This window comes from Gymnoscopelus braueri (genome assembly GCF_963280865.1).
Source record: "Gymnoscopelus braueri genome assembly, chromosome: 11".
Lineage (NCBI taxonomy): Eukaryota > Metazoa > Chordata > Actinopteri > Myctophiformes > Myctophidae > Gymnoscopelus > Gymnoscopelus braueri.
This window is the reverse complement of record NC_137613.1, coordinates 49162449-49427448: the sequence shown is the minus strand read 5'-3', so window position 1 is coordinate 49427448 and position 265000 is coordinate 49162449. Positions and strand designations below refer to the sequence as shown.

Genomic DNA, 265000 nt, shown 5'->3' with positions numbered 1-265000 from the left:
CATGTTTGAGAACCACTGGTTTAAACAACAATCAAAACATTTGGAAACAAGCCCAAATATCAACTTCATTTTAGAAAGAAGCCGCTTATAATAAGCAGACATGGCAACACTGGCATGCTGTTTGTATGTTGTTGTTGGAGATCACACCCACATGCAACCTCCCCTCCCCACAAGGAGGGGCAGTGCACCAAAGCATTATGGTCATTGTAGTAATGCAGCAGTCCAGTCAAACCCTAGTCAAACGCACAGATTTCATTATTTTTCTGGCCATAGGGTGCAAATTTTAAATTGTGCTACTGTTATCTACTACAAATACTATTACCATTGAGTGATTGCAGTTTCTTCCAGGGGTGAAATGCTCCTTTAATAACAGTACAAGAGTTGAACATGTTGTGATCTTACAATTTTGATGAAGGTCTTTGTTCTCACAATAAAGACCTCTCGTGTAGGGAAATGATCAATATTGCGTCTGCTATGTGTCTGTGGCTGCAAGTTTCCCTGTGGACTTTCATCATATTTTGCTTCTCTGCTTTTGTTTTTAATTAAAGTGTGCTGCTGTGAGCATAAGGAACTGTGCAGCACTTTTGTGGGCATTCGTCAGTTTTCCTCTGTTGATTTCCAGTTTTTTGGACAGCTCTATACCATAGTTAACGCATCTGGTGATTAAGAGTTGTGCTTGTAAAAATGTCAGAGAACAGCGTGCGTTTTTGGCTTCATTTTCAATTGAGATTAGGTGCTTATTATGCTGATTTATTACCATTGATTTCAATTTCCAGGGCTTTATTCGCTGGAAGCCATGCCAGTAAAACGGCAGCCTTGCAGGATATGAATTGAGGTCCTGGGGATTACAAATGTCTTTCAATTGTTTGTGGTAGAATAATGGCTTTTGAATGAGCCACAGTACGCGTGTCTGTGAAAGCAAATGAGCTTCAAGCAACTGCCTGCCTTTTTTGTTTTTTTAATCCCGCTACAGGCCTACTGGCTGGCTCTGTGTCAGTGCCAGCCAATGGGTCGCCAGCGTGGGTCAGTTTGAAAAGGTCCCAGTCTCATCTTTGTGTGTGGCTCTTTTGGCAGTTGGTTCCTGCTCTCTCAGATCAGATGCTGGCTCCTCTTTCAGTATCACATTTAAACTTTAAACCACCCTGTTTTTAATCCAACATTCAGCATGTGTTTTATAGTCACATTGGGGACCCACACAGGTCCATTGTTGAGTGGGGGGAGACTCAGAAAACAGTCTACGCCAGCCTTAGTGCGCCCCCTACTGCCTGAAACCAGCTTTCAGTCCCACAGACTTCGAGTGAATAATGACTGTATTCTATTTTTTTTTGTACATTATGTGTACAGTGGTGCACTGCAGCATGCGCGCGCGCACACGCACGCACGCACGCACGCACGCACGCACGCACGCACGCACGCACGCACGCACGCACGCACGCACGCACGCACGCACGCACGCACGCACGCACGCACGCACACACACACACACACACACACACACACACACACACACACACACACACACACACACACACACACACACACACACACACACACACACACACACACACACACACACACACACACACCCATCCACCAAATCCCTATCAAAGAAGGACAAACACAGGAGATGAGATGGATTCAGGGAATGGAAGGTTTTGTTTGTCTTTGACAACAAGAGAGAGAGAGAGAGAGAGAGAGAGAGAGAGAGAGAGAGGGGGGGGGACGAGAGAGTGAAGGGGAGAGAGAGAGAGGGGGACGAGAAAGACAGAGAGAAAGAGAGAGCGTGCTCTGGGCCATGTGGATTCAGGAAGACTCCTGGTGTCATTCTCCACAAGTCATGTTTTCATTGATTGGATTCTTCCTGCGTTCATCTCAGGTTACTGAGAGCAGAGCCCCCTCCGTCCATAAGGGCAAAATCGGCTCTGTTTTGTCTGCTGGTTTTCTTGTATTTTCAATATACAAAAACAATCATTAGGAGGTATCAAAAAAGTAATAATGTCTCTCTGCGGCGGACACATTAGTGTTGAAGGATGTTTTTGTTCCACTGAAGACCCATGAAGGCCATTAAGTGTTGTCGAGAAGGATGTAATTTGCCTGTCCGATATGTTACTATCAGGATCTTATGTTTAAAACAGATAAAGGAGACAGATTTTGATGTTTTGTAAACATGTAACATTAAACTTCAGCCATGTGGTATTTCATTTATACACATTCTTTCTCATATTTGGGTGCATGAGGGTTGTATGTTGCTTAAATGATTGTATCCCTGTTGAAACTGTGACACTGCACTAGACTAGATGCGAGACATGTGTCTCATGTCGTGTTCCGCTTGCCAAGTGACCAGAGAAAGTGAAAAGAAATGGGGGGCCACACGGATTTGCCGTGGGTAGCAGAGAACACACACTCCCCATAAGGGTGCTGAGCAGTGGTGGGAAAAGTACTCACATTTTTTACTTTAGTAAAAGTATCAATACTCCAATGTAGAAGTACTCTGTAAAAGTCCGGAATTACAAATTTACTTGAGTAAAACTACAAAAGTATTGGTATCAAAATGTACTTAAAGTACCAAAAGTAAAAGTACAAAAATGTTTGAAAATAGCCCGTGTTCAAAATGTTACTTGTAAAAGTACAAAAGTATTCGCATCAAAATATACCTAAAGTACCAAAAGTAAAAGTACTAAAATGTTTGAAAATAGCAGATCTACAAGCTCACAACACGTCGCGATGCGATGCGTTGTGAGCTTGTAGATCGGCTATTTTCAAATAGCCTAGGTATAAAATAGGGCTAAAGTGGTTCATGTATGTTTTATAATATAGTAATTTATATCTGTAAAGTAACAAGTAACTAAAGTTTCCAAATAATTGTGGTGGAGTAAAAGTACAATAATTATCTCTAAGATGTAGTGGAGTAGAAGTAAAAGTACTGAAAATTGGAAATACTCCAGTAAAGTAAAATTACCTCAAAATTGTACTCGAGTACATGTATTTAGTTACTTTACACCACTGGTGCTGAGATGAAACAAATGGTAGATCACAGGAGCCAGATGAAGGGAGAGGCAGCAGGAGGCTGGTTATACATCAAGATGTAGTGATGGGGCGATGGGAGGTATGAGGGAGTGGAGTATTGGCTTGTCAGCCCACCTGCACGCTGTCACTGGATGGCTGGTAATGCACTATTGATTTCTTGGCATCCAGTTCCCTGGCATCCTGAGATGCACTCTGCAAATCCAGTCATTTCTTTGTTATTTAATGCGATGTCTGAGTTTATTAATATGTGTGTGTGTGGAATATCCCGGCAGGACTTGTTAGGATAGGTTGACATACAGTATTTAATGCCATAAGTCAGTGTGGAGGATTTGTGGAGAAAACCACGTGTTGTTTTGAACGGCCTCCAGGTTGCGTTTGGGCTTTTGGACTCTCACCTCAAGGAATTAATTAGTGCCAGTTGTCTGCAGCAGACAGCCTTGTATTGTTTGCATCAGAGGTTATAGGCTCTGTCAGCGTCTCATTCATGACCAGCTGGCGTCGCTTCGCAGATTTTCCCATTTGCACGGCATACAGTGTTGAGTCACTTTGTAAATGGCAAAATCTGCATCGGCTTTTGGCTCCAATAAACAAACCCGTCCCCTCTGTCACTGCCAGCCGCGCAGATCACACTGCTACAGCCAGAGACACAAAGGGAAAGCAAACAGCGAGACCAATCTGTGCGTTCCCAGTCGACGTGACTGCCCATCCGATGAATCATCAGCTCCAGGTTTTGCACTATTTGGAATCAAAACAAAACTAAAAACTAAATCAATAAATGAAAACGGTCCAAATTGAAAATCCTGGCTGAGCTTTTTTCAAATCCCCTTGACAAGGGAGGTGTTTGGAAATGGACTAGTTTGCTCTAAACTTGAGGCTGGGCGTGACACACAAAAAGTTGACGCATCCCAAAAGTGGATGATAAACATTTTGAAATAAAAATGCATCAGGTTGCAGTGAAAGATGCTCTTATCAGGGAGCAGAACAAGGCTGCCTGAGTTCATACAATTGTGGATGGAGGCTGAGAAACTGAGAAACATGAAGATACAAACGGTGTCTATCTCGAACCCGCCCTCCTCTTTAGCCCACCTACCTGTTTTTATGGGTGTAAGTATGATTAAAAGTGGGCAGACCTGTGACTCGAGTTCCAACCCACATTCTGGTATGAATTCAGTGAGCTGAAGCCGTTCCCTAATCTCTTAATGCTGTTCCCTCGTCCTTGGCAGGGTCACAGGGGAAATAGATGGAGCCTTATCAGCCTCTATGGATTTATGAAGAATATTTACTGCAGTGTGTGTGTGTGTGTGTGTGTGTGTGTGTGTGTGTGTGTGTGTGTGTGTGTGTGTGTGTGTGTGTGTGTGTGTGTGTGTGTGTGTGTGTGTGTGTGTGTGTGTGTGTGTGTGTGTGTGTGTGTGTGTGTGTGTGTGTGTGTGTGAGTGTCCTCAGAGATATCTGAGGTAAGGTTACCAGTAGCTAGTCATGTCATAGCCTTAATTATTGTATTAATTAATCACGTCGAATTACTCAGTCAAGTGGAAGATTCTCTGTTCAATCCTGTTTATTTATGTTTAAATGCAAACAAGACATTCCCTATTCTTTTTATGATGTTTTTTCGTGTTACTTCTGACATTCACTCCTACCCCACAAGGTAAAGAGATGATTTTAATTCACCCTTTTGCCGTACTTCTAAACATACATTTTTCATCAAATTTAGAGGCCCTCGGTTGTGGAGCTCTCTAGATGCATTGCTTAACTTATCACTTTCCTTGACAATATTTAAGAAACATCTAAAACAATATCTAATTTATTCCTCACTGTAGTCCATATGACTTAGTTCTGATGTGTAATCTTTACAAATTCATTATTTTGTCTTTTTCTTCATTTGTGCAGTTTTTGTGTTTTTATTTCTTCATTGCACTGCTGCTCCCCTTGTAAACTTGTATTATTTTGTATTGTTCTTATTGAACTTTCAATCTATGCTATTTAATGACCTCTTCCATTAAGGAAAGGATTCCAAATAAGCCTGCTGGCTTCTTCCTTTCCTCGCACAGTAACTTGTTTTCTTTGATATGTATCTGTTCTATTTGTTATACCAATGTGTTAATAAACTAAACTAAACTAAACTACAGCTAAATCTTGATTGTCCTAATAGTCCCCATGGTGTGAATGAGTCATTTAAACTAAACATAGTTTGATCTCTTTCGGGTTAGCAGCCTAGATATAGGCTGCTAGGCTGCTAGGCCTGATCTTACTAATATCCTAGTGCAGAACGGGTCCCCCCTGCTGGTCCAGCAGGGGTCCACATGCACCCTTATGGGTCTGTAACTCTGAGAGTGTATAGATGGAACCAGATGGACCCTTACAGATCCATTTTGTACACTCTGTGGAGTGTCGCTTGTGTGTCCACCAAGGCGAGCAGAGGGCTGAGGAGAGGTTTCAGCACCAAAGACAGTGCAAAGCACTTGGGCAAATAGTGGAAGGAAGGTATGTATGTGCCTGTTTTCATCCTCACTCAACTTGATATGATGACACCTGGGGTCTGATTGCCAGAGTGGTGACAGCCCTGGTCTGATTTGCTGAACCTCTCCTCAGGTGAAACTCACTCACTTGGAGAATGGACACAGGCTCGGGCGGTAAGCAAAACCCACTCCAACATTTATCCTTATATGGGTTGTTTAAGACTGAATAGAACTAATTGTGGTTTCTACTCTCTTCCCTAGGCACCACAGGGCACTTCATGGACTAAAAAGCTCTTATTGAAATACCCCAATCTGGGAGGAATTTATGTTGTTGTTTTCCCCTACCTACCTTTGTTAAGTTTCCCCCCTCTGCTATTTATGAAAGTCAAGTTAGTTAGTTAGTTAGTTTATTCTACTAAACTAACAGTGACTCTGTGGTTGGTTTTGATTAGCACTCCTCACAACTCTCAGAGTTAAATGAAGTATTTTACAATGTCGACTGGGATTCCAGAGATAAAGGATTGTATCAAATGGGGGTCTGTGGCCCTACGCCTATCAAACTGGGGATCCTTGAAATTCAAAAGATTGAGAATTACTGGTGTAGAAAAGCCAAAGTGAAAGCTTTTGGCATGTTAGGTAGTGACTCAAGCTTTTTCCCAAATGACCCCCTGTCACCAGGACAGTCAGGCTCTTTGCTCTCAGACAGCCACTGTGTCCAGTGGCCCCCGAAGTGAAGGAAAGTAATTTAGTCCCTGTGGCCCTGAAGGGCCCACACATCAAAGGAGTGGTGTGGGAGGCTGACAGGTTCTAAGTCAGAGCCTGTCCAGCTTCGCTTGGGTGCAGGTGAGAAACTGGAAAAGAAAGAGAATCTGTGTTTTGTAGAACACAGAGAAGTGAGAGTGTATGTAGCCTTTTTATCGTGTGATGCTGCTTCTGTCAACTTGACACTTTGTCCATTTTGGTGAAGAGAGAAGATTGGATTGGACGCTGGACAGGGAGGGGTCGTGACATTCAGCTTGGGTCATGTTGGCTCTTCTGATCTGCCTCAGGCAGTTTTGTGTTTGATTTTTTCTCAATCTTGCAAAATGTCATGGAAGAATTTAAAAGTATCTAAGCATTTACTGTGTGTGTGTGTGTGTGTGTGTGTGTGTGTGTGTGTGTGTGTGTGTGTGTGTGTGTGTGTGTGTGTGTGTGTGTGTGTGTGTGTGTGTGTGTGTGTGTGTGTGTGTGTGTGTGTGTGTGTGTGTGTGTGTGTGTGATATATACATACTGTATGATGTTGAGAAGAACCGCAGCACTCACAAGCATTTCAAAGTAATTAAAACATGTCCAGATTGTTTAAAAAGAAATGGAACTCTCAGTGTGATTTATCCTGGTTAAATAAAGGGTAAATTAAAAAAAATGTAAAGGTCGACATTTCTATTGTGGTACTGCAGGCAGAGAGAGACTAATAAGATAAGAGACTAGAAATACCAAATCTAAATTTAGAAGCGCAATCAATTCTTGTTTATATGCCGTATGGTTGCCTTTTGCCTCCCTAATGAAAATAATAATTTGCACCATCTGTTAATGTGTTTTATCCTTTTTTTTTTTTTTTTTTACCAGCATTTAATTAAATAGATCTGTTGGGTATGAACACATCAAATCGTGTTATTTGTTTATGTTATATTAATGCAGTGATTCTTCTTACAAACTTGTACTGTGTTCAACATGTGGTTGTCCATCTCGTATGACACCACTGGAAAAACTTCATTCCACTTTACTGCATGTACTTACAGTATTCAGTTTGTAAGACATTGTGGTCTGTGGTCCTGAAAGGCTTTTTTTGCAGTAGTGTGCCTGATATTTGGACAGGAATGATTAAAGTAAGTCGCCTTAATTGGGAACCAACTGTTCCTGAGCCATGTGGCCCATTGGCCAGGAGCATATCTCCTGTTTCCGTAGAGTGAGGCAGCTTTATGTGCAAGTATACCCCCTGGACATGATGCTAGTACTCTATGTTGCATGGACTTACCCCCAATCCAACCGTTGATGCTGAGTGCCATGCTGGGAGGCATTGAGTACCAGTTTTACAGTCTTTGTTGGTCAAGGCTTAGACCCCTGCCCGACTAGCCTGGCATGGCCAGACTAATATCACTGCGTAGATATTAGTCTGGAATGTGGAACCTGCATTTCCGAGGGGCAAATTAAAAAAATGCCTCTGGTGATAAACCCGCCCCCATATTTGCATACTGGGCCCTGATTGGTCCCTCACAACTTCGGAGGGAGAGAAATACAATCTCTATTGAGAGGGGCCAGACCTAATCTGCCGAGGGCCATTTTTTTTTTGCAATGGCAGATTCGTCTGGAACCAGGCTACTGCCCGACCACTTTGGTCTGCCGCCTCGGGGCGACTGGTTGCCTCGTCGCTCGGCGGTCCTTCTGGCCGATCTACACGGTCACGGGCCACAGCTTTTTTCTGTTCTGGCCCCACAGTGGTGGAATGAACTCCCCACTGATGTCAGGACAGCAGAGTCACTGCTCATCTTTCGCCGCAGGCTGAAAACCCACCTCTTCAGGAAACACTACCCTTCCTCTTTACCTGGCCTACTTGTTGTCAAATATTTGTACGAGCTCTTGTTTATTCGATACACTTATTTGTTTTAGCTCTTGCTCATTTGATTTTCCTATTTGTCTTATCTGTTTAAGAAAGTAGGTAGCTGATATATTGCACTTTTACCCTAGCGCTAGGTAGCCTATACTCTTAGTTGCTTGTTTTAGAAGAGAATGCACTTAATGCTTCTGGTGATTAATAGTTTCCTTGCCTACCTATGTTGAATGCACTTATTGTAAGTCGCTTTGGATAAAAGCGTCTGCTAAATGACTGTAATGTTATGACTCGGCCACTGATTGAACCCTGACCTCAGAGTCTCTGACCACAAGGCCACTGAGCTGGTAAGAAGAAAAGTGAGAACGAGTGACAAAGCCTGAAGGCTGATTGGCTTCGCTAGCAGCAGGGCTATGAGGAAGGCTGTTGGTCTGTCCGTCCGTTTGTCCTATTCCCTAGGAAACAGGTAATGGGTGGATGGTTATTCCCGAGGTGTGAAAGCTATGAGCTAATAGACGTAGTTATGAGCCATATTTCCTTGTGCCAGGATCACCAGAGGCCAAGTTTTATATAGTACATTAGTATCTATAGATATTAAATTAGTGCATTAGTAGGTCGGGTGTGTGTGTGTGTGTGTGTGTGTGTGTGTGTGTGTGTGTGTGTGTGTGTGTGTGTGTGTGTGTGTGTGTGTGTGTGTGTGTGTGTGTGTGTGTGTGTGTGTGTGTGTGTGTGTGTGTGTGTGTGTGTGTGTGTGTGTGTGTGTGTGCATTTATGTCTCATAGTCATAATGTCTGACTCTGCATACTTGCTCCCTACGTGGGAGTATTACACTGAGCCCCCACTGTGCTCTAACTATTCCCCAGGTCACCATTACAGCCTAATAGCTATGTCAGTGTGATTAATGGAAGCACGTTGCAGGGCTCTGATTGCACATTTATTCAACTACATTTCCATTCAGCTACAGTATGCTGCTAGCCCACCATCCCTCTGCCTTGTTCATCCACTCTGCTGTGGCCACTGGCCAGCCCACTTCAATGCACTTGATGCATGTATGTATGTATGCATCCTTATGTATTTTACAGTCTTTCGTATGACTCGGCCACTCTGTCTGTCTGTCTGTCTGTCTGTCTGTCTGTATCGCTCTCTCTCTATGAAGAACTTTGATCTGTTATGATTAGTTCTCTGTTTGTTGCAGGACGAGACAGAGACCAGCCAAATAGAGACAAACTGATGGAGACCCGCTGCAATCAGAGCGCGTCTGTATCTTGGACAACAATGTGGAGTCTGTGAACTATTCCTTTTTTTTGCAGGGTCGTTTTCGGGACTGGTTGAAAGACAACATGACCTACAGTACATGACATATCTATCTGACTGAGGATCTATCTACGAACGACACCCACTGCATACAGTTCAGCTACTTCCTGTGCAGCCGCGACGGCCACAGTCCCGGGGACCTGCAGGTCTACGTGCACGTCAACGGCGGTCTGAGAGGCAGCGCCGTGTGGAACATCTCTGGCTCCCAGGGACGTCACGCCAGTGGCATCAGGTGGAGCTGGCCGTCAGCACCTTCTTGAAAGGATATGCCAGGGACCCCCGTAAGAGAAGATTTTTACGGCTCTAGCAGTGATTCTCAACCATTTTAATTTCAAGGACCCCCTGTTTGACATGCATTAGGCTACGGACCCCCATTTAATGGCATTTCTATCGCTGGGATCCTAATTTATATCGTGAAATCAATGTTAATTAAACTCTGAGAGTGTACAAATGGAACCAAATGGACCCGTTAGGGTCCATTTGGTTCCATTTGTCCATTTGTTGTTACAGACCCATAAGGGTCCATTTGGTTCCTAACTATCCATCATTTAGCTGGGGACCACACTTTGAGAACCATTGCTGTACATAGCAACAAGAACCCCAAACGGGGTTCCCGTCCTGAAAGGTATAGTTACAAATAGGGGTTCCCGCCCAAAAAATGGGTTAAGCAAAACGAGCGTTTCAGCCAATCACAAGCAGAGTCCTCGCCAACAATCCTAGGGAAAAGAATATATCTCCTCTCACACACAGCATCGTTTGTCATAATGGCTCAATCGTTGTATAATTGCCGTGAACGCAGTGTTTGCGGTGTATCTTTATTCTCGGCTCCATTTACCTGCGTGCTGCAGCGTGATCAATAACCACTTTGTTCAATGCATGCCTCGTTTATTAGCGCTATAATGTAGCTTGTAGGACTGTGATGGCTGGATGGAGCCTTGACTCCCCTCATTACGGCCAGTAATTTATCTCCTAGCGCCCCTGGTTGACTCATGTACAATGCCACACCCCCCCCCACCCCACCTCAAACACTCATCAATGAGGAGGCGACGACTGATATAAAGGATTGTGGGAGTGTGGGTTTGCCGAGCAGTCAATTGACCTCAATTCCATGTGACTCCTCTCTTGCGGGGGAGTAGGTGGGGGGGGGGCTTAATACGTTGAACGTTTGCTTCCATAACCTCACCGCGCTCTGGGCCTCATCTCAATAAATCAAGGAGCAGTTAATGAGATTAGAGGGCTGCATGGATCGATGCAGACAGCCGGCACTTTACTATCCTCCGCTCTCTTGTGCCGTCCCAAGCCTCGACAAACAACCGACATGACTTAAAGTAATGATTTTCCTCACTTCAGATGTTTAGCCGCCACTTTGCAGCTGTAGAGTAGGCCGCGGGCAGAGGCGCGGGCTCTCTCAGGAGGGGAACGCGATTATGAGAAGACTTCTCAGTCAAATCCAAGCTGCTTTAGGGGGGCGGAGATTCGGGTTTAGCGACGGAAGTGTTGTCCTATCCCCGACGGCAACGCATCAGAGCTGTCCTCCGCCACCCCGATGATGCACGTCCAACCTGTGCGCAGGTTGTGTTGTGTAAGCAGATTCTTCAATGTCTTCCTGCGGTGCACGCGGACACGGGGACAGATTGTTCATGTGGTGAAAAGGGGGGATGGTAATGGGGCAGGTAAAGTGGTGCGTCTGTGTGAGGATCTTTGTCAGTGTGAGCTGTGCTCATAAATCCTGTCCCTGCAGGGACCGCGTGAGTCTCCTCTGTGATGGGAAGGGGACGTTCCTCTACGCTCCCTCCCCTCTAGAGGTTTTCCCATATGGATGTTTCAAGGCCCATACTCATATTTTAAGTAGGCTGGTATCAACAGATCTCTCAGATTAGAGAGGAAGCAGGCGATGGTGTGTGTGTGTGTGTGTGTGTGTGTGTCCGTCTGCGTTTGTCTGTGTGTGAGGCTTTCACATACAGTACCACTCGTTGGGTGGTGGTGGTGGAGTGGATGTAGTTGTAGATAAAGTAACTCTAGTAATCAGAGACTATCAGTGCCTCCTGCAGGGCAAGCAGACGGCCAGAGAGATAATGCTGATGTTGGACAGAGATCAGAAGTACTGGATGGTTTATATTTACACACGTGCTGAGAAGCAAAGAGAATGTCAGATATCGTCTCTGTCGGGTGGAAATCTCATATGTCCAAAACTGTAACTTTTCAGGATTCAAATGATAAAATTTTAAAATAGCAAAGCAGATCTACAAGCTCAAGCACTGCGTTTTGAGCTTGTGCATCTGCTACTTTTGATGCTTTTGTGTGACGCTGTAGTAAGTAGGATGTTAATTTACGAAAAAACACAAAAGTTATGGAGATCAGAGGTTTCTGCCGACAGCAAAGATTGTGATTGAGTGCTGGTTTCATGAAGAGGAGATGGCATACAAAGTACACACACAGCATGCACACGCAGCATGCACACACACACAGCATGCACACACAGCATGCACACACACACAGCATGCGCACACACGCAATGCATATCCAATTTGCAGGTCAGGAGGTTTTGATGCAGTGATGTGTGTTCTCTCTGGTCGTTCTCTCATCGGCTATTTGGCTCCTTATCTGAAGGTGAAGATAAAGTGATGTCGGAGCAATCCAACAACAAAGTGTTGTTCGTTATCAACCCATTAAGACCGGCGACGCATCTGTGTGTCATTTTTTGATTTCTTTGGGCTATTCAAAAATAGCAGATATACAAGCTCATAGCGCGGCACTCATTCCTCTGCCTGCTGTTCTTTAATATTACATAATACTGTAGTAGCTGCAGTGCAGTACTGTATATGTATGTGAGGCCAGCGTAGCTGCACTATATGTCATGTGTTTTACAACCATGGCACCGATACAGATCGATACAGTTTGTCTCGTTCCAACCCAACGGATCAATTGACAGAAAACACTGTTGCAATCTTTGCTCGGCTCCGTTCCTCAAATGATTGAGTGTATGTCGCCAAATGTATTAAACTGTTGGTGTAGATCAGTTGTCTCCATGTACAAATTGAAAGTGCTATCGTTGCTGCCGCATGCAGATATAATGCTGTGATGAAAACCAAACGCCGGAAATATTCATTATCGCACGAATCCTCCTTTTATTGCAGTGCCGATCTGCTGCTGCCGCTGATTTTATGTATTTTCTCTTCGGGCGCTCTGGGAACACAGCGTGGATTTTGTCACTCCACTCCAACTATTCTGTCGCATTTAATTTTATGATTCAAACAGGATGTTGTAGGAGGCTGCTATTAAAATCTGTTTTATTTTATTTTAAAAAGTTCTACCTTCATTCTCCATTCCCTCTGTACAGAGACTCTCCTCATACCAATACCGATCTGACATCCTCATTTGGAGTTCAAAGTTTTAGAACCTTTATATCCGGGTAGTTCAGTCGGTAGAGCTCTCACCTTTGGACCACAAGGTGCTCCACCTCAGCAATCCATCTCCCAGGGGTCTAGCACATTGTGACAGGGATAAACTCCCACGTTCTCGGCTGATACGGACAATAAGCCTCTCCGACCTACTTTACTTCTCTTCTGGTGATGATGACATGGTGGTTTCTCTCTCCCTCCAGTTTCAATAAACTGAACTTTGATTGGTCAGAATAGAATCGGGTTTATTGTCACATCACAGATTTACAGGAGTGAACATCGTTTTGTGGAGAGCAAGGAGAAAGGAGAGAAAAAAAAGGTCCATCTCAGTCGTGTCTGGGAGTGTTATGGAGTCCCGCCCACTTTCGTTGGTCATCCTGTTGAAACAAACGGAGGCGGGCAGAGCGGAGGATGGAGCATGACATCACCTGAACCTCATGACCTGAACCCCACAGTGAACCTCAGGTATTCTCAATTTTGGATGAATCTACCTCCCACTTTCTTCACAGCAATAGATTTTAGCTCCTCGCCTTCTGGTGTGGGGATTGGAATTGAGGGGAACTTTGCAATCGAATATTAAAGATCCTATCGGGTCTCACTGTGACGAATGATATATACAGCTTAGACACCCACTCCATCTCCACTACCTCCACTTCTCTCTCCTTCTGCCATGCCAGATAGCTCTCCAGTATCTCGTCCCACACACACATCTCTCTATCGCTCTATCTCTCCCACTCGGTGTTCTGTGTCATCCTACTTATTTTTCCACATGCAGTGAACAAGTAATTTTCCAGCCCGTACAGTATGTGTGCTCTGATATTCCTTCTGTGACACACAGTCACACTCGATGGCACTTTCCCACAAGCGAGTGCCGACACAGAGGAGCTTAACGAGGGTGGGGCAAGGCTCTGAGACGAGGGAATCGATGGCAGTGGGTCTGTGCGACTCGTGATTTATTGAGGAGTTAATCGGGCGGTCGTCTCTAATGGCCGCCACATGAGAATGAAAAATAATAAATAAATTAGAAAAGGGAGAAAACCTCAGTGTGTATCCATCTTGCCGGGTCCTTGTGTGTTATTGATTGTCCCTCGGGCGCTGCTGTATTGTCAAAGACGCGATGCGTTGCTCGCCTGGAGCACATGATAGTACAATATGGGTTTCACTAGGCTTGGCTGAAAGAAAGCTCCTTTCTTATTTATTTCAGAGGTATCGATCACCTGCATCTCGTTGGCTGTGTGGATTCACTGAAACCTTAAAGATTATTATGCTGCATTGAAGTTAAAAGTTGCTCGTTTGGGAAATTAGGATTTGGCCTCTGCTGACTTTAATGAGTGCTTGTAGATTGAATAACTTTGTAGCTCAGTGGGAGGCGACTTTATTGCGCTGCATGCTGCCTCCGCTGGTTGAATGAGGGGACATTTTATTCATGTGGCTACTGTGGACGTTTGGAAAGACATTTAGACGTTTTATTATGTGTCATTGAGTGTACTATCATGATCAATTCAACTGTGCAGCAGTTGCATCATATGTTAAAAAAAAAGATATTGTGAATGTGATCAAGTTTTTATTTTATATTAACATTGCTGGACATTTGGACAAGCATGTCAGCTGCACACGTCTTTACATATACTGTACAGTATGACAAACATTTGGCAATTCTAACACACATTTAGTATCTGTACAGTATGTTTGTGCCAACTGCCCAACAAGGGGTTCTTATGAAATAAGAACCCCTTGTTGGGCACAGTTGGGCACATTTCAAACAAAATGTGTTTCTCCTGTGTTTATATTATGTAATTTTGATTATATTAACTATATCCTAAAGATAACTACTGTAAATATATGTAATTTTATATCTGAAAACATAATTCACTAGGGCTATTCAATTAATTTAAATATTTATTTGTATTATTTGCACCTTTCTGTACGCATATATTATCTTTATCGACGCTGAATATTTTAACAATGTTTACTATGCACTTTGCAACATCCAGCACACCCAACAGTGCCACTGTTATTCCCCCTGAATCCATCTACTGCCTATAGCACAAAGTCACAATCATCATATTAATTATTAATGATAAGATTATATAATTAAACAGCGTGCATGAGGCTGAGCTTGCTGGACTGAAAAGTAAAACTGTTAGCTGTCACAGAGGTGTTGTAAGTATGCTCCCACTCGCCTTTGCTAAATGAAGCTGGTAGATGGACGTCTCAGAGCTATTTAAATTAAATGGTTGAGGACTGATAACAGAAGAGTGTTCTTCCAGTGTCTGACAGTAAGTATAGCTCTTTATTGGCGGCTCCTGGCGTACAGCGTTTTAGAAGCGTAGTGCCACGGCAGAAAGCTTCGCTGTGTGTACGAACAGAATAGCTGACCTTTGCTTTATACGGCGTCTCTTCTAGTGGAGGCTGTTTAAAAGCTAATGTGTTGTCACAGTGCTACGCGATAGCTCTCAAAGCCTTGAAATGTTTTTTGTTGGTTAGCAGTGACAGATGAGAGGTTTGGAGGAGGGTCATGGCTCTATGTGCTTCTGGATGCTAACATTGGCCCTCATTTATCAAACTTGCAGAGACCAAAAAATGGGCGTACGGTCATCTCAACACAACTGTCAGCATTTATCAATCCGTCGTCAATTTGACGTGAGCGTACCCAACGCTGGAAGAAGTCAGGTCTCAAGCTTGTGTAGTACACGACGTGTACTACTCGACACGTAACATTTGCGTACACGACGTGTACATCTTAGACATGCGGTGCAGCATAGTCTGACAATCTTGACACGCATCTGAACACATGCATCCACTCCAAAAATGTATAGCTAACAAACTAAGAAATAATACATGTGAAAATTGTATATTTTCATAAGCCGTACATCCGCTACGTATGTGTTGTGCCCAAAAATTGGTAGGGTATACAAATGGTTTACAATAGCCAAACCGCGTTAACAAGTAACATAATTACAAGCAATTAAAATCAAGCAATTAAAGACAATCTAACATATCTTTAATGTTATAAGTTAGATGCTTAATCATTCACTCATTTAAACAAATGCTTTAAGAGTGCAGATCTGTCTCTGTTAAGACCTATAAGATTATGCGAGAGGATTTTTGGGGCCGCTGGAATCTTTTCATGGAGAGTGAGGTCTCCCATGAGATAGCCACAGTAGGCTACGTCCTTTGGAGTGATGTGCAACCTCGGTTAAGGATAGAAACCAGACTCTCGAATGCCATACTTGTGTCCAGCGCAGGTGCTCTTCACGTTGTGGGTTTTGGCCACTGGGACCTCAGCGGGATATCGGAGATGGGTAACCATCCCACCACACACCAGCCAATGGCAGCCCTCATCCATTAATCGTTACGCATTCATCAATCACGCCATGAACGTTAAGCTTATATCAGTTTATGATAGCCTTGCCAGGCTATCTACAGTATCATAAACGTGGTATTCTGGTTCTTCATGTAGTCAAATCGGGGGCTAGGCGAGAATATTCAACTGTGTGTTATTTAAATGACAATCGGTTGCAGACCCCGGGCAAACCGGGCAATTGCCAAGGGCGCCAAGTCCCTAGGGGCGCCATAGGACGCCGCGCCACCACAGGTGAAATGGATTTTATTAGTTAGTGTGCTCGCTACGACGCTACCTAGCTACCCGATAGATAGGAGTCAGGAAATAAGACTGACTGTTTTGATAAGGGGCGCAACAATGGCTTGCGCAGGCCCTGGTTGTGAGATGATTCCTGTGGTCGGGTCTCCGCTGGTTTCTAAGTAACATTGATAAATGAGGGCCATTACGTTCTCCTCCTTGCACATGGATTACCCATCATCCCTCACACCAGGCCCTTTCCATTCTTTTCCCTCAAATCAATTTAGTCCACTGGACAGCAGACACACACGTACGCACATACGCACACACACACACACACACACACACACACACACACACACACACACACACACACACACACACACACACACACACACACACACACACACACACACACACACACACACACACACACACACACACACACACACACACACACACACACCCTGCAGACACACACTGCAGACACAAAGCTCTCACCCTGGTGACAGAGTTCAGTACATCTGGGACTGACCCCTGCACACACTTCATGGAAACAGGAACATGGGAGAGCCAGAATGGGGGGGGGGGTAATTTCTTTAGAGCCAAGATGGCCATATCACTGCCACTCAAGTGTGCTACACTTCAAAGCATTTCATGCAGCATGAGTTTAGCTTGCTTTTTACTTCAATGGTCCTACTAAGCTACAGTGTATGTAACAAAAATTGTAATACAATACTGTAGAAAAAAAACAGTCTTACAGTACTGTCTTGTGTCATGTGTTCTTGTTTTGTTGTTCACAGCACACACACACACACACACACACACACACACTCTGTCTGTCTATGTATTATTTCACTGATTGGTCGTTGTAATAAAGACATTAAATGGAAGTGGTTGGATTCAATTTAATTTCAATTTCAAGCCAGACAGGCGTAATGCTCTCTAAAATTAGACAAAGAAAAGAATAATCCGGTTCACAACAATGGGGCTCAGACTATAATTGTTCATTGATTTGATATGCTGCATGCCATTAGAGTGCAGTGGTATTTTCTCAATTAAACTCAATTCAGCAAATCAGACAAAGGTTATAGCCATAATAACAAATTGTTTGAGAACACTTTATTGCCACAAGTTCACAACATTTAATAAACTGAAACGAAGAGTGACGGTTCTTTGACTGCCATGGACGACATGCTTTCACAGGTTGATACTTGGATATATTTTATAGGCAAAAAATAAAATGATTTCCAAATCGCGACAATAGCAGATCTACAAGCTCATGACCGTGTTCACATCCATGTAAAGGCATCTGTTTTAACTAATTATTTGTGTAATTACACCCCTTGGTTTTACTGTAGTGCTCTCACTTTCACTGTATAAAATAGAGTTTAGTCACTTAGGAAAATGAGCCTTGTTCTGCATCTCGGCATCAGTCCATTAATATACATCCTGTTGGATAGTGTCCAGCAGAGCTTTGGAGCCATTATGGAGATGCATCAGGGCTAAAAATGTAGTTTTAGATTTAGTGTTACTTTTAATAGGGATGTAAAAGTAATTGAGGCTGAAATCCAGAAGTAGTGTGTGATGCCTGGAGGGTAAATGATTTACTACTGCTGAGAAACAGAAAAAAGGGAGTCCGTCTCCCTGTCAGACCTAATTGGTTTTAAGTGTTTCCGCTTGTCTCACTGTCTGGGCTGTTGACAAGTGTCCAGGACCATTGAATCTACATCTTAAAATATATTTGGATCAGTCTCAGAGTCAGTATGTGGCTTTCCATCTTGGGACGCTGGTTTATCTATAGCTGTTAAGTTTAGTCTAAATTGTCTTCTACAGACGCACACTGGCAACTTTGATGCCAAGCTTTAACACAGGCAAGTTATTGGATCTTTACTGTTCTACTGCAAGTAGACATTATTTCCTAAAAATGCTACCAACCTATGAAGCTTTCTTGCAAATGAGCCACTATAGAGTTTGTCTGTGCTGTATGTGCAATGCATCATGGGTACGACACTGCAAGCTCAGAAGGAGCCACAACCAACTTAAGACTTTCAAAAAATTGATTATACAATTAAGTCTTGAATACAACAATCTGACTGCATACAAAGTAAAATGAACGCATTCAAAGACACTTTAAAAGACTGTCATTAAGTAGCTGTTTCTGTCCATCTTCTCCTATCGGGGTCAGAGGTCAATGCTCTGCGGACGGCACGCATCACCTGGCGGCCCAGAGCTTTAACAGGTCCAAGAACCCCACGATGGTGCAGCGGATTCTTCACATTGATGTGTGTCACTGGAAGATGACGCATCAGTTTCAGTGACTTCCACCACTTGAAGCGGTGGAACGCTGTTGACCCTCATGGTGAAACAGGGATTCCCGTCGGCGCACGCAGGGACCTGCAGCGAGCACAGCATGGAAGCCGTACTGCGTGGTCACCTTCTCCACATGCTCCAGAGACATGGCCGCACGTGTGGACAGGTCTGTGTCCGCCGCCACCTCAGGCTCCTCTGCGGCGCGGCTCTTGCCACGGTGACGTCCTGGCTTGAACGCGCGGGCCGGTTATGGACGGAGAGGTGAAGGCAGCGGTGGGGCGAGGTGCTGCTGGTAGTCTGGGTTTTCTGTGGAGTCCTGGGACAGCAGTCTGCTTTGTTGCTCTTGGCGTCGTCGACCGCATGGGGAGAGGAGACGCAGAGGCCACACCCGCTTTGAAGACTGACATGATAAACCTGGAGGAGAGAGAGAGATGGTTGCTACATAGTACGGATGGATGTGATTAAATATGACCTCAGTTCAATTCAAATCTGTTTTTCCACCAGGGGAAATGTGATTGTGGTCAGATGCTTAGACAAACACATTCATTTAGTTCAAGTACCAGATCAGTAAGCGGGTCTGGAGTCACAGCATGCAATAGTGTGACAAAAGATACATGACCAAGGTTTCAGCTGTCTCACGGTCCCCCTTGGCCTTTCATTTTAAGATATTGATAAATATTTCAAAAAGTACAAATCTTTCCTTTTTATATAATGGCTCTGTGGCCTGTATACTGCATGCATGCAACGTTACACACACGCGCGCACGCGCCCGCACACACACACCTAATGAATTGTATTTTGTAAAACAGTAAGAAGTAAGAAGGACAAAAAGCACAAAGGACTCGCACAAACAACACTATGAATGAATGGAGAGCAGAATAAAAAAACACATTATCTGGTTTTATTGACAGCAGGAACCAATTGATCAGCAGGCTCCAGATTTGCCACCAGTTCAGCAGAGTGTTCATGTTGTTGTTTGTTTGGGGCACAGACAAGGTGCCCCATGTTTCTCGGCTGGGTGATGTGGAGGTCAACGCTGTTGTCACAATTATTTGTATGACAATCGTCAACAAAAATGTCATGATGGTGACAGTAACTAAGTACATTTACTTAAGTACTGTACTTAAGTAAATGTTTTTGGTATTTGTACTTGAGGATTTCCAATTTCCAATACTTTTACTTCTACTCCACTACATCTCAGAGGCAAATATTGTACTTTTACTCCACTACAATTATTTATATACTTTTCAGATATAAATTATGATATAATGAAACGTACATTAACCACTTCAGCCCTATTTTATACATAGGCTATTTGAAAATAGCCGATCACAACGTGTCGCATCGCGACGCGTTGTGAGCTTGCAGATCTGCTATTTTCAAATATTTAGTACTTTTACTTTTGATACTTTAAGTACATTTTGATGCCAATACTTTTGTACTTTTACTCAAGTAAATTTTTAATTCTGGACTTTTACTTGGAGTATTTCTATATTGCAGTATTGGTGCTTTTACTTAAGTAAAGAATTTGAGTACTTTTTCCACCACTCCAGCCCTGATGACATGCTGCAGCACTTCAACGAGAACCTGCACTGCAATAATTGTTCAATAGTCAAGTAATTTTTTTTGTCTTCTTCTTGTGGCTGGGCTCACCATGAGATGTTTTTCTTCTAGTGTTTTTGCTTTTGTAGTGTGCGTGGGCTACCATACTGCTACAGTCATCTCTCTCAAGCACAAAGTCTCATTGTAGATGCACTTAAATACATAATGCATGCCTCAATGTTTGTAATGTGATGGTATGCCATGCATGTGATTATATTCTGTGACATAAATGAACAACCTGTTATCCCAACACCTGCTCCAACTCCCCACTTATCTTATTAGCATAAAATAAACCTGACAGAAAATAGAGATTTATCACAACCCAATTATTCTTTTGGTTAAACCATTTGTTGTGTGGGGTTGCTTTTGATCGTTGATGCTGTGTGGTGTAAGCCAGCTAATTGCCGCTCTCTCTTTGATCTACCTGGCACCATAGAAGTTCTCTCTGGACCCGCCTGGATCGGTTCTGCTCAACTCCTGCCTCCGTTTAGGAAGTCTAAAACCAAGTATTTGCCTAATGCTTCCTTCTCATTTAGTATCATATTCTCCTCCAGTGAGTTTAGGCCCCAAACGCAGCATTATTTCATCCATGTCAACATGTTCTCAATCTGATACTGAATTAATTAACACACAAATGTGTAGTTATACTATAGAATAATATTGGGCTTAGTGCCAGACAGGAGAACTGGGAGGTATTTATTTAGCTTGGACAGGCTGTAAGCTAAGCTAACTTTATATTAGTTTCAGGTTTATAGATAAGACATTCTTCTCTGCACAGCCGTCCCTGATGGGTGCAAAACCACACAAACGTTATAAAGCATTTAAAACGTCCTTACCCTTTAATGCTGGATGTAATTCAGATGCAGCAGCCGTCTAATACATAGCCTACACAATGGATGAATGCCCTGGAGAACTGGCTCAATGCAGGCCCGAATGCTATGAATGCAAACTACATTGGTGTAAGGAAATATATAATATATCAAGTTAAAGAAAAAAATAAAAGCCTTATTGAGGCTCTCACTAAAGGGAAGGCCGTTGCACAATCAAATACCAAGAGAAGCTAAACTTTAAAACAAGCAATAATCTCCACCTCTAGCCTTTATGCACAATAGGCTATCATATCTAAAATGCGTCACAAGTTTTTCTGCCTTCCCCTGCTAAACCGAACCAAACCCACGTAGTTTTGAGGAGCGGTAGTGAGCGACAGCTTACATAATATCCCGCTTCTGCTGCGTGTGTGTGTGTGAGCGAGCATCGCAGAGCCCACACCATCAGCAGCTCGCCTCGAAGCGATGCTGGCCTTCTGATTTTCCCGTTCCGCTAGTTGAACCGATTGCCGGTTCGCCCCGGAGCGCCGACACATTAGCATGGAGAGATGAGGAGCTGTCAGCTCACACCTTCTGTTAAGACACGACACCTGGGAGGCCCGTGTCACGCTAAACACCCCCGCAACTCCTCCTTCCAAGCGCTTTCCTCCATGTTTGTTTTCCGCTTCACATGCCACTACGCATTTAAAACAACCGTAATGGGCTTTTCACGTTGCTCAGGTAAACACAATCATCCGCCTGAGGTACAGCTCATCTGGCTTTGTGTGTTGTGTTTGCACGTGTGAGCAGGTTTGTGTGTGTGTGGCTGCAGCGTATCGGTGTGTGTGTGTGTGTGTGTGTGTGTGTGTGTGTGTGTGTGTGTGTGTGAGAGACATGCAGAGGCGTAACAGCCTGGACACGGCCTCGCTCTCCAGGCTGAGCCACAAGAGGCTTGATGGCGACGTTCCAGGTGGAAGCGCAGCGCGGCGAGCAGGACCTGTACCGCTGCGGCATTCTCCGTCCTCCCGTGGAGCCGCCGGTTTGATTGATTGATTGAATACTTTATTTAGAAGTTTGCAGAGAAAAAAGCACATGGAAGTACAGTTCAAAATACAAGGTCAACTAAATAGGATTGAAAACCCCCCAAAAAAAAGCCTAAGGGCGGGCGGTCTAGGTTATGACTTTTACAGGGGCCAGTTTCGAATTGCAGCCACCTGAAGGTATTCTTTTAGGGCAGTTTTGAAAGCGAGTATAGGGTTATACACTCCTTCACTATACTTTTGGTAGGGCACGTTTTTGTTGCCGTCTCCAACTTTGGCTATTTTCACTATGAGCTACACGGGCACGAGCGAGCATGCTGGCGTGCACACACACCGCTGTGTTTCACAGAGTATACTGTATACGCTCACCCGCCTACGCCACTGCCTGCCTGGCGGATACTCACCCGTATAGGAATGTCATGTATAGAATCTATGCAAATGCACTTGCATCTCATCTCATGAGAAATGCATTGGAACGTTCTCGCTCATGCACACATGCACCCACAGACATATTCTCTCGCTATTCAAAATATGTCGCCACGTGCCCCCCCCACGTAGAGACAATAAAAGACGTTATGATTGCATGGCATACTATGCATTCTTCTGTGTTAACTGCAGTGGTGTAAAGTAACTAAGTACATTTACTCAAGTACTGTACTTAACACATCCACCGCCAGAGGTTAATCTCATAATGTACTCACCAGTGCCAAGGTGTTTTTGTTGTTTTTTTGTTTTTTTCATGTCGCCATAGATCTTGTTAAAATCCTTAAGATTGAGCCGTGAACGGTCTGTTTACATCCGCGAGATCTCCCTGTATCTCCCAGTGAAAACCACGTGTCAAACGGGGCATCCATGTTTGAGTTAGAGCGGATTACGTTAAACAGTGAAATGCGAGGAGAAAAAACTACAGGAAGAGAATTGAGTTTCAGTTTCGTCTGTAGAATGGGAGCGGGCGTGATCGTCGAAACCGGATCCCAAATAATTCTATTTCCTGTCATCAAACCGGAAACGGAAGTGGATCAAAGAAATTCCGGACCGCGCATGCGCGAAAAGACCGCAGCCCGTAGGACTACGGGCTCGGCGCTTAACCGTTGGATTTAACGGCCCGTAGAACTACGGGCCCGGCGGTAAAGGTGTTAAGCACAATTTTGAGGTATTTTTCACTTGACTGGAGTATTTCCAATTTTCAGTACATTTACTTCTAAGCAAATGTTGTACTTACTCCACTACAATTATTTGAAAACTTTAGTTACTAGTTACTTTGCAGATAAATGATTATGTTATGAAACATACATTAACCACTTTAGCCATATTTTATACCTCGGCATTTTAGTACTTTTACTTTTGGTACCTTAAGTACATTTTCATACCAATACTTTTGTACTTTTACTCAAGTAAATGTTGAATTCCGAACTTTTACTTGTAACGGAGTACTTCTACATTGCAGTATTGATACTTTTACTTAAGTAAAACATTTGAATACTTTTTCCACCACTGCTTAACTGACCATTAAACCCTGTTTCATCCACCCACACCCACACACACTTTGCCTTTTTCTGTGTCCCTGTAACTCCCCCCCTGTCCCGTTGTCAATACATTAGAGTGTGTCCTATATAGTCAATGCGTTAGCTACAGTGTGTTCTCCAGCTTATGTGTGTAGGCGGCAGCAGTTTACATGCGTTGGTTCAGACAACACACATGCTCCTGTAAGAATTACACAACATGTGTTGCATTGATTGGATTTTGCTCGTCTGACGAGCGTCATATTATCCATCAGGGAAAAGAAACAGAATTAGTCACGAATCGTTCATGCAAACACGCCATTATTCAGCTTCATTATGATGAAAATTAAGATTTGCTTCGTTCAAGGGTCTCTCACGGTCACGATGATTACAATATTTTTTATGATTCGATGCTCTAGCAGAGCAGAAATAATGTTAGTTTAAAAATACATTGAAATCCTTGACATTTCTTTTGTTTGCTTAACCTTTTTCCTTTCTTCTCACATTTTCTTATCTATCTTCATGTTTTCTTTTGATTGTAACAAGACAGAAGACAAAGCTTAATGCAACCGGGGTTAGGATGTTATTTTTTAATCAAACTAGTGATTCTCAACCTTTTTAGTTTCAAGGAACTCGAAAAATGCATTGATTAGGCTAAGGACCAATAGTTGGTAAAACATTGTTATCTCTGGGACCCCAATCTATGAACATTCTATTGTCAGACATGATTTGATCCGATATGTCATGCCTGTCATTTGGTTCAGAATTCCTTCCTTCCTACTGTCTACGTACTTTAGGTACATAGACAGACGGAGATAACAGTGAAACTGAGCCAGTCTTGGACGTTCTCCAGTTGTATTTATCTCCTCAGAAATGCATTGCATGTGACCCTTCCCTGTCTCTTCATCTGCAGTGCCCCCCACACCCATCGCCCCCCCTCAGCTCCTGCGGGCGGGGCCCACCTACCTGATCATCCAGCTCAACACCAACTCTATAGTGGGGGACGGGCCTGTCATTCGACGGGAGATCCAGTAAAGAGCCAGCCAGTCACCTTGGACAGAAACCCACGGAGTGGGTTCACTCACCTACAAGGTGTGGCACCTGGAGCCGGACACAGAGTACCGTATCAGTGTTCTGCTGACCCGGCCCGGAGAGGGAGGCACAGGCATGTCTTTCATATTGTGTCAGTGACATGATTGGTTTCCAAAGCAGTGGGCGTTGTTAGTGGCTGCCCTCTCCACCATTCTACTGTAGCAGCTACCTTATGCATTTAGAAATCTCCAGGGCCCAAGCTCAAAACGTTTAATCTCTATCTGAGTAGATCAGATTTGGATTTTTCAAAACAAACAAAAGAATAAACAGCACTGGGATCACCTCGATATCTGATCTGTGATCATAGAAATATTTCAACCAACATTACGTTAATAATAAATATAAGTTTAATTAATCGAATAATATCTTTAACACAGAACAACCAGATCTAATCCACTTCGGACTAAAAGCTTTGAACCCTTGGGACCAGATGATGGTAGATTGTCTGAGAGACACTGAGAAACTGAACCCCTTCACAGCAGCAGATGACTCTGATCTGATTTGTTTTATTTAATGTATTTATTTATCAACATGCACCAGTATGACTGGTTGAGGCCTGGTTCATCTTAGCTGTGGACACTTGGCCACAGTGTTGTATGTCTGCATGAAAGAGCCCCCTGCCGGTCTGTCAAGCATGATGCCTTCTCACCTGTCACGCTCTTTGATCCACTGTCATCATCGTCCTCTGACCTCCAGCCGCACACATCCTGTCAACCCCCTTCACCTGGACGAGACACTCTGTCCCCCTGGGTGACAGCACAAGACAAGAGGCAATGCAAATGTCTGCCTTGTCTGCCACTGCTGATGTGTTTGCAATGGAAAAAGGTTTTTTTTTTGTGTGTGTGTGTGTGTGTGTGTGTGTGTGTGTGTGCGTGCGTGCGTGCGTGCGTGCGTGCGTGCGTGCGTGCGTGCGTGCGTGCGTGCGTGCGTGCGTGCGTGCGTGCGTGCGCACACACACACACGTTGATCTAAATGGCTGCTCCTGATTTTAATCATAGATATAGCAGGAGTCGTAAAACAGAATACCACAACAAGTGCATTTCTTGGCATTCTTTATGTCCCCATGAAATCAAAATAAATGTTTCAGAGCTTTTAGTGTGTCGATGGGCACAAACACTATACAAAAACTGTTTGTGTCAATATTCTCAATGCAGTTTGTTATTCCCTGGAAAACAGAAAATAAATACGATGACCTCATTCTACACTTGTGGGCAAACCAAAGACATTTAGTTCAAAATATAAAACATTTTGGGGTGTCTGGTGACACAGCCTGTCACACTTTAGTTTCCTTTCCAAGAAGTCCTTGGTTACGCTCCAGATGGCTGGAATTCATACATTTTAAAGTGGATGGTATATTTACCAACTCCAGACTTTGCCAAAAACTATTTCCCGGTTGATTGCTTTTCCAACTATGGACATTATGCAATGAGATAATGTGTCTTTTCTTTACTTACTTAGAACTCCATTTATATTATAGCGCATTTATCCAAAGCGCTTCACATTGTGCATTACCTTCACACACACATTCACACACACATTCACACACAGACGGCAGAGGAAACCATGCAAGGCACCAACCTGCTCCTCAGAAGCAGTTAGGAGTTCAGTGTCTTGCTCAAGGACACTTTGACACTAACGCAGAGAGATCCGGCTATTGAACCGGGAACCTTCCGACTCCCAAGAGCCACTGAGCCACTGCTGTTATGTTCATAATGTCAATCACAGTTTGACAGGCCGAGCTGAGGGTTCATTCCCTCCTCTCAGCAGTTTTTGATCCCAAACACCCTACAGGATGCACATATCCTGGACACTTTTTGAACTCATTAAGACCGGGAACGCATCTGTGTCATTTCGATTTCTTTGGCTATTCAAAAATAGCAGATATACAAGCTCATAGTGCCGCACCGAGTGCCTACTATTTTGTAATAGTTAATCTAAAAATTACACGGATTGCGTCGGTTAACATGACAAGAAATCGTAGCTTCAGATGTGACAGCAGTAATTTCATCACAAAGTAAGACAGACTTCCTCTGGTCTCTGGTTCATTATAGGAACAAAGATGGTTTATTATAGGAATAAAAGCAAGGCAAGTTTTTCAAAAGATTAAAGAAAAGTAAGAAGCTAAAAAAAAGAGGAGATACAATTCTGAGATTAAAGTTACAATGCAGCACAAGAAAGGAATCAAACGTATCATTTAAAAGAACTTAGAGTTGTAGAAAACATGACATTTTCTAGGAGTTTGTTCCAGGCTAATATGTGGTGCATAAAAACACACTGCTTCTCCACACTTAGTTTTGAGTCTGGGTTCAGAAAGCAGACCTGTCCCAGATGATCTGAAAGGCCTGGATGGTTCATGGATAGATAGATAGATAGATCAAAAATGTATTTTGACCCTAAACCATTCAATACTTTATACCTTCAATGTTATTTTGAAATAAATTATTTCACAGACAGGTGTATCTTAGATATAATATTCTTAAGGTGATAGTGGGCTGACCTTGTATTTGTGTTAATCCGTTGAAATTCAGTCCATGGCTACACCAAGATTTCTGCCTTGAGTTGTGGTTTTAACATTACTGATTAAAGCTGATGAGCACTGATCTTTAATCGTTCTTCCTTCCTTACTTCAGTTCTGTCTTGAAATTCTGGCAGAACCATTCATTGATTTGTTCAATGCATTCACTCAGTGCTTGTATTGGACCATTAGTCCCCTGGTAAATAATGATATGACTTTTGATAATTCAACCCATCCTGTTGTCATCGTTGGCCCTAGCTGCTACTTCAACAACACTGGGTTTGTTCCAGTTTCAAGGTTGACAACTGGACCGTCACCAACCAAAACAAACTTACAGTAGCAGCATCACACATCACGCTGCCTCTAAAATCCTCTGGTTTCACACACTCAAACAAATGGACATGAAAGACAGACGCAACATGCACTCACAATAACAAATGACACTGATCATCACTTCACAAACATTACTGCCATCTGTGCAAAGATACAAGCCCTTAAGCACAAGAACCCTAGCGTCCTGATTCTGGGCATGTCGTGATAGGTGAACATTCAGTAAAAAATAAGCGAACATTCTGCAAAAATAACAGATCTTTTAGATGGGCTATTTTTGCTATCGACAATGTAGAATATAGGGTTTAAGTGTTTAAAATGGAGGAGAGTTCACTTCAGCAGTTTGTGTTGTCTGCCATTGTAGCGTTGAACAAACTGCCTAGCTGACATGACGTGTGCTGGGATGCATGAATATATTCATGGAGACTCTTATGTATTGTCTTTCTCTGTATGCTGCTGTGTTTATGTCTGTGTTTCTGTGTTGAGCTGGCTGTGAAAACAAATGGCCCTCTGGGACAGAAATGTCTAAATCTAAACGTATTTGTTTCTGTGCATGTTTCTAATGCTGTCTGGAAACGGCCTCCATTTCACCTGTACAGTCCAACAAAAAACATTAATATTTCAGGTGACAAATAGGCCATGCAGTTGCTCAATATTGATTCATTTCACATTGTCTAGTGACAACTAGACATTTACAATGTTTAGTTTAAAGGTGTGTTAACGGTATTCACAAGCCTCTATGCAGTATGCAATGAGGTTAGTAGCAATTATTTTTGACCAATAGCCTGCAGTGTTTTCACATCACCTTTTGATATCACCTCAGCATACTTGGAACCTCGACAGAGGTGGTACCCAAAAAGTACCAGGTAGAAGGTACTTTTGCCCAATTGAAAACCAAAAAAGGAGAGTAGAATCAAGTTGTGTTGAACAGGTAACATGCAGTGGAAAAGCGTCACTCATTCTCTGACTCATCATTGTGTGATTGGATGACATTTTAAATGTAACCCTTTGTCTCTGTGTCTCCACCAGAACCTGTGCGGGCCTTGCGGGGCCTGACAGCCACAGAGATCGAGCTCCGGCAGCTGGCCTTGCAGTGGGAGCCCCTGGGCTACAACCTGACCCGCTGCCACACCTACTCGCTGTCCCTGTGCTACCGCTACTCCACGCCAACAGGGGGCAGCAGGGGGAACAACGCCACGGTCAGAGAGTGCCTGTCGGTGGAGGGCAATACATCTCGCTTCACGCTGAGAGACCTGCCGCCCTTCCGCTCCGTCCACGTCCGCCTGGCACTGGCCAACCCCGAGGGCAAGAAGGAGAGCCGAGAGGTCACCTTCCAGACGGAGGGAGACAGTGAGTGTTCAACCTGCATCAAGAACACATGGGTGGCTGAATGAAGTTATATTCAGTTACCTTGTACTTTACAACATTTATCCTAGTGAGGAAAAGTGTGAATGCATTTATTTATTTACTTTTTTTCTATACATTTTCTTTTGCTTCCCAATTTAGTCGTTATGTTCATTCGGAATAATGTTGGTCTATGGAAGGAAGGTGTCTCTTCCGATATACATACATGTACATGAAGTCGCCAGCTACTTCGTTTAATTTTGCAGTGAGGAATTTTGCACGTAACGTGCAGGAACACATGATCCCTCCCACTTCTGCTCCCCGCTGAACAGGTACCCCGACCAACCTGTAAGAGTTGCTAATGCAGCGATAGAGATCTCCCTTCCCTGCCGGCTTCCCATAGGCGAACACAGCCAATTGTGTTCATTGGAGCGCCAGGCCAAGCCGGATGCTCCGTGGAGCAATGGAACCCCAGACTCCACGGTGGTTGGCAAGAAACGTACCCCTGTGCCACCTGGACACCGTGATTGCATCTATTTCTGTGTTGAACAGGTGATAGCTGTTTTAGGAAAGCACATTACAGCCACTTTGGGATGCTGTTAGTTTACCATGCATTCTTTAGCATTCTCACATAATGTCCAATGTGTACACAAAATTCTGCCTTCTGGTGGTCTTTTACCAGGAAAACACACACACACGCACACACACACACACACACACACACAGACACACGCACACACACACAAATATTGACTCATAAAATAAGCTCGCTCAGCATAACTAAATAGAAGATCAGCCGTTCAAACGTAGCCAAATGAAAAATTAATCGGGAAAGCCATGGCCACCAGCAAAATAATAAAATGATTTTGCTTTGCTTTGTAGTAATATTTTCCTGTGCATATCAGCAGATTACACACATTCTTATGCAAATTCCCCCAGACTGGAGGAACAGAAGGTCAGATGTGTATTCTTGTGTAGAATAAACGACACATTGCTCACTAATGGAATGACATGTAGTAAGAGACGTAGTGGAACATTATGATGATTTGTGATGAAATTGGCGCCATTGGACGGTGGCCGTCCTCAATAACGCACAACTCTCCCGTAGGTGGTTCCCGCTGAGAACGTAATGTACTTTCACACTCAGTTGAACAGCACAACACTGCTGAAACTGCCGAACAGTGGAAGAGCTTCGGAGAAAAGCGAGAGTGCTCTTAATTATCTGCACCTGCTGCACATTGCTGTCTTTCAGACGAGAGGAAACAATATTTGCAAACGACTGAAGGGTTTTACTCCAACGCCTGCATGGATAAATGCAACAGGTTATCAAATTATTTTTATTTGGTCTGATTGGTTAAGAGCTAAGAGTTAACACAACTGTAATGTGTCCTAAACACGAGCCATAATTCACCCTGATCCCCCACCTTCACCGTTTCTTGATTTTTTTCTGCAGCACATGATACGTTTTTCCTTTGAACAGATCTGACAGTTCTCCAGTCCCTCTGCCAGTACAGGAACCACTGTCAGACTTGGAGATAACAGTAATTGAAACCCAGCTGGTGAAAGTTTCCCCTGTGTCTATTTCGTGTTTGGCTCCACAGTCAAACATGGCTGCAATGATTTGTGCTGCACAGGGAGCAGATTTGACTGCCAATGATCCACGGAGGCAACGAGATTTGTCTCAAGTGTCCTCTGCCTGCCTCACAGAGACACGACACAAGGCTTTTTATGGCGTGTTTCTGCAAGGAACCGGCATGCAATTATACAGTTTCACACATGGAGACACACATGCACACGCGTGCATATACAGTATATGCACAGAGAGCCAGAGGGAGAAAGCAGATTTTTGCTTTCTGACTTTTATGAACATCACTATTTGGGATGGGTTTCCTTCTGTGCTGTTTGGAACATGCATTTCATGGAGGAAAAAATACATGCTTATTTACTCTCAGGATATAAGACAAAAGTCCCGTTTGTGGCTGTTTTGGCTCAGTTCCCTGTTTTTTCTTCAGTCAGCATGGCGCTAAAGAAGAAAAATGGCGTGTCATCCTCCAAGACGTGATATTCTGTTATCAGACAGTGGAGGGAAGCCTGCAGCGCACACAATCCCAATTCATGCAGCGGGCCGCTAGCGGACCTGTCTGTGCGCTGCAAGCCCCTTCATCACTTCCCTTCCTAAAATGTATCGCTGTTTCCCCTTGGTTCACTTCCTTTCCTCTCTGTCCAATGTGTTTTTATCCTCTAGTCAACAGACACAAGTGTCCCTTAACGTTCATTAATGTTTGTTTGTGAGAACACTGTTTTGTTTCTTTCTCGCTGTAGTTCCTGGTGGTATCGCTGTAGAATCGCTGACCTTCACCCATTGGACGATATGATCTTCCTCAAGTGGGAGGAGCCTTTGGAGCCTAATGGCCTCATCTCACAAGGTAAGCTATCTGAACAGAGTTTAGTCACGCAAAAACAACACCAAAAAAACAGTGATTCCAAACATGATGAGTCATTCTTTCACCTATCTAAACCATTCCAGGTGGGGGATGTACACTCCAACTGCCAATATCTATTTTGTCAGTCTAATGATACAATGAAGAGATATTTCCTCACTTTGACAGTTAGTTTTCTTTCTCTTTTAACCATCTAGCTCAGTTTTATTGTCTCCGCCAGGCCGAAAGGCATGGCGAGAGAGTATGTTTTCGCCCCTGTCCGTCCGTCCGTCCGTGTGTCCGTCCGTGTGTCCGTCCGTCCGTCCTGTCTGTGTGTTACCACCAAATCTCCGGCACCGTAGGCCCGGTCGCTGCGAAACTGTGCACACACACTCCCTGGATGCCAATTCAGAACCTCTGCCTCAAATATTTCACATGGGCCTGTTATAGCGCCACCAGGAGGCCGATTTGTGCAAAACCCATTTTTTCCCATTACTCCTACAGTTTTTAACCAAACCTCATGCAAATCGGTACACAGTATCTCTATAGTCATGTGATCAACCCTGATCTGTCCGATTTCCCATATTCCATCCTCATTGGCTAAGGTTACCATCCAAAGTTTGCAGGATTGGTCCGTTTTGAACAAACTGCCTCAAATCATGAACGCAGCTTGCCATTTGCATAAAATTGCACACGCACATTCCCACTAGGCCGAGGAAGAAATGGCACTTAAAACTTTTCACATCAGCCTCATGGTGGCGCTATAACAGGCCGATTTGCATTTTTAACTATAACTGCACCGATCTGCGTGAAACTTTGCACGCCTACTCCCTAGAGGCCAAGGAAAAACATCTGCACTGCATTTTTCACATCTGCTTTTTACAGCGCCACCAGGAGGCCGACTTATGTCAAATACATTTTTGGATATTAATCCTTCAGATTTTATCCAAACATCACACAAATCGGTACACAGTATCTCTATAGTCATGTGATCAAGACGCATGTGTCCGATATTTCATATTCCATCCTGATTGACTAAGGTTGACTTCCAAAGTTTGCAGGATTGGTCCGTTTTGAACAAAATGTATGAAATCATGAACGCGGCGTGCAATTTCCGTGAAAATTTGCACGCACATTCCCACTAGGCCGAGGAAGAAATGCCACCCTTTTCACATTGGCCTATTATAGCGCCACCAGGAGGCCACAATAACTTACCTGACCTGGCGGAGACCTGTGCTCCGAGGAGCACTTTTTCTAGTTTAATATAGATTAACTTTTTACACTGTGGTGCTGAAGAGGCCTAGCCATCTAGAACCAGAAGAGGGTTTGTCTGTATTGTCTGTATTGTCTGTCTGTCTCTATCTCTGTGTGTGTCTCTGTATGTCTATCCAGCATATGTAGACCAATCACAGCTCAGCTCACGGTGGTACATACATGCACACAGCAAACCACAAGCCCAAGCTCCATAGGCAAAGTTATAAATGTCAGCACGCAATAGCTCACAATAGCATGTTAAAAGGATGATGAAAAGCAATTCTGAAGAAAGGTTTTCAAGATGTAGGCTATTATAATATGTAGTAGGATTCAAGCCATATAACTGATAATGAATTTAGCTAACCGTCTGAAAGCCTTTTCAGTTGGGCTCATGTTCCCGGGTTCTATGTTCCCCGCTTTCCTTTAGGGTTAGTCTTAGTGTTAGTGTAAGCGGGGATATAGAACCCGGACTCTGTGTCTTGTTTTTGTTAGTTCGCTTTTCCAACTGTTGGTAGACAGCCAACGATACACAGGAGTCCCAACCATTAAATAGAAAGGATCCTTCTTCACAGTTCATAAGATTTATACATTCTTATGGTAATGAGATACAGCCCCAGACTCCAGGCTGTAATTACATGGGGGCCAAGCATTATCATTATTTGCCTAAGAGATGCCTCCACATGGGGCCAACTTTAAATGTTTCTAATTAATTATTGATGGCCTCATATCAAGCAGGGCTTGAGCTGCATAACAGGCTGTATATTAGTATAGTAGTTCTGGTCAGCGCATGGGGTAGGGTGGGATTTAGTCTGGTTTGGTTGTGAAGAACACCCGTTTCAACTGGGAGAAAAATAGGAAGCTAAAGTGAATCTAGTCGAGGTGCAAACTTAGCCCCCAGTGGGTTCCATTGATTGATTGATTGAATACTGTATTAACAAGTTTGTTAACAGTAGAGGTAGTACAGGTAGTACAGTACAAATGTTATGCTAAAAGGATAACACAAAAAGGGGGCTTGTTTCCATTGTGGTCCAATGTAGCCATTCTGTGATCAACAGTGTGAGTCTGCAGGAGAATGCGTGCTAAGAATGTGTGCTTACCGGCCTGGGCCGCAGCGTGGCGGTATAGGCACCCTAGGCTGCAATCAATGCCAGCCTGACAGCGCGTCGCGGGTTCGACCTTTGCTACGTGTCACCCCCCCCATCTCTCCCCATTTCCTGTCAGCCTACTGTAATCTATCAATAAAGGCAAAAAAACAATAAAAATATCTTTAAGAATGTGTGCTTACCCAGGCTAACAGGTGGATTCAAATGGTACCAAACTGAAGCACGCACATACGCACGCACGCACGCCACGCACATATTTAGAGATGACACGCTATAGAGAGAAGGAGACATGGGAGGTGCAACAATCAGGCTGTGACAAACACAGGAAAGATAGTGAATTATAGGAATAGTTGGACACAGAGGGACAGTTACATCTGCGTCTTGTACAAAACAGACAGAAAGTCAGACAGACAGACAGACAGACAGACAGACAGAGGGGGACGGCGGATGGTTCGGCCACTTTTTGTGAAAGACCGCAAGCGCTGGAAAATTATTTGCTCTGTATAATAATAACATTGGTGTGTGCTGGGTGAAAGGGGTGAAGAGGAGAGGGCAGCAACAGGGCCGCAACAGGGCTGTGAGGGGCGAGACATCAGGTCCGTGGGCGGCGAGGGAGTAAGCAAGGCACAATAACACCTGAACAGCACAAATCCACCCACACCTCACCAGCTGTTTCACCGTCCAACGCTCGGCCAAACATGACAGCGGTGCCATGTTGGTCTCATTCTCTAGGCTTAAAATAACACCATGCCATGTTGTTCTCATCGTCACACTTGCCAGATGTTCCACTGCGTCAGAGCACTGCTCCATTCCCACAACATCGGTCTGCATGTTTAGGCTGTTGTTATTGACTGTTTACCGCTGAAAGTTTTCATTAAAAAAACTAAACAAAAACACCAAGATCAGGGAAACGGAACAACAAAATATAAAAAATGTGTTTAAAAAATCATAATCCTGTCTGTGAAGGTGTGTCTAATTATTCAGTACGGTAAGGATCTCACCGTTAAATTAAATTAAATTAAAATTAAATTAAAGATGAATTGAATGAAAAGAGTGTTCTCACATAACAACAGTAAACAGGTATGAAATCCTTAAATATTCTTCTCAGCTCCGTAGCAAATTGCAATGGCAACAAAGAAAAAAATAAGTTTGTTTTGTTTGTTTTTTTAAATGGGGTTTTGTTTCCTGTTGTCAGATCTCCTACCAGAGCATCGAGTCGTCTGACCCGAGCATCAACGTGCCGGGGCCCAGATGCACCGTCTCCAAGCTGAGGAACGAGACCTACCACATGTTCTCAGGCCTGCACCCAGGAACCACCTACCTGGTGTCTGTCCGCGCCCGCACCGCCAAGGGCTTCGGCCAGACGGCCCTCACCGAGATCACCACCAACATTTCTGGTGAGCTGCTTTGCTTGACTGGCGGACCCGCTGGCCATAGAGCTGGTCGTTATGTCCTATAAGCTGACACATGCTGTTACAGAGCAAGGAGGGGATTATTTAAAATAATTAGTGCAGTGCTCGTTCGGGGCATGGCAGCCGTTAAGAATGCTCTTACGATAGACTTCTTATGAGACACTGCACTTCCTTGGTTGCCCCACCCACCAAGTGTGAAGTCGATCAGAGGAGTGGTTCGCAAGTTGGGTGGGCCCATTTAGAGCGGGTTCTGGAGAACCACTCATCCAATCCACATCACAACTTGACACTGCAGTCCTGCACTCCCTTTAGTCCTCAGCAGTACTGTATATCCACCATGTGTGAAGTCAATTAGATGAACCGTTCCTGAGGTACCGTTTGCAAAGGAGACATAAAGGCATAGATTCCTGAAATGAATAGTTAGATACATAACACTTGGAGAGTGTATTCAGGGCAGCTGAATTAAGGAAGACTTTGGACTCAGAGGGTGGTCATTCGTTCCCTTTACTTTACAGATCCAACACTGAGCGGCAAGCGATTTGTTTGTGGTTTGATTGTGAGGACTCAGTTTGTTTTCCATCTCATTGTTTCAAAGATTGAGGTGCCAATTTATATAAACCGACGTTTGCTGATACAAAAAGCTGTCTGTCTGTGATTCACTCTTGTTGAAAAACATTTGGCGGTGCAGAGTGGATACTTTTCGTGTTCTACATCTTTACATAGTTTAAACATCAGTCTTCATACAACGAAACAACAGCAGGCATAAATGGTAAATGGTTGGCTTGGTTGGTTTTGTGGAAAACAGCTTTGTTGAATCTACCAGTTGAGGCTGTCATGTCAATATGAGACTCAGCGCCATAAACTGCTCTGTTCCATCTGCTTTACAGAGCAAGTTAGATGGGAGCCCGTCTGTCAAGGTAGTGAATTTGGCCAAGCGCGTGTTCGTACTGCTGGCTTCAAAAATATAAAACGGGAAATGGAAGCATGAGAATGTGTAATGTAACACTATTAGCACTAACACTATTAGTGTGTTCATAATTCATGTTGGGTTTAACCACCTAACTTGCATTGGCTGAAATATAACTCCACATCTCCCTACAGTAGTATAATGCACGCCTGTGTGTGTGTGTGTGTGTGTGTGTGTGTGTGTGTGTGTGTGTGTGTGTGTGTGTGTGTGTGTGTGTGTGTGTGTGTGTGTGTGTGTGTGTGTGTTTGTATGGTGGTGCAAGCACATGCCAGCTTAAATGCATTGCCTTGCTTTTGTCTGTGTGCAGGCTTCTTAAGTTTGATTTGCATCTGACTGTGTTTGTTAAAATATAACATCTAACTACTCCTGCACATTGTTGTAGTTTTGAATATACATACAGCACAGCAGAATAACGTCCTTTCTCTGAAGTGAAGACAAAAGTCATTTTCCTGTTGTGACCTCTGGTTGTCTCCGCCAAGCCGAAAGGCATGGCGAGAGAGTATGTTTTACCCCCTGTCCGTCCTTCCGCCCGTCCGTCCGTGTGTCCGTGTGTGTGTCCTGTCCGTGTGTTACCAGATAATCTCCGGCACCGTTGGCCCGGTTGCTGCGAAACTGTGCACACACACTCCCTGGATGCCAATTCAGAACCTCTGCCTTTTTCACATGGGCCTGTTATAGCGCCACCTGGAGGCCGATTTGTGCAAAACCCATTTTTTTATATTACTCCTACAGATTTTATCCAAACGTCATGCAAATCGGTACACAGGATCTCTATAGTCATGTGATCAACACGGATCTGTCCGATTTCCCATATTCCATCCTCATTGGCTAAGGTTGCCTACCAAAATTTGCAGGATTGGTCCGTTTTGAACAAAATGCCTCAAATCATGAACGCAGCTTGTGATTTCCGTGAAATTTCTCAAACACATTCCCACTAGGCCGAGGAAGAAATGCCACCTGACATTTTTCACATCAGCCTTATGGTGGCGCTATAAAAGGCTGATTTGTGTTTTTAACTATTACTGCACCGATCTGCGTGAAACTTTGTACGCACACTCCCTAGAGGCCAAGGAAAAAAATCCGCCCTGCATTTTTCACATTTGCCTTTTATAGCGCCACCAAGAGGCCGACTTATGTAAAACACATTTTTGGATATTAAGCCTTCACATTTTATCCAAATTTCACACAAATCGGTACACATGATCTCTATAGTCATGTGATCAAGATGGAACTGTTTGATTTTTCATATTTCATCCTGATTGGCTAACAATGACATCTAAAGTTTGCAGAAGTGGCCCGTTTTGAACAAAATGCCACAAATCATGAACGCAGCGTCCGATTGAGGTGACACTTTACAAGCACATACGCACTAAGTTGAAGAACAAATGCTACCCTTTAACATTGCCCTATTATAGCGCCACCAGGAGACCGATTTTTTCAAAACTTTTCTTTGTTGTATTACTCCTACAAATGTTGTCCAATCATCATGCAAATCGGTACCCATTATCTCTATAGTCAAGTGATCAAGATGGTTCTGTCCGATTTTTCATATTCCATCCTGATTGGCAAATTCCGAACATTGTTGGCCCACAATAACCTACCTGACCTGGCGGAGACCTGTGCTCCGAGGAGCACTTTTTCTAGTTTCATCTGATCTGGTTTACAATGATTTCCGTTTGCAACAGCAGCAGTAACACTGCATTCTGTCCAGGGTTGCATTGCTCATGGGACAGCCTCGCCGTGCAGGAACCTACTGTATTTGACCAGGAGCACGCGCAGGTTGATGCATAGATTTAAAACAACTTTACATTATACAAAGTTTACAAAGGCTCCCGACTCACACCAGGTAAATTAACATAGGAATGTGTTAAGCGACGTGCTCGTGACGTCATTAAAATACAGTGCAACCACGTTCCAATTCAGCAATGCAACACTGATTCTGTCCCTATAGAAAACAGTACAACACTGCAGTTAATACTGTCTCTATAGAAAACAGATGTGGGAACTCTCCACCTTATTGTTCCCCAGAGCTGTGCTGAGCTTGTTGTGCTGTAAGATGAACCCTAATTATAAGGGCCACTTGTTTTCTGTGTGGTTGGTCACCAGGCGCACCCGGCTCTCATCAATCAGTGGCATTGTGTGTGTGTGGGTGGCTGTGGATGTACGGACATACAGTAATGAATAAGGATGGTGTGTAAGCAAAGAGGCTTGGATGGTTTCATTTCTCACAGTGTTTTGCATAAATACCTACTATATATGTTAGCTTTCTGTACCACATTGTCTTGACAGTCCCTTGAATTAGTATACTATATACTGTATGTGTGTCCCGATTCTGCTTTCAGCTAGTTTTTTCTTCTTCTCATCCTCTTTCTTCTCTCAGTCAAGGCACAGACTACTGTGTTGTTGACGGACAACGGATGCACGCTTATGAGAAACAACAAAAATAAAACCTGGCAAAACAGTTGCGTGCATTAGCGCAAGATGAGGATAAATGAAACATTCAGTCTAAATGTCCAGCAACTACTACCAATACTTTTGTATTTGAAACTTTACATTTCTCTAAATATTATAAACTCTCAGGACAGCCTAATACAAATACAATTTATGAAAAGGCTACTATAGGCTACAGTGAAGTCGGACTGAATGACTGAAACGTTTTTTCTTTTTTAACTCTCTTGGTGATTATCTAGCACAGTAGTTGTGGATTAGCAAACTGGACATTAATGTTTCCTTTTCGCGTGCGAATTACTGGACATTTAGACTGAATGTTTCCTTCTTTACCCTCATCTTGCGCTAATGCACGCAACTGTTTTGCCAGGTTTTATTTGTGTTGTTTCTCATAAGCGTGCATCCGTTGTCTGTCAACAACACAGTAGTCTGTGCCTTGACTTCAGTGCGCTGACTCTCTCCCCACCCGCCCCCCGCCCCCTTGCGCTTCAACTACATGCAAAAAGGCCGTTCGCGTGTTTGACTATGGAGATATTCCCTCTCCGCTGAGCGAGTCAGAGAGCACCATCACAGTTGTGCTTCGCCCTGCGGTGGGCAGAGGAGCTCCTGTCAGGTACACCTTGTTGTCTCCGCCAGGCCGAAAGGCATGGCGAGAGAGTATGTTTTACCCCCTGTCCGTCCGTCCGTGTGTGTGTGTGTGTGTGTGTGTGTGTGTGTGTGTGTGTGTGTGTGTCATTCTGTCATTTTGTGGACAGCTAATGTCTGGTACCGTTGGCTTGATCACAGCGAAACTGTGCACACACACACACTCCCTGGATGCCAGAGCAGAACCTCTGCCCCAATTTTTTCACATGGGCCTTTTATAGCGCCACCAGCAGGCCGATTTGTGCAAAACACATTTTTGAACAGTACTCCTACAGATTTTGGCCAAAAATCCCCGAAATCGGTACACAGTATCTCTATAGTCATTAAAAGAAACTGCTCATTTCAGATTTTTCATATTCCATCCTGATTGGCAAAAAATGTCTCTCAAAGTTTGCAGGAGTACTCCGTTTCGAACAAAATGCCTCAAATCATGAACACAGCATGCAATTTCCGTGAAACTTTGCACACACATTCCCATTAGGCCGGGGAAGAAATGCCATTTAAAAATGTTCAAATCAGCCTCATGGTGGCGCTGTAACAGGCCGATTCGGGTTTTTACCTATAACTGCACCGATCAGTGTAAAACTTTGTATGCACACTCTCTAGAGGCCAAGGAAAAACCTTTGCCCTGCATTTTTCACATTTGCCTTTTATAGCGCCACCAGGAGGCAGACTTATGTAAAACATTTTTTTTGATACTAAGCCTTCAGATTTGATCCAAATTTCACGCAAATCGGTACTCATGATCTCTATAGTCATGTGATCAAGACGGATCTGTTTGATTTTTCATATTCCATCCTGATTGGCTAACATTGACATGTAATGTTTGCAGGAGTGGCCCGTTTTGAACAAAATGCAGCAAATCATGAACGCAGCGTCCGATTGCGGTGAAACTTTGTATGCACATTTGCACTACGTTGAGGAACAAATGCCACCCTTTTAACATTGGCCTGTTATAGCGCCACCAGCAGGTCAAATTTAGCAAAACACATTTTTAGAACAAAATGCCTCAAATCATGCATGCAGTGTCCGATTGCCGTGCACGGCCTAGGAATAAATGGCACCCTTTTCACATTGGCCTATTATAGCGCCACCAGGAGGCCATAATAACCTACCTGTCCTGGCGGAGACTTGTGCTCCGAGGAGCACTTTTTCTAGTTACTGATGTATTGTACAAGCTGCTGCACGTTCAAAGACCCACCAACCACACTGCAGCGTTTACAGCTACGCTGCTGCATTTCCCGCACACTGTCTTCACTTAGAGACATCTATTAAAACAGGAATCACATACAGTACCCCGAGAAGGTCAGTAGAATGAAACATTGTTCCTCTTTAAATATATTTCTTCAAGTGTGTCGGACCACTTCATTTCTCTAAGTTTGCTGTTCTCTATTACGCACCCACATGTCCTTGTAAGAAGGTGTGCAAAAGGACTTTATTTACTAAGACTTAAAACTTTTAAAAGTTTTTGCAGTTTATTTCCATTAGTGATGATGTGAGAATAGGATTGTGACATGTGGGGTACTAGACCTTTCTCACAGTATAATGATATTATGCTTATTGTAGAAATTTGCCAGGTAAATGTGAATTTCTAAGCCATTGAAGTTTTAAGAATAAAAGTGAATGTTTGTTTTAATTGCTGTCCATTAGTGATGATGTACAATAGGAGAAAAGAAGTGGCTATATTGGAAAGTACTTAACCTCCCTTCCTGTGGTCACATTATTATTGCAGCTGCCAAGTATGTGTGAGTATCCAACACTTTGTGTCCTAATGGAACACTGGTACTGATGGTTTTACATCCTACCAGACAGTTAATTACAGTATTCACCGTCTAACTAGTCCCTGATGAGAACAAGACAAAGCTTAATGACCTACTTCCTTGCTTGGCAAATTAAACAGAAACCTAGAAAGGGATGTTCCACAGAGTGCATATCTCCGCCAGCTTGGGTGGACCACCAAATTGTGGGTTGCAACAAAAGGAAGCTACGAGGGGGAATAGCTTTTCTGCAACATGCGGTTCAACTTTTCATATGTGGAACCCTTTATGGGCAGAATTGAATGCACTTTTGACTCTGTGCTCTTTAGAGGCCCCTCAACATGCGATTCCAAGTTGGGATGATTGGTTGTTGCGTTCATGATATAGGCCTATGCTGTTTTTTATAACTACGTAGTAAGCTGCACCCAGGGGTACCAGAGGACTGGAGATGCGTACCACAATAAAATGTGTCTGCTTGCCTTCAGTGCGTACCAGATGGTGGTGGTGGAAGAGGATGGATCCAGGCAGGTGAAGAAGAGAGAGCTGGGCACCGTCGATTGTTTTCCTACTCCCAACTCCCACAGCCAGGCCCAGGCTAAAGGAGCCCCCCATTACTACACGGCCGAGCTGGCCCCCAGCAGTCTGCCGGAGGCCACGCCCTTCACCGTGGGGGACAACCACACCTACAACGGCTACTGGAACGCTCCCTTAGACCCCACCAAGAACTACCTGGTGTACTTTCAGGCTACCAGCAACTTCAGAGGGGTGAGTAAGAACCATTTAGACAACCTGACAGGACTGCTGTTTGCAGAGTGTAGACACATCACCTTTATGCTTAAGCAACCTTCACAGTCAGTTGTGGTTTGTTGTGTGTGTCGAGGTTTCCCTGAGCAAGACATTTAACACCTTAACTGCTCCCTGGGTGCTGCACCCTGATGAGTGGGCGCTGGTATTCAGACGTTACTACTCTATTTGATGTGTGGGTGCTGGTATTCAGGCGGTACTACTCTATTTGATGTGTGGGTGCTGGTATTCAGGCGGTACTACTCTATTTGATGTGTGGGTGCTGGTATTCAGGCGATACTACGGTAACACTTAGTGCCCCATACAGTATTCGTGCAATTTAGGTTTATTTAGTTACTTTGAAGTGTTTTTAATGATTTTATGAACCTTTAAGAAGTTATACTTAAATTAGTTACTTTTCACTTACTTTAATTACTTTCAAGTATTTTTTACATCAAATAGTTTTTTTGACTAATTTTAAGTATTTTTACTCAGTTTAGTGACTTTTAAGTACTTAAAATAGTAACTTTTTCTGACGTTTATTACTTTTAAGTAGTTTTAGTAATTGTAATTACTTAACGGTATTTTTGAATCACTCGATTTTCAGGCCGTTAAGCGGCCTTCAAACCTAGTCCTATGTTGTGCTGTTTAAAGTCCAGCCAATAGGAACACAGGTGGGGGGGGGGGGGCTTAAGCAATTACAGCCTGTCCCTATTGGCCGTCTACGAGCACCTACCAAGTTTGGGAAGTTTAGCAGTGTGCAGGGATCGTGCTGGCCACTGGGAAATGTGGGACAATTCCAGAAAGGCCTCTCCATTCCAGGCCAACCAGGCCGGCCATTTAAAAGAAAACGGCCGGAATTAAGGCCGGAATTAAGTGAAAAACGGCCTAAATTAAGTAAAAAATCCGCGCAATTTACGGTGTGTGTGTGTGTGTGTGTGTGTGTGTGTGTGTGTGTGTGTGTGTGTGTGTGTGTGTGTGTGTGTGTGTGTGTGTGTGTGTGTGTGTGTGTGTGCGCGCGCGCGCAATGTGTTAAAAGGGATATTTCACTTAAAAAAAACTTTGGGTCATTTTATCGTCTACTGAGGCTTTTGTGAGCCCCCCAGACCGTTTTTAAGTTGCTTGATTCAGTATTTAGATATTTTATATTCATTTTATCAGACACGCCCCCTTCCTATACAAACCCATTATAACTTCAAACTCAATTTTTAACATGTTAGATTCATCGAAAACACCCGTCCTTGGTTCTGGTAACTCACCCTGCCCTCCTAATACGTGAGGGGGCCGTGTTTTTTCGATTACTTTTTTCATTTATTTTATTTAAATGTGTTATTGTATTCAATTTTTTTCATTTTCCAAAAAATATATACAAAATAAATGAAAAAAGTAATCGAAAAAACACGGCCCCCTCACGTATTAGGAGGGCAGGGTGAGTCACCAGAACCAAGGACGGGTGTTTTCGATGAATCTAACATGTTAAAAATGGAGTTTGAAGTTATAATGGGTTTGTATAGGAAGGGGGCGTGTCTGATAAAATGAATATCAAATATCTAAATACTGAATCAAGCAACTTAAAAACAGTCTGGGGGGCTGACAAAAGCCTCAGTAGATGATAAAATGACCCTAAGTTTTTTTTAAAGTGAAATATCCCTTTAAGTGGCGCAATTGTTGAACTGTCTCCTGCAATCAGCTGCAGCTGTTGCCTTGCTCATACATACGGACAAACACACTCGGTCATTATTTGGAGCGGCTGGCACCCCTCAAAAACTCTGACAAACATAAACAAGACAATTATCCAGCAAGGAGTAAACGCTCAAGGCAGTCTTTTAAAGTCTCTGGAGCTTGTAAGCCAACAGTGCACAGCTGGCCCTCCCAGGCCCTTCCACTCAGGGCAATCAGGGCAGGGAGTACAGGGCACAGGGGAGGGGGGGGGGGATGGTGAGAGTGGCAGAGGGGAATCAAGGCAAAACTGGAGAGGGAAGGGGGGTTAGCAGGGGTGACATCAGGACAAACTGGAGGGGGGCAGAGGCTGTGACCGTGACAATTATCAAACTGATGCCTTAGTTTACCAGTCACTGTAGAGTTCTCAGTGGGTCGGTAAATATGTACCCGACCTGATCTGACCCGAGTCAGTTGAAGCCCAGCTCGACCCAATTTTATACATTTTTTCTTTTACTGTATAGCAGCCTTGTACGTCAGTGTTAAGATGTTACTGGTATTAACCATTTTATTACACCCTGCTGCAGCTCTCTATGATGGGGGGTATATCTTTAAAAGAATTGATGTAACCTTTGAGTATTTTTTTAAAAGTCTATAAAGAAACTGCTAGAGGAGACAGATGGCGGAGAGGGAGGTTTGGGGCTCAAGCATGAATAAAGTAAAGAGAGTCCTGGCCAGCCTGCACAGGTACAATGAAATTAAATGCTTTTTAAATCATTAGATTCATTTACAGGTACAATAAAAGTGAAAGTGGTTTAAATCTTCACATTCATATGCAGGAGAACGGTCGCTGTGGGCCTGCCTGCATCTCATCTACTGAACAATATAGCTTGTACCTCTCAGGGAATGAAGAGCCATTTTCCTCTGTCTATTATGGAGTTGGCCTTAAGCAAAACTCTCATGAATGAGAGCTGAAGGTCAAGGCCTCCCTGTGTCTCTGTGCTGTGAAATGTGATAGAAATATCTCCCTATTGATCCAGAGGCACCATAAGCCTCACATCAAAAGCTCTCCTCCCAAATGAGGCTCAAATGAAAGTGCTTTGTTGAAGTACTCGTACTAGTAAGTATCTATCTATCTATCTATCTGTCTGTCTGTCTGTCTGTCTGTCTGTCTGTCTGTCTGTCTGTCTGTCTGTCTGTCTGTCTGTCTGTCTGTCTGTCTAAACAGTCTCTGAATGTTATTGTGGGTGTTAATTATCATTTCACAAACTTTTTTTTTTTTTGTTCGTTTTTCAACACAGATTTATTTTATGAATGACAGTGTTTTGTTTTGTTCTATTGGATGTGGGCTGCTTAGCAGTAAGAGGGGGAACAAATGATGGTGTCCATTGTGTTGGATAAATGACATGTAGGTTATTGTGGACATGAGCTGTCACTTGATTGAATAGTCAGGTTCACTATGTTAAAAAATGTTATTTCGTTCAAGATTTTTGGAGATTTGGAAAACTATACATTTTTGGAATCTTCAGAGCATGGGGAATCCAAAAATCTATGTTGCCATTTGCACAGACACCTGCAAAGCCGCCATTCCGGACATTCAAAATGGCCGACATGAAATACACAATTTGTGCTATCTTGGCTTCTAGACAACCTAGAAACTTAATAAAACATGCTAATCCTATGTGTTTTGGGACAATGAATCCAATAAAGACCTCAACATTGTTCTCAGGATTAAATAAAATCAACAAACAAAGGTAAATGAAAACCATAGTCTTTATATTGGTGACATACAGTAACTGTATCACATAAAATACATTCAACTGAAGTTATGGGTATATCAGATTGAGTTACCAGATTTAACTATACACAGGATCTACTAGATCTGTATCATCCAGGAATATTCTTTCACAGCTCTTCATCACTGTCCAGAGAGTCATTTTCAGCATTACAGTCTGTGTCGTTTTTGCAGTCACTTCCACACAAACAAAGTTCTGTGCAAGCCAAGTTGTGTCTCCTGCATGAACATTTCTGGGATGTGCAGTGGGTTTTGCACTGACATCTGACCAACTCTACAATGGCCTGTGGTGCAGGTGGAACCTTTGTGGTGGTACAGTAGGTAGTATGTCACCATGGCTATTTTGATAATAGCCACGTTTGAGTGGGTCGAAAGGTCGCTGCCACATCACAGTGGCTTGGCACCACACCCTACTTTGAACACGGACACGTTCAATGTGCTCCTCAAGGGCACCAACTGTAGGAGGCAACTTACTGCTTCTCGTATAAAGCCATGTTGAAGGTTTTCACTGTTGGGTGTTCTTCACCAACGACCAAACTCCTCAACTGGGATGCTTGCAAAATCATCGTCAGCATTGTAGACCACTCATTGTGCAACTTCTGGCAACAGCGGCAGTGCACCAACTTGGGTCAAGGATTGGCCAGATGATACAAGTGATTTGAATCCAGCCCAACCAGGAATTTTGCTCTGTTCTCCATGTTTTTCACTTGACAGGGCAGACGCTATGATCCAGCCTAGGGTGGTTAGCTGATAAGACTCAGAAACCCCTGTGGTGTTGACCTCAAATTGTTGTGCTCTCTTGACCAATCCCGGTTTTGGTTTGCTACATGGCTTGATGGGTACATGATATGGGGCAACTGATTATTTGCCTCTTTAAGTTCCAGACTGGGTGCGATGACTTCCCCTGGAGCATTGGCCTTCTGATATACTGCTGTGATTGTCCCATGTGTGGTTCCTTTCCCATCAGCTGTGTCCTCGACAAAGTCAGTATTGTCAACAGCAAAGAACACAAAGGTTCCTTTTTTGAGGAAGGGAGGGACGTACAGGCCATCAAACTGTCTTGTGTTTTCCACAACAGCATTAGCTATAGCTGTTTCCAAAAGCAGTGACCTACCGTATGGTACACAATAGTTATGTGAATGAAGGAGGTCTATAAGTTTCTTGTTCCTGGTGTCGTGATGAATGGTAAGTGCCAAATCCAGAACTTGTGGATTTTCTCGGGCATGTTGTATCCGGAATGTGTCTTGTCACCTGCATGGGTTGGTGTTGCACCCGCCTTTTGGTTTTGAAAGCATACATCTCTCATCATCTCATCTCTGTTTGCAATTCCTCTTCGGGTCTTACCAAAATCCAACGTATAAGGCTGTACAACTCTGGTGGAACATCTTCTGCCGTGCTCAGTACGTTAACCATGTCTGACTGTTTCCTTTTGTGTGCATATTAGCTTAGCTGTCTTGAATAACATCTTCATGCTGTCCAATTCACTTGCATGGTCTTGTAGCATAGACATGTGGACCATATGTTCTTCACAGGCTTCACGGCAATACGGTTTTGTTCTGTCTTTCTGCCTCACAGACTTCACACTTGGTAACTCTTGAATAATATTACTCTTCAGCCATTGTCTTGTCAGCGTTGGTGTGTGCTTCTGTGCCGCCTCGCTACCCCCAAGCATGGAGATGTATGTTCTTTCCACATCACTCATGGGTAGATATGCTTTGTTTTGAGTTTGTATGTCAATGAGATTGATCAACTCGATCAAGCATGACACCTGCATGGGTAGGTCTGCTGTTGTGGATGTGGCTTTGTCACTGGTATGATCCCTGATGACATGAAACACATGTTTTGTCCAGCACTGCTTGTGATACATAACATCTATTGCATGGGCATCACTTGGTGATATTGCCGTGCTTAATCTCCTCATCAACACTGGATCTTGGGAAATGTCTACTGCTTGCCTGACTGCCTTCCCAGAGTTCTCGGTCCGAACTGTGAAGATGGCTTGAACATTGATTGACCATGATTGACAGAAGAAGCACTGGTCTTTTGACAAAGGGTTTGTCGCAGATCTTGTGAATGGCATTGATGTTCCTGGTGTATCAGCTTCCATTTCTGTGCTTGATCTTCTATAGCCAGGTTTCTTAATGGCAAACTGTCCTGAGGACATTGAATGCTTGAAGCGGTCTCTGGCTCGCTGCAACTTTGTCGGGTGTGTGGCAGAAGAATAGCAGCTTCGATGCCATGTTGTTTTCTTCTCAAGCAGCATTTCTTTGGTACATCTTTGGAGACGCATTTGAATTGAAACAAATTGTCCATCATGTAGTCTGGCTCGTTCAGTCACCACATCAAGTACTTTCTGGTAAGATTCGGTCTTGGGATTCAGAACGTATTCCCCTTGGCTACTGTCAGACTTCTGACAGAAGATGCATAGTTTCCAGTCAACCGGCTCCCCTGGGTTCTTGTCATGACTTTCATCCATCATGAGTTATGCCCTGAAAGTTCAGAACAACCTAATATATATATATATATTTATAATTTTACAATATTTATATTTCACATTAACTACCAAGAAAAATATATACATTATTATTTAAATGAATAGTATCATATATCAGATACTAGGAGCATATTATTATCATTATTTCCCAGGCCACCAAATGGGGGCGCCACTGTAAGATCTTGAGCACAATTTATTTGGTATTCATTTGATTCCTTGACACAGAAAACATAGGATTAGCATGTTTAATTAAGTTTCTAGGTTGTGTAGAAGCCAAGATAGCACAAATAATATATTTTATGTCGGCCATTTTGAACGTCCGGAATGGCGGCTTTGCAGGTGTCTGTGCAAATGGCAACATAGATTTTTGGATTCCCCATGCTCTGAAGATTCCAAAAATGTATAGTTTTACTAATCTCCAAAAATTTTGAACAAAAATACATAGTGAACCTGACTAGAAGGAGTAATTAGTGTCAGTGACACTGTTGTCTCAATTGGAGCCTGAAAAAAACACATGATTAGTGACGATTCATTTATCTATCAAACACTGTCTGTTGATCTGACCCACCTGCACCAATCGATGGATGGGTGGATGGATTTATGGATGGATGCATTAATGAGTGAATGAACAAATTCATGAATATATGTATGAGTGAGTGAATGAATGAATTTGCAGGGCTGTACAAGTTGGTCTACATCTAGTCTATTATTTCCCCTCAAAAACCTCTTTTTCAGTTTGTGTTAATCAGAATTCTTCACCTGTAGCTCCCTGTCACATTAAGCTGGATCTATTGGCAGGTAAAGGGTGGTGTTTCTATGTAGAGCGCCTCAGGGATTCATCCCACGTCTCATGCAGGCCGCTGGACAGTGTTCAGGCCAGGAGGACACTTTGACAAAGGACAGGAAGTGACATACGTTGACAAATGATCAGCAGCTGCTTTAATAACCTCTTGGTGGGAGGTAAAGATGACTTACTGTATCTGTCACCTCCAGAGACAGCCGGTGATGAAGGTCCACTTGGAAGAGATTTTCCATTTAAAAAAGGCAGTTTGGTGCCGTTTTAGGTGAAAAGGTTCTGACTCCACTCTGGGAGCGCAGATTAGCATAATTGCCCATAAAGTCTGATTTAGCATCTTTAAATCTTAATTTGATAATGTGCCCCATGGAGACATGGATGAGGAATTCTGGTAGGCAGAGGGCGAGCCAATCAGAACACCTGGATGTGTGGACCTCTGGGAAATTAAAATGTCCTCCATCACTTATCTAGGGGGTCTCGGTGACTTTGACATACACGGTAGCCTACCCTGAACTGTCAGGTGTGTGATTAATGTGACTTTGACATGTACAGTAGCCTAATAATCCATTGTTTCTCAATTAGTGGTGGAAAAAGTACTCAAATTCCTTACTTAAGTAAAAGTATCAATACAGCAATGTAGAAATACGTTACAAGTAAAAGTCAGAAGTTCAGAATTTACTTGAGTAAAAGTACAAAAGTATTGGTATCAAAATGTACTTAAAGTACCAAAGTAGAAAGTAATCATTACGTAGAATGAAGTCTAAAATGTATACAAATCTTTTGAAAATAGCAGATCTACAAGCTCACAATGCGTCGCATTGCGACGCATTGTGAGCTTGTAGATCGGCTATTTTCAAATGGCTGAAATCTATATAGGACTGAAGTGGGTAATGTATCTTTTGTAATAATAATCAAAATAAAAAAAAGTAACTAGTAACTACAATTTTCAAATAATTGTAGCAGAGTAAAAGTATAATAGTTGTCTCTGAGATGTAGGTAGGTAGGTAGGTATGTAGTGGAGTAGAAGTAAAAGTACTGCAAATTGGAAATACTCCAGTAAAGTAAAAAATACCTCAACATTGTACTTAAGTACAGTACTTGAGTAAATGTACTTAGTTACTTTACACCACTGTTCTCAATTAGGATCCATTGTTTCTCAATCAGGTGTCAGGTTTACAGGTGTAAAGACGTGGGTGAAATTATTTTGTACTGTAGAGAAAATAAATAACACAGGATAGAAACAGGTCAAACTAGAAAAAGTGCTCCTCGGAGCACAGGTCTCCGCCAGGTCAGGTAGGTTATTGTGGTCCAGCAATGTTCAGAATTTGCCAGTCAGGATGGAATATAAAAAATCGTACGGAACCATCTTGATCACTTGACTATAGAGATAATGTGTACTGATTTGCATGATGTTTGGACAAAATTTGTAGGAGTAATATAAAAAAGAAAAATCGGCCTCCTGGTGGCGCAATAATAGGGAAATGTTAAAAGGGTGGCGTTTGTTCTTCATCGTAGCGCGAATGTACATGCAAAGTTCCACCGCAATCGGACGCTGCGTTCATGATTTGCGGCATTTTGTTCAAAGCGGGCCACTCCTGCAAACTTTAGATGTCAATGTTAGCCAATCAGGATGGAATATGAAAAATCAAACAGATCCATCTTGATCACATGACTATAGAGATCATGTGTACCGATTTGCGTGACATTTGGATAAAATCTGAAGGCTTAATCTCAAAATATGTATTTTACATAAGTCGGCCTCCTGGTGGCGCTATAAAAGGCTAATGTGAAAAATGCAGGGCGGATGTTTTTCCTTGGCGTCTAGGGAGTATGCGTGCAAAGTTTCATGCACATCGGTGCAGTTACAGTTAAAAACGCAATTTGGCCTTTTATAGCGCCACCATGAGGCTGATTTGAACATTTTCAAGTGGCATTTCTTCCTCGGCCTAGTGGGAATGAGCGTGTGAGATTTCACGGAAATCGCAAGCTGCGTTCATGATTTGAGGCATTTAGTTCAAAATGGACCAATCCTGCAAACTTTGGAAGCCAACCTTAGCCAATCAGGATGTAATATGGAAAATCAGACAGATCCGTGTTGATCACATGACTATAGAGATACTGTGTAATGATTTGCGTGATGTTTGGATAAAATCTGTAGGAGTAATATATATATATGATTTTGCACAAATCGGCCTCCTGGTGGCGCTATAACAGGCCAATCTGAAAAATTTGGGCCAGAGGTTCTGAATTGGCATCCAGGGAGTATGTGTGCACAGTTTCGCAGCGGCCGGGCCAACGGTGCCGGAGATTAGCCGCTCGCAGACAGATGGACACACGGACGGACGGACACACGGACGGAAGGACGGACGGACAGGGGGTAAAACATACTCTATCGCCATGCCTTTCGGCCTGGCGGAGACAATAATCTAAAGATACTGCATACAGATAGCATATGTTGTAGCAGGTATGATGTTTAGAACATCAGCATTACATGCAGGTGTGTACAGTACATATTCTTTAGAACATTGACACCAAATGCAGGTGTGTTCTTTTCTTTGAACACACCTGTCTTTTTTTCTCACAGAGTCAGAATTCTCCCAGGAGACCAGAATCACCTGCATCCGGATAGCTCCTATTATATTATAGCTATTCTATTCTAAGGACAGACAATAAAATGCATTGTTAATTGAATACTTTAACACAGGGGTCTTCAACAGAGGGTCCAGGACCCCTAGGGGGTCCTCAGAGTTACTATAGGGGGTCTGCCAAATCTTTGTGTGATATGATTTTCTTTTTGTTTTTACCTTAACCACTTGAACCCTAGCATCCCTTTTTCTGAGGAGAACTTTAGCCAAAAGTATCTACAAGCTCACAACGCCTCGCAGCGTACTTTTGGCAAAGATGTATAGGTGTAGAGGGGAAAAAAGAGCAGACCAACTAAACAAAAAAGTTGAATCTGAAACACAATTTTATACAATATAGAGGGGGTCCCTGCTTCATCTCTCTCAGCTAGGGGGTCCTTGGCCTGAAAACGTTGAAGACCCCTGCTTTAACACATTATACTGTATTCTGCAGATCTGTTACCTATAGTTTGAAGTGACAGTTTATTCATTGAAGTGTTTAAAGTATTAAAGTATTAAACACGCAGCCTTAGACAAATTGTGTGTAAGGCCCAGTGTGTGACAGAGCTGTCCTCAGATCAGGATGCTCCAGGGTTTTGACATTGGAGTTGTTTTGGATGCTGCAGGGAGAACCTTGTCTGTCAGACGTGTGTCTGCTGAGCTGCTCTGCACAGCAGACACAAGCAGGCAGCGTTCAGCTAAATATGAAGCCGTCTTCTCACTCTCACTTTGACTTTGACTTTTTGTTCTCACTCTCACTCTTCAATTACTGACGTTGACATATTGGCGTTGCCCCCGTCGGGTTACGGTGGCTTTGAAATGGAGAATGCAGCGCCATATTCTGCTTCCTGAGAGGGGAAGAGAGAGAGACGCCTTGAGACAGAGCAGAGCAGCGGGTGAGAGAGATAGAAGCCTATATTTCAAATAATAGCGGAGAGGCAAAGAGAGACAGAGAGAGAAAGGGAGAGAGAGTAAGCAGATGAAGGGAAGGTGCTGAATTATAGCCCTTCTCTTCCCCTCCATATCGAATTGTGTCAGAATCTCATAGTACTCTTGAGAAAGGGCCGTGTTAAATTGGATTCCTATCCCTGGCCCGAACTCTCCCTTTCTTATCTGAAGCACGGTGACATCAAAGGTTCCCGCCTCTCTATTGTCTGGCACTGCGACACAAAAGCAGAGGAGGTGCAGTTGCAGGCATATTTATATGAAACATCCTTTGGTCCTGTATATGATCGTGGCCCCGAGGACGTATTGATGTTGTTCCATTTCCTGTCCAGGTATTTTAGTGGTTGTTTTTCTGTCCGTCTCGGCCTCCATACATTCCTCTCATGTTCTCTCCTCTGTTTGTGTTTACAATGAAAGGATTAGGCTCACAGATGACTATTTGATTCATTGCAGGTTAATGCAAGGAAATGGAGATAAAAACACTGCTTGCGTTACCCATTCTTACAAACCCTACAAATTTCCTGCATTCCCACAGCTGGATGTTTGCTGCATTGAGTTTTTGGCTTTGCTCTGAGTATGGGCAGAGTGACTCATCTGGCACATGTTGTGAGATAGCAGCATGTATGTTGAGCTGCATTGAGGCAAGACACTATAAGCATCACTAGTCTACAGCCCAGCAAGCCAAACCAGCGGCCCCACAGAGTCTGAAAAAGTCTGTCTTGTACGAGCGGAAGCACATGTATTTGTATGACTAGCGATTTGCATTATTTCCTGATTTACCGTGTAAACCATTTCTAAGCCAGTTTTCCTCAAAATCCCGCTCCCAATGGCTGTGATAAGCTTGTTTTGGTTCGTGTGATAACTTATTCTGGCCTCCATGGCTTGCCAACACGGTGCGAGCAATAGCTTGCGTATGCTTGCTTGCCTTGTTCTCAAGAGATGTAAAAAGGCATACATTTGCCCAGCAAGCCAAACTCTGTATTCTGTATAGTTGTAAGTGTTTTTGGTATCAGGCGAAACACCATAGCTCCATTATGAATCTGTGAAAACAGACGATGCTGTTCAGTTGTGCAACGTGAAGTCCTTCAAATGTCATTTCATTTACAGCTTTATTGTTTTTCTCATCAGTGCAATATACAACCAAGTAACACTGCTCTGTTTCATTCATTCTCATAATCTTGATGGCAATTTATTTGGTCTTTGGAGAAACACCAGGAAAGCCCAGAAGATGATTCATCGAGAGAGGGATTTCAAGCTCCTGGCTGGGTGTGATGACAATATGGGGACAAGCGATGCGTAGAGATGGTGACATACGGTGACATATGGCCCAGAGTCTGCCATGGAAAATAGCCTTCCTGAATGAGAGAGAGCATCCATTAACCGAAATAACCAGAGATATTCTCCTCTTTCAGGCTAAACGCACTTCTCTCACTCTCTTTCTCTCTCTCTCTCTCTGCTCTCTACTATATGAGAACACAGGAATAGTATTTCCCTGTATTTTCACATGAAGTATGGAATTGCAGCGAGGAAGTGAGAGTATGAAGGGAATGTAGGGAATAAGTGGAGCAGAGCGTGTGTGTGGTAATATACTTGGCTACTGACTCCTTTAGTTGGCCGTGCCATCCATTATGAACACGAACTGGATCGGTGCTCTATTGTGACAAATTCTGCACCATACTACCCCTAGCTCGTTCTCTCTCTCTTTTTCTCTCTCTCTCTCTCTACCTCTCTCTGTCAGGTGGATATAATCATATTGTAGGTTGAGGAGGATAATAGGCTACTTAACAATGATAAACCTTCCCTCTGTGCTCTTGCAGCGGTAAAAGAAGCTTGCTAGGATTAAAAGACTCCAGTGTCATTTGCAGCTTCACCTAGCAGTCGTCTTTATCCATGACTGATCTCCTGCTTTATAAATTAGATTTGGGGAAGGAGTCGGGTAATGTGTTTTATCTTCACTGTGTCGCTGCCACTAAGATCTTACAAACTGCCTGGAGGTTTCAGTTGTATCTTGTACGTGTTTTCCGTGGTCATACTGGCACTGGAGTATGTCAACATCACGCTAAATAATACATTATAATAAATGACTACGATTAGGAAAGAAAAATGTGTGAAGATTTTGGCTTGCAGTCGAATTCGAATAAGACAGCACATCCTCCCAATAGAAGCATTAACCTTTGCCCTTTGAGAAGAAAGAGTTATTTCAGAAAAGTTTGAAAGGTTTGGATTAGTAAACCACTCAAAATAATAGTTTTTGGTAAAAAAAAAAAATTGGGTGAGTCTTGACTGCGAGGAGGCCATGGGGCAGACCAAGGTCCTATGGTGGGATTATATCTCCATGCAGGCCTTGAAACGCCTCGGGATCCCCTGAATCCCCTGGATCCCCTGGATGAAGTGGCTAATGCGGCCCAGGAAAGGGAAGTCTGGACCTCTCTGCTGGCACTGTTGCCCACGCGACCCGACTCTGGATAAGTGATTGAAGATGGTTTTGTGGTTGTTGACACAAGGTGTAATCACATAGTAAGCTGTGGTACAATCTGCATGACCATAAGTGTTTAATTGCTGAAATCTACACTATAGAATATCCAAGCGTTTTCTTTGTTTGTTTGTAATAAAAGCATAATGAATCAATTCCATTGTGTCTTTGTTCCTCTGTGCAGCTGCATGCAAGGACTCCAAGCGGGCTCTGGAGGTATCCCAGCATGCAGAGGACATGGGCTTGATCCTGGGAGCCTGTGCTGGAGGTCTGGTGGTCCTCATCCTGCTTCTGGGGGCCATTACCATCGTCAAGAAGGGTAAGTACATGTGAAAGTGTTGATGGTCAGTCTTAACTGATTTCTACTCCATATTTGACATCAGAGCCATGATCCAAGGTACCCTCTGGAGTTGGTGCTGCTCTTAAGTCGCTCGTCCAGAGGAGTACATTTATCTCTATTCCACTTAGGAGGCTGTGCTCTACTGAGAAATACATTTGACAATGAGAATTAATTGCAAGTGGACTTAGGGAAATACCAGAGCATAAATCCTACATTCTCTGGCGCTTCAGCCAAGTTTTTGTGTTCCATCTCATCTCTCTGTGTGCTGGCTGAGCGCCCCCATCCCACCCATAACCCCCAAAAGAAAAGTGAATGTGAAATGCACTCTGGTCGCACTGGAATCATTGGCTGCTTTCCATCTGCAAATTACCTCCGCCGTCAACTGCACCTGCGATGTATTCTTCCTCCTCTCACTAGGCAATGTCTTGACACTCATCTGAGTGTGAAATATTTCATCAAGGGGCGTGTTATTCCATTGGCCACTCAATTACACGAGGCCAGCAGCTCTGAGGTGCCACTAGATGAGCTGGTAATTGGTTAGATAGAGCTCCAACACCCTTGGTATTTTCTTCTCCAGTAGCATAGAGGCAGAATGAATGGGATTTCGTGGAAGAGAGGGAAGTGATTCATAGGATTCACAAGCCACACGTCTAGCCGGCTACACGGCCACATGCCGCACAGAGAGGGAGAAAGAGAGCAGATGCGTTTATAATTAGCCAGTAATGTTGTGTTCTCCTGTGGTTGTATCATTGAACTATATATTATCTGCATAGGGCACAGAAAATCCCCATTCATTTAAATGAAACTTGCTCACCCAGCGCATATTCCCCCCCGATCCCCTCGGAAGTATCTCTCTCTCCTTACGGGGTTTGATGACATCATGCGCCCATACGCCTGCGCATTAGTGTCTTTAGCCTGTTTTGCTCGTTCATGAGTTGGCCACTTGACAAGCCTCCCGGTCCTGGGGGTTTTGGTAGAATCTACTATAATGTTCAAAGACGCAGCAGAGAAAGATGGCCATGATCATAACTACTATTTTTCCCTCTTCACTTTGTCTGTCTGTCTGTCTGTCTGTCTGTCTGTCTGTCTGTCTGTCTGTCTGTCTGTCTGTCTGTCTGTCTGTCTGTCTGTCTGTCTGTCTGTCTGTCTGTCTGTCTGTCTGTCTGTCTGTCTGTCTGTCTGTCTGTCTGTCTGTCTGTCTGTCTGTCTGTCTGTCCGTCCGTCCGTCCGTCCGTCCGTCCGTCCGTCCGTCCGTCCGTCCGTCCGTCCGTCCGTCCGTCCGTCCGTCCGTCCGTCCGTCCGTCCGTCCGTCCGTCCGTCCGTCCGTCCGTCCGTCCGTCCGTCCGTCCGTCCGTCCGTCCGTCCGTCCGTCCGTCCGTCCGTCCGTCCGTCCGTCCGTCCGTCCGTCCGTCCGTCCGTCCGTCCGTCCGTCCGTCCGTCCGTCCGTCCGTCCGTCCGTCCGTCTGTCTCTCCTCTCTTTCTTCATGCTAATCAGAAGGGACTTCTATACTTACCCTTACCCTTACTTATGACTTCTCAATTCCATACTTGTATATGGACTATAAAGTTGAATGTATCTTGTCTTTTTTTCTTTATGTTTTGTCTTTTTAAATGTATGTTTTAAATGTATGTATTGTTTTTATATGTGGACCCCAGGAAGACTACCGGTGCTTTAGAGGGCACAGCTAATGGGGATCCGAACAAATAAACAAATAAACAAAAATACTGACGTCCCCCTCAACCCACTGGTCCTCTCTAGCCCCACTTCTTCTCTACTTTAACTCACTTCTTTCTTTTTTTCTTTCTTTCTTTTGTTTCTTTCCTTTTAATTATCTCTACCTACCCCCTCTCTCAACCTTAACACCTCTCTTGGTATCACCAAATCTCACTTTCCATCCCTCACCCGTTTTCAATCTCATTCCTGTTTCTCCATTCCATCCAATTTCTCATCTCCTCAATCACTCGCTCGCTCGCTTGCTCCCTTGTTCCCTCCCTCACCCACCCACCTCCACTTTCCTTCTTTATCTCTATATCCTGCTTCCTTCCACCATCCTCTTTCTCTTCTATTATTCTCTTTCTCTTTCCCCTCCATGTCTCTATCTCTACCTGTACAGTAGGAAGAAGGTGAGCATCAACAAGGCGGCCATTGCGTATCGTCAGGAGAAAGGTCGTAAGCTGAGCTCTCTGGATTGCAGCATGACGGACCAGAGTATCCTGCAGCAAGATGAGAAGATGGCACAGTCTTTCATGGACGCCCACGGCTGCAACGCTCGAAGTAAGAGAGACACAACTTTGTGTCCGCTCTCGGAAAACCATCTGTCAAAAATTTAAATGCTCAGTGCTTTTACTCAAGCTTGTATTATGTATCCTAATAACACAGAAACACTTTGCATCTAATATGCCTCAATGCCAGTTGGCCAACCCATTTATCTTTTTTTTGAGCGGTGCAACCGCTCCTATAAGAGGGTTTAGGACCCATCCATGGTGAAAGTTTTTCTTTCCGTCGTGAAAATTTGTCTTTCGCTGTGACGCCATGCTGTGGAAAACACGCCCATAGGCTAAGCTTTGCAGGAGGTGTTGTGATTGGCTAGCGAGACACATGATGAAATTAACTTCAAACTTCGCAGACGCGCTGTGATTGGCTAGCGAGACGCATTATGAAATTAATAATAATGTAAAAAATGTAAGCACGTCACTTCGCAGGACGTGCTGTGATTGGCTACCGAGATGCATGATGAAATTAATAACTCATAAATAGCACCGCTCACTTCACACTGGGTGTGATTTTTTTTGTATTCCAATTCCAATTTGTCGGCTCATATATTTGTTTATTTTATTTCATTACATTTTCACTTGTTTATCCTGTATGAGATCCCCTTTTCCCATCCTAGCTGTACATTGGGTTTGTGTATCCGTGGGCTCGCCATCAGTTGCAGGTGCCTGACACAGTGCCCAGCCAGCCTCATCCTTCTCTCCCTGACCTTGTCTGTAACCCATGGGAGATCTCTGCAGATGTCCACGTTTATGATGTGGTCCTCTCATGTGATATCAAGTGCCATTCGTAGGAATTCCTGTGTGGACACCATCCAGGGCCTTTTCCTGCTGTACTGTGAGCTGGTCCCGTACAGCAGGACTGATTTTACTGTATTGCCACTAACAACCGCCTCTCGAGGTCATCTCCCTACTTAGATTTCCACACTGTACTCATTCCATGCAAGTGCCCTCTGGACCTTCAAATCCGAGGCAGTCCGGGCACCGAGATATTTGAAGTCCTTCACTGTCTCGAGCACTGTCCTGCTGGCATTAGCAATGGTTTGTCCTACATGTTGTATGCCTTAACTTTTCTTTTCTTGGCATTGAGTTCGTGTCCAATCTTCCTGCATATTTCTGCTGCCAGCACTTTCTCTGCTGCGTCTGAGACAAGGGCAGTGTCATACATTGCATACATAATACTGCAGGCAACTTCTGTTCTGTTTACTTTATGAAGGCTGCACCGGAATTTTAATATTCATCAGTGTGCATTAAAGTCTACTGTAGTTTCATTTCAGCCCCATGGCAGAGATAATACAGCTAGACAGTATTTCTGGCCCTGTAATTAGGCCTTTATATAAAGTCCCCTTTATTTCCCTTTGAACTTTGATACAAAGTTACTCACTTCTTCTTCTTCTTATGCACATCCACCTGCAGGAATCCAGATACACTGAGTTTTAGAATTATTTAATTATTCCCTGGGGGTCCAACAAATTCACCTCCCGAAAATCAATATGACGGTCGCTTTTTCAGTCTGGCTCCTCATCCTCATTGCCTGGAGAAATAAACAAGATGAAGAGGATCAGCGTGCACACGGCTGTCACACTTCATAACGCTTATTTCCCACAGGGTCAGTGCTGGTGCCATTGATCTTGCCTTTTTTGCAAGACATTGTGGGTGTTTTGGGGGAGGTGGGGGTGACAGGACAACATCTGGGGTGGTTTTCCTCCATGAGCATTACAGTATATGATTGAATAGTGACCCATGTTTGCCACTAACCCAGTGGTGGACAAAGTACTTGACCCCAGTACTTAAGTCAAAGTATAGATAATCCTGGTCAAATATTACTCAATAATTTGAAAATGTAATTGAATCCATTGGATCCTCAAACTTTCTGCTGAACCAGCTAACTCCACCAAAGGGTTTGCTGGTTTTGCTGACTCCAGGCTCCACCCCCTTGACCTCCAACTTCATTGTGAGCTTGGAGGTCCATTTAGCTGTTCTTATCAATGATAAACAAAACCTCCTAAATCCACTGTTTTTTTGTTTTTTTTCCATTTCCTGAAAAATGAACATTTTGGAGTTGGTTTCTGCCCGACAGCAGAGTTGTACATTGTATTTTTGTCTCCCTGCTCTTCTATTGAGACATTTGGATGTGTCAAAGATCATGTCTCACCTAGACACAGGATCTGACACAAACCTTGTATCCCTGAGCCAGCAGGCAGGCTCTATTAGCTCAATGGTAAAAATGTCAGCACTTGCGCAGGAAACCGGGTTCAAAGCTTCCAAAAAAACTAAAACAAAATACTAATTAAAATATAGATACTCAAAAAACCTACTTAAGTACAGTACTCAAAGTAAATGTACTACTTTGTTACTACTTAGTAACTGATTCGTTGTAGGCTTTGCTGTGAAGAACGTATACAGTAGGGCTCTGTGTGGAGGTGTGCTGGATGTCAGCGGGTTCCCAAGGAGAGCATGGAGATGGACAGCGGTGGATGAGAGCAGCTTCTTAAGTGGGATTAGAGCAGGTATTACCTGTGTTGGATCCAGAGGCTGAAGTAATCCCCTGATCACAATGCTGTCCCTGGTTTGTCCCGGGCCTCAGGTTGGTGCCAATTTGTCCCCCTACCCCCACCCCCCTGCCCACACGGGATTGGACCACTGTTGATGAGGGACTTGGCGTACCTCGGTACAAGTGTGTGAATGTGCCCACAGACGGAGTGAGGAGATCAGGGTGAATTATCGTGAGGCAGAACGGGACGCGACTGGAGCCACCGGCCCGCGTTCACTCTCAACCAAGCACATATTTTGTTAGTTTTATTTTGTTCATGTATTTGTTTTCATCTCCCCTGTGTCTCATTACGTAGATTTAGAGTCAGTGTCCCAGTGTCTCCCTGCACCAGCATATTGGCTGGAAACAGCTGTCACACATATAGCGTTTTCACACAAATGTATAGTAAAGCATCAGGTACTGGGCCAGCGGCCCCTGCAATGCATGTGGAATGAGAATTGACTCCCAGTCGGTTCTGCTTCTCCTTCCCCAGGCCACACAGCTTTATCTACCTGTCCCACAGCTGCTTAGCATCTCTCAGCACATCTTTCTTTCTGCCCAATTAAGTTTACAATTAGTTATTGATATTATTTTGTTGCTTTTTCTTTGCAGTTTTTTTGATGGCTGGGATGAGGACAAGACTAAATGATAGTTTACTCAACCGTAAGTCACAATTAGCAACAAAGGTATCGCACACAGCTCAGAAAGAAGACACCTCCATTGAAAAACAAATAGAAGTTTGGTGCATTTATTCATGAAAATGCAATTTCTGCTTGATGATTTTTATATTCCCAGTGAGTTGTAGATGTCATAATAATCACAATGTCAGACAGTATTACATGTAATCAAACAGTTTTTGTTTCGATCAACGAGTTAATGTAACACATCGACCAAACATCCACACATTTGGAAACAAGTCCCAGGACTTTTTTGTGTTATCCTTTTAGCCTAAATGTCTGACTGTACCTCGTGCTGTTTAAATTTCCGACTAATAAACTATTCAAAGAATCGATCAATCAATCAATCAATCAATCACCAAAGACGCTCGTCTTAAGACAACACAGTGTCGCATGATGCCGCAGTTGGCTCCAATACAACACGCTTAATTGTGTCCCCTGTTTTGATCACACCAGCATTTGGTTCATCTGCACTGAGGATCTCAGCAAGCCTCTCCGATCCGAGAGCAGAGCGTAGACACATGGACCTAAAGCTTCTGAAGAACAGGCACTTTTTTTACTTTGAGATCTGCTGTTAGCTCATAAAGCAAAGGTCATTCAGAGGTGGCACTGAAAAGCCTCTCTTTAAGAACTTGTCTTTAAAACTCTGTTTTAGCACAGGATGCAGTCACGTTAAGTGCTTATAATAGATGTGAAAGCGAAGGGGTTCGATAGGGCTGGTTCTACTCTCTGAATACTGTATTAGGGCCTTTAGTTTCACCATTGTGTCTTTGACAAAAGCAGAAGGAAGTAGGACAATGAGGACTGTCTGGATTGGTTCAGGTTGCAGATGCCTGACGCAGCAGCGTTATGTGGGTGGAGAGGGTTTGAAGAGGAGCTATTTAACTTCACTGCTTGTGCAGCAGTTCAGTGCCTGCTCTCTTTAGAGAGCATTCCATTAGAATGAAAGAGTCATTAAGCGTGCTGTCTACAGCGTTCATATCATGGCAGGACCCCTGGTTTGTCACCTTACAGCACAGTGTTTCTCAATTATTAATAGAAGGTCACTTGGGTCAGCATACAGTAAATGGATCATTGACAGGTTAAGAGGAAAATAAAATGTAACAAAGATCTCCAGCTAGAATTGAACTGGGGCATGTTGCATGTTGGAGATTATGTGTCCAGATGTTGGTGCATTACAAATACGTTTTAACTTGACTGTGGTGGCCACTGAAGTCAAACAAAACTACTTGTCTCAAGCATAACTCATAAATGAACCCTTGCATGATGTTAGCATTGGTTTGACTGGTATAGTTGTGGTGTAGTGAATATTATTAGGGAATAGGTGCAATTGCTGTTTAAATTATTTATATATATATACACACACACACACACACACACACACACACACACACACACACACACACACACACACACACACACACACACACACACACAGTATATAGGGTGTGCACTATGTGTATGCAGAAGTTGGAATTACTTCATAGACAAGTGATACCGAGCTTTATAGTGTAGTAATTCGTCTTGTTGCACATCTTTTAGCACACCAGGCTTTGCCTGGAGGAGGGTTAAGGCACCTCATATAAGACAAGCCACACTGTATCATAGCTGCTGTAACGCAGAGCTGAGGAGAAAGGAGACACTCAGCTAATTTGAGCTAAATCTGTCTCAGGTAAAAGAAAGTCAAAGATGTATGGTTGACCAGGAGCCCCAGATGCATCGTGGGAGCTGACTGCCAGGCCACCGCTTACATGCCGCTCTCTCAATCTGTTCGTAATGAGCCGGCTCACAGACGCAGGCGGGGACAAACGTAATCATTTCATGATTTTTTTTGTGGGCTGTGAAATAGTTTTTATTTAAAAAGTGAGACGCAACTTGATGCTGAAAATGGAGAGAGAATGGAGGGAGGGGCCAAATGTGAGTTGGAGGTCCAAGAATCCTTGTTCGTATAGTTTTTTGTGTAATAACTAGAGGTTCGGGCCGATACGTGACCCTCGCACCTACGTTATGCTGATCCGATCGATATGTCTGAGTCATAGTGTTGAGGGCTTTGTCAGAGTACCCTTTGTACAGTCTTTTGTGCCCATATATGGATATCTCTGTATCTGCCTGTCTACCTGTGTCCCTTTTATACCCATATATGGAGATCCCTGATGTCATTAGTATATGCCCATACCCTGTATATTGGCATGCCCATAATATGGGCATGCCAATATATTATTATTGGGCGGAGTAGCCGCCCCTATAAGTGGGGTTGGGACACCTCATTAGTACACATTTGCTGTACTGTGATTGGCTCATTAGTACACCCCTAGCTGTACTGTGATTGGCTGACTCTATTGGCTGACTCTATCCAGCACTGTGATTGGCTAGCGAGACACATGATGACATTAATAACCTATAAATAGGACTATGCACTTAAAAAAATACATTTTTTTTTAAGTGAGCTTCCATCACTGTGATGACCACTGTGATGACCACACCGCCCACTTCACACTGGGTGTGATTTTTATATATTATATGAGCCTATTGGTTGGATTGCACCGCACTCCCTGGAGTCCCTGCCAATGCGCGGGCAGAGTTTGAAGTTGGTTGGTCCCATATATGCACATGACCATATTATGTGCATAGCGGTCGGATCTGTGCCTCTGGACAACCGGATCACCATATATGCCTATATATGGACGTGGCCTATACAGTATATGGGCGTATGGGTTTTGTTTATGGTTGTGTCTGAGTGACATCAGAGGCCGGCCGGTCCGCCCTTAAGCCAATCTTAATGTAGGATTAACACACTCTCTCTGTTTCCTCCAACCTCTTTCCTCTCCTCCTGGCGACGTTTATACAGGGCTACCAGCGATCCAACCACTTCATCGCCACCCAAGGTGAGTCTCACGCCCAGAATACGTACATTATAACACATAACAGTGAAGGTGCACAGTGTGTTTTCATGTTTGTGTGGAAGCGTAGGTATTTGTTTGGACACGTCTTCCTTCTGCACACACGTCTCCGGCTGTCGATATTGAAATGAGCTGTTTGAGTAATTGTGTCAACAGGAGAGCCGATGTTTCATCACGCTCCAACTGGCTGTCTCCCAGAAAGCATTGTGTTCTCCGATCCACCAAACGCTCCCATAATAACTCACTGTAACTGTCAGTCATTCTGACGCTGTTACACCACTGACTGTGTCTCTGTGTGAAATGGTTACTTTTTGTCTTTCTTCTACAGAGGACAGGCGGTGGTGCATTATCATTCTGTGTACGTTATATAAGTTATTACTTCGCCTGCAAACCCCAGGCACAAACACACATAAACACTCTGTTTATTCAGTCAGTGTGTGTCCTCAGTGCGTAATCCCCCTCTGATTTCTGTCTGTCTTTTACTTTGGTGCTTCACAAAGCGTGAAGTCGTGAAATTGTCTCCTTTTCTCTCACACACACTTTCACCCCCCCCCCCCCCACACACACACACACACGCACACACACACACACCCTGACACCCCTCTCCCTCCCTCGGTTTCTCACACCATCTGTCTGTATTACTTTGTCATAGGCACACACAGTACTCTATGGTACACTACACATTATTCCTTTACATTTTTTTATCCCATGTTTTTTGTAACCCATTTTTTTCACCCAGTGCCCATTGCCTAAGCTTGTAATCCTGGGCGCTACTCTCCCTCTGCCAGCCTGGGGAGAGCCACGAACTGAGCTCATGCTTCCTTCAATGCTTGAGGAGCTAGCAAGCCGCTTCTTATCACCTGACAGGGGGGAGTTTTGTGAGGCGACATCGCTACCGACTGCGCCACCGCGCCCCTACACTACACATCATTATCGTCACTGTCTGGCAGAAACCTTGTAGACCTGCTATTTTAGCTATTTTGAAATATTTTGAAAGTGAAAGTGACAGTTTTATAAACATTTAACCAATGGAAAGTATTAACAAGAGCTTGTGACAAAATAATAACTACACTGGATCCATTCTTTTTTCAATGTTCCTGAAACGGTTTTGGACATGAAAGGTTTCTGCCCGACAGCAACGATATAAGTCGTGCAGTATTCAGTGAAATGCATCAACGGTGGGTGTTTGCATATGAATAGTCTGCCTCTCTGTGGGCTGCTTGCTGCAGAGGCCCATAGAAGCTGATCCAATGAGTTGAGCCTGGAGCCACATGTTCCTGTGTAGGAGAGCAGCAGGTGCTCTGCATGGGCCCATTCTGTATTCCAGTGGTGGAAAAAGTATGCACGTTTTTTACTAAAGTAAAAGTATCAATACTGCAATGTAGAAATACTCTGTTACAAGTAAAAGTCCGGAATTCAAAATGTACTTGAGTAACAGTACAAAAGTATTGGTATCAAAATGCACTTAAAGTACCAAAAGTAGAAAGTACTCATCATGCAGAAAATCCCATTTCACAAAGTTTTCAAATGTATAAAAATCTTTTGAAAATAGCAGATCTACAAACCGATCTACAAACTCACAATGCGACGCATTGTGAGCTTGTAGATCGGCTTTTTTCAAATGGCCAAAATGTATATAGGGCTGAAGTGGTTTTGTAATAATAATCAAAATCTACAAAGTAACTAAAGTTTTCAAATAATTGTATTGGAGTAAAAGTACAATATTTGCCTCTGAGATGTAGTGGAGTAGAAGTAAAAGTACTGCAAGTAAAAATACAGTAAAAGTACAGTACTTGAGTATATGTACTTAGTTACTTTACACAACTGGGAAACCAAGTTCGCTCCTCGCACCTGAAAGCTGGCGTGCTGCGGGCCTGCGGCGTCTGAAGGCACAGCGCGGTGTACCATGCATACGGATTGACTCAGTCAATCAGTGTCCGTTTCTCCCACGCCCCCCTCTGGTGATGTTGTTACTGGGGCCCGGCTGACGCTGGAGAAATAAACTTGTGATTTCAGCGGTGCGTGCGGAGGCTGGCGCCGTGATTTGCCAAACTGGTGGGAGTGCGTCACGAACAAACCCATGGAGAGGAGGAGGAGGAGGCAGACACGTTGGTTGTTAGGAGAGCATACTGATACTGAATGATCCATGGAGCCTCCTGTCTGCTCACCGCACTATTTGACTGACAGACAGACTGACACGTTGATTGTTATGAGAGAATACTGATGTCTGCTCACCTCGCTGTTTGCCGAAGTAGGCTACAGCTCAGTCTACGCTGTTCTGAAGTCCAGGGTAGGGCCCGACAAGCCTAGTGCTTCTCCCTAGCCATTTTTCGGACTCTTGGACACTGCTGGGAAAATAGTGGCGATTTGTGAAATGTACTTCTCTACTTATGTTGTGTGTCCATTATCCGAAAATACAAAAAACTGAACTGAACTGTAGTCAGGTGCTGCAGCTGTCATGTCATGTGTTATTGTTTCCTTTTAAAAAGGAAGCTATGATTGATTCTCTGTGTCTCTCAGCCTTCACAGAGCGTTGTAAGGTTTGCCCGGGGCACATATTAACCCATTTTGGGCGGGAACCCCTTTTTGTAACTATACCTTTCAGGACGGCTATGTAGTTTTTCAGAAAACTTAGGTCAGGATTTAGGAGGCGTTTTTTGAATCGGCCTCAGGTCTAAATGGGTTAAGACAAAAGTAGAAAAAAAACAATAGTGATGCAAAGAAGTACAAGTGCTGCTCTAATTTTGATTGTGTTTGACAGTGATTTAGACTGTTAAGATCAAAGCCCCCCCGTTGGCCCAATTGCTGCTTTACTTGTGGGCGTTTCGGTGAATCAGATGTGTCTGTTTTTTGGTTGGATTCGCTGTCAGATGTTATTTAAGCTGTAGATGTAAATGTGTGGCACCGCTACTCCTCACTGTTCCACCAGCTTTGTTTTTTGTGACGCAATAGCACCGTTTGAAGAAGCCTTTCAGAATAGAGCATAACAGTGAGTTTCCAGAAGTATAAATGCCATTCATATTCTACATAGAGGATTTTATTATAAGCCATAACTTCATACTTTGAATGATGAAAATAACAAGTAAATCTGAGCAGCCATTTAAATAATCACAGAAACAAGGCAGGGCAATCTGTCAGCCAATCGGAGTAGTGGTCTCATGAATAATGCTAATACAACCTCTAAATAGCCTGGAAACTGAACAATGTTTGGTGAAATTAAACAGCCTTTGGTGAAAAGAAACGAAGATGTGCTCCATAGACAAACAGCAGTTATACCAATGTGTCCAAAAAAAGAGAGAACAAAAGGAAACTATCCCCCTTTTAATAGGAATAACGCCAGTATGTGTTGAGAGATGTGCATTTGTGAGAGAATACAAAGTGATGTCATGGTGTCACCATCCAATCATGTAGGACTGATAAGGTGTGACCTTCTTCAGTGAAGGTCATGTGAATCAGTTCCAGGTGATGTCACTCAGTGTTCCTATGAAGCTGTGATGTCACTCAGTGTTCCTATGAAGCTGTGTGGGTGTCAAAAAAGTGTTAAAAATGAAGGGACATGTTGACCATTAAAAAGACATAGCATAACCAGCTCAGCAGCCAGTATGAGATAGAGCCTTGTGATATTATCAGAGGCACAGTGTAATGAAATCAATGAAAGTGTCATCTGCCCCGGGGACTGTGATTTGTGTCAGCAAACGGCGCCTCGGTGAGCCAACGCAGGGCTTTGTTTACGCAACATCTCAGGATTTGTGGGTATATTGAAATGACATTTCTCCCAGTAGGAGAAGAACACAGAATGGACAATAGTTCACAAATGACACTTTGTTACTCTATTCTCTGGCATGGATTACAGCGTGTCTGTGTTGATGGTTATTGCTGCTATTTTCCCTGACTTATGGCTCATCTCTCCACCCCCCACATCCTCTCCTCTGTCTGCACCTCTGTGCCTCCTTTTATTTATGTGCCTCCCTCCATCTATTTCTGCATCTCCGTTTCTTTCTTCACATCCAAAAACTGTGCGCACCTCCCCCTTCCCCTTCACCTCCTCCACAGGTCCCAAGCAGGAGATGATCTATGACTTCTGGAGAATGGTGTGGCAGGAGAATTGCTTCAGCATCGTCATGATCACCAAGCTGGCCGAGGTGGGCAGGGTACGTACCTCTGACCAAACCTCCCATCTGGGAAGATAGATGGAGGCAACATACTTTTACGGAGCTGCCCTTTATCATTTGTCATATACAGTAGATGTGTCAGAATAGCAGTTTTAGCTCCCTAGGTGGGTGGTGGTGTCTTGTGGCCCAGCAGATAGCCATGAGTAATCACCATTTACTTTGATGACAGTGCTACAAGGTCAGAGCCCTGATGCACGCCCCCTTACACCCATGATGCACGCCGCCTCATACGCTGTGTTCAGCATGTTCTGATGGCAGCAGCCACAGTACTGCACATTAAGGTACAGCGATGCATGTGACACACAGCCCCTCATTGATGTCACTGGTGTTGAAAACACAGTGCTAACGAATTCACACTGTTACTTTTTTACGACGTTTCATGATAAGACTTTTAGGCTGATCTAAATGAAGCTGAGTGTCTGTGAATGCAGGATGTGTTGTAAGCCTTACACACTTTGTCATCTTGTACGTTCACACATTGCTCCACACAGCAGTCATACTAGGGATGTGCACAGCAACTGATTTCACTGACTTTTGTAACCTGTGACGTGCTGACCGAGACCAATAACAGTTTGCAACAAAACCGTTCATTTGAGAAAGATTAACGAAGGTTGGGAGGGGACGGCATTCTAAATAAGTTCTTCCCGGATCAGAGTATTTCCAGCAGTGTTTTGTCCAATATGTAAGTTCCTACGTTGCCCACAAAAGACACAAATAAAGAGTCAAGAAGGGTTTTGCATAGCACAGATCATTTTTATTTATAACCCAAGGCTGATCCAGAATAGGTGAATTGGGACTTACAGTACGTCCCCAAGGGCTAGGCGCTGTCCATGATGCTGAAGTCTCTTCCCAGGCCTCTACTCCCCTCGGTAGCCGTGTATAAGTAACGTGTCTCTGTGTGGTTTATAGTAAGTATAAACCACCCTTAGAAATTAATATCAGTTTTTGATTCAGCAAAATTATTTCATTGTCTTAACGTTAAATACCCAACATTTCCATTATAATGTGATGGTCTCTTGCATTGCAGACCTCCTTCCTGGTTCAACTTGCAGGAATATTTACCGTACTCACCTTGTTTATTCTGTTTTGTTTATAGTGTGACCAACCTTTACATACACATATTTAAAATCCTAGTAAACCTGCAGTGATGTCTGAGACTGTTACAAGGATGTGACTTTATTAAAACCTCTCCATCTGTTCCTTTGGCTCTGGTTTTTAAGCTGTGTCCCTGTAACCAAAATCATTATAATCCTACAGTAAACAGTCCCAAAGTGTTGCAAAACATTGTAGAAACCAGATATGCATGTTAGATCAGCTGTGCAGTGTTTATAAAAGTTTAGGAAAATCACAGACATTAAAACTTTGCTCTGGAACTGAGAAACTGGTAAAAAAAAAAAAAAAAGGTTCTTTGTAAACCTCCATTTTGTTCAGAATGCAGCAGCTATAGTAAGTGGATTAGAATCTTGCTTCATATGTCCAAGGTACAAATCCCTCTCTTACTTTGAGGAAATGTGATCGTGAGAGCCAGATCTTGGAGGACAGAATGAAAAGCTCACTCTGAGCTTGTAGAAAGGGACAAGGGGTCCACTGTAGTAGTAACACCCACTTTAAGGCTCTGTGGTGGAAGTTGTCATTTTGTGTGTGTGTGTGTGTGTGTGTGTGTGTGTGTGTGTGTGTGTGTGTGTGTGTGTGTGTGTGTGTGTGTGTGTGCGTGCGTGCGTGCGTGCGTGCGTGCGTGCGTGCGTGCGTGCGTGCGTGCGTGCGTGCGTGCGTGCGCGCGCGCGCGCGCGCGCGCGTGCGTGCGTGCGTGCGTGCGTGTGTGCGTGCGTGCGCGTGGACCCGAAAAGTCAAGATTTGTTGTGGAGCCTGATGGATACCGGTACAAAGGCCTGTCCAAATCACTTTGTGGTGTGTCGATGAGTCTGTGGCTGAACGTGCTTCTCATTTTGACTAGCTCATCATAGAGGACAGCATCCAGCTTCCTCCTCACTCTCTCCTCTGCAACCACCTCCAGATTGCCCAGTTTATCTCCAACTACAGAGCTGGCCTTCCTCACCAGCTTGGTCAGTGTGTTGGCATCCCCTGTGTTGATGTTAAGAATAAAAAAATAAAAACAGCAAAGAAGAGGACACCTTCCTGTACCTTCCTGTAGATGTGGTCAATATGGCTCCTCCCATGTGGGAAAGTAGATTTTTTTTTGTGATTGTGTGATTTTAGGAGCAGTATGTGTTCATCCATGATGCCATCCTGGAGGCGTGTCTGTGTGGAGAGACGGCCATCCCTATTAATGACTTTGCTCTGACCTATAAAGACATGCTGAAGGTGGATTCACAGAGCAACACCACACAGCTCAGAGAAGAGTTCCAGGTAACACACACACACACACGCATATGCACACACACACACACACGTACACACACTTTATATTCCTATACTTGAGAGGAAATTAAAAGCATTTTTTCATTAACCACTTTGAACTTGGTGTCCCTCTTTTGGGCATGTCATTATAGGACATTTTCAAAGGTGTTCAAATGTTTAGCAAATATAGCAGATCTACAAGCTTTGTGTGACACGTTGTAAGCTTGTAAAACGTCTATTTTCTCAGGAACCATCGTACAGCGAAGTATAAATTAGATTTCATAGATAGATAGATAGATAGATAGCATGAATGCGCTCAAAGATTCGTGGCAATCTTCACATTACATTTTGAGATAATATCTTGCACAATATGCAAGCGTAAAATTTGGCCTAATGGTGGCACTAGAGGAAAGGACATAATGGTCACCAAAATCATCCTCTGGACTGGAGTTCATGAAGGTAACGGTTTACTATTCAATGGCATTTTGATTAATATCCTATTATTTAGGTGCTGGCTTGTCTGCTTAGATGTAGCCTGTATACGTTTTATTTTAATACCGTTGATGATTAGTGACCTTTGCTTTGAACAGTACAATTTAAAATTCTCATTTTCACATGCGGCATAATTAACTTATTTTAGTTCTGTTCACATGCCAGCTCCAACTAAATAGCCTCATAATTGCAGTGCGTATCCGCTAGATGCAATATAGCAGCGAGCAGCCACTGTCTTCTATTCATTTAGTGTATTAAACCAATGGGGAGCCATTGACAATATGGAGCAAGTTAGATAATCACTTCAATTTCCCCCCATTTTAATTTCCAAAGCCTCATAATATGCTTATTCATAATGTATGAGATTGTGTTTTTATCCATTAACACCCTGAAAGGTTCTGGAGTGATAGGAACTGTATTTTAAAGTTTCTACAGATATCTATCCATTTAATATATAACAGCTGGGAACTTTGATCCCATATTTTTGTGTATTTTTTATTTCCTTTGTGCTTTGTTATTTCCTTTGTTCTTATCTGATATCACTGTCTTCTCTTATCACATCCCTTTTCTCGCTCCCTCCAGTTATCAGTTCATCTTAGTTGTAATCAACAGCTTTGCAGAAATACACTCAAACACATGCACGCACTCTCACACACACACACACACACACACACACGTGCGCACGTACACACACACACGCACACGCACACACACACACACACACACACACACACACACACACACACACACACACACACACACACACACAGACTGATCTAATTCATTTCATTCACCATTTTTTAAATTAGTGTTCTTAGTTTCATTATAACTCTACTTTATCCCTGGTTGTATTCGCTTAGTGTCCGGGTAGCTCAGTCAGTAGACCTCTCGCCTTTGGACCACATGGTCAAGGGTTCAATCCCAGGCACCGCCAACTCAGTGTATGAGTAGCATGGCTTGGGTGTGGCAAGATGTGATTGTGCGGTTAGTACTGGGAGCTGATGGTAGGTGTGGCGCTCCATCTCTGCAATCCATCTACCAGGGGGTCTAGCACATTGTAACGCGTGATATCGCCTGATATCGACAATAAGCCTCTCCCGACCAACTTACATACTTACGTTAACTTGCAGTAGAGCCAATTTAAAGTTTGTCGCTCAACTGAGAAAAGAACGCGTTTGTGTTATTTCTGACATTTGGGGAAAGAGAAAAACGGGCGTCGGTGTTCCGTGCACATGGTAATGGTCAATGACTGTGTGCAAATGCAGATCATTTGCTCCAGCCACTGAGATATGTATTTTTTAAATACATATCTGTATATTAGATAGTTGACATAAAATATATTTTCTACAAAATATAGTTTAGTTTAATTTAGAGTCGTTTAGTTTAATATTTCAAAAGCTTACATTCCATGTATTTGTATTGGGTGTGGGAGAACTGGTAAGTCGATGTCAGTGAACGACGTCTCCTGTGTTCCAGGAGGAAGATTTAATTTGCATAGGTTGTCATGTTCATATGAACACATTCTTATCGTTTGGTTCATGTTTGCTCATGTCTTGTTCTGTGCTCACGTCTTCCTGTTTCTGCTCTGCCACTGTGTCATGTTGGATTCCTCATCACTATTTACCATCTTAATCTCTCTCTCTCTCTCTCCCTCTCTCTCTCTGCTCCCCCCTCCTCTCCCTATCTCCCTAATCCATTTCACTGGATTAACGGGTCATCCTCGCTTGTCTCCCCCATCCCCCCAGGTGGGACCGCCAGTCTCCTGTCTGTGCATATAAATATTTATCTGTCCCCCTGCCCAATGTCACCTGTTAATACCGTTCCATCACTGTGACAAGACATTATCAACTCCTCCGGGGGGCTACCTTCCGCTCCTCTCCCCACCTTTCCTCACTGTCACTGTCACCGCTAACGTCATTAGCATGTCAACGCCATCGCTCCCCCGTGAGTTCCTTGGCTGGCTGGGAGCAGAGAAGTTAGGAGGTCTGTTGAATGGAGACCGCTGTGACTATAACTCCCCCTGTTTATATCGTCTCCAAGCCACAGCCAAGGTTCCTCTACTGCATTCATTCATAATGAGCTAATGCTAATGAGCTAATGCTAATGATTTAAGCTGTTGAATAATTCAAAAAGAAGGGCAGTTTCGTGACTCGTGAGCAGTGTTGGAAAAAGTACTCAAATGTTTTACTTAAGTAAAAGTATCAATACTGCAATATAGAAGTAGGCCTAAAAGTCCGGAATTCAACATTTACTTGAGTAAAAGTACAAAAGTATTGGTATCCAAATGTACTTAAAGTACCAAAAGTAAAAGTACTAAAATGTTTGAAAATAGCAGATCTACAAGCTCACAACGCATCGTGATTTTCAAATAGCCTATAGGGCTAAAGTGGTTAATGTATGTTTTATAATGTAATAACTTATATCTGCAAAGTAACTAGTAACTAAAGTTTTCAAATAATTGTAGTGGAGTAAAAGTACAATATTTGCATCTGAGATGTAGTGGAGTAGAAGTAAAAGTATAGACAATTGGAAATACTCCATTAAAGTAAAAGTACCTCAAAACTGTACTTAAGTACAGTACTTGAGTAAATGTACTTAGTTACTTTACACCACTGCTCGTGAGAGAATCTTTCTTTTTTTGTTCATTTAATTTATGGCGCCATTTGAAAGTTACCAGTATTGAGTGTTGTCAATACTGGTGTCTTTAAGGCCCCCGCATGCTACCAAAAACGGTGGTCACCTTATCACCGCGGTGTCTGGTTACTGTGCCTCATGCCTGGCTGTGACGATTTGCAGCCGATTTTCTGGCTTTCACACTGTGTGAGACATCACGATTTGTCCTAGCGCTGCGTCGCCGACCACTTCATACACAGCACCACCTTTAGTGCCCATCTGGAAGGCGTTAAGGACGTCTACACCACGTGGTCAGCCTGGAAGGGGAATCGAACCCGGGGCCATAGCATTACAACCACAAGGCAGATGCATTACCCAGTCGGCTAAAGAGCCAGGCTCGCTAGCGAGAGGTAATGCATCAGCCTCTATCCTACGCTACTTCCAGTTAGTGTGGACTATGATGATCTGTCTGTCTGTCTCTCTTTCTCTCTCCCCCCCCCCCCCCTGCTGAACATGTTTATACACCCGTGTCCAGTAACTCATAACAAGATGGAAACAGAAGCCATCACATCTATATACTATACTGTTTGGTGAATGTTGCATAGCATCTATATACATTATGTGTTGCATTAGCAGCATAACGCTGAATGTGAAATCTACGAGAGAGAGAGAGCGAGAGAGAGAGAGAGAGAGAGAGAGAGAGAGAGAGAGAGAGAGAGAGAGAGAGAGAGAGAGAGAGAGAGAGAGAGAGAGAGAGAGAGAGAGAGAGATGGACCGATTAATCTATGGCGTTGTGTGGTTCTGTGAGTCCCTTCCTTTCTCATACCCTTCTTGGTTTTTACCCTCGGTGACCGTGACATTGTCCTTGTACAGAAAATAATGATCTTGACTTCAGAATAATGAATCAGGCTGATTTAATGGTGGCCTTAGATTGTATTATCCTACCAGACCGCTGCTTGCCAGTGACCTACATCATGGGAATTTGTACGAAGAGTGTGGCCGGAATACACAGAAATAGGTATTTTCTCTGTAATAATAATAATAATAATAAAATGTATTTGTATAGATTGTTTTCTAAACAACGTTACAAGTGTTTTATAGAGAACAGGATGGTGGCAAGACATAGATAAAGAATAGAGCTACTTATAAGATGCAACAAAAGAGATTAAGACTTGGACCAGAGAAGAAGAAGATTAAATGGCAATTAGGACATAAAATAGATGGAGGAATAAGTAGAGCATAACTAAATACAACACAATATTAAAACAATAAACCAATTAAATAGAACAAAAAGGGGAAATGGTAAAACAATTTTAGAAATGGCTTTCTCATGAAAGTAAGATTTAGAAGGTGCATGGTACAAACACCCGTACAGTATTATTATAACGGCATTGTTTTCCATGTTTATTTCCAGACTGACAATTTGGATGAAAACAGCAATAAGAAGAAAGTCAGAGTAGCACTGAGCATTTATATAAGATTCAGAGGCTACGTCTCTGGAACTGCATTTTCAGATGCAATTTCAGATTTGACGTGTGTGTGTGTGTTGTCTTGCAGTCTCATAGTAGCTCTAGCTGTGACAGTTCCAACGACCTTCCTTTGACCTAAGTGACCACCGATAGACGCTCACGCGGCTACGCTGTCTCCTCATAGAAGTCTCCTTAGCCTCCTGTCATCCACGGCCAGTCGTGTCTGGTCTCTTGTCTCTAGTTTCATTTTTTTTTGTTGTGAGATCACATGCTTGCATGGAAAATGCTTTTCATGTTTTTTTTTACGGAAGCTACAAGTCCACCATTTAATAAAATGGTGGACTTGTTGCGGTGAACATCAATAAAATGGCTTCCCTTCCAACTTCTCCGGCTTCAGGAAGGTCCGCTGGTGGTGCGTAACTTCCAGTTCCTGCGCTGGTCACCATACCATGACGTTCCCGACTCCAAGAAGGACTTCCTCAGCCTGCTGGCCCAGGTGCACAACTGGCACTGATACCAGCACCACCCACACAGTGATACCAGCACCACCCACACAGTGATACCAGCACCACAAACAAAGTGATACCAGCACCACAAACAAAGTGATACCAAACGTAGCCAACAGCTTTCTCTCATGAACTGTCTGCTGACACGTTCTGACAAGGCATCAGACTATATGTAGCACTTCCCTTACATTTCACTTTGCAGAGTGTTATTTTTAACATGTCATGATCACACTTATACAGTTGTAATCTAGAAATGATGGAGAGCCTGCCCTTTATGCAGCAAAACCTGGAGTGTTGGTTTAACTTTGAGTGTAAACATTTACCCACATACTGTAGTTACGTTTTTATGAACATGTCTTGCTGTGTAGGGTCTGTGAGCGTAAGCTGTGGTTGTGATCTTTAGGCTCTAGACGTGCATCTTCCGGTGGTATTCAAGTGCACATCTGGAGGTCGAGAACCTTCGATGTGCAGGGCTGTGTGTGGAACATGATGTGTATTCCAATCCCCGCGACTCTTTAAACTCTTTTAAAAGTCCAACAGTTTTTCAGCCTTTTTCTGACAGCAGGTTTGAACTAAGCTCAGTCAGTCTTTCATTTCACTGTGTAGCTGAAAGAGCCGTCTGACTCGCTCATGGACGGAATGTGTATCGTGTCAGTCAGACCTGTGTGTGTGTGTTTGTTGGGAACAGGAACGGAGGAGGTAGAACTGGTACTTTCTGTGCCTGCACCATGATCCTGGAAATGATTCGCCATCACAGAGTGGTCGACTCGTTCTTCGCTGCCAAAACGCTGCGCAACTCAAAGCCAAACATGGTGGAAACCATGGTGAGTAAAAGTTTTATAGTATTATCCTGCTAAAAATGTAATCTGTCTTTTTGCCTTTTTCTGGCCGGCCCTTCGACTGTCAGCTCAGCTCAGTGTCACATCCAACTGCGGTTTCCTGGCTTGTTACTTCAAATCCTGTTTCATCAACACACAATCTATCTCAAACTATCTGTAAATGTTTTATGGTCATGATTCATCGGTATCCTGGATGGCTTGGTTTCAGGCCTAAAATAATTAATATAAATATGTTTGGACATCTCTATGGGGAAAGAAATGGCCGCCACTGCTGTGCCCTATTCATAAGGTTCTACTGAAACAGCTACCATCTCATTTATTCAGGTACCTTGTCCAGCAGACTGATTAATAATAGTGGTTTCCCAACAGAGCTGCACTCACTTGAGGTTAGGAGGATGAATTGCACTGTATATTGTCTGGTAGTGTTGAACCCCACGTACAAAAAGGTTATTGCACTCAGTCTGTGATGTCCTTAAGGGGTCGTAGGTACTCACAGCTAATGTTGAAGACCTAGACAACATTATCTGTGCCTCCAGCTGGTGAATGAGCTAGTCCTCCTGCCTGCTGCTTTCACCCTGTTCTTGGTTTAAGTGGAAAGAAGCTGAAACAAATTTTCCTTCCTTTACTTTTAGTTTCAGGGTTGCTCATTTGATTTCATGGTCTCTGGCCTCATTTTTGCAAACTGTTGCCAAGGGATTACTTTCCCTTTCAATGTTCATCTTTTTTTTTACATTGTGGTTGTTGTTGGTGGTTGTTGCATCCAAGCATCACAGGTAGTCTAGTCTTCTGGACAGTGTGTTCAAATCAAAAATGGTCTATGATCCATTTGATATCACTCTATGTAACAGAGAGAGGTACTCTGTTACTTATGTTTGCACATGTAACCCTTATTTATTGAATGCCATTTGCAAAGCACATTTGCACTTTTATTAATTTGCACAGTTAACCTTCGTGCAATATGGAGAGTGCAATATTTGTAGAGTGAAGTTTTATCATTAAGTTTGATTGAATGCTTTACATGACCTGTTGTGCATGTGTTTCAGTAGATTGGGCTGGACCATAGTCATAATGTCAGAGGGGGGGGGTTGTAATGTGCATTTGCGATTGCTAATATCTACGTTGCAGTATAGTATGAGGGATAAAGAATCATTATTTTTGGAGTTCATAGAGATTTGTAATATATTTGTATGTGGGTTAAATGTACAGGTATTAATGTATTTATAATGTTTTAGATTTAGAATACACCCCTTGGAATGGAGCAGTCCAGGCTCATTAGCAGCAGCTTGGTATAAAAAGCTGCCAGTTGTCAGGTGGAGTTAAGGGTTTGAAGCTGGACAACACCATGCCGAGAGGGTGACATAATTGAATGTTGTCTTTGTTGGCGTTTGGTGAATAAACACACCGTCTGGTTGAACTCTATACCATGCCTCTGTACTCACACACTATTTTGCAGTTCCAAGCTAGTGTTATATTTATTTCTCCCAAGCCATGAAAAGCAAGCTCTATTGTACCGGGTGCAGAGTACTTGTGTCACGAATAGGTATCGGTAGGACCCAAATGCAGAACACGAGGCAGTATTGACACTTAGAACATTTATTATCAAACTCAAGATATAGACTGGCAACAAACTAGGACGTACAAGGGCATGACATTCCATGACAACATCTATAAATAGAACAAGGGAACACTGAACACAGGGCGGCTTAAATACACAAAGACTAACTAGACACAGGTGAAACAACACTACAATCAACACATGAATGGCTGAGACTGAACAGGACACAGGTGAACTACAAAAGCAATCATATACAGGTGAGACAAGACAGGAAGCGGCAACAAGGCAAAACAGGAAACACTAGGACAACACTACAAAATAACAGTACAAGGAGAACAGGGAACAATACAACAGAAAGACACAATGAGACAGATCCTGACAACTTGTAAACATACACATTTATGGTTTGGATTGTGACTAACATAAACAATGACCTGTTGTGTACATGCATTGTTCGGGCACCAAGTTTAACACATACTGTATGGGTATTCCCATAAAGACTTAATTAAAAAATTAAAAATTGGTAAGTGGTCATATCAGTATTTCAACACCAGAATGCTCTTGAGACTGGTCTTGCTACAGGCTGGAATGGAAGATAACGGGTGCAGCTGCGAGGAGAGGAACAATTTAGCTGTTTTTAATCTCAATATCTGCATCTGTAAACTGTGGTTTAATCTGTGTGTGTGTGTGTGTGTGTGTGTGTGTGTGTGTGTGTGTGTGTGTGTGTGTGTGTGGATACAGTAGATAGACCTGTATTGATCCTGTTGGGGGAATTCAGCTAGAAACACCGGGTAGATGCAGAACAATAAAGGAGCTACAGCTAAGGGTATAGCTGTAGGGTAACAAGATGCTAATAGTAATGATAAAATGCAATATAAACTGACCATGTGCAGCATTGTATGACCTCAGAGCAAGAGGTTCTGTGATACACAGGATCAATCGGTGGGAGAGTTGCAGTAGCGTTCCTTAGGCGTAATTGGGTTTCCTCACATGTCGTGCTATAAACACACAAATAAAATGGAACGGTATCTTCAGACAGGGTCAGGGGGGCTTTGAAAACCTTGGAGAATGAAAAGCTGTTGACAGAGTTGCAGACATGGCTGTTATTCTGTCACTCTGGCTGTGCGCTGGAAACTGCCCTGAATAGATAGCATTTGTATGCTTGATTTCATGTTCTTGCAATGTCTCGCAGGCAAGGTCATCAGACAACACCCCCCTTCCCCACCCCGCCCCGCGCTGCCATCACGCTGGCATCCGCCACAGACAGCAGTGCCTCGGATAGGAGTTGCAACCTTCCACCTGGACCATGACAAGTAGAGACAGAGAGAGAGGGAGGGAGACAGAGAAAGGGGGGTTGGAGGAGAGCCAGAGAGATGGACAGAGGTGTGAACCACATCACTCAGCGGGAGCGACGGAGGCGTTCTTGTTTACACACTATCAGGGCGATTGGTGAACGATTTAGGTCTGGTTCATCACCTTGTCTGTCAGGGAAACGTCCTGTCTCCCTCTCTCTCTCTCTTTCTCTCTTATCTGGCTGTGAGCAGTGGTGGAAAAAAAGTACTCAGATTCTTTACTTATGTAAAAGTACCAATACTTCTAAATACTACAGAGTTTTTCTATATTGCAGTATTGATACTTTTACTTAAGTAAAGAATTTGAGTACTTTTTCCACCACTGGTCACGACACATTCCTATAATGCATGGAAGCTCCTCAATACTTTAAACAAACTTTTAGACATTGCAAATGTGAAATGAATCAATATTGAGAAACCGCATGGTCTATTTCTAAAATGTTATAAGAAACGTTTTTTTGTGGAACTGTACTGCACATTAAATAGGTTGTTTCCTGACAGTATTAGGGTTAGCATGAACACCTTCACAAGAAGATCATAGGCCTTATTCTATATTACATGAAACCTATTAGAATGTTAATACTGTGCATGGCTTTTTGCATTGTTTTAGCCTTCAAATGTGTTTTTTTTTTATATTACTGAAATGAACAAATCTAATTCCTGTGACATGTTAATAGGCAATTAAGCTAAATGTATTTGATGTTTTGTGTTAACTGACTTCTATTCAAAGAATAGACTGTTTACTTTGACGCTTTATTGTGAGGTTTTATAATGAGTCTATTGTGTTATTCATTAGACTGTGTGTAAGTGTACAAGGAAAATAGCTAGAAAAGCACAGCTGGAGAGGCCCTGATAAAAGTGAAAAACAACAACGACAATAAAGCTCGGTCACAGAGGACTTGGAGAGAAGCTGATAGGAAATATGCAGTGCAGTGAAGGAGCCACGTAGTAATATGAACAGTTAAACTCGTTTGAGGAGGCAGTGAATGTGCTGTTATGGTGATGGGCAGTTATTCTCTGTGTAGAATAGAGAACTTCAAGGGCTGAGGGGGACAGAGAGAGAGAGAGAGAGCACTGAGGTGGAAAGTTAGAGGCTGAAAATATTCATAAATTGCTGACTGCTATTGTGCTTCATGCATAAGAGGAGAAACTAATTGATGAGTGGGTACGATCAGCATTTCAAAAGGACCCGGTCTTGTCTCGTTCCCACCAGAGATGATGCATTATCTTTAAACGGCGTGCGCCTTCCCATTTGAAATGAAAAAAGATAACTGAAATGTGTGTGTGTGGTTGGACAGATAAGGTGATCTGATCATCATGCAAGACAAAGAGGAGAGGAGAGCAAAAGACACTGTTTAGGAATTTAAAAAAAGTAATTCTATTCATGCAAGTTGATATTATTGCTGTTCAGAGATGCTGTGATAGTGAGGTAAGAATAGATATTCGTCAACTATACCAGTGACAATCTTTACATGCACAGTAATACCACGATTTCTGCATGAGACAGCTTGTGCTTCGTTAAGGTAGCTAAATAATTGTAGCCTGCCCACCATATTAACCCATTCAATCCGGGAACTCATTTTAGAAATCATTTTAGATTCAATAATAGCAGATATACAAGCTCATAGCACCGCATGCTATGAGCTTGTAGATCTGCAATTTTTTTGAAAAATCGAGAAAATTTGTAAAGCGAACATTTGTTGTAAATCTTTGCTACTGGGGGTCCCTGGAATTAAATATTTTGAGATCGGGGTTGGCGGCCAAATACATTTAATTTTGGGGGTCCTTGACACGAAAAAGTTTGAGCACCACATGATATAGCATGGGGTGGGATGATATATCGATATCGCGATATATCGCGATACTTCCTCTCGCGATAAATAATCGATATACTGCTGGAAAATAGCGATATATTGTATTTATTTTGTGATACGTTGTTTTTCCGACTCTGTACATATAGTGTTGTTTTTTTCTGTATTTTTGTGATGATTTTGAACAGTTTGGTGCTATTTTATGTGTTTATGAATTGAATTCAAGGACTATCGTGATATATCGTTGGTGAAATTTCTTGCAATATATCGAATATCGTGATATCGCAATATATCGAATATCATGATATTATTGTTATCGAGGGCCTAATATCGCCACAGATATCGTATCGTGAGATACCCATATCGTCCCACCCCTAGCAACATACGTTTTTTCAGAAACCAGTTAGGATTTAGAAGACATTTGTATAGATGTGTTCCCGGATTGAATGGGTTAACACATATGGTGACATCAACCCGAGGGATGCCAGCAGACTGAACAAGCTGGCGAGGAAGGCTAGAGCTCTGTAGTTGGAGTTGAACTGGACAATCTGGAGGTGGTTTGCGGAGGGAAGGATGAGGATTGGAAGTTGGACGGAAGCTCCCTCCATGAGGAGCTAGTGGGGATGAGGAGCACGTTCAGCCACAGACCCATCGTCCCCCAGCACAAAGCAGAGTGAGTTGGACGGTCCTTTATGCCAGTATAGCCATCAGGCTCCACAACCAAGCGTGACCCCCGTATGTTCTGTTCTGTTCTTGGATTAGTGGCTCCTGCTTGAACATGTTCACTACAGAACAATGCCAGATGACGGTTATTGAGGATAACTGTAAACATACTCTTATTATATTAATCATATGAATTGTTAGTAGACGTACATATATTATCCAGATAATTACCCACTGTAGTAGGCTGGCTGACACAGTACATCTCAGTCTCACATTCACTGTTGAGTCTACTCTGTACGTGTATCAGAATTCATCAGTTATTTGCATACTCATGCATATACAGTATTTCTTGGTGCTATATTGTACAAGTATATTTATTTACAGATGTTAACTCGGCCAGACCAAGTGTAGATGGCTGGGGTCAGATAATACGTTTATATATATTTTTATCTTATCTCTCCAGTTACCTGTCGCTGCCACGGGGATCAATAAAAGTTTATCTATATGAGTGATTATGACATTTTGACCTTGCTCTTGCTTGTGACCTCATCCTTTGACCTTTTCAACCCAAATGTGAACCATGTCTTCATGGCAGCCTGCTGATCATTCCCAACAAGTTTCAAGAAAATCCAGTCATCCGTTGTCAAGGTATTTTGTTAGCAGTCAAACAAACAAACAAACAGATGGAATGGAGTAAAAACATAACCCCTGTCCAACTCCATGGTGAGTAAACAGAGCTACACATTGTTTTATTGCAACAATAACAAAGATGACTCAGGGGTGCCGAGGGCTGAATAGTTAAGCCAAGGTGTGAACCACACAGGCTCTGATGCCTGACCACAAGTCCTCGGTTTGATTCCTGGGTCTGGCAGACCTTTGCTGCATGTCACTCACTGACTGTCTCTGCGTGTTTCCTTTCTCTCTTCACTGTGACTATCAATAAAGACAAGAAAATCCCTCCAAAAATAACTAACTAAACAAAAAGCTGGCACATTTCAAACAACCTTGTCTTCGGGATGTGTTTCCACATCCACATTTGTTCTATTGGGCAATAATGGACTTTGGACTTGGCAGCGCTCCACCTTCAGAAGCTTTTTGTTGAGGCACACTCTTCTTTTTCTTACAGTTGGACAAAAGTATCATCTAACATGGCACATCAAAAATAAATCAGTCCTTGAACAAAGTCAGTACATCTTATAAACCAATACAAACCTCAGCAAAATCCCATTTCCATTTCCATTTTCCAAATGGCTGATTTGGTGTGAATACCAGTAGCCTAATTGGACAACTGTATCTTCTTTAAGAAATAAGGTTTATTTCCTATAACTAAATTCAAAAATTTAAGGGGGAAAGCTGAAATGCAGGTCTCCCTGGCCTGCATAAAAGCGTACAGGGGTGCCCAATTACGGATCCCTGGTTGCTGTCCAAGGTTCTGAAGACAGAATTTTTCTTTTTACAACAATGCTCTAACTCGCGAAACTATCTTCAACAACCTGGCAGTCTGGCTGTTAAACTGAAGACATTTCCACTTTCACAGGTCAGTGGACAGACAAAGCCCTCTGTCCCGTGTGGTTCTGAGCTGTGATCTGTATTCTTCTCCACTGTGCTGTGGTGCGGTTCTGTTTAATATGGGCCAGCTATAGTCACCTGGCTTCACCTGATGCTGTTGAGTTCATTCTCAATGTGTGAGTGTGTGTTTTTCTCAGGAACCCCATGGGGTGTTGTGTAATTGCTTGGTGCTGATGAGCCCAGTCACGCTTAAAGGACCACCTCGCTATACAATTATGCCCATGGAGGTGCAGAAAATAAATTGCAAAATAAAGGTAATAGCCAGGATGGAGCGGCGGGTGAAACACTTACCTTACCTTACCTTTTATCCAGCTGAGCTCGGCTGATAGAAGTCTAAAGGTTGGGAATCAAGAATTTTCCAGCTGCTTGAAGATGATCTTAGATGAATATCTGACATTTGAAGCCTTTGGGTTTGAGGGTTCCACAGTGAAGGTGTGGTTGTGTGCACTGTGGTTACAATACCTTGCCGCCTTTCTGAGACAATAACGCAAATGTAGCGTTCATTTGTCCCATCCATCTCTGTCTCTGTTTTGTATGTAGACTATAGCCCATATGCATATCTGTGGTGTAAATAAATACCATGTCGTCACCTTGCTAAACTAATGGCCTAAGTCGTTTTTTGAGGAAAATGATATTTTTGCCTAAGTCAGCTCTTCATGACACTGGCCACCTCTGGTAAAATCGCCCATCTCCTAATTGAAAAGGATCATGCTGTTCACTCCCCTTATTTAAATAGTCATAATTTGTTATAAACATTTTGGGTGAAATGATTGAGAAATATCATATAGTTTTGTTTTGGATCAGTTTATTTTTTTTGACTTAGGCCATTAGTTTAGCAAGGCGACGATGTGAGAACGTTCAGTCAGAACCGCAGACTCATTCCCAATTGTCTGCCGTAGTCTGAAGAACCAATTCTTCCTTGTCCATCGCGCCCCACTAGCACTTCTCTCTCCTTGTATCCCTCCCTTCTTGTCACCTTTGTTCGATAAATGGTGTAGTTAGTTTACTTTGCAGATATATCCTTGGACACTTATTGTATGATTTAGATAGCATGTTGTTTAGACAGATGCTATTATCATTGTTTACCTGCTATCCTCGTTTCTTTGAGGCCCTACATTGCTCTCTCTGCACTCTACTTATGTGAATATTTACCTTGTTGTTTATTGACTAGAGTTCATGCTTACTCTGCCTACTCTGATCTCGCTCTGTATGAGAGTGTCTGCGAAATGCCTAAATTGTAAACTGAGTGCCTATGTACAGTATAATTGGCGTCTGGCTGCGTATAGCATCCTGGGCAAAGAACAACTGTATGTGCGTCGTAGCCTGCCGTGGAGAGGGGAAATGGCGGTAGTTGGTTCTCATGCCCAGACTGTGACAGCTTGCTGTTCCTCCACTTATGAAAATAAATGCTGACGAGCGGGGAAGCGTCTGGGTTGCACGGGTGTGTCAGCAGGAAGAGAGATGGGTTTTTGCGGCTGACAGGTCGATGCGCCTGGTTTACATTGAGATGCATGACACAACCCAGCTTTCTCCAACCCCTGGCCCCCATGCAATCTAATCTAGCCCTGTGTATGTCTGTGTGTGTGTCTGTCACTGTTGCCAGATTTTGTGTGAAATAAGCAACGAGGTCTATGAAAACAAGCTCAAAAGAAGCGATTAGGCCACATGAGCACTTAAAACATATACATTGGCTATTTGAAAATGGCCGATCTAAGCTCACAACGCGTTGCAAATTCTCGCGATGGGACGCGTTGTGAGCTTGTAGATCTGCTATTTTCAAAAGAAAGTCTTGAAAAAAAGTTAAACATTTTGAATATATAACACAAATCTGGTATGGAGGACCCTGGCACAATATATTTTTAGATGTGGGGTCCGTGGACAATATTACTTTGGGGGTTTTGGCATGAAAATGTTTGAGAACCACTGGTTTAAACGACATTAGGAAACAAGCCCAAATAAGCAACTACACTTTCGAAACTAGCCCAAAAAAACGCAAACCACAGCTAACTAATATTTACAAGCAACTTTACAGAAAAACAAGCCCAAAGTCGCTTAAAATAAGCAGACATGGCAAAACTGGTGTCTGTCTGTGCACAGCTAATTGTGGACACTGCTGGACCGATCGGCATCAAACTTTACACCCAGTAGGCCAAGGATACACCTCCACCTCCAGGCTGTTTCCGTTTTGGTCTATAACTCTTGAACCGTAGGTCTTAAAATAAAAGTTTTTCCCTGGATTCGTTGGCTCATGATGCAACTCCCAATATACGCCATTTTGCATTTTTCTTTTCAAAACTACTCCCACATATTTGGCCCAAACCTCACACAAATCGGTACACATTATCTCTGGAGTCATGTGATAAACATGTATGATTAAGATTTTTCATATTCCATTCCAATTGGCTATGATTAGGCTACCTTCCAAATTCCTGTCTTCCCACAAAAATATCCCTTTCTATTAAGTTTTGCTGTTTTTATGCATGTGCTGCATTGCGTCGTATAATGTCGATGCTTATCAATTTGTGTAATTAGAAAAAAAGGTAGCCTAGTCAATGTTTGCTCAACGGACACACTGTCTGTAGGCTATTTTTCCTTTTGACACTGATTAAACTCCCCTCAGTATCTCAGGTTTATTGGGAAATTGATGTGTGTTATATATAGTAAATGAAACTCTCTGTAATTATACTGTTGGTTCAATATAAACATTTATGTAAAAACAGCTAGACTTTTTCCAAAGCTAACTCAGCAAGGATTTTTTTTTAAAAAGACTATAGTATCATAATTTTATCATAAATGCATTGCATGGAAATTTTTCTCTGTTCACTTAAAAAGAAAGGTTGTTTTGAGCTTTGTATTTTGCTTAAAAATAATTGCATGAACTCTCTGACTAAAATTACTTCAGTGAAAGTGATGAATCCCCCTCCTCACTTGGCTGACACAGTGCAATGTGAAGATAAACACTTATTATAGTCTATTGTGTTGTTGTTATTGAACATTCAGCACAGTAATTAGTTTGCCGGTTTCAGGAAAGTCAGCAAATAATGAAACCTTTTGTGTAATCCATATTATCCCCTGAAATGAATTTGATCTTGATGTATTTACTTCACGTTTCACAGTGTCATAACTAATGGGCTACTTGTAAACCTGCCAAAACGGCTAAACTGTCCTTCCTTCCTCCTGCTCTGCTTGTTCTGTGGTTTCGCATCCAGCTCATTTTCCACTGGATTCCAGGAAGAGAAGTACAGAGGACCTGACCCAAGGACCTGATCTGCCAGGGCTGGTGTGGGTGTGGGTGTGAGTGTGAGTGTGAGTGTGAGTGTGAGTGTGAGTGTGTGTGTGTGTGTGTGTGTGTGTGTGTGTGTGTGTGTGTGTGTGTGTGTGTGTGTGTGTGTGTGTGTGTGTGTGTGTGTGTGTGTGTGTGTGTGTGTGTGTGTGTGTAGATGGACCTCTATTGATCGCGCAGGGGAAATTCAGTTTTGATTGCCAGTACAGCAGTGTGTGTGTGTGTGTGTATTTGTACATGCGTGTGTGCGTGCGAGTGTCTTTCAGTGTCACTGGGTGTCCAGATCTAGATAGATTTCGATACCGGGTGTCTAGATTTAGACCCTGGATGTCAAAATCTGGACACTGGGTGTGCAGAGGCGGCCTTAGGGATCTGGGGGTTTGTGGGAGCTAATGTGGGGCCCCCATAAAATAATGCACGTGTGGAGAGGCGCATCTGCGTCAGTGACTGAGGGGTGGGGGGGGGGGGACCCGACTGGTGGTCAGTCGTGGCCCCCCTGAGGGCGCGGCCCATTTAAATTGAAACGGGTGAATCATATAGCTGGCCGCCACTGTGGCTGATAGATTTCGATACTGGGTGTCTACATTTCAATATTGGACGTCCAATCTGGACAACTGGTTTCTGAATCTGGATACCGAGTGTCTGGATCTGTATACTGAGTGTCTGGATCTGGACATGGTGTCGGTGAATTTGGACACTGGGTGTGCAGTCTGTCTGGTACAGGCTTTTGCAGTGAACGGCACTCCATAGTGTGCATAAAACCTTCCCCATCAAGTGGATGATGCGGCAGGATCGAAAACAAGATGATTCAGTAGTAAAATAGCGGGAGACATATTACGTGCAACAGAACTGTGATAAATGCAAGATGCTGTATTACTAACCAGAAGGAACAGCGGTTTACAGCTCCTCAGCGCCAATGAATGATGCATAAACTGGGGCCCTAATGGATGATATACGGTACAACTTTGTGTCACCCACCAACACAAAATCTGGTATTTTGTGAAAGCATTCACGAGCTCCTGTCACAATAAGGTTTAGTGCACGTGTATCCTTGTGTAGACTAGAGAGCATCCTGCATATTAATACAATTGTACCTTTACAGTGTGGCGCCGCTGAACAATTGCAAGAACATTGTGTATTGATGTCCCTCTATTCATATTAACTACTCTTTAAAAAAGCTAACAAATGTAGCAATGAACTTACTTGAGGTAAAATAGCTCACCACCACATTCACTGGGATAAACTTCATCCAAAACAATATACTAAAGATTGTATAGTAGTATACAACCTTCAGTATATAAACTATTCATATATTCATATACGCCTGTTTGCCAAGCATATTGTGTTTAATACTTTCCAAACAACTGGCAGAATGTTCTTGTGAATGTGATGGCATGGCTGTTTATTCTACAACACCTGTGCTGTTCCAGGTTCAAATAAAGCATGAAAGCGTTAGCAGTCCTAAACTAGAAAAAGTGCTCCTCGGAGCACAGGTCTCCACCAGGTCAGGTACGTTATTGTGGCCTCCTGGTGGCGCTATAATAGGCCAATGTGAAAAGGGTGCCATTTCTTCTTAGGCTTTTCACGGCAATCGGACGCTGCATTCATGATGTGAGGCATTTTGTTCCAAAAATGTGGTTTGCTAAATTAGACCTGCTGGTGGCGCTATAACAGGCCAATGTGAAAAAGGGTGCCATTTCTTCCTCGGCATAGTGAAATTTCACACGCACATTCGCGTGTGAAATTTCACGGAAATCGCACGCTGTGTTCATGATTTGAGGCATGTTGAAAACGGACCAATCCTGGCAATTTTGGAAGCCAATGTTAGCCAATTAGGATGGAATAGGAAATATCAGACAGATCCATCAGAGTCACGTGACTATGGAGATACTGTGTACCGAATTTTGTGTTTTTGGACCGAATCTGAAGGAATAATATCCAAAAATGTGTTTTCCAAAAGTCGGCCTCCTGGTGGCGCTGTGAAAAATGCAGGGCAGATGTTTTTCCTTAGCTTCTAGGGAGTGTGCGTGCAAAGTTTCACGCAGATCGGTGCAGTTATAATAAAAAATGCAAATTGGCCTGTTCTAGCGCCACCATGAGGCTGATTTGAATTGGCATTATTTTCTGGGCCTAGTGGGAATGTGCGTGTGAAATTGCACGGATGTTGAAAGCTGCATTCATGATTTGAGGCACTTTGTTCAAAGCGGACCAATCCTGCAAACTTTGGAAGTCAATCTTAGCCAATGAGGATGGAATATGGGAAATCGGACAGATCCGTGTTGATCACATGACTATAGAGATACTGTGTACCGATTTGCATGACGTTTGGATAAAAGCTGTAGGAGTAATGGAAAAAACTGGGTTTTGCACAAATTGGCCTCCTGGTGGCGCTATGACAGGCCCATGTGAAAAATTTGTGGCAGAGGTTCTGAATTGGCATCAAGGGAGTATGTGTGCACAGGTTGGCAGCGACCGGGCCAACGGTGCTGGAGATTTGGTGGTAATGGACGGACAGGACACACGGACACACGGACGGACGGACGGACGGACGGACGGACGGACGGACGGACGGACGGACAGACAGAGGGTAAAACATACTCTCTCGCCATGCCTTTCGGCCTGTCGGAGACAATTACACATGCTTAGCCACAATAAACCAATCCAAGCCAATATTGGTTGTTTCACTGTAAACCCTGTTCTCTTATATCATGCTTTACAGTGGGTCCTCCAGCTTATCAGTAAAGCAATTCTGTAATATCATAAACGCCAAAGAACACACTACAATAGAATGACAAAAATCCTATTATCGAGCATTATAAGCTTGTTCAATTATTTAATCAATGAAACAGTTATGGGAATTCACCCCATATGTACTGTATTTTGACATTGTTTGTATTTCATTGTACCTGTTTATTTTGTGTGTTTGTATGTTTGTTTTTTGGGGAAAAAAGGAAAATAGGGAAGCACCTTAAGTGTTTGAATTGTAACTGTATGTCTTTATCCTGTGCTTCACAATAAAAACATTTGAGGCCCGGAAGGCTGGCGTTGCAGTCCGGGGCTCCGGTCACCTATAGGCTGCTGCTAATGCAGCCTGACAGCGTGTCACGGGTTCGACGACCTTTGCTGCGTGTCACTCCCCATCCCTCTCTCCCCATGTATCAATAAAGATAGAAAAAAAGTTATTTTAAACAATTATTTAATCAACCAACCAACTAACTAACTAACCAACTAACTAACTAACTAACTGACTAACTAACCAGTGGTGGTTTCTTAAGGAAAAGTATCAATACTGCAATGTAGAAATACTCTAAGTAAAAGTCTGGAATTAAAAAATGACTTGAGTAAAAGTTACAAAAGTATTGCTATATCAAAATGTGCTTAAAGTACCAAAAGTAGAAGGTACTCAATATGCAGAATGTCCCAATTCACAAGTTTTGAAATGGATAAAATGGATAAAAAACCTTTTGAAAATAGCAGATCTACAAGCTCACAATGCGTCGCATCGCGACCCATTGTGAGCTTGTAGATCGGCTATTTTCAAATGGCCGAAATGTATATAGGGCTGAGGTGGTTAATGTATGTTTTGTAATAATGAAAAAAGTAACTAGTAACTAAAGTTGTCAAATAATTGCAGTGGAGTAAAAGCACAATATTTGCCTCTGAGATCATGTAGTGGAGTAGAAGTAAAACTAAAAGTACTGAAAACTGGAAATACTCCACTAAAGTAAAAAATACCTCAGAATTGTACTTAAGAACAGTACTTAAGTAAATGTACTTAGTTACTTTACAGCACTGTAAAACTAACTAACTAACTAAACCAAGCAATTTAGAATAGCTGCTCTACTTGGCTGTTCTCTGCATTTTCTTATGGTCAATTCTGTTCAGCGGCCACGTGGGGGCGTCGTAGGCCCTGATAGGAGCGGCTCCTGCTTGACGGTGTGAAAGTAGTGGATCCTGTCTCTCTGTCGCAGGAGGAGAAAACATAAAGCTCTTTTTGAATTCAAATTCTTCGTCCTGACGGCAGCTTCACACTAACGTCCACCGTCCGTTGGTGTGGAGGATCTGAGCCGAACTGAACCGTAGTGGACTGTGTGTGGAGGGATTTATTATAACAATGAATGGACGTTGAGAGCATCAGAAGAACTTGGATTTTTGGTCCTGTTTGGTGAACGAGGTGGAACTTATGTTCATGTTCCATAAACATCTCAACATGTATTCATCCTCCTTCCTACTGATGGAGACTCTGTTACTGTTACTGTTTGTGCTGAGGATCCAAGCTGACACCATGGAGGCGACGACAGGTAAACTAGTGGTGTAAAAAGTACTCAAATGTTTTACTTAAGTAAAAGTAGAGTAGCAATACTATAAATGCAGAAATACTCTGTACTGTAAGTCTGTTTTTTAGAATTTACTCGAGTAAAAGTACAAAAGTATTGGCATCAAAGAGATGTAGTAGAAGTAGCCTACTGAAAATGGGAAATACTCCAGTTAAGTTAAAATACCTCAAAATTGTACTTACAGTACTTGAGTAAATGTACTCAGTTACTTTATAATATAAATAATACTGTAGTTTTAACTATGTTAAATAAAACGACAGTATTATTTATCATGGCACATGTTAATTGTATTTGTTGTTAAAGTTTGAAGCATTGTGTTTTTGTGGCGTAAACTTTGACTGTAGTGTTGTGTTGGTGTGGTTGGTAATTCATTAATTAACGACACCTGTCAGTGTGTTAACTAGGTACTGTACTTATACACAGGCGACAGGCGTGCGTTGATGCGAATTGATGTGGGGTAATTATGACACCTGTCAATTGTGTACCTTATGTGCTCACTGGAGGAAGTGGAGACTGGAGAGAATGTGGTCTGTGTGAGTGGTGGAAAAGTGGAGATATTTAATTAAAAACTTTTTTTTTTGCCATAACTTTCAAATGGATATGAAACTATGGCAAGAGCTGACCCTAGGTCGCAGAAATTAATTATTGGGTGTGTAGCTACAGTAGCCTATACACACGCAGCCGGCTACGAATTATAATGATGCTGCCATGAGTCCCCTCTGGCTGTGATATTTAATAATACATGAAATGTATGTAATATGGTAATATCGCATTCTATGGCTGTGTATGGAATACATGAAATGTATGACACACACACACACACACACACACACACACACACACACACACACACACACACACACACACACACACACACACCTCCCAGCTGATCATGTATTACAGTGCTTCTCAAAGGTTTTTTTTATTTCAAGGACCCCATAACTCTCTGAGAGTTTGTAGAAATGTCCAGACTGCTGGTTCTCTTTCCCCTGGGGAAGGCAGTGCAGAGCTGGCCATGAGGAAGGTAGATGCCAACTCATTCATTCTCCTGTCCCTGACCTTTGATGATGGTGCATTCTGCTAACAGTCTGGGTGTAAACTAGCCTGACACTCAGCCTGAAATTTCATTTCGTTTCACTCCATTATTCAGTCTGAAAGCCCTCTCAATGCAGCCAATTTCTGAGATGGGGGCGTGGCCCAAGTTTTTTTTTCAAAGACTTTTTGGCAATTGGTTCATACTGGATTATCCCGATTCGTCTTACAGATTTTCAACCGAGAAACACCCGCCTTCGACAGCGTCACCAGACCCTGAATGCAAGGCAAACGATTCAGGGGGTGGAGCCAGGCTAGGTGTAAACTATAGGTCCCAGGCTGGCAGCTCAGTCAGTGATGTGATGTTTTAACCATCCTCTGTAGAGCCTTGACTTGTGGTCGTGAGTAGAGCGTCTTTCATACTCATACTGCTTCAGTGAGCCATTGTCTTGCCACCTTTATTAATCACAATGACACTTTGATAGAGGTTTGGGTTGTGTAGTTACCTTGCTGTGATGTAACTCCAGATATTGGCGAGACATCTTGCTCTGTTGCTCCATTGATTAGACATTGATAATCCAAAGTAGTCTCCTCATTGACTTACATTGCACGTTGAAATAAGTCACTCTTTTGGCACATAAACGAACACAAGCAAAGCAGATTTTGCTAATATAGTTAACATGACAAAATCCAGTATGGCTTTTAGGTCTATTTAACTCTCTTGGAATTGTAACAAATATAATTAATGTCTCAGAGAAGAAAACATAATGTTACAGTAATCCCTGGAATTCATAGACCCAAGTTTAATAAAGTTTAAATTCTCCTTACTGTGCCTGTGGCAAATAATGCATTCTAGAATATCCTTTACTGAAAGAACTTTGAGGCCTGAAACTAAAGCGTAGTCTTTTGAGAAATGCATCGGTTCTTTTGTGGAATATGATTTGAAAACGTTTCATATTTGGCCTGTAGTCACACCCAAAACAACTTGACAGGGCCCTGTCAAATTGTTTTGAGTTGTTTTGAGTGAAAAAAGACACAGACACAGCTTTGACTTTTATCTCAAGAATGTTTGGGGACTCCTGTGAATGTCGTAGCTAATAGTTATGATATAAATACTCTTCACAGGGTATCTATTACACTGCTGCTACCAACACCATTATTAGACTGAGAGCAGTTGTCAACAGACCACAGAACCACTCCCTGTTTTCTGAGATCAATATCTTCGACTTAATACACCTGACGAGGACAGCAGATGAGAAGACATATTATACCCTCCCCTGCCACAATGGTCTATTCGTATGGAGGCAAATTATGCTTCTAATGTAGGAATAATGTTGTGTTACTGGTTTCGGAGAGTTCTGTATAGTTTGCTCACACATCTACAAGATCTGCAAATAGCCAATCTACAGCATTGTGTTGGTGTCAGCTATTTTTGTTGAATGTTTTCCACAGAATAGGGATGCTACAGTAGGGTGCATGTGGTTAATGCACCTACTGTATGATCTTCTTTTATGGAGGCAAATGCTTCAGTAATGTAGTCATGTTGGTAATGTTGTAACTGGTTTTGGAGTGTTGTGTATTTGACTTTGTGCGTTGTACACATAATGTGGCGTAAGCTCAAGTCCATAGTTTGACCTCCACAGTGCTTGAGTTGCTTTGCTGGACTGAAATCCAGTGTGTTTGATGAAGTGCAGCATGCAGTCCTGTTTGCCGGGCTGTGGAGACTGGAAAGAGAAGGTAATTTTATCTAAGAATGAACCCACATCTCCCACTCTGAACAGCACTCACATGCTGCAACAAGAAAGAGAGATTCATGCAAAAACACACACACACAGTGGTACACAGTAAAAATCAAATGGACCTGAAAAGTTTCCATTTGGTACCATTTGTAATTGTATACTCAAGAGTTAAATCTGGTCTTCTGTGTGCTGCAGTGTAGGGATACCCTGCTTGATAATGAGAAAATAGCACGCACACACGCACAACCATTTCTTCTGGGTTACACAGATGTAAATGGAGGGTGTAAATATGTACATTAAAGGACACTAGGACATTGATGGAAGATGGCTGTGTTAGAAGAAAAAAAAAGGACGATTGTTTCATAGAATGCTTTAGCATTATGGTTATTAGTCAATATGGTTATTGGTCATTATGTTCGTGATAACAAAAATGCTTTGGAATTACACTACCTGATCCTTTGTTATTTAAAGGTAGGGTAAGTGATTTGCATTGGTTAAAATAAGTGTTAAATAGCTCTATATTCTGATAGTACTCATTGCTATAGAGTGTTTGTTCAGTAACAGGAGTCTCCTTGTCTCTCCACCTCTTTATTAAACAGAAAATGCATTTTCGTTTCAGTTTCAGTTTCATTTCCAATTTTATCCAACCAGGGCAGAGAACTCAATCAGGATACAGATTAAACAAGTAAAATTGGAAGTGATGACACTAAGAAATGAGCAGACAAAATTGGAACTGGAACACTATACAAATTAAGCTTAAAAATTGGTACTTTCTCCTGATTGGCTGAGATTTTGACACCTACCGCAAAATGTATTTTCTGTTTATTAAAAAGCTGGAGAGACAGGGAGACATCTGTTACTGAAAAAACACTCTATTGCAATGATTACTATCAGAATATAGTGTTTTAACCTTAACAAAATACTTTTTGTTTTAACCAAAAAATATCACTTACCCTACCTTTAAGGAACAAGCGCCCTTAAATAACCTGCATCCATCTTTGTAAATGTAAAAGCTACTATAACTAAAAACTACCACTTAACTCAATTAATTTCAAGTACAATCTCACAACTATTCTCTCTATAATGTATTACCAGAATAATTTAATTTACAAAACAGCTTCTGTTAGTTAATGTAGTCCTGCATTATGCTAAAGAAAAACAGGTACAATTAAACTCAAATCAAGTACAATGATCAACGGCACCCCCACACAAAGTTTGAATTAAAACTTCTCACATTAGCAAACACACACACACACACACACACACACACACACACACACACACACACACACACACACACACACACACACACACACACACACACACACACACACACACACACACACACACACACACACACACACACACACACATTTTTCAGCCTTTGATTCAAGCACTTTGAGCGATTGAGTCAGTGAGAGTAAAGCAGCCTGTCAGAGCTAGGAGTCAATACATCTATTCTATTATGTTTATTTGATGGCTTTTAAGGAATGTTTATTGCTTTGACTGTTAGGCCCAAGTTGACTAACTCAGTTTGTTGTTTAGATGTGCACAGCCTAATATGTTTGTTGGTCAAGCAAGCGACGACAATAGTATGTCAAGGCATCCAAAAGAATAAAACAAATGGGGAAATGACATTGAATCATTGGTGCTGAAGACTTCAGAAGTTCCCAGTTCTGCAAATGGCCAATGCACTTTGACAGCTTCACTGCTTTTTTTGTATGTTTCTATTTCTATCTATCAAAAAGGATTTTCTCTTCAATCAATGTGGGTCGAGTCTGGGGCCATGACAGGGCTGTTTTGCTACTAAAGTCTATTTCCTGGGAGAAAACAGACTGTCAGTGTGGTCAGGAACATGGAGAAATGTCTCTGACAGGCTGCATTGTCTCTGTCAAAGCTGAGTCCTGCTACTTTACAGGAGCCTCAGTGACATAACAGCACTGTGCCCATGTCCCTCCCTATATCCAAACAGTGACATAGTGGAGAGAGACGGATGAAAGGGATGTCCTGGTTTTATGAACTGAAAATGCTGTTTTAAGTTAATTATGTTGTAGTTTGTTATATTGTGTGCATTGTTGAGTAAACATTGCCTAATAATGGCTTGGTCTCCCCGTCCATTCGTTAGCGTTTAATAGCATGTCAGGCATGCAGTTTGTGAACGAAGCCTCACAAATCGCGATGTGCTGAACGAATCGTGAACTTCAGTGCCTTTTTTAAGTGTCATGTCCATTCTCTGCAACAGCAAGATTACACCAGGCACTCACTGTAAGTGACGTGGCTTGAGCAGTGATTGGTCTACTCTACTGGTATAGGGACATACAGACAAACCTAGACGGTTGGTAATGGTATAGACCGTGCAGGTGCCATACATGGGCAGAGGCTGTATTAGAAACCTGGTACTGTTGGTAACAATGAGCACGTCTTCACAACGTTCTGCTGATGATGCTGATTAGCCCGGACCGCTACTTGCCCGTCGTGCCACACAGTCTTGTGCCTTACCTGTCACGTTGTTAATGGACCTGACAGCCTTCGCCAGATCGCCTTGGTCCTGGCCCTGCGGGTTCTGGTCGGGGCTTCTTGGAATCCGTCAGCTGTCACTTCAGCTCCAGGTGGTAGAAAATGTGTTGCTTCTTTGCTCAACAGCAACAAATCTTTACTGAGCAGATGGAATTACGCCAACAGGCAACACCCTGCCCGTCAGAAGGTCTCTCAACATTTTTCCAGAAGCTTCAGTTAATTTGCTTTGTTTTAGACATGCTCACTTACCCCGGCGTTGGTAATTAAGAGGCACCTGCCTGGCTTTGCAGGCGTCACGCACATCATTAGTGCCCACCGCTACCTCAGCGTCTCATGTCACCTCACATAGCACAGTGATGGCCCAGCCCTTAGTTTATGTTCCAGTCTTAAGCTCTGTATAATGACCCACTATTGAGTGCAGAAATATAATAGAACCACTGAATTGTGAAGGAGGAAAAGAAAGAAGAAGATGGGGGGGGGAAAAAGAACCTCCCTGTAGGAGGCACAAATCAACCGCCTCTGAAGTCAACTGCTCTAAAAGCACTGGCTTATCCCTCTTCTGAGGTTGGCGTCCGTGACAGATATGCAGAGCGCTGCTAAACGTATGAACGCAGAGCGCTGGCTGGGCTACACTTGCTGCAGCAGCAACAAAAGAACGGGGAGCTGAAAAGTGTCCAGACTTTTGAACTGTGTGAGATATGTGTTTGTAGACATCAGACAGCCAAAGCTTCACTTTCCACCAAGTTTTATTCTTTCTTAGGAAGTCCTCAGAGTAGGAAATCAAACTTGCCTCCCCTACATGGCTCTCTGCTCCATCGTACCACCTGTCACACATTCTCCATATAGCACTCTTTGTGACAATGCCTCTTTGAGACCAACCGCACCATAGCAGCCGGTCTCAGTGCAGTCAAACCACAGAAATGCATATACAGTATATGTTTCTGCAAGTCTGAATGCATTGGGTTTAAGTTTGATTTTCATGTACTATTTTAAGCATTCTCAACAGAGAAAACGGCAGACCGAAAACACTACTCATTCTATAACCTATCTGAAAGATATTTTAGCCTTTGCTAATCATCAATCAGATTTAGCCCCTTGTGGGGAACGTCAGGTAGGATTGATGATATTGAATCCTGTTTTATTGTATAGCCTAAATGCAGGCTTGTTTATTATGGATGAGATGGAAACAGCGGTGACATATGCAGGCTCAGGTCTGCTCTGCTGTGATGCCTGCCTGTCCATTTAGTGGAGCTCAGGGCTCACTCTGTCATCCGCTGCAACCATTACCTCCCAGATTTGTCACCGCGCTGACAGGCATCCATGAATAATCTTTATGAATATTCCTCCATCATTTGTGGTTGGTTATGTTTACTCTCCTGAGCTCAGCCAATTGTCCCAGCTATTTACCGGCCGTGAAACGCATGATCAGGCCTGTCTCGTGTGAAGGATGACTGCTGACAGTGCCAAGTCGAGACATCGGCAACGGAGAGACAATCCCGCCGGTCCGCAAAACGCCATCCGGCGGGGCAAAGACCGTAGGGACAGAATGCTGCAGCCTGCTAGGTCAGGATTCCCTGAAGTGATGATTTTGAGCAGTGCTCAAGCAGGTGTCACTTTGGTTTATGATGACATAACATGGAATAGTAACCTGGAATAACATTTCTTCCCATCCCCTTCATCCCCAGCTTCAGGGGTAAATAATTTCATGCCAAAAGCTATTTCTTTCTTTTCAGTCCTTCTCCCTCCTTCCTCTCTCCTCTGCCTCTCTGGTATTTCTCTCACCAAGCCCACAGCAAGTTTTTTTACCAAACTCCCCAGTGTCGTTAACGCAGAAGGTCATCAGTGTAGTGAGACAAACTCCTGTTAGACACTGAGGTCTTCCCACTGTGATGAGGTTTTATAAAACACATCAGCAATATGGAGTCAGATCCTGGCTGTCTAGGTCCCTTTGCAGCTGTAGATATCACACTCTAATAAGCATGTGTTTAAAGTTATCAAACCTTTGAGCCTCAGAGCGTTTCCATGGCGCACTAGAGATACAGTATTAAAAGTTTTGATTTGGGGACCTTGAAAGTAAAAAAAGATTAAACAGGGCTTTGCGTCCGTCAACAGATTCTGCAAGGTCTCTGTGGCGTCTCCTGCTGCCCGCCCTGCTGTGTCGAGATGAGCCGTGATCCCCCTTTGTGCACAGCATGGGGGATATGCAGTTTTTTCAGTTTAGAAATCCAGAATTTCACTTTCTCTTTTTTGTCTCGGTCTCTCTGTTTGCGTGTTGATGGGCCTGTTACGAGACCTGTGTCTGTGGTTTACAGACAGCTTGTCTCTTTTGGTCAAATGGAATTGATCTTCATAAATACCTCACCTATACTAAACTGCAACACAAGAAAAACTGAAAAACAAAGAAAGCGGCAGTGCCACAGCCTCATGTTTATATACGAATGTGGTCGGCTCTCGAGACACGGATAATGTGCTCATTAGTATGAGTTTACCTTTTAACACCTTCCCACAACCCCTTGCACGTGTTTGCCCTTTGGTCTCATAGACAAACGAGAGAGTGAAGTTTGAGGGATGAATCCTGATTGTACGGACACGCATCGTCCCTTCCACTCTCAAACCCTCCCACAGAGGTTGGAGCCCTCATGTCCTGTGAACCCGGACATATAAATGCAAAAGGGCTCACATTCTTGAGCAGGGAACCGGCACACATCATCTCCTGCATGGGTAATGAATGAGCCACCAGCGGCCACAGCGGTTTTAGCATTCATGGTAGAATGTGCTCGGATGATTGGACATGTACCGTATGCCTCTAAGGCCCTCGTTTTGTTTTCATGAGACGTATTACCGCTGGGGTGCTGAGTGTGATGTTGTGATTTTTATGAGCTTGTGGTTGCAGGAGCCCCTGAATCATTGTTTTGATAAGTAGACCCCTAAGTGTAGGTTCAGCATCCTGTGTTAAGAGAGGGGATAGGGTGGGTGGGCTTAGGGCTATCGATTTCATTAGGGGAAGGAAGCTGTCGGGAAACAGCATGGAAATCAGCTGGTGGTCCTACCCCCCCACTCATTTCTGCAACTCCCTAATTCACTTTTCCTCACCACTTCCTCCCCTCCCTCTCCTCAGCTCAGAGTTTCATTCTGAGCTGAAAGTGAATCTTGGTCTCCAGATCAGCCTTCTTCTTAACATGTCGTGGCCCTGTGGCCTCCTGGGTCTGCAACCCTAATCTCAGCATCAATGAGCAGATGGTGTTGTGACCCAGGTCTGTGAGAGTGAACAAAATGTAGAGAGAGAGAGAACACGATGCAAAGAGAGATGAGAGGGAATGAGCCCAGACAGAGATGATGATGCAGGGATAACCCCAGCAGGCATTAACAACAGCAGGCGGGTCTACTTTGTTGCCCTTGTGTAAAAACCTGGCCAGTTGGCATATGTTGTTGTGTGAGATCTTTAAGCACAGGCTCTGGACCATTGACCTAGAAAAGTGATGAGAGCAGCAGAAAGCTTCCTGCTAACTCAATCAAAAGATTGCATTGGTTGCTTTTTTTGTTCATTCTCCTCTCTCGTTTATTTAGTATTTTGCACTCAGCGCTCGTTTTCCACTATTTATGTGCATTTATGAAGCTGAAAAGAAATCCTTCCTCTGCAGTGGAAATAGCAGCTCCACAGAGACTGTAGGCAAGTTCTTTGTCACACACACACACACACACACACACACACACACACACACACACACACACACACACACACACACACACACACACACACACACACACACACACCACTCCAGGAGCGTCATCGGCTTCTCTTTGGAGAGGAGGAGGAAGACGACAGGATAAGAGGCATCAAAGCCCATGCGGTACACGTACCAGCCACTCGGCCGCAGGCGCCCCTCTTGTCTGGTAGCTCAGTCAGTAGAGATCTTGCTCTTTAGACAAGGTTCTGGGTTCGATCCCGGGCACCAGCAACTCAGTGTATGAGTAGCACGGCTTGGGTGTGGCAAGATACGTGGTTGATACAGACAATAAGCGTCTCCGATCTACTTACTTAATTGCGTTGGAGAAACACACACAGCTTCCTTTGCCTCTAGGAATGTAAGCTTACTGCAGCACCTCTGTCAAGGTACCTTGAACACACTGGCATCATAATGGTTTACAGGGTACAGGGCACTTTAACAACAAATATTTACTAGGACCACTACAGAAAATTACACATGAACATTTCATATCTAAGACACTACCACTGACTATCCCTCCAACAAACACACTGCCCGGTGCCAGCACGGTCTAACTAGGTTTCACCTGTTCTAGTTCATTTCCCCCCTGCTGTAGCTGGTTTTGACAATTGACCTTAATTGTGTTTTAAGATGCTACGGAGAACACCCTATTTGAAGCCATTGTCCTCATATCTCGTCTTAATATGAAAAACAAAATCAGTGGCATGTGAAATCCTGTGTAGTGTGTGTGTGTGTGGGGTGTTGTAGCAGGAACTTGGAGGGGGAAGGAGGGTTTCTTTCTAGCCGATTAGGCAGCTGAAATCATCCTTTGTGAAGTCTCGTTGAGGGAAGGCTTCTGGGTTCATCAGTGGTGGATTTGTGCTTCTGGTTTCAGGGTGTGGGTCCATTGAAGGGTGAGACCTGCCAGCTCCCGGATTAATTCCGGTACAGTGACTATCTACTCCGGTGCCGGGGCTACGCCACAGGATTTAAACCGTGTCGGCTTTCATAGAGAGACGAGAGCAGGGAAGCAAGACCACCCCCCACCATCCCACTCCCCCTCATTATCACAGAGAAGGAGGGACGGAAGTAGAGAAAAGTGAGATGAACTGACAACATGAAAAGAAGAGGAGAGAACGATATGACGGAGCAGAAAGTTGTAATGGGCACTGGAGGGACTGGGTGAAGCTGTGAAGGATGGGGGGTCAGGTGGGGTTAATGGGGGGTGAAGCATAGAGAGGTTGTTGTCCTGCAGTGTGTACACAGGGGAGCCACTGTCCCCAGCTGCATGGTCCCTGTGGCAGAGCTCCGTCTCTGGGACTATCTGTCCCCAGTTGAATGGTCCCTGTGGCCGAGCTTCGTCTGTGAGACTATCTGTATCAGAGCACAGAGAGAGAGAGAGTGTCCCACACAGAGAAAGACAGACAGACAGACAGACGCATGCACGCACGCACGCACGCACGCACGCACACACGCACGCACACTGTCATGCACACACACACACGCACACACACACACACACACACACACACACACACACACACACACACACACACACACACACACACACACACACACACACACACACACACCTCTAAAGACATGCAGCAACTTCCTCATTAATGTGCAATACGACTCAAGACTATATTTTAGAGACCATTAGATCCCAAGGTAATGCACACATCACGTTTGATTTGCCTTTGTTTATTACTGCTCTCTGTTGATGTGAAGTCAAGTTTGACGACATCACATGCTTTTAACACATTGTGTGCCAGAGGTTTATTAAAATAGGGTACGTTCAGTGCCAGCATATCTTCCATCCACTTACGTTGATATGCTTCGTGCTGTAGAAGCCCCGACGCGGAAGTGCATGTAAACAAAGCGCGCCTGCGAGACGGAAGAGGGTTCCGACTAACGCCTGGAACAATAATATTTCTAACGCGATCCTCCATTGCAGAGTGATCGCCGATCGAAAACGGCTCACTTCCACCACGTTAAAAAGAAATGGAGATATTAAGCTTTTAGTCAAGGAGTTAACAAGGAGCGGCCGACCGGAAGCATTTTTGACATGGATCGACATCCGGCCTCTCCTTCTCAGAGACTCCTTGGATGATCCCAAAGTTTCGTTAGAGCGCACCACGTGGGAAAAATATATAAAAAAATGGGCCAAAAACGGTCCGGACCGTTTATGGCACATGACGCATGGCTTCTCAGAAACGGTCCGGACCGTTTATGGCACTCAATGTGTTAATAGGGACTGAAATACTCCCTGTGTGAAAAGGATATCCTTTCTGAAATTTTTTTAAGAGGATTGAGAAAGGCAGAGAAGAAAGAGAACACGTGAGTGAGAGAGGGAGAGCGAGAGAGCAACCTATTTATTTTCATGGCCCGTCGCCTTGATCTTCTTTCTCATCTTAGAAATACTATAGGGAGGCAGTTCACTTTTCTAAACCGTATGTGTGTGCGTGTGTGTGTGTGTGTGTGTGTGTGTGTGCGTGCGTGTGTGCGTGCGCCCGCGTACACGCTGTAACTATATGTGTCTATATGTTCAGTTAATTGACCCTCTTGTGATTCTGGGTTGAGCTCAGCTCAGCTATTCTAGGACATCAGTGTCCTGAAAATCTCATCTTAAATATAAAGTTTCAGGCGGTAGCAGGCGGTGCATGGAGGGGACATCATCCACGTCTGCTGTCTCGTTCCAGGGTTAGTCATGATGAATGGAGGAAGTCCAGAGAACTGAGAGTTTTCCAGATCTATATGATGACTTTGCGGTGCGCAAGAGCTTGATTGATGTATTGTGTGGATTTGAACCCTCACCTCAGGACACAACAGGTTGCAGCAGCGTGTTGAAAGTTTGAGCCTGCAGCTAACCTCAGTCATTAGTGTCTCTGTTAACTTTCAAGTAGCTTAATGCCATGTTCTGAATTGTGGTCTTTCTGGGGCGACTGTTAGGTGGATGGTGTTTCTCTTTGTATGCGTGTTAAGGTGGTCCCATGCTGGACCTCAGAGGGCAGGGAATGGCCGGTTGGATTTGGGATTTGGATTTGGGGCTTGCATCCCGTCCTTCCATCTGTCCGTCTGAAGCATGTTGGAGCATGTCTCCTATATCACAAGGTCTAGGACGACCTGATTTGTTATATCTTGGGAAGGCGGTGTGTCGCATACCAACAGTAGAGCACCGTGACCGTAAAAACCCAATTACACCACTGCTCAGTTCAGTTTGGACTACGGATCACTGTACAATACAATAGTTCTTGTCACACAAATAAGAGGTTTAACTTGTTAAGAGTGAGGCTTGTGGGACCACCCCAGCCCCCCATGGTTAGTGGTGAATGTCCACTATACTATACTTAACTTGAGTGGTTCAGCAATGTGAGGATTATATCAAACAAAACAGAAAATGATGAATATCAAAGTATTGTAGCACTACTTAAGCCCATTTAAGTCAATACATCCATACCTAATCACCTAATATCCAAAAAGGTACTTTGATTTCAAATCTATTGCACAGAATGAATAGGCCTGTAGGATTTGACTGAACTAAACTGCTTTTGCTTTAGATGCAAGTGTTCTCGTTATCTATTGCTGATGGCTGAGTATCAGATAATTGTTGTAAAGGATGTTAATTACAGAACTGTCTTGGCAGATCATGTCCTTCACTGGTGTGGTGAGTGGAAAATTAGAAAATTGTTAATCAAGTTGTTAACAAACCAACCATGAATCATTTTATTCTAAGGAGACCAAGGTGCGTTGCATGTTGTCAGCATGTAGTTGACATGTTCACAAATACATTACCTACTTTCTCAATAGCTACTTATATTATAATCTCTCCCAAGAGTCTGGAGGAAGGTGCTTCATTCCTTTAAGTAGGCTCCAGAGATAGAACCCAGCAGAAATCCCACCAATTCCTATTTCTGCCTGAAGGGGGCGAACCTCCTTTCTCTCCTAGGTGCTCTTGTGAATTTGTCCTGAGAGAACTACTTTCTCTGAGGAATGACTTTCTCACAGGGGACCAGTAGGTGTATTTGTGGAAGCGAACTGTTCAACTTGAAGAATGTCTCCTGAGTGTCTACTCTCTTGTTTACCTCCAAGATGAACGAAGTGGTATTGTCGTCTAATTATCCTTAGTGCTTAAATGACCCAACGTCTCTCTTTGTCTGTAGTGGATTTAGTTCTCTCTAGTTTTGTGTGTGTGTGTGTGTGTGTGTGTGTGTGTGTGTGTGTGTGTGTGTGTGTGTGTGTGTGTGTGTGTGTGTGTGTGTGTGTGTGTGTGTGTGTGTGTGTGTGTGTGTGTGTGTGTGTGTGTGTGTGTGTGTGGTCATACCGAGGCATCTCATGCTAGACACAGTGAAAATGTAATGTCATGCTCCTAATTCAAAACTTCATGCAAAATCAGAGTGATACTAATGAATCCCCCGAATTGTTTAATTTACGATGATTAGGAGTTGTGGAATCTGAAATTACCTACATGACTACATGAAATTAGCTGAAAATGTTATTTCTCATCTGTAAAACAGCCGCTGGTAGCATAAATAACACATGGAGTCAAAGTGTTGTTTTATAAAAGTAGAGCTTCACATCCACTCTGGTCATCAGGTGCAGGACAAACACAAGACCAACTTCCAAAGTGATAGTCTGACTCCTCACACTGTGACTGTGCACATTAGCACTACTGACTGACTCACTCACTCACTCACTCACTCACTCGTCTAGGATCAGTTCCTCATTATTAGAAGTGTGTTTGTGTCCATTGATCTGTGCTGTCGTTGGGCCTGGCTGAGAAAGCCTTCATCTATGCTGGATGGTATCAAGGTATTACAGTATACCAGGGTATTTAGAAACGCAGACATGGAATCATGAAAATGATTTGTTATACAAATACCATCATATAACGTACACTAGTATACCCCGGTGAAATGACAGGAATACCGCCCAAGCCTTTGTTTTTGATTTGATTTGATCTTTATTTATCTAAAGTACAGAAAACTCCATACTCCATACATCGTTCAACACAATCAGTCTAACCTTTATGATGCTGAGAGAGAAATGGATGAATTGTTGCACTCAATCACCCCTCCCCTTGAAACCATGCATACATTCTCACACGCCCACACACCATTTCCATTTCTCACACAGCCACCCTAGCCCCCCATAAACATGCATACATTCCATGCTTTTGTAATGCACGTATACACATCCACTCACACACGCACACTTTGCCTGAAGATACACTGTGTGTGTGTGTGTGTGTGTGTGTGTGTGTGTGTGTGTGTGTGTGTGTGTGTGTGTGTGTGTGTGTGTGTGTGTGTGTGTGTGTGTGTGTGTGTGTGTGTGTGTGTGTGTGTGTGTGTGTGTGTGTGTGTACACACACAATGCTTTAAAGCCACACACACATGCATAATCACACATACCGTATCAGCTGTGCTGTAATCCAGTACCAGACACTACCTTACACCTCTACAGTGCTGTGGCCATGAAGTGACAGAGGATGTATCAGTGAATGTGTCAGGCAGGAGCTGTGATGCTGAGCCAGAGTGACAGTGTGATGAGGGGGACAGACACCATGCAAACACACTGTAATATTACCTGTCCTTTCAGCACGACTATGACAACACAAAGTTCTGACACAGAGACAGTCAGACAGAAATAAAAATTGTTGATGGCCACAAACATGCTCTGCCTCTTACCCATGCAATGTTATGCGCACATACATATGCATGCATAAATATATATTAATTTGTACACACTCACATACGGACACACACGTTACACACACGCACGCATGCACACGCACACGCACACGCACACACACAGCCGTTTGCCTCATAATCCCATCTCACCAGTGGTGTGTTCAAGGTTTTTTTCGGAGGGTATACGATAATTATTCCCTGCACGACATGCGCGATACGCTATCGCCTTTTTCAATGGATTAAATAGTTATTAGGCTGTATGCGCTTTTCCCCCCCAAAATCTGCACTGTATACGCCGTATAAAGCGTAACACGGTAGAACACACCACTGCATCACACTGTGTAACCTCACTCAACACACTGTGTGGAAGTTTTACTGCTGCCATGCTTGTTTTACAGAAAGCTCCATTAGCAGACACTTCTACAATCACACTGTATAATATATGTGTATATATAATTCATACTATAATATACTGTATGAACAGATAGTATGTGTTCTGTCTTCTGTGTGACTTCTCTAGGCGACCCTCCTACATTAGTACATAGTACATAATAGCTCATATTCTATTCTGTATGTGGTTTTACCTTAACCCCTGCCTGAACTCTACTGAGTTATATTCACACAGTTTGTGGTGAGGATTAGATGTGTGGGACCTTATTGTCTCCCATGCATGACTTGGCATTATGGGTCTGGGTGTCTAAACAGGACGTTTGATGCAGAGAAACGTGTCTCAGTGCCTCTACCTCCATCAGCCCTGGACCGGTACCATTATTGTCCTGTCAACCTTCATTCCCTTACTGGCTGCAGCCGGCACACAGCGGCTACAAAGAAAACCTTATAATGTGGTTGTTACACACACACACACACACACACACACACACACACACACACACACACACACACACACACACACACACACACACACACACACACACACACACACACACACACACACACACACACACACACACACACAATATACAATTAAAGCATTTAGCAGGCGCTCTCATCCAGAGGGACGTACAAAGTGAAAGAACAGAGTAAATGTCATGAACCCTGGACAACAAACAGGGTAAATGGTCTAGTAAACAGAGAGCACAGAAAACAATTAAGTGCTACCAGAGCTGTATAAGAGAGAGTCGCGTCACGCTTTGATCTCGCCACAAAGCGGGCTGCTATAGGCTGTAGTTCCAAACATTGGAAGTTCGTCATTGAGATAGACAGAGCATTTCCGCATTCCATTCTTAGAATGGGAGTCTATGCTAGTGACGTAACTCTCTTATACGGCTCCAAGTGCTACTAAGTGAATACTGTAGGATATTAGGTAAACATTCAAAACTAGAATCTGTCTAGACAACATTCTACAGATTTGTTGCATGCCTGCCTGTATCTCTCTCACACACACACACACACACACACACACACACACACACACACACACACACACACACACACACACACACACACACACACACACACACACACACACACACACACACACTATTCTGGGGCAAACATTATGCAAAGAAATTCGGCAAAATTTTGTGTAGAGGGAAAAAAGTCTGCTGCCCTACTAACTGCTCTTCTCTGCAGGTAGAGATGAGAATTGTCAGTGTGTTTTATAAACGTTAGATTAAAAAATCTAAGTCTGAGCCGACTCCCTAAATCAAACTGGCATTTTTATAGGACTCTGACAGCCATTCTTCCTTATGCAGCACATTGTTGAGAACAAGGCTATGGCTGCCCATTTTCTGCTTATTTAAGGTCCAAATTCTAAAATAATTGAACCATGCAGTTTCATTATTAGTGTAATATGTGAAATCATCGCTTTTTCTGTCAGAAATAAAGTGACGGTCTCGTGGTTGAGTTGCGTGCAGCAGTGACAAAAGAGATTAAAAGCCTCTAGTTCTCTTCAGAAATCCACTTCAGCCATTTTATCAGAGAATCTGGCCAGAGGCGGGAGATGATCTTTATGTCCCCGTCTCCAGACAGAGATTCTCTTGCTGCCATGTGTCCTCTACCTCATTAGAACTCAGAAATAGATGGATAGGGGGCATTCAGTTGCCAAAAGCAGTACAGCAGTAATAAAACCAACCCGATCTCCAGAGATTACCGTAACATTGCACGGAACGAGTGCACTTCATTCCATGGATAGCCGCCTCGGAACTCCCGAATTGCGTGCATATGGTACGGCGCTCCCTTTGTGACAAAACCATTTCGGAGGCGCGCAGTCACAGGCGAACTGTCACCCCGTGAAGGACCACCGAGGGAGCTAAGGCGACCGAGTTGCCGTCCTGAACGGTGGGACGTTCGCCTGTGCCTACTCAGCGCCGTTTGAGTTATGTACTGATAGGCACAGAATCGTAATTTTTTTTTGTGGGGACTGCTCTGCTTCCGGGTTTTTCCGGGTTGCGACTGGTTACGCCCACCGTGGGACTCGCCGTACATATGCACGCAATTCGGGAGTTCCGAGGCGGCTATCCACGGAATGAAGTGCACTCGTTCCGTGCAATGTTACGGTAATCTCTGGAGATCAGGCTGAATAAAACACAGGGCAGATACAGAAAAGAGAAGATAACATCTAAGGCTAGCAACCAATAGGTACTAGATACTGAGCGGAGCAACTATACTCGCCATTGTATAGCCTCAGTACAACCGGCACAAAGGACTGACCTAGTCTTAAATACTGAATATCGGGATACTGTACATATCAGTGATGCCTGTACCGTATCCATAAGATCGGCTCGTATCGCAGTATTTTGTTTGACTGTAATAACGTTTTTGTTGTGGCTGACATACATACTGGCTGATCCCTCTCCAATGTAGATGAAGAAAGAAGTGGGAGGACATGGAAAAGGACAAACATGCTAAAACCTGCTACTCTTAAAGTCCATATTTGTTAGATTTATTTTTGCTTCATCTTGTGGCATTTTTGTCATGTGCAACATATCGGCAAACGTATCGTATCGGGATACATGTCGTATCGTGTCTCCTGTCACACACGCACAATGTCCATCACAATAACGGCATGCTGCTAAGCTGAAAACTTCATCGATCAGATGCCGTCGTCAAGTGACTCACAACAGTGACACCTATGTTCCGATTGACTCGACGAGTCAGATGGACACGGTGTCGTTCACATCAGGGTGCACGACTGATGTCAGTATAGGAGTGAGTAGGAGTGAAGGGGCTTCGTTAATCACTGCTGAGATCTTCAGTCTTAAACTTGAATCATTCCCAAGTGTCCTCACGGAGCAGTTAGTTAGTGTCTAGTTAATTAGCCCGTGGGTGCTGACACTCCATTATCTGTGAGGTGGCTCACTGGGTCCTTTACATAGAAAGGAGCCAGTTGAGGTGGTTCAGGCACCTGGTAAGGATGCCTCCTGGGCGTCTCCCCAGAGGGGTTTTCCAGGCACGCCCAGCTGGGAATAGACCACCGAGCAGACCAAGGACCAGGTGGGGGGAATGTACAGTATCTCCACGCTGGCCTGGGAATGCCTCTGGAACCCCCGTTAGAGCTGGAAAGGGAAGTGTAGAATTCTCTGTTACTCTAATTATTTGAGAGTATTGTTTTAGAGTCTAATATAGTATTGTATTATAGTCTATACAATACTCCCTTCTGGAGAATCATTGTGCAACAGCCTGAGGGTGCAAACATAAGTGGATTAGGAAACACATACTCTCTGAATCCATTCTGTTTAATACAACTAGCATGTTCTCTCTCTCTCTCTCTCTCTCTCTCTCTCTCTCTCTCTCTCTCTCTCTCTCTCTCTCTCTCTCTCTCTCTCTCTCTCTCTCCCCTCCAAGCGTCACTAAATAAAAAGAGGTTACATTTCGGCATGCTCCAACTGATTGTGGATGATTCTATGCCACGTGTCGATGCTCCAAAATAGAACCGATCTCTGAGAGAACAGGTTTTGACGACCTCCAGGGTTGCAGCCATTGGAAACAATCACAATGTGCGTCTGATGCTTGCAGTGTGTCAAGGCCTTTTAATAGCTCCCTTTGGAAAGAATGTATCACTCTATAGCAATGATTATTCTGGTTTTAGAAAGTGAAATAAGGGCAAGGCAGCTTATTTTATTTTATTTACTTTTTTAACTTTATTGCCACATCACAGGTTTGCAAGTATACTAAAGGGATATAGGACATTTTGTTTTAACCGAGGAAGGTTTGTGTTGCTTTTTTCCTTTTTGTTAATGCTGCCTTCCTCGTTGGCTGTTCCACAGGGCAGGTCATTAATGTTATTACGGCCATCTCGTTCTTTAAGTTGTTTGAATTGAAATTGTTTAATTGTGCAGCTGCAGATACTGTACAACTACTGTATCTCCATTTGAAATGTCACTCTCAAAAGATTATGTTCACAGTCTCTTCTTATACAGCTGGCGTCCCATAAGTCCTCAGGGTGCAGCTGCAGCCGTTAAACAACACATATGAAATCCCTCCAGAACATAAACTAAAATAGTTTCATGACTTCACTGTATGAAGTAAATGAGCTGCATCTGCTGTGTGTGTGTGTGTGTGTGTGTGTGTGTGTGTGTGTGTGTGTGTGTGTGTGTGTGTGTGTGTGTGTGTGTGTGTGTGTGTGTGTGTGCATGTGTGTGCATGTGTGTGCATGTGTGTGTGTGTGTGTGTGTGTGGACAGTGGTGTACTGTGGATTTTTTAACTAGTGGAATGCATGTGAGCGATCGCCGATTGAAATAACCTCTTTAATATGCAGGCCTATTTATTAAGCCACAATATATATCGAAAGTTATTCTATTTACTTGCATAATGGGAACACTTTAGTGTTGTCATATACATTTACCTTGCAGACGTCACCTCTGTAATTTAATTCATGAATCCATTATCCAAATGTTCTCTTTGGACTGCTTCAGAAGAACATCTGACTGTATGCCTACACCTACAGTAGCCTACTTAGCAGGTCACACAATGGACCATTGATTTGCATCCAGCCAGGGACATTCTTATGTTAATTCACCCTGTTGACGCTCGGCAGCTTTTGTAAGCTTTGGTAAGAGGTGCGACTGGTTGTTTTTGATCGATACGTGAGGTAGACGCACTCTCACGGGTGCGCGTGCAACTCAAACAACTAGACAAAGGCTCTGAACTAGTGGAGCGGCGCTCCACCGCGCCCCACCTCCAGTGCACCCCTGTGTGTGTGTGTGTGGGTGTGTGTGTGCATGTTGTGTTGTTTCAAAGGTTTTAGCTGAATGTCTTTAGGCAGCGTTAGAGGATGGAGGATGGAGAGACGGAGGCTTCACTTCATTGAGTGACCTCATTCTCTGACCACCATTACTTTCTCACTGCTTAGTGAAACCTCCCTTAATGATTGTGGGAGAGCGTACACTGCACAGCAGATCAACCTAATGGGCCTGGCTACATGCTTCACAGGACATTGAGAGCGAGAGACTGAGAGAGAGAATTTAGTAGCTACCGATGCCAGATTTTTTGGGTCCGATAGCGAATTTTAGAGACTTCCTAGCCCACCAATTACCAATGTTTTGACTGATATTTTGTCAAAAAGTGCATATATTTACAGTAAGCCTTATTCAACATTTTTCAAAAATAGCTGATCTACAAGCTCACAACGTGACCTGTTGTGAGCTTGTAGATCTACTATTTTGGAATTTCTTTTGAAAACCTTTCAAAATGTTTTCATGTCTATATTGGCATGTCCAAAATACGGATTACAAGTTAAAATCGAGACACATCGCCTGCATAGTTGCCGATACCGATGACCTCAAAAGAGTCAAATAATGACCGATATATCGGCCCGACCAAATGGGTCTGGCTCTACTTAATGTCTGTTATCCACATTGGCAGAACACTATATGCTTGAAGAAGGCAGGATAGCGAGACAGAGAGATGGAATTTTAAAGCCGGCTCATTGTATGGCTGAATAAATGTAAATCAATAATTCTCTCCACCTTCAGGCTTACTACAGGGCCCCTGTCATAGAATATCCATAAATTGAGGGCATGATGGCAGCTCAGTCGAAGGTACCTGCTCCCATTAAGCTCAACTCTCTGAAAAGAGACAGGTATAGGTCACATTGTCCAAGTGCTGACAGAGATTAATTGAGGGCGTGTGATTTTGTGTGCCGATGTGGCCCCCGGGGGCCTCTCTATGTCTCTGCCCTGAAATAACCTCCGAGAGCCTTTTACCTTGCCGACAGTAACAGGTGAATATTTCATGAACCAAGGGGATTTCAAAGAAGCTGCTGCCGATTTGGAAGTGACGGCTAATGGCCTCAGATCTGACATAGTAGAGAAGGATTGCAGATCAGCTTTCCTCAGCCGCCAACATCCACAGACGTGGCAATCTGTACCACTGAGATGAACCAAGTGCCACATTAAGTCTGCCCTGACTGTTACCAGGAAGAACTCATTTATGAAATAGGAATAAACTCATTTTAATGTAGTCACAGATGGCTATGCTGGAAAATGAGACACAACATCAAACTGTAATTTTGCATACTAGCTGGGTTTACCTTTTCACATTGGATTTCTGCAATTCCCCTCTTACAACATGTCATTCAAGATAAACACAGGCCAAGTAACAGGATGTTTTTGTTGTTGCAGCTTGTGGATAAGTCATTTATGCTCAAACACAAAGTCTTATATCTTATATAGTACATGTGCACAATAATAATCTGTATAGTTTAGGGGGGGGGGGGCATAATACTAATAACAATAACGCTAATCTATTGGCTCGCCACCATTAGACATGATGTCGCGGAGTAAACAAGCTAATGAAATCAGCTCCTGGCCTTAAGGTGGACTGACTTAAGGTAGACCAGTAATTATTTTGCCTGCGCACTTCACCGGGTAAGGACTAGTTGATATAATTTATTCTGAAAAATAAATATATATATATTTTTTTTTTTGTACAGAAAAAATCATACTGTGGCGGTCGGATTTAAGGGGTGGCGGCCCCTCCACTGCTTAATGCATATAGGATAAACACTGCATGTAGCAGGGCTACCTATTATTTCAGTGTTGTGTGCATAGCCTTAAGAGATCTCTACCTACCGATCATCTGGGGATGCTGTTTTTTTTTTTTTACTCTCTGATTGTTTCCACTTAGTTTTAACAACGATAAGCTGGGAGATTATCCAAACAAAGTGTTTAGAGAGTGACTTCTGTGAAGTCTGTGAATCACATCATGTTGAACGCATCCTCTTTTTGAGCGAGGATGTGCATCATCATGACACTCACACTGTACATCTTTATGAACCCACTATCATTGTTGTTACTCCTGAGCAATTCTTTTTTTCTTGACCACAAATGTTAAGAATGTTTTGATTTATAGTAGATTATAGTTTTTTTAGACAGATGCTAGGTTCATTGTTTACTTGATAACCTAGTTCTTTTGAGGCACTACATTGTTCTCTCCACTTACAGTGACTATTTACCTTGTTTATTGACTAGAGTTCATACTTACTCTGTTTATTCCCATCTCACACTTGTAAGTCACTCTGAATGCCTAAATTGTAAGTGTAAAATTGTAAATGTATTTGTTTATGTTTTGTCAACAAGGTTCCCCGGCTTCAAAGAGCGTAACACCAACTAACTTCATCCATACCATCTTTATTTGTCCAAATAATGGCCTGGAACTACAACATCAAACGTTGTGTTACTGTCTAAAAACACCAACAACTCTGTATTTCTGTTCCTTTATTATCTGTTTGGTGCTTGTTACTCTTCACAGCTAGACTCTCTCCTTCTCATCTGTTTCATGCAGTGTGTTTGTCTCTCTCTCTCTCCTCGTGGATGTGGATGAAGGATTCTCTTTCAAACTGCTTAGTTTGAGCTGTGAACCCATCTGGATTGTTCGAACCTAGACGGGTGGATTGTGGCGTTGCGCAGGGGAGAATTTTGGGCCCAGTCTTATTTTTAGTTTATATAAATGATATGTCTGATTCTTGTTCTTGTGATCTGTATATGCAGATGACTCGGCTGTCCTCATGTCCCATAAACCAGAAAGTCATTCTGGAGAGCTCTCTTAGTTCAGAGATCTTATGGAGGATAGAGAAACAGGTGTTAATGATTGTGATTTAACACCTGGCTTATGAACAACATGCTCTCTCTGCATCTGGGTCAAATCGAGGCCATACCATCTGGCTCAACATACAGGCTGAGTAGATGTTCTGAATTCAAGGTTGTGTTAAGTGCTCTAAATTGTCGGTTAAGTACTTGGGTTGTATTTTGGACAGCAACCTGGATGGTAGAAATATGGCCATGAAAGTAGCCTACTAGGGTCACTGGAACAACTAAGGTTTTATCAACAACCTCTAGATTTATGGGCTGATCACTGTATTTATTTATTTTAGGGTTGTACAAAGAATTCAAGGTATTTGCTGTAATTCCTTAATTTTTTTTAGCTTTTTAAGTTTTGTATTCTCTGTTTTATTCATGTATGTCTATGTTTTTAGATTCTGTCTAGTGGAAACCACAGTGGAAGTAAGTATGACTTTACTGTGTTTTATATCCTCGATTATCTTTTAACCTTCTGTGTATGACGGTTGCAAGCAATTCAATAAATCAAATCAAGTAGGGAATAAACATAGCTATTTCTCCTTCCCAACCCACCCAGAGAAACTGTGTGATATTAAAAGCCTTCTGTGACACTCTTGTTAAATTACAACAAGCACACAAAGATGTGACACATCCTTGCATGAAAAACACCTTGGATTTCATCACTCCTGGTGACTTGTGAAGCTCATCTCCACTTCCTCTCTCTGCTCTCTCTCTTCCTGTAATTTCACTCTAATTTACCTTCTGATGAGCAGCCGGCTGTGTAAACCCTGAGGGTGATTCTGGGGTTCTGGACAGGAGTTTTACACTTGATATATTGTAGGAAATCAGCAAGGAATGGAGGGTGATTGGAGTTAATCAGACACATGTTGGAGATATGTCATTCTTTACCTCCTAATGAGTTGTGATGGTTGCTGTACAGAATGGCCTCCTGGCAGCAACGTGCACGTACGCATTTTGACACTACTGTTTCAGGTTGTATGCAGAGACATACAGACACACATGCTTCCTTCACTCATGGCAGCCCGTCGTTATCGACGATGGACTCATACTGTATCTCACTATCGACTTCATATCTACCAGGGGCATTGGGTGTTTCAGCTCTTGGTGCATGCCACCTCATGTGGCTGTGTAGACCTATTTGTGATCCACACACTTTTCCACATGTGGAGCAGGTGTGTGTTGGACAGTCCTTTCAGTGGTGCACTCGTGTCATTGTCTGCACTTCTTTACACATCTCAAATAAGTCTTCTCCTCCAGGCAAGAAGCAGGAAGAGCGCCAGGTGTTTCCATATGTTTTTGTCCATTCCATGTTTGAGGGTGCGTTGCAATTGTTGATTAGTTCCTCCATGTAGTCTTTGTAGCGGTGTTGTTGACCCACAGCAGACCTCTGGCCGGATTGAAGTTTGCTGTAGAGGACCTGCCGTGGCAGACGAGCTGCAGGCATACGGATCAATTGACCTAGCCAGCGGAGCTGGGGTGAAAACAACCTCCGTCCTGCCTTGATTGACTGATTGTGATTAATGCAGCATTGTTGTTGACAAACCATTGTTGTTTTCCCGATGGAGGGAGGTGGAGGTTAAACCACGATTCAATGTATTGGCATTTAGAATGTGGCCTTTACCATTACTGTCAACACAGTAGTCCTTCCTACTAAGGTGTTCATTTTATTTGAGGCTCATTTATACCATGTCACATGACTGTGTTGCTCAAATAAGACACAGACACACAGACGGACAGACACACAGACAGACAGACATTTACAGAGATCTCCATATATGGGCATTAAAAGGGACAGAGAGACGGATACAGAGGTTTATGGATTTTTTTTCTGGACACCCACTTATACGACCGGCGCCCTCCCACAGGGCACTTCACTTCACTCCCTCTGGTCATCTGTGATGCACACACCAAGTTTGAGGTCGATCGGTCAGACGAAGGGCTCTCGAGATATGTGGGGAACAGGCAGACTCACGGATACTTAATGCATTATTATAGATAGATAGATGTTACTATCTTACTTCCCCCTTGCTCTGGGGCATCCTTGGGCCTTGGAAATGGCAACTGCTCTTATTTTGTCATTTAATTGCATGTGTGCACTCACAAACACATTTATGTGCATTTTTTATTTTGCGTGGTTTGTATTACCCTTTACGGTTGTATTAAGTCCTGCTATTACATTTTATTTAAGTAGCGCCTGGAGGAGAAGAGCACATAAATGATTGCTGTATAAAAAATCTATTTGAGAACAAGAGATTGTTAAGATAGAGGGGGAAAAAAGTAATATTTATCCTGAATATGGAATGAGCAGCCCGAGGGTAATGTTTATCTTCAACTGAGCTTTATGTTATTACTTCTTTAGGGGTGAAATTGAAATATAAAGTGTTCTTATATCGAAATCCACAAACGGTGAAATATGAAAGGTTTGTGAGGAAAGTCTGCCCACAATGATAAAGTAATATTCCCCTGTTCTCCTTTTCCCGTACATTTGTGCACTTTTTTTGTTTTGCCCTAACAATTAGCTTTTTATTGTTTTATTTTATTATGATGTTTTGCCCCAACCATTTGCTTTTTATTGGAGCCAAAAATGTGGTCAGTGACGTGTGTGGAAGCAGTGCTGGAGGGCTTCGTGTTGATTAGACCCCCGGAGGCTTTCTGATAATAAATGCTTGCTTTTCTTTACACTCCAAGATGAGGAGCATGTTTGTTTCCACTCCACTGTACGTCTGCCAGGCGCACTCTCACACAAACCCCAGTTGTATCTTTTGTGCTGGCAGGCGTGTGCACACACACAAGCACACACTGCATGCACACACACTGCATGCATGCACGCACACAAACACAACCTACATGTGCCCACACAGACACACATTGGATGCGCAAGCCTGGACTGACTCTTCTGTCACCACTCAAAGTTGAGAACTAGTCTTGGGTGGTACCGTATGAAGGTAGTATTACAATATAGCAGTAGGTTTGATGTTCAATAATGTAAAAAAATAATACAGACATGGAATCATAAAAATATTGCCACATAACCAACTACAAAATCTGTTTATTATACACGTGATTTTATTCATCTTATTGCCTATCTGTTAATTATTCTATGGGCCATACGTTTTTGAACCCAGCGACAAATAGGTTAATTGCATATTAGACACGCAGTATTGTAGGCTCGACAATGTCATACTTTCTACAATGACTTCTATCACCAGCAGCTCAGCTTTTAAATACCGTCATTTATCGTATACCCCAGTGAAATGCTATAATGCATGAAATGATAGATGCCGCCCAAATTTAATGAGAAGGATGGGGAGATGGAACTGGAAGGATGAGAGAGATGAAAGTGGGGAGAGAAAAGAGGACATCGCCGCTCTTAAGGCAAAACAAAGATGTTTAATATCTCCTTCTTGTGTTTCATGCTTAAAAGGACCCAGGAGAGAGAGAGAGAGAGAGAGAGAGAGAGAGGTGTGGGAGTTAGTGATGTGAGACCCAGGATCAAGGCCAGATTGACAACTGAGCTCCCCAATCCCTCCTCGTCCTGGCTCATTTCCTCCACGGTTCATTTCTCCTTCTCGGCTGCTTGTTCTGCTGCTACACAGGAGGCCTGTGGTCATTATCACCCATGAGTGCTGCTCCTCCGCTGGGCTTTGAGGGGCAGACTAGCGACACGGGTCCTTCTTGTCACGCTCTGTGCACCGCTGCCTGGCTCCAGCCATCTGCTATAGTGACTCCATGGCTCGTTTTGTCACGTTGAATCTCCAGGTCGTCCGCTGAGAGGCTGACCTCCATCAGAAGTTTGATGCTGCTCGGAAAGGTGCTGTAATTATCTTCAAGGCATTTTTCCACTCGTTGCCCTCGACACTGGCCACTCCAAACCACTGGTGGAAAAAGTACTTTTTCTACTTAAGTAAAAGTATCAATACTGCAATGTAGAAATACTCTGTTACAAGTGAAAGTCTGGAATTTTAAATGTACTTGAGTAAAAGTACAAAAGTATTGGTATCAAAATGTTCTTAAAGTACGAAAAGTAGAAAGTACTTATTATGCAGAAAGTCCCATTTCACAAGTTTTCAAATGTATAAAAATCTTTAGAAAATAGTCGATCTACAAGCTCACAATGCGTCACAATGTGCGACGCATTGTGAGCTTGTAGATCGGCTTTTTTCAAATGGCCGAAATGTATATAGGGCTGAAGTGGGTAATTTTAGTTTTGTAATAATATTCAAAATCTACAAAGTAACTAGTAACAAGTTGTCAAATAATTGTAGTGGAGTAAAAGTACAATATTTGCCTCTGAGATGTAGTGGTGGAGTAGAAGTAAAAGTATTGAAAATTGGAAATACTCCAGTAAAGTAAAAGTACTTCAAAATTGTACTTAAGTACATTACTTGAGTAAATGTACTTAGTTTTAAGTTACTTTTCACCGCTGCTCCAGTCCAAACAAGACCACAGAGACATATGGGTGCAGAGATGCACCCTGCCTCCTCTGCCCCCAGAGGGGAGAAGAGGTTGGCATGGAGCCCAACACGTCTGGCTGTGAATGCATGCATGCACACACACGCGAATGCATACATACATTATGAATTTGCAAACAACACAGACACATACAGTCTGTGCATTTTAATGTCCATATCACTTTAAGGATTGATGTTATTAGTGGGCTCGCTATAGCCAGCACTTGTGGCCAGGTGCCAAGTGGTGCTAAACAAAGACCAAGCTGATGTGTTTACTGTGTGACCCACGTTCCTGTTGCCAGTTCTTATAAAATACTGGCAGCTCTACAGAGAGTGTGAGCATTTAAATATGGATTGGATCTAGTGGGACGAGGGGTGGGGTGGGGGCGGGTGACAGATAGAGAACGTTAAAATATTATCAGTACAGCAGCTTAAGTGTCGTAATAGTTATTACCCCATCATAAACTTTATTTCTTGCTTAATGTTCTGAAGTGTCATGTGCATGTGCATGTGCATGTGCATGTGCATGTGCATGTGCATGTGCATGTGCATGTGCATGTGCATGTGCATGTGCATGTGCACATCCAGCCTCTATATATAACCACTCCAGAATTGTGTTTGCCCTCTGACCCGATCCATTTGGTCAGTGTGATCACTGGGTTACTCTCTACTAGACCATACCCGGTGAAGTGCGCAGGCGAAAGTAGTTGCAAACGTGGGGTTATTGCACGTCCTGTCGCGCGTCCCGTCGCGCCAGCCCCCCCCTCCCCCCCCGTGCGTCCCGTTGCGCCCCCCCGCCGGAGCCGTCCCCCGTTGTCAACACACACACGCACGACCCGTCGTGAGCGCACACACACACACACACACACACACACACACACACACACACACACACACACACACACACACACACACACACACAGTACATCCTCATGCGGCCAGAGCCGTTCCCCCGCCACAGACACACACACACACACACACACACACACACACACACACACACACACACACACACACACACACACACACACACACACACACCACGGTACATCCTCATGCGGCCAGAACTGTCCCCCGTCGCGAACACACAAACGCGGCCGTCGCGAGAACACAAATAATGTACATTCTGACACGTGCCTCCCCAACGTGCATGCGCACGTGCGTGTCCGCGCATACACGGCCGCGGATGCGACTGTTCTGTGTGCAACAGTGTAACGCAGTGGGGCTGTAGATGCGACGCATGCGCAGTTTGAGCAGCCAGCGTAAGCATGGCGACATTCTTTGACATAAAAATGCGAATAAACAGCTGAGATTTTGTGATATCGAAAAAAGGGGCTTTGTAATGGTCAATGGCTGTGCGCAATTTGAGATCAATAGCTCCAGGCACTGAGGAGAACCGGGCAGAACAATTTTTGGACTCAGAGGTTTGGGCTCAGAGGTTTGTGGAATTATAGGAGGATAACTGCTATTATTACTGCTATTATTACTGCTATTAGCACGCAGCACCAAACACCTTTAAACCTCTTTAATTTGTTCCTCTTGCTCTACACTTTATTTCTAACTCCTTCCCAGTGAGTCAGCAGACTCATCAGATCAGTGGTTCAGTGTGAACGTGGTTAATGTTCAATTATGTGCTTGTACGGCCCACTGAAGCAGGTCCTCATGGTTGGGGTGATAGAGTTGACAGTGTGTAGTGTCTTTATGGTGACTGAGGTGAGGACCAGGGTATGTGGAGGCTTCACATCCCACCCACTGAACACACATACATCAACGTAGGCTGCCAGTAGAGGTCTTATAGATCTATGCAGATCTGTGTACATCTCTGTTAGTGGAGGCTTTATAGATCTAGTACATTGTCTGGATTGGTGTGTCCTGTTTGGAGCTGACAGTAACAGTATTAATGCAGAGGTTCAGCATAGGGGTTTTCAACCTTTTTCCTGTCATAGACCCCCACATTGACTTTCATTAGACCATGGACCCTATTATTGCATAATTTCAATTGTATTCAACTATAGCGAAATTGAACTACTGTTCATTTGACTAGGGACCTCCTGGTAGCCCCTCATGCACCCCTGGGGGTCCCTGGACCACTGGCCTGGGGTACTGTATGTCTCTAGTGTAGCGTTGGTGTCAGAATAGCATTATAGGATAGTACTATAGGTTGAGAGATACTCATGTTTGAGCTTTCTCCTCTGAATGCACCCTCTGGCCTGTAAAAAGCTGCTTAATTAGCAATAGCTTCTCTAATGAAACAACTTTAGGAAAAATCATTTTTAATGGTATACTGGCATACTTTTACTGTTAGGGAAATATTTATTTAAGAGATGGTGTTGCTTCATCCCTGCTTGGCTCAGCAGTCACATATTTGCATAGCCGATGCCTTCACGGCTGTTGGCCTGCTCTGCTGAAGAGCTGTAATGACTGGAGTGTAAAGTGCTTTCCTGCAGCATCGCTGGAAACTCTCTAAAACTGGAGGTGGATGTGTGTGTGTGGGTGAGGTTGAGTGTTCTGACATTCTGCACCTTCAGGGAGGTTTTAAAAGTCTCTCTAAGCCTCCTCGGTTGGACACGCTCGCTGAGTAAAAAGCTAAGCCTGTTATCCCCTTGGCTTGACCCATTCTCAAACCTCCAAAGCTTCACCTTTTAACCTCTGACCTCTCTCCCGGCGGTTGTTCCTGGCGTCGTTTCATGCAAGGGCATAAAGAAGGAATGGCAACGTTCTACGCCTGGCATGAGCCACTGATGCAGCTGGGAGGCAAACTGGAGCCAGACCTTCAATTGAATGCAATGAGAGTGGACAATCGGTGGACGTATGCAGCGTATGAATAAAATGATTGTGATCTTTGTCAGATTATCGGTTCAGAAAAATAAAAGAATAGATGCCACTCATTGAACTACAGTATATCATCTTATTGAGGCATATAAAGAGTTCAGCACAAGAATTGGTTGACAGGCTGTCAATAATTGATAGGCTCACAATAACAGCCCATACTTATAGAAACATTAAATGCATTCTTTTGAAGGTTTGGCTCCAGTTTGCCCCTCAGTGCGATGAATCTGCCTGCTGGAATTGTCGGACCAAGAAAGTGATGCTGTGTGTGTGTGTGTGTGTGTGTGAAGTGTAAATACTTTTGATGAATAATGTAAATCTTTTGGATGTCAAACAGGGTAAAGCTTAATTTATCAATAAATACATTGGGTTTAAGCCTCTTACTGGGACTGCTATCATCATATATGGGGCTTTATTGCACAGAGCTTTAGTAGCTGAACTGAAACTAGAACAGCTTTCTTTGAAGTGGTATGACATCTCTTGTCTTCCATATATGGGGAGGGGCGGCCATAGCTGAGTGGTTAGTGAGCCCGCCTAGGGAGCCAGAGGCCCTGGTTGCCCCAGGTACGATTCCAGGCCACGCCAGCATATGTGTCGATGAAATGAAATTTGTCCCTGAGCAAGACTCTTAACCCCTAATTGCTCACAGGCCCTCATTGGAAACAAGCCCGCAAGGACTTTCATGAACGTCCTGTTAAAGGTTTAATGACATTCACTTTTACACCACATTCAAAGTCTTTGTCCTGGTCCTTCAAAAGTGTACAAAAAGTTTTAAGTGAAAATTCCATTCCAGTGATCCATGGCAGGTGTTTTTCTCTCACATTTCTAAAGCCTTTTCAACTGCAATGAAAAAATAAATCTTTGCCTGCGGGTGTCGCTGGTGAGGGATTTTGCCTGTCAATCATCGCCTCTGCTCCGCCCCCCCCAAAGGAAAGGATAGGGGAGGGGAGGGGCGAGGAGGAGAGTGGGCGGGATTAATCGACTGTGACCTCACTGTCGAAGGGCCAAGCTCAGATTACTTTTCAGCCTAATTATTCAGAAAACCCTAGACCACAGAAAATCCACTGAATGTTCTAAGTTCAGGTTTTTTGGGTGTAATTGAGGTCATAAAACCCCAAATAAAACATTGAAAATAAAAAAAGTGAAAATGAATGTCATGAAACCTTTAAAAGGAATTATCCTTATCCTTATCCTTACATCAACATTTCCCTTTATTGAGGAATTCTGGCAACAAGTGTTTTCTGCACGGGACGTGTTGGACCGTTTACAGGCTACTATAGAGACATAGTTGATGTTCCCTCTTGACTAATGCTTGGCTGGCTGGAATGAGAGGATGAGGAAGAAACATAGGAAGGAAGGAAAGGATGAAGACTTCCAGGGGGCATCCTGGTCTTTGTTTGCTCTGGGAGGAGGTGGAGAGCTGTAATTAAAGCTCATTAAAGAGGAGAGCACTGATCGCTCTCACAGCGTTGTTCTCATCTCTGTGGTTATTATCAGCCACCATAATATGAGGCTGTGTGTGTGTGTGTGTGTGTGTGTGTGTGTGTGTGTGTGTGTGTGTGTGTGTGTGTGTGTGTGTGTGTGTGTGTGTGTGTGTGTGTGTGCGTGTGCGCGTGTGCGCGCGCTGTTGCTTTGGTGTCTTTTTGACATTTTGATACATTGTAGTTGAGCTTGTGTCTCATTTTTACGTTTCACTGATCTCCTCTGAGGTGGCACATAGAGGTTTTTATCTATCTGTCTCATAGCTGTGTTTGCCCAGTGAGGGTCTTTACAGTGTCAGCCTCAGGTCCATTTCACAGTAATGCAGGTCGGGCCCCTGCTGCTGGGCGGAGGAGACCCCTCGGTGAGAGCTGGAGCAGCAGGTGTCTCCTGTGCTGTTAGGGCTACAGAACTCAGGTGTGGAGTGGAGGGGTATTCCCTCCCTGAGTGGCCACTTGTTATTCCATGCAGGTGACTCCATGGTTGCATGTTTTATTTAGCAAATAAATAAATAAGCACCACAAAATAATCTTTATCAGAGCAGGCAGTGCAGAGGCCACCCACAGTGCAGCCCCAGTGCAAAGCACGCTGTGCTCTGTCTGGTAAGAAGGTGCAATCCGAGAGTCATAGAAGACAAATAGAACCTCATCAAATCCCATGGCATGCACTCATTTCACACACAACTGACTTCACTTCTGCTTCTAGCAACACTCAATGTTTGTTTTCACCATTTGATTATATGGAAATCGACATCGGACCCCTGGGCTGTCTGGCTGATGTGACATCATGCAATCACACTATGTTGTGTAAATCAATGTGAAGCGAAGCCCTTTACCACAAATGAATAAAACATTAAATGTTTGCCATGAAGGTTTTATTTATTCATATATTTAGTATTGTACGATTTGAATAATTGTGCACACAATTACACAACATCATTATGAAAGACAACCTCATGCAAAATCAGAACGGTCAAAAACTGTTTCTGGAATCTGTATTATAGCTAATATGAATATGTAACCACTAAAATTAGACCAAGCTTTCAGTTAATGCATGTAGGTCAGCCCTTAAGACTCTAGCTCAGCCCATAGCACTACTCATTGTATCATTATTTGTTGCCTATTTTAACACATTCACTGCCAGGGGTTTTCTAAAACAGGCTCTATAGCTTCTGCCAGCATTTTTAAGCATTCTGACTAATCTTTCAAGAACCACAGAATATTTATCTCCAGTATGATCGATGGTTGCTAATCACAGAGGGTTTGTCATGTCATGTCATCGCGACCTCCCGTTGGCTTGTTACACCCAGTTGAAAATAGCATGTTTCACCAAAAATACATAGTAAAACACAGGGTTACACCGAGATACAGAATATTTCCCAAATACTTTAACCAGGAAGTGAATGGAGCAGTAAATCTTTGGATCGCGTTATCTCCTGGTTCTGTGTGAAAAACATTATACTATGCAGATGTATGTTGGTTAATTGTGTACATACTGTTTGTTTGTTCACATTGTTTGTCTTCTTTTGTTTAGTTAATGTATTGGGTCTGATATTGATTTTGATTCTGTTAATTATTAGTACATGTGAGTGTGTGTATATATGTGTATGCATACAGTACATATCTATGGGTGTGTATGTGTGTATATATATATATATACGTATATATATATTTATACAATTATTATTTTTTTGTACCTGATTGGGTTTTAGATTGGTGTTACTGTATTTTAGAAAAGCTTCCTGTGGACAGGTGTTGAAAATTAGCACTCGTGCTATATACACTGTAAGCAATGCATCTGGTTCCGTCCAATGTAATTTGTGATGTCCATATCAAATAAATAAACATAACACATAACATAACATTGTTATTTAGCATGTTGTTTTTTTCAGACAGATGTGAGGTTTGACGTTGATGATATAGTAGTAGCACTTTTCTTTGCACTCTTATTTACTAGGTAATTTACCCTGTCATTTGTTCACTAAGGCCCATGCCACTTTGTAAGTCACTCTGGATAAGAACGTCTGCTAATTAGTTGTAATTGTGTAATTGTCTATACGTTTAACGTTAAACAGGTAGAAGATTTGGCCATGGTCATCTTGATAAGGTGGATTCTAGCCTTGCCGGACAAGGCATCAGCTTCCATTCATAGGTCTCTAGCTTCTCTAACAACCATGGCATTAACTGGTTATATGACCATTTAACATGTCATTAATTTAGTTGACTAGGGTTGTTATTTACTCTGATCTTGCACTTTGTAAGTGTCTGCTAAATGCCTAAACTGTAAATTGGTGATAATTGTGCTGATTTTCTCTATGTTTAAAGTAGTACAGGTGTAGAAGATTCGGGCTGGCATCGGTTATTAGGCTGATTTTTGCCTTGAGAGAGCAACATTAATTGTTTTAGTTCCGATGTGTTTTTTGAGTGCATTTATCCTGTCATTTGTTGACTAGGGTTCGTGCCATTCCGACGTTGCACTTTGTCAGTCACTCTGGATAAGAGCATTGTGCTAAATGCCTGTAAATTGGTCGTAATTGTGCTGATTTTCTCTATGTGAACCGTGAAGCAATGCAGGTGTAGAAGATTATAAGGCAGATTTTAGCCTTGCCGAAAAAAAGGTCTGTTTTTATTAATCAGCTTCCATTCATATACTGTAGGTCCCTCTCCTGTCAACGTATCTAACAATAGTTTTCACTGGTTAAGCAGTTCTGGTGGGTTTTTAGAGCCTTCGGAGTGTGGGAGGTGAGGGCAACGTAATTGATGTCTCTAGTGGAGGCAGAATGTGAAAGATGGAATGATAAATGAACAGATAGAAGCTCCACTAATGAGAAGTATCTGCACCGGACACAGTGGCTGCTTCCCTTTTCCACCTCAACAAATTGTGGGCTGATAATTGATGAATCTTCATGCCGTGTTGCTTCGATCAAGGATAGAATTATTTCCCCCTTTTTTTTAAGGCCAGATAACAACCTCGCCTCACCCATCTCAAACTGTCTCTTCACAATGCCACACATTCACACTCAGTCCATGTGGGCCAGTTTGTGTGCTGGGTCAAAAAGGGGTCCAATTAATTGGCTACTCTGGGCTAGGGGGAAGTGTGGCTGTTATTAATGGCTTTTAAAGATTCAGGGGTTGGATGAGGCCGCTGCTGATGGCTCTGTATTGATGAGGAACGTCTCCTATACAGTATAGTGCCTCCTCCTCGTAATAAGTAAACTTGTCAAGAAGCTAATGCATGGCCTGCACTCGCCTCAATGCAAATCACACCGCAACCGTGCTTTATCTGCAACTCAGTCAGAACATTCTGGTTTCTGGGTCCCATCAGACCTTCCTGATGTGAGGTCTGGAAAGCTGTGATTAAACCGATGCCAGTGAGCTGTGCTGCTCCTACGTTCTGCTGGTTTGCCTGAGGGAACAGTACTATCGTTCATCAAAAGAACAAGAGATCTCCCCCCAGGTTTCACTTAGTCAAGTTTAAACAGTCAAACAGTCAAGCTGTATTGAGATGAGACAACCATTTAATGGCCTTTCCATTTATAATACATCTGAACTAGGTTTCTGTCTCAGCATTTGGTGACAGTGGAACTTGTCCTAGAGAGATTCTTTAGTACTAGTTAGAGCTAGTTCCTTTTGTATTGCATTTTGGTCCAATTTGTATCCTTCAAATAGCTCTACTAAAGTCAATATACAAGTAAGATATTCTGACTTTGTGTCTTGAAAATGTTTTCTTATTTGTTTTGCATTTTTCTTTACTTTTCACTTAGCTTTCTTGAAGGCTGCACTGAAAGGGTAAAATGATAAATGATAAATTGTTTCACAACTTAAGCCAAGTTAAAGTTTGCACCAACTTTAACCAATCATTGCAATAATACACTAAGATGGATTAGTTTAGATGACAGTACTCCAAACTACAGGAGAATTCTCAATGTTATTTTTATGCTCAATGTTATTTTTATATCTTCCTCTCCAGCCAATTAATATTCATGAACGCTCCTTTTTCAAAGCAACAAATCAGAGGAATGAGGGCAGATTCTACAATGAACCACTGAAGTAAAAAAGAACAATAGGCATCTTACACTGAAAATAATAGGAGGACAGAGCAGAAATCCATAGAGGACTACAGTACTTGGCAGATATTATGCTCAGCATTAACTGTTCATATCCATATCGCTCATAATGAAAGACAATCTCTGAGAGAATTGCAGGCATCCAGACAGAGCTGAAGACACGTTAGGTTCCGATATCTGAGTATCTATTGTTACTGTGCTGTTAACATTCTGTGCTGTAATCAGTGTTCAGTCAGTGTAATTGTGAATGTTTGAGTATCTACTACTGTACATTCTGCACTAACATCTTTACACATAATGGAACTGAAAGAAACATGATGAGAAACCCGCCCCCCTCCCAGTGCTCTTTTATTACTTCTCTGTGTTTGAAAAGAACATCTTTCACACAACATCCCATCATCATCAACCATTACGTCAATCTGCCCTCATACCTCTACTCCTGCTTTTAGAGAGCCCTTCACACAGCTCCTAATTTATATATCCCTCCCTCTAGGATAAATGCTACTGTATACAATCTATATCCCACCTCTAGGATAAATGTTACCGTATATAAGTTGACTGTGTTCTCTGTCCCTTTCAATCTGGATGTATTTTATGATATATCTGGACTGTAGACTATCAGTGTTCAGTGATAAAGACTGTAAGCTATCAGTCAGGTTGATGTTCAGTGTAAAATCAGGTTGGTGCTGGACAGCTGCATCATGGAGACTTCAGCTGATTCCTCTATTAATCACCCTCCAGGGACAAATTCTGTTTGTTGGCCAATTGAATAATTTGACTTACAATACATTGTAAATGTGTTCTCAGACACAGAAAAGCAACAAGAAAACAGAAAAGGTATGAAACAAGAGTAATGACAAAAGCAAAGTTGCCAAATTCTGGGTGACTGTTTTGACAGGAGTTCTTTTAACTCATTCGGTGCCAGAGGTTTATTAAAACCGGGTACATCTAGTGCTGGCATTCCTAGCCTGATTAATTAATTAATTCATTTACCAGGGACAGTGCACATTAATCAACATGTCAGTTTTCCCGTCCATGCAAATGAGCCAGAGTTAGCCAGAAGCAAATTTTCATCTGTAGTCCCTGAGCAGGCTGTTAAAAAGTGGTGTTAAAACTATCCATTCAAAAACAGACATATCAATACAGCACAAGACAAGTAGACACAGCACAGGAGACAGAACAATTACAGTAAAGTATGAGAAATGACACCAGTGACAAACAGAGCTGATAATTAACCATGATTACAAATTTGGTTTGCTTTAGGCCATCTCTTAAGGTTGAATTTGAAGGTCAAATAGTTGGTGGTCTCTCTTACTTCGGTAGGGAGACTAGACTATTCCAGTGATGGGAGGCTCTAACAGAGAAGAATGTTTCACCAAATACACTACTGTACGTCTGAATGGTACCTCGCAGTCCCCTCTGGTAGTTGCCCTCGTTGCTCTGTCACCACTTTCCTTTCGCTCTATGAACTGTTTCAGTGGTGGAGGTTAGTAACGATTCATTCAACTCACGATACGATTCGAATCACGACACTAGGTTCACGATACGATTTATTTAAACACAAAATTGTTTTCCAGACAAATGAATGCATTTTCTTATTTTTTCAATACTGTGTTTTCTCTTATCCTCTTTTCAATACAGTAGCAAATGACTGAAAACTCTTTATCAATTATCTTACAAAGATCCTGTATTTTCTTTTGCACATGTCAGTGACATCACTGACGAATCCTTGGTATCTTTATAACCAGCTTCGAACATAATGGCGTACGTCTGCGCTACTTCTGTGTTGCATAACAGTGACATCACTGTACACACATACACCCAACAATTCCCTCATGAGCAACAAGCACTTGGTGACGGCAGTAGGGTAAAACCCCCCTTTTAACAGGAAGAAAGGGGCAATCATCTGTCATGACTGGTTGGGTTGAGAGACAGAGAGAGGACATCAAACAACAATAACAGCCAAGTAAGGAAGAAGTGGCATTTTGTTGGCGAGATAAAAGAGAGCGACTCTAAGCTGTGTGTGTCTATTGAGTGTTCTACAGTATAGTGTCTGTAGTGTTCTATGCCCCATATACTGTACCTATTTATACTATTATATATTGTACTGTTTTCAACATGTTAAAGTATTCAATCAATCAATCAATTAATCAATCAATGTAGAAGTTGAGATGTTTGGGGAGTGCCTGAGCCTGAGCTGACATCAGAGCAGAGAAGCTCTCCACATATCCAAGACCTGCTAGTCTCCTACTAGCTGGAGCTCTTGTTCTACAAATTGCCTCGCCTACCTTTTTAAAGTGGAGAACAATCGATTCGCTCACACAGATTTACAGTATTTATCCCCTCTCCGGTCCCGAGAGACTTGTCAGCCGTGACAGTTTCTCTCACTGATGTTATTTTGGGTCCGTGGGTCCAGAGGTGAACCCATCTGTGGGTGGATTGTGTGTCTGTGTTGCAGAACATTGCTTTGGAACTGTACTCTTCCTCTTGTTATCTCTTGTGACGAGCAATTACCTACCACTATATAAGCTCCCACGTCTTTGGTGGTTATGTATGTGGAGTGATTGCGATGTTAGTCATGTTCTCGGTTGTTGTGAAAAGCACAAAGAATTCACTGCCAAAGTCATTAGCACTTCACTTTGGGCAGAACTGACATGCATTATATTTGTATTAATTTATAAATAAACGACAAGCAACAACCACACACGCACGCAGTGCATGAGGAATTTCTAAGTACATGGGCTTGCCCTCCCGTCGCCAGAGAAGCTAATTTGGGGAATGAGACGAGAACATGGCGCCTCCTGAAAGCAGAGGAGCATGATGGGAAAGGAGGATGGGTCTTAATGAGGGAAACCAGTGGAACGTGTCTGATGGTGGCATTTCATTTCTTCTCTCTCTCTCTCTCTCTCTCTCTCTCTATGCAGTGAAGGAGGTCTCTCGCCTCCACCACTCACCCCATCTCATCCTCACACAGCTGCATGGACACAGCACCACTACAACCAATTAAATACTCTGAAACATACACACACTACACCTGCTTCAGGCATGGAGGAAGTGTGTTTTGTTTGTCAGCAGGAATGGTGGAAGTGGCAGAATCCAAAATTAGCTGATGCAGAAAGGACCACAAGGCGTGCTTGTTTATTGCAAAGGGAACGCAGGCCTGGCACACATTTATTATCGTTTTATTTTTATTTTGTTCCAAAGTGAAAACGTACTCTAGTCTACATTAATAAGCAAAACAGATGGAGCTTCTGAACAAAAAAAGCCCCAATAACAGCGAAGGCAACGTCAGAGGATAAGGTTTGTATCCCCAGATGGGATACGTTTAAAATGGAGTCTGGCACGGAGTCAGAGAGAGTCTTTAACACCAGCAGAGCTGCTGCCAAGTACTTAATGTGATCACTTAGAGAACAGAACAGGGTCCTGGGACTATATGAGCAGCCCGGGGCTCAGCGACTTAGAATGCAGGCCGTTAGGCCCCAATACCCTGCCAAGGTCAGAATGGGCCAGGTCACTGTGTGTGTGTGTGTGTGGGTGTAGGTGTTGATTACACATTATTATGCTGCCAGTTCTTTGCCAGTGGGTGTTCACCTGCTCCTCTCACTATATTTCTAAGGGGATGAGACACATTTGGTTCTTTAAAAACACATACTAGGCACTGACCTTATGGGAGAATTAGATAAATCATTTTTCAGGTTGACTGTGTGGCTAGAAGGAACACAGTGAGAAGGTAGATGGAGCTGGGTCACCTTGACAGACTGAGTGATGATGGACTCGACGTTCTCCTCCTCTGGCTTGTCATCCGTACAAATGCTGTCCTTTCACATTATTTCCACAGGGCTAATTGAGCCAAATGGAATGGATGGAACTGTTGGTGTGGCTGGCTGCAGCCTGTCTCTGACCATTACTTGAGATTTAGCTTTTAGCTAGACGGATTGTGTAGGATTGGTTTATGACGGTATTTACTGAAGGCCTGTGGCGATGTCAGTTGTTCCATCCTGTGCTGCTGTTAATGATGGTTATCATCTGGTCTCTTTCTTACAACATTTTTCTCCTGGTACCATGAAACAAGACACAGACATCAGCTAAAAGCTATAGCTTTTTCTGGCTGTGTTTTTATTTTGCTCAAACCATGTACAGTAACATCCGTTGTGTACAGTAACGTCCAGGCCTGTCACAATTATTACATACTCATCTAATCGCAATTATTTTATATAATCGCAATTATTTTTGCATAATCGCCATAATCAATTCCATGTTAAATAATGTCATATATTAAAAAAAATCAAAAATAGTGGAAATAGCAGATCTATAAGCTCTAAACGTTTTGAGCTTATAGATCGTCTATTTCCACTATTAATGTTTATTTTTAAGTATAAAATAATTAAAAGTGTGTTATTTGTCATATCTGCCCTGTGCAACTTTTGATTACGAAAGCTAAAAGCCAAACAGAAATGTAATTTTTATTCATAACGTTCCATTAATTTTCAACGACAGAAACACAATTAAATCGTTTATCGCAATTATTTGACTGATAATTAATCGTCAACTTAAATTTTTAATCGTGACAGCCCTAGTAACGTCTGTTGCGTTTCTCTATCTCTCTCTCCAGCTGGCTGCACGTTTGACGAGGACTCTGAGTCCAGCTCGTGTGAGTACCGCCAGGGACAGGAAGACGACTTTGACTGGCAGCTGATCAGAACCCACAACTGGCCGCACTCCACGCCTGACCTTCTACCAGGTAGGTTATGAAAACATGTACCATTATCATCCCCATATGTGCCATATGTGTTGTATTCTGTCTCCCTGCTCTTCTATTGAGACAATTAGGTCATGTCTCACCTAGACACAGGATCTGACTCGAATATTGATGGTCAATTTATCCCCTGAGCAAGCAGGCAGGCTCTATTAGCTCAATGGTAAAAATGTCAGCACTTGCGCAGAAAACTGGGTTGAAATCCGGGGTAGAAGAGGAAAGTTACATAGTGCAGCTTTAACTACTTTTTTAAGCCCTATTGTGTATAGTAGTTAGTTCGATAGTTGTACGACAGGGTCATGCAAAAATAGCTGATCTACAAGCTCACAATGCGATGCATTGTGAGTGTGTAGACATTTTTGAAAGTGGTTAATTTCCTGTGTCAGGACTATTTTAGATGTACTGTATGTCGCAATATTATTTTGGAACAGTTTAGACTTAGAGATAACGATACAGTTTAGTTAAATGCACGGGATTGTATCACTTTGTAGGGACACATGTGACAGTGACTGTCACCTGTGTGGGTGGGGTGGGGGGGGGCTCTGCATAATTCAGTGTCTGTTATCAAGTGCTTTTCCCGCTGTTATGCACACAGCCCCCCACATTGGCACATTAACAAAACTCCCCCCTGGGATTGGTAGAGGGACACAGGTCAGAGGTCAAAGCTGATTACACTCCCTGGTTGTCCTCAGGGCCCGGCAGAACAAAAGAGAATGGGGACATAGTTTTTTTATCTTCTGTCATCACCTTCTACGCAATGCAGGGTTCCTACTCTGTCTGGAGAAATATCATTATGATTTAGATCATTTTTGGTGGGGGTCGTTACTGTTTCTTTTGAACTTTTATAGGTTAGACCCATATGTAATCAGTGTTTTTGTGCTTCTCTCCATGGTGCTGAATAAACACGGGGGGGGGGGCATAAACACGCTATTATACTGTAGGTCACCTCTCCTCACTGTGCAGCGGCAAATTAGCTGGTGCCTTATGAGCTCAAAACCTCTACCTTTTGGTAGGAATTATTTCCTCATCTTCCAAATAGAACAACAGCGAGCTTGATGGCTGCTTGGCATTCTTTGTACGGTCTGCCTTAGTATTTTGAGAGAGAGAGAGAGAGAGAGAGAGAGAGTTATTTTGCCCAGTGCAGTCAGTGTACAGTGAATTTCTCTTGGTTCAGGTGTTGGGTTCAGTGGTTCCTATTTTTCACACAGGGCTTTTCCAAAGGCACAGCAGAATGGTTCTGAGCTCGGTAAATAACCCATCTATTTGCATTTCCATTTGCACATGGTCAGGTGCAGTTTGGCAAAGAAGGCTTCAAACCATGAGGCCCATTCCTCGATTTTCTGCTCGGTTGCCTAACCGTGCTAATGCAGCAAAAGTATGCCTGTGGGAGGGTTTAATGATGCAGGTATTCTTGATTACAGGCTTTTGGTGCATAGCTTTGGTTTTCACCAGACAAACACTCCATAACATTCGAAGGATCAGACCCTTCCTCGCCCAGGAGTGAGCCCAGCTCCTTATCCAGACCTCAGTCATATCAAAACGTCACTACTGTAACTCCTTCATTACTGGCCTCCGTGCACTTAAGCCCCTCCAAATGATCCAGAATACATGCTTGCTTGGTCTTCAACCAGCCAATATTTTCACATGTCTCCCCCCTTCTCCGCTCCCTCCATTGGCTACCAGTTAGTAACAGTTACTGTACAAAACATTGATGTTGGCCTACAAAACAACCAAAGGTATGGCACCCATATCTTCAAAGCCTGATCCAACCCTACAACCCCTCCCGCTCACTCAGATCAGCTAACACAGGGAAGCTGTCAGGACCTAAAACATCCGGGACAACGCTCCACACGTCCCAGACTCTTCTCCCTTCTGGCTCCAAAACTGTTTGCCCATTGCAGTTAGAACTGCTGACTCAATCCCAATCTTCCGCAGTAATCTGAAGACTCACCTCTTCAGACTCCACCTTAGCCCGTAGCACTTGTCCTAGCCTTGACGACCTTGCAGGCTTATGCAAAAGTTAGCGTGTAATTTAGATAGCATGTTATTTAGACAAATGCCAGGTTCATTTGTTGACCTGGCATCCTATAGTTTGTATCGTTTCAATGTACAGATGATTTATTTTTTGATATTATACTGTTTAGAGATTGATATTAGGTTCTTGGTTTACCTACTCTATGATCCTAGATTACTATCTCTATGCATTTGATACCTCGTGTGGCTACCTCGTGTTTACCTTACTTACTGTAAATCGCTCTGGATTAAGAGCGTTTGCCTAAATTGTAATTGAAAAATAAACACTTTCAATCGAGTGTGATCTATCTATCTATATTATATATCTCTGCTGTCCGGCAGGAACCAGCTAACTCCAGAATGTTCATTTTTCAGGAAATGAAAAAAAGTGGAGTTAGGAGGTTTTGTTCATCATTGATAAGAACAGCTGAATGGACCTCCAAGTTCACAGAGACACACACAGACGTAAAGGGTGTTCAATGGCCCTGATTTATGGGAAAAAAATGCGTCAAAATGGAGTTAGCTGGTTTCTGCCGGACAGCAACGATATATAGATACTGTATATATTATATATCTATCTATATTCAATCTATCTATCTATATTAAGCCCAATCAATTTCCAGTTATTACAAATGATTCATCATTTGTATTTTACACCATTGCACTCTGTCTGTCATATACACAGACATTATATTATTATGCGATATCAAGACAGAAATGTATTTAATATTTAGCGGCTAAATGTTGACCTGGAAATTCTGCTATGTTTTTGACAAAATTCTAATAGAATATTTCAGATTAGTACCTATTATACTTAAATGTGACCATTTCCAGTTCTACCCCTTGAGCAGTTGAGATTTTAGGAATATTTGACATTTGAAAATAGCATGAGTTTGTATTTGTCTGTATTTAATACCAACTTAAGTTAAACATGAAGTGTACAGCCGTGTGACGACCATACCTGTTGTGTGGTAAAGCAGGTGTATTAATATTTACAACATTATGTCAAGAAACAAAGTGGTATTCAAATGGCTGAGAGTTTACTGAGTTTTAATTACATTAATTAGGAACACATTAATGATAATCTTTGATTTACCGTGTTAATATTGAATTAATCAACACTGCAGGAGGATTATGGACTGTTGAGATACTAAGCTTATACTGTATATATTTAAATGTGTAATTTCCCTTAACGAGACCTTGCAAACCAAAGTAATTGGTTTGTCATAAGTGGACCATGCAACCTTTTTTTTCTAACATAATTTATGTGACCTCCCCCCAAATGGTTGATATTCATATAATGGATATTATGAATTCAGCGGATTCATTAATTTAATTGCTGTAGCTAAATGTGAAATGTCTCGTTTTCTTCTAATGTCTCATTTTCTGGAAATACACATCCAGATATTAACTGTGTCTCTAAAGCAATAAACCTTGTAGCATAGTGATAACATGCAAGGTCAAACACGTCACAGCTGCTGTACAATGTCATTGTACTGTAGATGCATAGATCTCACCCAGAATGTTTTAATTCCTCCAGAGCTGCTAAAGCCACTGCAATTGAGACAACAGCTTAGTTTATTGGGCACCAACAGATCAATAGTATTGATTTGTGCCCACAAACCAACAGAGTACCAATGACATGAACCAGTGCAGCTGCAAAGGAACATTTGATGATCTCAGCCTTCTACTTTAGTCTGGCCAATGTTCAGACCATGGGAGGTTCAGATTAGGGTTGGCCCCTATCTAATTTCATACCTTTATACCTTCCTGACATTTCAGTGTGGTATATAAGATGAAAAGCTGAGCTGCTGGTGGTAGAAGTCATTGTAGCATGTATGACATTGTCTAGCCTACAATGCTGTGTGTCTAATATGCAATTAACCTATTAGACAGCACTACTTAGTCTTGCTGGGTTTAAATACTTTTTAATTCATACTTTTTAATTTTATAGATAGGAAATAAGAAACCTTCCATAGATTCATCATATCGTCAGTGTCCAGCCGGGACCAGCTAACTCCTTTTTCAGTTTTTTTTTTTTTTTTCATAAATCAACGCTATTGAACCCCCTCTACATCTGTGTAATTTTTTTTTAATAACATATGAAAAGTATTAAAAAGCGCCTCTGACGAACTCCTAACTCCATTGGACCCTCAAACTGTCCGTCAAAAACAAACAACTCCCCCCTCCTCTCAGGCTCTCGAGAAGCTCTGCTCTGTATGAGGCAGACAGGGAGAAGATTTTTCAATGCTTTTGGGAGAACATAAACTGGGAAGAGAAGAGAATGTATGTGCAAGGTTTGATAGATGTCACCCCAGTAAAGAGGAGAAGGGTGTCTTCACAAAGGTCATCTGCTCGTGTTTTCTTTTTAAATGTTAATGGACAGAGAATGAGTGTGTGCAGGAGTTTGTTTCAAACATCTCCAAGAGCTCAAGGAGATCATGCCAAAAGACTTTCACAGCTTTTATGACAATCTAAAGCACTAAGAAACACCCACCACACACACGCAACACACAACACACAACAGTGTGATAATAAAATGTTGATATATGATAGGTAAATTCAACTGTGGTTGTTATTGTTAGTGCAGTAGGCTACAGATTTGATAGGCTAAAGATTCTATTTTTCATGAATGTATTTTGTATTTATATGCCATTTTTTTATTGTTGGTGTGCCATGATCGCTTTTGTTAAATACATGATTGAGTATTGAGGCAGAATTGTTTGTTGCACTCAACTGTAGAAGAACAACAGTGGTAACAGTTAGATCCATGGTTGTTTACAATGCATGTTAAAATAAAAGTTGTTTAAGTACATAATTCAGCTTGATCTATAGTATATGAGGATGGCGCTCACCATAAATAGCTGATCTCCAAGTTCACAATGCGTTGTGATGTGTTGTGAGCTTTGAGATCCATTGCCAGCTGTTCTTATCAATGATGGACAAAACCTCCTAACTCCACTTGCACTGGATTTGGGTAAAGTGGTGATAATATAATGACACATGCAAGTATCTGATAATATATAAAGTCACAATACCAAGTTTGATGAGGCAGTATTGCTTTGTTTTAAAAAATATAAGGTTTTCTTCATTTTCAGAAAAATTGATATTTTGTTTTTCATTTCCTGAACAATTACCATTTTGGATTTAGCTGGTTCCGGCCGAACAGCAGAGATATCATACCTTGCTGTGTGTGTGTGTGTGTGTGTGTGTGTGTGTGTGTGTGTGTGTGTGTGTGTGTGTGTGTGTGTGTGTGTGTGTGTGTGTGTGTGTGTGTGTGTGTGTGTGTGTGTGTGTGTGTGTGTGTGTGTGTGTGTGTGTGTGTGTGTGTGTGTGTGTGTGTGTGTGTGTGCGCGCGTGCGTGGACTGACAGTTGAATAACGACCGATCTACACCAGACTTTTCAAAGCGAGTGTATGCGTGGTGCGTACAGCGCGTTTGTATAGATCCAATTGATTATCAATGATACCGGCTACACCAGGCGCGCGAATACGCGAGTCCCCCATACGCAGACTTTTAAAATAGGACTGGATCTAAAAGTGTGCGTATAGCGCATGTGTGCGAAAATTCTCTGGTGTAGATCTGCCGTTAATCATGTGGATAATAAACTGAGTTTGTAGTTGGAATAAGTCACCTCAGGTTAAAGTTGTATGTGGCAATATTTTCATGATTCCCTCTGTGTATTTTGGAAAGAGTTGAAAATTCTACCTTGGGGACTTATCCTGGAGGTCCACAGGGCAGTTGGGGGGGGGGGGGGGGGGTGCATTTTGTACAGGACTGTAGCGGCATACCTGTCTTCTGTGGATAATGGCTAAGGATGGAGAGTTTGGCCAGAGTTTACTGGCCACTCTCCTCAGTGCTGCCAGCTTTGGTCAGGTGTTTTCGAATCAAGACAGCTTGTGGTCCATTGTGACACCTGTAAACCTGTGATGTGACAATAAGGCAGATTCTGATCGTTTCAGGGACAATAGTGTCTGTTGTGGAGGTGTAATGAAACCGCCTCGGCCTGAATTTCTCTCCTTGCCAAGTGCTCAGATGAAAAGCTTTGCTCATTGTAAAGCTGATGAGGCTGTTAATTGACCAAGCAACCAATTAATGCATTTTCTTTTGATTGGGATTCAATTACCATCATAAGAGGCTAAAGCTCTCTATTTGTCAGTGCCATGGATATCATGGATTAGTGGCATTACCTCAAACTGTTGAGTCACGTTGAGAGTAGTATCTTTTTTCCCCCCAGTGGAAGTAAAAGTTGTAGTTGTCAGTTTGATTGGTTTGCTAGAAACTCCTCTGAGCTTTGAGGCAAGTGGTCATTTTACAGAAGAACGATCTCACTTGATGTTATCAGCCTCCTGGGAAAGAGTGAAGACATATGACTTTCACTGTGTGTGTGTGTGTGTGTGTGTGTGTGTGTGTGTGCGTGTGCGTGCGGTGCACTGGATGAGTGAAACCTAATTAAAAACCAAGAACACCGCATGTACTGAAGGGCAAAGTGAAAGGCGATAAAAAGAGAAATAGGAAAAAGGAGATTTGTTGGGGGCCAGGGTACACCAGACATGTCCAAACATAAGGGAAGATTCAGAAGTGATAGGCAGCCAGCCAGACGGCTTGTTATCCTCCATTATCACATTGATAATATGAGCTAAAGAAAAACAAACGTTCAGGAAGTTAGATGCTCTTGGGGATAAATTAAATGAAGATCAATCCTCTCTTTTTCTTATCACTGATCAATTTAGAGCTTTGTGCCCCTGCTGAGGTTTTACGTCAACTGCTATCCATGCATATTTCATTAACAATTATTCTGTCGATTACTTTTTTGATGAATCAAATAATGGAGAAGCGTGTCTGTCTGTGCAAGTCAACCAAAAATAATGTGTAATACATTACATAGTGTCCATAATAGTATTGTATAATAATGTTGCACAATACTGTCACACAAAAGTAGCGAAAATAGGATCTCTTATTTTGTTATTTTTCGATTATGGATTATTATTTTTATTAATAGATTTATTTGAATCGATTAAAGGGATAGTTCACCCCAAAATAACTTTAATTCATGGATTTATTAATTTTTTTTGTCGCTTTCCAAAGCCAATAATTTGATGACCAGCAGCGGTTCCGGTAGGAGACACAAAGAGTCTCCTTTGTGTCTCCTACCGGAACCGCTGCATAACGGTCCACTGGTCATCAAATTATTGTCTTAGGAATGCGACAAAAACAAAAAAAATACTGAATCCATGAATTCAAGTCTCCATAGGGTGAATAATCGATAGAAAATACGATTTGTTTTGGGTGAACTAAATTGATTAGTTTGATTACCTGTTTCACCCCTACTATCCTGGGTTATCTGGAGAGTTGGCTGCTATGGTTCTTTTGGAGAGTTGGCCGCTAGCTTGGGTTATCTCTATAGAGTTGGCTGCTAGCCTGGTTTATCTGGAGAGTTGTCTGCTAGCTTGGGTTATCTCTGTAGAGTTGGCTGCTAGCCTGGTTTATCTGGAGAGTTGGCTGCTAGCTTGGTTTATGTGGAGAATTGTCTCAAAGTTGTGTTAGCTGGAGAGAAATCAAATGATTCTTGCAATGTTTTTGACAACACATGTTGATTGGCTCATTGTGAGAATTAGCAAAGATCATTATGATTAGGCAGGCCGAGTCTGTTTCGGCATTGTCATTGAAGATCTCTTGCTGTCCACTCTAATCAGTATATTCACACATTTTCAGATGGTTGATCTCGTAATAAAGTAACATTGGATTAGACATAGAAACATGGGGAAAGGGTGCCCCAAAAGACGTTGCGCCTTTGTGGAAGTTTTATTGAATTTTAAGTTGTTGAGTAATGGAGGGGTTTCTCTGCATAAAGTAGCCATGTGTTCTCTTTCTGTTTATGTAGGTAGGATAATAATTTGACCCATTGTAATTAACATCTAATGACTGACCAGGTCAGTTTATCACAGGGAACAGAGAGCAGCATTCAGTGACAACCCCATAAAGACACCTCTTACCCACCTGAATCATTCTGTCTGAACAACATTAATTACAGTTATTTACTCCCACTTATGAAATGACACACTCCAATTCATCTCAATGTTGTAATTCCTACTTCCGTTTTAGTCCTGCTCGTGTGCCCTCTGTGACATTATGCAAACAAGGTGGTCAATTATGATGCCCTCCCTAGTCTGTCTCTAGTTTATGAAAGGCACTCAGAGTGGATTTGCTTTATTTATTTGCTTTGACCTTCAATATTTACTGGAGATTTTAATTACTGATATAAACAGCATGCTGCAGCGCATTGACTACAAACTGGTCCTACTGCTTTGTGAGTCTCTCTCTCTCTCTCTCTCTCTCTCTCTCTCTCTCTCTCTCTCTCTCTCTCTCTCTCTCTTTCTCTTTCTCTTTCTCTTTCTCTCTCTCTCTTCTGTCTGCTGGTATATGATCTTCCATCTAATATAGTTGTCTTTGAGGATTGAAATCTATGATTATACATTTGAGGCAAAACAGATTATGATTTCTTCATTTGGATTGACACAGTTATACAGGTACGTGTACCATTGGTGCATTACACACCTCTCTTTATGCATTGCCGACAGGATCTCATGGTTTTATCATCTGTTGATGGCAGAGACAGACAAATATGTAAACATTGGGGTATATTTAAGTCGGTAGCATCAGGATACATAATCTTTTTCATAATTATCTGGCAAACAATCGTTCTAATCCTGCTTTGTGAAATACAATTCTTTTTGACCATATCACTTCTACAAAGTATATGCTACCAACTCCTACAACCTTTAACTCATGTCATCACTGGGGCCTACATCACAACATTACTGTATGTCGTTCCCATAACACTACTGTGTTGTTTGCAGTTATTTCAGGAATAGTTACAGAATGTGAAACTTTGTTTTGACAGTCTTGGGAAGATTCAAATAGATTTACGAATTAAATTGAATAAAACACTGGCTGGTAATTCAGTGGTCTGAAAGCACAGAAATTGGATACATAACTTATTTGTTTCTTTAATTAACACATTAAGTGCCAGAGTTGTATTAAAACAGGGTACATCTAGTTCTGGCATTCTTTACCGTTTACGCTCATATGTTTAGTGCTGTAGTGGCCACGACGAGGACGCGGATGTAAACAAAGGATGCGTGTACGAGGGTCGATGGTCCCGTCTAACGCCTGGAACAATAACATCTCTCACGCGAGCCGCCATTGCGGAGTGATCGCGCACCGAAAATGGCTCAATATATTAAAGAGTCTAGGCCAATTCTATTTGAGAAGTCCTCTTCTATGTGAAAAGTGCCTATTTGGTAACTTCTATTGTGATTTGGTAATAAAATAAAAGTAATGCAATAAAAGGTTGGTGAAGCTAGTTTCTGCCTAGCTGTCTGTAATGCGTCTGACCGACTGGCAGTGCACTTCATGGGCATAGTACCATCCACGAATGTGATTGGTGGTTGTTGCACTTCTGGCGAACAGCGTTTTACTATCGCTTCGCAGTAGCGGGGGGCAGTGCCAGGAGGACAGTACTCCGTGGTGGAAAATAATGCTCAGCGCTGGCATTGCCGGGGGGGGGGGGGGGGGGGATAATTTACGATTCTGTGCCTAGCGGTACATAACTCGGACGGGGCTGAGTAGGCTCAAGCGAACTTTGCAACGTTCAGCACGGCAACTCGCGTGCTTTAGCGGTCCAAAACTATACTTTATCGGCGTATAAAAAAGTAGTCCACGGTTGTTGGAAAAACTCATGTCTTAAGCCGAACCCTGGAGGTGCGGGTTGGGAGTCTAGTGATTAACGAGGCAAGCCACTGAGGCCGGTGCTGAGATTGGGTATTTGGGCTGTATTTAGAATCTGACAACGCCCACCGTTCCCAACTCTTCTAATGTAGAGTGAAAGATGTACTGCGAAGCGATAGTAAAACGCTGTGCGCTTCCTGGACGTAGCATCCAGGAATGTGATTGGGTGGTTTGCTGGGAGCAAATTGGAACACAGAGCAGAGAGCAATAGCAAGATGCCACTTAACATCTTGATTGTGCAATTTAGACATTTTACACAATTAAATAAATTGAATTAATATAATTTATCTTCCAGCCCTAGTTTGGATAGACGTCAGTGAGCAACAGATGCTCATATTTTCTAGCAATCTTTCCAATTTCCCCTGTTTCTTCTTCATGTTATCTATGGTAACATTGTTGAGTGTTAATCCACATGATATTACTGTGTAAATATAGAGACCTTTGTACAGTTCTAGTCAGGCTATGCTATTCTGACTGACTCGCAATAGATGAATAAGAATTAAGTCTTTATTTATATCTTAATGCCTTACTCTCTCTCTCTCTCTCTCTCTCTCTCTCTCTCTCTCTCTCTTTCTCTTTCTCTTTCTCTTTCTCTCTCTCTCTTTCTCTCTCTCTCTCTCTCTCGCTCTCTTATCCCAGTCCTCCAGTTGTCTCTTATCGTTTAATTTTCCTTATAAATGCACTCATTTACAGAGTTAATCCAAACAGTGTTTTGGCTAATAGACCTTATCCAGATGAAGGTGGTCTGTGGGGATACGGTGCTTATGTGTTTTTAATATCTCCGTATGGGTGAATTAACACAATCATTCTGAACACTACCCCGTGTTAATAGCACTTACACACACCACTAAAAACAACAGTGAATTAAGGTGCCTCATTGTCCTGGCTAATACCATCACATCCCAGCTGTCACAGCTGCCATGGGACACTAGCAGTGGCTCAGGAGGTTGAAAATAGACAATCTACAAGCCCACGGAAGCGAGGCGTTGTGTGAGCTTGTAGATCGGCTATATTTTGCTATTTTGTATGGTGGCAAACTATCGTGATACTCAAGTGGATCGGTATTTTCTTACACTTGTTTCTCGGTTACTCTTGTTGTGAACTCTCCTTGTTTCGCTCCCTGTGTCTAACTCTAACATTAGAAAGTAACTCCTGCAATTAACTCCTTAACTTCTTCCCTTTTTCCCCCTTATCTCATGCTCTCTCTCTCTCTCTCAGGTGCACTTTTAGGAGACATTTCCACATCCACCACTGTCTCCCTGTCAGTGTAATTGATATATTATTTATTATTATCAGTTCCACAGCTACTGTAGGATGAGCCATTTTCAAATAATCAGGTGATATCATTATGAAAGACCAGAGGCCTTCAGCAGGAAGGATAAGCCAGACTGATGGATATTTAAATAATGCAAAAGAAGGCCTGCGACGCGTCGTTCGACACTTATCACTCCAAGCATAAAGCGGCCTCAAGTCCCATACTGTGTAGTGTTTTTGTCATACTCATAGATTTGTGTAGTCTTTCTGGCAACGCCTCTGGTAGTTCCGTTGTCATTACAGAGTTTGTCTATATATATACGGATATACAATTATTAAAAAAAATGAAAATAGCCGATCTACAAGATCACAACGCGTCGCGACGCGTTGTGAGCTTGTAGATCTGCTATTTTCAAACATTTTAGTACTTTTACTTTTGGTACTTTAAGTACATTTTGATACCAATACTTTTGTACTTTTACTCAAGTAAATTTAGAATTCCTGACTTTTACTTCTACATTGCAGTATTGATACTTTTACTTAAGTAAAACATTTGAATACTTTTTCCACCACTGGGTCTGACCTGCCCTAACAGTCTGTTTCTGAAGTCAAATGAACGCTGAACCTCACAGTTCTTCATCTGGAGAATTCAGCCAGTTTATGGAGCATTTACATTGTGGTAAACAAGAGGATTCGAGTTTCCTTATAGCCGAATGATTAGGGCTCGTACCACATAGGCTTTCATGCCTGACAGCTAGTCCCCGGTTCGACTCCCGGGCCCGGGCGTACCTTTTGCGGCATTTCACTACCTACTCTCTCTTTCCTTGTTTCTTGTCTCTCTACACTGTACTATCAATAAGGGCAGGGCAGAAAAAGCTAGAAAACTAAAAAATCAATAATGGTTTATGCTACAGAGGTGGAACAGTCCAGGTGTAGTGAGCATGAATCGCTAACGCAAAATGGATTGTTTCGTTCCCACGCAACAGTGTAGCCGTAGAAATTCTATTAACTCAATATCAACAATGTAGCCGTAGAAATCCTATTCATTCAATATCAACAATGTAGCCGTGGAAATTCTTTTCATTCAATATCAACGACCGCTCAGCACGCACATGCAAGCACACATGCATGCGCTCACACACACACACACACACACACACACACACACACACACACACACACACACACACACACACACACACACACACACACACAGACACACAGACACACACACACACACACACACACACACACACACACACACACACACACAGAAGAGAATGTTTTACTCAAACGCCACATTTTCTTCACAGACAGAAAGAGAGAGCTTTATTATTGACTTTTTACTTTTGACATTCTGTCTGTCTGTCTGTCTGTCTGTCTGTCTGTCTGTCTGTCTGTCTGAGTGAGTGTGTGTGTGTTTGTGGGTGTGCACGTATCAGTTGCGCCTGCAGCTCCCTGACAGTTAGCTCATGTCTCTGCACAGCAGGTGGCTCTCTGAACTGCAGGTTGCTAGTGGTGTTGTGTCGGTGGCCTGTGTGTGGTGGCAGCGGAGCCATGTGTCACATGATCTGTGGTGGCTGTTTGGGTCCCTCTTGTGAAGCTGCTGTCACGGCTGCTTGACATGGGGGGATGACATGGTGACACGGGGACGGTTATCAGAGGCGAGCCAGGCCGCCCCTGCTCCCCACCCTCCACACCCCACTGTGGGGCTCCAAACACGGGGTAATTGGCTTCCTGTTCGGCCCCCTGTCCACTGATGGGTGACTGTCACTATCTCTCTCTCTCTCGCTCTCTGTCTCTCTCTCTCTCGCTCTCTCTCTCTGTCTCTCTGTCTCTCTTTCTTTAATTTTCTGTCTCAACATTTCCCCTCGCTCTGGACTCATCTTTCATTCTCATCTGTTTGCAGAATTGAAAGTCTGCAGGATTAAGAATATGAATTAATTGTGGTGCTAAACATCTTTGCACTGTGTGCCGACAGACGAGTTATATAAGGGCAGCGGGTGGAGGGGAGGGCAGCATTTTGACTTAATTTATTTTTCTGTTAAACATAATGAAGTAATCTTCAACTGTTCTTATTGTACGTTGCCCTTATGGTGTCCATTTTCTAGTTTCTGATAAATATATGAATAAATGGTGCATTTATGTAGTGCCTGTTACCCAAAGCACTTTACAAGGTTGATTACATTCAGCCATTCACACACAGTGGTTAACAATGTAAGGCTCATCAGGAGCAGTTGGAGGTTCAGTCTTGCTCAAGGACACTTCGACCCGCAGCCATGCAGGAGGAGCCAGGAATTTAACCGGGAACCTTCTCATTCCATGATTCAAAAGCCTCTGCTGACTTTAGTCTTGTGCTAACTAACTTTGCAATAGTTTTGCTCTGTGCATTTGCTGTACTGCTGCTTGACTTAAATGACCCTGCTGACCGCTCTGAGCGTTCCTTGGAGCTGAACTCTCAAACCTTAAGGGTTTCTTTGCTCCGATAGCGGAAGACTTGTATGAAATCTTCCTACGGCTCATCTTAATGCTGACATGAACTGACAGAAACATTACACTCCTGCAGCAGCTGCTGTAGGGAAAGGGAGCGAGCAAGCGAGAGCACACACACACACACACACACACACACACACACACACACACACACACACACACACACACACACACACAAGCAGAGAGAATCATCTGGGAGGGTTTATCCAATCTTCGGGATGTGATGTTCCGGGCTCCTATCTGAACCGCGGGCTGTAACTCCTACAGAGAAGCACGGAGTCCTTTGATTGGTCGCCTACACTTTTCTCAATGTTCTGGACAGTGCCCGAGGCTTATTACACTGTGCAATTGTTGCTATGCGCTCTTCATGCAGCGAAGAAAAGTTCAGCACCCTAGGAAAGAGCCGTCCTCTATTTAGATTTGAGCGGAGGTTTGCTTTCTGGCTCCCTCTTTGGCCCTTTGCTGAGAAGTGGAGGAATGGCAGCCAGATGCAAGACAATCCTTTATGGCGGTGGTTCTCAACCAGTGGTCCGGGGACCACCAGTGGTCCTTGAGGGTGTTCCAGGTGGTCCCCTGCTAAATGATGGAGGGTTGGTAACCAAATGGACCCTTATAGATCTTTAACTCTTGAGAGTGTAAAATGAAACCAAATGGACCCTTATGGGTCCATTTGGTTTCATTTTACGCTCTCAAGAGTTAAATTATTGTTAATTAAAGATTTTTTATTTTGATCAACGTTTGCCTGTTATCTCTCCTATGGTACCACATCAATAAATACAGCATGGAATTGTGGACAAAATCTTATCCAACGGCAACAAAATATTCTAAGTTTGGGGTCTGAGAGTCTAAATCTCATCAAACGGTGGTTCCGTAGCTCAAACGCTGAATAAATAATTGCCCTTGATATGAAAATGGTTGAAAATCACTGCTTTGTGGGTTCATTTTTACACCCTCAGAGTTGATGAGGAGACCAAGGGCATGTCACCCCCCCTACCCGCAGGATATGATCCTGCTTACACTTACATCAACAACCAGAGGACGTATGTCCCCCTTATCCTGGCCACCCTGCCTCCCAAGCTGTGGAAAAAATAATAATACTATGGACCCCACTCCTTTGGGTACTGCATGTCTTTGTCTCTGTGCATTTGCACATACAGTATAGGGGAACATGGCATTGATCCTCTGCATGTAACCCATCCTAGCTATATAGGAGCAGTGGGCCAAACAGAGGCAGTTAGTGGTTAAGTGTGTTGCTCAAGAATACTTAAAGAGGTGGTGCCATGGTTTTGCACTTTTTCTGTTTTTCATGTGTCTATGAGGTTGATAGAACTTCATTAAGCCCCCTGGTGGTGTTTTTAGGGTGTTTTATGTCTTCTCTGACTATTTTGAGTTTCTTCCTGGAGGCTGAAACCTTGAGGGTCAAACGTGCCAATAGAAAAACAGCACTTTAATGACACAGTAAAATTATACCCTCCCCCTCATTATCATAACACAACAGGTGCGTGCGTGCGTGCGTGCGTGCGTGCGTGCGTGCGTGCGTGCGTGCGTGCGTGTAATCCTGTTTTCCACGGCCCTTAAGCACCCTCACCATGGGATAGCGACCAGGCACTTCAAAGCTCTGCCAGAGGGACCTGACAGACACTTGACGAGAGAGAGAGAGCACCCCCTCCAACACACACTGCCCCCTGTTTATTTTTTCTCTCGTGCACTTTAAAGCACTGGAGTATAGATAGAGGAAGAATGATAATGTTAATATGTATATATACAGTATATTCAAAAAAGTTCCTCTCCGTGGCGTTCAGCAGATTGAATTACTTTTTTTTTTTGTGTGACTTTTGCCTTCCAGAGGTCTTTGAGTGCTGAGTTAGTTCTATTTTGAGGATTGAAGTAATTCAGTGTGGAAGTTGTGTAGGCTTGGTGACGCATAAGAGAAAAGAAGAGCTTGTGTGGTGTTGTTTTTTTTCTTTCCTTTTTCTTCTCTTTTCACTTCTTGGTTGTGAAAGAACCCAGACAGCTCAGTAAATATAAAACACTGTGTCTCAACGTTGGGTCCAAATGGACCCTTGGGTCTGTAACTCTGAGAGTGTACAAATGGCTCCATTTGGTTTCATGTGTACACTCCCAGAGTGAAATTATCACTGAGGATTTTATAGTGTAGACAGAAAGAAGACAGCTCAGTAGATTAAAAACAACCCTCAGAGGGGCCAGCAGGTATGTGTTTGGATGAGTTGGAGGGGGAGGGGGGTTAGATAGGGTGACCAGACGTCCTGGTTTGGCCCGTTTGTCCCGATTTGTCCTGTTTTCAAGCTGCGTGTCCCGAGTCCTCTAAAACACTAATATGTTTTCAACATTCACTACAAAATTGTCCCGGTTTTCGCCAGAATTACAATAACAATAGTTGTTTTCAGTGGTTGCATAGACGTTTATCATGTTCTTTTCATGTAAACATGCTCACCTATAACCAAGCAGAAAACATGAGCTAATGCATTGCGTGTCTGAATTCAACGCTGAGGCGGATGTTTGTCCATCAGTCGTTGCCTGTGTGCAACACCTATGTTGTGTATACGTGCATGGACGTGCATGAATAGGCGCACGTGTGCATGACTAACGTGCACATTGCAGTAGGGGTCCCTGTTTGAGGGACTGAATATATGGTCACCTTAAGTGAGGACCACCATGCTGCAATGTGTTTGAATCGGGGGGAGGAGGGCATGTGTGATCCCAGTGCCTGCAGGTACGTCTCTGCTCCTGGGAGAACTTTTGTTTTTTGTACAGCTGTCAGCTAAAGGCACAGGAGGTGAAAGCAGAGGGTTTCCCTCTTGAGAAGGAGAATAGATAGATAGAAAACTATTCATCATTTCAGAGAAATTGTACTTGTTTCAGCAGCAGAATCGATACACAAACTAAACTAAAGGACTAGAGGACACTGTGCAAAATTACAATACAATACAACACAACAATATATTCAGACATCAGAAATAGAATAAGACAAATAAAAAGCATAGAAATGCTGATAATGCAGCAAAAGAAACATCTGTATATATTAGGTCATGTTCTCATCACAGTTTACACACCCACAGCTAAGCATGAAGGACATGCTGTTGACAGAAAAGCCTTTTCCAATGGATTCCTCTATGCTCAGAGGAATTATTGGCATTAATACGGAGTGAAATTCCAAGTACATTTTCTGGCTGTCGTGGTAATCTGGCAAGACGAGTCCATTACTGCACACAGTCCAGTATGAGAGAGTCTTTACTCACAGCGTACAGAGGAGCAGTGGCTGGTAATTTATGCACCATCATGCATTGGACTATAAATAACATTTAAGGACATAGATTGCTATGAATGCACAGAAGCTCTCGTGTGAACCACGGTGCTCTATGCCAGTGGGGACACGTACCCATTTTTATGTGTCACAAGTAACTTTCTTACCCAAAAAAGAAAAGGAAAAAATCTAAAAAAAAATAAAAAAAAATATGTAGCTTTTGGGTCTTGAGTTTGGGAATCCCTCTGCTATGCTGTCAATACAGAGACGGTCTACAGCAGATGCCGTGATTGTTGTCTCCTCTGCCTGTCTTTAATTTAATTAATTTAATCTTTAATTAACAAATCAGAAAAGCAAAATATAATACACATGAGCTCTTTGTTGGGAGAACAAAGACCCTCATCAAATCTTCTTAACATTTCCTTTTGTGCTGGTTCAGAGGAGGAAGGGGAAGCAACAAAAGAGGTATCCTATATTAAAATTGGCTTACGGGAGGGCCGGTGGACCAGCCAGCGGGCGGGTGGACGGACCTCTGACATGGCCACGTCACTATGTCAACATAACGATAAACAAACCACAGCTCCATATATGGGCACAAAAGGGAGTATACCCATATATGGGCATATACTGATGACATCAGGGATCTCCATATATGGGCATAAAAGAGACATGGACTGACAGTTTCAGAGATCTCCATGTATGGGAATAAAAGGGACAAGGACTGACAGATATAGAGAGCTCCATATATGGGCATATCAGCATGCCCATATATGGGCATATACACAAACCACGGCCAAGTCATTATGTCAACATACAGTATATGGGCATAAAAAGGACAAGGACTGACAGATACAGAGATCTCCTTATGTGGCCATATCGGCATGCCCATATATGGGCATATCATCAGGGATCTCCATATGTGGGCATAAAAGGGACAAGGATCTCCATATATGGGCATATCAGTCAGATTGGCGGTGAGACGTAGGTGTGAGGGCCGCATAGCGGCCCGAACTTCTAGTTATAATATATAAACAAGCTTTTAGCCACAGTCGTCTCCTCTCCGTCATTGACTCCCTGTGCAGCGGTCCAGATGAGCTGAACACCAAGCAGGCCTCGAGCGTGCTCCATAAATGTCATGTAAACAGGAGCAGAGGCTTGTTCACGTGACGCTTCATGTTCTGCTCCCTGCCCAGTGCCCACTGATGGTCCCTCTCTCTCTCTCTCTTTCTCCTTCTTTATCTCTCCTCTTTTCCTTTCTGTCTCTTTCTGTCTTTAATTGTTATTTTTCTTCTCTTTCTTTCCTTCTTATCAACCGCCTCAACTGCACCGTCGCTCTGGACGCTCGCATCTTTCCCTCTTTCGTTCTCATCCGTTTGCAGAATTGAAAGTCTGCCAGGATTAAGAATATGAATTAATTGTGGTGCTGAACATCTTTGCACTCTTGCTGTTTGAAGTGCAGACAGACGAGTTATATAAGGCCAGTGAGTGGAGGGGGGATAGAAGTATATTCATAATGAAGTTCATTTCATAAGGAAGTAATATTCAACTGTTCTTATTGTATGTTTCCCTTCTAGTGTCCATTGCAAAGTTTCTAGTGTCTTTCCAATGGGAACCCGTTTTCAAGGTGCCCCAGGAAACACTAACTGGTCTTATATTGTGTTAAGTAGAGTATTGTAGCGATAGAGTCCACTCAGGGCACTGAGCGCTCAGAGCGCTGACACAACTTCCTAGTGGGACGTCAACGCTGGCATTCTCACCAGACAGCTGGCTTCTTTAGAGCTGGCAGAGGTGAGACAAGTCAGACGGAGTTAACGAGAGAGCTGAACGACACCTGTGTGTGTGTGTGTGTGTGTGTGTGTGTGTGTGTGTGTGTGTGTGTGTGTGTGTGTGTGTGTGTGTGTGTGTGTGTGTGTGTGCGTGCACATGTGTGTGTGCGCGTGCATTCTTGTGTGTGAAAGGAGGAGACAGGACATATAGGACAGGAAAGGAGAACAGTATAGCAAAGTGAGATGAGAGCATGCGACAGTTTATTATGCAGATGAGGAGAGTGGGAGACTCCTAAACAGTTTGAGTGTTTCCTAATTCATCACTGTCACCCTGTGTGTGTGTGTGTGTGTGTGTGTGTGTGTGTGTGTGTGTGTGTGTGTGTGTGTGTGTGTGTGTGTGTGTGTGTGTGTGTGTGTGTGTGTGTGTGTGTGTGTGTGTGTGTGTGTGTGTGTGTGTGTGTGTGTGTGTGTGTGTGTGTGTGTGTGCTTGCGCGTGCATGTGGTACCGTGTGGTAGACCATCTGTGCCGAGGCCCAGCGTTGGGCCAACAGCTCTCTGATTGATCACCCTGTACTGCAGAGTACAGGATCACATTGTAGCCCTCTGTTAAAGAGCCACCATGTGGCCCTGTGTGTGTGTTGGTGGCCCTGTGTGCGTCACAGCTTTGATTAAAGCACAGTCCACCCCAGTCATTAGAAGTTACGTAATCTCTCCAAAGTTGGTCCTCTCACTTTCTCTCTCTTTAATTTTTCTCTCTCTCTCTCTCTTCTGTTGCTTTCATTCATCCCCCTGCACCCCCCTCCCTATTGTTCACATGCAAGTAGTGTGTGTATGTGTGTGTGTTTTTTTTCTTTTTCATTTGTTCACCAGGGCTCGTCTAGGGATGACGTAGAGATCTCTCTCTCTCTCTCTCTCTCTCTCTCTCTCTCTCTCTCTCTCTCTCTCTCTCTCTCTCTCTCTCTCTCTCCATGCTTGTCTCTGCTGCTCTGCACCATCTATCATCCTATCAACACCCCCACCCTGCATCCTCTCTCCACCTCCACCTGACATGTCTTCTCTTATCTCATTTACGCTTTGTCTATCTCCCTCCCTCCCTCCCTTCCCTCACCTCCTTCCCCCCCCATCCTACCCTTCCCTTTGTCCTTCCCTAGGTCAGGTGATGTTTTGACTGGCACAGGACATGGGTGGTGGTTGTGAGTGAATTTGTGTTACAGTAGAATGGTGTAATACCCTGTGTGTGTGTGTGTGTGTGTGTGTGTGTGTGTGTGTGTGTGTGTAGGGGGGGGGGGGGGTCTTATCTCCAGAGCAGGCACCCAGGCTGACTATGTTGGCACAGCCTATTTACCCTGCAGTAATATCCCATACCCCAACACTAACCCCCCCCCCCCCCCCCCCCCAACAACCATTTCACTAGTGAGACCCCAAAACATCACGGTTATCACCCCACCTCCTCATTGGAGGAGATTTGTGAAAAGCTGTTAAAGGAGTCAGACTTGAGGTAGGACGTTGTGTTACTGTGCCTCGTTTTTATGTTATCTGCAAATCAATGAAGTTAAAAGAATGTACGTGTGTGTGTGTGCGTGTGTGTGTGTGTGTGTGTGTGTGTGTGTGTGTGTGTGTGTGTGTGTGTGTGTGTGTGTGTGTGTGTGTGTGTGTGTGTGTGTGTGTGTGTGTGTGTGTGTGTGTGTGTGCGCGCACATGGTTGCATTCTTTATACTTTGGAGAATACTTTTGGAAAACATCAAGGACGCGCGGTGGTGGAAAATATGAGGCAGTCTGCTGCCATTGGACGACACCAGTGATGACCTTTACCAGCAAACATGTCTGTTGGTGCATGTTAGGCTGCTAGTCAACACACACAGAGGTCGAGGGTCAGTGTTGTATTGTTTCCCCTCTCTCTTGTGGTTCTTCCGCCCGCTATTTCCCGCTATATTGGAGTGACTTCCAGTTTTGTGTGTGTGTGTGTGTGTGTGTGTGTGTGTGTGTGTGTGTGTGTGTGTGTGTGTGTGTGTGTGTGTGTGTGTGTGTGTGTGTGTGTGTGTGTGTGTGTGTGTGTGTGTGTGTGTGTGTGTGTGTGTGTGTGTGTGTGTGTGTGTGTGGATTAATTGGATTTTTGACCCACTTCCAGATTCTTGTGCTCAGCCTTTAATGTTAGACGTTTGTGTGCACATGTGGGTGTGTATTTGAGGTCATGCTTGTGTGTGTTCATGCAGGCATGTGTATATGCGTGCATAAATATGTGCCCTAAAGACGATCCAGTGCTGTCCCCCTGCTGCCCTGCTGCATGTCACTCCCAGTTGAGACCCCTCTGTCCCCCTTGGCAGTCCCCCAACAGATAGTAAACAGCGCTAGGTCGCTTCCTTGAACCGTTAAGCACACACGCACACACACACACACACACACACACACACACACACGCACGCACGCACGCACACGCACACACATAGATACAAACTCGGCCAAGAGCATTGGATATTTCATACATAAATCCAATAGGATAAAGTAAACATGAATATGGCCCTGAGAAAAATACACTTTTTGAAATAGTATTCAAATGTATACTATTATTTAATTTTACTATTATTAAATACACACACACACACACACACACACACACGGTATACTGAGTATTTGCTGAGGTCTTAAGAAGAACTGACTTTGACTTGAATTCTAATTTGAATATGAATGGTGCAAGAACCCTGCTAGTGTAACTGCCACAAGCCTCTTCTATTGTTTGCATGACATTTGAGGACCGTGCTAGAGGCCTGGCTGGTGTTCAACTCATCTGGACCGCTGAGTGAGCACACAGGGACACAGGGAGCCAATCACAGAGAGGAGAGCTCGAGGACTAAAAACCCCTTCCTCCGTCGTTTGTTGTTTTAACTCTGAACCAGTACAAGAGGAGAAGATGTTGAGATCTCACAATTTTGATAAAGGTCTTTGTTCTCATAACAAAGACCTCTTGCGTAGGGAAATAATGAATATAACTCTTGTGTCTGTGGCTGCAAGTTTCCCTGTGGTCTTTCATTATATTTTGCTTCTCTGCTTTTGTTTCTAATTAAAGACGGAGTGCTGCTGTGAGCATGAGAAGGAACTGTGCAGCACTTTTGTGGGAATTTGTCAGTTTTCCGCTGTTGATTTCCAGTTATTTGGACAGCTCTATACCATAGTTAACAAATCTGACATTTAAGAGTTCCGTATGCTCATAAATGGCAGAGAACAGCGTGCATTTTTGGCTCTGTCTTCAGTTGAGATGCTTATTATGCTGATTTATTGATATTGATCTCAGTTTCCAGGGCTTTATTCGCTGGAAGCCATGCCATTAAAACGGCAGCCTTGCAGGATATGAATTGAGGTCCTGGGGATTACAAATGTCTTTCAATTGTTTGCGGCATAACAATGGCTTTTGAAGTGTCTATGAAAGCAAATGAGCTTCAAGCAACTGCCTGCAACAGTTTTTTTGAATCCCCCTCCAGCCCTATTGGCTGGCATTGTGTCAGTGCCAGCCAATGGGTTTCCAGCGTGGGTCGGTTTGAAAAGGTCCCAGTCTCATCTTTGTGTGTGGCTCTTTTGGCAGTTGGTTCCTGCTCTCTCAGATCAGATGCTGGCTCCTCTTTCAGTATCACATTTAAAATTTAAACCCCCCTGTTTTTAATCCAACGGCCTGCCATGTGTTCTATTGTCACATTGGGGACCCACACAGGTCCATTATTGTGTGGGGGGAGACTTGGAAAATAGTCTAGGCCAGCCTTAGTGCGCCCCCTACTGCCTGAAACCAGCTCTTGGTGCCACAGAATAGTGACTTTATTACTATTTTAGTTTGTGAGATGTAGATTATGTGACAAATCTACTTTATTACATTTATTTCAGTAGAACTGTGACCTGACTGATGTGCTGGCGAGTTGAGGTACAGAGCAGTAAAGATGAATTGCCCCTGTGGTCTTATAACCTACATCCAGCCTTTCATCATACTGTGACCCCAAACGATCAGGGTGAAGGCCAGTGTTACTGGGGTCAACAGACATTCAGACTGGACTAGAGGGAGGGGGGTTTGAAGGTGATCTGAACCAGATGGTTCCGGCTCAGATGCACTTCACTTTCCATATCCACTGCTGGCACCCAGTATAGGACTGTAACTGATAGGGCCTTATCACAGCCACTCTGTGTGTGGTTGGAGGTGAGGGGGTGGGGGGGGCATCCATCCATCCAGCCTCCTCCTTATCCTCCTCCTCGTCAGCATCCACCCAGACGCTGCAGGCGGTGCACTGCTGCACAGCTGAAACCCCCCAACCCACCCGCACCATCCACAACAATCCTATCAGAGAAGGGCAAACACAGCCGATAAATGGGTTTGTCTGGACTCTGGAGATGAGATGGATTCAGGGAATGTAAGGTTCTGTGCGTCTTTGCCAACAAGAGAGAGAGAGCGCTCTAAGGGCCCTGTGGATTCAGGAAGACTCTTGGTGTAATTCTCCATACGTCGTTTTTCCATTGATTGGATTCGTCCTGCGCTCAGGTTACTGAGAGTATATGGTTCTCTGAATATTTATTGTCACAGAGCATCACAAAGGTGGAAACACTTACGTACTGTAGGTCCATATAGCAGCAGGTATATGTACTGTACTTGAGACTAGACATTAAAGGAGTAGTTCACAGTGGTCATCATAGTGATGGAAGCTCACTTAAAATAAATTGATTTTTTGAAGTGCATAATCCTATTTATAGGTTATTAATGTCATCATGTGTCTCGCTAGCCAATCACAGTGCTGAATAGAGTCAGCCAATAGAGTCAGCCAATCACAGTACAGCTAGGGGTGTACTAATGAGCCAATCACAATACAGCTAATGAGGTGTCCCAACCCCACTTATAGGGGCGGCTACACCGCCCAAAATCTCCATTAATTCAATGCTTCATGGGGTGTGTAATTGATAGGAAATAAGTAATTTTTTGGGTGAACCACTCCTTTAAGGTGCAAAAGAGTATCAACGCATTGTACATGAGATGACGGTGCAAAGGAGTATCAATGCATTGTCAGGTTCACATAGACTGGCAGTCCACATAGGGCGTTAACTTTCACAGGCAAAATCCACATGGAAGATCAACAAGGAAAAATAAAGTGCATGGGCAGCAGCCTGGTGAGAGAAAGGTGGTCAGACCCCGGTAGCCGGGTGGAAGCTGTTCAGAAACCTGGTGGTCTTGCCCTTGATACTACTGTAGTAGTATCCAGTCTCCTTGCCTGGCCACAGTCGTCGTAGGCAGTGGTGGAAAAAGTACTCAAATTCTCTACTTAAGTAAAAGTACCAATACTGCAATATAAACATACTCTGTTACAAGTAAAAGTCCAGAATTCAAAATTGACTTGAGTAAAAGTACAAAAGTATTGGCATCAAAATGTACTTAAAGTACCAAAAGTAAAAGTACTAAATATTTGAAAATAGCAGATCTACAAGCTCACAACACGTCGCATCGTTGTGAGCTTGTAGATCGGCTATTTTCAAATAGCCTATGTATAAAATTCAATTGTAGTTAAAGTGGTTAATGTGTGTTTCATTATATCATAATTTATATCTGAAAAGTAACTAGTAACTAAAGTTTTCAAATAATTGTAGTGGAGTAAAAGTACAATATTTGCCTCTGAGATGTAGTGGAGTAGAAGTAAAAGTATTGGAAATTGGAAATACTCAAGTAAAGTACAAATACCTCAAAATTGTACTCAAGTACAGTACTTAAGTAAATGTACTTAGTTACTTTCCACCACTGGTCGTAGGGATATGAACAATTTTTGGCCGGGCCCGGTGCCTGTCCTTGATGATGCGCTTATAGCTTTGACTACACACCTCTTCTTGTACATGTTCCAGAGGGAGCTCGCCTCCCATTATGCGCTCGGCTGACCACACCAGCAGCTGTAGGTTTTTCGCATTTCGCAGGCAGGCAGTAACGCAGCCTGACAGAATGCTTTCAAAGGAGCTGTAGTGTAGTGGTACAGCCTGAGGATACGGGGACATACTCTGAACTTGAGCTCCTCCTCGATGTGTACTCGGAGGAACCTGAACTCGCTTGACCTTTGGTGTGAAGGGCCACGTCATTCAGACATGTCACCTTGGGTTTGTTGGGGATGGGCACGGTGATGGATATTTTGAGAGCTGGGAGAGTGAGAGGTTGAAAATGTATGCAGAAACTCCTGGCAGCTGGTCTGCACATGCCTTTAGGCAATGGTGGGAAAAGTAAAAGTATCAATACTGCAATGTAGAAATACTCTGTTACAAGTAAAAGGCGTGTGTTCAAAATGTTACTTGAGTAAGAGTACAAAAGTATTGCCATCAAAATATACTTCAAAGTAAAAGTACTAAAATGTTTGAAAAAAGCTCACAACGCGTCGCGATGCGTTGTGAGCTTGTAGATCAGCTATTTTCAAATAGCCTATGTATAAAATAGGGCTGAAGTGATTAATGTATGTTTTATAATATAATAATGTATATCTGCAAAGTAACTACTAACTAAAGTTTTCAAATAATTGTAGTGGAGTAAAAGTACAATATATAAAAAATATTGAAAATTGGAAATACTCCAGTAAACTAAAAGTACCTCAAAATTGTACTTAAGTACAGTACTTGAGTAAATGTACTTAGTTACTTTACACCACTGCCTTTAGGACACGGCCTGGGATCTCATCAGGTCCCGCCACCTTGCGAATGTTGACTCGTTTGAAGGCTGTGCACACAACATCTTATGACAGGGTTCCAGAGTGTTCGTCCCCTCATGTCTTCTCCCTGTTTTAAACACTCAGCACCACAAACACACATTCCACTTAAGACTTCATCATGTAATGTTTTGATCGCAGCACGTCGTCCTCTTGTCTGCTGATTTCTCTTTAGCGGAGCCAGTGACTCAAGAGAGGCATCAGAGAGAGTTCCCTGCCACCTGTTAGACTACTTACACGTCCCCAGAGGGTCCTTACTACTTAATGACAAGAGACGAGCAAAGCGGGGGTGGATGACGTGTTCCGCTTGCCAAGTGGCCAGAGAAAGTGAGAAGAGATGGGTGGCATGCGCATTGGCGTGGGGAGCAGAGAACACACACTCCACAAAAAAGCCCCCGGGGTGCTGAGATGAAACAAATGGTAGATCACAGGAGCCAGATGAAGGGAAAGGCATTGACGGCTGGTATACATCAAGATGCAGTGATGGGGCGATGGGAGGTATGAGGGAGTGGAGTATTGGCTTGTCAGCCCACCTGCAGCACGCTGTCACTGGATGGCTGGTAATGCACTATTGATTTCTGCCACCAAAGAAAGTTCCCTGGCATCCTGAGACGCACTCTGCAAATCCAGTCATTTCTTTGTCATTCAATGCGATGCCCGAGTTTATTTGTGTGTGGGTGTGGGTGTGGGTGTGTGTGTGTGTGTGTGGATGCTATCTCTCAAACTCCACAGTGTGTAATCACAGAGCGTAACAGGAATATCCCAGCAGGACTTGTTAGGAGATGTCTAGACGATGGAGGTTGACATACAGTATTTAATGCCCTAAGTCAGTGTGGGGGATTTGTGGAGAAACCACGTGTTGTTTTGAACGGCCTCCAGGTTGCGTTTGGGCTTTTGGACTCTCACCTCAATGAATTAATTGGTGCTAGTTGTCTGCAGCAGACAGCCTTGTATTGTTTGCATCAGAGGTTATAGGCTCTGTCAGCGTCTCATTCATGACCAGCTGGCGTCGCTTCGCAGACTTCCCCATTTGCATGGCGTACAGCGTCGTGTCACTTTGTAAATAGCAAAATCTGCATCGCCTTTTGGCTCCAATAAACAAACCCGTCCCCCTCTGTCACTGCCAGCCGCGCAGATCACACTGCTACAGCCAGAGACACAAAGGGAAAGCAAACAGCGAGACCAATCTGTGTGTTCCAAATCGACCGCGGCTGCCCTTCACATTGGATAATTAGAGGTGAACGTCGCTCCGGGGTTTGCACCATTTGGAATCAAAACAAAACAAAAACAAATGAAAACCCAGTTTCAGCAAACGGTCCAAATTGAAAATCCTGCATGACCTTTTTCAAATCCCTTGATTGGAAAATGGACTATTACTGTAGTTTCCTCTAAGCTCAAGGCCGGACTGACACTCAAAAAGTGTATTCTTTCTTACTTTCTGTGGTATCTTGTTTTATTGTTACATGTCAGGGACTAAGGATGAACTCCTATATATTACAGTACATTTGTTATTGTACTGTACAATTCAGTACTGTATTTGAATGCCCTGTTCATCAATATATATACTGTCCCTCTCAAATAAACAAATAAATGAAATGAGAAATGCTCCCCTAATTGTATTTCATGGTGGTAGATAATAGAGTGGATGATAAACATTTTAAATTGAAATGCATCAGGTTGCTGTGAAAGATGCCCTTGTCAGTGTGTAGAACGAGGCTGCCTAGAATTTTACAAAACATTGTAGATGGGGGCAGAGAAAACTGAGAAACATAAAGATCAAACCCTCCCTCCTCTTTAGCTCACCTACCTGTTTTTATAAGTGTAAGTATGATTAAAAGTGGGCAGACCCGTGACTCAGGTTCCAACCCACATTCTGATATGAATTCAGTGAGCTGAAGCCGTTCCCTAATCTCTTAATGCTGTTCCCTCGTCCTTGGCTGGGTCACAGGGGAAATAGATGGAGCCTTATCAGCCTCTATGGATTTATGGGAAAGAAAATCTGGTGTGTGTGTGTGTGTGTGTGTGTGTGTGTGTGTGTGTGTGTGTGTGTGTGTGTGTGTGTGTGTGTGTGTGTGTGTGTGTGTGTGTGTGTGTGTGTGTGTGTGTGTGTGTGTGTGTGTGTGTGTGTGTGTGTGTGTGTGTGTGTGGAGAGATCAAGTGAGGTTACCATATCCTATACATTTTTTACACAGCCTTAATTATTGCATTAATCATGTTGAATTGCTCCGTCAAGCTGAAGTGGAAGAGAATATGGAGGCTTCTTTGGTGAAGAAGAATTTGTGACGTGATGCTAACCTTCAGCATGGGGCTGCATCTCCTCACTCTCACTCACTTCACCAAATTGCAACACATATTTATGATCATCTACTCAACACCTCCATGTATTAATATAGAAATAGCTTGTTCCATCCATTTGTGGATTGTGACCACTAGGGGGCTGCAGTTGAATCCAGGAGATCTCTCTGGGAGCTAAATCTTAATTTGATTATCCAAACAGTCCTCTGGGTGTGAATTAGTTATCTAAACTGGGCATAGTTTTGTCTCTGACTGTATCAAGCTATAGGCTGCTGGCCTGATCTTACTGATATCCTGGTGTAGAAAACTGCAGAACGCAGAAGGCATGTTAGGTAGTGACTCAAGCTCCCCTGTCACCAGGACATTCAGGCTCTTTGCTCTCAGACAGCCACAGTGTCCAGTGGCCCCCGAAGTGAAGGAAAGCAATTTAGTCCCTGTTATGTGGCCCTGAAGGGCCCACACATCAAAAGAGTGGTGTGGGAGGCTGACAGGTTCTAAGTCAGAGCCTGTCCAGCTTCGCTTGGGTGCAGGTGAGAAACTGGAAAAGAAAGAAGATGAAAATCTGTGTTTTGTAAGAACACAGAGAAGTGAGAGTGTCTGTAGCCTTTTTATCATGTGATGCCGCTTCTGTCAACTTGACACTTTGCGCCTTTTGGTGGAGAGAAGATTGGATTGGACGCTGGACAGGGAGGGGTCGTGACTTTCAGGTTGGGTCATGTTGGCTCTTCTTATCTGACTCAGGTAGTTTTTATATGTTTAATAATTTTTTTCTCAATCTGGCAAATGTCACAGAGAAATTGAAAAGTATCTCAGCATTTATTTGGCTTGTACAACTTTTAGAACTGCAGAATGGGAGGCTAACAGCTGCGTGTGTACGTGTGTGTGTGCGTGCGTGCGTGCGTGTGTGTGTGTGTGTTTGTGTGTGTGTGTGCGTGTGCGTGTGCGTGTGCGTGTGCGTACATGTGTATACTGTATAATACAGTACACTATAATATTGCCAATGTACTGCCAATCTATTTGTGTACATATATTATATTAACAATAAGATGTCAGAATCTAATCAAATCAAATTCTAGCCTGTACATGATTAAACAGTTATCCATTCTGTCTTACACAAGCCACACTTATTGCAGCCGAGTTAGTTTGCATTAGCCTTATATGAAATAATTGCAGTACTCACAACGCATTTCAAAGTAATTAAAACATAGGACTATTTCTGGATTGTTGAAAAAGAGATGGAACTGTCAATGTGATTTACCCCTGTTAAATAAAGGATAAATCAAATTAAAAAAAAGTCACGTTAATTCTATTGCGGTAGAGAGAGAGTAAGAGACTAATAAGATAAAAGAGAATAGAAATGCCAAATCTAAATTTAGCACTGCAATCAACTCTTGTTTATAGGCCGTATGGTGGCTCTTTGCCTCCCTAATGAAAATACATTTTGCACCATCTGTTATTGTAATTAGTTATTTTTTACCTGCCTTTGTTAACATATCTGTTGGATATGAATGCATAGAATCATGCTATTTGTTTATGTTGGTGATGTTTGGTGATGTACTGTATTCAACAATCTCTATCTCTATCTCTCTTTCTCCAGCAGCAACAAGCACTTTGATCTCTAATGATCATAATTAGAGGGCTAGCAAAGGTAACATTAGGGCTGGAATAATGTTATTCGCTATAAGCAGCAGATCCAATCCTTGGTAATACTCTGCTCCTCTTCATTATTTCAGTAGATGTTCCTTTAGGTATAGGTTACAAATGCTTGAGGGCAAATGTCTGCAACGATAGTCTTTTTATCTCTCTCTCTTTAATCTCTCTGTCTGTCTGTCTGTCTGTCTGTCTGTCTGTCTGTCTGTCTGTCTGTCTGTCTGTCTGTCGTTATGTGTGTGTGTGTGCGTGTGTGTGTGTGTGCGTGTGTGTGTGTGTGCGTATCTCTCTCCCCTCTCTTTCTCTCTCTCTCACACACACACACACACACACACACACACACACACACACACACACACACACACACACACACACACACACACACACACACACACACACACACACACACACACACACACACTCGTTGTGTCCTGATTCTGTTTAGTGATCCAGGTCAGTGTGTGTTGTTGTACAGGCTGGATCAAAAAGTCGCGGTCTGCTTCAGTCCAGATGAAAGTCACTACTCCGCTCTAGAGCTTTGAACGGGGCAGATACACAAGTGAAACAAGATTAGTTTGAACCCTGACAGGGTGTTGCAGGACGAGACAGAGACCAGCCAAAATGAGACAAACTGAAGGAGACTAGACCATGAAAATGTGGAGTCTGTCACCTTTTTTTGTGGGGGGGTGACTAACATGCTAACATGACATGTAACATGACATGCAATGTGAGAGTGCGTACTAGCCAACATCAACTCGGGACTCCTGAATCGCCACCGGCCTCCACACATGACATGACATTACATTAGTGTATTTCACTCACGTTTGTCTTTGCCTGCATCACTGACCTCGTCCTGTCCCGTGTGCACGGTGACTCATCTCACCCTTTACTTCTCCTCTCTCTCCTGCAGGTTCCTTCATGATGGTCAACTCCTCCCAGCATGCCGCGGGGCAGCGCGCTCAGTTGCTCCTGCGCCCGCTCAGCGAGAACGACACTCACTGCATTCAGTTCAGCTACTTCCTGTACAGCCGCGACAGCCACAGTCCCGGGGACCTGCAGGTCTACGTGCGCGTCAACGGCGGTCCGAGAGGCGGCGCCGTGTGGAACATCTCTGGCTCCCAGGGACGCCAGTGGCATCAGGTGGAGCTGGCCGTCAGCACCTTCTGGCCCAGCGAATATCAGGTGAGCAATTAGGGATGGGACGATAATCGTTATTATCATTTATCGTGATAAAAACCACTCACAATAATCGTATCGTGGCGTAGCTTTTGTTGAGCTGCAAATTTGGTACCACTTAAAACCCTCTATAACCTGTAAAGAGTTTGGTACACTCTTGTTTCACTCTACACAAATCGATTTGCCAAAAATAGCAGATCTACAAGCTCACAACGCATTGTGAGCTTGTAGATCAGCTATTTTTGGCGAACGTTCCCCCCAGAATAGGGATGCTGGGTGTGGTTAACAAAGTGCCATTTTAAGCATATTTTAATTATCGCGATAATATCGTTAATCGCAATTATTTTTGCCACAATAATCGTATCATGTAATTTACATATCGTCCCATCCCTATCCACAATACATTTTTTTCCTAGCATTATTGGTGCCGCACCGTTTTGGTAAGCCGTGTTGGATGGAATCGTTTATCAAATTAAGCAAATGAGCGCTCCCTTACCCCCGTCTCAGCCAGTCACAAGCAGAGTCCTCCTCACCAACAAATATATCGCCTCTCACAGACACAGCATCGTTTGTCATAGTGGCTCAATCGTTGTATAATTGCTGTGAACGCAGTGTTTGCGGTGTATCTTTATTCACGGGTCCATTTACCTGCATGCTGCAGCGTGATCAATAACCACTTTGTTCAATGCGTGTCACATTTATTAGCACTATAATGTAGCTTGTAGGACCGTGATGGCTGGATGGAGCCTTGACTGCCCTCATTACGGCCAATAATGTATCTCCTAGCGCCCCTGGTTGACTCATGTACAATGCCTCCCCCCCACCCCACCTCAAACACGCATTAATAAGGAGGCAACGACTGATGTGAGGGATTGTGGGAGTGTGGGTTTGCCGCACAGTTAATTGACCTCAGTGACTCTGGCGGGGGGGGGGCTTAGTGTGTTGACCGTTTGCTTCCATAACCTCACCGCGCTCTGGGCCTCAACTCAATAAATCAAGGAGCAGTTAATGAGATTAGAGGGCTGCATGGATCGATGCAACAGCCGCCACGTTACTATCCTCCACTCTCTTGTCTCGTTCCAAGCCTCGCAAATCACCGACGTGATTTAAAGTAGTGATTTTCTTCACTTCAGACGTTTAGCCGCCACCTTGCAGCTGTAGAGGAGGCGGCAGGCAGAGGCGCGGGCTCTCTCAGGAGGGGAACACCATTATGAGAAGATCTCTCAGATAAACCCAGGCTGCTTGGATTTGGAGAGTTGGGTTTAGTGATGGAAGTGTGTCCTATGTGGCACGGGAACACCGTAGCGCTGTTATCTGTCACCCGGATGATGCACGTCCAACGTGTGTGCAGGTTGTGTTGTGTAAACGGCTTCTTTAAAGCAAACATACCTTTCATAGTAGACATACTAGTGCAGCAGTTAAGCAAACCAATTGTGCATTTTAGGAAAGAAGCATGAAACTTTCAGCATATCATCTACATACCCCAAGGTTTGATTTCAGACGTGGAAGCACTTTCAGATTGACCTCTGGTGACCTTGAGTGGTCATTGACCTCAGAATTGCATTTTTGGCACTTTTTGCCCCATTTTTCTCCATTATAATAATATATCCTTATTAAAATGTCAGTTTTGTTCTAATAAATGAAAAATGAAACCTAATAGTCACTCTACAGAAATGGTGATTATTACTATTATGATAGTTCTGTTATGACATTGTTATAACATTAAAAACATCTAGGAGAGAGAGAGCAGCAGTAAAATAAAGAAAAACAAGAAAGAAAGTGCTAATGCATTCAAAGTGCAATATAGGTACAATGCTATTCAAAGGTGCTATTCATCTCATGTTGGTTTTGGTTTTGGGGGCAGTATATGGTGAGCGTTCAGGGTTCTAATGAGAAGATAAGCTCATATATGGAAGGTATTGTGCTTTTTATGAAAGAAGCATGAAACTTCCTACAGTGTTTCTATATGTCATGAAGTCTGTTTTCAGACGTGGAAGCATTTCTCAATTGACCTCTGAGACTTGTCAGAGGCTGTACACATTTTGGGCTGTCAAACCCATGTTAAAACCAGAAATGTTGTTTCCTGTAAACCTTTATGATTAAAATGTCATATATAGGCTTAGCAGATGAGTTTAAGCTTGATTCCTAAAAGTTGCATATTGGGCAATTTGAGTAATAAGCATAATCAGCAAATGTATCGCTTAATGAGCAAATTACCTGGAAATAGCTAACATTTTGCGGCTAACATTTTGCGTCCAGTTAACTTAGAAAGGTGACTTAAGAGTCAAAGCCCATGTTTGTGATGTGCAGAAATTCATCTATTATCATGGTGAAGTCATGCAACCTTTCCTCATTTGCACAATTTGCATAAAGTAAATAATTAGGCCCAAGACCAGGAAAAAGTCTTGTTTTAGCTGGTAGTCAATTTAGAAAGGTGCTCTTAGAGACTAAGTCTATTTTTGAATGTCCAGAAATTAATCTTGCCAAAAAAAAAGCAATTTATCTGGATCCATGTCCATGTATCGATTCTCCACCTTCTCACCTGGATCCTGTGCTCACAACCCTTGTACACCTTGAGAAATCACTGAAAAGCTTTGCCATTAAGTATGAACCCCACACTGGACCTCAAGCGTCATGACATGTATAATCCATTTGAGTGACTGGAAGTGCGATATAAGTCTGTCATCATGCGGGGTGGCAGTGGAGATTCCAGGTTCCATCCCTGGCTCCTCCTGTCTTTGAGCAAGACACTGAACCCCTACCTGCTCCCAATGAGCAGGTAGGGGTATTGTATTTGTGTTTCCTCTACCATTGGTGTGTGAATGTATGGGTGAATGTGAAGTACATTGTAAAGTGCTTTGAAGAGTCAGGAAGACTAGTAAGGTGCTATTTAAATGCAGTCCATTTACCATCATCGATCCCCGCATGATGCCCACTGGCACTCTGATGTCATTCCCTGGTTGCAGTGGAACATTGATGAACATTTCTGGGATAAAAGCATTGCTTGCGGTGGCATCGCCTTCATTCTCAATGGTAAATCCTAGACAAAATACACTGTGCTTATCGGATGCTTGTGGTTGTCCTCCTCCAAGAACCTGTTAGGATGTGATACTGTCTCCTACCCTGTGAGAAGGACAAGGTATGTGCTTAAAGTACTCCTAGAAAGTACCATGACTAGTCTCAATACAGTGCTTGGGGAACTTGATGCCACGCACAGTGACCTAAAAGATACCGGTGCAGAGTTCTTCTTCGCATTGTATTGACAGACAAATATGATTCTGCACACAGTATACTGCATGTTCATCTGCAGGTCATGTTGTGGAAGGCTGCAGATCGGATCGAGCCACCTGCAGAGGAAAGAGACATCACTACATCCGGGTGGGAGGTTGCTAAAGGAGGGGCTGTCATGCCCACTGTTTACTCCCAGGCAATGGCTCCAGCTGCAGCTGTAGAGCATTGAAGGCATGCAGCGAAATAAACTGCAGATACCATTCTGTAAGACTGACTATGTAAGTGTGAAGGAGGAGAGGTCCACTACAACCCATTAAGAAGAAGGGGGGCCATAGCTGTAGAGAGGCCACCTGGGAAACAGAAGGTACCAGGTTCGATTCCCAGCCCTGACAATATGTCGGGTGTACATAAGCAAGACCCTTAATCCCTAACGACCTCATGTCTGACCACTTGAGCAGCAATAACCTTACTGAAGCAGAAGTCTGAATTTTGCCATGGTCTAAGATGAAGACAACGAAGATGAGGAGGCTGAAGGGAATAAGGAGAGAGAAGATGCAGAGAGTGAAAAAGACCATTGAGTGTTAGATTATGGTTCCAAGGTTGCCTTTCATTTTTTTCATTTATTTCTTTATTAATGCGAGAACAATGGCTTCTATTATAGCATGCAAACTTTCCAGGAATATAAAGCCTGCAGTTTATATTAGCTTGGATTCCCCATCGATGTCACTGGTAGTCGTAGACAGGTTTCTGACAGAAATGGTACCATATTATCTCCCACCATATCCTTGAACTACTGCCATCTGATCGGAGGTTTAAGAGCATCGGGCTGGTGAGGGGAGTATAATGCCCAGGATCACTTAGAAAATTGGCACCGGGTGAAAAATAAGGGTTAGAAAATCGTGGGATAAAAATTTAAGTAAAACAAATAAATAAAAAAGAGCATCGGGACAAGCACCAGCATGCTGTCCAACAGTTTCTTCCCCAAACCATCAGAACCTTGAACGCTCACCATATACTGCCCCCAAAACCAAAACCAACATGAGATGAATAGCACCTTTGAATAGCATTGTACCTATATTGCACTTTGAATGCATTAGCACTTTCTTTCTTGTTTTTCTTTATTTTACTGCTGCTCTCTCTCTCCTAGATGTTTTTAATGTTATAACAATGTCATAACAGAACTATCATAATAGTAATAATCACCATTTCTGTAGAGTGACTATTAGGTTTCATTTTTCATTTATTAGAACAAAACTGACATTTTATCAAGCATATATTATTATAATGGAGAAAAATTGGGCCAAAAGTGCCAAAAATGCAATTCTGAGGTCAATGACCACTCAAGGTTACCAGAGGTCAATCTGAAAGTGCTTCCACGTCTGAAATCAAACCTTGGGGTATGTAGATGATATGCTGAAAGTTTCATGCTTCTTTCCTAAAATGCACAATACCTTCCATATAATGAGCTTAACTGCTGCACTATACATGTTTCTTTCGTCAGAGAGATTTGGTGTAGAGGGAAAAAAGAGTGCACCAAGTATACTCAACTAAGCATATAGGGTTTAAGATATTTAGATTAGTTTTACAGTACCACTCGTTGGGTGGTGGTGAGGTGGATGTAGTTGTAGATGAAAGAACAAGTATAAATGTAGTAATCAGAGACTATCAGCGCCTCCTGCAGGGCAAGCAGACGGCCAGAGAGATAATGTTGATGTTGGACAGAGATCAGAGGTGCTGCTGGATGGTTTACATTTACACACGTGCAGAGAAGCAGAGAGAATGGCCTCCTGTCAGACTCGCTTCCTGCTGATTGAATGCAGGTTTCAGACCTGTGTGATGGCACACACACACACACACACACACACACACACACACACACCCCCACACACACACACACACACACACACACACACACACACACACACACACACACACACACACACACACACACACACACACACACACACACACACACACACACACACACACTATCTGGCTCCTTATCTGAAGATGAAGTGAGGTCATCTCTGGGACCACACAGTAAAGTCTTCAGTAAATTGTCTTTGGTGTTAATTTAACTCTCAGAGTTACAGATCCATAAGGGTCCATTTGGTTCCTAATCATCAATCATTTAGCTCGGGCAACCCCCTCAAGGGGGATTAGGAGACGTGGGTTGAGGAGGTGAGCCTGGGTCAGATAATGTCTCCCTCGCTGACTAATACTCTCAGTCCTTTTCATTTTACATAAACTTACATTATCTTTTAAAGCGTTTCTTTTACGCAGATCACACTGTTCTCTTTGTCTTTCAATCTCAATATCTTGTAGTGTGCTGAATAGTGTATTATTTCATTATTCACTACATTCCTCTGACAGTAGGTATGTGGTAGGTAATTACATTATATAAATAAAAATAACATATTTTATTTATTTATTGTGATCATGTGGTCCCTCTAGTGGTTGAAGGCCTCGGCGATCGCATAGACTGCTTATGCCAGCAGCTGGCCCTGATGATAACATAGAAGCTACAGTACAGTACGTTTGTGAGGCCAGTGTAGCTGCACATTCAATATTATATTTCAGGTGTTTCACAACCATGGCGCCAATACAGATCAATACGGTTTGTCTTTCTCTAACTGAACAGATCAATTAACAGAACGCTGTTGCAATCTCTGCTCAGCCGATTCAACTGATTGCGTGTAAATCGTTAAATTAATTAATTAAACTGTTGGTTTAGATCAGTTGTCTCCATGTACAAATTGAAAGTGCTATCGTTGCTGCGCGTTCAGATATATAATGCTGTAATGAAAACCAAAAGCCATAAATATTCATTACCGTACAAATCCTCCTTTTATTGCGGTGCCTCTGCTGCTGCCAGTCTCTGCTGATTTTATGTATTTTCTCTTTGGGCGCTCGGGGAACATGAGAGGACGCAGTGTGGATTTTGTCACTCTGCTCCAACAGCTCTGTGCCATTTAATTTTATGACGCAAACATGATGTTGCAGGAGGCTGCTATTAAAACCTTTTTTCTTTTCTTTTTTTGTAACTTCATATCCCACCCTCATCCTCCGATCTTAAATTCCCTCTCTACAGAAACTCTCCTCACACCAGAATGTGGTAGATCTGACATCCTTTTTGTTTGTTTGTTTGTTTGTTTTCTCCGGTGGTGCTCACATGTTTTACTTAAATAAAAGTATCAATACTGCTAAATAGAAATACTCTGTTACAAGTAAAAGTCTGGAATTCAAAATGTACTTGAGTAAAAGTACGATAGTATTGGCATCAAAATGTACTAAAAAGTACCAAAAGTAAAAGTACTCAAGTTTTTTTTTTTTTTTTTATATTTCTTTTAAATAGCAGATCTACAAGCTCACAATGCGTGGCATCGCGACGCATTGTGAGCTTGTAGATCGGCTATTTTCAAATGGCTGAAATGTATTGGGTTGAAGTGGTTAACGTATGCTTTGTAATCAAAATCAAAATCTACAAAGTAACTAGTAACTAAAGTTTTCAAGTAATTGTAATGGAGTAAAAGTATAATATTTGCCTCTGAGATGTAGTGGAGTAGAAGTAAAAGTATAGAAAATTGGAAAATACTCAGTAAAGTAAAAATACCTCAAAATTGTACTTAACACATTCGGTGCCAGAGTTTTATTAAAACAGTGTACGTTGAGTACCAGAGATCTCACCGTTTGTAACGCTGCGCTGTTTAGAGCTCTAGACTCCACGTCGAGCACCCTGATGTAAACAATGGATGCGTGCGTGACGATGGATGGTCCTGGCTAACGCCTGGAACAATAACATCTCTCGCGCGAGACACCATGGCGGAGTGATCGCGCATCGAAAATGACTTGTTTTCCACACTGTAAAAAGTTAAGGAGATGCGGAGGTTTTTATCAAGGAGATAGAATGGGAGCAGACGGGAGCCAGGTTTTTTGGCACGGTGATCCATCTGTCCCTTCCTTCTCAGAGGCACCATGGGTGGTTTCAAAGTTGCGCTAGCCCCCCCTTATGGAAAAAAACAAAAAAAAACCTATTTTTTACACCCAGTGCCAATTGTCTATGTAATCCTGGGCACTACCTTCCCTCTGCCAACCTAGGGAGGCCAGGGCCGAGCTCATGCCTCCTTCAATGCATGAGAGCCAACTGACCTTCTTGTCACCTGACAGGGGGGGGGTTCCCTGGTTGGACGTAGCGCGTGGAAGGAACACGTTATTCCAACCAGTTCCCTTCCCCTCCATCAGGCGCCCCGGCTGGCCAGGGGGAGGCAGTATAGTGACCAGGATTACTGCATGTTTTTGTGAGGGTATCTACCCTAGGAGACACGGGGAGAACATGCAAACTCCACACAGAAAGGCCCTTTCGCCAACCCCACCTAGGGTATGGGCACTGATGACGCGGAGGAGAGAACACGCCCCCAGCGCCCACAGCGTCCCCTGCGGGAATCAAACCCAGGACCTTCTAGCTGTGAGGCGACAGCACTACCGACTGTGCCACCGTGCACCGTGAAAAAAAACTATTTCATAGAGATCTCCGGTTATGGCACTCAACGTGCGTCTTTGCGAAACCCGAGAATCCCGGTTTTGGCACCCATGTGTTAAGTACAGTACTTGAGTAAATTGGTTTTCTCCCTCCAGTTTCAATAAACTGAACTTTGATTGGTCCAACCCAGTCGTGTCTGGGAGTGTTTTGGATTCGGAGCGGAGGTGGGAAGAGCGAAGGCTGGAGCATGACATAACCACATGAACCTCATGACATCGCCATGAACGTCAGATATTCTCAATTTTGGATGAATCTACCTCCCACTTTCGTCAACAGCAATAGATTTAGCTCCTCGCCTTCTGGTGTGGGGATTGGAATTGAGGGGGACTTTGCAATCGAATATTAAAGATCCTATCTGGTCTCACTGTGACGAATAATATATACAGCTTAGACACCCACTCCATCTCCACTACCTCCACTTCTCTCTCCTTCTGCCATGCCAGATAACTCTCCAGTATCTCGTCCCACGCACACACATCTCTCTCTCTTCCTCCCATCTATTTTTCCGCATCATTCTCCCACTCTGTGTTCTGTGTCATCCTACTTGCTCTTCCACATGCAGTGAACAAGTAGTTTTCCCGGCCCGTACAGTATGTGCGCTCTGATATTCCTTCTGTGACACACAGTCACACTCGATGGCACTTTCCCACAAGCGAGCGCCGACACAGAGGAGCTTAACGAGGGTGGGTCAAGGCTCTGAGACGAGGGAATCGATGGCAGTGGTTCCGCGACTCGTGATTCAATGAGGAGTTAATCGGGCGGTCGTCTCTAATGGCAGACAAATGAGAATGAAAAATACTAATACATTAGGAAGAGAGAAAGCCTCAGTCTGTATCCATCTTGCCGGGTCCTTGTGTGTTATTGATTGGCCCTCTGGCGCTGCTGTAATGTCAACGACGCGATGCGTTGCTCGTCTGAGCACATGATAGTACAATATGGGTTTCACTAGGCTTGGCTGAAACAAAGCTCTGCCTCCTTTCTCATATTATTTCAGAGGTATCAATCACCTGTATCTCGTTGGCTGTGTGGATTCACTGAAATCTTAAAGATTATTATGCTGCATTGAAGTAAAAAGCTGCTCGTTTGGGAAATGAGGATTTGGCCTCTGCTGACTTTAATGAGTGCTTGTAGATTGAATAACTTAGTAGCTCAGTGGGAGGCGTCCTGATTCACTTTGGTGCGCTGCATGCTGGCTCTGCTGGAAGAACCTAAAAGATTACAATGTGCTGACAATATCCATCCTGCTCTTTACACTGTCTTCTATCAACCTACTCATTATAACTTATTAATTATATATAACATTTTCTGATCTCTTCACAGGTTGTGTTCGAGGCGACAGTTTCAGAGGAGCGTCAGGGCTACATGGCTTTGGACGACATCGTGCTGTTAAACTACCCCTGTTGTAAGTACCCCCCCCCCACCCCCTGTTAAACTGCCCCTGATGTAAGTACCCCCCCCACCCCCTGTTAAACTACCCCTGTTGTAAGTACCCCCCCCACCCCCTGTTAAACTACCCCTGTTGTAAGTACCCCCCCCACCCCCTGTTAAACTACCCCTGTTTTAAGTATCCCTCCACTTGCTGTCACTTTGTATTTTTGTTTTGTTGTTTTGAAAAAAATATGGGGCTTTTCTGTGTTTTTTGATAGTATACAGTAGAGCGAGACAGGAAACTTGGGAGAGAGAGACACGCAGCAAAGGTCGTCTGGCTCGGGAATCAAACTTGCGACTCTCTGTCAGGCTGCATTAGAGCCCATACGTGGTGTGCGCCCTAACCGCTAGGCCAGCAGCACCCCGCACTCGCCATCACTTTGTGACCTTTAAACATTTTGCAAAGTCTCAGGGGTATTTAGAGGACGTGGTTGAGAACTAAGAACAGAGTGTTCTTCCAGTGTCTCCGACAGGAAGTGTCTCTTTATTCACAGCTCCTGGCGTGTCTTAGAAGCACGGCGCCACAGCAGAAGGCCTCGCCGTGTGCGAACAGAACGGCTGACCTTTAATTCAGACGGCCTCTCTTCCAGTGCAGGCTATTTCAACGCTAATGTGATGTCACAAGGCTACGCTAGCTCTCAAAGCCTTGAGATGTTCTTTTGTTGGTTAGCGGTGAGCTTGGAGAAGGGGGGGGGGTCATGGCTCTATGTGCTTCTGTACGCTCACATTATGTTCTCCTCCTTGCACATGGCTTACCCATCATCCCTCACACCAGGCCCTTTCTTTCACTGCCTTCCATTCCATCCCTCAAATCAGTTTAGTCCACTGGACAGCAGACACACACACACACACACACACACACACACACACACACACACACACACACACACACACACACACACACACACACACACACACACACACACACACACACACACACACACACACACACACACACACACACACACTGCAGACACAAAGCTCTCACCCTGGCACCGACCGCTGCACACTTCATGGAAACATGAAAAAGGGAGAGCCAGAATGGGGGATGTCATTTCTTTAGAGCGGAGATGGCCACAGCACTGCCATTCACGGAAAGGTATAATAATGTTTGAGTCGCTTAACTGCGAGAAAATGAGTTTTTCGTGAGTTCATGAAATTCAGAAAGAAAGAAAAAAACTGTCAGAGCAAAAGTTATAAATAACTGAATCCTCGATCGGGAAACAGGCAGGAGAGGTTTTTTTTTATGAAACTCCTACTTTACCAAATACATTATTAATTTGGTGAAAAAGTTTGAGAAGCACCAATCTGAGAACCCATTTGGTAAAAAATATATATATATATTTTGTTTTTTCCTCTCGGGGCAGCACCTCCTTTTTTGTTTTAAAACAGGAACTCTGTTTGGATCCTCCCCTTTCTTAGTCCACTTCCTCCCGGGTGCGTCTATGTTTTTTCCTACTAACAACAACATTCCATGTTTAAGGCAGTGGTGCTGACAGATTTGAGAGATTAGAGAAGCACTGATCTAACCGACTGAAACTCCTATCACGCTGTTTATGGTGGAAATGTTTTTCTCCAGTGTGGATGCGCTCATGTTTTGTTCATGTGACCTAAGAGACTTTTTCATGTTTTGTTCTTTTAATTTAATTTGTTGAGGGCAGCACTGAAAATAAAGTCACCTTAATTTGCAACATTGCATACATCCCAAGAGGTGGTAGGAAGAGTCTACCTTCCTACCACCTTCCTTGTCCACTCTGGCAAAGCATTTCCACAAAGTTTAGCTTTTTAGTTCAGTTCCTACATTAACATGAGAATAGTACATACAGTACATGAAAAAGGTCATACTAAACTACAGTGCTTGTTTGGTTGTTGTTATAAAGACATGAAGTGGAAGTGGTTGGATTCAATTACATTTTCCAGTCAGACAGACAAAATGCTCTCTAAAATTAGATAAAGAAAAATAGGTAGACAAAATACAAATACGACAATAGCAGATCTACAAGCTCACGACCCTCTTCACGTCCATGTAAAGGCATCTGTTTGAACAAATATTCCTGGTGTAATAATTGATAATTGCACCCCTTTGTTTTACTGCAGCGCTCTGACTTTCACTGTGTGAAATAGAATGCGGTCGCTTACTGTAAATGAGGCTTGTTCTGCATCTCAGCATCAGTCCATTAATGTATACTGTTGGATTGTGTCCAACGGAGCTTTGGAGCTGTTATCGAGATTGGAGCATCAGGGCTAAAAAGCTCAGAATAAGGATTTACTGGTAGTTTAATAGGGATGTAAAAGTAATAGAGGCTGAAATCCCGAAGTGTGTGTGATGCTTGGAGTAAAACATTTAATACCGCTGACAAACAGAAAAAAGGTAGCCTGTCTCCCTGTCAGACCTAATAGATTGTTTGTGCTGTATAAACAGTAGGTTTTTCTGTTTGTCTGCCTATGTCTCGCTGTCTGGGCTGTTGACTGTCTGGGCTGTTGACAAGTGTCCAAGACCACTGAATTGAATCCACTTTGAGACACCTGCATCTTTTGCATCAGTCTCAGCATGTGGACTTCTTGCGGCTTTCCATCTCAGGGACACTGGTGTATCTGTACCGTTGACCTGTTTTTTCCTAAAAATGCTACCAACCTATGAAGCTTCCTTGCAAATGAGCCACTATAGAGTTTGTACTTCAGCCGTTTGTGCAATGCAACATTACGACACTGCAACTTAAGACTAATAAAAGAGAAGTTGATTATAACATTAATTAGTTTATTGTAAAGTGAAAATATACAACGATCTCATTTTGTCTTTGCATACAAAGACAAAAAAGACATGAATGCATTCAAAGAAATTTAAAAAGACATGGTTGTCGTCAGGTTATTAAGTAGTTGTTTCTGTCCATCTTCTCCTGTCGGGGGTCAGAGGTCAATGCTCTGCCGGTAGCACGCATCACCTGGCCAGCCCAGAGCATTAACAAGCCTGGGGAAACCCCACGAGGTGTCAGGGAAACCCCACAAGGTGCCGAGGAAACCCCTCATGGTGCTGCCGATTTTTCAGACTGACACGTGTCACTGGTCACTTGTGACTTCCACCACTGGAAGTGCACACCATTGACCCTTGTGGTGAAACAGGGATTCCCGTCGCACAGCAGGGAAGCCGTACTTTGCGGTCACCTCCTCCTCGTGTGCCAGAGACAGAGAAATGAAAACTCAGTTTCTGGTTTTATTGACAGCAGGAACCAAACAACACACTCATCCTGATTGATCAGCAGGCTGGTCCAATTAGTTCCCTGTTCATTTCTCCATCTTGCTCATTATCAACACTAATTAGTGTTCAGCTGCATGTTTGCACATGAAGAACTTGTCTCTCTGAGGTTGCTGTGTTACAGAGAAAATATACAAAACCAAAACCGCCCACAAAGCATTGTACAACCGATAAGTAAATATTTAGTTAAACAATGATATGGCTCATTGAATAGCTGACACATCACCCGTCTGACATGGATATTCATACCATGAAGTTATACAGATCTCCAGATTCATGTCTGTGTTGTTTGTTGTTCTTCCACAGACAAGGTGCCCCATTTTTCTCGACTGGGTGATGTGGAGGTCAACGCTGGGCAGAACGCCACCTTCCAGTGTGTGGCTACAGGCAAGACTGCTGAAAAAGAGCCCTTCTTACTTGAGGTAAGACTGCTGAAACAGAGCCCTTCTTACTGGAGGTAAGACCGCTGAAACAGAGCCCTTCTTACTGGAGGTGAGATGAAGAGACAGCCCTATCTAACGCCCAGCGCAATCCGGCACTGGCGGGAGCGCATGACTAAAGCTATCTTCCGACAAGCGCAAAAATACAGAATTGATTTTAAATTTTTATTATTTGCTTTTAAATCCATAAATGGTCTGCCCCCCCCATATATGGCTGAACTTCTAACACCCCATAACCCACCCAGAGCACTAAGGTCTGCTGATCAGTCGTTGCTGACTGTGCCATCAAACCTAACCCTCAAAACCAGAGGGGATCGCTCTTTTGCGGTGGCAGCCCCACAGCTGTGGAACAATCTCCCCCTCCACATCAGATCTGCTCAGTCCATCCAGATCTTTAAGACCCTACTTAAAACTTACCTCTTCTCTCTGGCCTTTAACCACATCCAATCATAAATGTTCCTGTTTTTAACTCTCATCAAATCGCCTCCCTACCCTCTGTATTAACCTACATTCGTGCAATTGTACAACTTACAATATGCTATGCGTTTCTTACACTTTATTATGTGTTTTTTGTGTTCTTTTTTCTGATTTGATGTATTGTTGCTTTTCTTTTTTTTCTGCTTTTTACCTGTGCAGCACTTTGGTCAACTAACGTTGTGTAAAATGTGCTATGTGTTTAGACCAGGTAAAAGCTGGTCTAAACGCAGAGCACAAACATTTCCTTAGTATTTACAGAGCATCATTGGATTAAGATATGCCTAGGTGGGTTCACAAAGCGTGCACACTGATAGCAATCAAAATGCATCTAATTTTAACACAACACTCACGTTCAACAATTTTAAGTCACAAGTGATACAAGAAATGTAAATCGTTTTTGTGCTCAAACGGCAGATTAACTGTCAAGTACTTGATTCTTCATTAATCCTATTAGGCCTAATAAGAATTAAAACAAAACGTTATCGCTGCATCTCCAAAGAAAGACGAGCGCTGAGGTTTGCTTGCTTCTCCTCCAATCTGTTATCTAAATACCAATGGTTGAGCAGCCACATTGTAGCCTATTTGAATGGAATGCACTGTCAGAGTTTGATTGATACACTATTATTTTACCGGTAATGTATGGATTCTAGCGACCTACTGAACATTTAAGCTGTGCATAACACATGGCTGTGTGCCAGTGCCGTAACGCACCTGTGGGAACACAATAGTCCTCACACATAACACGGTCAAACAAACAAATATAAGACCTCATGCAGGCACAGTAACTTCATTACATTCACACACTGTAACCTAGTTTCCACCATGAGTATTCCAATTCCAACAACGTAAAACAAACACATCAGCGTGCGTCATGTGCTCCGGTGCTTAAACAAACGGCACTATCTAAATACCACGTGTGCCTAGCTGAAGTGCAACTTCTTTTTAACTCATTCAGTGCCACTGGACGTCTAAGACGTCCGTTGTATCATAAGCCCTGTGCCACTGGACGTCTAAGACGGTTTTTTTGTTTTGTTTTTATGTTCAGAACCCAAGATATGATGATTTGAAAATGTTCTGCTCCATTCACTTCTTGTTTAACTTCTTACTGAAAAAGTCCTTTTTTTACAATGAATTTGAGCTCTGGCACTCTGAGCCAAACTGCCAGAAATAAGTCAGGCACTGAATGAGTTAAGGGAATGTGAATAGACACTTTGATTGGCAATAATTTACGCTAATCGTAATTATTTTTGCATAATCGTTACAATTGTTTACATTCATCTGTATAAAAACAGATGGATGAAATTAACAGCAATGTCATATTTGCATTATTATTTCCATGTTCACGCTCTTTTAACCACTTTCAACCTGGTGTTTATTGGTTGATTATTGGTACCGGCCATTGTCGTTTCTTTGTATTTATTATACCGTAGTTATTTGTCATATCTGTCCTGTGCAGTTTAGAAAGCCTAAAAGGCAAACATAAATGTAATTTTTATTCATTATGTTCAAATGTTCAATGCCCATATTTTTTTATCACAATTATTTGCATGACAACTAGAAAGTGATGATGGTGACAGCCTTAATGACACGTTACTGCACTTGAGTTGAATGAGAGCTGTTAAATCTGCACCGCAATTATTGTTCAAGCTTCTTGTCTTCTCGTGGCTGTGCTCGTGTGCTCATCATGAAATGACATGAGACGTTTTTATTTTTGTGTGATTGCTTTTGTAGTGTGTCGACTGTGCATACTGCTAAAGTAATCTCTGTCAAGCACGACGTATCAATATTTTAATTTCTCCTTCTACAGTAGATGCACGTAAACACATAATGCGTGCCTCCATGTTTGCAATTTGATGGTACGCTACGATGCATTTGATTTAGCCCATTATGTGACAGAAATTATTAACAACGTACTGCGTGCCACGGTGCCACCCCAAAACCTGCTCCAGCTCCCCACTTCTCTCATTAGGAGTAAAAACAACAGAAACGTTAGTTTTTTCAGACTCCTTCTGTTCCTCCATTTGTTGTGTTGGGGGGTCTGTTTGATCGTTGATGCTGTGTGGTGTGAGACTTTGATCTACCTGGCACCATAGAAGTTCTCTCTGGACCAGCCTGGATCGGTTCTGCTCAACTCCTGCCTCCGTTTAGGAAGTCTAAAGCAAATGTTTGCATAATGCTTCCTTCTCATTTAGTATCATATTCTCCTCCAGGGAGTTTAGGCCTCAAACGCTGCATTATATATGATGATCGTTAAGATCATCCACGTCAACATGTTTGCTTTCAGTTTGATCCCGAATTAATGAACACACAAATGTAATTAGAAAATGATACTGGGCTTAGTGTCAGACCGTAGAACAGTAGGGTATTTGTTTAGTTTGTACAGGCTGTACGCTTGCTATAGTTTCAGGGTTAAAGATAAGTTTGCTTAGCGTCGAGCTCACACATTCTGCTCTGCACAGCCGTCCAATGCAACCTGATGGGGGCCAAAAACCACACAAACTTTATAAAGCATTTAAAAAGTCCTTACCCTTTAATGTAATTCAGATGCAGCAGCCCTGAGCCGTCTAATACATACACAATGGATGAATGCCCTGGAGAACTGGCTCAATGCAGGCCCGAATACTAAGAATGCTATGAATGCAAACTACATTGGTTTAAAGAAATATATAATATATCAAGTTAAAGAAAAAAAGAAAAGCCTTATTGAGGCTCTCACAAAAGAGGAGGCCGTTGCACAATCAAATAGAAAAAATAAACTTTAAAATCTCCACCTCCAGCCTTATGCACAATTTCGTATTTTCTAAAACGTGTCACATGCTTTTCAAACTTTTCCTGCCCTCCCCTGCTAAACTGATTCAAGCATTCAGATGTCAAACCCAATTACTTTTGAGGAACGGGTAGCGAGCGACAGCTTACATAATATCCCGCTTCTGCTCTGTGTGAGCGAGCATCGCAGAGCCCACAACTGCAACAGCTCGTCGCGATTGCTGCTGCTGGCCTTCTGATTTTCCCGTCTCTAGTTGAACCAATTGTCGGTTCGCCCGGAGCGCCGACACATTAGCATGGAGAGATGAGGAGCTGTCAGCTCACACCTTCTGTTAGACACCAACACCTGGGAGGACCGTGTCAAGCTCGCCTCTGTCACCCAGCCTCAACAAGCGGATATCCTAGTTGTTAATGTGACATTTATCACATCTTTATTATCTCTTCCCTCCATGTAGCTGAACACCCCCTTCCCACACCTACACCTTCCTTCCAGCCAATTTCCTCCATGTTCTTTTTCCGCCTCACATGCCACTACACCATTACAATCGCTGGAATGGACTTTTCACGCCGCTCAGGTACACACAATCACCTGCTTGAATACGGCTCATCTGGCTTTTCCTCACGGCTGTCTTCCCTTTGTGTGTTGTGTCTTTGTGTGTGTGTGACAGCAGCCTAACTGTGTGTGTTGTGTCTTTGTGTGTGTGTGTGTGTGTGACGTACAGAGGCGTAACGGCGTGCTGCTGGACACGGCCTCGCTCTCCAGGCTGAGCCACAAGAGGCTGATGGCGACGTTCCAGGTGGAAGCGCAGCGCGGCGAGCAGGACCTGTACCGCTGCGTCACTCTGTCCTCCCGCGGAGCCGGCGTCTCCAACTTCGGCGAGCTCATCGTCAGAGGTAAAGTTGTGGGAGGTGCCACTGTGCGCCCGTTTTCACTCGAGCTACACGGGCGAGAACGAGCACACTGGCGAGCACAGTGCATTAGTGTTAATTTTGACAGCAAATGTTCATTCAATTTTAGTCAGTCTTTTGATTCAATTTTAGTCAGTCTTTTGCATCAAGTTCCATTTAGTTTTAGTCATATTTTAGTCATCTGAAATGGTTTAGTGTTAGTCTAGTTTTAGTTGACAAAATAAGATTATAGTCGACTAAATCTACAGTTGATTTAGTCGACAAAAATTGTACAATTTTTATCACCTTGATGGTGTCGTAATGCCTGATTTTACACTTGGTTGCATGCTGAAAATAGCCGATCTACAAGCTCACAACGTGTCGCGCTGCGACGCGTTGTGAGCATGTAGATCGGCTATTTTCAGAGTGAAACACCTGAGTGCAACCACATATAAAATCAATTGTCTTTTAGTTCTACTGGATCTCTTCTCCACTCGTCCCTCCCTAACATTTTAGTCTAGTTTTTATTTGTTGACGTCTTAGTTTTAGTCATCATAGTTTAGTTTTTATTTCGTTTTTATTTAGTTTTCGTCAGTGAAAAAAGGTAGTCGACGAACATTTTTCGTCATAGTTTTAGTCAACGAAATCAACACTGCAGTGCATACACAACCACTGTGATACAGAGAGTACACTCGCCCGCCTACGCCACTGCCTTGCGGACACCCGGATAGGAATGTCATGTACAGCCTCTATGCAAATAAACTTGCAGGCGGCACCTGCCAACTTGTCTCATCAAATGGCCGCAGGATGCTCCGCCTCCAACATTTCTCTTGTGTGAAATGCATCCAAAATGTCTCTCTCACATGCTCCCACACAGACACACACACACACACACATGGCGCATAATCTCTCTCTCTCTTCAAAATCCGTCGTCACGCACCCCCATGTACAGTAAATAAAAGACATTATGATTGCATGGCAAATGCATTCTGTGTTAACTGACCCTCAAACCCGTTTCGTCCACCCACACACACACTTTGCTTTTTTCTGTCCTTGTAACTCCCTCAGTGTGTCCTATAGTCATTGCATTAGCCTGCAGTGTCCTCCAGCAATGTATGTAGCAGCATTTGTTTACATGGGTTGGTTCAGGCAACACGTACTGTATGCGCCATGAGTGTAGAATTACACACATGCAGAGGCGTCATTTCAGAAAAGATAGGGGGGTGGCAGAAATAAGTTACCAATTAAGCCCCAGTTCCAAAATAGCTGAAATAGTGGATCTAACGCGTCTAGGAATGTTTGAAAATGTTCGCCTATAATTATATGCCCAATATAGGGTTTCCCAGGTTGAAAATGGTTAATAAAAGTATGGCTGCAGACAAGAAAATGTATGTTCATAACATGTGTCACATGTAGATGGACGCCGGGCATACATACATAGTGCAGGGTAGAAGAGGAAAGTTACATGCTGCAAAAAAGTGTTCAGAGTTGTGGAAAATATGCGAAAAATAACTGAATTTGAGGTAAAATGTGAACACTACAGGGTGGCAATTGCCATCCCCTGAGACCCCAAATGACACGCCTGCACACCTGTGTTTCATTAATTAGATTTCCTTCATCTGATAAGAGTCACATTATCCATCAGGGTTCTTTTAAGGGGAAAGGATGGAATTAGTCGTGCTATCGTTCATGCAAATACGCCGTTATTCAGCTTCATTATGATGGAAATTAAGATTTGCTCCGTTCAAGGGCCTCTCATGGTCCCGATGATTAAAAGATTTATTCTGATTCGATGCCCTAGCAGAGCAGAAATAATGTTATTTTAAAAAGCCGTTGAAATCCTTGACTTTCCTTTTGTTCACTCTTTTCCTTTCTTCTCACGTTTTCTTATCGGTCTATGACTCTATGTACTGCACTTTATGCTTTGGTTTAAAAAGTTTTCTTTTGTTTTTAACAAGATAGAAGACAAAGCTTAATATAACCAGGTTTAGGGTGGTGACACTATGTTTTTTGTTTAATCAAACTAGTGATTCTCAGTTTCTCACCCGTTTTAGTTTCAAGGAACCCGAGTTTGATATGCATTAGTCTAAGGAACCATAGTTGATCAACTTTTCTCTGTGACCCCAATCTATGAACATTCTATTGACTATTTGGCCCAGGATTAATTTACTGTCTATGTACTGTAGGTATAGAGATAACAGTGAAACTGAGTCATTCTTGTATGTGTAGCTGTATTTATCTCTTCAGAAATGCATTGCATGTGACCCTTCCCTGTCTCTTCATCTGCAGTGCCCCCCACACCCATCGCCCCCCCTCAGCTCCTGCGGGCGGGGCCCACCTACCTGATCATCCAGCTCAACACCAACTCTATAGTGGGGGACGGGCCTGTCATTCGACGAGAGATCCAGTACAGAGCCAGCCAGTCACCTTGGACAGAAACCCATGGAGTGGGTTCACTCACCTACAAGGTGTGGCACCTGGAGCCGGACACAGAGTACCGTATCAGTGTTCTGCTGACCCGGCCCGGAGAGGGAGGCACAGGGGCACCCGGACCCCCCCTCATCAGCAGGACCAAGTGTGCAGGTGAGGGGTTCAACCTCGGAGTCTGTAGATGTTCTTCCCTCCTTGTGTCTGACAGTATCCTCTTGTTGAAATTAACTTAACTAGACCATACCCGTAGGGGGATATGAGCACCCAAAGTGTGCAGTTTGGGTTATGCGGTGAGAACAGACAGTTTATCAGGGATCGAAAGTGAGTTTGTACTGTGTAGTGCAGTGGTTGTCAAACTTTTTCATGGCAAGGACCCCCAAATTGACACTTGTTAGCCCGCGGACCCCCATTTGAAAAGATATGCGAGGGACCCCCATAAGAGAAGATTTGTTTACGGCTGTAGCAGTGAATCTCAACCATTTTAATTTCAAGGTCCCCCAGTTTGACATGCATTAGGGCTACGGACCCCCATTTAATGGCATTTCTATCCCTTGGACCCCAGTTTATATGGTAAAATGTATGTTAATTTAACTGTGAGAGTGTACAAATGGAACCAAATGGACCCGTTAGAGTCCATTTGGTTCCATTTGTACACTGTCAGAGTTACAGACCCATAAGGGTCCATTTGGTGCCTAATCTATCATTTAGCTGGGGACCCCCTGGAACTCCCTCAAGGACCCCTGGGGGTCCCCGGACCCCACTTTGAGAACCAATGGTGTAGTGTGTACACACACACGCACATCCCGTCGTGGAGGAACAGAACACCCACAAACACCCGCGCATATAAAGATCTAACAGGCGGAGCCGTTCCCCGTCGGCCGTCGCCAACACACACACGCGCGTGCGACACACACACACACACCACGGTACAGCCTCATGCGGCCCGTGGCCCGTCGCGAACACACACACACGGGCGTCGCGCAAACACAAATAATGTACATTGTGACACGTGGCTCCCCAATGTGCATGCGCACGTGCGTGTCCACGCATACACGGCCGCGGACCGAAGTTGTGGCGCGATCATCTCCCCCCCACCCACACACACACACACACACACACACACACACACACACACACACACACACACACCACGGAGGCAGCCACGAAATATGGCTCTCTGGCGAGAGTGGGTGGGGTCTATGGTGTAGAAGCACGGTGTTGCCATGTTGTTCTATTGTAAGCGGTTTAGGGGCCATATTGGTGGTAGTGTGTTTTGGCGTTGGTTGTGAAAGTGCAGGTGGGTGTGGGGACGCGTTGTGAGCTTGAGAGGCAAGGTATATGTGTGAAAGCGCTGCGTTTGGCCTTCTTTTCATAGACCTTGTTGCTTGTAGGGTTCGTTTCGTTTGGCCTTGTTTTCATAGACCTTGCTGCTTGTTTCGCGCGCGAAACCTGGCAACGACACATGCGCAGTTTGGGGCACAGACGACCCAAGACACCAAGACACCAAGACAGACAGACCGACAGAGCTTACTCAAATTATATGTAAGATAGGAAAACAATAGGAAAACCAACAACAAAAGTGTACTTTAAAACATTGATGCATCCTTCATTACTTTGAATTCATAAATGGGGCAAATGCAAGGCAATGGACGATTATATAAAAAAATTGGAAATAATACGGATGCCATTACAAGTCTTGTATTCCAGTGAGCTATGCCCTAGGATAGGTGGTGTAGCAAAAATGTGGTACGAAATTTGGAATGGGATTATACCATTTTATGCTTTATTTTTGCTACACTGCCTGTCTTTGGGCAGTGCACATGATAGGAGTAAGATACTCATTATTGTGCTGAATGATTGTTATATAGGCCTGGAAATTGGGTTAAATATTCTGGAAAAGTTTTGGAATTTCTTTGGTAAAAATGTGTGGGAACCCTGGTAGACTCACAACGTCAGTCTCTAAATGCTTTGATCAACTACACACTGAGGACAATCTCCCAGCTTCCATTGTTAAAACTGGGTGGAAACAATTAACAACACTGTATATGTAGAACCAATCTAAAGTCTTAAGGGCAGTTTTTCGTATTGTGGCAGTGGGCGTAGGTTTGTTAGTGGCTGTCCTCTTCATCATTCTTGCAGCTACCTTGCATTTAGAAATCCCCAGCAGGGCCCAAGTTCAAAACTTTTAATCAGATTTGGATTTTGGGTTGTTCAAAACAACAACAAAAAACAGCTCTTTGATCCACTGTCATCATCGTCCTCCAGCTGCACCTCTGTCCCCCTGGGCGACAACGCAAGACAAGAGAAACTGTGACATGCAACTCAAATGTCTGCCTTGTCTGGCACTGCAGTTGTTGATGGAAAATGTTTTCTATGGATTTCAATTTTTTTATGAAAAGCTGTCTGAGCTGGCATATCTGTCACTTTTTAGTTAGTTTTCTGTGCTATTCGGTTCGTTGTTAATCTAAATGGCTGCTCCTGATTTCAATCATAGATATTATGTAGGAGGAGTCGTAAAACAGAATATCACAACAAATGGATTTCTTGACATTCTTATTGTAAATGTTTCAGAGCTTTTCGTGTGTTGATGGGCACTAAAATAAATGATACAAAAAATGTTTTTGTTGATATGCTCAATGCAGTTATTCCCTGGAAAACAGAAAAGAAATATGATGACCTCATTCTACACTTGGAGGCAAACCAAAAACATTCAGTCCAAAATATAAAACATTTTGGGGTGTCTGGTGGCACAGCCTGTCACACTTTATTTTCCTCCCCAAGAAAACCTTGGCTTCCAGGTGGCTGGATTCTTACATTTTAAAGTGGATGGTATATTTACCAGCTCCAGACTTTGCCAAAAAACATTTTCCGGTTGATTGCTTTTCCAACTATGGACATTATGCAATGAGATAATGTGCCTTTTCTTTACTTACGGAGAATTCCATTCCGACAGGGTCAGTCTTTGTAACCATACTTCAAGGGTAAGAAATGTTAAATGGTATACATTCATATAGCACTGTCCTTTATCCCAGTGGTTCTCAAACCTTTTCATGTCAAGGACCCCCAAATTGACACTTATTAGCCCGCGGACCCCCATTTGAAAATATATGCCAGGGACCCCCGTAAGAGAAGATTTTTACGGCTCTAGCAGTGATTCTCAACCATTTTAATTTCAAGGACCCCCAGTTTGACATGCATTAGGGCTACAGACCCCCATTTAATGGCATTTCTATCACGCATTCATTTCTATCACTCACAAATGGACCCTAACGGGTCCATTTGGTTCCATTTGCACACTCTCAGAGTTACAGACCCATAAGGGTCCATTTGGTGCCTAATCTATCATTTAGCTGGGGACCCCCTGGAACTCCCTCAAGGACCCCTGGGGGTCCCCGGACCCCACTTTGAGAACCAATGCTTTATCCAACTCAAAGCACTTTAAATTGTGCATTACCTTCACACACACATTCACACACCGACGGCAGAGGAAGCCATGCAAGGCACCAACCTGCTCCTCAGGAGCACTTAGGAGTTCAGTCAGTGTCTTGCTCAAGGACACTTCGACACTAACCCAGAGCCGGGGATCGAACCTGGAACCCTCCGATTCCCAATAGCCACTGAGCCACTGAGCTTTAAAAATATACACTGTATATTCAAGATTTGCACAAAATGTTCAAGATTCTTCAAAAAACTTTTTTGTTTTTGTTGAATAGCCAAAGAAATCTAAAATGACACAGATGCGTTTCCGGATTGAATGGGTTAACATCACAAGCAATCGTAGCTTCAGATGTGACAGCAGTAATTAGACACATCACATTTTGATCATCTGACAGACTTCCTCTGATCTCTGCTTCATTATAGGAATAAAGGAGGTTTATCATAGGAATAAAAGCGAGGCAAGCTGATTTGCATATCATTGCCCATTTCAACAACAAGGCAATTCAAAGTGCTTCACACAAATCATTAAGAGTATCAACACAGCGTGCAAAAGATACACATTATAAAAGGACCCTTTAATGCAATGTTTTAAAGTGGAAAATATGAATTAGCTCAAATAGAACAGATACAATTATGAGATTAAAGTTACAGCACAAGAAAGGAATACAAAACCTCAATAAAAGGCAGCAGGAACGGAAAGTTCTTTAGTTTTGATTTAAAATAACTGAGAGTTGTAGATGACCTGACATTTTCTGGGAGTTTGTTCCCGATACGTGGTGCATAGAAACAGAACACACCGCTTCTCCACCCTTAGTTTTAAGATAAGGAACCATCAGTTTTAAGGATGGTTCATGATAGATCAGAAATGTGTTTTGACCCTAAACCATTCAATACTTACCTACAACATTATTTTGAAATCAATTATTTGACAGACGGGTGAAAAGATCTAAGAACTGGAGTGATATGGTCGGGACCGTACCTATGTTCCCCAGGTTCTATGTTCCCCAGGTTCTATGTTCCCCGCTTTCCTAGGAGAGCGGGGAATATAGGACCTAACCTAAACCTAACCATAACCTTAGTGGGGAACATAGAACCCGGGGAACATAGGTATGACCCCGATATGGTCCACTTCCTTGGTATTAATGAGGACTTAAGCAGCAGCGTTCTGAATCAACTGCAGTCGTCTGATAATTATTTTAGGGAGACCTGTAAAGACACTGTTACAGAGGTTGAGTCTACTGAAGATGCTGGGAAATCTTTCTGAGAAATAAGTCCTTTGATCCGTGATATATTCTTAAGGTGATAGTGGGCTGACCTTGTATTTGTGTTAATGTGGCTGTTGAAATTCAGGTCCACGAGTCTACACATTTCTGACTCGAGTTGTGTTTTTTTAACGTCACTGACTGAAGCTGAGCACTGCCTTTTAATCGTTCGTTCTTCCTTCCTTAATTCAGTTTTGTCTTTGTTTAGTTGAAGAAAATTCTGGCAGAACCAATCGTGGATGTGTTCAATGCATTTACTCGGTTCCTGTACTGGACCATGGTGTCCCGTGGTGAATGAAGAGAGTAATGATAGAACTGTTAATAATTCAACCCATCCTGTTGACCGTATCCAACAGAAACAAACTTAGCTAAGGACCTCAATGGAAACAAGACCGCAAGGACCTTTTTGAACGGACCTTTTAGACAAAGTATTTTAAATGTAACTGCTGTTTTAAAATTTTTTGCCTAATAAAATATTCAATCAATCAAAGCTGCATCACACATCATGCATGTTTCACACACCCAAACAAACACACATGACAAAGCCGTCAGCCGTCAGTGACCATTCGAAAAAAATAAGCAAACACTCTGCGAAAATAGCAGATCTTGTACATGGGCTATTTTTTCGCTATTGATGTACAATAAATTATATAGGGTTTAAGTGTATACAATGGAGGAGAGAGCTGACAATGTTGTGTGCTGGGATGGATGAATATATTCAGACTCTCAATGTATTGTCTTTTTCTGCTGCTGGGTTTATATCTGTGTGTTTCTGTGTTGAACTGGCTGTGAAAACAAATGTCGCTCTGGGACAGTAAATGTAAATGTAATGCATGTTTCCTTCACTGTGACTTCCTGTAGCACGTTCAGATCGTGTTGTAGTGGGAGAAATATGTGAAAAAGTTGTTCACTTCCGGCAGAAAGTGTGAAATTTTGCACCTAGGGGTATTTTTGGGCGCTGAATTCAAAAATTGCCGGATCCAAGAAGTCAGACCAAAGCGTCTGACTTATTAATGAGATAATTAGCATATTTGCCGCAAATATGCTAATTATCGAATTAATTATGCACAATACAAAAATGGCAGAAATGGATTCTACGGGAAAAAACACAATCAACTGAGAAAAGTTTGGTACACCCTTTTATCGAATTGTTATAGGTTTAAATTAGTCTAAATTTAGTCATTATGCCAATTGATTCCTCCCCACACACACTTGTGTGTTGTCACTGCTGTTGTATTCTACTGACTCACCTGCCAGTGAGGAGCCCCCACCGGGAGGACGTAGAGCTTTTCCACTTGTGGGAATACATTTATTTCTCATTAACTTGTTTATTTAATCTGTCCTACTCTGTTCTTCTTGGAAGCATTGTCCTGAACAGAAACATAGTTCTGTGCATGGTAGATTAGCCGCAAAACATTTGCATTTTCCAGCACACCGTTTTTTACACATGCATTTGATCAGCTCTCGACACCCTTTTGACGCCACCTCTGCCATCACCGTCCAAAATGGACACCAGCCATCGTCCTAACTTTTCACCCATCCCCAATCTGCAGGTGAAGGAATCTCTGGGTTGGCAATTTGGGACTGTCCCCAGATGTGACCAGCTTGAAATACTGCTCTCTTCACATGTTGACGAAGTGCCTCCTTTGTGGGTGGAATATTTTCCACTTTGCGATTTCCATGAGCAAATAGCTGCTTGCGTGCCTCGTTCACTTTCTTCAGAGTACCCCCGTTGGTAGGCGTGCCAGGCATGTAGCAACATTCGCGAATCAGCCTCTTCATGTGTATGTACATGGTCGAAGTTGAGAAACATCAGAAGGGGGGCTTCTTCATAGGTTGTGAGAAGTGTTTTCCCATCTGGAACAACCATTGTTTCTAGAGCAGCAGAATAATGTCTTTTTGTTGGAATCTACTCGAAGGAAGCTGCTCCAGTTTCGTGGCACGGATGTCTGTTCAGTCACATGGAGTGGTATGCCGATGCCACGACCAAGCCTGGTTCCTTCCTTGAGACTGTCCGTTCTGTACGTGTCCCACACCACATCAACACGCATCACAGTCTCCTCATTCAACTTTCGTGCAATGTACGGAAGGAACTGTTTCTGTATAGTCACCGAATGTACTGACCACACTGTTACACTTCTTAGGCTATAACTGATGGACTAAGGCAGCACCATCAAAAATACAAACTACTCCTTTGGGGGTATCACCAGGACTTGGTGCTAAAGTTTCCAAACAGGGCAAGAGATCAGCTTTACCGATTGGTGGGCACATTGTATTGATACCTTCAGCCAATGCCGGTGGCCACGCATGGCACTCGTGTTCAAAGAATGTGTCAAGATCACCATCTCTAGCTTGGCTAGCAATGTACATTCGTGAAAACAGCTGCACGTCACTCTTCATACTTGTTATCTTCACCTGAGACTTTGAAGATGTTTTCCTCAGCTTTGATTTGAACAGAGGTGATTGTTCTTTGCAATGTTATCATAGAAATTGATAGAAAGATCCTTGATTCGCTTCTCTACAAATCCATCAAATTGTGTTTTGCCAATGTCCTCCACAGATCGCACTGTGGCTACCACTTCATCAGGCATGATGACTTTGGTGTCAAGCACATACAAGTCGTTACTGTCTTCTGAGAATCGATTCCCCAGCTTTTCGAACGTACTGATTGCATTATTGAGATCTGATGCAAAGGCTTTCTGGATTGCTCGTGGTGGCGGACATCAGTTTTCCTCTGTCCCTGAAACTCATTTAGGATCCTGGCTATTTCGGGACCAGCCACCAACCACCGGCGAAGAGCCCCCTCATTCTCAGTAATTCCAACAATTCCGCCATCACCTTTCACAATAGCGTTCTGCTGTTCATGCATCTGATCGTGTGCCAAAGCAGAGAACTTGTGCGATGACAAAGTTCCCCTTGACAAATTCACGATGGGTATCTGGGGAATCATTTGGAAGTTCCTGAAGGTCCGTTACATGCACTGTCAACCATCTAATATGCTATTTTTGAAGAATGAGTTTTCACTGTTGCTACAAAAATATTAAATAAGTGTGAACCCAGTAATATGATCTCATGTGAAAGAATACCCCTGAAAACATAGGTAGAGACACCAACATCATGAGGCTCAGATGAAGCACTTTGGAGTAACACTGGTTTCAATCAAATTTGCCATAAAAACAGACCGTAATCTGCTAAATCAATCTACAGAAACTGAAAATGTCAAAGTATTGCTGCATTACAATTTGGATTTTATCAAAACAAACTTGTTTCACATTGAAAAGTGATGAGGTGTCAAAGATTGGAATACAAAACCTAATTGAACCAAAAACGTTGGCGGCCATCTTTAATTCTCATTTTACGACCAGATCCCATGGGAAAAGTGCTTGGATCCGGCAAATTTTGAAACCAGCATACTTCAAACATGCCATATGCAAATTTTCACACTTTCTGCCGGAAGTGAACAACTGAGCCATTTTTTGTTACATATTTCCCTCACTATTGTAGACATCAACAAATCCTTCCAGTGCAGACACCGGCCGCATCTGCGTATTCCTCTTGTCTAAACCTGACCCTTTGTCTCTGGCCTGTCTCACTCTATCACCCATTCTCTGACTCCTTCTCTTAGTTTCTGCCTTGTTTTCGTAAAGCACATAATGTAGGACTCCCTCAATGGAACTGGTCATCATAGAATAGAATGTCATAGAATAGAATGTCATAGAATGGAATGTCATAGAATGATATTTGTAATTTAACCCTTTGTCTCGACTCTCTCTCCACCAGCGTCCATGCATTTTAATGTGACCCTTTGTCTCTGTGTCTCCACCAGAGCCCGTGCGGGCCTTGCGGGGCCTGACAGCCACAGAGATCGAGCCCCGGCAGCTGGCCTTGCAGTGGGAGCCCCTGGGCTACAACCTGACCCGCTGCCACGCCTACTCGCTGTCCCTGTGCTACCGCTACTCCACGCCCACAGGGGGCGGCGGCGGGAACAACGCCACGGTCAGAGAGTGCCTGTCGGTGGAGGGCAACACGTCTCGTTTCACGCTGAGAGACCTGCCGCCCTTCCGCTCCGTCCACGTCCGCCTGGCGCTGGCCAACCCCGAGGGCAAGAAGGAGAGCCGAGAGGTCACCTTCCAGACGGAGGAAGACAGTGAGTGTTCAACCTGCATCAAGAAAACACGGGTGGCTGAATGAAGTTAATTGGCCACTTGCTTTTACTACAACCTTTGTCCTAGTGAGGAAAAGTGGGAATGCGTTTATTTATTTTCATTATTTTTCGCACCCCACTTTAGTCGTTATGTTTCCGATACACATGGTACACATAAAGTCGCTAGCTACTTCTTTTCATCTGACAGTGAGGAGTTTCGCAGGTGTGAGGAATTTTGCTCGTAATGTGGATGAACATGCTATCCCTCCCAGTTCTTCTCCCTGCTGAACAGGTGCCCTAACCAACCTGTGTAGGAGTCGCTAACGCAGGGACGGAGATCACCCTCCCCTGCCGGCTTGCCAATCGCGAACGTGGCCAATAGGCTCTATGCACAGCAGCCATATTGGATAGAAATTGGGCCTCTTCCTTACTTCCTTCACAGGTTTTATCAATGGTACTAATGAAGGCTCCGTTCCATTTAGTGTAGCAAGTGGTTCTCAAAACTTAATTTCAAGGACCTCCATAACTCTGAGAGTGTACAAATGGATGTGTACACTCTCAGAGTTACACACCCATAAGGGACCATTTGGAACCCCCTCAAGGAACCCTGAGAGTGTTTCCAGTGAGCCAACATGCACAATATCAGCACCCTGACTCTGTTTGACAAGAATGGAACAGAGCCTTCATTAGTATCATTGGTAGCACCTGTGAAGGAAGTAAGAAGAGGCCCAGTTTATTTCCAATATGGTTGCTGTGCATAGAGCCTATTGTGTTCATTGGAGCGCCCAGCCAAGCTGGATGCACCATGGAGTAACGTAACCCCAGTGTCCACAGTGTTGGGCAGGAAATGTACCACCTGTGCCACCCAGATGCCCCGGATGCATTTATTTCTGTGTTGAACAGATGATATCTGTTTTAGGAAACTACTTTGGATTCTGTTCATTGCTGTGCATTCTTTAGCATTCTCATATAATAATTGTGCAATGTGTACACAAAATCCTGCCTTCTGGTGGTGTTTTACCATCCACACACACACACACAGATATTGACACATAAAATAAGCGGGATAACTGTATAGAATATCAGCCATTTTAAACGAAGCCAAGTGAAAAATGTATCAGGAACGCCATGGCCAACAGCAAAATGATACAATTATTTTGCTTATCTTTGTATTAATATTTTCCTGTGTACATCAGCAGATTACATACATTCTTATGCAAATTCCCCCAGACTGGAAGAACAGAAGGTCAGATGTGTATTCCTGTGTGGAACAAGCAACACGTTGCTCACTAATGGAATGACACTTTGGTGACATTCTTTATGTCACGGTCCATGGAGCAAGTGGAACGTTATGATGATTGTGATGAAATTGGCCATAATAACGCACGGTGATCCCATACATTTTCAGCTCCCGCTGAGAACATAATGTACTTTTATACTCAGTTGAACGGCACAACACTTGAAACTGCCGAACAGCAGAAGCGATACGGAGAAAAGCGAGAGCGCTCTTAATTATCTGCACCTGCACATTGCTCTTTCAGACTAGAGCTAATGTGCAAAACACTGAAGGGACTAGGGACTTTACTCCATCGCCCTGCAGTGATGAATGCTGCAGGGTTTCGAATTAGTTATTTGCTCTGAGTTGTTCAGTTAACTCACAAATGTGTCAAGTCATAATTCACCCTGACCCCCCTACACCTTTTCTTGATTTGTCTGTGAATAGTTTTCCTTTGAACAGATCTGACAGTTCTCCAGTCCCTCTGTCAGTACAGGAACCACTGTCAGACTTGGAGATAACGGGTAATTGAAACCCAGCTGGTGAAAGTTTCCCCTGTGTCTATTTCTTGTTGGGCACTTGGGCTCCACAGTCAAACATGGCTGCAATGATTTGTGCTGCACAGGGAGCAGATTTGACTGCCAATGATCCACGGAGGCAACAGGATTTGTCTCAAGTGTCCTTTGCCTGCCTGCCTGCCTGCCTGCCTGCCTGCCACACACACACACACACACACACACACACACTTGCGTGTGCATGCACAGACACACACGCGCACCCAGCCAGATGGAGAACGCGATATAAAGAATATGAATGTTCCTTTCTGTCTTTTATGAACATTACTCTTTCTGATGGAAATTTCCCTCCATGCTGTTTGGAACATGCACTTCATGGAGGCGGAAATACAGGAATATTTTCTCTCAGGATATAAAACAAAAGTCCTGTTTGTGGTTGTTTTGGCTCAGTTCCCTGTTTTTTTCTTCAGTCAGCATGGCGCTAAAGAAGAAAAATGGCGTGTCATCCTCTAAGACTTGGTGCTCTGTTATCAGACACTGGAGGGAAGCCTGCAGCGCTGGCACACACAATCCCAATTCATGCAGCGGGACCTGTCTGCACACGCTGCACGCCCCTTCATCACTTTCCTTCCAAAACATCTTGCTCTTTCCCCTTTCATTTCTCTCGTTCCTCCCTGGGTTTGCTTATTTTCCTCTCTGTCCGATGTGTTTATATCCTCTGGCCGACGGGCATAAGAGTCCATTAATGTTGAGTCCATCCATGCGGTTTACTGAGAACGCTGTTTTGTTTCTTTCTCTCTGTAGTTCCCGGTGGCATCGCTCCAGAATCGCTGACCTTCACCCCATTGGACGATATGATCTTCCTCAAGTGGGAGGAGCCTGTAGAGCCTAATGGCCTCATCTCACAATACGAGGTAAGCTATCTGAAGAGAGTCACGTTAAAAACTTCCCGCAGCGAAAACGCTATGATGCGTAACTCTTTCACCTAAACCATTGCCGGTGGGAGATAGGATGCTGCTTCAATAGCTATAGCTATTTTGTTCACAGTCAGTCAGTAATTACTCAGTGAAGAGAGATGTTCTCACTTTCAAAGATAGCTCTCTCTCTCTCTCTTTCTCTGCTTTCAACCCTGTTTCTCCCTTTGATTAAACATCGCTTGACTTTTTATGGTGTGCAGCTGAAGAGGCCTAGCCACCTAGAACAGAGTTTGTCTCTATCTCTGTGTGTGTCTCTGTTCCGCTGTCCCCACAAAAGTAGACCAATCACAGCTCAGCTTCCGCTACTACGTGCATCCAGTGAAGTGCAAGCCCAAGCTCCATATAGGCAAGGTTATCAATGTGAGCACACAAGGCTCACCATAGCGTGTGAGCACATAGCCTCTGTGTCTTGTTTTCGTTAGTTCATTCTTCCAACTGTCGGGAGACATCCAGCGATACACAGGAGTCCCAACCATTAAATGGAAGGATCCTTCTTCACAGTCTATAAGATTTATACACTCTTTTTTTGGGGGGGGCTTTTCTGCCGTTATTTATAGGACAATAGACTGACAGGAAATGGGGAGAGAGATGGGGAGTGACACGCAGCAAAGGTCGCAGGGATCGGGACTCGAACCCGCGACACGCCGCCAGGCTGCCATTGCAGCCTAGGGTGCCTGGACCGCCACGCTGCGGCCCAGAGATTTACACACTCTTATGGTAATGAGATATAACCCCAGACTCCAGGCTGTAATTACATGGCGGACAGGCATTATAATTACTTATTTGCCTAAGAGATGCCTCCACAAGGGGGCAACTTTAAATGTTTCTAATTAATTATTGATGGGCTCATAACAGCTTGGGCTGCATGAGAGGATTTATATTAGACGCGTTGTTGTTTAAAGTTCTAAAATGAAGCGTTGTTTGTGGTCAGGGGGTGGGGCTGGGGTGGAGGGATACAGTCTGGTGTGTGGCTGGGAAGGACACACACACACACACACACACACACACACACACACACACACACACACACACACACACACACACACACACACACACACACACACACACACGTATTCAAAGATAACAAGCTGGAGATAAGGAGACTGGTTTAGGATGAAATGCGAGGTAGAACAAACAGGAAAGATAGTGAATTATAGGAGGAGTTGAAATAAGAACGTGGAGACACAGAGGGACGGTGGGCAGACAGACAGAGGGACAGACAGAGGGACGGTCGACAGTTCCATCTGTGTCTCGTACAAAACAGATTGAGATAATGAGAAGAATTTGGCGAGGGTAAGTATTGTGAAAGAATAAATTGCCCGTATAATAATAATGTTGGTGTGTGCTGGGTGAAGGGGGATGAAGAGGTGAGTCAGAGTTTGTTGGGCACCTGGCAAAAGTGCCACGCAGGCCGAGACATCAGGTCCGTGGGTGGCGAGGGCGTAAGTAGGCACAATAACACCTGAACAGCACAAATACTGTACACCAACACCTCACCAGCTGGTTCGCTGTCGCAGGCTCAGCCTGAAATGACAGCGATGCCATGTTGTTCTCATCCTCTGCGGCTAAAGTAACAGTGCTGCCATGTTGTTCTCATCATCACATTTGCCAGATGTTCCACCAAAGCAGTGTGTTGGCGCGCTGCTCCATGCCAACAACATCGCTATAAGTGTTGAGGCTGTTTTCAACAGTTTACAGCTGAAAGTTTCCAAATTTAAAGAAAAACAAAAAAAACAAGACAAGACCAGAGAAACAGAACAAAGTTGAACAATGCAATCCTTTGTGTGAAGTGCTGCCAATTATTCAGTAAGGTGAGGTTATTCACCCGGTTAGCTTGCATCAGCATGAGATTTACTGGATCCACACTGATAAGCAGCATCTCACTCGCTGCGGCACTAAAGATGAATTTACAAGAGCTTTTTCTCATATAACAATAGTAAACAGGTATTAAATCATTCACGATTCATCAATCCTCTCAGCTCCGTATCAAACTGCCATGGTAACAAAGAAACGACCCAACGCGTTAATCCCGCGGGTGTGTTTTTGTTTCCTCTTGCCAGATCTCCTACCAGAGCATCGAGTCGTCTGACCCCAGCATCAACGTGCCGGGGCCCAGACGAACCGTCTTTAAGCTGAGGAACGAGACCTACCACATGTTCTCAGGCCTGCACCCAGGAACCACCTACCTGGTGTCTGTCCGCGCCCGCACAGCCAAGGGCTTCGGCCAGACGGCCCTCACCGAGATCACCACCAACATTTCTGGTGAGCTGGTTTGCTCGACTAGCGGACCGTCTGGGGCTCGGCAGCCGTTCGGAACGCATGCCCGTTCGGAGTGAGCCGGTTCTGGAGAACCGCTCATCCGATAGACTTCACACATGACACTGCACTTCTTTCCTCAGCAATACGTCCAACATATGTGAAGTCGATTGAATATCTTAAGATATGTGAAGGACAGACTTACAGTCAGAAATACCTGGAATGTATAGATAGACACATTTGAAGAGTAAAGGTGTAAGTCTGTAAGAGGTGTAAAATAATTGAATTTTAAGGAAGACTTTTGACTCAGCAGGTGGTCATTCATTCCCTCTACTTTACAGATCCAACTCTGAGTTGCAAACAATTTGTTTGGTTTGATCTTGAGGTCTCAGTTTGTTTTCCGTCTGACTGCACTGTTTCAAATGAGGGGCCAATTTATCTCAACAGAAGTATGCTGTTACACAAAGCTGTCAATTGTAAGAAAAAGAAAAAGATTGCTTTGTGATTCACTCTCATTTAAAAACATTTGGCTGGCCAGTGTGGGTGCTTTCGTATCCACACTGGATACGTTTAAACGGCTGTTTTCATACAACAAAACAACAGCAGGCATAAATTGCAGTAAACTGTAAATGTTTGGCTTGGTTGGTTCTGTTGATAACAGCTTTGTTGAATCTACCAGTTGGAGGCTGTCTTGTCAATATGAGTCCCAGCGCCACAAACTGCTCTAGTGTGTTCCATCTGCTTTACAGAGCAAGTTAGATGGGAGCCCGGCTGTCAAGGTAGTGAATTTGGCCAAACACGTGTTCGTACTGCTGGCTTCGAAAATGTAAAACAGGAAATGGAAGCATGAATGTGTAATGTATCACTATTAGTGAAACACTGTTAGCGTGTTCATAATTCATGTGGGATTTAACCACCTAGTCTGCACTGGCTGAAATATGACGCACATCACACATCTCCCTATGTATAATGCACGCCTCAGCTGTTAAGCCTGTTTGCGTGAGTGTGTGAGACTGTGTGCGCTCGCACGTGCGTATGTCAGTGTATTTCTGTGTAGCACCACGCCAGCTTAAATGTCAAAGACACATCAGAGCGGCTTATTTGGGTATCAGACCAACAAGGGTTTCTGTCCCCTTTTCAATGAGCTGGGAGGTGGTGCATAACGCCTACCGTCAGCTCTCGGTACTTACCGCATCACCTACCATCACCTCCCGGTGTTCTTACCGCACAACTTAGTTACCCAAGCCTACTCATAAGTAAGTTGGTGATGCTCGCGATCGAATCCAGAACCTTGTGGTTCATCTAACCACAACTGCACATTGTGGTAGTTTTCATATACATAATAGTACAGCAGAATCAACGTCCTTTCTCTGAAGTAAAGAAGAAGAAAAAACAGGAAACAAGTCATTTGACTGTTCTGGTCTCTGGTTTCATCTGATCTGGTTTACAATGATCTCCACTTGCAACAGTAACACTGCGGTTAATTCTGTCCCTATAGGAAACAGTACAACACCGCAGTTAATTCTGTCCCAATAGGAGGTGGGAACTCTCACCACCTTATTGTTCCCCAGAGCTGTGCTGAGCTTGTTCTGCTGTAAAATGAACCCTAATTATAAGGGCTGCTTGTTTTCTGTGTGGTTGGCCGCCAGGCGCACCCATCAATTAGTGGCGTTGTTGTGTGGGTGACTGGGTGGCTGTGGATGTAGGGACATAATGAGTAAGTATAGTGTGTAAGCAAAGAGGCTTGGATGGTGTCATTTCTCACAGTGTTTTGCATAAAAACCTACTATATATTTTAGCTTTCTGTACGCCAAATTGTTTTGACAGCCCCTTGAACTACAGTATATACTGTATGAGTGTCTTGGTTCTCATCCTTTCTGATAGTTTATTTTCCCCTCATCCTCTCTCTCTTTGTCTCCCTCTGTCTGTCTGTCTGTCTGTCTGTCTGTCTCTGCAGCTCCTGTGTTTGACTATGGAGATATTCCCTCTCCGCTGAGCGAGTCAGAGAGCACCATCACAGTTGTGCTTCGCCCTGCGGTGGGCAGAGGAGCTCCTGTCAGGTACACCTTGTTACTGATGTATTGTACAAGCTGCTGCACGTTCAAAGACCCACCAACCACACTGTAGATTTAAGCCTTATAAAACTGAAAAGGTCTTTTCAGTTTCTTTCCATTAGTGAGTATGAGGGTGTAAAGAACTAAACCTTTCTTCATATAATTGTATGCTAGGTGAAGTTTTGAGACTAGAAATGAATGTTTGTTGTAATTGCTGTCCATTAGTGATGATGTACAATAGGAGAAAAGAAGTGGCTATATTGGAAAGTACTTAACCTCCCTTCCTGTGGTCACATGATTATTATTGCAGCTGGCAAGTATTTGTGAGTATCCAACACTTTGTGTTCTAATGGAACACTGGTACTGATGTTTTTACATCCTACCAGACCGTTAATTACAGTATTCACCTTATAACTAGTCCCTGATGAGAACAAGACAAAGCTTAATGACCTACTTACAATAGAAAAAACAAAAAAAATAAAAATAAAACAGAAACCTGGAAAGGGGCACTCCGTGGAGCGCAGATCTTTGCCAGGCTGGGTGGCCTACCCAGGGCTGGGTAAGTCATGGGTTGCAGCCGTCAGGACCTGAGGAAGCCGCAAGGGGGAATAGCTTTTCTACAACATACGGTTACACTTCATATTTGTGGCATCCCATATGGGCAGAATTGAATGTGCTTTTTGACGGTGTGCTCTATTACGCCCCTCAACATGTGATTCCAAGTTGGGACGATTGGATGATATATGGTGTTTTTTTTATAACTACGTGGTATGCGGGAAAACCAGGAGTAGTAGTGGTCCCAGAGGACTGGAGATGTGTACCATAATAACGTGTGTCTGCTTGCCTTAAGTGCGTACCAGGTGGTGGTGGTGGTGGAAGAGGATGGATCCAGGCAGGTGAAGAAGAGAGAACTGGGCACCGTCGATTGTTTTCCTACTCCCAACTCCCACAGCCAGGCCCAGGCTAAAGGAGCCCCCCATTACTACACGGCCGAGCTGGCCCCCAGCAGTCTGCCGGAGGCCACGCCCTTCACCGTGGGGGACAACCACACCTACAACGGCTACTGGAACGCTCCCTTAGACCCCACCAAGAACTACCTGGTGTACTTTCAGGCTTCCAGCAACTTCAGAGGGGTGAGTAAGAACCATTTAGACAACCTGACAAGACTGCTGTTTCCAGAGTGTAGACACATCACCTTTATGCTTTAGCAACCTTCACAGTCAGTTTAGGTTTGTTCACTGCTTGTCAGAAACACATTCAGAGGTAATCTGTTTTGAAGGCACTAAATACAAAGTGGGTAGAGAGGCCGTCTGGGCATCAGAAGGTCCCTGGTTAGTGTCCGACTCAATTTTTTTTTACATATATTTTTTACAGTTTAGCAGCCTTGTATGTCAGTGTTAAGGTGTTACTGCTATTAATAATTTAATTACATCATGCTGCAGTGCTTTATGAGGGGATTATATCGACTTTCTGCCCTTCTTTTTTTAAGTGATGCAACCTTTGAGTCTTTTAAAAAGTCCATAAAAAACAGCCAGAGGTAGAGGTAGAGGTGGGGGCTCAAGCATGAATAAGGAGAGTCCTGGTGGACTAAAGAAACACCACAAACAGCACGGAAAGTTGACACAAACACACTGGAACACTTTAAAAGCACTTTATAATAAAACTAGCTGTTTATCTACGTTTGTACATAATGTTTTCTTGTTGGACATGCGTGCGTGGCAGACAGGTTATATGGGTTTATCACATTAGCTTCCCCCTCTTCTTACTGGTACGGCGTGCTGGCGCAGAATCTTTTAGTGGAACGCCGTACCGGACATTTACCCCTGTTCTTTCACCCCTGGTAAGAACAATAACCTTGCAGAGAAGAGCAGCCATTTTCTTCTGTGTCTTTTATGGAGTTGCCTTTGGCATGAATGCTGTGCTGAGAGCTGAAGGTCAAGGCCTCTGTGCTGTGAAATGTGATTGAAATCTCTCCCTATTGATTCAGAGGCATCACCAGTAAGCCTCACATCTAGAGCTCTCCTCCCAAATGAAATTCAAATGAAAGGCTGTGCTGGAACCAGTTCTTTGTTGAAGCGCACTGTCCTCGCTGTCATTCAAATGACAAAACAGCCTCTGGATGCTATTGTGTGTTTTAATTATCATGTTACAAGCTCCAAAAAATAAATTACAAAAATTCACTGATCTGTTTTCTGAATGACAGCACTTTCTATTCTACTATGTGATGTGGGCTGCTTAGCAGTATGAGGGGGAGGGCGGGGGGGGACAATTTATGGTGAGAATTGTGTTGGATAAATATCATGTACGTGGATATGAGCTGTCAGTGGATTGAAAGAGTAATTAGTGTGACCGACACCTCCATTGAGAGACAGTGTTTGAGACAGTGAAAGAGACAGTGTTTGTACTCACTCGTCTATGAAACACTGTCTGTTGATCTGACCTTTCTGCAAAAATCACGTGAATGAACGGAATGAATGAATGAGCAAATGGATGAATGAATGAACAAATGAATGGATGAATGAACCAACCAACCAATGAATGAACGGATTAATGAATGAGTGAGTGAGTGAGTGAATTAATTCATAAATGAATTAAAGGGATAGTTCACCGAAAAATGTCATCGATTATTCACGGATACTTGAATTCATGGATATGTTTTTGTTTTTGGCGCATTCCTAAGCCAATAATTTGATGACCAGTAGGCAGCAGTTCCGGTAGGAGACACAAAGGAGACTCTTTGTGTCTCCTACCGGAACCGCTGCCAGTCATCAAATTATTGGCATAGGAATGGGACCAAAACAAAAAAATATCCATGAATTCAAGTCTCCATTGGGTGACTAATGGATAGGAAAAAAAGTCATTTTGGGGGTGAACTATCCCTTTAATGAATTAGCACGGCTGCACCATTGATTATCTACATTCAGTCTGGTATTTCCCCTCAAAAATCTCTTTTTCAGTTTGTGTTCATCAGAATTCTTCACCTGTAGCTCCCTGTCACATTAAGCTGGATCTATTGGCAGGTAAAGGGTGGTGTTTCTATGTAAAGCTCCTCAGGGATTCATCCCACGTCTCATGCAGGCCGCTGGACCGTGTTTAGGCCAGGAGGACACTTTGACAAAGGACAGGAGGAGATGACACATGATGACATATTAGCAGCAGCTGCTTTAATAACCTCTCAGTGGGAGGTAAATATGACTTATCTGTCACCTCCAGAGACAGCAGGAGCTGAAAGTCTATTTGGAAGAGATTTTCCATTAAAATAGGCAGTTTGGTGCCGTTTTAGGTGAAAAGGTTCTGACTCCACTCGCAGAGCACAGATTAGCATAATTGCCCATAAAGTCTGATTTAGCATCTTTAAATCTTAATTTAATTATGTGCCCCATGGAGACATGGATGAGAAAGACAGCTGGGGCGAGCGGTCTGACACATCACAATGGGATGTGAACCACTGGGAATCTTAAAATTACCTCCATCACACATCAAGGGGGTCTCGTGACTTTGACATGCTACAGTAACCTAAACCAGTGGTTATCAACCTTTTTAATTTCAAGAAACCCCAGTTTGATATGCACCCTCATTGGATACAATTTCTTATCTCTGGGACCCCAATCTGCACTGTACATCCTAATTGTTAATTTAACTCTGAGTTAACAGTTCCAGCAGACAACGGAGCCACCAGGAGTGTCGCCAAAAAGACTACTTAAATGGATGTTGCACAGTATGACTTGAATTCAATTCTTTTTTTCTCCCCACAGGAGACGAGAATCAACTGCATCCGGATCGCTCGCAAAGGTAGCTTTGATTCTATTCTATTCTATAGACTCTAGTATAGACAATGAAATCCATTGTTAATTTAACACTTTAACAAATATTACTGCGTACTGCAGATCTGTTACCTGTTTGCAGTGACAGTTTCTTATTGAAGTGTTTTTAAGTATTTTGTGTAAGGCTGCGTGTCCCAGTGTGTGACAGAGCTGTCCTCAGATCAGGCTGATGCTCCAGGGTTTTGACATTGAGGACTTGGAGTTGCTTTGGATTCATGTGTCAGCTGAGCTGCTCTGCACAGCAGACGCAAACAGGCAGCTGAACTCTAAACATGAAGCCGTCTTCTCTGACGTTGACTTTTTGTTCTCACTCTTCAATTACTGACGTTGACTTTTTGTTCTCACTCTCACTCTTCAATTACTGACGTTGACATATTGGTGTTGCCCCCGTTGGGTTTACGGTAGCTTTGAAATAGAGAGCGCAGCCCCGTATTCTGCTTCCTGAGAGGGGAAGAGAGAGAGACGCCTTGAGACAGAGCGGGAGACGGAGATACAGTAGAAGCCTATATTTCAAATAACAGCGGAGAGAGAGTATAAGCAGATGAAGGGAAGGTGCTGAATTATACTCTTGAGAAAGGGCCGTGTTAAATTGGATTCCTCTCCCCGAACTCTCCCTTTCTTATCTGAAGCACGATGACATCAAAGGTTCCCGCCTCTCCATTGTCTGGCGCTGCGACACAAAAGCTGAGGAGGTGCGGTTGCAGACATATTTATATGAAACATCCTTTGGTCCTGTATATGATCGTGGCCCCGAGGACGTGTTGATGTGGTTCCATTTCCTGTCCAGGTATTAGTGGTGGTGTGAAGACGGTGTCCTGGTTGTTGTTTTGGCGGTCTCTGCCTCCATACGTTCCTCTCATGTTCTCTCCTCTGTTTGTGTTTACAATACAAGGCTCACAGATGACAGGAAGGACACTATCTGATTAATTACAGGCTAATGCAAGGAAATTGAGATATAAACACTGCTTGCGTTACCCATTCTTACAAACCCTTTCTCATTTCCTGCATTCCCACAGCTGGATGCTTGCTGCATTGAGTTTTAATATAATGGCTTTGCTCTGAATACGGGGCTAAGAGCAGAGTGACTCATCTGGCACATTGTGAGATAGCAGCATGTCTGTGGAGCTGCATTGATTCAAGACACTATAACCATCACCAGTCCACTGCCCAACAAGCCAAACCACAGATCCTTAACACATTGAATGCCAATCGCGTAGATCTACGCGAACCTATTTAAAGCCGCAGCGTGCCAGTCGCGTAGATCTACGCGAACCGCCGATTCCCATTGATTTTGCCCCAGGTGCACTTTCCGAATTTTTTTGATCCATTTCCGTTTCCGGTTTCCGGTCGGAAACAGAATTATTCGGGTTCCGTTTTTTTCGATCGTATCCGCTTCCTGTCTGGGATCCTGTTTAAAACTCGATTTTCTCGGTTGTTGTTTTTCTCCTCGCTGATCACTGTTTACCGTTGATCGGCTGTATCTTCAAAATGGCGGCTCGCATTTGGAAACTGTTTTCGCTGGCCGTTTCTCACGGATCCGCTGTGTGTTTAGAACCAAATGAACGCGCACTTTTAACTTATTTAGCGAGGTCTGTGGCGACATGAAAAAAACAACAATAAAACGCTGGCACTGGTGAGTACATTATGAGATTAAACTCTGGCATGGAATGTGTTAAATGGTCTTAAATTTTGTTTTTGAAATTCAAGGTCTAAAAATGAATGTAGTGTCTTGTAGGAGTGGAGGCATACTGAACGAGCGTGTCGTTAAATAGGTAGCACATGAAATGCATTTGTGCAACATTTATTTCCTAACCTCCCTTTAAGCGATGTCCGAGACAGTTGTCCTCAAAACCATGCCCCCAATCACTGTGATCGGCTGAGACATGCGGAGGGAGCACTCCTACACTAGCTCGCTCACTCCTACTCTAGCTCGCCTGGCGGCTTGCTTGCCTTCTTCTCAAGTGATATTAAAAAGTCATGCAAATGCCCAGCAAGCTAGACTCTATATTCTAGGTTCCTCTTAATTGTTTTTGGGCTCAGCTGAAACACCATAACTCCCACATGAAATTGGCATGGCTCTGTGGGCCGACAAACAAACGGCCCTCAAATGTCTCTGCCTTTAATACGCCGTTTCATTTTTTGCTCCTCAGTACAACCAAGTTACACTGCTCTGTTTCATTCATTCTTATAATCTTGATGGCAATTTATTTAGTCTTTGGAAAAACATGCACAGGAGCCCAAATGATGATTCAGTGAGAGAGGCATTTCAAGCTCCTGGCTGGGTGTGATGAAAATATGGAGACAAACGACACGTAGAGACAGTGACATTATTGTGACATATGTCTCAGAGTCTGCCATGGAAAATAGCCTCCCTGAATGAGAGAGAGTATCCATTAACTGAGAGAACCAGAGTGACATGTTCCAGGCCAACCCCCCCCCCCCCCCCCCTTTTCTCTCTCTCTCTGCTGTGTGGGGAAGCTCTTCATTGCAGCGAGGAAGTGAGAGTATGAAGGGAATGTAGGGAATAAGTGGAGCGGAGCGTGTGTGCGGTAATATACTTGGCTACTGACTCCTTTAGTTGGCAGCGCCATCCAATATGAACACGAACTGGATCGGTGCTCTATTGTGACAAATTCTTTACCATATCTCTCTCTCTCGCGCACGCGTGCTCTCTCTCTCATGCGTGCTCTCTCTCTCTCAGGTGGATATAATGTCTGTAGGTTGAGGAGGATGATAGGCTACTTTACACTGATAAACCTTCCCTCTGTGCTCTTGCTGCGGTAAAAGAAGCTCGCTAAGATTAAAAGACTCCACTGTCATCTGCAGCTTCACCTAGCAGCTGTTTTTATCCATGACTGATCTTCTGCTTTATCAATTAGATTTGGGGCAGGAGTCGGGTAATGCATTTTCTTTTCGCTGTGTCGCTGGCACTAAGATCTTCCAAACCGCCAGGAGGTTCAGTTGTATGTTGTGTTTTCCGTGGTCATTTGTCACTGGAACAGTATGTCAACATCACTAGGGTGTTGCACGTTTAATCATAAATTGGCATAACGTCTAAGATTAGGAAAACAAAGTTTGAAGATTGGAAATGAGTTTTGCAGACAATAGAAACATTAACCTTTGCTCTGTGAGAAGAGCTTGTTAAAAGTTATCTCAGCCTCTATTTGAATCAAATTTTACATGAGTAACTTGTTTCTACTAAGCTTAGTCTCGGCTAAGGTTACTTTAAGTTTGTTTCTTAGAACATAGACGTGATAAAACTTTGTGAGAAAATGACAAAAACACAAAAACAACCAATTACAACCAGAAACAAATTTGTACAAGGAAAACCCAAGTAGGTCATGAAAACTTTTTCTTCAAGACAGGTGAACAAAATAAACTTTGAAATCAATGTAAGATACTTCAGTCAGATAGCTCACAATTGAGAACATGAATAGCTTGAGAAGCTCTTCATTGTTGTTGTTGTGTAATGTTTTGCTTTCTTTCATGTGCATTCTTTTTGTGTTTTCCTTTGTTGTATTTTGGTGCTGTTTTGTTTGATCTGTATAGTACTTTGGATGACATCAGTGTCATTTTAAATGTGCTCTATAAATAAACGTTATAGAGCATTTTATTCATAAAATGTGTGAATATTGTATTTGGCTATTGGCACGCTATACATTACTCCCCGCTCAGCACATCAGAAGACAACCATTTCAGGGAGATACCCCCCCCCCTCCCATGGGAAAACAAAAACATTTGAGTTAAGCAGAGGCTACTGGTGGTGCTGTGGTGGTGGTGGGAGCAAACAAAGTGCATACAACGTTCAGTGGCACTGACAGCAAGAGGAAGTACAATGAATGAAGTGAGCTTAATTAGACCGCCAATTTGGTCAGCTGCTTGGCACATTGCATGTGCGTCACATGCATGTAAACCTCTCGAGTGTATCTGCCTGAACTAGCTCGCAAAAGCTCATAAAATGATTTCAACTAGAACAGGGGTTTTCAACTGATTTTGACCCAGGGACCACCATCCTGACTAAGAGCAACCTGAGCACCACCACTATTGTGCGTGGTGGGTCCATCATAGACCCACCCCACACAATAGTGGTGGGGGTTCATGCACCACAGGGAGCTGGAGAAAATAGCTATAATATCAATATAATATCTAATAAAATACAGTGATTTTGTTTGAATATGATGGAATATGATTAAGGATTACTGTGATTATGGTAAGCTCACATTTCATATCACACACACACCATACAGTAAGAACTCCTGTAAGTTATTAAAAGTTTAAAAAAAAGTTTTTATTATTTTTTTTAATGCATGGCCAGGGACCACCTGCAATACCTCCGCAGACCACCAGTGGTCCGCGGACCACCGGTTGAAAACCCCTGAACTAGAAGATGACATCACAGAGGAAAAGAGTGCGAGAGAGTGTGAGAGAGAGAGAGAGAGAGACAGAAAGTGTGTGTGTACGCGTGCATGCGTGAGTGTGGTTTTGAGTGTCTAAGTATCTTCGCGGAGTGAGAAGAGATGGCGTGCACAGTAACATTCTGTTCATTTAACTCAGAGTGTACAAATGGACCCACTCTCAGAGGTCCATTTGTATTAAAGTGTATTTAGTTAGTGAGCAAAGAGTTTTAAATAGTTTAAAAGTGCTGAGACATGTTGATTCACTGTCAAAATGAATGCAGCAGTTTAACATGTCGATTCACTGTCAATATGAATGCAGCATAAACAGCCAGGCTCCTCTATGTGTGTTGATGTTGAACTGACTGCAACCTCCTTAGAATGTCGGGCACATACTGTATGAACAGGGAACTCTACTGAAAGAACCTTTTTAAAGGTTCTGGTTGACCTGTATATTTTAGAATAAAAGGACATGTTAGATATGAAGTTAATGTGTCATATCTTTATAACAAATTATTTAATTGACAAAAGAGTGCTGCTGATCGTTTAGTCTGGTTAATGAAAATGTTCTAACAAATCTTTTCAGTTGAGAGTGATTCTTGAGGAGATTGGTAGTATAAATGTGGAAACCCAAGCGATATTCTAGTATCTAAGATATGAATAAAACAAACCCTTATAACTCAGGGGAACTGGAACTGCTCATTGTGACGCATTGAAGTTCTCTGTTTAATCACGATGACCCACATACGCTACGTGTGCGAGGTATGGATTAGCAAACATAGACATGAGTCGAAAATCTTAAGAAAAGTTAACTGTTGAAATAATACTTTTTGGTCATAATTGCGGGTGAGTCTTGATATAATTGCAATGATACACTTGAGACCGTGATGTACAGATGTGACATTCCAAAGTTTCAAAGAGTGAAATGGTGGCAGGTGCGAATTGGCCTCATTTCACACCTGGCAAATCAGGCACGACAATGGGGGGGGGGACTTTACAGGGAAAGATTAGGAAAAGTGAAGAGATACGATACGATACGATAATACTTTATTGTCAGTTCACACTGAAATTTGTCTTGCGACCCAGCAGCCATGTATGCAACAATAAACAGTACACACATTTGACATGACACAAGAAAAACAAAACAAAATACATACATAAAGACATACAAAGACAAGAGCAGTGTCCACCTCTCAGCCTACCCCTGGCCTATAACTCCCGATTAAGCCTCATTGTCGTCTGATGGACAAAGGACGGAAGAGAAGTGTAAAGAGTACTGTTGGCACAAGGTGTAATCACGTGTTAAGCTATGGTATAATCACAATATTCATAATATATCATGGCCTCAAAGTGTATTATATTGCTTAAATGTAAGATTAAGATTAATGTGTTTTCTTTGTTATATTAAAAGCAGAATGAATCAAATCCATTGTGTCTTTGTTCCTCTGTGCAGCTGCATGCAAGGACTCCAAGCGGGCTCTGGAGGTATCCCAGCATGCAGAGGACATGGGCTTGATCCTGGGAGCCTGTGCTGGAGGTCTGGTGGTCCTCATCCTGCTTCTGGGGGCCATTGTCATCGCTGTCAAGAAGGGGTAAGTACAACGCGTTGATGGTCAGTCTCAAGTGATTTATACTCCGCGACTCTGGAACAGCCTGCCCCTCCACATCCGATCCCCCCAATCGATCGGGGCTTTCAAGGCCAAACTCAAAACCCATCTCTTTTCCCTCGCTTTTAATAGCATCTAATTTCCATGTATGTAATGTAACTTCCACTGATACGTATTTCTCCTTCCCTCTTTTATGTTGTCTTTTAAATGTGTTTTCCTTTGTTGCTCCTAAATATTTTGTGAATTTGCTCTGTTGTTTTTGCATTGATGTTTTTAAATTTGCCTGTACAGCACTTTGGTTCAGCTTGCCTGTTTGTAAATGTGCTATATAAATAAAGCTTGATTTGATTTGATTTGATATTTGACGTCGGAGCCATGATCCATGTACTGCTGGTTCCACATCTACAGTGTGGAGTTGGTGGAGCTCCTAAGTCGCACATCCACGAGTACATTTATCTCTATTCCACTTTGACAGCTGTGCTCCACTGAGAAATATATTTGACAATAAGAATGAATTACAATCGGAGTTAGTGAAATTGCTGAGCATTAATCCTACATTCTCTGGAGCTTCAGCCAACCTTTTGTGTTTCATTCATCTCATACGCTATTTTAATTCTAATTTCAAGATCTGTATGCTGGCTGAGTAGCCCCCCAAGAAATAAAAATAAATAATGCAAGCAAGCAAGAAAAATGAATTCACTCCAGTCGCATTTGAATCATTGGCTGCTTTTCCACCGGCAAATTACCTCCGTCGTCAACTACACCTGCAGTCGCATTCTTCCTCCTCTCACTAGGCAATGTCTTGACACTCATCTGAGTGTGAAATATTTGATCATGGGGCGTGTTATTCCATTGGCCACTCAATTACATGAGGCGAGCAGCTGTGAGGTGCCACTATATGAGCTGGTAATTGGTTAGGAAGGATGTTTTTTTAGACCAACACCCTTGTTACTTTTTTTCCAGTAGCATAGAGGCAGAATGAATGGTATTTCGTCAAAGAGAGGGAAGTGATTCATAAGATTCACAAACCACAAGTCTAGCCGGCTACACGGCCACATGCCACCCAGAGAGAGAGAGAGAGAGAGCGAGAGCAGATGCGTTTATAATTAGCCGGCGATGTTGTGCTCTCCCGTGGTTGTATCACAGGGCTATTTATTATCTGCAGAGGGCACAGAAAATCCCCGCCCACAAGCCCCAAGTTGCTCACCCAGCACATATTCCTCCCCAACCCCCCCTGAAGTATCTCTCTCTTTACGAGGTTTGATGACATCATGGGCCCATAAGCATGCTCATTAGTGTCCTCTGTGTGTCTACATCACAAACTACCTCCATGCACAAGCCTGTGAGTCGAGCCCATTGGTCAAGCTTGTTATGCTCGTTCATGTTTTGAGCTTTGGTGGGATTTACTAATGTTCAAAGTTTCCAGTCACATTCCAACACTCGTCTCCCCGATGGCCATCTTGATAAACCATGATAATAACTTTTTTTTGTCTCTCTGTCTCTGTCTCTGTCTCTCTAACTCTCACTCTCACTCTCACTCTCCTCTCACTCTCCTCCTTCATGCTAATCAGAAGGGACTTCTATACTTACCCTTACTACCCGTAAGTGACTTCTCAATCCTGTTCATACTGACGTCACCCTTTACCCGCTTGTCCTCTCTAACCCAAACCCAACTCATCTTTACTTTACCTCACTTTTTTCTTTCTTTTTGCCTACCCCCTCGCTCTCCCTTAACACCTCTCTTGGTATCACCAAATCCCACATTCCATCCCTCACCCGTTTTCAATTTCTTTCCTGTTATTTTCTCTATTCCATCAAATTTTTCATCTCCTCAATCACTCCCTCCCTACCCCCTCCCTCCAACTCACTCACTCACCCCCCTCCTCTCTCTCTCTCTCATTCTGCTTCCTTCTCCCGTCTCTCTCTCTCTCTTATCTCTCTCTTCCCCTCCATGTCTCTATCTCTACCTGTACAGTAGGAAGAAGGTGAGCATCAACAAGGCGGCCATGTCGTATCATCTGGAGAAAGGTCGTAAGCTGAGCGCTCTGGATTGCAGCATGACGGACCAGAGTACCCTGCAGCAAGATGAAAAGATGGCACACTCTTTCATGGACGCCCACGGCTGCAATGCTCGAAGTAAGAGAGACACAACTTTACGACCGCTCTCTGAAAACCACCTGTCAAAAATCTAATGCCAGTTGGCCAACATAGATTTAGGCTGTTTAGTAAAATACAGTATCATGTTTTGTGCATTGAGTTTGAAATGTTTGCTAACACAGAGTTCACCGTGTGCCCAGATGAACAGCGTTCCTTCGTGAACGAGTCGAGCAGCCTGCTCGGAGGCTCCTCCCCTCATCGCCTCTGTCGGAGGAAGAGCTTGCCCTATCTCACGGGTCAGCTCCACCCAGCGGTACGTGTGGCTGACCTCCTCCAACACATCAACCACATGAAGACCGGCGAAGGATACGGCTTCAAGCAGGAGTACGAGGTGAGGGGGGGGGGGGGGAGGGGAGGTTTGCATATATAATGCGTGCGGACGAGCTGACATCAGCTCCGGGTGCCACAGTGCTCAGCCAGTGTCATCCGTCTCTCCCTGACCTTGGCCATGACCCACGTGAGGCCCTCCGTATAGGTCCACATTTCTGATGTGGTCCTCCCACGTGAAAATTAAGTTCCTTTTGTAGCATTCTTGTGTTGAAATCACGTGCTGTGAGCGTCCATGTCTCGGCCCCGTCCAGCAGTACTGATTGTACTCTAACCATGAACAGCCGCTTCTTGAGGTCATCTCCCATCTCTTTCCCAGATTTTCACCCTCGTCCTTCACCACCTCGTGCATCGTCCCCCTGGCAGTGGCAATGGTTCTTTCTCCGTGTTGAATGCCATTACTTTTGTTTTCTTGGCATTGAGCTAGAGGCCGATGTTCCTGCACTCCATTTCAGTAGCAGTTCCCTTCCTTTCTCTGCTGTGTCTGAGACTGGGGTAATATATAATACATTTGCTGATACATAATACTGCAGACAACTTTTGTTTACTTTATGAAGGCTGCACCGGACATTTTTAATATTCATCAGTGTGCAATAAAGTCTAGTTTCATTTCAGCCCCATGGCAGAGATAATACAGCTAGACAGTATTTCTGGCCCTGTAATTAGGCCTTTTAAAAATAAAGTCCCCTCTATTTCCCTTTGAACTTTGATACAAAGTTACTCACTTTTGCCAGTGGCGATAAGTCTTTTCCTTTTTCTTCTTCTTATGCTCATCCACCTACAGTAACCCAAATACACTTAGATTTAGATTCATTCAATTATTCCCTGGGAGTCCAACAAATTCACCTCCCAAAAATCAATACGTGGGTGGCTTTTTCAGTCTGGCTCCTCATCTTCATTGCCGGGAGAAATAAACAAGATGAAGAGGATCAGCGTGCACACCGCTGTCACACTTCATAACGCTTATTTCCCACCGGGGCAGTGCTGGTGCAGTTTATCTTGCCTTTTTTGCAAGGCATTGTGGGTGTTTTAGGGGAGTGTGGGGGGGGTGCGTGAGAGGACAACATTTAGACTGGTTTTCCTTCATAAACAGTGACCACGTTTGGCAGTTATCAGAGACGAATATTACTGAACTACAAGTGAAAGTTGCTCAATTTGATCAGTCAAATTTGTACTGGAGTGCATTTAACATGAAAGTACATTTTCTTTTTAATATCACTGCATCGCTGTATTGAACTTTAAACATTATATATATATAGATATCGATGTATAGATAGATATATACAGTATATATTTTTGACAGTTATAATCTTAAAAAAAAAACTAAAACAACTAATACTCAACTAAAGTTCATACTCACAAAATGAACTCAAGTACAGTACTCAAGTAAATGTACTTTGTTACTGTCCACCACTGGCAGTAACTGATGGGGTGAAGGACGTAGGGCTCTGTGTGGAGGTGTGCTGGTTATCAGCGGGTTCCCAAGGAGAGCATGGAGATGGACAGAGGTGGATGAGAGCAGCTTCTTAAGTGGGATTAGAGCAGGTATTACCTGTGTTGGATCCAGTGGCTGAAGTAATCCCCTGATCACAATGCTGTCCCTGGTTTGTCCCGGGCCTCAGGTTGATCCCATATCGTCCCCCCTCCCCCTCGCCCACAAGTGATTGGACCACCTTTGATGAGGGACTTAGTGAGCCTCAGTACAAGTGTGTGAATGTGCCCACAGACGGAGCGAGGAGATCAGGGGGAATTATCGTGAGGCGGAACGTGACGTGACTGTGTTCGCTCGCCACCAAGCTGCTACTACTACTACTACTGTTGTTGTTGCTGCTACTGCTACTGCTACTGCTACTGCTACTGCTACTGCTACTGCTACTGCTACTATTTGTATTGTCATAATAATAATATTAATAATAATAATAATTATTATTATTATTACAGCTGCTTAGCATCTCTCAGCACAATGTAGTGGCAGATGTCTGCTGATGGCATTATGGTGACGTTCCTCAAACATATCCAACTGGGAAATACAGGGTTACTGTACCGAAACATTGCCTAACTATGCTTATAATTAGTCATTAATATGATGATGTTGCTTTTTCCTTCCAGAGTTTTTTCGATGGCTGGGATGTGACAAAGAAAAAGGACAAGACTAAAGGAAGACATGATAGTTTACTCAGCCGTAAGTCACAATTAGCGACACAGCTAACAGTACACAGCTCAGAAGGAAGCCACCTCCATTGAAAAACAAATAGAAGTTTGTTGCATTTAATTGCCATAAACATGACAGCTTTGCTGTCTTGTATATATTTTTTTCATATATAATCCACCATGTACATTTTTATATTCCCAGTGAGTTGTAGATGTCATAATAATAACTGACATTATCCTATGTACTGCAACTGCTAATGTAGCTTAATCGTAGATGCTCTTTATTGTTGCATGGTTGTTATTAAAGGAACGCTCCGCTGTTTTTCAACACTCGTTATCACTGAGCAGGGAATGGAAAGCACCACAGCGTGGTGACGTAATCACACACGTGACACAAACTTGAGCCATTCTCTCCTCTGCCACTAGAGGCAGTGGTCTGCAGAACAGCTTTAGAACCAAGCCGTCACAGTGAATTGTGGGTATTGTAGGATCAGACCAAGCCCCCAGAACCACTTTTTTAACCAAGCCCCCAGAACCGAGAGGGAGCAGTGAAGCGAATTGGACATGGTGGCCAATCATAGGTACTGCAGCTTATTACGGCTGGGGCCAGACACATGGCCCCATAACTCCATAACTCTATGGATCAGACAGAAAAGTGTCATGGCATAGAAAAGGAACATCATTATCTCAGCTGGTATTGCATGTAATCAAAATGTTTATTTTTCGATTTACATAGTTTATATCAGAAATCCACTAAACATCCACACATGTGACAGTGGAGCGTTCCTTTAAGTCTGTTGAAATGCAATTAATGTCTAAATTAACTTTATGAATAATCGGATCAGTTAAGTTATCAATGAGTGCTAAAGTATTCCTTCTTGATGCATTTCAGATGATCGTCATCAAGTCAAACTGCACTCTTTGCTGGCAGACCCCAACTCTGACTCTGACTACGTCAACGCCAACTACATCGATGTAAGTCTCTTTAACCTCCACCTCCTTCACTTTGTTCTTTACCCTCGTCCAAAACAAACGACGGTCCCTACTAGACCCCCTGTTATTGACCCAGGATGTTCTACTAGACCCCCATTAGAGGGGATCCGGGACGTTCTGGACTTTCTGTCTGTGAGCGCTGGATTGCCATTGCACGATCACAATGGCTCAGCGTTGTTCTATAGTTTAAGGTGGTGGTGTTGTTAAAATAAGCGCTAAATAGCTCTATATTATTTTCTTTAAAGGTTTCATGACATTCAGATTTACAAAGCATTAAAAGTATCATGGTCCTTCAAACGTGTATTAAAAGGTTTTAACTGAAAAATCCACTCCAGTGAGCCATGGGAGTTTTTTTTTCTCTCTGTGTTCTGAAGCCTTTTCAGCTGCAATGGGGAAAAAAACGATTTGCCTGCGGGTGTCACTGTTGAGGGATTTTGCCTGTCAATCATCGCCTCTGCTCCACCCCCCAAAAGGAGAAGGATAGGGGATGGGCGGGGAGGAGAGGGGGCGGGATTAATGGACTATGACGTCAAAGTCCAGGGGCCAATCACAGCATATTGTTCAGAAAACCCCAGACCACCGAAAATCCACTGAATGTTCAGTGGAAAAGTTCCGTTTTTTTGGGGTGTAATTGTGATCATAATAAAAAAAATTAAAAAAAATGAAAATGAATGTCATGAAACCTTTAAGATATTGTGGGGCTTATCTGCCTTTATTCATACAGTGGAGAGAGACAGGAAACAGAAAGAGAGTCGGAGAGTGATATGCAGCAAAAATGGTCCGGCCTGCCTGGGAATCGAACCTGTCGAACTCGCTGGTATCAGAGGCATTAGAGCCTATGTGGTATGTGCCCTACCCACCGTATGGTGCCGCAGTTGGCTCCAATAGAACAGGCTTGATCCTCTCATCTGTTGTTGGTTTTGATCACACAGAGTGAGGATCTCAGCAAGCCTCTCTCAATCCCAGCAGCACAGCGTAGCACCTGTTGCATCACATCACAGCAGATTTGTACCCTATGAACCTACAGGTTCTGAAGAACAAACACGTTTTTACTTTGAGATCTGCTGTTAGCTCAGCAAGTAAAGGTCATTCAGAGGTGGCACTGGAAAAGCCTGTCTTTCAGAAAGCAGGCTCAGTTTTAGCACAGTGTGGGTCAAGTTAAGTGCTTATGACAGATGTGAAAGCGAAGGGGTTCGATAGGGCTTGCTCTACTCTCTGAATACTGTATTAGGGCCCTTTGTTTTCACCAAAATGAATGGAAGGTGGACAATGAGGACTGGATTGGTTGTAGATGCCTGACGAAGCAGTGTTATGTGGGTGGAGAGGGTTTGAAGAGGAGCTATTTAACTTCACTGCTTGTTGCAGCAGTTCAGTGCCTGCTCTCTTGAGAGAGACTCCATTACAGAATGAAAGCTCTCTGGTGTCATTAAGGCATTCATTCCGGGAACGCATCTGTGTCATTTTGGATTTCTTTGGCTATTCAAAAATAGCAGATATACAAGCTCAAGATCTACACGCTATGAGCTTGTAGTTTTAGAGTTAGCTGGTTGCTGCTGGACAGCAGACATTTTTAACTCAAATCTTTGCTTCTGGGGGGGGGGGTTACTGGAACAAAATATTTTGAGATGGGGGGATCCGCGGATAAATACATATATTGGGTGGTCCTTGACATGGAAAAAGTTAGAGAACCACTGATATATATAACAACATAAGTTATTTTCAAAAAAACTGTTAGGATTTAGAAGACATTTGTAGAATCTCCCCAGAAGCAAAGACTTGAGTTTAAAAAAAAATTGCTTTAAAAAACATATATTCAAAGATTTGCACACATTTTCACGATTTTTCAAAAACAAATCTACAAGCTTGTTGCGTGGCACTCGTGCCGCGCTATGAGCTTGTAGATCTGCTATTTTTGAATAGCCCAAAGTATAAGATAATGGTTCTACCTAAAAATCTAAAATGACACAGTATGAATGGGTTAAGCGTGCTGTCTACAGCACTGCCTGCATGTCTTTGCACTGACCCCTGATTCTATGTTATTAATGGAAGGCACCTATATACTGTAGGTCACCGTAGATGGACCCTTTCCCAAAGGTTAAGAGGAAAGAAAATGTCACAAAGATCTCCAACTGGAATGGAACCAGGCATGATGGACTTTATGTTGTCAGATGCCGGCGCCTTCCCAAGACTTTGAGAGAGTGGAACAAAACATTCTCGTTATAAAACCCTGTGACGTCATGACTCTTTTTTGAAGATGATTGTCTCCACAGGTGGCTTGTTGCTTCTCCTCTCAAAGCATTTCATCTCCCTCTCCCACTCTACTGTGATCACTATAACTAGCTCTTGTTTCCTCCCCTCCTTCCCTCTCCTCTCTCTCTCTCTCTCTCTCTCTCTCTCTCTCTCTCTCTTTCTTTTATTTCCCCTCCCCCATTCCCAACTTTTGGCGTCTCTTAGATTCGGATAAACAGGGAAGTAAGTATTTGGCTTCTCTTCTCTTTCCATCTACCCCATCTCCCCTCCCCCCCCCCCCACACACACACACACACACACACACACAACCCTCATCTATTGCCTCTGTTAGAGCCCTGTGCGGAACTGTTTTCTTAGTCCCGCTCCCAGTGGATTTCTGGCCATTCCTGTCCGTGCCCACAATGGTTTATGGTAAATTTCTGACTGCTGCTCCCACCCGCAATAAATATAGAAGTGCTATTTAGTCCCGCAAAATCCTGAATTATTTATATTTGGCCCCAATAACATTGCAAACACAAACACAGAGTGTGAGAGGGAGAGAGAGAGAGAGACAGACAGAGAGATACGGCCATTACAGCACCACGGACAGCGACACAGTGGGCTCGGCTGGATTTACTGCATGACAGTTAGGTCATTAAATAGATGCATTTTGCATATACCTGTCGGGAACAACGTTTCAAAATGATGCTCTCTGCGTTTAGCCGTAAGATAAACGTGTTCGTATCATGTTAAAGTCAAACACGCCCACACATGCTTCAGTTGCGCTATACGTATATCAAGGTTTATTGCAGGATTTTGCGGGACTTGTAGGTTGTTGTTTTTTGATCGCCCATTTCCGCCTGCAGGCATCTAAAAACCGCCTGCTGTCGCAAGATTTACGTCGGCTCCCGCGGGACCGCCGCTCTCGATGCAGGGCTCTACCCTCTGTGTCCCTGCCAGCTCTCCATGGCTCATCTCCCATAGCAGCCCCCCCCCATCCCCCCATCCTTTCCTCTCTCCCCTGCTATGAGCTGCTAAGCCTTCATGACCACTGCAATTCCTCTGAGTTTTTGATCCAAACTGGCTGTGGCTGCTCTTTACCTCCCTTCTTTCATGTGTAATCAGATCCTCACCTGGAGTTAGATGTTTATGTTGGTGCATCCTGAATCAGGCCTGGCAGAGAGACTCCACACAGAAGAATCCACTAGGTCACATCATACATATTTGGAAGAATCCACTAGGTCACATCATGCATATGTAGAAGAATCCACTAGGTCACATCATGCATATGTAGAAGAATCCACTAGGTCACATCATGCATATGTAGAAGAATCCACTAGGTCACATTATACATAGAAGAATCCACTAGGTCACATCATGCATATGTAGAAGAATCCACTAGGTCACATTATACATAGAAGAATCCACTAGGTCACATCATGCATATGTAGACGAATCCACTAGGTCACATTATACATAGAAGAATCTACTAGGTCACATCATGCATATGTAGAAGAATCCACTAGGTCACATCAGGCATATGTAGAAGAATCCACTAGGTCACATCATACATATGTAGAAGAATCCACTAGGTCACATCATACATATGTGGAAGAATCCACTAGGTCACATCATGCATATGTAGAAGAATCCACTAGGTCACATTATACATAGAAGAATCCACTAGGTCACATCAGACATATGTAGAAGAATCCACTAGGTCACATCATGCATAGAATAATCCACTAGGTCACATCATACATACAGTACTGTATGTAGAAGAATCCACTAGGTCACATTATACATAGAAGAATCTACTAAGTCACATCATACATATGTAGAAGAATCCACTAGGTCACATCATGCATATGTAGAAGAATCCACTAGGTCACATCATACATATGTAGAAGAATCCACTAGGTCACATCATACATATGTGGAAGAATCCACTAGGTCACATCATGCATATGTAGAAGAATCCACTAGGTCACATTATACATAGAAGAATCCACTAGGTCACATCATACATATGTAGAAGAATCCACTAGGTCACATCATGCATAGAATAATCCACTAGGTCACATCATACATACAGTACTGTATGTAGAAGAATCCACTAGGTCACATCATGCATATGTAGATTTCGCTCAAAGCCAGTGGAGATACACGGCACAGCACTGCAGGGTTCCTGTCGCACGTTAACAGACAGTTAGCAGATGTTAGGCACACGGCATGCTAGCACAGAATATGTATTTTCTTTCCCATGTCAAACCATGACACCTTCTATGTTTGTCTTAAAGGAGCACTCCCCTGTTTTCTCAACTCAATCTGTCCGGTGTGAGTAATGAATGAAATATATACTGAATGGCTGCGAGTTCACACCATGACTCCAGCACTGGCTTTACAAAGTCCCAGTGTGTGCCTATGACGACGGCGGAGTACAATATCCCAACTAGGGTTTGGATCTATTTTACCGATTTTGATTCCTTAACGGTTCCCTTAAAGATTCCTATAGGGGGTTCCAAATGAAACCTTACAGGACTGTAACTCTGAGAGAGCACAAATGGAACCAAATGGACCCTTACGGGTCCATTTGGTTCCATTTGTACACTCTCAGAGTTATGGTGGTCCTTGAATTTTTTTTGTTTTAGAACCACCGGTATTGTTATTGTATAGCAGACGAAAAGTCCACATACAAGCTCTGACAGTGTGATAAAAAACGGTTCCGGAAACGGTTCCAAAAGTGATGGAACCCATTCCTCCGATTCTGGACCCCAGCCCCATTCCCAACTCGTATGAACTAAAACACATTTCCCCCTAAAAATCCAGCAATGAGAGGCAGAAGCTCAGGCATCTATGACCGCTGCCCTGGCCAAGCAAGAGACCACCAGTGAGGAAGAATCGGACCATACAGCATATTCCAAGTCAGGATGTTGTAACATTAGAGTGAAGCATTATTGGTATTTTAGTATTCCTCCTACTATACAGAGAAGGACCAGGGTCAAATACATTGAGATAAGCTTGAAAAACAGTGGAGTATTCTTTTAAGTCCTTTGGGAGATTTTAAACTAATCTTTTGTGCACACACTGAATTTCGATTTTCTTCGGTCCTATTCTGAAGATGTTGGCTGAGAAAAGGGAGACATTTTTAAAAAGCACTTTAGAAAAACATTCTTTCTTTTGGATGCAATTGATTGCTTTGTGTGGTGTCAAGTGCGTACAGTAGGCTTTTGCATGTTATCCTTTTCCTTTCCATCCTTGTTTTGCACATTTGTGTCCTTGTTTGCCTCCCCTTGGGCACCATGGTTGCCAAGGCAACAGACATGAAACGGGTTGGTCTGTGGGAGTTCGGCACCAAAAGGCTCATGGGAATCATGGTCACTGCACTTTTCCATAGCAATGGCCGTCCATCTCAACTTTATTCTGATATCCATGACAGTTGCACAATGTAATTTTGTTTGGCTGCCTGGCTGCAATTTTATGTGCAAGTGTCGATGTAGGTACGTGTGTGCATTATGTGTATGCAGGAGTTGGAATCACTTTACATACGAGCAATGCCAAGCTTCAATGAGGAGCTCACCCATTTTCAACCTATCTTCATATAATTGGTCCTCACACTGTAAGATTGTAAAATACTTTCTACTTGCTCTGTGTCTCAGAGGAGGTCCGTGGACAATTCAGAAACCTACAGTACCTACCATCGTTAGACAGTTTTGCTAAGATTTCAAACATATTTTTTTTATTATCGCAAGAACAATGGCTTCTATTTCAGCGTACTAAGACTGTAAATTGTGACATCTTGTTATGAGCATGAGTGAGGACCAATTACAGTATATGAAGATGAGTTTGATAATCATAGCTATTAATTAAGTATCATAGCTGTTAATATGGCAGAGCTGAGGAGAAAGAGACGTTCAGCCAGATCAGTCAGAGTCACTCATTTTAGGAACTGTATTGTACTGTGATACACTACCACATGCAAAACCACATACAATGAAATGAGAACCATTAACATGCAGCTTCTCTCACTCTGTTCATAATGACGCCGGCAGGGACAAAGATCATCATTTCATGATTTTGAGTGAGATACCACAACAAAAGACAAGCAAGTGTCTCCTCGATAAAAAGCAATCGTCGATGGCAGAGCACAAATTAGTTTCTGTGGGCTGTGAAATATTTTTCATTCAATCTATAAGTGCAGCAGACATTTTTACATATTGCTGCTACCGTCTCCAAGCTCTTAGACCAATACGAGATGAGTTAATGCTGGAAATGGAGAGAGAGTGGGACAAAATTCGACTCCGTGTTTGTATTGTGATTTTTATAATTATTGACACACTCTCTCCGTTTCCTCCAACCTCTTTCCTCTCCTCCTGTCAACTTTATACAGGGCTACCAGCGATCCAACCACTTCATCGCCACCCAAGGTGAGTCTCATGCCCGCATACGGTACATTATACCACATAACTATGGCGTGCACAGTGTTTTCATGTTTGTGAGGACGCAAAAGCATTTGTTTGGACCGGTCTTCCTTCTGAACACACCGGCTGTCGATATTGAAATGAGCTGTTTGAATAATTAATGTGTAAACAACAGGGGAGCCGATGTTCCATCACGCTACAGCTGGCTGTCTCCTGACAACCGCCGTGTTCTCCGATCCCCCACCAAACGCTCCCATAATGACTCACTGTAACTGTCAGTCAGTCTGACGCTGTTACGCCACCGACTGTGTCTCTGTGTGAAATGGTTACTTTGTTTCTCTCTTCTACAGAGGACAGGCGGTGGTGCATTATCATTCTGTACGTTTTATAAGTTATTACGTCACCTGCACACCCCAGGCACAAAGACGCATTTCACCATCACAAATAAACACAACTAGACCGCTCCTGTTTATTCAGTCAGTGTGTTTCTTCAGTGCGTAATCCCCCTCTGATTTCTGTCTGTCTTTTGTCTTTGGTTGCAACCTTACTGCTTCACAAAAACATTAAGTCATGAAATTGTCTCCTTTTCTCTCACGCACACTTTCACACCCTCCCCCCACCCCACTCCGACACCCCTCTCCCTCGGTCTCTCACACCATCTGTCTGCATTACTTTGTGATGTGCGTGCACATGCGTGTGTGCACACACTCTCACACACACACACACACACACACACACACACACACACACACACACACAGTACTCTATGGTACACTGAATACTGTACGACTTATGTTTAAAACACTTGCGTGCGCAAGTGTTTTAAACATAAGTCGTACAGTATTCAGTGAAATGCATCAGCGGTGGGTGTTTGCATATGAATAGCCTGCCTCTCTGTGGGCTGCTTGCTGCAGAGGCCCATAGAAGCCGATCCAACGAGTTGAGCCTGGAGCCACATGTTCCTGTGTAGGAGAGCAGCAGGCTCTCTGCATGGGCCCCATTCTGTATTCTGCCCAGGATGAAGGTGTGGGAGGAGTTGGATGAGGAAGGGAGACGGATGAGGAGGCAGCGAAACGGCAAGTTCGCTCCTCGCCCCGAGAGCCGGTGTGCTGCGGCGTCTGAAAGCACAGCGCGGTGTGCCATGCACGTCGATGGGATCAATCAGCGTCTATTTCTCCCACACCCCCCTCTGGTGATGTTGTTACTGGGCCCGGCTGACGCTGGAGAAATAAACTTGTGATTTCAGCGGTGCGTGCGGAGGCTGGTGCCGTGATTTGCCAAACTGGGAAGTGGAGATTGAGCCAGATACTGATGTCTGCTCGCCTCGCTGTTCGCCACAGTACAGCCCAGACTACGCTGTTATGAAGGCAAAACTGTAGTCGGGAGCTGCTGTCGTGTGGTATTATTATTTCCTTTTAAAAAGGCAGCTAAATGAATGTTTCTCTGTGTCTCTCAGCCTTCACAGAGCCCAGGGCACAAACCCATTTCTTGTTAAGACGGAGGTAGAAGGAAATAATGCTGCAAAGAAGTACAAGTGCTGCTCTAATTTGATTTTGCTTAACATTGATTTCGTCTGTTAAGATCAAAGCCCTCCGTTGGCCCAAATGTTGCTGTACTTGTGGGCGTTTTGGTGGATCAGATGTGTCTGTTTTTGGGTTGGATTCGCTGTCAGATGTTATTTAAGCCGTAGATGTAAATGTGTGGCACCGCTACTCCTCACTGTTTCACCAGCTTTGTTTTTTATGATGCAATACCACCATTTGAAGAAGCCTTTCAGAACAGAGCATAACCAGAAGTTTAAATGCCATTCATATTGGCATAGAGGATTTTATTATAAGTCATAACTTCATACTTCGAATGATTAAAATAACAAGTAAATCCGAGCATCCATTGTTGACTTAAACTGGAGGCGTGCATTTGTAAGAGAAAGAATACAAAGCGCTGTTTGGTGTCACCATCCAATCATGTAACAGGACTGATAAGGTGTGACCTTCAGTGAAGGTCATGTGAATCTGTTCCAGGCGATGTCACACAGTGTTCCTATGAAGCTGTGTGGGTGTCAAAAAGTGTTAAAAATGAAGGGACATGTTGATCATTAAAAAGACATAGCATAACCAGCTCAGCAGCCAGTATGAGATAGAGCCTTGTGATATTATCAGAGGCACAGTGTAATGAAATCAATGAAAGTGTCATCTGCCCCGGGGACTGTGATTTGTGTCAGCAAACGGCGCCTCGGTGAGCCAACGCAGGGCTTTGTTTAGGATTTGTGGGTATATTGAAATGACATTTCTCCCAGTAGGAGAAGAACACAGAATGGACAATAGTTCACAAATGACACCTTGTTACTCTATTCTCTGGCATGGATTACAGCGTGTCTGTGTTGATGGTTATTGCTGCTAGTTGCCCTGACTTATGGCTCATCTCTCCACCCCCCACATCCTCTCCTCTGTCTGCACCTCTGTCTCCTTCTGTGCCTCCTTTTATTTATGTGTCTCCATCTATTTCCGTGCCTCCATCTTTTTATTTAACTCCACTTCTTCACCCCTGTCTGCTTCTGTGCCTCTCTACTTCTTTCTGAACGTCAATTTCACCTCCATCTTTTTCTTCTCACCTCCTTTCTCCTCCTCCACCTCTTGCTTTGTCTCCATGTCCTCCCTTACCTGTTTGCGTGCGCACCTCCTCCACAGGTCCCAAGCAGGAGATGATCTATGACTTCTGGAGAATGGTGTGGCAGGAGAACTGCTTCAGCATCGTCATGATCACCAAGCTGGTGGAGGTGGGCAGGGTACGTACCTCTGACCAAACCTCCCATCTGGGAAGACAGATGGAGGCAACATGTATTTATGGAGCTGCCCTTTATCATTTGTTATATGCAGTAGATATATCAGAGCAGCAGTTGTAGCTCTCCTTGGTGGATGGTACAGTGTCTTCCCGGTCCCAGCAGAGAGCCATGAGTAATCACCAGTTACTTTGATGACGGTGCTCCAAGGTCAGAGCCCTGATGCACGCCCCCTCGTACGCCGTGTCCTGGATGTTCTGATGGCAGCAGCCGTCCCTGCTGCCTCTGATAACAGCCTATTATTTCATGCAATCTATTGAATGTTTGACCCTGTGCCACAGTGATGCACATTTGGTACAGAAATACAGTCCATGTGACACACAGCCCCTCCATGACTCACTGGCGTTGAACACGCGGATGAATTCCCACCGTTATTATGAGAGGACGGCTGTAGCTTAGAGTCCATCTGGTAATCCGAAGGTCACCGGTTAGCCTCCCAGCCCCAGTCTTTGAGCCGAAGTGTCCCTGAGAAAGACACGTAACCCCTAACTGCTCCCCCCGAGCGCACATCGTAACCCTCTGAGTAGCCATCAGCTGGGCGAAGTTGAAACAGAATCTTCCTCCACGGGTTTATAACGTATCCCAAATTCTCTCTTTCATTATAGACTTTTGGGCTGATCTGAATGAAGCAGTGTGTCTGAATGTAGGATAGGTAAATCTTACCATTGTGTATGTGCGCGTGAACACACACACACACACACACACACACACACACACACACACACACACACACACACACACACACACACACACACACACACACTCAAATACTGTGTGTTTGTTTCTCCAGATGAAGTGCTGTAAGTACTGGCCTGATGACAGTGAACTGTATGGAGACATCAAGATAACGCTGCTGAAGACTGAAACTCTATCAGAATACACCGTGCGCACCTTTGCTATGGAGAGGGTGAGACACACACACACACACACACACACACACACACACACACACACACACACACACACAGCACATCAACATCAAGACTATTCACTACATGACCTTTAAACCAAAATAGACCCGTCTTGAAAGACAAAACTAACAAAAGACCACAATCACCAAGACAAGACTTCACAAAAAAGGAGAAGAAATGCATCCCACACAAAAATATGAAAATGCATCAGAATCCAACTTTCTTGTCACATCACAGCTCTACAGGTGTAAGGAAGTGGGTAAAATGTGTTTTTCGTGCAAAAATCATGTGGACATGCTCATCCTCTGACAGGTACCCACTCACACATGTTGTATTGTTGAATAAAACCTGGACCATGCCACCCACATCTCAGTTACAATGCCAACCGTACCGTATATACCACCTGACACCTCTAAAACACATCATGCAAACTACACCATCTGCACCCTCTCTGTACCACTTTGCACCTCCAAAAACACAGCATGCAAACAGCTTGCGTTCTGTCATAGTTTCCGACATGCGTTCACTTTTCCGTCTGGTCCCACTTGGCGACTTAACAGGATTTTCTGTTTGTGGCGTTCTTCCAGCAAACACCATGGTTAAAAGCCGTTCACACCAAGCACAGTAACTATAACGAGAGTTATGCATATAACTAAGGTTCTACGAATTCCGGATGACCGCCAGAGGCAGTGTTTTCAACACCTGGATATCATCGCGCGCTCGCGCATAGGTCGAATATTAATACCAACAAAGTCACTCGTGACCTGTGTACGCGCACGCCACCTATTTAGGTGCGGTGCACACAGCGTTCATCCTCATGAAATCTTTTCGTCGAGAACGAGATTCCGAGTGACAGTCAACTCTGGCGGTCATCCGGAATTCGTAGAACCTTAGTTATATGCATAACTCTCGTTCTACTTCATTCCTACTGACCGCCAGAGGCAGTGTTTTCAACACCTGGATGACTAATACCAACATAGTCACGAGGAACCTGCCCTTACCTGACCATCAGTTGCAGGTAGAAGAGGCCGACAGCACCGCCATCGCCATGGGATGAGGGGCGGCCACATTCACCCTGTAGAAGCGGGCAAACGTGCAGGAAGAGGCCCACGCTGCTGCCGCACATATGTCAGCCAGTGGGACACCCCTCAATGCAGCCCAGGAGGTGGACACGCTCCTGGTTGAATGACATCTCACAGGAGGAACAGGCAAACCCTTGCGTTCGTAGGCCTGCAGAATGGCATCAACAATCCAGTGAGAGAGTCGTTGTTTGGACAGAGCACACCCTTTCCTGTGCCCTCCATAACAGAGAAACAGTGCGTCAGACTTCCGAAACACAGAAGTCACATCCACATACTGCCTCAGGACCCGGATGGGGCACAGCAACCCACGATCAGGATGCGATCCCTCTGCCCCCGGCTGTGGGGCATAAGCCGTCAATCCGACAGGCTGGTTGATATGGAAGGCTGAAAGCCTCTTTGGGAGAAAGGAGGGGTTGGGCCACATAGTAACCCCAGACCCATCCGAAGTCCACCTCATACAGTCCCTGGCGACAGACAGGGCCTGGAGTTCCCCCACTCGCTTGGCAGATGTAATGGCAAGGAGGAAGGCGGTTTTAACAGACAGCCACCTGAGATCCGCCCGCTCCAGCGGCTCGAACGGTGGAGAACACAGGGCTTCCAAGACCGTAGGCAAGTCCCACGAGGGCACCCGAGTGACATGCGGGGGGCGCAATCTAAGAGCCCCCTTCAGAAAGCGACTCACAAAAGGATGGGATCCCACAGTACGACCGTCCACCGGCTCGTGCTGAGCCGAAATGGCGGCAATATACACCTTCATTGTAGAGGCTGAGAGCCCCTTAACCAACAATGTCTGTACATAGCGGAGCAGTATTGGTACCGAGCACCTGACTGGATCCACTTGTTGGCCCTCACACCAACTACGGAACAATTTCCATCTGTTAGAGTACAGCGCTCTAGTGGAGGGTGCACGAGCGTTCAGCAAGGTATGGACAACCGCCTGATCGCAGGAGTTCAGCAGTGAATCCGGCCCCTCAGGGGCCATACATGAAGCCGGAGGCGATCTGGCTGGGGATGCCAAATGCTGCCCCCTATTTGCGACAGGAGGTCCTGTCTCGACGGGAGAGGCCAAGGCGCTCCGTTGAGAAGCCGTCGGATCATGGGAAACCATATCCTCCCCGGCCAGTATGGAGCCACCAGCAGCACCGTGTGACCGCATGTGGCTATTCTGTGAAGCGTCAGCCCGAGCAGTGGAATTGGAGGGAATGCGTACAGGAGGCAGTCTAGGGGCCATGGGTGAGCTAATGCGTCCTGCCCCAATGGACTGGTTGGATCCGACAGGGAGAACCACAGTCGACAGTGTGTTGATGTGCTTGAAGCAAACAGATCCACTTCTGCTCTCCCGTACCTCTCCCAGATCTCCTGAATCACTGAGGGGTCCAACCTCCACTCGCCTGGAGGAGGACTCTGGCGAGAAAGCATATCTGCAGCCTGGTTGTGAACACCTGGCAGATGTACTGCCCTGAGACTGGCCAGGCGAGGAAAGGCCCACTGGAGGAGTCTCTGAGCCTCCTGCAGAGACTGCCTGGACCTGACACCTCCCTGATGGTTCACATGGTAGACCGTTGACGTATTGTCTGATCGGACAAGGACATGTTTCCCTTCCAAGGCGGGAAGGAAATGCTTGAGGGCTAAGTACACTGCACGGAGCTCCAGCGCATTTATATGTAGTAGCCCCTGCTGAGGGCCCCAGGTTCCTCTTATGGTCCTGTGATTCCACACAGCCCCCCAGCCTGAGAGAGATGCATCCGTCACCACTATCTCCCGGCGAGAGGGCAGTGAGCCCATGGCGACGCCCCGGCATAGACTCGCCCTCCTTCTCCAGGGTTCTAGCAGCCGACGGCACTGGCTGGAGTTCCTCACCAGTCTTTTCTGGTGCCTCTTGGGGTCGAGGCCCAAGCCGTTGACCAACCGCTGCAGGGGGCGCAACGAAAGGAGTCCTAGGGGCACAATTGCGGATGCCGCAATCAATGTGCCCAGCAGACGAAGGAGCAGGCCGTATGTCGGCCTTGTACTTCCCCGTACACGAGCGACAAGGGCCACAATGTCGTCCACTCTCCGTGGGGAGGGGCAGGCCCGCATTGAAACTGAATTGAGGGCGATGCCGATGAACACCACAGTTTGACTGGGAGCCAGAGAGCTCTTGGCGAGATTCACCGTGAGCCCCAGCCGTGCGGCATGGGCCAGAAGGGTGGACGTATCGCTGAGTGCCTGCTCTTGGTTCGAAGCACATACCAGCCAATCGTCTAAGTACGGGAGGATCCGCATGCCTCTGGCCTGCAGCGGAGCAAGCGCCGCCGCTACGCATCTGGTGAAGATCCGGGGGGCGAGAGAGAGCCCGAATGGGAGCACCCGGAACTGATAAGCCCGCCCCTTGAAAGCAAAGCGGAGAAACTGTCTGTGGTGTGGTGCTATTGGCACATGGAAATAAGCATCTTTCAGGTCGATGCTTGTGAACCAATCGTTCTCTGCCACAGTCTGGAGAACATCCACTGTGCGCAGCATTCGGAAACGAAAAACCTTCAGGTACTGATTCAACCGCCTGAGGTCGAGGATCGGCCGAAGGCCGCCGTCCTTCTTCGGAATAAGGAAATAAATGGAGTAGAACCCTCTTAGCTGAGCTGAACCAGGTACATACTCTATGGCTCTCTTCTCTAGGAGCTCTGAAATCTCCCGGCTGAGGGCTTGAGACCTCAGCGGGTCGTCGACCACCGTCATCCGTACCCCTGTGAAACTTGGGGGCCGACGATTGAATTGAATCCTGTAACCCTTGGACAGCGTTGCCACCACCCAAGGGTCTGAAGTCAAGGCTTCCCAGCGGCTGAGATGTTGTGGGGTGAACCGGCTGGGGCCCGGGTCGGGAGAGTCACCTCCGACTCCCCCGGTCCTGGACTGGTTTAGAGGATCGGCCGGCAGGGGCCCCACGCCTAGGAGCCCTGCCTGTGGGCGGCCGGAAAGAAGGCTCTTGGGGGCCCTGTTGGGGTTGGCCCTGCCGAGGAAAGGGACGTCTGGCTCCCGAGGAGCTCTGGCCCCCAGCTGCTGGGTAAGGAGTGCCCGTGCGTCTAGGCTGAGGTGACGGTGCTGGGCGTAAGTCCGCGTACTGGCGCCTGGACCTGTTCGCTTGAACACTACGCTCCAGGGCCTCTTGAGCTGCGGGCCCAAACATCTGGCCTGGAATGACAGGTAGTGTGCGGAGTGTCCTCCTGCACCCCTCCGACAACGGGGACTGGGCGAGCCACACCTGGCGACGAGCCAAAGTCAGCGTGGACATCAGTCTGCCAAGTTCCCTCGCCATATAAGCGAAAGCGTGGAGTGAGGCCTCACTCAGGCTCTGTGACGGGGCGTCACCCCCCGCCGTGCGGAGGGACTGGTCTAGGGCCAGTATAAGGTGGGAAAGAGAATTTCCGATACGAGCCGCCCGAGCTGCTATATCGTAGCTCCTGGTGAGGTAGTCATCGGTGACCCTGCATTGTGCTCGTGGACAACGAGCATCCGGTCTGAGGGCCTCATCTGGGGACAGTATTAAGGATGCAATGGCAGGGTCTATAGCCGGCACGCGGTCTAACCCATACTCCCCCGCTTTGTCCATGGACGCCAAGGCCCTGCAGTCTTGTGACAGGTGGAGACTGGCCTTGGCCCTGGGATCTGACCAACATCGCTGAAGCTCCTTGATGAAGTCCTCAGACGGTGGCACACTGAAGGAGGACTGCTGAGCGTGCCTGAAGAAGGCATTAGGAGGGGGGGCCTCCCCTGGGGGGGCATCCAGTCCAAGCTGTGCCAAGGCCAGCTGAACGGCCTCCCTAGCTGCATGGAACCCAGGCCCATGAGCATCTGCTCCAGACCCCTGAGAGCCTGTCACTGAGCGGGTGGGGGACCCGCCCCCGCCCTCTTCCTCCAGGTCCTCATGCTTTTCCGTTCCGGACGCAAACTGGGAGTCCGAGGCTGCAATAGACATGGCATCGTCCTCATGTTGATCAGCAACATCGACAGTATCATGGCCATAGTTCCCATCTCTAACCTGGAGTGGAGAAGCTGGGGCCACAGCATCGGTGCGGGGAGCACCAGGCTGCAGGTTGAGGAGAAGGGCTTTAATTTCAGCAAACTCAGAGGTCAATGTGTCCACCTTGCGAGACAACGGATCATCCTCCTGACGTCTCCTCTTGGCGCCTGAGGTCCCAGTACCTAGGCGCTGGCGCTTAGACAGACCCCCTACAGGGCTCAAGACTGGCATTCCTGAGGAAGGCACCTCTTCGGTATCCTCCTCAGCCATAGCCAACCTCTCTTCCCTCTCAGCGAAAGACATGCTACTGCAATCAACGCAAGCGTCCTCCGTCAAGGCTAGTCTTAGATGCCCAATGCCAAGACAGTGTGGGCATAGGTCATGGCCATCCTCTGATCCCAGAGCAGCCGAGCACGTGTTACAGACGGCGTACATCGCCAGCATGGCAGCACCAAGCAGCAGTGGAGCGAGACACACTCCCAATGCTAATTGCTAACGTTACAATACAGTGGGCCACACCGTGGTTACGCTTTTTTTTCTTTTTTTTTTCTCTTGTCCAGTGACCAGCAGCAGCGGAGCGAAACACACTCCCAATGCTTGCGGTATATTAAAGCGGTAGAGCGAAACACACTCTCAGCGCTAATCCTCCTTTCCTTCAGAAGTGGAGCGAAAGGCACTCCCAATGCTAGGCTAGCAGTCAAACATTCACTCACCGTCGCCGATGTACAGCTATGGCTCCATGCCTGGACTGCCTCGATGTTATTGTCGTTAGCCACGGATGCTAACAAGCAGCCGCTAACTCCATACACCGTCGCTGCAACTATATGCTTCCTCTCTTTTTTCCTTGTCCTTTTCTCTCCTTTTCGGTTCTTTCCCCTATGAACGGGGTAATCCAATATATAAACAGGCTACGCAGTCTCTGGAGGACGGACCGTAGTCCGTAGCTCCAACCGTGTCGGTTGCGAAACTTCACGCGCAGCTTGTAGTTGGTCGACCTACGCTTACGGAGGCGAAAAGATGAAAGAGGATGAACGCTGTGTGCACCGCACCTAAATAGGTGGCGTGCGCGTACACAGGTCACGAGTGACTTTGTTGGTATTAATATTCGACCTATGCGCGAGCGCGCGATGATATCCAGGTGTTGAAAACACTGCCTCTGGCGGTCAGTAGGAATGAAGTAGAACGATAACTATGTGAGCCTCCACACTGGTGAACGATAATGTTATGTTTACAGTGCCACCAAACGCAATGCGAAGTCCCGCTGTGTCAGAGCCCACACAGCGAGATCTCTGCATCTGTGGTGCTGAAAGACACATGCAATAGGCTACATGGATAATCTGACTCTGACTATTAATTTTAAGGAGGTGGGATGGTTGTATGCTACCTGAGGTAGTGGCAGCTAAACTAAGACCAGCTAACGTTCAGCTGTTCATAATCATCCTCTCATCTCCGTTAACAATAACAACACTGATTCTGAGGCCGATTGCATCCCAGATGTCCTTCTGATGGATTTTGATTGGCTGTCAGTGTTGATATCATTCATGAAATCACTCTGAAAGTGATCCAAACGATATCACTCACCTCTATCGTTGGCGTCATAGTTGTGGTGTGGACTCCGCTTCAGTTAGAAAGATTTTTTAAATGACATAATTATTTCTAGTTATCGTTTTAGTTATCGTGCTTGGTGTGAATGGCCCTTTGGGTGTATAAGCCGTCGGGCTGTTCTCATGATAGCACTCTCTAATTGTTTGTGTAGAGAGGCTACCCTGCCAAACACGAGGTGTGCCAGTTCCATTTCACCTCCTGGCCGGAGCACGGCGTTCCCTACCACGCCACGGGACTGCTGGCCTTCCTGCGGCGCGTTAAGAGCTCCATGCCCCCCGACGCCGGACCTGTGGTGGTGCACTGCAGGTACCTGACCACACACACACTCCCACCCTGTGTCTCTGGTACCTGACCACACACACACACACACACTCCCACCCTGTCTCTCCGGTACCTGAACACACACACACACACACACTCCCACCCTGTCTCTCTGGTACCTGAACACACACACACACACACACACTCCCACCCTGTCTCTCTGGTACCTGAACACACACACACACACACACTCCCACCCTGTCTCTCCGGTACCTGAACACACACACACTCACACCCTGTCTCTCTGGTACCTGAACACACACACACACACACACTCCCACCCTGTCTCTCTGGTACCTGAACACACACACACACACACACTCCCACCCTGTCTCTCCGGTACCTGAACACACACACACTCACACCCTGTCTCTCTGGGGGCTGAATGTAAGAGGTGACCAGCACTCGATGGAATCATGTCAACGTTTTGTGTTCTCTCCAGCATGGGGGCGGGACGGACAGGCTGCTACATCGTTCTGGACGTCATGCTGGACATGGCTGAATGTGAAGGCGTGGTGGACATCTACAACTGTGTCAAAACCCTCTGTTCCCGACGCATCAACATGATCCAGACAGAGGTCAGTGTCCTGCAAAGTACCTGCAAAGTGCCGGTACCCTAACCCTAACCCTGGCCTGAGGGTGGTGTTGGGCGAAAGGTCAAGGGGTCATTCAAAAGGTTAGGACTCATCCTCCAGGCTTCATGAACGTGTTCAGTAAGTTTCATGTAAATCCACACATTAGATTTTGAGAGATCATGTTTGGAACCAAAGTATTGGACAGACTGACTGACACTGCAATCCTTTGATCCCCACCCCTAGAGATGATAAAAATAAATCAAGTTTTATTTGTCACTACGCAAGTACGCATACAGGTCCAACCAGCGGAATGCAAGTGTTTTAAGGACAATACTATTAAAGGTAGGGTAAGTGATTTGCTTTGGTTAAAATAAGTGTTAAATAGCTCTATATTCTGATAGTACTCATTGCTATAGAGTGTTTGTTCAGTATTAGGAGTCTCCTTGTCTCTCCACCTCTTTATTAAACAGAAAATGCATTTTCGTTTCAGTTTCAGTTTCATTTCCAATTTTATCCAACCAGGACAGAGAACTCAATCAGGATACAGATTAAACAAGTGGAATTGGAAGTGATGACACTAAGAAATGAGCAGACAAAATTGGAACTGGAACACTATACAAATTAAGCTTAAAGATGGGTACTTTCTCCTGATTGGCTGAGATTTTGACACCTACCGAAAAATTTATTTTCTGTTTATTAAAGAGCTGGAGAGACAGGGAGACATCTGTTACTGAAAAAACACTATATAGCAATGATTACTATCAGAATATAGTATTTTAACCTTTTAACAAAATACTTTTTGTTTTAACCAAAAAATATCACTTACCCTACCTTTAATAATAATACTAACAATAACAATAACATTTAAGGTATGTTTTGGCCACTAAAACTATATTCTTCACCATGTATATTCTCCAGACTCTCATTTGTGGCTGTTATTTGTGTATAATAAGAAAGTCTGTACAATGTCAGAAAACAGAACACTAGGAGAATTTTGGGTCCCTGTAAACCTGGGTCATATTTTTTCTTGCCGGTTATGACAGTATTTTACTCACCAGATTGAATTCAGAGATATTGGACACACGAAACACAGCTAGACACAGCTTTACAACGGCATCTATTGGGACCTCAGAACACAAGCCTAGACTTAAACAAGTCCAGTTTAACAATTATCTACACCACACTTGAAAGTGAAAAGTTAATACCCCAAATGTCCATTATACTGTGATGGTCTACTCCCTCCCTCCTGGTTCAACTTGCAGGAACCGTACTCACCTTATTTAAACATAACGTTTACACAAGCCATTGCATAACATCCTAAGTAAACCTGCAGCGATGGCTGATTATTCATGGAACTGTTATGAGGATGTTGGACTAAAACCTCTCCGTTCCATCTGTTCCTTGGCAACAATAGACACCGTTGTGCTGCTGTGTCCCTGCATCCAAAATCATCATAATACCTTCTGTGTTGCCAAACATCGCAGAAACCAGTGATGTCAGTCAGTGTAGATGTGCGTCTTAGAACAGCTGTGCAATGTTGTTTATAGCAGCTTAGGACAATCACAGAGATTAAAACTTTCCTTTCTGCATTACTTGATAACACCTATAGCTTAGAGACTGTAACTGTAAAGGTTTGTACACTGGAACTGGTAACACTTTCTTTGCAAACCTCCAGTTTGTTCAGAATGCAGCAGCTATAGTGAGTGGGTTAGGGCCTTGCTTCATATGACTCAGGTTCAAATCCTCTCTCACTCAAAGGAAATGTAATTTTGAGAGCCAGATCGGGACAGATTAAAAGCTCACTCTCTGAGCTTGTAGAAAGGGATACTGGTGGTCCACTGGTTAAGTAACACCCACTTTAAGGATGTGTGGTGTAAGTTGTCATTGCTTCAAAGTAAAGCTGCGTGGTTGGAGTTGTGGAGGAAGGTTGATAGACGGTGATGACAAGCTGCTGAAAGTTGTGTGTGTGTGTGTGTGTGTGTGTGTGTGTGTGTGTGTGTGTGTGTGTGTGTGTGTGTGTGTGTGTGTGTGTGTGTGTGTGTGTGTGTGTGTGTGTGTGTGTGTGTGTGTGTGTGTGTGTGTGTGTGTGTGTGTGTGTGTGCTTTTATCCAGAGCGACTTGCAAGATCGAAATAAGCAGAGGAAGCATGAACTCTAGTCAATAAACGACAAAGTAAATAGTCTTAGAGTCGCAGAGAACTTTCAGACCTATGAAAGATTATTTAAACCAAGTTGGAGTGGCTTATTGTCTGTATCAGCCAAGCAAAGAGGGTGTTTATCCCCTTTTCTTTGTGCAAGAACTCAGTGCGAGGATTGCTGAGGTGGAGTGCCACACCTCCCAGTACTTACCACACATTTTATTTACCAAAGCCGTGCTACTACTCATACACTGAGTTGGCGGTGCCCCAGCTCGAACTTAGGACACACATTATTTAAAAATGTCAAAAAGATACTTCTATATAGCTCCAAGAATCAAGCGTTGTAGTGGAGCCTGATGGATACTGGCACAAAGGCCTGACCAAATCATGTTGTGGTGTGTCGATGAAGGCTATGTGGCTGAACATGCTCCTCATCTTCACTAGCTCATTATAGAGGGGAGGGGTTTTCCAGGACAGCGTGCAGCTTCCTCCTCATTCTCTCCTCAGCAAAGACCAGTCTGCTATAGAGACTGGTAGAACATCTGCTGCACCCTGTTGGAAGGACCTGTAGAAGGCCTCAGTGTTGTCAAAATGGCTCATCCCAAGTGGGACATTAAAGGGCCTACACCATGAATTTTAACTTTTCTTTTTGTTTTGTGTGTTTTTGGTCTCCCCTACCTCTCTTCTATCCCAAAAAACACCCCAGTTTGAACACTCAGGCTTTCACAGCATATCTGGGGTTTTCTGTAAATTGGTCTCAAAACAGACCAAACTGATTTTCACCCGAACGTGACGTCACGTTCGGTACAGTCCCTGTTTTTTCAGTTCCAACTAAAAAATAAAATTAAAAAAATCACTGTGATACCAGGAGATAACATGCATACAAACTGGCTCAATAGCGCCCCGTGCCAAACAGGACAATGTGGTATTGCAGGTGAAAGTGCTTTATAAGCCAGAGAGAAGTTAGTTGGAATGAGTATATCTGAGTCTTGATTTAGGCTCAATCCTTTTGAAAAACGTTTGAGGGACATAAACAATATGATATTAAATATTGATTTTTTTTTTAAATTCATGGTGTAGATCCTTTAACATAATTATGCATTTAGAATATGCATTTAGAATAGCCAAACTGACGTATTAAGTGTGTGATTTTGTGTGATTTTTAGGAGCAGTATGTGTTCATCCACGATGCCATCCTGGAGGCGTGTCTGTGTGGAGAGACGGCCATCCCCATCAATGACTTTGCTCTGACCTATAAAGACATGCTGAAGGTGGATTCACAGAGCAACACCACACAGCTCAGAGAAGAGTTCCAGGTAACACACACACGCATGCGCACGCGTGAACACACACACACACACACACACACACACACACACACACACACAAACACACACATATGCATGCTCGCATGCATGCTCGCTCGCATGCACGCACACGTTTTATATTACTATACTTGTGGGGACGTTAAAAGGGACGTTAAAAGCAATTTAACATTAACCACTTTGAACCTGGTGTCCCTCTTTTGGGCATGTCATTATATATTTTCAAAGATGTTCAAATGTTTAGCAAAAATAGATTAGCAAGCTTTGTGACATTATGTGAGCTTGTGTGAAACCATCCCGCAACAAGGTATGAATTAGATGTCATAGATGGCATGATTGCATTGAGAAAGTTTAGCCCTTTAAGACCTGAGGCGATTCTTAAAAAAAAAAAAAATCTAAATCCTAACCGTTTTTTTTTAAAATATATAAAAAATATTTTTTCACGATTTTTCAAAAATAGCAGATCTACAAGCTCATAGCGCGGCACTCTGTGCCGCGCTATGAGTAGATCTGCTATTTTTGAATAGCCAGATACATCTAAAGTGACACAGATGCGTTCGAGGTCTTAATGGGTTAATGGCAATCTTCCCATTACATTTTGAGACATTACAGTATGCAGTTATAGATGTTGGCCTAATGGTGGTGCTAGAGGGACAAACAATGCCATGGCAAACACTTTACATTACGTTTGTTCATGCTCTTATTATTTACGGTCGGTGCTGCCTTGTCTGGTTGTATGTAGCCTGTATGTTTTGCGTTTTAATATCGTTGATGATTGGTGACCGTGTACAGCACAATTACAAACTCTCATTTTCACATGCGGCGTAATTAACTTCTTTCGGTTCTGTCCACATGCCAGCTCCGACTAAATAGCCTCATAATTGCAGTGCGTATCCGCTAGACGCAATATAGCAGCTAGCAGCCACTGTCTTCTATTCATTTAGTTTAAACCAATGGGGAGCCGTTGACAATATAAAGTAAGTTAGATAATCACTTCAATTTTCACCAATTTCAGTTTCTCATAGTATGCGTATTCATAATGTATGAGATTGTGTTTTTATCCATTAACACCCTGAAAGGTTCTGGAGTGATAGGAACTGTATTCTAAAGTTGCTACAGATATTTATCCATTTAATATATAACAGCTGGGAACTTTGATCCCATATTTTTGGATATTTGTATTTCCTTTGTCCTTTGTTATTTCCTTATATCTCTTTGATTTCACTTTCTTCTCTTATCACATCACTTTTCTCACTCCCTCCAGTTATCAGTTCATCTGAATTATTCATGATAATGTGAGCAATCAACACCTGCAGGAACGCACACACACACACACACACACACACACACACACACACACACACACACACACACACACACACACACACACACACACACACACACACACAGAATAGACTGATCTAATTCATTTATGCAAATTACTTTCATTCACCATTTTTTAAATACATGTTTTTTTTTTCTTTCATAATTGTACTTTATTCCTGTGCCGTTGTCTTAGAGCTGATTTATACTTCATCACATGACCACGTCGCTTAACTGAGAAAAGGACATTGTGTTTATGTTATTTGGTATAAATTTAAATAAACATTGTCTCTCTGTGCGTGCGTCAGACGCTGAACTCGGTGACTCCTCACCTGGACATGGAAGAGTGCAGCGTCTCTCTGATGCCCAGGAACCGCGAGAAGAACCGCAGCATGGACGTTCTGCCGCCCGACCGCTCGCTGGCCTTTCTGGTCTCCCCCGAGGGCGAAGGCAACAACTACATCAACGCCGCGCTCGCCGACAGCTTCCACCGAGCTGCCGCCTTCGTGGTGACGCCCCACCCCCTGCCGGGGACCACCACAGACTTCTGGAGGCTGGTGTTCGACTACGGCTGCACCTCGGTGGTCATGTTGAACCAGCTCAACCAGTCCAACTCTGCCTGGGTGAGACACAACACACCACCATGCTTTTGGTCTCTATGCTCTTCTATTGAGACATTTAGCCTGTGTCTAGGTTGGACACAACCTTTGACACGACTCTGTTTCTGGTTTGACACACTGAAGGTCAAAATTCAATTTCTCCCCAGAGCAAGCAGGCAGGTTCTTGTTTATATATATATATATGACTTTTCTGTCTTCATTGATAGTACAGTGGTTATTTGACAGGAAATGCGTAAAGAGTCAGGGAGTGACAGACAGCAAAGGTCCTACGGGCTTGGGAATTGAACCCGGGACTCGCTGTCGGGCTTTATCAGTGCCCATATGGTACGCGCCTTAACCACTAAGCCACCGGCGCTTCAGCAGGCAGGTTCTATTAGCTCAGTGGTAAAAAGAATCAGCACTTGCGCAGGAGACCCGGGTTCAAATCTGGAGATAAAATAGGAAATTTACATAGTGCAGCTTTAATTTGCACAGTTTGTCATGTTCATATGAACACATTCTTATCGCTTCGTCCATGTTTGTTCATGTCTTGTTCTGTTCTCACGTCTTCCTGTTTCTGCTCTGTCACTGTGTCATGTTGGATTTCTTATCACTATTTACCCTTATCCTCTCTCTCTCTCTCTCTCTCTCTCTCTCTCTCTCTCTCTCTCTCTCTCTCTCTCACATATCCATTTCACTGGATTAACGGGACCTCCCTCCCTCGCTCGCTTCCCCCCCATCCCCCCAGACGGGACCGCACGCCTCCTGTATAAATATTTATCTGTCCTCCTGCCCAATGTCACCTGTTAATACCGTTCCATCACTGTGACAAGACATTATCAACTCCTCTGGGGGGCCCCACCCCTCCCCTCCCCAACTTTCCTCACTGTCAGCGCCATAACGTCGTTAGCATGTCAACGCCATCGCTCCCCTGTGAGTTCCTCCCAATAGCTGGCCGGGGACAGAGCCCTTAGAAGTTGTGTTGTAACTAACTCTCCGTTTCCATCACCTCCAAGGCACAGCCAAAGTTCCTCTACCGCATTAATTTATAACGAGCTCATGCTAATGACTCAAGCTGTTGAATAATTCAAAAGGTGGGGAGGCATACGTGAGTGATTGTTGTTTTGTTCATTTCATTCGTGGCTCCATTTGAAAGTAATCGCTGTCATTTAGGCTAATTGTCACTGTTGTCAATACTCAGGTGTCTTGTTACTGTGCCTCATGACGGGCTGTGACATCATGACTTGTCCTCCTTAGCTGTGTGGCATTATGGTTTGTCCTCTTTCAAGCTGTGTGGACTGATGACCTGTGTTCTCTCTCTCTCTCTCTCTCTCAGCCATGTCTTCAGTACTGGCCTGAACCAGGTCTCCAGCAGTTTGGACCGATGACGGTGGAGCTTCTGTCCAGAACGGCCGACGATGACGTCATCATCCGCCTGTTCCACGTTCAGAACATCACACGGGTAAGCCCCGCCCCCTGCTGAACACGTTGATTCACCCGTGTTCAGTAACTCATGACTAGATGGAGACAGAAACCACAGAATCTGCATTATTTGTTGCATTAGCAGCTATAGGCGTTATTTGTTGCATTAGCATTTTAGATGATCTTAACTTCAGAATAATGTATCAGGTTGATTTAATGGTAGCCATAGATCGTATTGCCATACCAGGCCGTTGCTTGCCAGTGAACTGCATCATGGGAATTTTTGGAACACAGAGTGGCCGGAATTCACACAATAATAATAGTAATACACATTATTTGTATAGATTTAGATGTATAGAGGTAATAAAAGAAGAGTAAAAGATTAGGACGTAAAATAGATGTAGGAAGAAGTAAAGTATAAAATAACTACAAAACAGTATTAAAACAATAAACCGATTAAATGAAACAAGAGGAAGAAATGGTTAAAGGGTTATAGAACTTGTTTTCTCATAAAAGTACGATTTTGAAGATGGTTCTGAGTGAACTAGTCTGGCATTCTCAAGCAAGGCGTGCCAGAGCTGAGGAGTCCAGTTTCCTTCGGTTCTGAGCAGAGCCATTGAGAGAGAGAGAGTTCATTTTAAATGAACCGTTATTATAATATATATAACTGCTACCAACATGTTGAAAATAACGGGAATGTCATTGTTTAACAGAAACAGCTACTTTTACTGGAAATGTTTCTCTAGTAATTTGACTGGTTTTATGTGTTAAACTTAAAGTACTGGGAATCAAAACATTGCCCCAGCATACAAATTGAGGTGTCAATGTGACTCAATTCAACATGGCAGATCATCATGAGTTGAGGTTTTTCTCATTGTGTGTGACATGTAATAAACAGTGGAATTGGTCTCTGCCTGAGGATGTAGGCAGTGTTCAGAGATGTAACCGGGAGACTGGGTTTAATTGTAAATGTTATGATAATGATCAACTAAGAAGTGAAAGAACAGTGTGATTGCTTCTCTTTAAACAGCTTTTTACTGTCAACCTCTCCCTCCCAGGTTCCACACTGATTGATTGTGGAGACATAATTACCTCTCTTTACTCTGTTTTCAGCTTCAAATCACTGGGTTACTTTGACATGTCACTTTGATAGATTCAGTGCTCTGCATTTCTATAGCTGAGAAGAGATTAATTGAAAAAATGCTATTTTAATTGCTTCTCAAATGGCAGGCATGTTGTTGTTTCAACAGTCGTGGAGAAAATAATCTAAACATGAAGTAAAAATATATCTTGCCCCATTGAATGGCCCTGCAACAGCTCAGTGCTATTGAGGGAAATATTTTGTGACACGCATTCTTCTATAAGAGGGTCAAGACAGTTATCCCCTACAGTATATAATGGTATTATTTTCCACATACATTTCCAGGTTGAACATTATGATGTGAACAGGGCACAAAGCAATAAGTATAAAGTCAGTGTGGTCATGAGGCCCATTATTTATGTAAGATTCACAGACTACATCTGATACAGCATTTTCAGATGTAATTTCAGTGGAAAAAAGAGAATCATATAACAGGAAAAGATTTCTCGTCATTGAAGCCCCTCCCTCCTCATGTTAACCTCCTGTCACCCTATCAACGGTCCAATCTCGCCTCCTACTAGAAGCCCCTCCCCCCATGTTGGCTTCCTGTCACCCTGTCAACTGTTAAATCACGTCAAGTTGTGTGTCGTGATGTGTGTGTTTGTGAGAGGTGGATTAATGTGCGTGTGTGGAACATGTTTTTTTTGGAAGCAGCAAGTCCACCGTTTAATCAATGAAATGTCACCCCCCCCACCCCTCCACCTTCTCTGTGCTGTCCAGCTTCAAGAAGGTCCGCTGGTGTTGCGTCACTTCCAGTTCCTGCGCTGGTCACCGTACCGCGAAGTTCCCGACTCCAAGAAGGCCTTCCTCAGCCTGCTGGCCCAGGTGCACAACTGGCAGGAGGAATGTGGAGAGGGACGCACCATCGTCCACTGCCTGTGAGTCCATACACTGATACCACAAACACTCAATGATACCAGAAACACACGGTGATACCAGAAACACTCAGTGATACCACAAACACACACTGATACCACAAACACAGACTGATACCACAAACACACACTGATACCACAAACACACAGTGATACCACAAACACACAGTGATACCACAAACACACAGTGATACCACAAACACACAGTGATACCACAAACACACAGTGATGCCACAAACATGGTGATACCACAAACACACAGTGATGCCAGCACCATCCACACAATGATACCAGCACCAACCACATGGTGACACCAGCACCACAAACCTAGTTATACCAGGACCACAAACACTGTGATACCAGCACCACCCACACAGTGATACCAGCACCAACCGTAGCCAATGGCTTTAACGCCTGAATGGTCTGCTGACATCATCTGACAAGGCGTCAGACTCTGTAGCACTTTTCCTACCTTGCCGAGTGTTATTTTTAACATAGCATAATAACACTGATGAATCTACGATGGAGAGCCCACCCTTTACACAGCAAAATCAACGAACAAAACTGTTACCTTACTCACATTGGCCTTTTTCTGACAGCCGGTTTGATCTAAGCTCAGTCAGTCTTTGACATTTCACTGTGTAGCTGAAAGAGCCGTCTGACTTGACTCATAGATGGAATGTGTATCATGTCAGTCAGACCTTTCTGTATGTGTGTTTGTTGGGAACAGGAACGGAGGTGGTAGAACTGGTACTTTCTGTGCCTGCACCATGATCCTGGAAATGATTCGCCATCACAGAGTGGCCGACGTGTTCTTCGCTGCCAAAACGCTGCGCAACTCAAAGCCAAACATGGTGGAAACCATGGTGAGTGAAAGTTTCTGTTTGAAATTATTATTATCCTGCTGAAAATATGATCTGTCTGCCTTTCTCTGGTCGGCTGTCAACTGTCAGCTCAGCCAATTAGGATGTGTCACATCCACATAACCGCAGTGTCCTGGGAAACTATCTGTACTTTCTGTAGGAGAGTGAGCTGACCCTCTTTAGCCCTTTGTAGGCTGAGTAATTGGTATATAATGTATGTTTATTCATAAAGCTCAACATCGTATTTATTTAGATGCCTTGACCAGCAAACTAATTAATATTACTGACTGGCTTCACACAAATAACACAGTTCTATCATTTGGGCTAAGACTTAGGTGTTTTTTTCTTTCTTTCTTTCTTTTTCTTTTTTTACCAGATGTAAAACTAGGTACACTGTTGCTGGTTTATTTATGTTAATTTGTTTTATTTATTTATTCATTTATTTATTTATGGAGTCTGAAGAGATGGGTCTTCAGTCAAGATGCCGGTGCCGGCGTATGGCCGCAGCTGTGCTGCCTCTTATACCTGCAGTCTCTTTATCTTTCGCTAATTTTTATTTTCTCCGCCAGGCCGAAAGAGACTATGTTTTGCACCCTGTCCGTCCGTCTGTCTGTCCGTGTGTAGTTCCGTCTGTGGACAGCTAATCTCCGGCACCGTTGGCTTGATCTCAGCTAAACCGTGCACACACACTCCCTGGATGCCAAATCAGAACCTCTGCCCCAAATTGTTCTCATGGGCCTGTCATAACGCCACCAGGAGGCCGATTTGTGCAACAAAAAATTTTTTGACAGTAGCCTACTCCTACAGATTTTGTCCAAACATCACGCAAATCGAGAACACAGTATCTCTGTAGTCATGTGATCAACATGTATATTCCATCCTGATTGGCTAACATTGGCTTCCAAAAGTTTGCAGAATTGGTTAGTTTTGAACAAAATGCCTCAAATCATGAACACAGCATGCAATTTTGCACGCACATCCCCACTAGGCCGAGGAAGAAATGCCACTTGACATTTTTCAAATCAGCCTCATGGTGGCGCTTTAACAGGATTTGTATTTTTACCTATAACTGCACTGATCTGTGTAAAACTTTGTATGCGCACTCCCTAGAGGCCAAGGAAAAACCTTTGCCCTGCATTTTTCACATCTGCCATAGTGCCACCAGGAGGCCGACTTATGTAAAACAATGTTTTTGATATTACTCCTTCAGATTGAAACCAAATTTCACGCAAATCGGTATGCATGATCTCTATAGTCATTGGATCAAGCCGGATCTGTTTGATTTTTTATATTCCATCCTGATTGGCTAAGATTGACATATAAAGTTTGCAGGAGTGGCCCGTTTTGAACAAAATGCTGCAAATCATGAACGCAGCGTCCGATTACGGTGAAACTTTGAAACGTTGAGGAACAAATGCCACCCTTTTAACATTGCCCTATTATAGCACCACCAGTAGGCCGATTTTTGTAAAACATTTTTTCTTTACATTACTCCTACAAACTTTGTCCAAACATCACACAAATCAGTACACATTATCTAGTCAAGTGATCAAGACGGATCCGTCCTATTTTTCATATTCCATCCTCATTGGCAAATTCAACATGGACCTGACCTGGCCGAGACCTGTGCTCCGAGCACTTTTTCTAGTTCTACCTACTTTTACTTCCAACTTTTACTTCCAACGTTCTACCTACTTTTACTTCAGACATAAGAGAGCTCCAGCCAATAGTCAACCAACCAATAATGATTCCTTTCCCATCTATACCTACTAATTTAAAATGTTGATTTCAAAATGTGCTCCCTGTCCATACCGTTTGTTCGCCACACCAAGCAGGCACACATGCTGATACATGAGTGACTGACAGCTGCCACTCATAACCTTGGATGCGCCCAATTATTGCTTTTAGCGCCATACTTAGCTTCATGCTTTTGCTGCACACTTTTATGTGAATTGAGCGTATGTTTTTTTTTACCGCAAATCTGAAAGCCTGCATAAATAAGAGATTCACCTCACTTTTACCTGTTATTGTGTTGTGACAATAAAGTTGATTGATTGATACAATTTATAATGCTATACCACCTTTAAAAATAGATTCCTGATGTCAATGTGACTAACCTGGTTAAATAAAGGTTCAACAAAAATAAAATAAATAAGTATGAATGTAGCATTTGTACTTTAAGTGACTTTCTTTAAAGTTTTTACATTTGGGTTGTTTGTTTGTGTGTTTGTTTCAGGAGCAGTATCGGTTCTGTTATGACCTGGCCATCGAGTACCTGGACTGCCTGGACGTCACATAACCATCGCCACGACACTAGAGGGTGCTACAGGGTCTAACACACAGTCTGGCTCCTTGGTCTCGCGCCTCGGGTCGGTGGGACTTGAACCCTCGGCTCGGCCAGTCCTTGTACACAGCTCTGGATGTCATCTTGTCAACGCCTGGATCAAACATGACCTCTTCATTAATGACACTGAGAACTACACTCATTGGATCAAACATGACCTCTTCATTAATGTCACTGAGAAAAAGCTCACTGGACAGCCTTGTAAAATGCTGCACTGATGATACCCTTCTTTTTCTCTGCAACCTGTACACCTTGGTGCCACTAAACACCCGCCAAACCAGAGGAACACTTGACTGGAAATGGAGTGACTATTTCCCATAACCAGAGTATTACACACGTTCAGTGTTGTGTATTGTGTATTGTGTGTTGCTGTCGTAGAGGAGACATTAAACTTCTGGATGGGCATCGCTGACGTGGGTTTAATGGGTGAAGTAGTGACCAACATCAGTACTGAGCTGCTGCAGCTGCAGGACAGTCTGCTGTTTAAGACTCTTGATACGTTGTCGCGTTAACATGATGGGGACAGTTCCATTGACATGGGAACATTCAGTACAACCTCATTGCGGACCGTGGAAGATGGGGTTGTTGTCATGTGATCTGTGTGTCCCGCCCAGATCTGGAGGCGCCGTTGGAAGAGCAGAAGCGCCAGCAGCAGGTGCGAGGGCTGCTCTTCAGCACACAGCCCGTCAAAAACAAACCTCCAGCCAAGCGGCTGCATCTCAAGAGGCCCGCCTCCAACACTTCACTCCTCACCAACTCCTCCGCCATCAGCCAGCAGGAGGCACATGGCCAGGTGCACGGGGAGGCACAGACTGAGGGGGTTCAGGGACTGCAGTTGGAAGCTGTCAGTCGTGTCGTGCAGATCATTGTGATCAAAGAAAGTACTCAGGGAAAAGGACAAAGTCAAATGAGAGAGAGAGTGGGAGAGCAGCGATGGACTCGCTCGTCTTCTGTTGGACGGGACTTGTGGCGCCGCAAAACCATAAATACACAATCCACAACGATCTGCCTTAGCCTCAGACCTCAAGTGATGTACTTCTTTTGCAGGGTTGTCTTTTTCATTCCCCTTTAGTTGCTGTTTTTTTATTATAACACAGAGGCACCACAGCCTTGCATACTGCAAATGTTTATTAGGGGGCCAAGCACGGCGGGTGCGTAGACACTCTAATGGAGCTGTTAAGTTTTATTAAGCATTTGTCACAGTTCTGGCTTAACCACCCATTCGGGTTCAGAAACCAAACCCAGCCAAACGGTCAAGAAACAAATCTAGCTCCAATTGGCCAATGTTTGCTATAGCAATCTATTGAAGACGCAAACGTGGAAGAGGCATAGCTCATGCCCCGTTTGACAGACAGTCATGACATCACTATATACATGACCTAGTCTTTCCTCATGAGGAACAATTTTGCCTCAAGGACACAAATTCCGACTGGACTTGATTTTCGGCCATTTTGAATGTTATTAACACATTGAGTGCCAGAGGTTTTTTTAAACCGGGTACAGCCAGTGCCAGCGTTTTTAACAATTTCTTTACCTTTTCAAGTAGTCACAAAATATTTTCTGTGATAACCGTCCTCACGGTGATCCCCTCATTACACACACAGTCTCGTAAGATCGAGAAAAGAAAAAACATTCGGTAATCCGTTCCATAGTTGCAGCCAGTTGAAAATAGCATGTTTTGCCAAAAATGCACTTTCCACTACACTCTGTATGCACAATCTATCGAACATTATCTAAAATGCTGATCTTTCTGAAAGAAGGGCACCTCTAATGACCACTGGAGAAATATGAAGCTAAGTGACCACATGCTGTCTAAAGAGCGTTGCACCCATTGCTTGGCCCCCGGTATTGCTGCTTGCAACTATATTCTTTGTTTTTTAATTAGTGTGTGAAAATAAAACTCCTGCAGACAATGTGAGAAGATTCACTGTTTAAACTAAAGTCTCACTGACACAGGGCTTTACTGGTGCCACAGACCAGTTCACATCAGCTTACTGTCCCAGCCAGAGCAGTGCCAGCTGACCTGTCGATACGACCTCCGTCTGGAAGCTGCAGTCAGACTCTCTAGACTAGAGGACACAGAGCTGCACTCACTTGAGGCTAGGAGGATGAAGTGCACTGTATTGCATTGTCTGGTAGTGTTGCATCCCACGTACAAAAAAGATTTTGCACTCTGTGATGTCATTAAGCGGTCGTAGGTACTCACAGCTAATGTTGAAGGCGTAGACAATTGTCTGTGCCTCCAGCTGGTGAATGAGCCAGTCCTCCTACCTGCTGCTTTCACTCTGTTCAAGTGGAAAGGAGTCTAAAGTCTCATTGAGACCAAAAGACAAAGTGATGGATTGAATTGGTACTCGCTAATTGTCCTTGCTTGTACTTTTAGTTTCAGAGTTGCTCATTTCATGGTCTCTGGCCTCATGTTTGCAAATTGTGAAGGGAATGCTTTCCCTTTCAATTTTCTTTCTTTATTGTGGGAAAAACCTTAGATGTGAAATAACATCTACGTTTTTTTGTTGTTCTGTTTCATCCAAGCATCAGAGGTAGTTCAGTATGCTGGACGATGTGTTCAAATCAAAAGTGGTATGTTATTCTTTTAATGTCTGCATTTGCAAGCGAATGTATATTTATTTCCCCCTAGCCATAGAAGATAAGCTCTATTGTACCGGGTGCATAGCACTAAAAAGTAAACCTCCATTGATTTATGGTTTGGATTACGACTAACATCAACAATGAACTGTTGTGAACTTGTGCATTGTTCGAGCATCAAATTGATCAGATATGGGTATTTCCATAAAGACTTTGTAAAGTGTTTGATCGTCTTAAATTAAAAAGAATTGATTTGGTATGTGTTCATGTCAGTATTTCAACACCAGAATGCACTGGAAACTCGTCTTGCTGCAGGCTGGTATGGGAGATAAGGGGTGCAGCTGCGAGGAGAGAAAACAACTTATCTCTACTGTTTTAATCTCAATGTCTGCATCCGCAAACCGTGCTGCTGCATGTGGTGTAATCTATTCTCGTGTGTGTGTGTGCGTGTGCGTGTGCGTTTGGGTGTGTGTGTGTGTGTGTTTGCATGTGGAGAGATGGGTAGATACAGTAGATAGACCTTTATTGATCCATCAGGGAAATTCAGTTGCCACCGGCAGTACAGAGGTTTGAAACACTAGGGCACATACACAAAGAAAAAAGGAGATGCAGATGTAATGAGAACAATTATGCAATATCAATACAGTATCAACAATATAAGTTATTAGAGACAAAATACAGTAGAGAATATCTGGTAATGGACGTTAGGACAGCAATGAATGCAGCTAACCCCCAAATACAGTATCAGTACATTATCATTACAGTGTCATTTCAAATGAAGTATCAGTACAGTATTGTTGGCAGAAAGGATGTTGTGAGAGCAATCAATGAATGCAGACAACTCCCAGTTAAACCAAGAGAGAAAAAATAAACACCAGAGTAGTCTGTGGACCAAGTGGAGCAACTATGTGCAGCATCGTATAACCTCAGAGCAAGAGGATTTGCGATGCGCAATTGCAGGGATGTTCTATAGGCGTAATTGGGTTTCCTCACATGGTGTGCTAAACATAGACATAAAATAGAACAGTAGCTTCAGACAGGGTCAGAGGGCTTTGGAAACCTCCCCCAGAGATTGAAAAGCTGTTGACAGAGTGCTGACAGAGTTGTCACATATCACTCAGGCTGTGCTGGATACTGTAAGTCCAGAATAGATGCATACGTGTGCTTGATTGTTGCTCTGTCTCACGCGCAGGAAGCCTCATAAGTTCATCATCAGAGCTCAACAACACCCAGTGAATCACAGTGTGAAACGCTGAACGTGCTGGACTAGAAAAAAGAGACTGATATAAATGCATGTCTCACCGTAAATAAATAGTCTGCCCACTGTAAAGTAAACTTGCTCCCAATCCAAAAGTTTGTCCTGCACCTGCTTTTGGATGTGCAAGCTTTCTTTCTGTCACCGTTCAGATTTTCGCCCACCTTCTTCATTCGTTTACGCTGGAAGAACGTTGGACAAACTATGGAGGGTTCATGTACTTACTTACTTACTTTTGTTCAACAAGGTTGGCAACGAATGGGCCACTCTCATCTCCTTCACAGTGAGTTTCTATAAACCTTACCTTTCACATCATGCAAAGCTGAGAGCGCCATTATCATTTATGATTACACAGTACATGTTCATTGCCAAGTGCTAAGAGCCACAGAGGAAATAAGCAGCGATGGCACACTAATTTAGGCTTTAATGCTAAATTTTGAATTCCATTCAGACTTGCTTGAAAGCGACTGTTCACACAAGCAATAGAGTGTCTATAGTACAGCCCTCTCAATTCCTGTCCACTACTGTGGGGTTCGAATCTCCCAATGATGTGGGTGTGGGCGGCCACTCGGCCAGAACTCTGGCAGGTTATGCCACAGCGTGCCAACTATTGGTTCATCACCTTGTTTGTCAGTGAAACGTCCCTGACTGTGAGACAATGAGCTGCATGAGGAACCTTCTGGAGACATCTGATATGATACATCATCTCAGTGACACCGTTCTCTTCATATTCCTTTAGTGTTCCCTGAGAAGATGTTATTTATGATATTTTCCACCGCATCTCGCCAGCTCAACTCGACTTGACCACTCACCTTTATCTGGTTTACCATTAGGTAAAAGTACCTGATACTTGGTACCTCCATCGAGGTTCCAAGTGAGCTGAGGTGATACCAGAAGGTGACGTGAAAACACTGCAGACTGGTTGATCGGTCAGAGAGAATGTTACGACAGACTCCCCCATACTGCATTGGGTTTTAGGCTTCACATGTTTTATTTAATTTTTTGCACCTCAAACCATTTTTTGACAGCTGCTGAAATTAACAAATCTAGTTCCCACGACGTGTTGATAGGCAATTAAGCTAAATGTTTATCTTAGGTTTTGTTTTAACTGATTTCGAATTAAACAATAGACATTTACTGTGAGATTTTATAATGAGTTGACAATGTGTAGAATAAAGAACTACAGTACGTAGCTGGCTAGAAAAACAGCTGGAGAGGCACTGATACAAATTTAAAAAACTATAATAATGACATTAAAACTCAGTCACAGATGGGCATTTAGAGAGAAGCCGAGAAAACATTCACAAGTGAAAGAGCCACATTGTCTATAAACAGTTTAAAGACCCTAAGTGTGTGATGAGGCAGTGAATGTGCTGTTATGGCGATGGCCAGTTATTCTGGGTAGAGAGAGAGAGAGAGAGAGAGAGAGATGAGGTGAAAAGTTAAGAAGCCCAGAGGCTGAAAATATTCATAAATTGATGACTGCTATTCTGCCATGCATAAGTGGAGAAACTAATTGATAAGTGGGTGAGATGCTGATTTGAAAAGGACCCCGGCTTCCCTCGTTCCCGCTCATTAAAAAACTAAGATAATGCATTATCTTTAAATGGCGTTCGCCTTCCCATTTGAAATTAAAAAGATAATTTGTGTGTTGCCACAGAGGAAAGATAAGACGATCGATCACGCAAGATATAGAGTAGAGAAGCGGAGAATAAAAGCTCAGGACTGAAAATGGAATTCTATTCATGCAAGTTGATATTATTGCTGGTCAGAGATGCTGAGATAAGAATATATATATTCATACTTCTGTGTTTGTTACTTCACTTTAACTACCAGTATGAGACAGGTGGGAATGTTCATACTGTACGTGTACTGTGTATGTGTGCTAGTATTTCACTCATCAGACTGCGGGCCAGCCTGTCGGACGCGCTGGTGAGCAAGATCTGTGCTCCCCAAGGAACCGTGATGTCAATTACGCTTCAACTTGGGTGCATGGCACCTACAGAGGTTGTCATGTGATTCCTCCACTGTCAGCTGCATTGTGTGGATGGATGGACAAGGAGAAGCACGGAGTAAGTAAGCAGAGTCCTGAGAGCTTCGGAGGGTGGTGTGACAACAATCACTCAGCTCAACATTGGAAAGGCAAAGGAGCTGGTGGTGGTCTACTAGCAGTGGTGGAAAGTAACTAAGTACATTTACTTAAGTACTGTACTTCAGTACAATTCTGAAGTATTTGTTGAGTATTTACAATTTCCAATACTATTGCTTCTACTCCACTACAGCTCAGAGGCAAATATTGTACTTTTACTCCCTGAAAACTTTAGTTACTAGTTACTTTTCAGATATAAATGATATTATAAAACATAACATACAAACATCGTAGTACCTTTACTTTTGGTACTTTAAGTATATTTTGATGCCAATACTTTTGTACTTTTACTCAAGTAACATTTTGAACACAGCTAGGCCTTTTACTTGTAACAGAGTATTTCTACATTGTGGTATTGCTACTTTTACTTAAGTAAAATATCTGAGTACTTTTTCCACCACTGTCTACTAGTGGTGGAGAAATGCTGATCATTCCCAGCACGTTTCATGAAAATCCAGGCATCTGTGTCAAGGTATTTTGTTAGCAGACAAACAAACAGACGGAATGGAGTAAAAACATATCCCATAACCAACCCCATGGTGACTAAATAGAGAACTACCTATCATTGTTTTATTGTATCAACAACAAAGCTGACACATTTCACCTTCAACAACCTTCTTCACACTTCACGTGTCTTCTCTGCTTAAGAGTTCTCGATGTGTTTCCACATTTGTTCTATTGACAATATTATTTGGACCTGGCAGCACGCCACCTTCACAAGCCTTTTGTTGAGGTGTGCTTTTATTATCCTTCCAGTTCAACACAAGTATCATCTAACATAGCACATAAAAAATAGATCAGTCCTTGAGCAAAGTGGGAGTACATCTTATAAACCAAAACCAATTTTTTAAATGGGATATCCAAAATGGCTGATTTTATTTCAGACTGTCCCACGTGTACCTGTGTTGTGGTGTGAATACCATAACTCAGACAATTGTATTTTCTTTGCAATGAAATGTTATTTCCTAGAACTTTCTACATTTAAAGGAGTAGTTCACCCAAAAAATTACTTATTTTCTATCAATTACACACTACACCCCATGAAGCCTTGAATTCTTGCAGATTGTTTTGATCTTGTCGCGATAGCCAATAATTTGATGACCGGCGGAGTGTCCGGTAGCAGACTCAAAGTAGGGAGACCACTCAAAGAGTCTCCTACTGAGTCTAATTGGCTTAGGAATGCGACAAAAACAAAACAATCTCCATGAATTCAAGACTTCATGGGGTGTGTAATTGATAGAAAATAAGTAATTTTTTGGGTGAAATACTCCTTTAAGGGGAAAAGGGAGTTGGAACAATATATTCCAAGCTGAAATGCAGGTCTCCTTGCCTGTGTAACTACGTGCAGGTGTGCTCAATCCCACTAATTAGGGATCCACCTGGTTGCTGTCCAAGTTGTCGAAAACAGGACTTTTCTTTTTCTTTTTACAACAATGCTCTAACTCGCCACAATATCTTCAACAACCTGGCTGTCTGGCTGTTAAACTGAATATATTTCCACTTTCACAGGTCAGTGGACAGACAAAGCCCTGTGGGGTTCTGAGTTGTGATCTGTATTCTGGTCCAGTTCTGTTTAATATGGGCCGGCTGTTGTCACCTGCCTTCACCTGACGCTGAGTTCATTCTCAGTGTGAGTGTTTTTTTTTCTCAGAACCCCCATGAGGTGTTGTGTAATTGGTGCTGATGAGCCCAGTCACACTTCAAGTACCACCTCACAGTGCAATTATGCCCATGGAAGTGCAGGAAGAAAATTGCAAAATAAAGGTGTAATAGCCAGGATGGGGCAGCGGGTGAAACACTTACCTTTTATCCAGCTGAGCTCGGCTGCCTAAAAGCCTAAAAGTCAGCCATCTCTTTGGGGATCAAGAGTTGTTCCTGCTATACCTGAAGATGATTTTAGATGAATGCCTGACATTTGAAGCCTTTATGTTTGAGGGTTCCACAGTGAATGTGTAAACCTGTTTTTAGAATGCCTCTCAGCCTTTCTGAAACACTAATGCAAATGCAGTGTTCATTGGCCCCATCTATCTCTCTCTGTTTAAAGTCCAGATGCATGCTCTGTGAGTGAAAATACCATGTTCCTGTGCTGTATATCCTGTTGCAATCTGGGAACCAAATGAAAAGGAAAAACAGCGCCCTCTGCTGTTTTTTACTATCTCACTTGGCTCTGGGAGGAAGTCGACGTAGCGCACTACGCAAGGAAACCAGGGTTTTGGTCTGCCTTCAGCCTTTCACTTCCTGTGGTGCGACTATGTTTTCATTCCCACTAACAATATTTCTACACGGAACACTAACACCAATTCTCCCAGAGAACATGGATCGTTTTGGTTATAAGCCCACTTGTTTCTATGATGAAAGAGCAAGTTAAAATGTGAATATCTTTCCGTGGTTTTGTCTGCTCCGAGGACGCTATTGTTAAATGAGTTTCGGTTTGTTTCTTGTGGGGAAGGATCGCAGACACGTAAATCCCGCCCACTACATTTGATTGGGTAAAGCGCGGCCTGCTTCCTGATCTGAAGGCACGCCCACTTGTAGGCCAGTGCGTACGCGATATGACGAACCCGACAGATTCAAACGCAGAGCAGAATCTGTTCTTGAGAGATTAATCCTGTTGAGCTTTAATTGTGTGTATGTGCACTGTGTATAGGTGAATTTCGTCATGTTGGCTGCAAGTCGGTTTACCTGCCTTGCCAGGGAAGGGGGGCCTTTTTCATGTCTGTGACCAGGGGCCCCATGTCTCATAATCCACCTGTGGTCTTACCTGACACCAGGGTCGAAATGTCTCAGTGGAACAGCAGGGAGACCATCTCTAACCACTGCAGATGTGCTAGTTATATAAAATAGGCTTTACTGAGACAATGCAAATGCAGCATGAATTCATTTGCTCCATCACTCTGCAAGACACTGTGTTTTATGGACTGTATATTCCAGAGTTAGTGTGAGATATAGGCTACTACTGTATGTGATTTTTTTGTGTAAATATCATGTGAGTGCAAGTGTATAATGTGTGTGCCTATATATGTGTAGCAGCGAGGGCAAGGAGCCACTGTACATGTGTTGTATCCTGCCTCGGAGAGGGGAAACGGGGGTGGCTCTGGTGGATTTCATGCCCAGACTGTGACAGCTCGCTGTCTTATGAAAATAAATGCTGACGAGCGGGGAAGCGTCTGGGTTGCATGGGTGTCAGCAGGAAGAGAGATGGGATTTTGGGGTCTGACAGGCCCGACGTGCCTGGTTTGCATTGAGATGCATGACACAGCCCTTTGCTTTCTCCAACCCCCCGACCTGCCTTCCCTGCAGCCTTGCTGCCCTCTCTCAAATGCTGACGGGGGAGGGAGAGAGGGGGGGGTGGGAGGGGTGGAGGGCTACGGCCTGGGAAGCAGTGCCTCACAGCTGTGGTATCTGTATTCTGGTGTTGAGCAGTGCTGCTCTGCTGTCTTGTCCCCTCGCCCCCCCCCCCCCCCCCCCCCTCGGAGAACTTGCACGGTTCCTACGCTTCCCTGTCACTGTAGAGACTTTCTTCTGGCTTTCTGCTTATGGCCGTTCTTCTCTCACGTCCTCTCACAGGCCGGCGCGTGCACCTTTAAAATCCTGCAACACGTGCCGATGACATGTTGACCTTTGCAGTCAGCAGCACAAGCAGGCGATCGCCTTATTGTCTTTGCCAGGCACAGGCCAGGAGGCGAAGACCATGTTTTCGGCCCTGTCCGTGCGTCTGTGTGTCTGTCGAGCACCATTTTGCATTTCTTCAAAACACGCTTCGCTACCACTTCTACAGATTTTGTCCAAAACTCACACAAGCCGGTACACATTATCTCTGGAGACATGTGATAAACATGTATCATTCAGTTGTTTCATATTCCATTCCAATTGGATATGATTACCTTCCAAAGTTTCAAAGCATTGAAATGGCTGCATTCTCACATACTGCCTCCTGTCTTCTCACAAACTGCCTTTACCTTCATGAAAAATAGTCTTGCTGTTTTTATGCATGTGCTGCATTGCATTGTACAATGTCGATGCTTATATTTGTGTAATTGGAAAAAAGGTAGCCTAGTTAATGTCTGCTCACCGGCCACACGGTTTCTCTTGAAGAGACTGGCTGTAGGCTATTCTTTCCTTTTGACACTGATTAAATTCCCCTCAGCAACTCAGGTTTATTGGGAAATTGATGTGTGTTAAATAAAACAACATCACCGAAACGGTATGTAATAATACTGTTGGTTCAATAAAAATAAATGTAAAAACAGTTGGACTGTTTCCAAAGCTAATCCAACAAATGAAAAGATACATTAGAAGCTTTTGTCTGTATTATAGTTTTCAATATGCCATTGCTAGTAAACCTTTGTATTATAACCTATTTCTGGTGACATATGAAAAGTAATAACATGATCTCTATCACTAAAACCACTTGATAGTGAAAGTGCCCTTCCTCTCTTGACTGACAGATGTGATGATAAACACTTTTTATATTGTGTTGTTCTTATTGTTGTACATGCAGCTCATTTATTAATATGCAGGCTTCAGGAAATTAATTTGATGATGTTTTACGCTGATGTATTTACTCCAAGTGTCACAGTGTTGTACCTAATGGGCTACTTGTAAACCTGCCAAAACCGCTAAACATGTCCTTCTGCTCCGCTTGTTTTGTGGTTTTGAATGTGCTCGCTCGTCTTCCCCTGGATTCCAGGAAGAGAGTGTGTGTGTGTGTGTGTGTGTGTGTGTGTGTGTGTGTGTGTGTGTGTGTGTGTGTGTGTGTGTGTGTGTGTGTGTGTGTGTGTGTGTGTGTGTGTGTGTGTGTGTGTGTGTGTGTGTGTGTGTGTGTGTGTGTGTGTGTGTGTGTGTGTGTGTGTGTGTGTGTGTGTGCGTGCGTGCGTGCGTGCGTGCGTGTGCGGGCGCGCGCAAATTAGAATTTCAAGAGAACCGAGGACGCTTTACGTCAACAATTAAACAAACTAGCTGTCAAAAGCCTGTGTAAACAAGTGTCTCTTCAGTGCGGACGAAAAAGAGTCCAGTATTCTCCATGGGGAGAGAGTTCCAGAGGGTTGGGGCTGCCACGCTGAAAGCTCTATCCCAGGAGGTCTGCCTGTTTGTGCGAGGGATGGAGAGGAGCCCCAAGTCAGAAGACCGCAGGCTCAATGCTGGGGTATTACCATGTGGGAGGTCTGACATGAACCGTGGGCCTGATACAGAACTTAAGTAAGTGTAGGTGTTCAAGGGTGGCGCTGATGTGCTGCCAAGGCTTGGTCTATGGGTGAGCGCTCTGGCAGCTTAGTTCTGCACATATTGCAGTCTGTCCAGGGCTTTGTTGGGGAGTCTGAACAGGACATTACAACAGCCCAGGTGAGAGGTGATGGATGCATGGATATGGGTCGCAATGCAGTGAGAGACTGAGTCTGAGAATGACGGCCGCAGTCTGGTCTGGAATTGTTTTTAGGTGGACGAAGGCGGATTTGGTAACAGATTTGTTAGAGAGAGGGTAGCATCCAGGATGACATCCAGGTTGCGAACCTCAGGGAATGGGGAGATGGAGCAGCTATACACGTGGTGGAGAAAATCTCCAACCTTCCGAAGCAGTGCTCACAACCAAGAGCTCTGTTTTCTTGCTGTTGAGTTTGAGTTAGTTGGTGGTCATCCAGGTTTTTATTTCAAGATTATTATTATTGCTTTAATTATTTTTGGGTTCAAGCTGACATTTTTGTTATTTCCACTTTTGTTTAAGAATAGAACTCCTTTCATTTTAACCACTTATGCCATATTAAAAATAAATAGTGAGATATTTTTTTGGAAGAAAAAAATAAATCTTGTAATAAAAATGTTTAGGCTATGCCCAAAATAGAAATGCTAGGGTTCATGTGGTCTATTGATCGCTAACATGACTCTTCCATTATTTGTGGTTCCAGAAGCTGGTCCTTAACAAAACAGACCTGAAGGCCAGTACCCTGCAAACTGTAGTCCAGACAGACCTTAGTGACCGCAGTTAACTCTGCAAGGCACACTGTACTTCCCTGTATTTTTAACCAGCCTGTAGGCTTTTTGGATCACTTCAGCCCTCCTACACAACTGCCTGAAAACAGGCACTGTCTGAGCTGAATTCTCTATGCTTGCATAATTGAGGCTATCATTTCCACCAGTGCTATAACCTGCACGGAGGGGAAAATATTCTGTCCCTCCACACCGCCTCCTTTATTCAACTGAACACAGTCACCAGAAAATATCAATGCTTTCACTTGAGAATAATATTCCTCCTTGTGTGAAATCTAGGACAACATCCACATCTCACTTTTTTATACCAGATAAAGAGACATCCCACCACCAATAATGAAAGGAGAAAAAAAAAAGGAGACATGTTGTTATGCAGCAATACTGTGATAAATGCAAGATGCTGTATTATTAAACGGAAGGAACAGCGGTTTACAGCCTCTGCTCCAATGAACTCCAATTAACTGGGTCTCTAATGGATAATATACCGTACGACTGTGTCAGCTGCTAACAGACAATCAAGTATTTTCATCGAGCGTTTCACGAGCTCCTGTCACACTAAGGTTTAAAAGTGCACCTGTGTCTAGTATCCTTGTAGAGAGCATCATGCAGATTAGATAACACGTCCTAGAGGCTGTAGCCACTGCTGCTACACTATTGCAAGAACATATTGTGCGCCTGCCTTCGACATTGAGCCTTCTGTTCATATTAAATACTCTTTACAAAAGTAGCAATGGACTTACTTCAGGTAAAAAGTTCATCACCACATTCATTGGGATAAACTTAATCCAAATCACTACTTATACGATGCGTAGTACAAAAACTGTTCATATATTCATACCCCATACATATTTGCCAGGCAGCCCCAAACGCCCCTATAGCCTGAGAATAGTGTAAATACTTTCCAAACAACTGGTAGAATGTTTTAGTGAATGTGACATGGCTGTTTATTCCTCAACACCTGTGCTCTGCCAGTTTAAAATGTCCACGCACATAAGCAAGAAAGAGTTAACACTACTAAATTATACATGCATACACACACACACACGCACAATAAACCAACCATTCATTGTATTAGTTTCGCTGTCAATTCTGTTCTCTTTAAGACGGATTAAGACTTAAGGAGGCCCCCGGGCCAGTTATCTTTTAAGGCCCCCACTACCCTGTCACCACGCTACCCAGGACGGGCACTCAGGTGGGCACGCAAACACACACTACTCCAGCGGTAAGGCATGTGCAGGTTAAGAAAGTACCTAACCTACAATATTTACAACAAAATAATCTTGAATTTACTTCTCTGCTCTGTTATTCAGACATTAGTCCACATGTACTGTAGGCTGAGGGGCCCACATTGAGTTGAGGTTTAACCCATACAGTGTACAGTATACTTAGGGCACCGGCCTATTTGGGGACCCCACAAGTCCGGAACGATGTAAATCTGGATCGATGCAAGTTGCATTCCCCACCCGGTTATGCAATATCCGTTGTGCCTGTGTCAGAGAACTTGCTGTAACCGTTGCTAGAGTACCGTGTGGTACCCGCGGGCACCGGCCTACGATGCAGTTTGGGAGCGATGCAAGTTGGGAATGCATGCCCCACCTGTTTAAACAGTACTTGTCGTCAGAGTACCCATTGTACCCGTTCTCAGAGTACCAAGTGCGGTACCCACTACCATACGGACTGATCAGCAAAATATGGAGATATGGGGATCCCTGATGTCGTCATGAACATCTGATGGAGTTCCATTGTACACAGTGCCAGTTATATTGGCGCAGTGGCAGTGACGCAAAGCTCGGCCAATCCATGAAGCCCCCCATTTGGTGCGTCCTCCACAAGCCCACGGACTGACTTAATACATTGGTCTGGTCAATTCCCCACTTGGCACTGCACCCCCGGTCATCTGGGACACACACACCAAGTATGACGTAAATCAGACAGACACCACACACACACACACACTTCATTTTTAATAGATAGATATTTCATGTAATATGCCCCCCCCCCCCCCCTGGTAGGCTACTCCAGGGGCACTGGTCCCATGGGCCCTGTCCATAATCCTGGGATCGGCCCCCGAATTTCCCAGCGGTATTATAAAGTATAAAAAAGAAAAGAAAATAACATCTGTCCATGATCTAATGATCTACAGTGCAGTCCTTCAGGTTACATCACTAAAGCTATTTTCTGTGTGTGTGTGTGTGTGTGTGTGTGTGTGTGTGTGTGTGTGTGTGTGTGTGTGTGTGTGTGTGTGTGTGTGTGTGTGTGTGTGTGTGTGTGTGTGTGTGTGTGTGTGTGCGTGTGTGCACACACACACGCACACACACACTCACACACAAACACAAAATTGAAAATAGCCTTAATGACATATATATATATATATAATTAGAATTGCTGTTCAACAGTATGTTTTTATCTGGTCAATTCTGTTCAGCGGCCACATGGGGGCGTTGTGGGCCCTCACTGGAGAGCTCCTGCTTGACGGTGTGAAAGTAGTGGATCCTGTCTGTCTGTCGCAGGAGGAAAAAAATAAAGCTCTTTCTGAATTCTTCGTCCTGAACGGCAGCTTCACACTAACGTCCACCGGGTGTGTGGAGGACTGAGCCGATGGACCGTATAGCGGTGGAGGGATTTAACAATGAATGAATCTGCGCTGATCAGTGCGGCAGAACTTGGATTTGGTCCTGTTTGGTGAACGAGGTGGAACTTGTGTTCATGTTCCATAAACATCTCAACATGTATTCATCCTCCTTCCTACTGATGGAGACCCTGTTACTGTTACTGTTTGTGCTGAGGATCCACGCTGACACCATGGAGGCGACAACAGGTAAACTATCAACACCAACACTCCATAGAAGTGCCGCGGTGTCGCTTCTTGTCGGCAAGCGCCACGCGACTGGCTGTCTAACTTTCGTTTTTGTTACCAATGGCAGCGTGCATTTCCCCCCCGTGAAGCAGGCTACAGTAACATACATGAACATGTTTCAATTCCTTGTGTTTGTTGTTAAAGTTTGGAGAAGGTAAAACTTTGTTTAGAGTCCATGTTTGAGATGACGTCACGACATATTGTTATTACATAATGGTACTTGCGTTGCTGTTGATGCGGGGTAATTAACTGGTAATGAGTAACACCTGTCATTGTTGTGTGACCCATGTACGTGCTCACTGGAGGAAGTGGAGAGAATGTGGTCGTGTGAATCGTGGGGAAACTGATTTAAAAAAAAAAAATTAAAACACATTTTGTTGCATTAAGATCAGCTCCTAATATCAACATATCAAAAACGGGCAACTTTGAGTTGTGACTATCTATAGAATGGCTGTGATATTACATACATTATTACAACAACAGCCATAGAACACGTCAATGCCCTCCTGGGGAGAGAGGCTGCAGCATTATAACTCATAATACTTCTGTTGGAAGAAGTACTCACATTGTTTAATTAAAAGTATTAATACCACAAGGTAGAAATACTCTGTTATAAGTCCAGTATTAAAAATGCACTTGAGTAAAAGTACAAAATATACTTACAGTAGGCTTCTAAAAGTGAAAGTACTCGTTATGGAGAATGTCCCATTTCACAATGTATGAAATGTATACAAATCTTTTGAAAATAGCAGATCTACAAGCTCACAATGCGTGAGCCATGCGTACAAATACCTCAACATTGAACTTAAGTACAGTACTTGAGTACATGTACTTAGTTACTTTCCACCACTGCCAATAATTAATTGCTGAGACTTGGGGTCAGCTCTTGCCATAGTTTCATATCCATTTGAAAGTTAAACAGTATTGTCAGTGATTCCCTCCCCGTGGCCCACAATAGAAACCAGACTGCTGGTTCTCTTTCCCCTGGGGACGGCAGTGCAGAGCTGGCCATGAGGAAGGTAGATGTCAACTCATTCATTCTCCTGTCCCTGACCTTTTGATGATGGTGATCTGAGAAAGCCAGCAGGACACAGTCTTCATTCTGCTAACAGTCTGGGTGTAAACTATAAGGTCCCAGACTGGCAGCTCAGTCCTGGTGATGTGCTGTGATGTTTTAACCATCCTCTGTAGAGCCTTGACTCACAGTTGTGTGTACAGATTCTTTCATACTAAGCTGTGAGCCTTTCTTGCCACCTATACATTATGTGCTATAGCGTCTTTCTCCAGTGTTTGACAATGAACAACCATTGATTTAGTCTGTTCCAATAATGAGGTTTGATGTCATGCAGACCTTATCATTTTCCATACCATTTTATTTTGTGAGATTGTGTCACAACAATGAAGACGACACTATTGTCATTGTATAGTATTAAATGGGGCATTGGGTTAGGTTAATTGATATGGACACGATGCTTTTTGTTCGGATGATACATTGAGGGAATAGCACAATAACAGGCTACTATGCTACCATAAGATAGTACAAGATATTTACTTAAATAAATAACATTGCTGTTTTGATACAATTAGTGTTCATGTAACTCTGTTGGAATATAAGGAGGCATAGATGGAAAAACATTTTGGTGAATGGATTGAAATTGTTCTCAGACTGAAGAAAACATATAATGTTACAGCTCCAGGCTACTGCATACAGTAATCCCTGAAATTCATAGACCAAACTTTAACAATAGTTTCAATTCTCCTTACTTTGCCTGTGGCAAATAATGCAGTCTAGAATATCATTTTACTGAAACAGCTTTTAGGCCTGAAACTAAAAGCTTTGTCTTCTGAGACATGCACCAGTTCCTATGTGGAATTTGATTGGAAAACATTTCTTTTTTGGCCTCCAGTCACACCCTGTCAAGTTGTCTTGAGTGAAAAAGGACGCAGCACAGACACAGCTTTCACTAATCTCAAGAATGTTTGGGGACTCCTGTGAATGTCGTAGCTATGATATAAATACTCTTCGCGGGGTATCTATTACACTGCTGCTACCAACACCATTATTAGACTGAGAGCAGTTGTCAACAAACCACAGAACCACTCCCTGCTTTCTGAGATCAAGTTAGATGTTCGTGTTAATACAGCTGACGAGGAAAGCAGATGAGTCCCCCCTCCCCCTCCCGAATGTAATGCTCATTTTATATTCATTACAAATATCTTAATCCATTCATGAGTCGTCCTGACTGAACTGGTTTTGGAGCGTTGTGTATCTGACTGCGTTGCACACATAATGTGGCATAGCTCAAGTCCATAGTTTGACCTTCACCGTGATTGAGTTGCTTTGCTGGGGTGAAATCCAGTGTGTTTGGAGTGCAGCATGCAGCCCTGCTAGCTGGGCTGTCTGTGAGGAGCTGCAGAGAGAGAAGGTAATTTAATCTATGAACTCACCACGTCTCCCACTCTGAACAGCACTCACATGCAACGTGAAATACAGCGAGATTGGATGCTGTGTGAGAGCGAGGGGTTCACGTGAAAAGACCACACAGTAAAAATCCTCAGTGTTAATTTAACTCAGAGAGTACACATGGGACCAAAGGGACCCTTGTGGGTCCATTTGGTTCCATTCACTCTGAGTTAAATCTGTTCTTTGGTGTGCTGCAGTGTAGGTATACCCTGCTCGAATCTTCAACTGAAAATAGAACCCCCCTCTCTCTCTCTCTCTCTCTCACACACACACACACACACACACACACACACACACACACACACACACACACACACACACACACACACACACACACACACACACACACACACACACACACACACACACACACACACACACACACACACACACACACACACCCACACACACACACACACACACACACACACACACACTGTGTTAGAGGGAAAAAAGGACATGATTGTTTCATAGAACAATTTAGAATTATGGTTATTAATCATCATGGTTATTGGTCATTATGTTCCTGAAAACAAAAATGCTTTGGATTACAGTGCCTGATCATTTGTTATTAAGGAACACGCGCCCTTAAATAACCTGCATCCATCTTTGTAAATGCAAAAGCTACTATCATCTATCTATTTTATTAACTTAATTCAAATACAATGAGCAATTCCCTCTACAATATCTTACCACAAAACAGCTTTTGTTACAGTGGTTAATGCCGTTGTGCATTATGCTAAAGAAAAACAGGTACACTTAAACTCAAATCAAGTAAAATGCTCAACGGAAAACCCCCACCGCAACAGCACCCCCACCGCAAGTTTGAATTCAAACCTCTCACATTAGCATACCTCCATTTAGATGGATTGCATAATGTTTTCTCCAGACAGTTTGTGTTTGCTGAAGTGCACATTCTTCATTCTATGTTTGGGTCAGCCACACACACACACACACACACACACACACACACACACACACACACACACACACACACACACACACACACACACACACACACACACACACACATACACACAGTCTATTCAAGCAGTTTGAGTGATTGAGTCAGTATGAGTAAGCAGCCTGTCAGTGGTGGGAGTCAATAAATCTCTTCTATTATGCTTCTTTGATGGCTTTTAAGGAATTTTAATTGCCTTGACTGTTAGGCCCCAGTTACTCATTCAGTATGTCCTTTAGATTTGGCCTAATACGTTTGTTGGCCAAGCAAGCGGCATTCGCAAATAGTATGTCAAGCCGTCCAAAATAATAAAAATGAGGAATTACATTTAATCTCTAGTGCTGAAGACTTCAGAAGTTCCCAGTTCTGCAAGTAGCCAATGCACTTGGCAAGCTTCACTGCTTTTGTATATTTCTATTTCTATCTATCAAAACATATTTTCTCTTCAATCAATGTGGGTCGAGTCTGGGGCCATGACAGTGGATGTTTTGCTAGTACTAAAGTATTTTTCCTGGGAGAGAACCAGACTGTCAGTGTGGCCAGGAACATGGAGAAATGCCTCTGACAGGCTATTGTCTCTGTCAAAGCTGAGTCCTGCTACTTTACAGGAGCCTCAGTGGCGTAACAGCGTTGTGCCCATGTCCCTAGATCCACACAGTGACATAGTGGAGAGAGACGGACTAAAGTGAAAATGCTGTTTTTAGTTCAAGATGTAGTAGATCGTAATGTGCATCTTGAGTAAACATAATAATAATGGCTTGGTCTCCCCATCCAGTCATTAGCGGTTAATAGCATGCCAGGTGCGCAGTTTCTCACAAATCACAATGTGTTGAACGAATCGTGAATCGTGTATGTCCGTTCTCTGCAACAAGAATGCCCGATTACACTGGGTCGGTTAAGCACGTATCGGCATGAGCCGTGATTGGTCTACTCACTGTTGTAGAGAAATACAGACAAACCTGTATCCATATATTGTACATGTGCGTGTGATGTCAAGCATATGGGGGCAGTGATGGTTGGTAATGGTATAGAGAAGTTGGTGCAGATACCATACATACTTTACTGTACATGGGCAGAGGCTGTGTTAGAAGGCTGGAGCCTGTCTTCACAACGTTCTGCTGTTTATGCTGAATAGCTTGGATCACTTTGCCCGTCGTGTCACACAGTGGCATCGTGTCTTACCTGTTACCACCGCACGTTGTTAATGGACCTGACAGCCTTGCTAAATGGCCTTGGCTCTGGACCTGCGGGGCCTGGTCGTGGCCGCTTGGGATCCGTCAGCTGTCACTTAACAGCTCCAGGTGGTGCAAAATGTGTTGCTTCTTTGCTCAGCGACAACAAATCATTATTGGACAGATGGAATTACGGCAACTGGAAATACTCTGCCTGTCAGAAGGTCTCTCAATATTTCTCAGACGCTTGAGTTAATTTGCTGTGTTTTAGACATGCTCACTTAACCTGCCGTTGGTAATCAAGAGGCACCTGCTTGGCTTTGGGTCGTCACGCACATCATTAGTGCCCACCGCTCTCAGCGTCTCATGTCACCTCACATAGCACAGTGATGCTGCAGCCCCTTAGTTTATCTTCAAGTTTTTAGCTCTTAGTCATTTCCAGCGAGCTGTATAACGACCTGCTACCGAGTGCAGAGATATAAAAGAATGACTGAATTGTGGAGGAGGCTAAAAACCTCTCGGTAGGAGGCACAAATCAACCGCCTCTGAAGTCAACTGCTCTAAAAGCACTGGCTTATCCCTCTTCTGAGGTTGGCGTCCGTGACAGATATGCAGAGCGCTGCTAAACGTATGAACGCAGAGCGCTGGCTGGGCTACACTTGCTGCAGCAGCAACAAAAGAATGGGGAGCTGAAAAGTGTCCAGACTTTTGAACAGTGTGAGATGTTTTATTCTTTTTTAGGAAGTCCCCAGAGCAGGAGATCAAACTTGCCTCCCCTGCATGGCTCTCTGCTCCATCGTACCACCTGTCACACATTCTCCACATAGCACTCGCTCCTCGTGACAATGCCTCTATGAGAGCAACTGTACCAGCAGCTGGCCCCAATGCAGTCAAACCACAGAAATAAATATACTGCACAGTATATGGCTCTGGAAGTCTGAATGTGTTGTGTTTAAGTTAGATTTTCATATATTATCTGTTAAACATTCTCAGCAGAGAAAACACCAGACAGAAATCAGCAATGCATTCTATAACCTATTTGAAGGATAGGCTATTGCTAGCCATGGTTCACATGACACTCGTCTGTCACAAGTGTCATGGAACCACTTGCTTCTGGTTTGCGATTTTTTTTACATTTACAACTCTTACATCTACATAAACGTTCAGATTTCAAATATAAAGTGCTGACCCCCAAGCCACGGATGTAACAAGTTGAGGCGCAACCGGTACCCGTAAGTACCCGTATCTTCCGCATTGTTAAATAAAAAGCTTTTTAATCCGATCGCCGGCCATTTTCCTTAATGTTCTCCGATGCTTTCAACTACGCGACCCTATCGGTTGGGAGGTGTATTGCACTCTGATGCATTACTAAAAATAAAAACAATAATAGAAAATGGCCGCTGATCGGATTAAAATGCTTTTTATTGAACAATACGGAAGATAAGGGTTGCGCCTCAACTTGTTACATCTGTGGCTTGGGGGTCAGCACTTTATATTTGAAATCTGAACATTTATGTAGATGTAAGAGTTGTAAATGTAAGAAAATCGCAAACCAGGAACAAGTGGTTCCATGACTGTCATGGTACGACAGTCATGTTTCAGGGCTAGGCTGTACTCTCTGCTAGTGTGAGAGAGGTTCACGTGAAAAGACCACACCGTAAAATCCTCAGTGTTCATTTAACTCAGAGTACAAATGGAACCACAGGGGAAGAACACAGGGATGATTTGCTTTTGTAATCAAGCCCGTCACCGTTCAGATTAGCCCCTTGTGGGGAACGTCAGGTGGGATTCATGATGTTGAATCCTGTTTTATTGTAAAGCCTAAATGCAGGCTTGTTTATTATGGATGAGATCGAAACGGCGGTGACATATGCAGGCTCAGGTCTGCTCTGCTGTGATGCCTGCCTGTCCATTTAGTGGAGCTCAGGGCTCACTCTGTCATCCGCTGCTACCATTAGCTCCCAGATTTGTCACCCCGCTGACAGGCACCCATGAATAATCTTTATGAATATTCCTCCATCGTTTCCTGCTCCACCGGTGGTTATGTTTACTCTCCGTATTCAGCCAATTGTCCCGGCTATTTCCCGGCCGTGACACGCATGGTCAGGCCTGTCTCGTGTGAACAATGACTGCCAACAGTGCAAAGTCGAGACGTCAGCAACGAGGAGACAACCCTGGCTGTCTGTAAAATACCACCTGGCGGGGCAAAGACCGTAGGGACAGAATTCTCCAGTCAGGATCAGGGTTCACTGACGTGATGATTTTGGGCATTGCTGTCAGCAAGTGTCACTTTGGCTTATGATCACATAACGCAGAATAATAACCTGGAATAACATTCCTTTCACTTCCCATCCCCTTCCACAGCTTCGGGGGTAAATAGTTTAATGCCAAAAGCAATTTATTTCTTTTCAGCCCTTCTCGCTCCTTCCTCTCTGCTCTGCCTCTCTCTGTGATGGTATTTCTCTCATCAAGCCCACAGGAAGTTTAGACCAAAATCCCCAGTGTCGTAAACGCAGAAGGTCATCAGCGTAGTGGGACAAACTGCAAGATAAACCGCTTGTGTTACTGTTTATATAAAACACATCAGCAATATAGAGTCACACCCTGGCTGTTTAGGTCGCTTTACAGCTGTAGATATCACACTTTAGAAAGCAGGTGTTTAAAGTTATCAAACCTGTGAGCCTCAGAGTGTCTCCATGGCGCACTAGAGATATTAAAAGTTTTGAGGTGGGGCATGCAGTTTAGAACTCCAGAGTTTCTCCACTCGTTTGGGCTCGCTGACTCTCTGACACTCTCTCTTGTCAGCCACTTGCGGGCGTGTGGGTGCAGTACGAGGCCTGCGTCTGCGGTTAGGCATCTTCATATATACTTCACCTGTAAGTGCCAAGCTGCAACACAAGAACAATGTTGGTGTAGCTAAGAGATTTACTGAAAAACAAACAAACAGGCAGCACCAGAGCCGCAGCCTCATGTTTTGACGAATGTGGTTGGCTCTCGAGACACGGATAACGTGTTCACTTGCGCAAATGTGTCTTTTCGCACCACTCTGCTTTGCACCGCCTCCCTTCCCACAACCCCCTGCACGTGTTTGCCCTTTGGTCTGATAGAAAATTGAATGAGAAAAGTTTGCGGAATGAATCATGATTGTTTGGACACATCGTCCGTACAATCCGCCCTCAAGCCCTCCCTCCCTTCTGTCTGCCATTCCGTTCAGCGGGATTGTCTCGGCAATAGTTCAGACGGGGCATTTTGGCAGGTATGTGAGCCATAGCACCTGGACTAGCATCTGCTGTGTCGGCCTCTCGACATGGTTTGCGTCAGCAGGTGGCACAGAGGTTGGAGCCCTCATGGCCTGCGAACCCAGACATATAAATGCAAAGGCTCGCATTCATGAGCAGGGAACCGGCACACATCATCTCCTTCATGCGTAATGAATGAGCCACCGGCGGCCACAGCGGTTTTAGCATTCATGGCAGAATGTGTTTGGATGATTGGACATGTACCGTATGCCTCTAAAAGCCGTTGTTTATTTTGTATGAGATGTATTACCACTGGGGTGCTGGGTGTGATGTTGTGATTTTTATAAGCTTGTGGTTGCAGGAGCCCCTGAATCATTGATTCAATAAGTAGACCCCTAAGTGTAGGTTCAGCATCGTTTGTTGAGAGAGAGAGAGAGAGAGGAGGGAGAGAGAGACAGACAGACAGACAGACAGACAGACAGACAGACAGACAGACAGACAGACAGACAGACAGACAGATAAATAACAGTATAGGTAGGGTGGGCTTAGGGCTATAGA

General features: G+C 43.6%; 2 protein-coding genes and 1 pseudogene across 3 annotated transcripts in view; all 3 read left to right on the top strand.

Moving 5' to 3' along the window:
- The first annotated feature begins 21983 nt into the window (after positions 1-21983).
- On the top strand, positions 21984-78491 carry LOC308094859 (receptor-type tyrosine-protein phosphatase U-like; annotated as a pseudogene). Its single transcript has 19 exons — positions 21984-22128; positions 24545-24818; positions 28598-28918; positions 31235-31338; positions 33537-33541; positions 34885-35086; positions 39027-39129; positions 41404-41732; positions 54669-54813; positions 56939-57099; positions 58704-58714; positions 63154-63190; positions 67259-67356; positions 69332-69469; positions 69595-69744; positions 74707-74805; positions 75219-75280; positions 75504-75639; positions 78402-78491. The product of its transcript is annotated as a receptor-type tyrosine-protein phosphatase U-like (transcript).
- An 11597-nt stretch (positions 78492-90088) lies between these two features.
- On the top strand, positions 90089-238574 carry LOC308094550 (receptor-type tyrosine-protein phosphatase U-like; the record flags this gene model as incomplete). The annotated part of the gene is made up of 29 exons (XM_080441274.1): positions 90089-90188; positions 130390-130518; positions 160672-160943; positions 170029-170110; positions 173696-173811; positions 177795-177966; positions 180250-180543; positions 188917-189237; positions 191830-191939; positions 194063-194264; positions 196216-196318; positions 197163-197445; positions 200068-200104; positions 205984-206122; positions 207709-207738; positions 208113-208273; positions 208435-208625; positions 210731-210803; positions 211665-211747; positions 214220-214237; positions 218385-218421; positions 221103-221200; positions 222045-222161; positions 229001-229155; positions 229613-229748; positions 233049-233198; positions 234839-235153; positions 236466-236591; positions 238413-238574. The coding sequence occupies exons 1-29, from the start codon at positions 90098-90100 to the stop codon at positions 238572-238574; spliced, it is 4203 nt and encodes a 1400-aa protein (XP_080297400.1). The 5' UTR covers positions 90089-90097.
- Positions 238575-256415: 17841 nt separating this feature from the next.
- Positions 256416-265000, top strand: part of LOC308094548 (receptor-type tyrosine-protein phosphatase U-like) — a 166384-nt gene continuing 157799 nt past the window's right edge. Inside the window, exon 1 of the mRNA XM_080441272.1 lies at positions 256416-256567. Coding sequence (XP_080297398.1) covers positions 256456-256567 — 112 coding nt within the window. The 5' untranslated portion in view covers positions 256416-256455. The remainder of the gene's footprint in view (positions 256568-265000) is intronic.